The sequence below is a fragment of the Neofelis nebulosa genome, chromosome 14 (assembly GCF_028018385.1).
Source record: "Neofelis nebulosa isolate mNeoNeb1 chromosome 14, mNeoNeb1.pri, whole genome shotgun sequence".
NCBI lineage: Eukaryota > Metazoa > Chordata > Mammalia > Carnivora > Felidae > Neofelis > Neofelis nebulosa.
In genome coordinates this window covers 17,160,703-17,404,495 of record NC_080795.1, presented here as the reverse complement: position 1 = coordinate 17,404,495, position 243,793 = coordinate 17,160,703, and the positions used below count along the sequence as shown (strand labels likewise).

The 243,793-nt window shown below is 37.3% G+C and overlaps 3 protein-coding genes, 2 long non-coding RNA genes and 3 other non-coding genes across 13 annotated transcripts; 4 read left to right on the top strand and 4 right to left on the bottom strand.

The window, feature by feature from the left end:
- Positions 1-17,443: 17,443 nt before the first annotated feature.
- On the bottom strand, positions 17,444-17,547 carry LOC131495190 (U6 spliceosomal RNA). The gene has a single exon (XR_009253821.1). It is a non-coding gene; the product is annotated as a U6 spliceosomal RNA (small nuclear RNA).
- A 1,209-nt stretch (positions 17,548-18,756) lies between these two features.
- LOC131495171 (small nucleolar RNA SNORD87) lies at positions 18,757-18,845 on the top strand. Its single transcript, XR_009253809.1, has one exon. It is a non-coding gene; the product is annotated as a small nucleolar RNA SNORD87 (small nucleolar RNA).
- A 356-nt stretch (positions 18,846-19,201) lies between these two features.
- On the bottom strand, positions 19,202-71,741 carry MCMDC2 (minichromosome maintenance domain containing 2). Of its 2 annotated transcripts, XM_058699728.1 has the most exons (15): positions 71,614-71,741; positions 56,746-56,931; positions 56,527-56,657; positions 56,397-56,456; positions 53,969-54,164; positions 53,205-53,327; positions 52,978-53,082; positions 50,320-50,445; positions 47,423-47,660; positions 42,490-42,695; positions 39,165-39,331; positions 38,490-38,669; positions 35,551-35,693; positions 31,075-31,184; positions 19,202-21,279 (listed from the first exon to the last, which is right to left on the bottom strand). In XM_058699728.1, the coding sequence occupies exons 2-15, from the start codon at positions 56,837-56,839 to the stop codon at positions 21,113-21,115; spliced, it is 2,046 nt and encodes a 681-aa protein (XP_058555711.1). In that variant the 5' UTR covers positions 56,840-56,931; positions 71,614-71,741; the 3' UTR covers positions 19,202-21,112. The 2 variants fall into 2 exon arrangements, with proteins under 2 accessions (XP_058555711.1, XP_058555712.1); XM_058699729.1 differs by lacking the exons at positions 19,202-21,279; positions 35,551-35,693 and having other exon boundaries at positions 31,125-31,184.
- On the top strand, positions 35,441-53,851 carry LOC131494995 (uncharacterized). The gene is made up of 3 exons (XR_009253705.1): positions 35,441-35,488; positions 36,560-36,680; positions 53,486-53,851. It is a non-coding gene; the product is annotated as an uncharacterized LOC131494995 (long non-coding RNA).
- Positions 71,742-71,781: 40 nt separating the features above from the next.
- On the bottom strand, positions 71,782-220,948 carry SGK3 (serum/glucocorticoid regulated kinase family member 3). 5 transcript variants are annotated; one of them, XM_058699734.1, is made up of 19 exons: positions 160,637-160,790; positions 140,807-141,022; positions 136,414-136,497; positions 131,451-131,523; positions 118,842-118,917; positions 110,828-110,915; positions 105,832-105,881; positions 103,128-103,185; positions 97,084-97,167; positions 96,844-96,975; positions 94,590-94,604; positions 92,764-92,876; positions 92,639-92,675; positions 91,985-92,071; positions 90,127-90,222; positions 86,788-86,943; positions 83,036-83,125; positions 74,809-74,853; positions 71,782-72,135 (listed from the first exon to the last, which is right to left on the bottom strand). In XM_058699734.1, exons 2-18 carry the CDS (start codon positions 140,882-140,884, stop codon positions 74,809-74,811), a joined length of 1,362 nt encoding a protein of 453 aa, XP_058555717.1. In that variant the 5' UTR covers positions 140,885-141,022; positions 160,637-160,790; the 3' UTR covers positions 71,782-72,135. The 5 variants fall into 5 exon arrangements, with proteins under 5 accessions (XP_058555717.1, XP_058555715.1, XP_058555714.1 ...); XM_058699732.1 differs by lacking the exons at positions 71,782-72,135; positions 74,809-74,853; positions 160,637-160,790 and adding exons at positions 75,978-78,654; positions 206,216-206,262; positions 220,458-220,948; XM_058699731.1 differs by lacking the exons at positions 71,782-72,135; positions 74,809-74,853; positions 160,637-160,790 and adding exons at positions 75,978-78,654; positions 220,458-220,948.
- On the top strand, positions 145,593-146,561 carry LOC131494994 (proteasome subunit alpha type-6-like). The gene has a single exon (XM_058699735.1). The coding sequence runs from the start codon at positions 145,640-145,642 to the stop codon at positions 146,378-146,380; it is 741 nt and encodes a 246-aa protein (XP_058555718.1). The 5' UTR covers positions 145,593-145,639; the 3' UTR covers positions 146,381-146,561.
- Positions 220,949-232,815: 11,867 nt separating the features above from the next.
- On the bottom strand, positions 232,816-241,718 carry LOC131494990 (uncharacterized). Its single transcript, XR_009253703.1, has 2 exons — positions 236,409-241,718; positions 232,816-233,419 (listed from the first exon to the last, which is right to left on the bottom strand). It is a non-coding gene; the product is annotated as an uncharacterized LOC131494990 (long non-coding RNA).
- LOC131495210 (U6 spliceosomal RNA) lies at positions 233,390-233,495 on the top strand. Its single transcript, XR_009253837.1, has one exon. It is a non-coding gene; the product is annotated as a U6 spliceosomal RNA (small nuclear RNA).
- Positions 241,719-243,793: the final 2,075 nt, after the last annotated feature.

Below are 243,793 nucleotides of genomic sequence, written 5' to 3'. Positions count from 1 at the left end.
TCTCTCTCTGCCCCTCCCATGCACTATCTCTCTCAAAATAAATAAATATACATATATAATTTAAAAAGCAATGGAACAACATTTCACCTATCAGAATGATACAAACTATCTAGTTACAAGACAAATAAGTCCTGAAGATATAATATACAGTGTGATGACTATGGTTAACAATAGTGTATTATATATCTGAAAGTTGCTAAGAAAGATCTTAAAAGTTCTCACCACAAGAAAAAAATGTGTAACTATGTGAGGTGATGGATGTTAACTAAACTTATTGTGTAATATTTCACAACACATATGTACATCAAGATATTATAACACATACATTATCAAACAATATATATATAAACACCTTAAACAATGTTATATGTCAATCATGTATCAATAAAACTGGGGGGAAATGGTTAACTGGACTCAGAAGGTAAATGCTAATTAATTTTTCTGGCATACTGGAGTTAACTTGTTTTAACCAGGCCCTAATGCTTGGGAATGTGTGTTTTTGATGAAAATAAATCTCTAGATTTATCCTTGTGCCTTTACCCACCTCTCCAAGATAATATTAAATGGAGTAATATGGGGGGAAAAAGAATGCTACAAATTTAAAATACCTACTATTGGTGAGGATAAGGAAAGGAGCACACTTTTGAGAGTGTGAGCTCTTTTAAATACAATTTGGCAATATCTCTCAATATTTTAAGTGTATACACTCCAACTTAGTAATTCCACATTAAAGAATTTCCCTGAAGATACACTTATATTCACAAATGTAAGAATAATTATTGCAGGACACATAGGTGGCTCAGTCAGTACAACATGTGACTCTTGGTGTTGGGGTCATGAGTTCCAGCCCCACATTGAGTGTGGCTTATTTTAAAAAATAAATAAAATACTTCTAAAAAGATTATTGCAAGTATTCATCATTTTTTACCTTGCAATTTGTAGATTTAACAATGCAGTATTGCCTGCAGTACTGGGCCACACCTAAGTAACCTATCAAAAATGCAAACCTGAGGAAGTAACACACCTGCTCAAATCTTTAATGATTCCCTATTATCTAAAGGTAATGGGGTGCCTGGGTGGCTCAGGCTGGTTAAGCATCCAACTTCGGCTCAGGTCCTGATCTCACAGTTCGTGGGTTCCAGCCCGTCAGGCTCTGTGCATAAGGTGCAGAGCCTGGGGCCAGCTTCAGATTCTGTGCCTCCCTCTCTCTGCCCCTCCCCCATTCACATTCTGTCTCTCCAAAAAAAAATAAACATTAAAACAAAATCAAAAAAAAAAAAAAGGTGATGTCTAACTCTTTAACTTGGCCTATGAAACCCCTACCTACATCATTGCCCTTACTCTACCACTTCCTGTTTTACACTTTACATTGTAGCACACACACACACACACACACACACACACACACACACACACACACAGTATTTCATGCTTCAGTGCCTTTATTCATAAATCGATTGGTCCACAAATATTTTTTTCATTATTTGTTATTGAAGTATAATTAACAGTGCTATATTAGCTTCAGGTGTACAATATGATTCAACAAGTCTATACATTCTCAGTGCTCCTCATAACTGTACTCTTAATCCCCCTTATTTCACCCAGCCCCCACCCACTTCCCCTCTGGCAACCACCAGTTTGTTCTCTGTGTTTAAACCTGTTTTTTTGGTTTTTTTGGTTGTTGTTTGTTTTTTTTTTTTTTTTTGGTCTCTTTTTTCTTTGTTTGGTCATTTGTTTTCTTAAATGTCACATATGACTGAAATCATATGGTATGTATCTTTCTGTTTGACTCATTTCACTCAACATTATACCCTCTGGGTCCATCCATGTTGTCACAAATGGCAAGATCTCACTCTTTTTTATGGATGAGTATTATTCCATTGTAAATACACACACACACACATATATATATATAGTAAATATATATATATATATATATATATAGTAAATATATATATATATATATAGTAAATATATATATATATATATATATATATATATATATATATATAGTAAATAAGTAGAAGCCTTGGACCCTGATGAATTTCCAAAGCCATCTTACCAGTCCTGGACTGCCTACCTATGGGTTTCTTTTACATGATAGAATAAAATCCTAATTTATTTAAGCCCCTATGGTTGGGTCTTTTTTTTTTTTTCTTTTCTTTTTTAAGTAGGCTTCACACCCAGTGTGGAGCCCAATGCAGGGCCTGAACTCACGACCCTGCAATCAAGACTGGGTATACACACACACACACATATATATATATATAGTAAATATATATGTGTATGTGTGTGTGTGTGTGTGTGTGTGTATATATATATATGTGTGTATATATATATAAATATAAATATATATATGTGTATATATATAGTAAATATATATGTGTGTATATATATAGTAAATATATATATATGTATATATATATATATATGTGTGTGTATTACACACACACACACCACATCTTCATTATCTGTTCATCTATGGATGGACAGTTGGCATTGCTTCCATTGTATCTTGGCTATTGTAAGTAATGATGCAATAAACATAGGGGTGCATGTATCTTTTTGAATTCATGTTTTCATTTTCTTGGGATAAATACCCAATATGGAATTAATGGGTCACATGCTGTTGCTATTTTTCATTTTTTTTTTGAGGAACTGTTTTCCACAGTGGCAGCACCAATTTGCATTCTCTCCAATACTACATGAGAGTTCCTTTTTCTCCACATCCTCACCAACACTTTTTGTATCTCATGTCTTGGATTCTATCCATTCTGACCAGTGTAAAGTGATATCTCATTGTGGTTTTGAGTTGCATTTTCCTGGTGATGAGTGATGTTGAGCATTTTTCATGTGTCTATTGACCATTTGTATGTCTTCTTTGGAAAAGCATCTATTCAGGTCCTCTGCCCATTTTTTAATATTATACTATACTATAACAATACTGTATTAGTACTATGCTAATATATTTTTTAATTTTTTTAACATTTTATTTATTTTTGAGAGACAGAGAAGGAGCAGGAGAGGGGCAGAGAGAGAGGAGGAGACAAAGAATCTGAAGCAGGCTCCAGGCTCTGAGCTGTCAGCACAGAGCCAGATGTGGGGCTCCAACTCACGAACCACGAGATCATGACCTGAACCGAAGCTGGACACTTAACTGACTGAGCCACCCAGGTGCCCCCTATGCTAATATTTTTTTAACACTACAGCACACATTGTTCAATGCTTACTGTATCAGTTAGGAGCTGCATTCCGCTGCTAACAAAAAAGACCCAACCAGGAGTTGCCCAGGTGACTTAGTCAGTTAAGTGTTCAACAATTGATATCAGCTCCGGTCTTGATCGCAGGGTCGTGAGTTCAGGCCCCACATTGGGCTCCACACTGGGTGTGAAGCCTGCTTAAAAAAAAAAAAAAAGACCCAACCACAGGGGCTTAAATAAATTAGGATTTTATTCTATCATGTAAAAGAAACCCATAGGTAGGCAGTCCAGGACTGGTAAGATGGCTTTGGAAATTCATCAGGGTCCAAGGCTTCTACTTATTTCTCATTGACCAGAATTGGGTCACAAGGTCACCACAGGTGTAAAGAAGGTATATCAGTCTGAGTTTTGTTGAGGTATTGCACTCCAGCTAGTTTAAAAAGATAGAAGCTTATTATAGGGCATTAGTCACTTATAGGATGAAACAAACTTGGGCTGAATTTATAGGAACAATTTCCAAAGTCATTCCATGGAACTGGGCTGCCAAGTCTGCTGATACTTCTGCAATGATCTGGATTCTGCCTACCAAATGGGAAAGTACCCCCACAGTGGCTGACTCTAGAAGCACACTGCCTCTGCTGCACATGTCAGCAAAATGGATGGCGGATGGCATGCTTATCACATAACTTGATTTAGAATTCAGGTTTTGCACCAAAGCATTTTGATTTGCAGGACCCAATTCACATCCAGAATCCTAGTTACAAGAGAGTCTTGGAATATATAATACTTAGCTTTTCATCCTCCAAAGTACAGAAACACAGATCAAAGGAGGCTGGAATAGCTATCAAGTGAGCCAGTCTCCAGCAGCTACCACAGGAGGCAGGGAGACAGGCTAACAAATTGGCTTAGCCCTAAGAAAAGGCACAAAACACAAAGTCAGGGTTTCATTATCAGGGAAGAGGGCTAGGAAGGCTATAGTGACAGCAACAAGAATGTCTGCCATGGGTACTTAACCCAGTCTTAAAAGATCAAGGAAGACTTTCCTGAGAAGGCAAAGAGGGACAAGAAGAACATTCCAGGCACAGGAAAAAGCAAATGAGAATAATATTGAAAAGAAAGAGCATGGGTAAGGGGGATGGATACCTCACATATATTATTTCATTCCATCCTCACAAAAATGATAGGAATAAGTAACTATATCATTCCCAATTTTCAAATCAAGGAGAGCCTTGAAAGGCACATTAAAGAATTTGGATTTCAGGGTAGCCAGATTCTCCATAGGAATACAGAGGTGTTGGGTGTTAGGGAGCTATGGGTAAGCAGAGAGAAGAGTACAGACTTCTAAACAACATAAAACACCATTAAGTATAATGATAAAGAAAAGACTGGGAAAGGTTATTTGCAATGCATGTAACCATTAACTGACAAAAGATTAGTATCCAGAATATATAAAGAAATCCCATAAATTATAAATACTCCAATAAACAACTGGGTAAAGGCTAGGACTTATAGAAGAGAAAGCCCAAAGGATTAAAAACATGAAAAAATGTAAGGAAAAAAGAAAATATATGGAAAGTTATCTTTCAACCTCATGATAAATGCAAATTAAAATAACAATAAATACCAATTCCATATTTATCAGATTGGCAAAAATGCTTAAATTCTGAAATGAGCAAGTTCTGACAGGGATGTTGTACAACCACCTGGAAAACAATTTGACTATATGAAGTATAAAGATGCATTTCTCCTTCAGTCCTTCAACTCAGCAATTATGTTCTGTGAGAACCAATTCTTAACTATTCAAGTATTCAAGTATGTATTATGTAAGCCAGTTGTTAAATACTTAGCATCTTGAAATCAGCCATGATGGGAATATTTACACCACAGAAATCTGCAAATGCTACAAATCATGGTTTGGGCATTTTGTTTTGTTTTTAGAACCTATTTATCAGAATACCACTGGACACAGAGAAACTCATGCATATGCACAAGTACACATTGTGGAAGAAACATTCAGAATCTACACCATGTTTAAGTTAATGGAGTATTAATTTCAGGACATAATTTGCATTAGATCATCACTGAGGTACGAATAACATAATTTAACCTTAGTTTGAATTTTTCAATTACTTCCACATTTTCAACTCTCTGTGTAATCGTTCTTAAATAATTTTTTTTTAAACAGTAAGAAAAGTGTATTATTTCACAAAACAAGAAGACTAAACTGGAGTGGCTCCCTGGCTGGTTAACTTGGTGACTATTCGATGTCTTTAAGTTGCTTGATTTCTTCTCCTTTCTACTTGCCATTTCCGGCAAGCTCCCCTCATTTAACAAGATGGCTGCAGCAAGGCCAAGAATTCTTTCACAGATGATGTCTAGGGGAAGAAGAGCTATTTCTTCCCATTTGTGTCTTTCCATCAAAGAAAACTTTCCCTGAAGTCTCCTAGCTGACTTCCCCTCAGGTCCCATTGGTCAGCTTGAATAATTTCAATAACATTCCATTCCATTTAGAATTTGTCAAAGGATTTAAGTAGTTGTTTGCAAGGCTTATTCTTAACATAAAAGCTAAATTTTTCAACAGAAAAGGAAAACCCTAGTGTCTCACATTGACAATTAAAGCCACTCATTATCTTAGATCCGGGCAGAAATCATAAGTAATTTAGGTAATTTTCACCAAAATTATCTCAGTAAAGTTCATGTACTTCAAGTGTTTGAGAATCAACTTTCATTCAGATCAGTGCCCTATTTTCTGACAATTTAATGTATTTTTCACAGATTTGGAACTTTAACCTTGACGAGAGGTATAAATGCTATGATTATCTTAATGTCAATATTATGTTTAAAAATAATCTTGCCCGAGGTAAAAGGATCTTATATATAAAAGTCATGCATTTATGACTAGGGTCATTTACATTTCTCTTGCATTAACTATACTTTGACATGCTTACTATTGAGCAAGGGAGAGCACAAACATATGGTTATTATAGCCAACTTCCTTCCAGTTCCAACCTCATTTTCTGCTGCAAACATCTAGGGGAACTAGGAGGTTCTCCAAATCATTCACTAATATGAAAAAGGACTGAAGGGCAAATGTATTAATTTACTAATGAGATTTACATGTGTAAAGTACAGACTATAGATTCTGACAGCTTAAGAGAAAATAATATCCTATATGCCCTGAATCCACACATATGTCCATCTATAAAATGTAAACTTTCCAAGGTAATCCTGGTTATACTGTCAAAGAATGGCTCTATTTTAAAAAGTTACTTTTGATAAACTGCTGTATCAGATTAAACCATAAATCTTTCCCCTTAAAGTGGTTTCAGTTATATCTGCAAACTGGCAACATTAACTCACTTCAGCAACGTGGAGACCAGCAACCCCCAGGGATGTCTCATTGCTGGAGAATACCAAACACTTTTCATAATGCAGGTCAGGGGTGAAGGAGGGAGTGATGAGCTTAAGGGGTAAATTTTAGAAATGGTCTATTTTTGCAGTTGAGAGAAAAAAATGTACCTTTTTAATAATTATTTTGGGGACGCCTGGGTGGCTTAGTCGGTTGAGCATCCAACTCCTGATTTCCGTTCAGGTCATGATCCTAGTGTCATGAGATCAGGCTCTGCACTAAGCATGGAGCCTGCTTGAGATTCTCTCTCTCTCTCTCTCTCTCTCTCTCTCTCTCTCTCTCCCTCTCCCCTGCTCATGCTCTCTCTCTAAAATAAAAAAAAAAATAATTATTATTTTAAAGTTTAATTATAAAATTGCATACACATAGTAAAAATCCAAACAGTAAAGAATGGTACACAATAAAAAATTAAAATACCACTTTCCCCACAAAACCCAAGTCTTACTTTCCAGAGGCATACATTGTAAACAGCTGCTTTTATATACTACATTTTGTTTATTCATTCATCCATTGATGGATATTTGGTTGTTTCTACCTTTTGGCGATCATGAATAACAACACTGCTGTGAACACTGGTGTACAAGTATTTGAGTCTTTCTTTCAATTGTCTTGGGTATGTACCTGTGGAATGCTGGATAATAGGGTAATTCTATGGGTTTTTTTGGTTTTTTTTTTTAATTTTTTTTTTTTAACGTTTATTTATTTTTGAGACAGAGAGAGACAGAGCATGAACGGGGGAGGGTCACAGAGAGAGGGAGACACAGAATCTGAAACAGGCTCCAGGCTCTGAGCTGTCTGCACAGAGCCCGACGCGGGGCTCGAACTCACGGACCGCGAGATCGTGACCTGAGCCGAAGTCGGACGCTTAACCGACCAAGCCACCCAGGCGCCCCTATGTTAAACTTTTTGAAGAAATGCCATACTGTTTTCCACAGTGGCCGCACTATCTTATATTCTCACCAGCAATGATACAATGGTTCCAATTTTTCTACATCCTTACCAATACTTGCTATGTTATTGCTGTTTTGATAATAGCCACCCTAATGGGTGTGAAGTATATATCTCTTTGCAGCTTTGATTTGCATTTCCTTGATAAGCTAGTTGTATATTGAGCATCTTTTCATGTGGTTATTGGCTACTTATATATCTTCTTTGGAGAAATGTCAATACATATCCTTTGTCGATTTTTGCACTGTGTTGTTTGGTTTTTTCATTGTTGAATTTAGGAGTTCTTCATATACTCTGGATGTTAATCCCTTAACAGATATGGGCTTTGCAGACATTTTGTCCAATTCTGTGGATTATCTTTTCACTCTCTTGACAGTGTCTTTTAATGAACAAAAGTTTTTTTTATTTTGGTGAAGTCCAATTTATCTAGTTTTTCTTGTTGTCTGAGTTCTTAGTGTGATATCCAAGAAATTATTCTCAAATCTAAAGTGATGAAACTATTCCCCTGTTTTTCTATGAGTTTTATGGCTTTAGCTCTTAAATTTAGGTCTTTGATCTCTTTTGAGTTAATTTTTGTCTGTACAAGGTTAAGGAGCCAACTTCATTCTTTCACATGCAGATACTGTTTTCTCACTACCATTTGTTGAAAAGATTATCTTTCCTCATTGAATGGTCTTAGCACCCTTGTCAAAAATCATTTGACCATATATGCAAGTAGATATTTTTTAAAATATTTTAAAAAGTTGTTTTTTTGAAAGAGAGAGAGACACACACAGAGTGTGTCTTTTTTTTGAAAGAGAGAGTGAGCGGGAGTGAGAGAGAGACACACAGAATCCGAAGCAGGCTCCAGGCTCCAAGCTGCCAGCACAGAGCCCAACGTGGGGCTCGAACTCACAAACTGTGAGATCATGACTTGAGCCAAAGTTAGTCACTTAACTGACTGAGCCACCCAGGTGACCCTCAAGTGGATATTTGTTAAGTATAATAGGAAATTATTCATATTATTAACCAAGATTATCAGGCAACCCTTGGACTCTACATTGATTTTCTTAAGTCCCTTTGAAGATGATAGACTTGAAAGGGAAAGGGGAATTCTAAATTCCAAAAATCCCTTTACTATTAAGAGCAAAGTTTAAAGCAGTAAACATTAAATTATGCATAGGAAGCGGAATCTCAAGAAGTGACATAAATGAAGTTTCCATTAGAGAGGAAGAAAAATACAAAGCCTTCAATAGAAAGAGAAGAAAATGAAAGGTCAAAGTTTGGGTCTAGGTTCATTACCTGCCCCCACCCTCAGCACTAGAGACGGTGAAGTAGGAAAATAACATGAGTATTAAGTTTGGAAGTGAGGTCTGAGGTGGAGAGGTAAATTGGGGAAACATCAAAACATGCTTTTATCAAAAGAAGTAGGAATGGAAACATTCCCAAATTAATGTATTCATCCCAATGTATTTTGTACAGCTAAAAATTCATAAAGGAACAGTACAAAGAGACTGGAACATGTTTCTATGCTGCTGGAATGGTCCATTGGTAAGGGACAGATAGATGAGGCAGAAGAGAGAGGATACTTGAAGGAGCCAGTCTTTGAGCAGGAAAGAAGCATCAGGACCAAAAGCCTTTAACAAGAGGGATACTTTGGGCAGCAACAGGACAGGAGAAAGTGGGCACTAATGCACAGGGCAGGATTTCCCATGTGGTAGCATCTCTTTGTTCAATGGAGAGGATAGAATGTGCCAGTTGTCAATTTACTGTCTTTTATCTCCAGATCTATCTGCTCGTCTCCTCATTACCTGCTCTGTGATAATGCACCTGAACCATGTAAACATTTCTCTTTTGCCAAGCACATAATATTAAGGTTTATCTGCAGAGGGTGCTGAAGAGAGACTGCAGGAGGAGCTTTGCTTCCTGTTTCTGGTTTGCTCCTCTCAACAGCACATAGCACCTTCCTGTGGGTAGCTTCCCCTAGCAACCCAGAGGGCAGCTTACTTGTCTACCATTCACTGGTCCACAAAGTCTGGAGTGGCCTCCCACCAAATCTGTTCCTTGCTAGGGTCTGCCTCAGCTCAGAGCGGGTGGCAGCTTCATACATGCTATTTCCATATTCTTTAAAATTTTCTTTTTCTCTTAGGTAATCCCTTAACAGTTAATTCTTTTTTAAAGTATTTATTTATTCACTTAAGTAATGTCTACATCCAACATGGGGCTCAAACTCATGCTCGAGAGTCACATGCTCTTTTGATTGAGCCAGCCAGGCACTCCCACAGTTAATTCTTTATATTAAGCTTTTGCTGTTTATTTCATTTCATTTCATTTCATTTCATTTCATTTCATTTCATTTCATTTCATTTCATTTCATTTCAAGAGGGAGAGAGAGAGTGCTCGTGGGGGCACCCAAGTGGGGAAGGGGCAGAGGGAGAGAATCTTAAGTGGGCTCCATGCCCAGTGCAGAGCCCAATGTGGGGCTCAATCTCACAACCATGAGATCATGATCTGAGCCAAAAAACAAGAGTCAGCCGCCCCTACACTTTTGCTGTGTAAATCACTTTGTGGTTTCTCTTTGTGGTCTCACAAAGGGTCCTGACTCACCTAATAAGTTATCAGCTAAGAATGGGGGGAGGAGAAAGAGGAAGTTTAGGGAGAAATAGGCTGAAATAGGAGTAAATAAATTTGCCAGACAAGAGTAGGATTTCCATTCCATTGTTTGGATGTATATAATTCATTTTACCAGTCTCTGGACATTTAGGTTGTTACACACAACACACACACGCGTGCACTAGAGATGGTGCACACAACACACACACGCACGCACACACAATGTGGAAGTGGATGTATACTCTTCTAATCTGTTTACCTATGTGCTTAGAGACATGGTTCATGAGATTGAGCCCGCATCAGGGTCTCTGCTGTTAGCACAGAGCTTGTTTCAGATCCTCTGTCCCCCTCTCTCTCCGCCTCTCCTGAACTCATGCTCTCTCTCAAAAATAAATAAACATTAAAAAAAAGAAAAAAGGAAAGAATACTGGGGCGCCTGAGTGGCTCACTCAGTTAAGTGTCCGACTTCGGCTCAGGTCATGATCTCACAGTTCGTGGGTTCGAGCCCCGGCCCTGTGCTGACAGCTCAGAGACTGGAGCTGCTTTGGATTCTGTGTCTGTCTCTCTCTCTCTCTCTCTCTCTCTCTCTCTGCTCCTCCCCTGCTCACCTCCGTCTCTCTCTCAAAAATAAATAAACATTTAAAAAATTTAAAAAAAATAATGGGAAGGGCAATGGCAGGATATGAGGTTTTTGGAGTCTGGATTAGATGAGTCTTTCAATATTGAGGGGGCTTATTAGATTTCAGCAAAATTCATGACATAATTCATAGAGGCATAGCTCTGAATCTTGGATACAGTCACTTGATGAGCCTGGTTGAGTGATCTGCAGTCCTGAAAAGGGCATATTTATTCTGCTGAGGAATAACTGAGTAGGTCTATGGTTGGGAGGGGGCGGGAGGAAGGACTTTCCAGAAGTTTTGAGTTAGGTAAAGTTCCTTAGACATAACAGCCAAATCCATATAAGACAAAGAATTAATAAATTGGTTTCCATCAAAATGAAGAATGTCTATTTTTTTTAATGTTTATTTATTTTTGAGAGAGGGAGAGCAAAACTAGGGGAGGGGCAGACAGAGAAAGGCGGATAGAGCATCTAAAGCAGGCTCTGCACTGACAGCAGCAAGCCCATTGTGGGGCTTAATCTCACGAACCATGAGATCGTAACCTGGGCCGAAGTCAAGAGTCCTATGCTTAACCAACTGAGCCACCTAGAAACTTGCTCATAGCAGCTTTATTTGTAATAGCCAAACACTGATACATCCAAATGTCCATCAACGGATCTATGGATAAACAAGCTGTGGTATATCCATATATGGGAATGCTTCTCAGCACTAAAAAGGAATTAACTATTGTTACATACAATAGCATGGATGAATTTCAAAATAATTATGCTGAATGAAAAGAGCCAACAAAGAGTACACACTATATGATTCCATTTAAGCAAATTATAGAAAAATGCAACTAATCTGTAGCAACAGAAAGTCAGTCAGCAGTTGCCTGGGGATGGGGTTTAAAGGTGGAGCTTTGGGGCATGAAGGAGACATTACAAAGGAGCATGAGGAAATATGTCCATTATCTTTTTTCTTTTTTAAGTAGGTCCCAGGCCCAGTGTGGAGCCCAACACGGGGCTTGAACTCACAACCTTGAGATCAAGACCTGAGCTGAGATCCAGAGTTGGATGCTTAACTGACTGAGCCACCAAGCGCTCCTGTTCATTAACTTTAGTGTGATGCTTCACAGGTGTATACATGTCAAAACTTAGAAATTTTTCATTTTAAATATGTGCAATTCTTAGTATGTCAATTAACCTGTGTTAAAAAGCTATTTTTGCTTTTGTGGCAAATTTTGGGGCAGAAGTTGAATATTTGAACCCATTCTTTCTCAGAATTCCCATATCCTTAATCATGCTCCTATAAGGTTATCATCCTTGGTAGAGTAATTAGAAGAGAGCTCTTTTTTAAAATATTTATTTATTTACTTACTTACTTACTTATCTATCTATCTTAAGTAGTCTCTATGCCCAATGTAGGGCTTGAAGTTATAACCCCAAGATCCAGAGCTGCATGCTCCACCAACTGAGCCAGCCACGTATCCCTAGAAGAGAGCTCTTGAGGTTCACAGCAATATCCCCAAATCTTAAAGTTAAGATTACCTGTTGTGGCAAGAACCGTTGATAGCTTTTTTAATAGCCATTTGCCCTTCTCTTTCTTTTCTACAACAACCTACCTTCTCACAGCACAAGCTGATCATCTCTGGACATGTAACCCAACCATGGTCAATGGCACCTGAAGGGCATTCTTGGTAGTACTTTTCACACAGATTAAAAGAGAAACACTGTGGGGCAACTGGGTGGCTCAGTTGGTTGAGCGCTGGACTCTTGATTTTGGCTCAGGTCATGATCCCACTGGGATCGAACCCTGCATCAAGCTCTGTGCTGAGCATGGAGGCTGCTTAAGGTTCTCTCCCTCTTCTTCTCTGCCTCTGTTTATTTAAAACAATAAAAAAATAATAAACTTAAAAAAAAAAAGAAACACCTGAAAAAAAACTCCTTCCTTCCTGCCTTTGGATGTTTTTATAAGAAGATGTGATGTTTATAGTTGTGGGAGCCTTTTTGCAACCATGAAGGGAAAATCAAGAGTCTCAGAGAAGACCACAAACTCTGACAATGCTGTGCTGCTGAATTAACCAACCCTAGAACCAGCTACCTCTGGACTTCCTGCAATGTGGGATAATACACTACTCATTTTTTAAAAGCCACTTAGTTGCGATGCAGTTGAAAACATAACATTTATTTAATGAATTATACTACTAATCAATTAAAATAACTGATTTAAGGGGCACCTGGCTGGCTCAGAAGAGCAGGCAACTCAAGGGGCACCTGGGTGGCTCAGTCAGTTAAGCGTCCAACTTTGGCTCATGTCACAATCTCATGGTTCGTGGGTTCAAACTTCCTGTCAGGCTCTGTGCTGGTATCTCGGAGCCTGAAGCCTCCTTTGGATTTTGTGTCCCCTCTCTCTCTGTGCCCACTCTCTCAAAAATAAATAAACATTAAAAAAATATTTTTAAAAAAGCATGCAACTCTTGATCTTTGAGTCATGAGTTCAAGCCAAATGTTGGGTGTAAAGATTACTTAAATTAAAAAAAAAAAACCTGCTTTGGGACACCTGGGTTTCTCAATCAGTTAAGCATCCAACTCTAGATTTCAGCTCAGGTCATGATCTCATGGTGTGTGGGATCGAGCCCTGTGTTGGTCAGTGCAGTGCAGTCTGTGCACTGTCAGCACAGATCCTGCGCAGGATTCTCTCTCTCCCTCCCTCTCTCTCTCTCTCTCTCAAAATGAATAAATAAACTTTAAAAAAAACCAACTGACTTAAAATTATAATCTGAAAATAGGTGGCTGTGGAGTTTTAGGAACACCTAAATTTTAGTCCCAGAATTTAATTGTATCTAGTTTGAAGAACGTATTAAGTCATTAAAACAGTGGTCCCTTCCATATCCTATCCAGGTCAGGTATCCTTCAGAAGAAGATGCTAATAAGTGCCATGTGAGCAACCCACTGAAGGAAAGGAAAACTAGCAACTTAGGAGGTATCCTGTAAGGAACTGTTGCAGGAGCATCCATGCTGATCTCCAGTTCCTTCTCACATGGCCCTAGACACTGAGAACATGCCTAAAATGTTGCCATAGCATTTATGGGTTCAGCAAAGTCACCCTCCTCTTTCAGTACAACTTTCAGTAATGGTAGCTCCCACACCTCCCCATCCACTTGTGGGCAAAGGCCTGATGGAGGTGGCTGTCCAGGTTGCAAAATTAGGTTGTAGAAGTTTACATCCAGCCAAGAGTCTGCAATGGCAGGCTGAGGTCCAAGCCACCACCTGACAGAATAAACTGCCCAGTTGGGGTCTCAAACAAAGAATTTTAAACCCCTGCAAAACATTCAGCAAAAATGTTAGAGAGAAATTCTTTGAGAAAGTAAGTATAACCAACAATTTATTTTGCTAAGTTTAGATTTTTTTTACCATGTTTCCTTGAGGCAAATACATTTGTACTGGATTTTGAATCAGTTTCTTATACTTCCAATTCATAAAGGAAAGATGATGTGCCTTTTACTGATTCAATTGTTTAATTACATGCTTTCACGTGTGTTCTGGCAACAAGATCATCAGCCTATCTCCTACAGCACTAAGTCTAGTGCTTTGTAGCCAGGACTCAAATAAAATGATTGAAAGAAACAAGAGTAAAAAAACACAAAAATAAAAAATCAATAGCAAATTAGAACATGTTCATAAACAAAGCGGGTGACTGCTTTACGAATGCTTTTTTTTAAATGCTCTATAATTATTATCAACAAAAACAGCAGCAGTAGCTATTGTTATGAGGGAGATATAACAGCTTTTTTTGTGGCAACTGGTTCTTCTATGTGTTTGATGGGGTCGATTCCAGATACCCTTATTCTAAATTGGGATGTCCAATACCACCAGTTTTTTTAAGCACTGAACTACGTGGGGGAGTAGAGACTAAACAAATATATAGTACTGGGAATGGGAGACCCTTCCTTTTTGGAGTATTTCCCGCTCTTTTGGGTCTATTACAAACTGACAGACTACACGTTTGCATACTCGGTGAAATAGCTCTGGGTGAAGTCCTCATGAGCCTTGAAAGCCTCCAAAAGTTCCCTTCAATATGAACTTACGGTGTAGCACTCCACCGCAGTCGGAGAAACGCAGATCTCAGGGTAGCGCCACCCAGACGTTGAGAACGCAGCTCCAACTACCGCCCTGGTGCTTAGCACGGACTCTGCCGCCGGACACACGCTCCCCTGTCGGAGGCGGGGCCAGGGCCCGGAAGGGGCGGGGCCTGGAGCCCCAAAAGCCCAACGGAAGAAGCTGTGCTTTCTTTTCCGCGCGGCTGTCGACAGAGGAGGGCGTGCGAAACTTGGTCGGTCATGCGGACTGGGCGGCAGCGCCAGCGGACCAGTCGCTGGGCCCTTCGAGGTGGGAGTCTTTGCGGTCTTAGTTCAACCTGTTACTACCGGGAACCCGACTCGTTGCCGGAACCTAGGCCCTCCTCTGGGCTCTGCCCTGGGGCCCCCGTGTAAAGGGCCTCCGACCTTGCTGAGCGCAGCCGAATAAGCTGCATGGCCGCGAGGTCGGCCCGGGAGGCAGCCTTCCCCTTCTGCCACCCAGAGCGTCCTGGGTTATTGGGTCTGTCGCATTTTTTAGTAACCAGCCGCGAGTCTCAACTGACCCTTTTTTTTTTAGTAAACGCCCGTTTCGACTGTTCTAAAGTCAAAAATTAATACAGGGCCTTCTCAGATTGAGGTGGTTTCGAGGCGGCTGGAAGGTATGGCGCGTGGTTTTGGTGTACGCCGGGGCCTCCTTCGGAGCAATTTTGTATCCCCATCAAAGCCTTGTGTGCATCCTAGACGGTTTTAGGGTCCCTTAGTGGGCGACTTATTTATTCGTAGTACGCAAGCATTTTATAAAAGGGGAAAGGCATTATCTCTAGGATATTAAAGACAACCTTTACTTAACTGTAGTTTGTAACAATTTTGTTACCAGTTTAGTAACAGTTCTGGTAGCGACTTAGGACAGTGACTTGTCGCATGTGTTTGTGAATCTTCCTTTGTAAATATCTTCTAAAGACGTTATGTTTTGAAGTTGGGAGAACAATATGTACTGTTTAGAACATCCCTAAGCCATAAATGCCTGCTCTACCCTTAGATGCTTGCATTTATATAGAGATGTGTATTTCTGGACATAATACTGAAAAAACTGGTCAACAGCTGGGAGGCTGGAAGAACGTGTTACCTATTCAAAAACAAGTTATTGGGGCGCCTGGCTGGCTCAGTTGGAGGATCTTGTGGTGGGGGTTGTCAGTTTGAGCTCCACTTTGGATATAGAGATTACTTAAATACTTTAAAATGGTATTAATACCTCATCGATGAAACGGTATAATCCTGTGTCGGGCTTTTTTGTTACCTCCTCCCAAATATGTTGCTGTCACCAGGGCATTTGATGGTAAAAATAGTTTACATTTGGTATTAGTCATCTTTATTTTGAGGCATAAGTGGCATCAATCCTACTTTTATTGCTAAATACTGGGGGTTTTAAAACCAAATGTTTGGTAAAAATACTGATTAACAGGTAAATCCTGAAGCATAATAAATACGGAGCCCACCACACCATTTAAGAACTGTGATTTTTCTCATTACTCTAGCATCTAATTTTTTACCTATCACATAACTCCTGCCTTCAACCTACCTATCTTCATAACTCCTGAGGTGCCTCTCATCTGGGATTTTGTATCCTGGCTCTTAGCTTTTTGAGCTGAGTGGGAAGGATAGCAGTTTTATTTTTTATTTTTATTTTTTTAATATTTTTTTCAATATATGAAATTTATTGTCAAATTGGTTTTCATGCAACACCCAGTGCTCATCCCAAAAGGTGCCCTCCTGAATACCCATCACCCACCCTCCCCTCCCTCCCACCCCCCATCAACCCTCAGTTTATTCTCAGTTTTTTTTTTTTTTTGTTTTTTTTTTTTAAATTTTTTTTTCAACGTTTTTTATTTATTTTTTTGGGACAGAGAGAGACAGAGCATGAACGGGGGAGGGGCAGAGAGAGAGGGAGACACAGAATCGGAAACAGGCTCCAGGCTCCGAGCCATCAGCCCAGAGCCTGACGCGGGGCTCGAACTCACGGACCGCGAGATCGTGACCTGGTTGAAGTCGGACGCTTAACCGACTGCGCCACCCAGGCGCCCCTATTCTCAGTTTTTAAGAGTCTCTTATGCTTTGGCTCTCTTCCACTCTAACCTTTTTTTTTTTTCCTTCCCCTCCCCCATGGGTTTCTGTTAAGTTTCTCAGGATCCACATAAGAGTGAAACCATACGGTATCTGTCTTTCTCTGTATGGCTTATTTCACTTAGCAGAACACTCTCCAATTCCATCCACGTTGCTACAAAGGGCCATATTTCATTCTTTATCATTGCCACATAGTACTCCCATCGTGTATATAAACCACAATTTCTTTATCCATTCATCAGTTGATGGACATTTAGGCTCTTTCCATAATTTGGCTATTGTTGAGGGTGCTGCTATAAACATTGGGGTACAAGTGCCCTTATGCATCAGTATTCTGTATCCCTTGGGTCAATTCCTAGCAGTGCTATTGCTGGGGTATAGGGTGGGTCTATTTTTAATTTTTTGAGGAACCTCCACACTGTTTTCCAGAGTGGCTGCACCAATTTGCATTCCCACCAACAGTGCAAGAGGGTTCCCGTTTCTCCGCATCCTCAAAAATATGGAACGCTTCACGAATTTGCGTGTCATCCTTGCGCAGGGGCCTTGCTAATCTCTGTATCGTTCCAATTTTAGTATATGTGCTGCCAAAGCAGGCACAGCAGTTTTATTACAAATATGTATCACTAAACATTCTTGTAGGATTTACACAAATGAGATTATGCATATAGTTGTCAGTAGTTCCCATGAATCTCATTACACTGAAACTTTCCAAGTTGGTATTATTCATAACTAATAGTTTGTGTTCCTAATATTGACGATGTGAAATTATTTCCAGACTTGAAAATGATAAATTGTTTTGCAAGGTACAACATTTGATGTGTCTTCATAAATCATTTCCAGTAGCTGTCTGGTTCAATGATTTACCCTCCTGGGGTGCTGTAAGAGATGATCTGTGGCCCTGGCCATTCTTTGCACTACCCTAAGTGTGCTTTCAGGCGACCTGGGACTTAATTCTACAAGACTGTCCAATAATGATGTCAATATAATGTATCTGCTCTAAAACTACATTAGATTTGCCATTGTGATGCTTTAGTTGGAGGTCTACACACTTGTTTTTATACATCTAACCTTTAACCTGACTCATCTCATCCTTGTCAAGCTCTGAGACAGAAAAGCAATGGCTAGGTACTCATTAGGACCATCATGTCCTAACATCGATACTGCCACAGTAAAGAACATCCTATATATAGCCACACTTTTTCCTATCCATGCTAATAAACCTATTTCCAGCTTGGAAAGATCATTTATAGAACTATTAGGGCCTAAACAGTCAAAAGTATTAATCTGTTCAAGCCATTACAGAGGTTCTAAATTTTGGGGTTATCTGTTTGGACTACCAAAAAAAGAACTAAGCAGAAAGTACTTCATTCCATGAGAGATGTGTTAAATAACAAAATTATTCCAGTATATGGCCTCAAATGTTAGTAGTTTTTATAAAAAGTTACATGGGAGTCAGGAAGGTTGTAAGTAAAATGTTTATGGCTCTTGATGAGAATGAAAAAGTCTTACTGGACCATTCCTGCATATAAGATGCCAAACAGATGGCAAGTACAAATGAGAATTCACAATGAAATATTTTGATTTCTAGGTGCAACAGAGCCTATGAGTTGAAGATGAATGAACGTTGTGATGTTTTCCAAAAACATCTAAGGATGGCTGTGATAAAACCACTAGGAGCACAACTGCATGTAATGAGGTACCAAAACTTAATGTTAAACACTGTGTTTTGTTATGTATTTATGGTACTGTCTATGAAAAGCAGTACCAAAAACATTTAGTAGGTTTTTGACCTAGATAGGTTTAGTAACTGGCACAATGATGACTTAAATTACTTTTTGCCGTTTACCCAGCTGAGGGTTTCTTTGAAGAAATAATTTGAAGACTGAGATGCCAGTTATGTATATTGTTTATGTGAATTACTCAAGTATAATGCAATTTTTCATTAAAATGGGTTATATGTTCTTTTCATCATGTAGGTAGCTGCAGATGAATGTCCAAGTCCATAACTGTTGTGGTTAAAAATTCTTCATTGCCTCGGTAAGTAATTCTGGCAATCACAGCTAACAATAATTCAAAAGTATCTGAAACTCCAAAGGGTTAGGGCCATATCCTGTTAAAGTTGCCTGTGTGTATGTTGTCAGAAGTCTGATTTTCCTTTGATTTTGACTATGGAGTGATTTTCATTGTTGGTTTCTGATTTTTTTCCCCAGAGGCATGCAGTTGGAAGGAAAAATGAAGAATTGGTCAAGAAGACATGAATAAATACTTTATTTAACATTGATCACCTCACAATAAGTTATGTAGAGAAATACATGCTTGAATACTTTTAACTGTTGGGCAGTAAAGTCTGCTATCTTTAAAATATATCGAGTGTTTAAACATCTCCAGTTCCATAATCATTAGTCAGATTTGTTTTTAGCATACTTTAAGAAAGTATGTTCTTTATCAATAAATAAGTATTTGGAATCTCCTAAACACCTTAACGAATTATCCCTTACAAATAAAGATTTCACCTGTGGCCTACATAGTTTAAGTTTTAATCTTATTCTTGGCTTTTGCCTTTGAACAAAAAAAATTGTGATCTTAGTACAAACAGTAACATGCCATATTAAGGGAAATAGTGACTGGACAGTCCATTCCAACCAGGGCTTAGAATTTATAGGAATTCTAAAGCTAAATTCTTAACTCTGAAGACTTGAACTTAGCTAAATCTTGCTTTTCCCCTGTTGAGTGCTTTTATCTAGGTTATAACTTCATTATGGCAAGTCTAGAATTCTAGAACTGTAATATGTAAATTGTTTTTAAAATCTGGCTTTGCTGACTCCATTTCGGCTCAGGTCATGAAATGGATCCCAGCCCCATGTCCACACTGAGCATGAAGCCTGCTTGGGATTCTCTCCCACACTCTCAAAAAATACATAAAAGCTTAAAAGACAAAAACAAAAAAAACTAGCTTTGCATTCTGAAAAAGTAACACAAGTCTCTGAAACTAGTGAATATTCAGTAAATACTGCTGAATGAGTAGGAATGATTTGTCAAAGGCCTATAGAGAGAGCTGTCAACCTTTATGGTTTAGCTCCATAAAGTGCCAGTTTCTAAAGAATCTGCATGGTAGTATCTTATTTTTTTATAATTAACTTATTGGGACACCTGGGTGGCTCAACTGCTTTAAGTGTCCAACTTTGGCTCAGGTCAGGATCTCCTGGTATATTCAGGCCCCATTTGGGCCTTGGAGTCTGCTCCAGATTTTGGGTCTCCTTTCTCTGGCCCTCCCTCACTTACACTGTTCTCTCAAAAACATTTAAAAAAAACATTAAACCTTTGAAAAATGAAAAGGATTTGAGGATTTTACAAGTTAAATATATTTTCTCTTTCCCCACACACACCTTTTCAGAATAGATCTCTTCCCTCCAAAAATGAAGATGGTTTGTAAATTGGGTTTCTTTGCCTTTTGGTGCCTTTCTTGTAACCAGTTAAGTTCAAGGAGCCAATTCTTACCCCTTGATTTGTTATAAATTACTTTTTTTCATTTAACCTGGCTTTAAAAAATGGAAAATTTCCAAGCTTTCCCTGAATTCATAATTAGGGCTTCCAAAACTATATAATGGACATAAAAAGTAATGAAGTAGGAAATGTCCTTAAATTGGAGGCTTCTGCTTCTATATGTTGCTGTTATTTACTCCATTTGTCAGGTTCACAGGTGCAAGAAAAATGATTTATTTTTAGGTAAATATTCTCATTTAAACTGTTCTTGCCATCTTGTGACAAGTAGAACTACATAAAAGTGACCGTTTTTAAACATTGCTTAGTTTCCAGATTCTTTTTTTATTTTTTTAATGTTTATTTATTCTTTGAGAGAATGAGCAGAGGAGGGGCAGAGAGGGAGACACAGAATCTGAAGCAAGCTCTGAACTGTCAGCACAGAGCCCAATGCGGGGCTCGAACCCATGAAATGTGAGATCATGACCTGAGCTGAAGTTGGACGCTTAACCAACTGGGCCACCCAGGTCCCCCGACCAGATTTTTAATTACAAGACCTTTTATATTTTTAAGATAGCCTTCTAATGTACTACCATACATAGTATTACCTGAAGCATTACTTCAGAATCACACCTTTCCACTGCTTAAATATGAGTGAAGAAAATGATTTTCCTCAGATTGCCTATTCATCACTAGTGAAAATAGCTGTCCCAGGTCCATATGTGGCAATAAACTGTTGGAGCTGCTGTTGGCATTGAGTCAAATAGATATCCCTTTGCTCCAAATATTCTTCATTATACAATTCAAATGGAAATACTGCATTTGGAGCAACACAAAATACAGTGGCCCCTAAGGAAAAAAGTGTAAATGAGAAGTCCTTAAAATGCTAAATGTGAAATCACATTTTCAGCAAAATAGTATGAGTTTGTTTTGTTTTACAGAGTGCAAGCTGGGGAAAGGGGCAGAGGGAGAGAGAATCCCAACCATGCTCTACACTCTGCACAGAGCCTGCTGTGGGTCTTGAGCCCACGACCCTGGGATCATGACCTGAGCTGAAATACAGAATCAGATGATTGGGGCACCTGTGGGATTCAGTTGGTTAAGCATCTGACTCTTCATCTGGGCTCAGGTCATGACCTCATGGTTTATGGAATTGAGCCCCACATCAGGCTCTGTGCTAACAGCACTGAGCCTGCTTGGGATTCGCTCTCTGCCCCTCCCCCACTTTCTCAAATAAACAAACTTTAAAAAAGTAGGATGCTCAATCTACTGAGCCACCCAGGCCCCCCCAATAAGAGTTTTTAAATTAAGTTCTGACCTATTTAATAGAATATTTCAATAATCATTTAAAACTGATCTGTTTTTGAGACTCATGAAATAGTTTCAGTATATACACAGACTTACCAGAGCCAAGAAAAAATACTACATTTTAAAACATGGAAACTAGAGGGGCACATGGGTGGCTTGGTTTAGTGTCCAGCCTTGGTTCAGGTCATGATCTCACAGTTCATGAGTTCGAGCCCAGTGTTGAGGTCACTGCTGTCAGTGCAGAGCCCACTTAAAATCCTGTCCCCTCCACCCTCTCTGCCCCTCCCCAGCTCATATTCTCTCTCAAAAATAACATTTTTTTAAGTGTAGAAACTAGAACTTTGTTATCTGTTGACGTAGGCATTAGAGTTTTGAACCTAAATAGTGCTGTGAGGAGGTGGAAGAAGTAGGGAGAGAAGGTATTAGAAGGTAGGGAAACACTTTAATAAAGGTTAAGCGGATGACTGAGGATAAAGACATCATTGTAATCTCAATTATTCAGAACCACTGACAAGAAGACAAACCTATGGAATTGAATAGCCTGGAAAGAACCCCTCAAATACATGGTTAAATGATTCATGCTTTAAGAGTGCCAAGACCAATGGGGAAAGGACAGTTTCCAATAAATGGTACTGAAAAAACAATACCCGTAAGAAAAAAAAATGAAGTTGGTCCCTTATATTATAGACCTAAGCATAAGAACTAAGACAAAAACAAAAAATTGGGGAAATGCTTCATGACACTGGATTTGGCAGTGATTTCTAGAATTTATGTAACACTAGATTTCTAGTGTTATAACACTAAAGCACAGGCAACAAGAGGAAATAGATAAGTTAAACCACATCAAAATAAACTGGTGCATCAAATACTACAATGAAGAGTGAAAAGGCAACCCATGGAATGGGAGAAAATACTTGCAAATTGTATCTGATACAGGATCTACAACTGAACAAGAAAATAACCCAATTCAAAAATCGGCAAAGGAGAAACGGACATTTCTCCAAAGAAGATAGGCACATGAATGATGGTCAACATCACTAATCACTAGGTAAATGGTGTGAAATACCATCTTACACCCATAAGGATGGCTACTATCAAGCAAATGTTGGCAAGGATATGAAGAAAATGTACCCTTGTGCACTGTTGGTGAGAATGTAAAATGATGCAACCCTTATGGAAAACAGTAGCAGTTTATTCAAAAAATTACATGATCCAGGGATTTCATTTATGGACATATACCCAAAATAATTTAAAACAAGGTCTCAAAGAGGTAAGTAAGCATATACTCATGTTCATAGCATTATTCACAATAGCCAAAGGTGCAAGCAATCTAAGGTCCATTGTTGGGTGAATGAATAAACAAAATGGTGTGTGTGTGTGTGTGTGTGTGTGTACGTGTGTACGTGTGTACACATACATACAATGGAATAGAATATTCAATGTTGAACAAGAAGGAAATTCTAATGCATGCTACCACATCAATAAACCTTTGGGGACATTATATGAAGTGAAGTGAGCCATAAGATAAACACATATGATTAGACTTATATGATATGCATGGAGAAGTCAAATTTATAAAAATAGAAAGAACGGTGGTTGCCAGGGACTGGAGGAAGGAAGGAGAGATTGGGGAGTTATTGTTTAATGGGTACAGAAAAAAATGAAAGGTTTATAGAGATGGATGGTGGCAACAGTGTGAACGTTTTTAACACCACTGAACTATACGCTTAAAAATCGTTAAGATGGTAAATGTTACGTATATTTTACCACAACTTAAAAAAAACTTTTTGACTACCACTTTAGGAGTTAAGCTTTTAAATTCTGTTTCATTGTTGATTCATTGAATGAGTACATACATGTGACTGGCCAGGAGTACAGTTGCTAGCCAAGCAGACAGTGCCTACCTTCCTAGAGCCGTCTGTCATCAGTATGCACTTAACATAGTCTCAGACTGCCGTGACTGCTCCCTTTACCATTCCCTTTATCTTATCTGAATCCTTACTGTTCCTTGAGAACACTGCTTTCCCTGTGGCTCTCTAAAGTGAAGCTGCTTTTTCTCAAAACACCACTCATACCTTAGTAACACAAGACAGAGACAGTGACTAACTTGCTGCCCCTTTGCTGCTACCAGACCATTCTTGTCCCTGCTTTCCTCTTAATAAAAATCTCTCCGCTGATGCCCAGTGCCATTTGGGCTTACTACTCTTTCACTTCCTTGGTGAAGTCAACCAGTTCTCAGCACATGGCTCACAATATTCCTCTATTCCCTAATACCTGCCATTCAGTGATTTCCATGTGAATGACCCTCTTAACTCCAGACCTCTCTGGAATTTTTCCTCTACCTCCACCACACATAGGAAAATCACAGGAAACTGACATTACCAAAAACTTACTTCAAAACCATTAGTTCAAATCCCCCTTCCCTCTTATACTTCCAGCTTCTATCCCAAGACCTCCAAATGGCTTCCTTCAATTCACTTCCTTCTTTTAACCTATTTAAGAATCTATCCCAAGCCAGTGTCCCCACTCCCTTACCCCTCTGCAACACTCTATCACAGTCACCTATCAAAACCTCAACTCTGCATGAACCCAACAATTTACTTTATGCCTGCACTCAGGCTGCTAGGCAGAAAATCACATAATTGGCATCTCTTGGTTTCACTTTAAATGAATCACAGAAACCTCAAATGGATGCCCACTGACTGCCAGACAACCCTGCTGAGTCTAAGACAAATGTTCTTCTGCCTCCTGCCCCCATGACTATGATATTCCATTCTTCTCTCCTCAAACCTTTTGCTTTTAGCTGATGACCTTGTGTAGAGTGTATGATCAAATGGATACAGACCTGATTTTGTATCCATTTGTCTCCCCTCCTATATAATGAAGTGACTTCTTTCATTAGAGACCAATATTTTCACATGTGCTCTGGATCCCATCCCCTCTCACCTTTTTAAGGATTTTATTCCTTTGATCTTCCCCTAATTCTGTAAAATCTAATCTTAAACTGTCTTGTTTCTATAACTACACTTGATTTTCTTACTACATTGTAGCTACAGCTTCTCATTCTCCTCTGTTTGTTCCTCCTCCTCAACCCCATTTCTAAATATTGGACTTCTTCAAGGGCAGTCCTGGAGTTCTCTGTATAGTCTCAATCTAGGTAATTTCAGGTAATTTCATCCATTCCATGGCTATGAGTACCATCTTTGGGCTGATGGTTCCCAAATTATATTTCTAAATTAGAACCCTCACCTAACTCCAGATTCTTGTATCAATCTAAAGGTATCTCTGTAGGATGTCTCAAACATATCTATCTATAATTTGGTTTTTCTCCCAACCCTTTTTCTCTTTGTTCCCAGTTGTGGTAAATGGCATCATGGTCCACTCAGTTGCTCAAGGCAGAAAATTGGGAGTTTTCTTTAATTCTTCCCTATGCCCTCTGCCCCAACTTCTAAATCTGCCCCAACTTCCAATCATGAGCACAACCTATTGTTTTTTGCATCCAAGAAAAATGTCCCTGAGTAGAGATCAATTTCTTGCTTTGTTTTTTTCTTCTTTTTTTTCTTGTTTCCAATTTCCTGCTATAACTGAAATAACACTTAAGGAGCTCTTTTTTTTTTTTTTTTTTTTTTTAGCGTTTATTTATTTTTGAGAGAGACAGAGCATGAGCAAGGGAGGGGCAAAGAGAAAGGGAGACAGAATCTAAAGCAGGCTCCAGGCTCTGAGCTGTCAACACAGTGCCCCACGTGGGGCTGGAACCCACAAACTGAGATCATGACCTGAGCTGAAGTCAGATGCTTAACTGACTGAGCCACCCAGGTGCTCCAACATTTAAGGATCTCTTAACATTGTTTTGTTTAAGACTTAAAAATCAAGATACCTAACTGAAATTCATTATGAAAACAAAAAATAACTAAAGGAAAAAAAATCTTCATTTAGTTTTATATTCCTCAACAGATGCTTTCTTAAATACTTCACAAAAGTCTTGACAAAATAGTTACCAAGTGAAAATAGCCATATTCTACCACAGGGGTCCTTAATAATAAATAGTATAGTTTCTAAATTCAAAGACACAAATTTTTGTCTTCTTATTGAAATCTATATTTTAATTTTGATAGCATGTCATAATAAAATTGGCAGAATTTTTTTGTTATGGTACATAAAAAATGTGTGTTAGATTTTATCAAGTATGCTTTTAAATACAAATAATAAGAATGTAAAACATATGGGCGCCTAGCAGCCTCAGTCGGTAGAGTATGTGATTCTTGATCTCTGGGTGTAAGTTTGAGCCCCATATTGGGTGTAGAGATTACTTTAAAAAATAAAACCTGATTACTTTTAAAAAATAAAATCTGGTGGGAATGCAAGCTGGTGCAGCCACTCTGGGAAACAGTATGGAGGTTCCTCAAAAAACTAAAAATAGAACTACCCTACGACACAGCAATTGTACTACTAAGCATTTATCCACAGGATACAGGTGTGCTGTTTTGAAAGGACACACATGCACCCCCATGTTTATAGCAGTACTATCAACAATGGCCAAAGGATGGAAAGGGTCCAAATGTCCATCGATGGATGAATGGATAAAGAAGGTATGGTATATATATATATATATATATATATATATATATATATATATATATACACATACACACACACACACACACACACACAATGGAGTATTACTCGGCAATCAAAAAGAATAAAACCTTGCCATTTCCAACTATGTGGATGGAACTGGAGGGTATTATGCTAAGTGAAATTAGAGAAAGACAAAAATCATATGACTTCACTCATATGAGGACTTCAAGAGCAAAACAGATGAACATAAGGGAAGGGAAACAAAAATAATATAAAAACAGGGAGAGGGACAAAACAGAAGAGACTCAGAAATATGGGGAACAAACTAAGGGTTACTGGAGGGGTTGTAGGAGGGGGGATGGGCTACATGGGTAAGGAGCATTAAGGAATCTACTCCTGAAATCATTGTTGTACTGTATGCTAATTTGGATGTAAATTTTAAAAAATAAAAAATAAAATTAAAAAAAAATCTGGGGTGCCTACGTGGCTCAGTCAGTGTCCAACTTTGGCTCAGGTCATGATCTCTTGGTTCATGAATTCAAGCTCCACAACAGGCTCTCTCCTGTCAGCGGGGAGCTTGCTTCAGATCTTCTGTCCCCTCTCTGCCCCTCCCCACCCATCAAAAATAAATAAACATTTAAAAAAATAAAAAATAAAAACAATAAAATCTCTAAAAAAGGAAGCCTGTAAAAGATAAAGCAAATTAAAAATAAAAATATTTTTGTATCCTTCCTGTTATTTAGTATTGGTTGAGAATCAATGTCTTTCTCTTTTGGTGCATAAAACAAACATGGGATGGTAACTAACTTTTTCTGGGGGTAATGAACCTATAAGACATACTTCATAAAACTTACCATTCATCTCTCTAAGCAAAAAAGGTGTCAAGCACATACATGTAAATATTTTCATATAATTTAGAGATTCACAAGTCCCGAGAACTCTAAGTATCCATGAATCCCAGGTTAATAATGTTTGATTTTGACAATTATAGAACAAAGTTCTAATGTTCTAATGAGTTTTTGTGAACCGTTATTACTGTATAAATTGAATTTAAGGCAAATTTAAGCACTGAATATATACACACAAAAAAGTCAGTGTTAATACATCCTTTAAGTCCCAAGGTTGGAGCCAGAGTTTGGCTTCAAGGATTGTAATATCTTATGAAAATTAATGTCTGATCCAATTCAGCAAGAGCTTTGGGAGAATAACTCTGTTTACTCTTACTTTAGGAGCCCTTTTATGTTTTTATTAGCAAAACCATAATAAGCTCAAATTCATTTCAAACAATTAAATGCTATAGTCATAGTATTATAGCTAGCAATTCAGGAAGGCAGTGATACAAAATGAACACATTTTCTTTGTCTCTGTGCTTAACTGCATTGAGGGGGACTGCTTGACAATTGAATGCTGCTTGTTATTTTATTTATTTTATGTTTATTTATTTATTTTGAGAAAGAGAGAGAGAGAGAACATGAGGGGAAGGGGAAGAAAGAGAGGGAGAGAGAGAATCCCAAGCAGGCTCCATGCTGTCAGTGTAGAGCCCCATGGCAGGGCTTGATTTCACCAACTGTGAGGTTATGACCTAAGCCAAAATCAAGAGTTGGATGATTAACTGACTGAGCCACCCAGGTGTTCCTGTTGCATGTTATTGTAGAAGGAAGATAAATTTATGGGGTACCTGGTGGCTCAGTTGGTTAAGCATCCGACTTTGGCTCAGGTCATGATCTCATGGTTCATGGGTTTGAGCCCTGCATTGGGCTCTGTGCTGACAGCTTAGAGCCTGGAGCCTGCTTCAAATTCTGTGTCTCTCTCGCTCTCTGCTCCTCCCCCACTTGCGTTCTGTCTCTCTCTCTCAAAAATAAATAAACATTAAAAAAATGTTTAAGTAAAAGAAAGATAAATTTAGAATCACTTCATGTTGTATTTAATACATGTTTTATCAGAACTCTATAAGCAATGCAAAAGTTTCAGAATCCAAGCAATCATGCATAACAAGGAACGTGTTATATTACCTATAAACAATTAGTAAGTGTTCAAATTGAAACAGGCCTTACCTGACAAAAATTTATTATTCTAGGGCACCTGGGTGGCTCACTTGGCTCAGTGGGTGCTAGATTTTGGCCCAGGTTATGATCTCAAGGTTTGTGGGATTGGGTCCCTCATCAGGCTGTGTGCTGACAGTGTACAGCCTGCTTGGGATTCTCTCTCTGCCCCTTCCTCATTCATGCCTGTGCTCACTCTCTCTCCTCTCAAAAATAAATAAATAAATAAACTTTTAAAAATTTACTAATTTTTAAAATAATAATTAATATATACATAATATTTTAGCAATCCCTATCAAAATAACACCAGCATTCTTCACAGAGCTAGAACAAATAATCCTAAAATGTGTATGGAACCAGAAAGACCCTGAATTGCCTAAGCAATCCTGAAAAAGAAAACCAAAGCTGGAGGCATCACAACTGTGGACTTCAAGCTGTATTACAAAGTTGCAATCAACAAGACCATATGCTAATGGCACAAAAACAGACATATAAATTTATGGAACAGAATAGAGAACCCAGAAATGGACCCACAAACATATGGCCAACTAATGTTTGATAAAGCAGGAAAGAATATCCAATGGAATAAAGACTGTCTCTTCCACAAATGGTGTTAGGAAAGCTGGACTGTGACATGCAGAAGAATAAACCTGGACCACTTTCTTACACCACACACAAAGACAAACTCAAAATGGATGAAAGTCATAAATGTAAGACAGGAAGCCATCAAAACCCTCGAGGAGAAAGCAGGCAAAAACCTCTTTGACCTCGGCCGCAGCAACTTTTTACTTGACATGTCTCCGGAGGCAAGGGAAACAAAAGCAAAAATGAGCTACTGGGACCTCATCAAGATAAAAAGCTTCTGCACTGCAAAGGAAATAATCAGCAAAACTAAAAGGCAACCAACGGAATGGGAGAAGATATTTGCAAATGACATATCAGATAAAGGGTTAGTATCCAAAATCTATAAAGAACTTCTCAAACGCTACACCCAAAAAACAAATAATCCAGTGAAAAAATGGGCAAAAGACATGAATAGACACTTTTCCAAAGAAGACATCCAGATGGCTAACAGACACATGAAAAAATGCTCAACATCACTCCTTATCAAGGAAATACAAATCAAAACTACAATGAGATACCACCTCACACCTGTCAGAATGGCTAACATTAACAACTCAGGCAATGACAGATGTTGGCAAGGATGTGGAGAAAGGGGAACCCTTTACACTGTTGGTGGGAATGCAAACTGGTGCAGCCACTCTGGAAAACACTATGAAGTTCCACAAAAAACTAAAAATAGAACTACCTTACAACCTAGCGATTGCACTACTAGGTATTTATCCAAAGGATACAGGTGTGCTGTTTAAAAGGGGCACATGAACCGCTCTGGAAAGCAGTGTGGAGGTTCCTCAGAAAATTAAAAATAGACCTACCCTATGACCCAGCAATATCACTGCTAGGAATTGACCCAAGGGATACAGGAGTACTGATGCATAGGGGCACTTGTACCCCAATGTTTACAGCAGCACTCTCAACAATAGCCAAATTATGGAAAGAGCCTAAATGTCCATCAACTGATGAATGGATAAAGAAATTGTGGTTTATATACACAATGGAATACTACGTGGCAATGAGAAAGAATGAAATATGGCCTTTAGTAGCAACGTGGATGGAACTGGAGAGTGTGATGCTAAGTGAAATAAGCCATGCAGAGAAAGAAAGATACCACATGGTTTCACTCTTATGTGGATCCTGAGAAACTTAACAGAAACCCATCGGGGAAGGGAAGGGAAAAAAAAAAAAAAGAGGTTAGAGTGGGAGAGAGCCAAAGCATAAGAGACTGTTAAAAACTGAGAACAAACTGAGGGTTGATGGGGGGTGGGAGGGAGAGGAGGGTGGGGGATGGGTATTGAGGAGGGCACCTTTTGGGATGAGCACTGGGTGTTGTATGGAAACCAATTTGCCAATAAATTTCATATATTGGAAAAAAATAATAAAAAAAAAATAAAAGGGGCACATGCACCCCATTGTATATAGCAACAATATTATTTATAGTTATCAACAATAGCCAAAGCATGGAAAGAGCCCAAATTTCCATTGACTGATGAATGGATAAAGATGTGGTATATATATACATACCTACAATGGAATATTACTAGGCAATCAAAAAGAATGAAATCTTGCCAGTTGCAACAACATGGATGGAACTAGAGTGTATTATGCTAAGTGAAATATAAGTCAGAGAAAGACAAATATATGATTTCATTCATATGTGGAATTTAAGATCCAAAACAGATGAACATAAGGGAAGGGGAGCAAAAATAATATAAAAACAGAGAGGGAGACAAAGAGACATTAAGAGATTCTTAAATACAGAGAACAAACTGAGGGTTTCTGGCAGGGTGTTGAGTAGGGAGCTGGGCTAAATGCACAAGGGGCATTAAGGAGCACATTTGTGGGATGAGCACTGGGTATTATATGTAAGTGATGAGTCACTAAATTCTATTCCTAAAATCATTATTACACTATATGTTAACTAATTTGGATTTAAATTTAAAAAAATAAAAATTAAAAAATTAAAAAATAAAATATCTATAACATTTTATTTTATAAATACTATAAAATTTATAAAATTTTATAGATATTTTAACAGTCTAAAAATATTTAAATATAATTATTTATAGTGATCATTAACAAATTAATAATAGATTACCATATTTCAGTGTGAGAGATGTTTCAAACAATAAGGCTGCAATTAGTACATCTTCTTTAAGCACTTTATTCCTTAAGTTCAGTCGAGCATGCGCTTCAGCTAGGGAAACTCTGAAAAAGAAAATTGATGCTAATCAAATACGTTGATATTATAAAGATAAAATATATTTTGGCAGGAATAAACCAAGTTATGTGTGTATACAAGCCATGCCTTAAAGATCAGCATATTTTTACTTTAAAAAAAATGTTAGTTTCTTTTCAAATCATTTTTTTCCTACCAACTTCAATAAACTATGCCAGAACAAGCAAGTATCTTGACTTATTATCAGACTTCATATCTGCTCTGGCTTATCTTCATTTTTATGATTCTACACACCCTTCCTCAATATACAGGTAGGAAAACTAACTCTTACAGTCACCTTTGGTGTTTTCTTCCATTTCTTCATCTATTTGAAGTCCTCACAGAATCTTGAAATTTTAGTTTGAAAGAGACCTTAAAGTTCAATCTCCAATCAGATAATCAAATTTTCTCCACAATATCCCAGGCTACTTATTGTCCAGTCTCTTTCGAACATTTCCTATGGTTCACTGGGAATACATTCCTTTATCTTTTATTTTTAAACTAACCTTTGATTACCTAAAAAATCTCCCTCAGGGGCAACTACATGGCTCAGTTAGGTAAACATCCAACTCTTGATTTCAGCTCAGGTCATGATCTCATGGTTTGGGAGTTCGAGCCCCACATAGGGCTCTGCACTGACAGCACAGAGCCTGCTTGGGATTCTCTCTCTCCTTCTGTCTCTCTGCCACTCCCTAGCTTTCTCTCCCTCTCAAAAATAAATAAACATTTAAAATTGAAACAAAAATCTCTTTCAAGTTCTCATTAGGCATATGTAATGTACTTGAATGACTGCTGAACTTGGAAATCAGAAAACCTGGTCTCAGTCTCTAGACTTTACTAGCTGTGTGACTTCATATAAATCATTCACTTCCCGAAAATTTTTTGAATCTCAGGTATAAAATGGGGACAATAATAACTTACAGTTATTACGATTTCAGATAAAGCATTTGAAAATTTTGGGACTCACCCACAAAGAATATATAAAGTTAAGCTGAAATTGGTTTCACTGAAATTTATACCCACTGGTTCTGTCTTCTGTGATTATAAAAAAAGCTTAATACTTCTTAAATATGACATCTCTTCAAATATTCAAAGACAACTTTTCTAGTTGTCCTATGTTTTCTTTTCTCCAAAATAAAATATTCCTAGCTCCTTTAATATGTCATAAGACATGGGGCACCTGGGTGGCTCAGTCATTTAAGCGTCTGAGTTTTAGTTTCGGCTCAGGTCATGATCTCATGGTTTGTGGGTTCGAGCCCCGTGTCAGGCTCTGCACTGACAGTGTACAGCTTGCTTGGGATTCTCTGTCTTCCTTTCTCTCTGACCCTTCCCATGTCATCCTGTCTCTGTCTCTCTCAAAATAAATAAAATTTTTAAAAAGGTAAAAAAAATGTCATAAGACAATTTTCAGGCCTTTCAACATTCTGACCACTCTCCTCATGACCAGATTTGGTTAATTTTTTTTTTTTTTTTCAGGGGCACCTGGTGGCTCAGTCAGTTAAGCATCCAACTTTGGCTCAGGTCATGATCTCACAGTCTGTGGATTCAAGCCCCACATCAGACTCAGTGTTGATAGCTCAGAGCTTGGAACCTGCTTCAGATTCTGTGTCTCCCTCTCTCTGCCCCTGCCCCACTCTTGCTCTGTCTCTCTTTCTCAAAAATAAGTAAACATTTTTTAAAAATGTTTTTAAACATATTCTTTTTCAGTATAGTATTACGATGTGAGTGTGATTTAACCAGCAATGTAGAGGTGAAGCAGAACTAGCATTTTTTCCCTCTTGATACTATGTTCTACTAACACAACCTGAATTCACAGTATTCTTAATAGCCATATTACATTGTTTACTCATATTAAGTAGAAAAAGAATAAAACCTCAAGTCTTTTTCATTATAAGCCATCAACCTTTTCTCATCCATTCATACTCAGACCAAGATCATCATTTGAGTCTTTGGAAATTACTCCAGAGTTGTTTATTTTCAGATTTGGCTATTATGTTCCTGATATCCTCACCTAAGCTCCTTCTAAAATGTCGACCACAACAGAATATGTATAAAGCCTTTCAGGGAAGAGAAGAAAGTATTGTCCAGCTCTACTTCTCTAGAAGAGCAAGGATAGTGTTATTAGGTACCTGTCTATAGAGGTAGGAGAAAAATTTAAGGTTTATGACTCTTATGAGTTCATTTACTTTGCTATTTCATAAACCTCACCTATACCCCTATACCTTCCAATTTCCACCATGGGAAGTAGATTTATCATATTAAAATTAACTCTGCTTTATATTTGGATTAATATAGTCAAATGTTAACTGAGGTTATATAAGTTTAAATAAATATCTTTTTGCTACAGAGAAAAAATATGAGAAAATAGGATTTCCGAGGCTTCAAGTATTGACTCTTTGAGTATTGATTTGAGTAACTTTTTTTAAGGTAAGCTCCACACTCAACTAAAACCCAATGTGGGCTTGAACTCATGACCCAGAGATCAAGAGTTGCATGCTTTACTGACTGAGCACCCCTGATGCGAGTATTTTAAATGTTACTTCAGAAAATGGAAAATATCACAAAATTCCATTTACTATTTTAAAATATCACAGTTGTTTTCTACTTTCTCTTCAGCACTTTTTTTTCAGTTCTATGAAGATAAATATAGAGTTGGAAAAGTTAACTAAACATATTTATCTCTTTGGACCTATATCTGACATTTCCTTCCAGTCCTTCACTTACCTTATTTTATATTATAGTTATAGCATGTTATTTATGTATTTAATGGATTATTTTACTCCTGGTCCTAGTTCCTAACCTGTTTGAGATTATACATTAGTTTGTATCAAATGAAATATCAAGAGGGGACTGCTTAAATTATGGTACAGCCACATCAAAGCACACTGTAAAGCAGCTATTAAAACAGAATAAGGTAATTCCTTATGTTCTGATAGTATTATAATAGGTAAACCATACATAATTCTATTTGTGCAAAAGGAAAATATATCCATATGAATATATAGATATTTATATTTAGATCTTTCTCAACTTAGGAAATATCATAAGTCAAAAATACATTTAATATACCTAACCTACCAAACATAGCTTATCCTAGCCTGCCTTAAACATGCTGAGAACACTTACATCAACCTTCAAAGCTGATTTTATAATAAAGTGTTGGCTATCTCACATAATTTATTGAATACTGCAATGAAAGTAAAGCACGGAATGGCTGCATGGATACAGCATGGTTATCAGTTTTACCCTTTTAATCTCATGGCTGACTACGAGCTGCAGCCTGCTGTCACTGCCCAGTAAGAGAGTATTGTACTGCATATTGCTAACCCAGGAAAAGATCAAAATTCAAACTTCGAAGTATGATTTCTACTGAATGTGTATCATTTTCACATCATTATTAAGTCGAAAAATCGTAAGTTGAACCATCCTAAGTCAGTAAACTGTCTCTCTCTATAATATGTTTAACATATTCATTGACAAATATATAACATATTCAAATAAAATATGTATTTAACATACATCATAAATTTAAATTACACATTTGTACACGTTAGTATTTAGATGGATAATTTTGGGGGACGCCTATTTGGCTCAGTCAGTTAAGTGTCTGACTCTTGGTTTCGGCTCAGGTCATGATCTCTGGGTTCATGAGATCAAGCCCCGTGTTGGACTCTATGCTGACAGTGCAGAGCCTGCTTGGCATTCTCTGTCTCTCTCTGCTTCTCTCCCACTAGTGTGTTCTCTCCCTCTCTTTCTCTCTCGAAATAAATAAATAAACATTAAAAGAAATAAATGGATAATTTTTGGAAGAATACATAAAAACTGTTAACAGTGACAATCTCTCTAGAGAGTAGGACAGCAATGGGTAGAGTTAGCTGGACACCTTATTTATTACTTTAGACTTTTCTTTTACGGTGTCTATACTTTACTTTTATAATAAAAATTAGCTTTAAAAAACTTTAAGGAACAATAATAGATGTGTCTATTAAAGTATTTTAAAAGTACACAGAATAATATACTTAAAAAGAATTTTTTCTAGGCTCAACTAAAAAATACCTAGAGTGTAAAAAAGCCACGTTAAAAAAAAATCAATCATTTGTATTTCAAATCAGTGCACTTTACTCAGACACATCTCATACAGAGGTTCAAATAAAAAATAACTTAGTGAAAACATGTATTGGAGGTTCAAATGATGCAACAATAGCGATTGTTAAGTCACCTTAAATTCTTTTGAAACAAGATAAATGAGAAATCAACCAACTAGCAATTCAAGAAACAAGTGAAACATAAATAAGTTAATTAAACACATCACTTAAAAGTCAATACTGGCTTTAAAGTTTTATGTTGAATACCTACAAAGATTTTAATGCAGATGCTGACAGTTTTGATCCACTTATAGAATCTGTTCTGATTCTGCGACTTGCTAGATAATAGCCATGGATCATTCTTTCTGCCTCCAAACTGAATTCTACATTCAAATTCTTTGCAAAAGCCAGCAGCTAAATTAAAAATGTGAAAAATTTAAGAAATTCAAACTTTGTTATAGAATCTATATTACAAAAATCCAAAGTTTGCATACTTTATTTACATCAAAGTTCATTAAATATCTGAGGCTGTCCCAAAGTCATTGAACACTTTAAATCATAGTCTTATACTTGTAAATATTATTACAGTTTAGCCAGAATAATCTCTTCCTCCCTCTTAGTGCAGAAATGTTCTGTGCAATGTACTTGAATGACTATCAAGTCTTTGCTTCCAGTGGAAAAAAGGCTCACTCACCTCCTTTCTGTGGGAGAGAGGCTTCCCTCAACAGCTCATTTCCCTTTGAATAGCTTTAATTCTTTGACAATCTATTTCCTTATAACTTTCTCTCATGGGCCCTAGAGCTACTTGTTCTCCTTTTCCTTCCTTTTAAACACAAGTGATCACTAGCAATATGGAAGGCACTGTGTTAACTACTATGAAGGTAGGCCTTGGAGATTCCAATAAGCCTTCAACATAATGATTAGCACTATTTTTTCTGAACTTCCTGCTTTTATTCTTTCTGAGTGATTCTCAGTCCCTTAAATCCTTAATTCAGGGACATCATTTCCAGACTTTTCAACATCCTGGTTGTTTTCTGCTTTTTTCAACTCAGAATCAAAAGGAAAATTTAATCGTAATAAGGTTGCTATTAACTATATTATATTTTAAATATAACTTTTTAAAGGATCTGTATATATCTTCTCTTCTTTATTCTCCTTACACTCCACAGTTGCCTCCAGACCTTCACAATTGGAAATTAATACCATTAATAATATCAATAGCCATCTCTAGGTTCTACCATATGGAGTCACAGTAATGTGCCACCTATCTCTGTCCTCAGGAAAGGACTTGCCCCAGCTACTGGAAGTGCTATCAGCATTGGTCTTCAGTTGTCAACTTCTTCAGGGAATGCCTCAGGACAGTCTATATCAAATGACTGACTGCAGCGGAAGTGGGGGCGGGTATTGTAAAAAAGTCCCTCTGTTTCTATCCAAAGCAGGACAATTCTGGTGGGTCTCTTTTAAGTCCAGAGCTCATTGTGGGGCTATCTTTGGTCCTGCATCAGCAGCTTGACTACCTCCTCTGCCCAATCCTGCTCCTCTTCCCTTCCACAGGTATTGATAGAAGAGCTAGAGGAGCACTCCCTAATAAACAATGGCACACTAAACTCTCAGTCAGCCTCTTGGAGAGCCCAGGCAGTGACACACTCCATCCAATCTGTTTTGTGTAATGGACAGATTTGTCTTCTGGAGAAATCATTTTCGGTGTTTCACAAGCCTAGTAAAGTCCAACTGTTCTCTATAGTCCGATGAATCAGCTATAAAATCTTTGGCTGGAGCTTCAAGGCTTATTGTAAATTTGCCAAATTTTAATCCCAATGACTCTACAATAAAATTTTTGCTCCAGTCAGTTATGTCTTCTCAAAGTTTTCCATGTATATTCATTTCTACTTTTATATCTTTGCTCCTACTTTTAATTCTGTTTAGAATGCCCATCCTTCCTGTCATTTAAATCATACCTTTCCTTAAGGACTAAAGTCTCACCTCCTTGAAGTCTTCCCAATTCTTGCATTCTACTTGATATCTTCCTTCCTGAATTCCTAAAGTACTTATAGTTAGCACCACCCAGCTTAGCACTTAAATTGTCCCTTAATGGTTTCATATATTTTGTTTATATCTCAATTAAATGATAAACTATTTAAAGAAGAAACTTTATTTTTTTGTGAGAATATAAAAGAGAGAAATAGGTTAATATATATAAAATATTCAGTAAATATCTAATTAATAAATTCCAAGGGTTTGTTGTTGTTGTTTTTCAGGGGTAAACTGGGCAAAAATTTCTCTGGGTCATTAATATAGGTAGATATAGATATAGATATAGATATAGATATAGATATAGATATAGATATAGATATAGATATAGATATAGATATAGATATATAGTACCCTAATTCCTAGAGACTACTACTTTTTTCTTATATACTAAAACAAACAAAAAGAGCTACTTTATCATAAATATTGTTCTTTTTCTATTCTACATCAATAAACAATGTTCATAATTCAGTTTTAAGTTCACCTCACTTTTCAACCTTTTACCCATGCAATCTGCCTACAAAGAAGGCAGGTATGAACAAAATTGTTAATGACTCATAGATTCCCACTCCCAATATTCCCTGCCTTTTATCTATCCTATCCAGATACTTTAGTGTGGATAGATTTCTGAATAGTTAATATTAAAAGGGCTTCACTTGTAAATACTTGTATACCTTTAATAGCTGTAAAAATCATTACTGAATTTATATCATCTACTCTCAGGTTCTCTGAACATGCTGCATATTTCCCTGTCAGGACATTGAAATGGGTTAGTGAGTCATAACAGGTATTCTCTAAAGTCAGAACTCTGAAGGCATTTACATAAAGTAAATCCTTTTGAATAGTCTGTAAAATGTAAATAACTGTATACCTATACAGCCTCTCATCATAATTTTCTATAGAAATATTCTATTGGTTTTCTTTTTATTGAGAAGTTTTAAAGCCATGTGGATAGTGGTACAAATAATTAACATTTTAATACTTATGTCTTTACACAGTTTTTAATTTAATTATAATCCTTAATATTTTCTATGCAATGTCCTTAAAATATTTAAAAGCTGAAAGGGACTTGGAATAAAATAATTCTAAATAAATAAAATTGGATGCTGAAAGTGAGTTCTATTTAAATTGAGAAACCTTAGCACATATATTCTTCGTAATCATCTCTTCTACCTCTACCTTTTCAAAATCTTCAGTTGTGAACTTCTTAGAAGCTACATAAAGGAGCTCTTCAGGATCGATGGCTTTCTTTAAAGTGTGTTGCACAGTAGAAATAAGTGGGTAGGAAGAAGATGATTCATTGCAGTTAATCAATAATCCAAACGCTTCTACAAGATTAGCTGGAATCAAACTGCAATCCTACATCAAATGAAAATGTAAAAGGCAAACATGAAACTCTGGCATTTCCACAAACACTTTAGATAATTATAAATTAAATACTGTTTATAATTATTTATATTATTAATATATGTATATTATAATAATATGTTATATACCTATTTTTTTACTTCATTATTTGACATTATTAATTATTATTTAAAGTGTTTCCTGAATAGTATGGGAACTTACTATGACCAATTTTTAATGCTCTTTATTAATTTCTTACACATTATTCACTAAAGCCTACTCTACTGCCTATTCAAATAATAATTTCTAGTAAACAGACACCTGCTTTGCATGACTAAAAAAAATGAAAATTTTCAGACAATTGCACTGTTATTTAGTTCTAGTACCTGATTAAGGATAGAAATGGGTTAATAACAAAACATTAAGAACAACAAAAACATTAAGATTAAAATCTGTGATTAAATTCCATAAACAACATTCTAAAAATAAAAAATACATATACCTTACCATCCGACCAATGAGAGTGTTGGTTTTCTGCATATTTCTCCTTGAAGATGAATCCATATCAACAAAAGACCAAAAACTGCACTGAACTGGAAAAGTCATTTGTTGATTAATATCATCCCCAAACTTCTTTCCTGGGATGTATACTGTGATGCTTCTGCTTTCCACAACTAAGTAAAAAGACATTGCCCATGTGTTATTTAAGTTTATTTTGGTCTATATGTCTATAAATAACTAACAAATATTATTTTTAATAAGAAATACTATTATATAGAATTTTACTGTCTAAATGTGGGACAGTAAAGACACAAGTAAATTTGGTTGTTTTATAAGATATGGCTTAATTGGAGGATCTAATAAAAAGAATAAGGCAAGAGGGGTGCCTCAGTTGGTTAAGCATTTGGCTCTTGATTTTGGCTCAGGTCATACATGATCTCATGGTTCGTATGTTTGAGCCCCATGGTTGGGCTCTGTACTGGCAGTGCAAAACCTGCTTGGGATTCTCTGTCTTTCTCTCTCTCTGCCTCTCTCCTGCTTGCTCTCTATCTCTCTCTCTCAAAATAAATAAGTAAATATTTATTAGACTTTAAAAAAAAAAAAACAAGGCAAGAAAAATATTTGAAAGTTTATGTGTCCCATGACTTGATGAGAACAGCAGTCCAAAGCATGTAGCTAGAATTATGGTCAGTGTCTGGGTAGTATAGGCAGAGGGTTAAGACACTGGTTATATTAGTGCAGGCTTATAAGGGGGGCTGAAATTAAGCAATATTCTTTTATGTGGAAAAAAAAGGATATCTGTATGAGAGTGAAAGAGAATAAGATTGATAGAGAATATAAACTACAATGACTAGGGGAAAATATATCTCAAATTCAACATGCTAAAAACCAAGTTCATCATTTTTCCTTCTCAAATGGCTCTGTGTGCATTATTTGTAATTAGAGGAATCACTATCCAACTACTTAAAACCCAAACAAACAAACAAAAATCTAGAAACAACATAGTTTCCTTTTTATCTTTCCTTCATCCCTTATAACCATTAAACCTATGGATTCAATCCTAGGATTCCATATTCCAAATATTTCTCAAATTAAACTTCTCTTTATTCATGATAAGAGAGTCTTTTCTTTATATTTATCTTTCTCTTGGGTCATAAGGTAAATACATATTTAATTCTATAGAAACTGCCAGAGCAGTTTTCAAAATGGTTGCACTATGTTATACTTTCACATACAGTATATAAGAATTCCAGTTTTTCCATATCCTTGGTAACATCTGCTTTCAGTCTTTTGAATTTTTGCCATTCTAGTAGCCAGGGCCAGTTACTTAATTTTTTTTTTAATGTTTTATTATCCAAAGTTGAGATAGAGGGAGAAAGAGCATGAGCAGGGGAGAGGCTGAGAGAGAGGGAGACACAGAATCTGAAGCAGGCTCCAGGCTCTGAGCTGTCAGCACAGAGCCTGAAGCGGGGCTTGAACTCACAAACCATGAGATCATGCCCTGGGCTGAAATCGGACACTTAACTGACTGAGCCACCCAGGCACCCCCAGGGCCAGTTACTTAATATGTGGGGCCTAGTGTAAACTAAAAATCTGGGCTCCTTAATCAAAAGCAGGGGAAAAGATGCTATTAAGAGTACTAATATAAAAAGCTTTTTCCTTTAAAAATATTTTATTACTTATGAAATGTAATAGGACTGATGTGGAGAATTTAGAACCCTTATGCTTTACTTGTAAGAATATAAAATTGCACAGCCACTGTGGAAAACAGTTTGGTGATTTCTCATAAAGCTACACATAGAATTACCTTATGACCCAGCAATTCCACTTTTAAGTATACACCCAAGAGGTGAAAGTAGGGACTCAAACAGATACTTGGACTCATGTTCACAGCAACATTATTCACAATAGCCAAAAGGCAGAAACAACCTAAGTTTCTCTCAACTAATGAATGAATTTTTTTAAAAAGTGGTATATACATAAAATGGGATATGATTCAGCAATAATAAGAAGAGAGATTCTTAAATAGACAAATTCATAAAGACAGAAAGTAGAACAGAGGTTACCAATGGCTGGAGGTACAGGGGAATAGGGTTATTGTTCAATGGGTACAGAGTTTCTGTTAGGGATTATGAAAAATTCTGGAAATGGATAGTGGTATTAATTACATAACATTGTGAATGTACTTAATGCCACTGAATTGTACACTTAAAAATGGTTAAATGGTAAATTTTATGTTATGTGTATTTCACCATAGAGGGGAACTCCTTCAACTTGAAAAAGAACATCTACAAAAAACCTACAGCTAACTTCATATTTAATGGTAACAAAACTCAAAGCTTTCCTGCTAAGATCAGAAACAAGTCAAGGATGTCTCCTTTCACCACTGTTTTTCAGCATAAGAGCTGAAGTCCTAATTAATACACTAAGACAAGACAAGAAAAGAAATCTGGCCCAATACAAATTCACATGTTAGCACAACTGAGAGAAAAATTAAAACAGTGCATTTTCATATTAAATTCCTTTCTTTATTAATACAGGTAAAATGAGAAGTGCCATTTAATATAATTTCTCAATTCCTAAAATGTGTACAATATGATCTTAACTGTTAAGTAATTCCTTGACACTGATGAGACTATAAGTCAAACAGGTGATGGAATGCAAGCTGGTACAGCCCCTCTGGAAAACAATATGTGGAGGTTTCTCAAAAAACTAAAAATAGAACTACCATACGACCCAGCAATTGCACTACTAGGTATTTATCCAAGGGATACAGGTATGCTGTTTCAAAGAGACACATGCACCCCAATGTTTATAGCAGCACTATGAACAATAGCCAAAGGATGGAAAGAGCCCAAATATCCATGGATGGATGAATGGATAAAGAAGATATGGTATATATACTCGGCAATCAAAAAGAATGAAATCTTGCCATTTGCAACTATGTGGATGGAACTGGATGGTGTTATGCTAAGTGAAATTAGTCAGAGAAAGACAAAAATCATATGACTTCACTCATATGAGGACTTTAAGAGACAAAACAGAGGAACGTAAGGGAAGGGAAACAAAAATAATATAAAAACAGGGAGGGGGACAAAACATAAGAGACTCATAAATATGGAAAACAAACAGAGGGTTACTGGAGGGGTTTTGGGAGGGGGGGATGGACTAAATGGGTAAGGGATTAAGGAATCTACTCCTGAAATCATTGTTGCACTATATGCTAACTAATTTGGAAGTAAATTTTAAAAAAAAAAAAAGGCCAATTCATCAACAAAATTTTTTTAAAAAGTTAAACAGGTGAAAATTAATTCGAAAAAATATTGTTTACCTGATTGAAGCTGTTCTAGTTTATCTTTTTTGTGTGAAGCCAAGTCTCCTATAAAGCAGATACCACCTTTAGCTAGCAAAGCACTGCCAGCTTGAATGCTAACTGCTCCAGTTCCATACTTATTCCTGGATAGAGTAGGAAAAATTTCAGTAGAGACTGGATGACGTATGCCACGAGGCACAAGTTTTATACTAAAATTCAAAAGCCTAGGAAAAAATAAATTATTCATTACTATCATTTACTATTTGATTTTCAGAAGTCATAATGTATAACAGCTACACAATTAAATTTGATTCAGTGTTTAGTAAGGAACTTTTTCTTTTTTTAAAGACTTTACTTCTAAGTAATCTTTACACCCAACATGGGACTTGAACTCACAACCCCGAGATCAAGAGCTGCATGCTCTACCAACTAAGCCAGCCAGGTACCCCACCCCTAGTGAACACTTTTGTTAGGGATAAAACCACTTTTGAGACTTGGTCCTTAATTTGGAAAGCTCACAGCCTAGCAAAGGAGACATAAAAAACTAAAACACAATGTGATAAGTACTAAAATAATATCATGAGAGCATCCATATCAGAGTATTATTTCTTTCAGGAAGGAAGTTAGAGAAAGGTACAAAGAGATGACATTTGATCTGGGCCTTCCTCTTTACGGATTGCTTTCTCTTGTTTATTCAGAATGTTTGCATTTAGGCTTGCCAATAGCCCATCACGACTATTCCTGCTGCCTATATATCATGGTAACTCTTGATACATCTTCTTGTTTTCTAATTTCTTTGCCAATTGCCTGAGCCTCTTAATTTCTCAAATTTAAATTCTAAGAAAGGATGATGATTATTTTAAGCTTAGCTTTCAAATCTGATGCCACAGAAATCATAGCTCATTGGTGAAATCAACTATGATGAATAGACACAGACATATAGTACAAAAGGGTGAAGTAGTATTCCTTAAATGTGGATAGGTTATGTGGGGAAATGGGTTCTACTTACATAAATGGGTTAGAAAAAAGCTTAGGGCAGAAAGCTGCCACCATGAGGCAAAAAGCATCCAAAGTTAGCTATCGAGATACTGTAACTAGTAACTTGTTATATCACCTGCAGGAAATTACTTTCCATCTGGTACCAATGTACCTTAATCACAAACTCCACTTGCCCCCCCAGACCCTTTGCTTCTTACACACACAAGTTAATGATTACTGTCTGATTGTTTTCTCCACGTTCATCACATGTGTAAGATCTTGTTTTCTTCACATTCCTCATATGGGTAATATCTTGTGAGCTCAATAAATACAGAGATAAAACCCCTATTTGGGGCTCTTGTCTCCTCCTGGACATTAGCCTCCCTCATATTCAATTTTGCATCCGCTCTCTTGCTGGACAAGAGAGAACTCCAGACTCATAGTCCGCAACAAAGTTGATATAAAATTTCTAGTGTATATGCCATTCCAAGGAACTGGATGTTGGTTTGTAAAATGGGGGAATGAAATTTAGAAAGAAACTTTTGCAAGCCTGTAGAGCAGTGTTTTTCAACCTTAGCTTACATTAAAATCACCTGGGGAGATTTAAAAAATTCTAATGTCAAGCCCCACCCCAAACCATGAAATTAGAATTCCTGGGGTGGGCCAGTCAAAAATATATATATTTTTTACTTCTCCCAGGTAATTCTAATATGCAGGCAGGCTCAGAACCTAGTTATATAGAAAAATGGGCCTCAAACTTGTCTACACATTGGAATCTAATGAGGAACTTTTAAAATACTGACAGAAGGTTATATAATGTAAGGTCAAAATACAAAAATCAATTATATTTCTATATTCACAGAAAATATTTGAAGAATGAAATTAATAAAACACTACCATTTTTTAATAGTATCAATATTTTCAAATATTTAGAAATAACTTTAGCAAAATGTGTGTATGACCTTTATAAAACATTGCTGAGAGAAATTAAGGGGGATTTAAATAAATGGAGATACACATAGATTAAAAGACTCAACATTGTTATGATTTAAATTCTCCCTAAAATTGATTTATAAGTTAAATGCAGTTCCAACAAAAATCTTTAATGGGCTTTTTTGGAGGGTAGGTGAGTAGTATTAACCTCTGGATTCTAAACTTTATAAGAAAATGCAGGATTCTCAACTTTCTAAGAAAATGCAAAGGACCTAAAATAATGAAAAAGAATCTTGAAAATGAAGAATAAAATTGCACCACTTGATTCAAAACTTTACATAGAGCTACAATAATCAAGAATTATGATATTGGCATAATTATAGACAAATGGGTCAAAATAACAGAAAAGAGTTCAAATAGATTTATACCCAATTCAATTTTAAACCTAGTTTATACCCACTTCAACTGATTTTCAACAATGGTACCAAAGCAGTTCAATGGGGAAGGGAATTCTTCTCAACAAATGGTATGGGAAGACTGGATAAATGCATAGAAAAAAAACATTAACCTTGATTCCTACCTCACACCATATACAAAAATTTATGATGTATAAAAGACAATATAAAAGATAAAACTATAATGCTTCTAGGAGAAAATATAAAAGAGTATCTTCATGACCTTAGGGTAGCCAAAGATTTCTTAGATAGAATCCAGAAAACACTAAACTTAAAAAAAACAATAAATTGAATTTCAACAAAACAAGAAAGTCTGCTCATCAAAGACATTTTTAAGAAAAAATACTAGTTTTAGATTGAAAGAAAATTTTCATGGCACATATATGTGACAAAGGACATGCATCTAGAACAACCCCACTTAAAAGTGAGCAAAAGACTTGAACAGACACTTCATAAAAGAAGATATATGAGCAGCCAATAAGCACATAGAAAAAAATTCAGATCAGTAATCAGGGAAATGAAAATTACAACCATAATGTGATACCATTTCATATGCACCAGAATGGCTAAAGTGAGAAAAGACTGACACCATCAAGATGTTGGTGATGATAGAAACAACTGGAACCTTACGTTGTTAGTAGGAATGTAAAATGGTATAATCACTCTGGAAAACTGTTCAGCAGTTTCTTATAAAGTTAAATATATACCTATCTAATGACATAGCAATTCCATTCCCAGGTATTTATCAAAGATAATGAAAACATAGATCCACAAAAAGGCCTGTAGAGGAATGTTTACAGCAGATTCATTTATAATAGTCAAAACATGCAAAACCCAATGTCCATCACTAGGAGAATGGATAAACATATTCTGCTATATTTATGTAATAGACTACTACTCATCAATAAAAACAATGAGCTACTGATACACACAACTGGGTCAACCTCACATACATATAGAGTGAAAGAGACTAGTCTCAAGAGAGGCATTGTATGATTCCATTTTTATGAAGTTCAAGAAGAGGAAAATTGACCTTGGTTACAGAAATTATGTATGTAGATAGGAATTGATTGAAGGAACTTTCTGAGGTGATGGAAATGTTCTATATCTTACTGTGGTGGTGGTTATAGCAATATTTATACTTATCAAAACTCATTGAATTATATACTTAAGATATGATTATTTACTGATTATTTAGTTATAAATTTTAACTTAAAATAAAAAACCTCAAATCTCTTGTACTACCCCAAATACCATAGGAAAAGTCAAAGGTTAATGACAAACAGGAAAAGGCACAAAGGCGTTAATTTATAGGAGGTATCACAAATCATGTAGAAATAAGCAATAGAAAAGGTGACAATGGTCAAGGAGGTTTATAGAAAAATAATAAAAGTGTTTAACAAGCTTTTGGGGTGCCTGGGTGGCAGTCAGTTAAGCATCTGACTCTTGAATTCAGCTCAGGTCTTGATCTTAGGGTCATGTCCTGCATTGGGCTCCACAATGGGTGTGAAGCCTACTTTAAAAAAAAAAAAAAGAGTTTACAAGCTCTAAATAATGCTAAAACTTTTTTTTTTGATTTATTTTTAAGCAATCTCTACACCCAATGTGAGGCTTGAACTCAACCCCAAGATAAAGAGTTGCACACTCCACCAACTGAGCCAGCCAGGTGCCCCACTAAAACTTACTTCTAATTTTAAAAATGCCATTCAAAGTCAAATACCATTTTCCATCCATCAGATTTAAAAGTTTGACCATACCCAGTGTTGGTGAGGCTGTGAGGAAAGAAATACTCTCATGCTTATCAGTGGAGGATTAAATTGGTGCAATCTGTAGCAATTAGTACCACATTTACATTGAAATTTAATTAATTTGCTAAAATTAAATTTTAGCAAAACATCATCTGTCCAACAAACTTAATTTGCATTTTTAAAATTTTAAATTCTCTCTATAAATTTGTTTTTGCTTTATAAATGCATCCAAGGTATGAATACAAGAAGCTTGTTCCTAGCTTTTTGAACATGTAAGTAACTTTAAAAATAGTACTTGCTATGGGGAGCCCCAAAATGCTGAGTAGAAGCTTATTCCAAAGTTAGGGTGATAGTCCCAGAACAGTAATTTTGGTACTTTTCACAGCCTTATTTGGGCACAGTGAATCAGTATTATTGAATGGAATCTTGTAGAAAAATAAGACAATGGTTTGTTGGTTCTTGGGTGGGTGGGAGAGATTACTTTCAAATGAAAATAAAGTACAAAAGCTACTTTTTGAGTTAGGGAGTTAGGGAGTTAGGGAATTGAGGAAAAGGAAAAGGAAGTCTGTGAAGGATATATTTATTTGTAAAGGTGTGAGTGGGAAAATTGGTTGAAACGTTTGAGTGGTTAAATCCTCAAAATATTGAAAGCAAATATCCAATTTATTAATTCCTGTGTTTAAAGTTTTGAACTCCATTAATAAAAGTTTATTTAAATATTTATACTGCCCAGATAATTCTAAACATTTGTCTTATAATAATGCTCATGGAAAGGATTTATTCAAATAAATGTGTGACCAATTTATAATTTGAAAACATTCATGTCACATATTTTACCTGTCTACAAGTAGAGTATCACTTGTCATGATTAAAATATCCAGGCAATCTTTCAGTTCCTTGTTACGGTCACTTGTCTGTACTAGACTCATCAGCAAACATAGCTTGAGCAAATTGTAAGACCCAGGAGGAACAATTTGTGATGCAAAGATATTGGCAAGTATCGCTGTAAATTTCCAGCATGAGCTGGAAGTCAAAGAGAGGAGATACCTAAAATTGTCGCTTATTCCTGAAGGAACTGAAAGTAAACATATATTAAAAAGGGTTTTAAAATAAGAAAATGACATTATAGATATCTAATCCCATTTACCAAAAATATTACCAAATTGTAGCTCTTCTAGAGATGCCATATTCAAATTCTTATAATATTAAATTATGATTAAAGGTCACTATGGTCTCTCAATTTTATCTCAGGGAATGTAATAAAATGAAACAGCTACCCCATGTGTCCACATAAATTGGCTGTGGGGTACAAGCAAATCCCTCATTCTTCTTTTAAGACCTATGTAAACCAAGCCAGATCATGGGGCACCTGTATTGCAGTGTTTGCTTCTATATGTTTGAAATAATATCATCTTTAGTGAGGGCTAACCAGCAGAAGGGGAAATTTTTGAATGTTGCTGTTAAAAGGGAAGATTTAGGGTGCCTGGGTGGCTCAGTTGATTAAGTATCCAACTCTTGGTTTTGGCTCAGGTCATGATCTCACACTTTGCAGAGTTTAAGCCCCGTATTGGGCTCCATGCTGGCAATGCAAAGCCTGCATGGGATATTCTCTCTCTCTCTCTCTCTCTCTCTCTTTCTCTTTCTCTCTCTCTTCTCTGCCTTCCCCTGCTCACTCCCTCTCTCAAAACAAATAAATAAAAATACACAAATAAAAAGGAAGATTTATTCTCTACTACTTTGAAAGCACTGCACTGTACTATACTGTAACATTCTAGATCTTGTCTACTCCCTTACTCTGTCCAGCTCCTGAAATGAGCCTTTTAATCCACTTGATCATTGAGAAGAATTGCTATGCATGCATAAGCCAGTTCTTTCTCCTAACTCTTGAGCTGCCATCATAGAGCAATGATTTCTTCTACATCCATGGCCATGGACCGAGGGAAGCCTACCTTAGTGTAGCTATTGCCACATTTGGGTGGTTAAATCTGCCTACTTCTGGAATGCAACATGAGAAAGCACACTTTCTCACCTACATATAAGTCCTGTTCTCCTACCAAATCAATAAATCTGGGAACACCTCACAGAAGAAAATATTTTAAACGTCACTAAAATATCTATTGTCCATTAGTGCTTTCTTTGTTCAATATTTTTATTCTTCAAAGAAGCTTTTCTCTTCAAGACAAGCAGAGGTATCTAGAATCTAACTGCATTTATTTTTTATTTTTTAAATTTTTATTTATTTATTTAGATATTTATTTATTTATTTTGACAGAGAGGGCAAGCATGCACATGAGCAGGAGAGAGGCAGAGAGAGAAGGAAAGAGAGAATCCCAAGCAGGTTCCTTGCTGTCAGTACAGAGCCTGACTTGGGGCTTGATCTCACGAACTGTGGATCATGGCCTGAGCCAAAATCAAAGTTGAACAGTTAACTGACTGAGCCACCCAGGCTCCACTATTTTTTTATCTTAAAGAGAGAAAGAGAACACAAATGAGTGAGACAGGCAGAGGGGGAGAGAGAATCCCAATCAGGTTCCGTGCTATCACCACAGAGCCCGGTGCTGGGTTAGATCCTATGACCCTGGGATCACGACCTGAGGCAAAATCCTGAGTTGGATGCTCAACCAACTGAGCCACCAGGTGCCCCAGACAGATTTTATTTATTTATTTATTTATTTATTTACTTACTTACTTACTTACTTACTTACTTACTTTACTTATTTTCCTTGAGAGAGAGGGGAGGGCATACACACATGCATGAGTGTGAGCAGGGGAAGGGCAGAGAGAAAAGGACAGAGAACCTTAAGCAGGTTCCATGCCCAGTGCTGAGCCTGAGGGGCCAGATCTCACAACCATGAGATCATGACCTGAGCCAAAATTGAGAGTTCATGCTTAACCGATTGAGCCATCAGGTGCCCCTAGAATCTACTTGTGTTTAATTCAACTTGGGCCTCTATTATTGCAGACAATTATCTAGTGATTCCTAAATAAATAAATAAATAAATAAATAAATAAATAAATAAACAAACAAATAAATAAATCTAAAATCTAAATCTATTCAAGATTTAACCAGTCCTTCCTGAACATTTAAATATTTATATGCCAAGTTAAAAGAGTAGGTCTGCTCTCCTCTTTACTTAATGCTTATTTGTGTTGGAGTTGTTAAAGGAAATTACTAGTAATAAAGGTGATATTTTGGCCCCCATCTGCCTTTCTCTTTTGTCTTATTTCTTGATTGGTTCAGAACTCAGATGAGGAATAGGATGCTATTTTATTGGGTCTTTTTCTCAGACAACAAGTTACTTAACATTGCCTTAGCTAGAAAACAAAAGGTGGGGTGAAAAACCTTTTAGTTTTAGTTTAAAAAACCTTTTAGTTTAAAAAACCTTTTAGTCCTGACATCTGGACACAATTTTCTCATTGCTAATCATGAAAAAAATCAAAATAAAGTTTAGGCAAAAAAAGGAGTCCTTCCTCTGGGCAAGGGTCTACATTATCACATTTTCTTTCTTTCATAGCCTTTATTATCTGTAATCATCTTATTGATTAGTTTATAGGTTTATTCACTGTCTACCATATGATTAAGAGAAGGAACCTTGATTGTCCTGATTACAACTATATCTCTAGAGCTTAAAAGAGTGCCCAACAATACTTATTTCCTGAAAAAATACTTATTTCATAAACACAAGGACTTAAATTTAATTATTTTTTAAATATGATACTAATAATTTCCTTACCTTCTGGATTATAAGAAATGATACTGTTTGCCTCTATACAGACAGCAGTTTGTGAAGTTCTTACACAGGTTGGAATTCCAATAATTTTATACTCATTTCCTATATTCATTTTACTCACAGATTCATCTAAAATTATTAAACACAAAAGAAAATATGTATTCACTAAATGAAACTTGTACATGATCAAATGGTTCAATGATCTAGAACTAGTAACAGTTCAGTAGTTGAGTTAGTTGTATTTACTTTTGTTTAGTATAATACCTATATAGAGTGGCACTAATAATGTAAATTGAGGCAATTTTATTGCTAATAAATTTTGATATTTATAGGCAATGATGAATTAACTTCAAGAAGCATGAGACATAGCAATTAGATAGTCTCCTATAATACAATGAAAGGAAAAACAAGATCATTGTATTTAAGATGAAATATCTTTGCATTAAATGACAATAAATGTTAATAAAAATGATCTTATAAGTAATAATTTAATTTGGGAAGAAAATAATTTTAAAAGGTTTTCACCGTCTATGATATAGCCAAGGTATGTTACATACATCATCTAATTATAAAATGTTAGATATTATTATTCCACTTTGTATATAAAGAAACTGAGAAATTAAGTGATTTGCAGAAGGCATTTACTAAATGGTAAGTAGCAGAACTGAAATTCACATCTAGGTCTGCTTATCTCCTTGCACTATGCTAGGTTTCCCTTCTCATACCTACAGATTGTGCAAAGCTTTTGCACAAATTCAAAATTTATCTTACAAACATACACTAAAAATCTTGATCCTCCATTAAACGGAAGTTGGGTGGTTATAAAGCTATGAAAAAAAGGACTTATAAGGAGGAACAGGATTAGCTTCTCTCTGTGAAGAAGATCAAACATTGATCTTCTCCATCATTTTTTTTCTCCTCTCTCTCTTAATCTCTCTACTCTTTTGGTGGGGTGGGGGGGGTGGGGAGTTTCAGAGAGCATATTGGTGTACCCTGTAGACTGGAAGGGAAGAATCAGGCTTGAAAATTGGGAAAATAAAAACTGCAAACCAACCAAACAATACAACCAACCAACCAAACCAAACCAAACAACCAACCCAAAAAAAACAAAAACAAAAACAAAATCAACTAACTGAAGGATACAGAATGAATTACAAGGGGAAAATAAAAGCAAACAATTTTTCAACCGTTCCATGGAATCATAGAGTTTGGTAGATGTATCCTGAGATCAAGGAAAGGTCATGAGAAAAGCACGGAGATCAGGGAGTCTTGGTATTTCTTCTAATATCAACTTCAAAAGGTCTGTTGTTATTAATTTAATCTCTAAAAATTCATTTAGGTTCCATGGAAGAGTTTATCTAAAGAAAGGGTTTTCTACTAAAATATAAGTTGGATAGCCACTTATATTTATACACTGTATGGTTTGTATATGGTATTTAACAGAATTAAGTAGATAAAAGCATAGACTTTGAAGCTGGAAGGCCTGAATTTGAATCATGGCTCTGCCATGTACTAGCTATATGACTTTGGACAAGTAACTTCTCTGTGCCTCAGTTTCCAAATTGTAAAATTGAGATAACAATAGAACTTACTTGATAGGGTTACAACTAAATGAGTTAAAATATGTAACAGTGCCTGGCACACAGTAACTGCTATATAAAAATGAACCATTATCATCTGGGCTTACATTCCTGCTTCATCCTTGTCAGGCCATGGTGGAAAGAGTTCTTGTTTGAGTCTCTACTTTCCTAACTCTTGAGTTTCCTATACACGGTTGACATCTAAGCTCTCTCTTTCCAAATAGTTTAATTCCTCAAATTTCAGCCCAAGAAAGGAGGCTGAGCCTCACCCTCATTTTCACTTGTTCTGGCTTTTCAGTGAGGACTCCTCTCTTTCCTGGGTGACTGACATTGATGATTTTCTCCATGGCAGACTCAGTCTACTCACAGGTCTCTACTCATGAAGTTCTCAACAATTAATCATATGTCACTGCTTATTCATTATTTTTAAGTTTATTTATTTATTTTTGAAAGAGAGAGAGAGGGAGGGGTAGAGAAAGAATCTGAAGCAGGCTCCACAATGTCAATGCTGAGCCCAAAGTGGGGCTCAAACTCACAAACTATAAGATCATGATCTGAATCGAAGTCAGATGCTTAACTGACTGAGCCACCCAGGTACCCTCATTCATTTTTAAACAAATATTTATTAAGTTTTTACTATGTGCAGTAAAAAAAAAAAATAACAAAAACCAAAAAACTATGTCCTTACCTTCATGAAGTTTACATTCTAAAAGAACCCCAATATTTACCTAAGACACAACACAGAATAATGGGAGGTCTTTACCATAAGTAATTGTGTCCCTGAGACTTAGCACAGTGCCTGGGACATAGAAGGTGCTAATATCTTTTTAAGTAAATAATGTATGAATCAATGAATAATTAATATATTAGCTAAATATGACTCTTGAAAACACTCTTAAAAAGACCTATGATTCTTAAGCTATAGAAGTACCAATTTATAAGTCATAAACAATAGTCATAAACATAAAAGTCATAAACAAACATAAATATAATAAACATAAACAACAGTCATAAACTGTCAAAACAGTCAAAACAGTCATTTTTTAGCAATTTGCTTTTAGATCACACAAAACTTACTTACCCCTTAGAAAAATTGTAAGAGATTGAAACCTAAATGGCTGGTTATTGGAATATCCTTGAAAAGCATGAAGTGCCTTTGCTGTGATTATTTCAACTATCTGTTTATCTTAAGGCAAATAGCAAAAAAAAAGAATTAGGTATTTGAATACACATTCAATTTAATTTCCACATTAAGATATAAAACACTATTTTAAAACTTATAATTACAAAATGTAAATGCATTTTTACCACCAAGTACTCTAAATTTTCTGTCTTCTTGAAGTGAAGATGAACACAGATTACACAAAAAGTCATTTCTTACTGTTGCAGATTCAGTAGCACCAGGCACATGCACTCTTATATACTCAAATCCTAAAAGTAAACAAAGGAAAGCTAAATTTACTTTTAGATTTAGCTATCCATTTTCAATCCTTTAAAATTAATCTAATTCAAAGTATAATTAACTCAATTTTGCACGTGGGTTCCTGAGAAGTTCAATTAACATTTATTGCATGGCTCTTTCTTGGCAGGTACTGTGTTAAGGCACTGGTGATATAGATACATAAACACACAGTTTCAAAAGGCAGCAATAAGAAACAGATAATTTCAATATGTGGTTTTCATTTGGACTGTTCAGAGAGAAGAGAGAATGGCATCCAACCCAATGATAAGTGGAGATGAATGGAAAAGATGTCCTGAGAAGGACTGAACTGAAGTTAAGGCAAAGGTCTGAGAGAGGACATTACATGGAGAGGAAACAGCATGAACAAACAGTTATGAAACAATGTGTGAAAACAAGTACTTCAGTAATCCAAGAGCACTGTTAAACTGTGGGGAAAAAAGAGGGGAAGACAGAATGTACTTCAAGATCATGCAAAATAAACGTACAAACATAAGACAACAAGTTTTATTCCATTCTTTCTACTCTATGAATGTTTCATAACTAATGATAAACCTGATTTAGGATTAAACAATAATTGCTTGGTATTTTGGTTTTACATTTTTATATCTACCTTTCGACAGAGGGCATGCTTCATCTGAACAAAGAAATCTTGCACCTTGTGTGTACTTGGTTACAGTTGTCATTGCAATCACAATACCTTGCATCATATAAAATCTTTGAGATGCATAATCAAGTGGAAATTCACAAAGATCAAGACTATAACTTCTCAGAGGAGGTAAATGTGTTAACTTCAGCACTATATTAATCTAATAAGAATGGAAAAAATGGTATTAATAAAATTGCAGATCTAATTGCACTTGCATTACATTATATAAGTATATAAGTACAATATATAAGTATTGTATTAAGTACAATATATAAGTATATTTGTGGAGTAAATCAAATAAATGATTTGTTAGTGTTATTAGGAAACAAAATGTAAGCATAAGAAAAAAGATTTAAATATAAAATTAAAGATGCAAAACCCTTAAATCTTACATTTTAATTGGAAATATCATTATGAACTCATTATTTTTATTTAAAACCACACATTTCCTGACTATATCCATTGAAAATACCTGTAAAAGAATGACAACCCAATAGTAATGAACACTTCTAGTGCCCAGATTGTGATCTCTTAAATACAATTTCTCACCAAAAGGAACCTAAACTGCTTAAGAGAAATGGCTGACTCCAGGCCTGGGGTGGAAAATATACCAGATGGACCTGCTGTATCTCCTTGTGCCAGAAACCAAGGGAATTACAAAAAACTAAAACATGGGATCTGTCAAAAGGACATAAAAGCCAGCTTTAAGGGACTCCCAGTGACCAAAGGTAGGATAAAATAAACATCAAAAGGAATGATAAAGATTCATTGAAATATATCAGATATATTTTAAATATATTAAATACATCAGATATATTAATATATCAGATGTCAGATATTTTAAATTCATGAATTTTTCATAATAAAAAAATAAAAAACAAAACCCAAAAAATTACTGGTCATCATTAGAGGCTCACAAAATAATGATTTCAACTCATTATTCTCTGAAAATTTATAAATGGAAAGAATCAACCATTTATTCTGCCTTTCTGGTACAAAGTATATTTCAGGGTAACCAAATAGTCGATGAGAGAAAACTTCTGTTATAGAATAATTTCAGTTAATAAGTTCAGAAAGGTTGCTAAAATTACAAAAAAAATCACAGTTTTGCAACTTCAATAAAATAATGGATTCTAAGCAATGGTCATCAGTGGCTGCAAAAACTATTAGGTGGAAGTTGATGGGAGACTGTATATTGAAGAGATCAGACTGACATCACCCAAACCTACTAATCAAATGTGGGATTACTAAAAGTGGACAACAGAGAGTGTATTTCTCCTAATGTAACACAATATGAAATACATGACACTAAATATGATGTATTCTTGTCAAAATGAGTTGAATCTGAATTTAAGCAAGTTTTAAGAGCAAATTCCCTTTTTCCAGAAAAATGGGGTATGGGGGAGTAAGTTAAATGACACAAGAACATGGGGCACCTGGGTGGCTCGGTCAGTTGAGCGTTCGACTTTCGCTAAGGTCATGATCTCATGGTTTGTGAGTTTGAGCCCTGCATCAGGCTCTGTACTGACAGCTCAGAGCCTGGAGCCTACTTCGGATTCTGTGTGTGCGCCTCTTTCTCTGCCTCTCCCCCACTCATGCTCTGTCTCTGTCTCTCAAAAATAAACATTAAAAAAATTTTTTTTAAATCCCACAAAACATAATCAGACAAATCCAGATTATGAGACATTGTACAGGACAATTATCTAGGTTTTTCAAAATTCCAATGGTATAAAAAGGAAGGGGGAGGAAATTGCTCTAGATTAAACAGGATTTAATAAGATATAAAAACCAATTACAATGTGTAGACCTTGTTTTGATCCTGATTTGAACAAATAAATTGTGAAACACTCTTGAGAGCCCAATTGGGTAAATTTAAATATAGACTGGATATTAGATGATACCAAAAAATTATTGTTATTTTGTAAAGGGTCATAGTGGCATTGCGGTTATATAAGAAAAATGTCCACAATTTTTAGAGGTTGATAGTAAAGTATGTAGGTGGGACATAAGGATGTCTGGGATTTGCTTTAAAATATTTTGGGGAAAAGATGATGCAGGTATGGCAAAATATTACAAACTATTAGATCTGAATGACAGATAATATGGAGGTTCACAGTATTATTCTCTTTATTTTAGGGTATGTTTGAAATGTTTTATTATAAAAATATTTAATGTTATAAATGATAATACAGGAAATAAAGATGTGTATTTAAGATGGTCTATTGAATCTGAAAGAAATGTAGTACTTTTTAAAATAAACAAAATATTGTTTATTATTTAAAAATAATAAATAAAATATGAATAAACAAAATTGAATATAAAATATTTATTTATAAGTAACATTCAAACTACTTTACCTTGGTTTTCTTTGTTAAATTCAACGAAAACTTACTTGAGTTTCAGTCTGTAATTGTCCAATTAGTGAAAGAGTCTTAACAGCAATAAAACAGACCTGTAATTTCAAACAAACAAAGTTACCAAAAATGCCATGTGGCATAAAATTATTTCTTTCTTTAACTTACAGATTGAAAAACGTGAGCAGCTTTTAGTGGCTGGTGTAAAATGTAATTTCCAAGTTCAGCATCCAATTCAACAATATCAGAGGGATTTATTAAAATACTGAATCGATAGACCGCATAACTTTGTTTTGAATCTGTAAAAATACAAACATAAAAATGAGGATAGCTGCACATAGGAATTTTAAAGTTTCTAAAATATACAGTCACCTTTACTGAACATACCATTGTAGAACTTGCAATCATCTATAAACTTTTGGAGGCCTCCACTTCTGTCAAGATAGATAAGGGCGGCCTCTTTCATTTTTAGATTTGACATTTTCTCCTACTGAGTCTTCTCTATTACAAATTGATTAAACAACTGCTGGTAAAGAGTACCGATGGTGAAACACATAGAAAAGATGAGAATACCTAGAGATAAAATAAATTAGAATTTACACCTCACGATCTCTAATAAAATCTTACACGCTGTTATACTTAAAATTGAGAGTGAAATGAAATAAGGTAAAATTCCCAACTTAAAATTCCTATGCAAAAGAAAACAAAGTTTTGCTCTCAATAATATTTTTTATCAACAGTAGTTTATGAGATTCTCTACAAGATTTCAAACTTAAGAACAGGAACCTCAACTGTCTCTTTACAGAGTAAGTGCTCCCAAAATATGGTTGTTGAACTAAATATTAGATGATGATGTCCCCTTGCAGGGGGTGTTTAAAAAATGAAAGTGGTAAAAATTGTTACAAAAATTCAACCTAAGTAAAGTGTAGTTAAACTAGAAAATCTGAAAACTTAGTCCTAGATCTAGCATTTCCTAGTTGCTATGCGGCAATCACCTGGGCTATCTTGGCTCAGTATCTTCATATGCAGGAAATGAAAGGGTTGTACTAGATGATAAGGCCTCTTCTGGCTTTAAATCTTTTATCAGTAACCAACATAAAATATTAAACCTTGGTAATGAGAATGGAATTTGTAAAATTCATTTAAAGATAGCAATCAGCAATTGGAACAGTATATATCTATAATTGTATTAGGTACTAGGGATAAAATGATTCAGGATTGGATCATGCCATCAAGGAGTTGCCAATTTGGAGAAGTCAGATGACCATCACATCTGTTCATCATCAAATATTTATTGGGCATTTAGTATTTATTAGATACTAGACTGTCATAGGCACTGGAGCTACAAAGATGAGTAAAATATGATTCCTATTGTTCAGAAAGTACAGAAAGGGATGATGGACATGTAAAAAACTTACTATAAACTTGCTATAAAAGAAATATTAATGTACTAAGGAGTACAAAAGAAACATGATGTATTAAATAGTTCCTAAAACAGCATCGTCCTTGTGTAGGGGTCATAATGTTTTCTATTGGTATAGGACATTTTGATTTAATACAGTGGGTCATAGGGAAAAAGCAATGAATTCTACTTTAAAGGTGGCATTTGATAAAGATTTAATTGGAGGAGAGGTGAAGACAGGAGGACTTTTCCAAAGACAGGGGTAACCAATAGATCTACACTACTGAATCCATACCCCTACTACTTGGAACTCAGGCCACTTACCAAAGTAAAGTAATTGAGACTGTCCTTTTGCTATTATATAGGGGGAAAAGTTCAGAGTTTCTCAGTGGTCATAAATACAATGATCTTAAAGTATATGTTGTGTTCAGAACATTTCATCTGTGCTTCATCCGAACATAAGGTTTCTGGGGCTGAATGAAGAGAGTCCATTGATAATGAAACGATTGGGTGAGTCTCAATCAGATTATAACTGTTTGAAGTCCATTTTGATTACACAGGCAAAAAAAAAAAAATCCATCAAAGTTTTTAACAGGGAAAAATATGGTCAGATTTTTGTGTTGGTAATCAATGCCTACTGCTATTGTGGAATATGGGTTGGATAGAGGAAGAGATGATAATCAGTTTCTAGCTACTGATATAGTTCTAAGAGATGTACGGCCCAATCTAGGGCATTAGGAATGAAATGAACTGGAGCAGATGTATTCTAGACTTTTAAAGATTTCATGGCGACCAGCCTGTGAGTTTTCAAAATGGGTGTGGCTGATGCTGCTCTAACGGAAATATGGGACCCCGAAAAAGAGTAGGAAAATGATAATGCAAAGTTCATTTGAGATGTTCTAATTCTGATGGCTTCTTAGGCCACCCAGATATATATAAGCACTAGGACCACGTAAATCAGGGCCTGGACTTTAGCAGCTTAGGGGAAAAAAAAAAAAAGAAAAAAAGCTAGAGACAAAGCTCTGGGTATCACCTGTGTAAAGCAGAAGTCCTGGGAGTGGATGCACTTTTTGGAAAGGAAAAGTAGAGACACGACATGGAAGCCAGTGAAAAAGCATTAAATAAACGAACGGGGATAAAATTCTACAAATGTTCTCATACTCCAAAGAACTCAAGGGTTAGTTCACTTAGAATAGGCAAAGGAGGTCAGGTCTTCTCCCCCTGCCACGTCAGCAGAAAAACACCTCACAAAGCAGATAAAAGCGAATCTGGCCTCACAGTCTGGGATCCACGACCTCTCTCACCCACATCAGCAGCCGAACCCTCTCCTCACGCACCGAGCTGAACCAGGCGAGCGCCACCTGAGGACGAACACACAAAGTGATCCTCGCGCGCATGCGCTCACCTCTGTGATATTAGTTGCGCGAGGGCTGCTGGGACCGCCCCCCTCCCCCCCCCCGCCCCCCCCCGCAGCCCCCGCAACGCTTAGCCAGGGTGATTACCGGGTCATCCTCCACCTCCTTTAATTAAATCATCATGCATCCCTCGCTGCAAGGCAAAAAAGAGGGAGAAAGATAACAAACTTTTGCTAGTTCTTGTTTTAACAACAACCAAAGTTTTGAACACAACCAAGGGTGTCCATGGTTGTTTGTTTGTTTACTGAGAACTCTCCTGCTGGGAATGCAAAATGGTGTAATCAATTTGGAAAACATTCTGGGACTACCTCAAAGGCGGGATTACTATATGATCAAACAAGTCCCTGCCACGTATAATGAGGGGGTTTAAAACATATGTTCACATGAAGACTAACACATAAAATGTTCATGGTATTACTCATAATAGCCCAAAAGTGGAAACAAGTGATAAATAGATAAATAAAATGTGGTATATCCCTATAATGGGATGTTATTTGACCTTTAAAAGGAATGGTGTACTAATACATGCTGCAACATGGATGAAAGCTTTGAAAACACTATGCAAAGCAAAGCAAGCCAGAAATAAAAGGTCAAGTATTGTATGATTCCGTTTGTATGAAATGTCTAGAATAGGCAAATCTGTACAGAAAGTACATTAGTGTTTGCTTAGACTTGAGGGGAAATGGAGACTGACTGCTAATGGGTATAGGATTTCTATTTATATAAACAGGTTTTTAAATGTTTATTTATTTATTATGAGAGAGAAAGTGTATTGCCTGCTGGCATAAGCGCCCTCAAGTGGGGGAGGGGCAGAGGGAGAAAGAATCGCAAGCCAACTCTGTGCTGTCAGCACACAGCCCAATCAGGGCTCGAAATCACTAACTGTGAGATCATGACCCGAGCTGAAATCAAGAGTTGGACGCTTAACTGACTGAGCCACCCAGGTGCCCCAGATTTTTTTTTTAATTGTGGTAAAATATACACAACATAAAATAAAATGAAACTCTATACCCATAAAATAGTAACTCCCTTTACCCACCCCACCACACCTACCACCTTCTATCAGATCTTGACAACCACCATTCTACCTTCTGTGTCCATGAATTTGACTACTCTAGTAGGAGCCTCATATAAGTGAGGTCCTTAACTTTTTGTGACTGGCTTATTTCACTTAGCAAAATGTCTTCAAGGTTCATCTATGTTGTAGCATTTCCTAACTTTTCAAGATGGAATAATATTCCATTGTATGTATATATGGCATTTGGTTTATCCAACCATTTAAGATTTCTTTTTGAGGTGATGACAATGTTCTAAAATTGATTGTAGTGTTAGTTGCATGACTCAAAAACCTAAAAGCCAGTGAATTGTACACTTTAAATTGGTGAATTGTATGGTATTGGAACTAATCTCAATAAAGCTGTTACCAAACAAACTTAAAACTTGTGCTGACTCCTTCCCCATTAGTATTACTATGATAGGAAACAAATACAAAATATAAAAGGATAAAATAGGCAGAAAGAGAAAGGATTAGGACCTGAGGTCTCTGGGTGGGGAAAGACCTGTTTTGGAACAATGCTGGGAGTGTTTGACCACAGCAAAACCACTCCTCCTCCCCCAGGCAAGAAGGTTCATCTTAAGAATGTAACAGACACCACCTACTCCTCCTCAGGTTCCCTCAGGAATTTGACAAAAGACAGGACTAAAAATAAGTAGACCATAAAACCTATGACCCACAAGGAACAGTTTGGCCATACACCACCCCTCATACAATGGAAATGAGCCAATCAGAAATGGACAACCCAGCACCTAGAGTTATACAGCCAATAAGGGTAGAAGGCAACAAGGAACAAGGGGGAAGGGAAGAGGAACAGGAGGGCTGACCACAACCTTATAAAACAACGACCCTTGCCTATAGGCCTTGGGCATTCATTTTTGAATGTCCCCTCTCTGTAAAGAGAGCTTTCCTACTATTCTTACTTTCTAATCTTATACTTGAATAAACTTTTGCCTGCTTCTCATTTTGTGTCCACTTCTTCATTCTTTGAATCGGCGAGACAACGAATTCTGGGTATTGAGGAATAAAATCCTGCAACATTACTTGGTACAGTTACCTGTCCTCATGTATTCCATGGTTTGAAGAGGACCTAGGTGGTGGAATAAAAGTAATTGAAGCCATTCTTTTCAATATTTACTAGGGTTGATAAAACACCTCAGTTTGTTTTTCTGGGGGAATATAATCTTTGTTAGTGTTGAGGTGATAAAAATGCTTTGCTGGAGCCTAAATCAACTTGTAACAGCAAATGATGTTAAAACTTTTGTACAACAATTCTGTGGTTATGGATACTATTTTAGATGGAAAGTTCTGGTGATGGCGTTATATTTTAAGATAGAATCAATTCACAAAAAGGTACTCATATATATATTAAGGTCTTGGTTAATCAGTTAACCAAAACAATTCATTTCCATAACAAAGTAATAATGGAGTTTTATATCAACCAAGCCCAGGAAAACCTAATAGGTTTTTACATATTTAATACAATATTTAAAATATATTAAACATAAGAATAGCATTTAAAATCTTAAGTATTCAGTGCATTACTGCACGTTGCAAACTCTCTGAAAATGATGATATCAAAAGTCAAAATTTCATTGCTTCTTTTTGATTTTTTTAACGTTTATTCATTTTTGAGAAAGAGAGAGACAGAATATGAGTGGGGGAGGGTCAGAGAGAGAGGGAGACAGAGAATCCCAAGCAGGCTCTAGTTTCTGAGCTGTCAGCACAGAGCCTGACACGGGGATCAAACTCACAGACCCAGAAATCATGACTGAGCCAAAGTAGGACACTCAACCAACTGATTCACCCAGGTGCCCCAAAATTTCATTGCTTCTCATTGTTACATTGCTGTAAATACTTACACTTTATTATTATAGAATATAACTGAACATCACAAATTATTTATTTATTTATTTATTTATTTATTTATTTATTTATTTATTTTTAGAGAGAGAGAGAACATGTGAGTGGGGATGAGGGGCACAGGGAGAGAGAGACTGAGAATCCCAAGCAGGCTCTGTGCTGAGCACTGAGCCTAATATGGGGCTCAATTCCATGACACTGGATCACAACCTAAGCAGAAATCAAGGGACACTCAACTGATTGAGCTACCCAGGCATCCCTCTTTCCTTTTCTTAGTTAGCCTGATTAGAGGCTTATCAACTTTATTGGTTTTTTTCACAGAATCAGCTTCTGGTTTTATTGATTTTCTCTGTTGATTTCCTGTTTTCAATTTCATTGATTTCTGCTGTCATTTTTATTATTTCTTTTCTTCTGCTTACGTGCTTCTTTCCATTGTTTCCTCAGGTAGAAACTTAGATTATTGATTTTGGATCTTTCTTCTTTTCTAATATATGTATCCAATGCTATAAATTTTCCTTTTAGCACTGTCTTCATTATATCCCACACATTTCAGTAAGTTGTGTTTTCATTTTCATTTAGTTCAAAATATTTTAAAGTTTCTCTTGAAATTTCTTCTTTGATTCATGTGTTATTTATAAGTGTGTTGTTTAATCTCCATCTATTTTGGTTATGTTATTAATTTTTAGTTTACTTGTGGTTTTAGAGCAGACATTGTATGATTTCTATACTTATAAATTTGGCAAGGTGTGTTTTATGGCCCGGAATTTGGTCTATATGGGCGAATGCTTCATGTGAGCTGGAGAAGAATGTATTCTACTGTTGTTGGATGAAATAGTCTATAGATGTCAATTGCATCCAGTGGATTGATGGTGTTTTTGAGTTCAACTATGTTCTCACTGATTTCCTGCCTGCTGGATCTGTCCATTTCTGAGAAAGGGGTGTTGAAGTCTCCAACTATGATAGTGGATTCATCTGTCTCTCCTTGCAGTTCTGTCAGTTTTTGCCTAATGTAATGTGACACTCTTTTGTTAGGAACATTTACATTAAAGACTGTTATGTCATACTGGAGAATTGACTCCTTTATCATTATGTAATTCCCTTCTTTATCCCTGATAAATGTCTTTACTTTGAAATCTGCTGTGTCTGAAGTTAATATATAGTTACTCCTGCTTTCTTTTGGTTAGTGTTAGCATGGTGTAGTTTTCTCCATCCATTTACTTTTTTTTTTTTTTAATTTTTTTTTTTTAATGTTTTTTATTTATTTTTGGGACAGACAGAGACAGAGCATGAACGGGGGAGGGTCCATCCATTTACTTTTAATTGGTTGTATGTGTCTTTATATTTAAAGTAAACTCCTTATAGACAACATATAGTTGAATCTAGTTTGTTTTTTTTAATCTACTCTGACAATCTGTGCATTTAGGCCATTTATGTTTAAAGTGATTATTGATATATTGGATTAATACTTAACCATATTTGTTACTATTTTCTATTTGTTGCCTTTTCCTTGTTCTTATTTTTGTTTTCTATTCTTTTTCTGCCTTTTGTGATTTTAACTGATTCCATTTTTTTTAGCATACCAGCTATACTTCTTTTTTCCCCTCTTTTTATACTGATTGCCCTAGAGTTTGCAATACTCATTTACAACTAATCCAAATTCATGTTTAAATAACACTGTACTGCTTCACAGTACAGTGAAGTACCTCAGTATGAGTATCTTATAATAACAAAATAATCTGACTTCTTCCCTTCTGTCTCTTGTATCATTGACGTCATTCATTTTACTTATCTAAAGGCATAAATAAGCATATGTATATTATACATATGCATATTATCAAATACATTGTTGCTACTATTTTGAACAAACTGTTATCTGTTAGATCAATTAAGAATAAGAATAAGGCACCTGGGTGGTTCACTTGGTTGAGCTTCTGATTTCACTCAGTCATGATCTCGCAGTGCATGGGTTGGGGTCTGAGTGGGGCTATGTGCTGACAGCTTGAAGCCTGGAGCCTGCTTTGGATTCTGTGTCTCTCTCTCTTTCTCTGCCACTCCCCTGCTTGTGCTCTGTGTCACTCTCTCTCTCAAAAATAAACATTAAAAAAAAAAAAGAATAAAAATAAGTTTTATTTCACATTCTTTTATTCTTTCTGTGAAGCTATTCTTTTTTTTTTTTTTTTAATGTTTTATTTATCTTTGAGAGGGTGCAGGTGGGGAGGGGCACAGAGCGAGGGACAGAGGACTGGAACCAGGCTCTTCCTGCTGGCAGCAGTGATCCCAGTGTGGGGCTTAAACTCAAGAACCATGAGCTCATGACCTGAACTGGAATCAGATGCTCAACTGGTTGAGTCACCCAGGTGCCCCAATGCTATTTCTTTCTTTATGTAAATCTGAATTTCTAACCTATGTTACTCTCTTTTGCTCTAAAGAACTTCTTTCAACATTACTTGCAAAGCAGGTCTATGGGAAAAAAATTACCTCAATTTTTGTCTAAGAAAGTCTTCATTTCTACTTCACTTTTGAAGGATAATTTGATAGGGTACAGAATTCCAGGCTGGTAGGGTTGTTTCTTTTTTTTCTCAGCACTTTTTTTAACTTTAAAAAAAAATTTTTTAATGTTTTTTTTTCAATCAAAACCCAGATGTTTATTCTCTGTCTCTTCTGTGTTTTTTTTTTTTATTTTATAAGTATATCTTTTTAAACTTACATCCAAATTAGGTAGCATATAGTTCAACAATGATTTCAGGAGAAGATTCCTTATGCCCCTTATCCATTTAGCCCATACCCCTTCCCACAACCCCTCCATAACCCCCTGTTTGTTCTACATATTTAAGAGTCTCTTGTTTTATTCCTCTTCCTGTTTTTATATTATTTTTGTTTTCCTTCCCTTATGTTCACCTGTTTTGTCTCTTAAAGTCCTCACATGGGTGAAGTCACATGATTTTTGTCTTTCTCTGACTAATTTCACTTAGCATAATACCCTCCAGTTCCCTCCATGTAGTTGCAAATGGCAAGATTTCATTCTTTTTGATTGCCAAGTAATACTCCTTTGTGTGTGTGTGTGTGTGTGTGTGTGTGTGTGTGTGTATACCACATCTTCTTTATCCATTCATCCATCAATGGACATTTGAGCTCTTTCCATACTTTGGCTATTGTTGATAGCACTGCTATAAACATTGGGGTGCAAATGTCCCTTTGAAACAGTACATCTGTATCCCTTGACTAAATACCTAGTACTGCAATTTCTGGGTCATAGGGTAGTTCTAGTTTTAATTTCCTGAGGAACCTCCATACGGTTTTCCAGAGGGGTTGCACCAGTTTGCATTCCTACCAGCAATACAGAAGAGATCCTCTTTCTCCACATCCTAGCCTACATCTGTTGTTGCCTGAGTTGTTAATGTTAGCCATTCTGACAGGTGTCAGGTGGTATCTCATTGTGGTTTGATTTGTATTTCCCTGAGGATGAGTGATGTTGAACATTTTTTCATGTGTCAGTTGGCCATCTGGATGTCTTCTTTGGAGAAGTGTCTATGTCTTTTACCCATTTCTTCACTGGATTATTTGTTTTTTGGGTGTTGAGTTTGAGAAGTTCTTTATAGATTTTGTATACTAACCCTTTATCTGATATGTCGCTTGCAAATATCTTCTCCCATTCTGTCGGTTGCCTTTTAGTTTTGCTGATTGTTTCCTTTGCTATGCAGAAGCTTTTTATTTTGATGAGGTCCCAATAGTTCATTTTTTCTCTTGTTTCCCTTGCCTCTGGAGACGTGTTGAGTTAGAAGTTGCTGTGGCCAAGATCAAAGAGGTTTTTGCCTGCTTTCTCCTCAAAGATTTTGATGGCTTCCTGTCTTATCTTACATTTATGTCTTTCATCCATTTTGAGGTTTTTTTTGTGTGTATGGTGTAAGAAAGTGGTCCAGGTTCATTTTTCTGCATGTCGCTGTCCAATTTTCCCAGCACCACTTGCTGAAGAGATGAAGAGACTGTCTTTATTCCATTGGCCATTCTTTTCTGCTTTGTCAAAGATTAGTTGGCCACACGTTTGTGGGTCCATTTCTTATTTATTTATTTATTTATTTATTTATTTATTTATTTATTTATTTATTCAATATATGAAATTTATTGTCAAATTGGTTTCCATACAACACCCAGTGCTCATCCCAAAAGGTGCCCTCCTCAATACCCATCACCCACCCTCCCCTCCCTCCCACCCCCATCAACCCTCAGTTTGTTCTCAGTTTTTAAGAGTCTCTTATGCTTTGGCTCTCTCCCACTCTAACCTCTTTTTTTTTTTTTTTTTTCCTTCCCCTCCTCCATGGGTTTCTGTTAAGTTTCTCAGGATTGTGGTCCATTTCTGAGTTCTCTACTCTGTTCCATTGATCTGAGTGTCTGTTCTTGTGCCAATACCATACTGTCTTAATGATTACAGCTTTGTAATACAGCTTGAAGTCCAGGATTGTGATGCCTCCTGCTTTGGTTTTCTTTTTCAAGATTGCTTTGGCTATTCGGGGTCTTTTCTGATTCCATACAAATTTTAGGATTATTTGTTCTAGCTCTGTGAAGAAGGCTGCTGTTATTTTGATAGGGATTGCATTGAATATGTAGATTGCCTTGGGTAGTATCAACATTTTAACAATATTTGTTCTTCCTATCCAGGAGCATGGAATCTTTTTCCATTTTTTTGTGTCTTCTTCAATTTCTTTCATAAGCTTTCTATAGTTTTCAGTGTATAGATTTTTCACCTCTTTGGTTAGATTTATTCCTAGGTATTTTATGTGGAATTGTAAATGAGATTGATTCCTTGATTTCTCTTTCTGTTGCTTCATTGTTGGTGAATAAGAATGCAACAGATTTCTGTGCATTGACTTTATATCCTGCAACTTTGCTGAATTCATGAATCAGTTCTAGCAGTTTTTTGGTGGAATCTTTTGGGTTTTCCATGTAGAATATCATGTCATCTGTGAAGAGTGAAAGTTTGACCTCCTCCTGGCCAATTTGGATGCTTTTATTTCTTTGTGTTGTCTGATTGCAGGGGCTAAGACTTCCAATACTGTTGAGTAGCAGTGGCGAGAGTGGACATCCCTGTCTTGTTCCTGACCTTAGGGGGAGAGCTCTCAGTTTTTCCCCATTGAGGATGATATTGGCGCTGGGTCGTTCATATATGGCTTTTATGATCTCAAGGTATGCTCCTTCTATCCCTACTTTCTTGAGGGTTTTTATCAAGAAAGGATGCTGTATTTTGTCAAATGCTTTCTCTGCATTTATTGAGAGGATTATATGGTTCTTGTCCTTTCTTTTATTGATGTGATGAATCACATTAATTGTTTTGCAGATATTGAACCAGCCCTGCATCCCAGGTATAAATCCCACTTGGTCGTGGTGAATAATTTTTATAATGTATTGTTGGATCCGGTTGGCTAATATCTTGTTGAGGATTTTTGCATCCATGTTCATCAGGGAAATTGGTCTATAATCCTCCTTTTTAGTGGGGTCTCTGTCTGATTTTTGAATCAAGGTAATGCTGGCTTCATAGAAAGAGTCTAGAACTTTTCCTTCCATTTCTCTTTTTTAGAACAGCTTCAAGAGAATAGGTGTTAACTCTTCCTTGAATGTTTGGTAGAATTCCCCTGGAAAGCCATCTGGCCCTGGACTCTTGTTTTCTGGCAGATTTTTGGTTACTAATTCGATTTCTTTACTGGTTATGGGTCCATTCAAATCTATTTCTGCCTGTTTCAGTTTTGGTAGTGTATATGTCTCTAGGAATTTGTCCATTTCTTCCAGATTGCCCATTTTATTGGCATATAATTGTTCATAATATTGTCTTATTATTGTTTTTATTTCTTCTGTTGGTTGTGATCTCTCCTCTTTCACTCTTGATTTTATGTATTTGGGTCCTTTCCTTTTTTTTTTTCATCAACTGGCTAGTGTTTTATCAATTTTGTTAATTATTTCAAAGAACCAGCTTCTGGTTTCATTGATCTGTTTCGATAGCATTAATTTCTGCTCTCATCTTTATTATTTCCTGTCTTCTGCTACTTTGGGGTTTTATTTGCTGCTCTTTTTCTTGCTCTTTAAGGTGTAAGGTTAGGATGTATATCTGAGATCTTTCTTCTTTCTTTAGGAAGGCCTGAATTGCTATATACTTTCCTCTTATGACTACCTTTGCTGCGTCCCAGGGGTTTTGCGTTGTGGTGTTATCATTTTCATTGGCTTCCATATAATTTTTAATTTCCTCTTTAACTTCTTGGTTAGCCCATTTATTCTTTAGTAGGATGTTCTTTAGTCTCCAAGTATTTGTTACCTTTCCAAATTTTTTCTTGTGGTTGATTTCTAGTTTCATAGTGTTGTGGTCTGAAAATACGCACGGTATGATCTCGATCTTTTTGTACTTGCTGATGGCTGATTTGTGTCCCAGTATGTGGTCTATTCTGGAGAACGTTCCATGTTCACTGGAGAAGAATGTATATTCTGCTGCTTTAGGATGAAATGTTCTGAATATATCTGTTAAGTCCATCTGGTCCAGTGTGTCATTCAAAACCATTGTTTCCTTATTGATTTTTTGATTAGATGATCTGTCCATTGCTGTGAGTGGTGTGTTGAAGTCTCCTACTATTATGGTATTACTACCGATGAATTTCTTTATATTTGTGATTGATTTATATATTTGGGTACTTCCACTTTTGGCACATAAATGTTTACAATTGTTAGGTTTTCTTGGTGGATAAACCCCTTGATTATGATGTAATGCCTTTCTGCATCTCTTGATACAGTCTTTATTTTAAAGTCTAGATTGTCTGATATATATATGGCTACTCCGGTTTTCTTTTGTTGACCATTAGTATGATAGATGGTTCTCCATCCCCTTACTTTCAATCTGAAGGTGTCTTTAGGTCTAAAGTGGGTCTCTTGTAAACAGCACATAGATGGATCTTGTTTTCTTATCCATTCTGTTACCCTATGTCTTTTGATTGGAGCGTTGAGTCCATTGATGTTTAGAGTGAGTATTGAAAGATATGAATTTATTGCAAGTATGTTGCTTGTAGAGTTGGAGTTTCTGGTGGTGTTCTCTGGTCCTTTTTAGTCTTTGTTACTTTTGGTATTTATTTATTTATTTTTTCATCTTTTCACCTCTCAGAGAGTCCCCCTTAAAATTTCTTGCAGGGCTGGTTTAGTGGTCACAAACTCCCTTAATTTTTGTCTGGGATACTTTGTATCTCTCCATTTTGAATGACAGCCTTGCTGTATAAAGAATTCTTGGCTGCATATTTTCCTGATTCAGCACATTGAATATATCCTGCCACTCCTTTCTGGCCTGCCAAGTTTCTGTGGATAGGTCTGTTGCAAACCTGATCTCTCTTCCCTTGTAGGTTAAGAACTTTTCCCTTGCTGCTTTCATGATTCTCTCCTTGCCTGAGTATTTTGTGAATTTGACTATGATACACTTTGTTGATGGTCGGTTTTTGTTGAATCTAATGAGGATCCTCTGTGCTTCCTGGATTTTGATGTCTGTGTCTTTCCCCAGGTTAGGAAAGTTTTCCACTATGATTTGCTTACATATCCTTTCTACCCCTATTTCTCTCTCTTCCTCTTCTGGGACCCCTATGATTCTGAGGTTGTTCCTTTTTAATGAGTCACTGATTTCTCTAATTCTTAAATCGTGCTCTTTTGCCTTAATCTCCCTCTTTTTTTCCACTTCATTATTCTCCATAAGTTTGTCTTCTATATCACTGTTTCTCTGTTCTGCCTCATCCATCCTTGCTGCCACGGCATCCATTCAAGATTGCAGCTCAGTTAAAGCACTTTTTATTTTATTCTGACTAGCTTTTACTTCTTTTATCTCCACAGAAAGGAGTCTAATCTAATTTTGACTCCAGCTAGTATTCTTATTATCATGATTCTAAATTCTGGTTCAGACATCTTGCTTGTATCTGTGTTGGTTAAGTACCTGGCTGTCGTTTCTTCCTGCTCTTTCTTTTGGAGTGAATTCCTTCATTTCATCATTTTGAAGGGAGAAAAGGAATTAATGAGGTAGAAAAAATTACAATTTAAAAATATTAAAAGTTAAAAAATATTAAAATTAAAAAATAAAAAACACACGCACACAAAATAAATAAAATAAATGGTGCTAGTTCCTAGGTGTGTTTTGGTCTGGGTGTTGAAAGTGGCTTGATAGATTAGAGAAAAAAAGGGAAAAAGAAAAAAAAAAAAGGAAATCGTTTGAAAACTTGAAAAAATGAATACACTGAAGTAGACTAAAATTAAATGATGGAAGTAAAATAGAATTTGAAAAAAATTACACAAAATATAGTAGAAAAATATACAGTAGAAAAAATATAGTAGAAAAAAATTAAAGAAAAATATTTTTAATAAAAATTGAAAAAAAAAAGAAAGAAAATTGAATAGTTGGACCAGCTAACAGACTGAAATACGACTGAAATTACTTCATTTTCCCCTAGGAGTCAAACTATGAAGTACTTTATAGCCCATAAACTAAACAGGTGGTGAGACTTGTGTTCTTGAAGAGCAAGGTTGGCCCAGTTGGGTGGGGTTTAGTGTAATGGCTCTGTTCTCCACTAGATGGCTCTGCTAGCCTCCTGGGGTGGATTGTTGTGGCGCTTGTAGGTGCATATGTGCATGAGCAGGAGCAGTGAAAATGGTATCACCCAGCTACCCAGTCTCTAGTTTCAGAACTCTGTTCTCCCCATCAACAATCACGCACCTGTCCTTCATTTTTGGCTTCTGTCCACTCCCTGCTTCCACACTGTCAGTGACCAAGCCCCAGGCAGCACCTCCCTCCTGAGTTTTGTCTCAGATGTGGCTGCCTTCCCAGCCCCACCCCACTCCTGAGGGACCGCGGCTTTGATCCATTCCAGTCCTCTGTGGAGGGTCTCACAGAGCAATGGCTGGGTGTCATTCACACCCAGGAATGCTTGTGGGACCGTGCTGCTGCCGATGCCCAGAAACTGTGGCCAGGTACCAGCCTGCCCTGGAAAAAGTTCACGAGACAGTGTAGCAGCAGTGCCTCAGGGATTATGGAGAATCACAACACACATCTGGCACCAGCCTTCGCCCCCAACGACCTTGTTCCAGCACCAGCAAATGTGACTTTTCTCTGGGGTCTGCTGGGCCCAGGTGGCCTCACAGCCTCTACCAAATGTCTTTCCAGCAGTGGAACTGCTTCTCCCCGTGTGGCCTGAGAACCTCACTGTCCCCACTCTACTCCTGGGGATTCACCCTTCCCACCAGACCACCATCAGGTATCAAGCTCTGGAGTTGCAGACTCTCTGTGCTCCCCGTTTATAGTCTTAATGGAATTTAAACCCTCTCCCTTTTTGTTTCTCCCTTTTTCAGTCCCTGTGGCTATTTTCAATTTTCCACTTTCTCTCCAGCTCCTTTTGGGGAGGGGTGCTTTTCCCATATTCTACCCCCACCCCCATCTCCATCCTCTCTCCTCAGGCAAAAGCGGCTCCCTGCCCTCCACAGGTTCTCTCTCCCCAAGTTCACCTCTCCACACCGCATACCTGCTGAATTCTGTGCTTCAGGTTGTGCAGATTGTTGTGTTAATCCTCAGATCAGTTTTCTAGGTGTGCAGGATGGTTTAGTGTTGGTCTGGCTGTAATTCATGGACGCAAGACACACAAAAAACTTCCGTGCTGTTCCACCATCTTGGCTCCTCCTAAAAACATTTATGTTTGAAAGAGAGAGAGAGAGAGAGCAAGCGGGGGAGGGGCAAAGAAAGAAGGGGAGACAGAGAATCCAAAGCAGGCTCTGACAGCAGTGAGCCCAGTGTGGGGCTCAAACTCATGAACCACGAGATCATGACCTGAGCTGAAGTTGGATGCTCAACTGACTGAGCCACCCAGGCACCCCCATCTTTTAAAATTTTTTTTATTTTTTAAAGTTTGTTTATTTTTGACAGAGAATGAGCAGGGGAGGGGCAGAGAGAGAGAGAGGGAGACAGAGGATCTGAAGCAGGTTTCGTGCTGCTAGCACAGAGTCCAATGCGGAGCTTGATCCCATGAACTGTGAGATTATGACCTGAGCTGAAATCAAGAGTTGGACACTTAAACGACTGACACACCCAGGTGCCCCCAAAAGATTTTACTTTTAAGTAATATCTACACCCAATGTGGGGCTCAAACTCACAGCCCACAGATCAAAAGTTGCATGCTCGACTGACTGAGCCTGGCAGGTGCCCCTCTCTCAGCACTTTCACTCCATTCTTCTTGCTTGCAGGATTTCTGATGACAAATCAGGTGTAATTCTTTTTTTTTCCTTAAATGTTTATTTATTTTGAGAGAGGGGGAGGGGTGAAGGTCAGAGAGAGAGGGAGAGAGAATCACAAGCAGGCTCTGCATTGTCAACGCACAGACTGACTTTGGGCTTGATCCTACAAATTGTGAGATCATGACCTGAGCTGAAATCAAGAGTTGGACACTTAACTGAGCCACCTAGGCACAAGTCAGGTGTAATTCTTATCTTTGTTCCTCTATAATGTTTTTCCTCCAGTTTCTTTCAGGTTGTTTTCATTATCTTTGATTTTCTGAAGTTTGAAAATGACATGCCTCAGTATAATTTTTTGGTATTTATCTTACTTGGTAATCCTGAGCTTCTTCAATCCATGGTTTGGTGTCTGATATTAATTTGGGAAAATTCTGTCATAACTTCAAATATTTTTTCTTTCTTTCTCTTTCTTGTCCCTCTGGTATTTCTATACATGTACTTACAAACCTTTTGTAGTTGTCCCACTGTCCCTAGATAATGGTTCTGTTTTCTTCAGTCTTTGTTCTCTTTGCTTTTCAGCTTTGGAGATTTTCACTGAAATAACCTCAAGCTCAGAGATTCTTTCCTCAGCCATGTCCAGTATACTAATAAGCTCATGAAAGGTATTTCTCATTTGTCAGTTTTTGTTGTTTAAATCTCCAGCATTTCTCTTTAGTCTTATGATTTCCTTCTCTTTGCTTACATAACCCATCTATTCTTGCTTTATCGATTTGGGCCCTAAACATATTAAACATAATTTTTTAAAACTCATGGTCTGATAATTCCAACATCCTGCCATGTCTGTTTCTGATGCTGTATCTATTCAAATTGTAATTTGTGGGGTTTTTTTGTTGTTTTGTTTTGCTCTTTGCCTTTTACTATGCCTTGTAATTTTTCTTGGTAGCCAGATATGATGTAGTGGGTAAAAAGAAGTGCTACAAATAGGTCTTTTAAAATGTGGCAATGTGGTATAGTGGAAGGGGAAGTGTTCTATGCTCCTTTTGATAGGTCCTTATTTTAGTAAACCCATGCCTCTGGACAAACTTAACAAGTGTTTTTCTTAGATTTTTTTCTCCCTCATTAGGTGGGACAGAGTGGGTGGAGTGGACTGAACTTGGGTCCCTTCTCCTACACATAAGAGTTGAACCAACTATAAGTTTGGTACTTTCCTTCTGGTACATTAGTCTCTGTTAGACTCTGAGAAAACCCCTGGAGGTGACATTCTGATTAACTAGTTTTTCCTAAAGTTAGGAGAAGACCAGAATATCCTGGCATATTTGAAAATTGTCCCTGGGGCACCTGGGTTGCTCAGTTGGTTGGGCGTCCAACTTCAGCTCAGGTTTTCATCTCACAGTTTGTGAGTTCAAGCCCCACATTGGGCTCACTGCTGTCAGCACAGAGCCTGCTTCAGATCCTCTGTCCCCCTCACTTTGCCCTCCTTTGCTTGCATTCTTTAAAAAAGACAGAAAATTGTCCCTTTTCTCCTCCTGCCGGAAGCACAAGAGATTTTTTTCCCCAATATTTATTGTGAGAAGCTAGGTGGTCAATTTCACAAAACTGAAGGGATCCCTAAGACTGGGTCCCCCTGGACTTTTGAACTCTCAGTGGTCTACACTTAGCCTCCAGCAATTTGTTAAATCTAGTTCAGGTTTTCTTACTCCTGCACTGGCTCCCACAGTGTTTGAGTCTCTGCTCCAGTAAGTTCCAACTCTCTATATTCACCCATCTCCCCAGTGTTAGGGGTAGCAGTTTGCCCTGTGTCCTCTCTCTTCTTCTGTATCCAAGAAGAGTTGATGATTCAGTCTGTTCAGTTTTTCACTTGGCAGCTTCTAAGCACTTTACAGGGGAAACTGGAAGTCCCTGTTGTGCATTCTTATATGCTTACATGCCTCAGGTTGTGCTATTTTCACCTCTTTGCCTTTAGTTTTTCTTTGGCTGCAAATTCCTGAATTTTTTCACATGTAATGTGGTACAATGGCTTAAATACTTAAGATGGTAGCATTTTGGATTACTTATATTTTACTTTTTATCATATATAACTGTTTTTATTTTGAATATTTTTCACTGAGGTATAATTTATATGAAGCAAAATACACAAGTCTTAAGTATTCAAGTCATATGAGTTTTGACAAACACAAAACTTTGCTTTTGACACCCAATTGAGGCATATAGCTAGGGCTATCTAAGGTAAGTGTTAATGTTCAACATCACTGTATCATTAGCAAAGTAGGTTGTAATTTTTCTATTATTACTATCATTGACATATAAGAGAAAAATTCAACAAAGCAAGGCTATATTAACTACTATCTGGAAAGAACTGAAAACGTCTAACACACTGAGATCAAATTAGACTATTTGGGTAAGTCTGTTATACCGCCTACTGGATCCCATAAGTTAACACAGTAACACTTAAATATTGACAACTCATTGTGGAATTTCCCACAGAAACTTACCTAAACTTGAAGTGCAAATCTCTGCTTCCTAATAACATGAAAATGCTGAAAAATGTTAGAAGAAAATGATAAATCTGTGAGATATATTACTGCAAAAGAGAATTTATAGTAAAAACTTCCATGTTACATTTGAGCACAAGATTTGTAAAATCACCAAATGTGTCTGGTTCTTCCAGTAAGAAGGTTATGTAAAGTGATGCAATTTTTGTTTTACGTTACTAAGATTCATATAGTGATTCATCATTTTCAGTATATGTAAAATTAACCTTTTGTTTGTAGGATCCTTTGATTAGCTACTTCACTGCTATAAATGTCACTCTGAATTTATATTTCTCATAGGCTTTTTTTGTGTAATATGATTTTAAACTATACTCTCTTGACTTTGGGTAAATTATTTAAAAGGTACATTTTGAGACAGCTATATTTCTTTCTCAATTACCTCTATAAAAATGGGCATGATGTAAGGGAATAGCAAAATAAAATATTTTTGCATAGTGGTCCTTTTAACTGTTAATTAAGGACTATGTTTAAAGGATTACAAATGAATGATTATGCAATATTTGCAAGACACCAAAAATGCTAAAGATACAAAAATTCCCAATTGGAATGATTTCAGGGAAGTTAGAAGGCAATTTCTTTAAACAACAACAACAAAATTAATTCTTTTTATTTTTAGAGAGAGAGAGAATCTTAAGTAGGCTACACACACCCAGTGTGGAGCCCAATGTGGGGCTCGATCCCACGACCCTGGGGATCATGACCTGAGCTGAAATCAAGAGTTGGATGCTCCATCAACTGAGCCACTCAGGTGCCCCAAGAGCAATTTCTCTTAATTGTAGGTGAGTAAAGAAGAACAAAAATGGCAGAGAAGAAGCCCAATCATTTTACAGCAGTGAATCCTTTTGGGCATCTGAACAAAGCCATGTAACACAACTTCCTGTCCCAAGTCAATTTCATTTATACACAAAAGTTGGCATATTATTTCAAAGTACTCAAGCCACCTGAAACTCGTCTACATATTTCTAGGGTTCTACATAAATGAACAATGACCTTGGGATATGGAATAATCTATAAAAATCCACAGAATTGTAAACACTGACTTTAAAGGTAAGTGGCAGGAAATCCCATTTTTAAAAGAGACCTAATTTCCAAACTACATAAATGAGGAATTAAGTTATTAATTTCAAAACACTTTATTGAAAAAAGTCATTCAAACATCACCAAAAACGTTCCTGTAATTCTCACTCCTGTTTTTCACATAGTGTATGATGTACAAAAGAATGACTCATAAAATATGTAAAGTTTTGTAATATTATGCCTATGGATAATTACTAGTTAACAAGTATGCTAAAAGACACTGGTAATGGTTTTTATAGTGATAAAATTTTACAATAAATCTTTCAAATATTTAAACCACCCTTTAAATGTTCACCATTGCTAAAATTAAATCCAAACAGTGTTTGTTGGCTCTCTCTGTAAATATCTTAAGTTCAGAAATTATTTTGGAATTTAAAAATCTTGAACAGAGAACCTGCTGCCAGTACCTGCATCATTTAGCACCTCTCCTCAGGTATGCCAAAAATTTGTAATCTTCAGTGTGTGCTATAATGTAACAATGGCTGGGAAGCTCTACACTGTACCATATGCAATAAAATAAGAGGTATGGATAACATGAACAATGTTAGGCAGTCTTCACTTAGACCTCTGAGTTGATTTTGGTAATAGCCATGAAATGGTTCAACTATTCAAAGGGCACACACTTCTTTTCTAAAAGACTTAGCATGCTATGAAAGAAAAAATAAACTTGAAACTTGGAAGAGGTTTTGTTCCCTGAATATTAAATATGTCAGCCTATGATAATCCATATAATCTAATTTTTATGTGTGTCCAAATATTTAAGTTTTATACTTTTATTCCTCACATATACAAATCATTTTTGTAATGACTTTTATAAACCATCACCAATTTAATTTAAAATAATGACAGGAATTAGAGGATTATTAATCTTTTTGCTAGTTTTATTTTACTGTAAAAGTTGTATTTCTTGTGATCCAATAAACATCAGCATAGTATTTTAAATCTGTTCTTAAAAATATACAATATTGCACTTTAATTTTTGGCAGTTTAATTAAGGAGTGGCTGAGTAAAAAATAAATCATACAGGAGATTACAGTTTTTATTTTGCTTTATAATAAGCAAAGAGCTTTGTGTAAAAGCAGAACTTACAGTAGTGCCAAATAAACCAAATATTTACAGTGTCCCTATTAAAGTCTTACCTCTAAAGTAAGATTCAGTGTATTGGATGCAAATATTATTAATCTAACAAAAGCACACTCCTCCACTCCATTTTGATGAACATTTTTAAGCCAAAGGGTATTGGTGTGAAATGCTTCTGTGATTTTTTTCTCAAGAGGAAATACATGGAAAGAATGCTTGTTCCTTAAGCTTTTAAAGTTGGTCTCGAAACTTTCACAATGTTTCCTACATGACTTGAAGAATCTCTACTCTAAGAAGCAGAATTCCAAGACAAGCACTCTTTTTAGTTTTTCTGTATTCTCTTCATAGTGACAAGTCCACAGTTAGTTGGTTTTTAATATGATTTTAAGGCCAGTTTCCTGTACTTTTCCTAAGACAAGTAAGATACTGTCATTGCATCTGCTGGAATTATTTTTAACTTGTTACATTGTAGCGAAATATATATTTACACTGACCTAGAATTTGCTATTCTATTTTTTAATTCCCAATTAGGTAAAAACTCCAGAAAGCTCAATATTTTTCACTTATTAACCAATGAGAAAACAGTTTTACACAGCTGTCTGCAAAAGCAAATACTGAGATTTAGGCCTACTTAACAATAACATCAAAAGACCAGAAAGAACATAAATAGAATGTATTTGTAATATAAATACATGACACAGAGACATTCATTTTTGGCACCACCTAAAAAAAAATCCAGTAGTATTTTATTACCCTTCAGATCTTTGGGAATATTTAAACCTTCTAACTATTAAGCTTTTACTTTTCTTACAGAAAAAAAAAATTCGCAAATTTGAATTGGTATTTCAAAAGTAAAGGATCTCCTTGTTATTTCTTAATTTGATCTGCAGAATGAACACTTACTCCAAATGTTAACTCACAGCCCATGTGTTAACTATGCTTTTACATTTTAATCCTACCAAGAACTGATTATGTCAACCAACGACTTCTCATGGAAAGATGTGTTTTCTTCTTAACCACATACCAACTGCATAGTTCTGATCTGAGAACAAAGGTCAAAGTAGAGAGTTACAAAGGCATTAATTTATGTTAACTGAACTGAAATAGGCTGTTGCAAAATAGTCTGTCTTGGGTAGATGTTAGTGTAAACTGAGGGGGAAAAACAGTCATTAGCAAAAAGTTTTCTTTAAAAATAGGTTAATGCTGAGAACAATAGCTTTTAAAATTTGTTTAAAAATAAGCTTAATAAACAATAATACAAATTTTAATCCAAAACCTAGCTCTTTGAAATGCCCTATTTTCTTGCATACAGCAGAAAATACATTTTTCATATTTTTTAACATTACATGTAAAAATGAGGCACTAGTTAAACAGATTTGAATATATTCACACAAACAGGAGTTTCAGTCTCATCTGTAGGCTTGTATTTGCCTCAATGGTTTCTGGATGGCAAACTGTTCACAAAAATAAATCTTCTGAAGGAGGTGCATAAGAGAAACCGACAAATGCATCATCTGCCTCCAGTACACTGGCATTCACTATAGAATAGTCAGAAGACACACACACAGAATACGGAACTGTTTCTTCTGTAAATGCTGCATCAAAGTTCCTGATATCATCTGGTCCCGCCTAAAACATCAAAAGCATATTATTATTCCTCTTAGCTTTTTTTAAAAAATATTTTTGAGAGAGACAGTGTGAATGGCGAAGGGGCAGAGAGAGAGAGGGAGACACAGAATCCGAAGCAGGCTCCAGGCTCTGAGCTGTCAGCACAGAGCCCGACATGAGGTTGGATCTCACAAACCACGATCATGACCTGAGCTCAAGTCGGATGCTTAACCGACTGAGCCACCCAGGTGCCCCTCATCTTAGCTTTTGTTTTCATTAATTTAGTCTTTCATTAAAACCCCTTCACGAATTTGTATATTTATTCCTGGCAAGTTTAGATGTCTTCCTACTTCATCACTTCTTCGAAGCAATTTCTGCTTTTCCTTTCCAGAGTTTATTATTTAGGTGAGGTTATCTGTCCTAACAAAGTTCTTTTTGTTGGGAGCTGTGGGGAGACAAGTGTGGCTAGCATAACAGAGTCCTTACCTAAGTCAATGTGAACCTCGGGCCCTCCAACTGACTCCCTTTCTCTCTACCCATCACCACCTCTAAGTTTAGAAAAGGAGCCCAAGTGGGTTTTCAAGATGGCACTTGTCACTTGAACTTGCAGGAAAATGCTTGCCTGTCAGTTTCTGAACTCTGGGTAGGTAAAGCCTTTTGCTTAAAGAATGAAGGCGTTGTAAATAAAACCGTGCAAGTTAACACTCTTTGCGCTACAGAGGTCGTTAAGCATCCGCCTGTGACACCTTAGCTTTAGAGGCCTGAAGTGGCCAAGAACCTGGGAAGTAAAGCATGGCAGCTGCTCGATGGCAGCGGTTCTTAATCTTCCTTTACAAATTTGATACAAGCTAATGGACTTTCCGCTTCCAATGTATTTGCAGATAAAAGCTGAGATACAAATTCAGGTGACTCACTCTTAGAGCTCATCCCTGAATCTCTAGGTTACCTCTGCTTTAAGGGGCCAAGGGGGCGGGAATCCTTAGCATGTCCAAGTCATCAAGTCTAACTGAGGTAAAAGACAAGGATCCAGAGAAGGTATTCTAAGCTAAGGATATAGTTAGTCTGGCAGGTAGGTCTACAAACAGTGGAGCAGAGACAAGGGAAACCCAGAATACTAGATCCCTCAATATGAGAAATTCCCCCACCGAAGAGGAAGAAACTGAATTTAGGTACATATAAAAAATGTCAAATCCTTACATGTTATTCTAAGAAGTATGGGCTTGGAATAAGACTAAGGTTTGAATTCTGGCTATGAAATTTGCTAGCTATAATTTTTTATATAAACTACCTCTCTGTGAGCTCATTTCTGCTTCTGTAAAGTAAAAATAGTACCACCCACCTGTTAAGGTTTTTGTGAGGATCTGATGTGTGAATACATAAAATTCCCAGAATCTGACATGTAGAAGGTGTTCAGTAAATGATGGCAAATATTCTTCTACTTGATTTTATAGGTATTTTGTGAATGCCATTATGGGTTGGCTAGTAGTAACAGGGATAATACTGTATTGCTTATGTTAAGAGTTAGGGAGGTTTTGTCTTCAAAGAGCCTGAGCTCAAATTCTAGTTCTTCAACTTTATTTTATTTTTAAAAAATGTTTATTTTGAGAGAGCGCACGTGAGCAACCATGTGTGTGTGTGCACGCACAAGCGGGAAAGGGGAAGAGAGAGAGGGAGAGAGAATCCCAAGCAGGCTCTGTGCCATCTGCACAGAGCTGGATGAGGGGCTAAATATCATGACCTACCTGAGCCAAAATCAAGAGTCAGAGGCTTAACCGACTGAGCCACCCAGGTGCCCCTAGTTCTTCAATTGTGAACTCTGGGCAAACTATTAACCATTTCTGTGACTAAGTTAATTCATCTGTATTATATGGAAAATAGCAGAACTATTTCAAAGAATTGCTGTCAATGTTAAAAAAAAAAAAGGATGCAAGTATTGAGAACATCTACTTAATCATACTCTAGCTTTCTGATCTTTGTTAATCTGTTAAGTGAAAAATGGTAACCTGAGTTTGAACTCTTTTCATATATTTAAAAGCTGTATTTATTCTTCTGTAACTGTGTATTTTGTGTCTTTTGTTCATGTTTCTATTGGTAATTAGTCTTTTTTCTCATTGACTTACAAGAATGCTTTATATGTTAAAGAAATTTTCTCCAGTTTGTTGTCTGCATTTTTTTTTTTCATATAGACCTTTCTAGATTTAATGTGGCCAAATTTAAAATTCCCCCCCCTGTGGCTTCTTGGTTGTGGATCTTGCTTTAAAAAAGTTTAATTAGTCATAAAAAAGCAGGAATCCCAACTGAGGTATCTAACTCTGAAATCTACATTGTTTCCATTTCCAGTATTTCTTAGGAGTACCTAACTCAACTCTTCAATGTGCCTGATGACCTATTTATTTGAAGGTAACTAAAGTCAGTAAGACTTTCAATGTAAAAATAAAAATAAAAAAATTCTTAAAGGCCCTAGGTTCTTACTGCAAACTCTAGAAATTAGGGACAGAAACTGTCCTTAATGGAGTCTGTCCTTACTTCTGAAACAGTCACTTCTGGATAAGCTAAATGAAATGAGGCAATCTATAAATGTTCTGTTAATAGGTGTACAATATCACACCTACTAAATATTACCAGCCATGAGCAATGCACTGAAACAAACATTTAACAAAATCTGAGTAGACTAAATAATACTTTCCTAAAGTATTTTCCTTATCCTGCACTAATCTACTAAAAAGTCTTTCATGAATTTCGCAACACCAAAAAACTTTAAATAAAAGAAACACAAGTTCACCCATGACCCTGCAATCCCAAATTAATCTTGGTTTATATTATATTCTCTTCCAGTCCTTATGTGTTATTTTTACTACTATAATCGTAAGTCACAAAAATTATAACTGCCATTTTTTTTTTAAGTTTATTTATTTTGAGAGAGAGAGCACAAGTTGGGTAGGGGCAAAGAGAGAGGAAGAAAGAATTCCACCCAGGCACCCCATAATTGCCATGTTTTTACTTAACATTATAAGAATTTTCTAAGTGTCTGCTCATTTAAAAAAATATTGGGGGGGGGGGGTAGGTGCAAGGGAGGGAAACAGCGGGGGAGGGGCAGAGAGAGAGGGGGATAGAGGATCTGAAGCAGGCTCTGCGCTGACAGCAGCAAGTCCGATGTGGGCCTCAAACTCATGGGAGATCATGACATGAGCCAGAGTCAGATGCTCAACCTACTGAGCCACCCAGATGCACCCTTATTTCTGTATTTATTATTATCATTTACTTAGACACTCAAGCACAAGAAAGCATAGAAAGAATAGTGACTTTGGAATAAGGCACAGATTTGAATCCTTGCTCTGCTACTTTTCAAATCAGCTATGTGGCATCTCTGACTTTTATTTCTTCATTTATAAATCATGTATAATAAGGAGGACAGTAATGGCAGTAACCTGGCAGTATGGGGAATAAACTTCATACTGTGATGCATAAAAGTATCATAAAAGTATATATGCCTATATATATAGCTATCAATAGTTTAGTAATATCATTATTGGTCTACTATGGATGATTAAAAAATTCCCTATTGTTCTATATTTATTTCCCCAAATTTCCAACATAATCTTCAATGCAGCTTTCAGCTTTAAAAAAAATTATGTTTATGTAAATTTTTTCTATCAGCTGATTTACCAAGTCAAGCTAACATGAAAATTTTATTTTCCAAAAAGGGATATGACAATTTACATTACCATTAATGTTTGCCTGTGCCTAGTTTTATATCAATGTAGAAAAAAGATGCATTAATGTTACTTAAAATTAAAAAAAATTTATTTAAAGCACAATCCTCTCTAAATCTAGAGGTATGCTTTTTTTAAATTTTTTTTTTTTTTTTTTTTAAGAGAGAGAGAGAGCATGAGGCAGGGGAGAGGAGCAAAGGGACAGAGAGAGAATCTTAAGGTGGTTCCACACTGAACGTGGATGTGGGGCTCAATCCCATGACCCTAAGATTGTGACCTGAGCCAAAATCAAGAGTTGGAGCTTTAACAGACTGAGCCACCCAGGTGCCCCAATTTGCATCTTTTTTAATCTAATGAACTCATCCCTTTCTTATACATGCTCCAAAGAAACATTTTATAACTGCTGTGCTAGGAGATACTTTTACCAATGCAATGTAGCTATAATCTTATTGGTCATCTTGAAGTTATCAGTATACTAGAAAATGCTGAGAAACAGATTTTTAAAGTATTTAAGGTACTGATTCAATTTCATTCACATGAGATTTTGAGATCTATTGCCCAAGTTATGATGAGCTATATAGTTCTACATTTCACTATTTATTTATTTATTTATTTATTTATTTATTTGCTTATTTATTTATTCATTCCATCTTACTATTTCAGAAAGCAAGATTTGGATATATACTTACCACATTAGGATTAAATGGTGGTGGAATCTTCTTTTGTACAAGATCAGTCCAGCTGAGTGATTCAAAAAAAGGATGATTCTGAATTTCAAGCTAGAATGTTAAAGAAAATACATATATTTTTTATAATGTTGAAAAATATAATTAAGTACTCACTGAAGAATTATATGAAGGCAAACCACTACCACTTTGTCCCTCACTAATTCTTTTTAGGTACATGTTTATGTTATTCATGTGGCAAAATGGCATAGGGGAGAGACTGCCAGAGCAAAACAGGAAAGACAGTTACTTAGAATGACCAACTTAAGTTACATCCTCTTCACAGTCATAGTTTCTTCATAGGTAAAATAAAGATACCTCACAGGTTGCTTTAAGGACCAATGGAAAATATGGAAATAAAAGAGGTATGAAAAGAATAAGGTACTACATAGCTACAAAGAACTATGATTATTGTCTGAATGGCTGAGGTAAAAAAGAAGTTAGGCAAAAAGTTTTTTACACAGTGGGGCAGAGGTAAAATTAAAGGGATGAGCTATTTTACCAAAAAAAAAAAAAAAAAATTCTATTCTGGGTTAGTATTATCAAAAGTTGGCACAGTATTTATTTCAGTTATTTTCCCTGCAAGGTGACACAGAAGTGTATAAAGTAGGATCCAACCTAGTTTGGTGGGTTTAAAAAGACATCTTGGAGACTAAGTAACGTTTGATCAGAAGTCTGAAAGATGATAAAAATTAGATAAAAAATGACGGGGAGAACATTCCAGGCAGAATATGAAGGCCCTCATGTGGCAAAGAGGTTAGTTTGATGAAGAAAACGAGCCAAGGGGCACCTGGGTGATTCAGTCGGCTAAGTGTCTGACTCCTGGTTTCAGCTCAGGACATAATCTCATGATCCGTGAGTTTGAGCCCCACATCAGGCTCTAAACTGACAGCACAGAGCCTGCTTGGGATTCTCCCTCTTCCTCTCTCAGTCCCTCCCCTGCTTGTACGTGCATGCATGTGCGTGCTCTCTCTCAAAATAAATAAATAAACTTAAAATACAAGGAAGGATTGGGACTGTCACACAAGGTGAAGCCTAAGAGGTAAACTGACATATCATACTGGTTAAAGAATTACATTAAGAATTCTGAATTTTATCCTAGGATTATGAAAAGCCATCAGGGTATTTTAGATACGGGAATGTCACAAATATAAGGGATTTCTGGTTTGTTTTTTTTAAGACCTGAATGTAATAGGGAAATGGACTGGAAAGCCACGGCTAGATTAAGGAAACAGAGCTACTGTTGTGGCAAAAAAAAGTTGAAAATGGTAAGGGTACCTGGCTCAGTTGGTGGAGTGTGCAACTCTTGATCTCGGGGTTGTGGGTTTGGGGCTCAAGCTGGATGGAAAGATTACTTAAAAATAAAATTTAAAAAAAAAGTTGAAAAACGTAGGAAAAGTGTAGTCACAGTCAAGCAGAAGAGTGTATAGCTATAGGAAAGATTTAGGAGGCAAATGCAACAGGATTTGGCTATCGTTTGAATATGGAAGTAAGGAAGAGAGAGAAGTAGAGAATGACTCCTATTTCTGACCTGAGGCACACAAAAGGAAGATGGCAGGAGTTCAGCAGTTTTGAATATGCTGTGTTTAAGGTATTAACCAGAAATCCAAAGACTGGTGCTGAACATGTAAGTATTATGAGTCCAGAGTTAAGAAGAGAGGTCTGGACTGAAGTTATAAATGTGTGAGATGAAAACACAGAGATAACCAAAGCCACTGGGCCAACTGAGACTGTCCAGAAAGAGAACACAGAAGAAGAAAAGGGGGCTTAGGCCAACCACAAGGAACCACAACATTTAACCATCAGGTTGAAGAAAGTGGCTTACACAGGACATTACGGAGGAGGGCCTGGATATACAGAATGAGATGACTGTGGGCTCTTGCAGAAGCCTATGGAACAAGAAAGAGTGTTGGAAGTTTAAATACTGCTGAGAAGGCAAGTTGAGGAATAGAGGGATTTAGCAATTCTAGTAGCTATTTTTGGTAAATTGAGAAATGAGAAGAGGCTGGGAAAGAAAAAATCAACACAGAAACTTTTATGAAGGGAAACAGTTATTACCTGGCAGGCCAGCATGGTTGAGGTCTTTCAGTTTAAGAAGCAAGAGATTTGATAATGTCTCATTATTGCTTGGAATGCACTCTAACAAAAGCAAGCAGTTATCTGTGCAGAAAAATACCATGCACAGGGTTCCCTGCAAGAAGTCAGGATCCAGTGCAGATGTACAAACTGGCCTTGTCCACTACATTAGGAAGAAGGAAATGACAGCAAGCAGGAGTGTGCAGGTCTTCAAATCTGACAGCGAGGCTGAGTTAGTTCCATTCTGCTGATTCTACTTTCCCTATAAAATAGAAGGCAAGACCATCTGCTAAAAGTGAAGAAAAGGAGTCTGGAAATTTGGAGACAAGGTCTGAAATCATTAATACAGACAGTAGGAGAAGCAGCTAGAGAAACACAGGAACATTACCAAGCAGCGATGAAGCACAAAGGAGATTAATGACTATAACTTCATAGTGTTTCCAATATGCCCAGTGGGGCAGCCTTCTTCAGCACTGTTTAGCAGCCCAGAAGATGACAAGTGGATTCATCCAGGGTTGTGATTTCTGTCAGCGAATTCCATAAAAGGCCCAAGGGGCAAGAAGATGTGAAATATTAGAAAGACTGAATAAAACCAATGGACTATGGAATGAATCCAAGCTAGGCAGAAAACTGTTGACAGAGCTACGTACTGGGGAGTGTGGGAAAGGAAAAGCTCCAGCAGACAAGTTTGTTATTCACAGCTCAAGTTCACGACTGATAAAAGAGTCCCCAAGAATTTGTGAGAAACTTGAGTTTAAAAGTCCATGTTGACACACCAACATAACACCAGTAGCTACATAAGCAATTTAATTTACACTAATTTTTTAAAAAGATTTTTTATTTTTAAGTAATCTCTACACCCAAGGTGGGGCTCAAACCCACAACCTCAAGATCAAGAGTCACACGCTACACCAACTGAGTCAGCCGGGTGCCCCTAATTGCCCTAATTTAAAAAAAACCAAAAAACCAAAAAAGACCCACCAAACCTGTAGATTCTATAATTACCTCAGAGAGGTGTCACCAAATTCTCAGGAAAAAAAGTTATTTAATGCTAGTTCAAGGCAAAAGGCATTACCTCATGCAGACAGGAGCCACTTATAAATTCTGTTTCAATAAAATGATTTAAAAGTTTAGGTAATCACAAAATTCATGCCACACATTTTTTAAAAAGGGAGGGGAAATTCTTATAAATGAAAGTGTCTGTGTGGCTCAGTTGGCTGAGAGTCCGACTCCCAATTTCAGCTCAGGGTTCATGGGATTGAGCTCTACACTGGGCTCCACGCTGAGTGTGGAGCTGGCTTAAGATTCTTTCTCTCTCTCTCTCACTCTCTCTCTCTCTCTCCACCACTCTCCCCACGTGTGCTCTCAAAATTAAAAAAAAATTTATATAGGGTGTGAAAGCAGGATGTGAGGGGTGAAGCGGAGAGGCTCAAATGGTCATAAAGATCAAACAAAAAAACATACATGCAAGTGCTTCACGCCATAAAAACATGGTAAAAACTGCTGGGACACATGTGCTTTTTTTTTCATGGTGTTATTTAAGAGTTACATTCATCCCATTAAATGCCACATAAAATAAGAATTTTTCTTCAAGTCTCAAATAAGCTTAAATAAAGTGGTACTGGGAAGGATGTACATACAAAGTCTTCTTTGGCACCGAGTCGATTTTGCCTGTCTTTCTCTAGGAGTTCTTCCAGAATGGACCAGGCTGTGAGGCTCACTCCTGGCCTCAAACTTAGGGGCTTGTGAAGAATATTGTCATACATTTCAGCTACATCTCGGCAATAAAAAGGAGGCTGGGAAAAAAAGGAAAAAAAAGTTAGTGTTTTTTTTAAATTATTATTTTATTTTTAAAGTTTATTTTATTTTTAAAGTTTATTCATTTTGAGAGAGAGAGAGAGAGAGTGTGTGTGTGTGTGTGTGTGTGTGCGCACGTGCTTGTGTGTGCAGGGGAGGGGCAGAGAGAGGAGAGAGAGAGAGAATCCCAAGCAGGCTCCACACTGTCAGCACAGAGATCCGTGCGGGGCTTGAACCCACAATGAGATCATGACCTGAGCCTAAGTCAGACACTTAAACGACTGAGCCACTCAAGCACCCAGTGTTTGTTTGTTTGTTTTATGTTTATTTTTTAGAGAGAGTGTGAGCCAGGCGGGGCAGAGAGAGAGAGAATCTGAAGCAGGCTCTGCAATGCCAGTGCAGAGCCTGACACAGGGCTCTAAGCAGGGCTCAAACTCACAAATCATGAGATCGTGATTTGAGCCGAAGTTGGACACTTAACCAACTAAGCCACCCAGGTGCCCCAGAAGTTAGTGTTAATTGAACTATACCAAAATGAGGTTCAAAGAATTGGATTCAGCCTTGATCTACAGGAATCAGCCTGGGTCTGGACAGCTGCAGAAATGCAAAGGTTTCTGTGGGCACGTGTACATCTGCAGCATAGTCTCCAATGCAAAGAGGTTGGTTTTTATTTTTTTAAGTTTATTTTTAGAGAGAGAGAGAGAGTGCGAGAGAGTGCGAGCGAGCAGGGGAGGGGCAGAGAAGGAGAAGGAGGGAGGGAGGGGAGGGGAGTGGGGGGAGAGAAAGAGACTGAGAGAGAGAGAGAAAATCCCAAGCAGGCTCTGCACTGTAAGCAGGGAACCAGATGTGGGGCTCGTTCTCACGAACCGTGAGACATGACCTGAACCAAAATCAAGAGTTGGTGGGCGTCTGATTTCGGCTCAGGTCATGATCTCATGGTTCACGGGTTCAAGCCCTGCATTGGGCTCTGTGCTGACAGCTCAGAGACTGGATGGAGCCTGCTTTGCATTCTGTGTCTTCCTCTCTCTCTGCCCCTCCCCCGCTCACGCTCTCTCAAAAATAAATGTTAAAAAAAATGTTTAAAGCCAGCATCATGTAGAGCCCACTATGTGCTCACTGAAATGTTTAGGAACACCCTGCAGACAGGTGTAAACTGCATAATAGTATCTGACAGAAAACCACCAACCTCATCAGAAGCATAATGAAAGAATTATTGCGGAGATTCCACACAGATCAAACATTAAATAATTTCTTGAGACTTCAGAATAAACTAATTAAAACAGAGATTGCTAGGAGAGAAGACCTGAAGATAGTGCTCCTTCCTAAGTCCTTGTGGTAATGGCAGTATTACGGGTGTGCTGTGCAGAATTACAATTCTATTGCTACAGCTTAAAGACCTGTATAGCTTCAACATGAGGATTAATCATGCAGTTAAGTTTTAAACTAAAAATAATTTTTAAAGTTAAGGGAGTTATAGGCTTGTCACTTTTATTTATTTTTGAGAGAGAGACAGAGCACCAGTGGGGGGAGGGGCAGAGAGAGAGGGAGACACAGAGTCCAAAGCGGCTCCAGGGCTCTGAGCTGACAGCACAAGCCCGACATGGGCTGTGAGATCATGACCCGAGCTGAAGTTGGACACTTAACCGATTAAGCCACTCAGGCACCCCGTAAACATTTTTACTTTTTAAAACTGAAATTAATTTTTTCATTTTTCTATTTAAAAAAAATCTTTTAAAGGTTTGAGAGAAAGAAAGAGTGAGAGCATGCAAGGGAGCTGGGGAGGAGCAGAGAGAGAGAATCCCAAGCAGGCTCCACACTCAGTATGGAGCTCCACATAAGGCCTCAATCTCACCACCATGAGATCATGACCTGACCCGAAATCAAGAGTCAGATGCTTAACTGGGTCACCCTTGAACTTCATTTTTAAATAAAGTCTCATTTATGAAATATAGGTTTCAAATGTTCCCTTTTGAGGCAACTGCATTTTACATACAAGGATAATATTTTACATTTTCATTGTCCTCTAAAGAAATTTGAAAGATTCAGAGATAACAGAATGGCAAATATCCAGCAGTTAAAGAAAGTAAGGTGTATCAGGTATTCCAAGTCACTAGCATAACCAGCAAATCGACTCTTTTAATAAGCAAAGGCAAAGAATAGACAGTGTTGGTTGTCATAGGAATCTATCATTCAAAGTGTGCAACATAAGACAAATGTTCTAACATGTGCCTTACGTGTTAGATTACACTAAGAGCTCCCCAGTTTTCAGTGGGGGCGGGGGGAAGCCCACACAAAACAAGTGAAACACAAAAAAACCAAGCCCCAGCTCAGGTCTCAGCTGATGGTATTATTTAGCTTTGTGTGGGCAGCAGCATAGGAGATGAGTGCACAGTTCCCAGCATGAGGTTGCTGGATACTCAGGGGACCACAAAAGGACTCTAGAAACTATTCTAAAAATCTCAAAAAGCCTAAAGAAAAACATGTGTTGTTTCTGTAAGAATATGTAAACTGACTGCCTAAATTGTTTGCTTTGGTTGGAATGATATTAATCAATACAGTAGAGCAACTTTACACATGTTAATCAGAAACTCTGGTTGGTCTTATGTGTCTTTAATTAATAAATACCAGGGCAATTGATTTCATAGTGAACATCCCTTTTTTTTCAATAAAATCTTCCAGACATGGTGTTTATGGTAAAGGCAAGAGAAAGTTCCCAATGGTGGAAAAAGTGGAGCACCAGTGTATTATATCCTATAAAAATAAAACACAAGGCAAAACCCAAAAGATGTTATCTTCTGATAAATACAAAAATATTTTTCTTCCCATCTTTTTGAAATTGGGCAGAATGATGACTGGGGTAAACTGAATGAAAGTGGATAATATTAAAAAAAAAATAAAGTGGATAATATTAATGTTGTAACTAGTATCTACTTCTAAAAAATCCAAGTGGGATGAGAACACCTGATTAGGACAACAGAAAAAATGACATTAAAAGACCAGTAACAAAGCAAAAGTTTTTTGGTGTGTGTGTGCATATCCCTAATGTGATTTTGGATTTGTTTAACCAGGTTACTATTGCTCTGTTAGTGTTAACTAAGAGTCCTCCAGATTACTAAAATGAGAGCAAAAACTCAAAGAATTAAAATATACTGGAATAATAATGAAAGAGTAGAAATACATACCAATCCATACAGCATTTCATAGAGAACAGCACCAAGGCACCACCAATCTACAGTGTTGTCATAGGGCTGTTTTCTGATTACTTCAGGAGCAAGGTACTATGGAAAACATTAAATATTAGAGCAACTTGATACACAACTCATGGTAAAATTTAGGAATAATTAAGAAATTTAATAAATTTAAGATGTTACTATGACACTAAAAACCTATCATCTAGATTTTTAATTGGCTAGGTATTCTCATCCTGTATCAGTGGTTCCAAGGTGATAATACTCTTCAGAATCATCTGAGACATTTTTCAAAATACACATATTCAAGTACTTTCCTCTATAAACTGTGATGCAATTAAGGCAAACAGAAGATGAGAACAAATGTAGAAATCTGTAACACTATGTAAACTAGATATTGGGCTGGAGGGGCAGGGAGTCTTTCACAAGAAATTTATTTTAGAAATTCCTCTAGTCATTACTTGTAATTGTTTCTCTTTAAACAAGAATTTTTAATGTAGCAAATATAATGTTTTTCCCTTTAGTTAAAGAAAAAAGAATTCTACAATTTTTACTAGAGAATTACAAATAGCAATTCTCTAATATAATTATTTAGAAAAGTTGTGATTAGATGGCTATGCACATTTTAATTTGTGAAACATTTAAATTCATCACAATTTCACACATATAAAATGGTGAATTTGAATTCTAGATTCCAAGACATGTATTTTCTGTTTCCATATGAAATAAGGAAATAATTTCTTAATCCTTCTTTCTAATGTGATCCAAAGATATGGCAAAATATATAAAAAGGGTTTAATAATTTCTGATTACATTTAGATTTAGATGACCAAAAAAACTTGTGTTTCCTTTCTAAAAATTACAGGACTTAAAGATTTTGTTGAACTATGAAATCAACACACATTCACAAAAAAAAGGTTTCTTCATACACAAACTGAAACAGAATGATTACAAATATACACAAGAGCTAGGGTGACAGAGAAAGGAAGGAAGGAAGGAAGGAAGGAAGGAAGGAAGGAAGGAAGGAAGGAAGGAAGGAAGGAAGGAAGAAAAGAAAAAGACATTTCAAGTACTCTCACTTTTAAGTTAAAAATTTTTTTCTGATCTTGATTAAAAGACTCATGAGCCATTTTATCACACATTGCAACACAATATTCACAACTACTCTATGATAAAGATGAAATACTACCTGGCATCTAAGGTAACTATAAATACATTAAAATTAGGACAGTTTAAAATAAACTAAACATACGTGTGTGTGTGTGTGTGTGTGTGTGTGTGTGTGTGTGTGTGTAGTGAGAATAACAAGGCTTGAACATAGCTTGTAAGGATTATTATTATTGTCTCAAATAGAAGGATACATTTTCTGCTAGCTAACATGATTAGAGAGTGAGATGTTCTGATTAATTCTGACTTGCAATTTTTTCCTTCCATATCCACTACTTTACTCTCTTCTGTTAAATGAACACTTAGTATAATTCAATGGCTGTTAGTACATTTAGAATGGTGTAAACATTACCACAACTTTAGGACTTTTTCATTACTGATTTGTGATTTTTTTTAAATAAAGGATATGGTAAACTTTTAACATTATAAGCATAATTTATATCTTTGTTGGGTTATCTGTGGTAGCTCGCAATCATAATTAAAAATACTAACTATCAGTAAACTTTAAATGTTCTGAAGGGATGATTATCATATATTTCCAAGTGGCTGGAAGCTGAAATTCTACTTCAGTAGAAAGCAGAAAATATTCTACTTTTCTGATTTCAAATATTATATATGCAATTTGTGATTCATTTTTGCATTTTAAACATGATTATATAAATGACAAATGAGACATATTTCTTACCTCTGGTGTCCCACAAAATGTTGTTGTCGTGTCAGAAATAGCAATTCCTTCTTTACAAAGCCCAAAATCTGTTAAGACAACATGTCCCTGACAAATACAGGGGCAGTAAGATAAAACAGTGCATGGGCATAAACTCACAATTTTTAAAACCATTTCACTTTAAAATAATTGTAGACACACAGGAAATTGCAAAAATATTACAAAGAGTTTTGTATACTCTTCACCAATGCTGATATCTTATATAACTGCAGTAAAATATCAAAATCAGGAAACTGACATTGGTAGAATACTGTTAACCAGATTGCCAATTTTACCCAGTTTTGGGTTTTTTACATGCATTTGGGTATGTGTGGTTCTATGCAATAGAGGTGTGCAGATTTGTGTAACTATCACCATAATCAAGACAAAGAACTGTCCAACACCTCAAAGGATCAAAAGAACTCACTCATGCTACCCCTTTATCTTTTCACTCTGCTTTTCCCACTGTCCCTGTCACTTTACAACCATTAATCTGCTTTCCATGTCTACAGTTTTGTCATTTTGAGAATGTTATATAAATGGAATCATGCAGTGTAGAGCTTTTGAGACAGATTTTTTTCCACTAAGCATAAATGAGAATAAAATTGAGAATCAGTAGATTTTTAAAATACTTACTACTGAATCCAGAAGAATATTTTCTGGTTTCAAGTCCCTATTAAATTAAAAGGAAAGCAAAACTGAATATTAACTGAAATAAAGTAATAAAATGACATTTTTACAAGAAATACATTAAAATTTACCTGTACACTATTTTGATGGAGTGCAAGTAACCCAATGCACTGGCAATTTCAGCAGCATAAAACCTAGCTCTGTGTTCGGGAAAGGACCGTTCTCTCTGTAAGTGGAAAAACAGCTGTAAAACGGGGGAAAAAGAAAGATATTAAGATCATTCACACATAAGGTGAAACAAACATATCCTATAAATACAAAAATAGGATTTTTGTTATTCTTAACATGAGATAAAAATGCCCCAAAGCCCAGAACTGTGACTCTCCCTTGTGTGTCCCCCACCTAGCAATTATTCTCTCTTGAATCATGCATCTTTCTCTACCCTTGCTAACTTGCTCATCTCTCATTTACTCAATCCTCAATGCATCAGTGTCCTTATCACTCTGGAAAAGATTATCAACAAAGACCCTAGCCATATGGTTATCTCACTAGACCTTTCTTAACTGTGCTTTCATTTGGAAAAAAAAAAAAAAATCAAACCCTATTCAGAGATTGAAAACAAGCGGCAGGCAGACCAAATATAACGCACAGATCTCATTTGTTTGAGCCAAATACTGTTTTTAGAAAAATCTCAATTAACTGGTAACATTTAAAAACGGGAGAAATTTTGGGGGGATAAAAACTCATAGTTCTGGTTTCTTTTGGGGGGGTGGGGGAGAGAAGGAAATTCTGCAACATTAAGCCTAAATTCCAATGTGGTAGCAAATGGTGGGAACTGAGCAGCAGCTGGACTCTCCAGTTCACTTCTTACACTTCTGAATCCTTATGTCTTACTTACAATCTGCCCTTTACTCCTTAGGTTACCTGCCTGGGTGAAGTTTGTCCTAGGTCCTTCCTCTAAGTTCCCTTGGCTTTTAAAACAATGATCTTGCCTTAGGTCTCCTTCCTTGGAGAGTTCCATCTCTGCTCCTTTCTGCCCCTTTACTCTGCAGAGATAACAAGGTTTTTGTCCTCGGTCTCTTCACAGTCATCCTTCCTCTGGAAACCCACTCTGCCCGGGTGACCTAGTCCATTCCAGTGATTTTAACTAACCCCCTCAACACTGAGGTCTTTCATATGGCCATACCCCACCTAGACCTCTGCTTAGGGCTTCTTCTACAAAGACCTGCTGCCTGCTGTTCTTTCTTGACGATTTCACAAGCCAACAAACTCAACCTGTCTAGAACAGAGCCCCTTGTCTTCTTTTACAAACTTAACTGCCACTGTGGTATTCTACTCCTTTAATGACATCACTTTCTATATCCAGCTCTCTAAGCCATGGAAGGCAACAAGGTACAGGTTTTATAGCTGATCAGACCTGGATTCAAATTTTCTCCTTTTGTGTGCAATTCGTTCTACTTCTCTGACTTAACAAAAATTGTCCCCGAATTTTTCTTAACCTCTTCTGAAAGGTTATGGTGAAGATCAGTTATACCAGATCCTGACACAGTAGATAAATGGATGCTGGCCTGGGATTTACCTAGACTGCTCCTTTACCCTCAGCCTCTGTCTCTAACTAATGAATAAGTTCTTCTGCTGTTATCCTTTAATTATTTCTGGAATACTCCCTCCTATTTAGCCCTATTACTGCCTTTGTTAGCTGTGGCTTATACTATTATAATATGCTATATTGATCTGATCACATCTGTCTAATATAATAGTAATGAAAATTACCCAAAATGAAAAACTGACCATTCACTAATGATAGCTAACACTACTTACTAAATCAAAGGCAGCATGCTAAGGACTTTATATGCTTGTATTATTTAAATCCACCCAACTATTTGGAGGTAGAAAATTAATGAGGAAGCTGAGGCTCAGGAAGGCTTGTTTATATGCCTCGTATCATAAAACTTACTTCTTTATACTCTACCTGGCTCCAAAACAGATGTGAAGTAGCATGCAAAAGTAAGTATCACACATCAAGGTTAAAATGTTAAGTATGAGAATCAGGGGACAACACTAGTAATAACAACAGGAAACCCATAATGAAATTATACTCTTCATACCTCTATCTGTTCTCCTTGTCTTTACTGCTATTCTACCTACTACTGCCCTTTCAACGCCTCCTCCACCAACCCCAATATTCTATTCCATTCTTTTCATTCCTCATTATCCTAGCCAAGTCTGTTTTTTAGAACACAATCCTACCTCTTTCCACCTTTGCCACTCAGTTTATGAGTGATGACTGGGTAAAAAGAGCTCAGAAGCAAGGTCCTAAAACAGCATGAAGAAACCACGGACAAAACAGGAAGCTTGCAAGAGGATCTGCATTTAACGCCTTGCATGACATTTCTAATACACAGAGTGGTACTGAGGTCTAGGTTAATTACACACTTACACATGATGACACTGAAAAAGTTACTTAACTTCTCTGAGCCTTAGTTTCCTTATATATAAAATGGGTAGAAGAGTGTATATCTCAAACAATTATATTGATTAATTCAAATAATGCAGGTAAAATACAAAGTGCCAGGCCCTCAATAAATTCTCAGTATATGTTAGCACTCATGTACACACAAAATAAAATGACAACCTTAAAATCTTCAACCTTCATAGTCTTGCTTCTACACTGAGGAGGCATTTAGCACTTCTGTCATAGATGTAGGTGGTTGAATAATGATTCTTTTATGATCTTCCCCCAAAATGATCTAGGGGTAGGGCACCTGGCTGACTCAGTCAGTAGAGTGCGTGATGCTTGATCTTGGGGTTGTGAGTTCGAGCCCCACGTTGGGTGCAGAGATTACTTAAAAATACAATCTTTAAACACACACACACACACACACACACACACACACACACACACACCAAAAACAAAACCCAAAATGATCTAGGTGTGTCTGACCATCTTTCAGGTTTGCAGAATAGACATTAGTCTTTCTTCTAATTCCTTTATTCTACAGCTAAGTGTACTATAGCAAGGCTGAAATAATTATTTTCCTCTCTTTCTGTTCTGGGACTAGGGGATCAAAGACGCTTTGTAAAGATATGACACTACCTACCGGAATAATTTTTAGAGACATTCATAGGTCAGAGAGCAAACTAATTACAAAGGCATGGGGGCTGAGCAACAGAGGAACGGGACTGTCAGCTGTCTAAATCCTGGAATCACACTGCCTGAGTTTAATTCCTGGCTCTAATACTTACTGAACACATAACCTGAGCAAGTTACTAGCTTCTCTGTGCCTCAGTTTCTTTATCTTATATAACAGAATTGTTGTGAAGATAAAATAATACACACAAAGAGCCAGAGTGCTGGGCACATCAAGTACACTTGATGCATGTTAGCTATTACTGTAATTATTATCATGATAGTAGCATTTCCCAAAATATATTTCAATATCCCTCTGATTCAGAGTTTTGGGGAATATAATTAATAGATTTGGTTCAAACAAAAAGGAACTACATGGTAAGAAAATATTTTCAAAGAAATCTTTGCTTTGTTTAAGGCAGAACTCAAAGTCTTTAACATGCTGAAACATATTGTGAGTCACCAAGAAACATTATTGGTAATTGCCAATGGGATAGAACATGAAATATTTTCCACTGACTTCACCACAGAACTCTTTATTAGAGGATCATCTCATCTGATTATAGTTTGCACATTTTAGAAAATGACAGGCTAGAGTAATCTTTAAATGCAACTGTGGAGACAATAATTATCTAAATACAAATCATGTTTTATTGTTAACATTTCAGTATATTATTCTTGCTATAGTATCTGTGAAGTCTGTAGATTCAAACCAAGGCTCTTTTATGAATCTTCCACCTACACCATAAACTGCTTAAGAAAAGAGCTTTGTTTACAATTCTTCATTAGCTTGCTTTGTGCCTATTAGCCAGAATCTTGAACATAATAGCTGTTAATGCTGGCCTATCCTTCCAAAAACTGATAAATGAATAAAAACTGTGACTTCCTTCTACTTTTTCTAAACATTATCAACATAAGAATACTAATCATAAGGGCACCTGGCTGGCTGGGTCAGTAGAGCATGAGACTCTTGATCTCAGGGTCACGAGTTCGAGCACCACGTTGGGTGTAGAGATTGCTTAAATAAATAAAAACATACAAAAAAAAAAAAAAAAGAAAGAAAACTAATGATAAAACTCACCTCCCCTCCATTAACAAAATCCAGAACAAAATAAAGCTTTTCAGTTGTTTGGAAAGAATAATGTAATCCAACCAAAAATGGATGTTTCACATTTTTCAAAAGCACATTACGTTCAGCCATGATATGTTTTTGCTGTTAAAAAAAAAAAAAAAAGTAAAGGATCCACTTGTATTATATGCCAGAAAACATTTGTTATTTGAGAAAATGGATTTAGGAGAAAAAAATGCTATTTTACTTTACCTCTTTTCTGTTGAGAACTATTTTTTTCTGTAACACTTTGACAGCATAAAATTTTCCATCCAGTTTCCGTTTTGCAAGAAGAACCTGTTGTAAAGATTGTGCATACTATTAGAAATTTCAGTATTTTGATAGAAATAATTCACTTGTCAATAAATTCATACTTAAATTATGTACAAAAAAAGTCTACAAGGGACCTAGATTGTATATTTTAGTTTCGAAAACTGAAAAGTACTGAATTTATTTCTATTTCACTTCTCTTTAGATATTTTACAAAAAAAATATTTATCACTTGAATAGCCAGATACCATTTCTTTGTCACTTAATGTGCCAAAGTTTGAGATTTTTACTCAATTTAAGTCCCCAAATCTAAACTGCTTGAGATCCTCGTGTGTGTGTGTGTGTGTGTGTGTGTGTGCGTGCGCCCACACGTGCAAGCACCAGCCCTGAGTCCTAAAGAGTGAAAATACTAAGGCTATAAACTTCATGAATATATTTTTTAAAAAAAGGAGAAGGAAATGGGTTTCTATATGATCAAAGTGCATTTCTATTTGAGCATTTAGGTTTTAATACAAGTCTCAAATTCAGGAACATTCAGAAGAAGAAGCACCCTGTATAGCCGAGTTTTTATAATGGGCAGGTTGCATGCACTTTCAAAGATGTGAAGCAACTTAGAGGCTCTTGCTCCAGAAAAAAAAGTAACAGACTTAGGATTTTACAAATAATTTTAAGGGATTCAAGATGCCCAGCAAGCTGTGTAACTATTAAACGGGGTACGTTCCAAAGCGTTTTGAGATTATCTGACACAGCAAGTAGGGACACTGCTGGGCCTCATATTCTAGTCCCGGTGTTGTTAACCTTGCTAAAACTTATAACCCCAGACTAATCATGAGTAAAGTACCAGACAAATTCCAATCTTACAATATACCAGTATACCCAGCCTGACCTTTCCTTCTCTATTTTGATTGGTTCATCTTCAAGTATATTAAGAGAAAATAATTCAAATGTGGCAATCAAGGGATACTCATTCCCTTAAAAGAGCTAAGTATTTTTTCAATAGACTGGTAGATTGGAGAACTGTTAAGAAACAAACTGGGAAAATGAAAATGGAACCAAGACCACTCAGTGGAGAAGAGTTTGTAATAAATTTTAGGTTGCCATTATTTATTTTAGTCTATCATATATTTTTTCTACTTTTCAGACACACTGTGGATTTGTATTTGTTTACTTTTCCTTTTTATGTATTCTTTAATTTGTTTTATTGTATTTTATTGGCTTCTAACCATTTTATAAGACTTTTAATTTTTGTTAAACATAACATATATATAAAAAAAACTCACAAATCATTATAGCTCAGTAAATTACTACAAAATGAAGTCACACTGTGTAACCACTATTCAGGTCAAAAAATAAAACATTATCATACAGTTGTGGGTTCATTTCTGGGTTTTCTATTCCATTGATCTATGTGTCTATTTTTGTATTTACCCAAAAAATACAAAAATACTAATTTGAAGGCAAACCTGCACCCTTACATGTTTACAGCAGCATTATGTAATATATCCAAGTCATAGAAAAAGCCTAAATGTCCACTGACTGATGAATGGATAAAGAAGACGTGGTATATATACACAATGGAATATTATTCAGCCATAAAATGAATGAAATCTTGCCATTTGCAATGACATGAATGGAGCTAGAGCACATTATGCTGAGTGAAGTAAGTCAGAGAAAGACAAAGTCTGTATTTCATTCATTCATATGTGGAATTTAAGAAACAAAATAAACAATCATAGGGATTGGCAAGCCAAGAAACAGATTCTTAACTATAGAGAAGAAACTGATGGTTATCAGAGGGGAGGTGGATGGGGGGATGGGTTAAATGGGTGATGGGAATTAAAGAGTGCACTTGTGATGAGCACCAGGTATTGTATATAAATACTGAATCACCAAGTTGCACACCTGAAGCTGATATATTACACTGAATATTAACTAACTGAAATTTAAATAAAACTTTTAAAAAGAAATAAAAAAATAAAAATAAAAATAAAACATTATCAGTAGCTTGAAGCCTCACCTTTCCCCTGATTTCAGAAACTACTTATCCCTGTCTTCCTCAACTATCGCAATTTGTAATAACACAGATTAAGTTTTGTCTTTTTTTGGGTTTTATGTAATTAGAATCATATAAAGTTGTCTGTGACTTCTTTCATTCTAAATAATGTAATATGCATTCATGTTGTGTCACGTAGCATAATTTTTGTTTTTTACTGTGCAGAATGCATTATACAATTTTAAAAAATTTAATTCTAATATAGTTAACATACAGTGTTATATTAGTTTCAGGTGTATAATACAGTTATTCAACAACTCTATATATTACTCACTGCTCATTATGATAAATGTACTTTTTTTTTTTTTAACAGTAAGTATATTCTTAATCCCCTTCACCTACTTCACATATTCCCCCCCAAGTCACCCCCCCCCCTGGTAACTATCACTTTGTTCTCTATAGTTAAGAGTCTATTTCTTGGTTTGTCTCTTTTATTTTTATTTCTTAAATTCCATATATGAATGAAATCATATGGTATTTGTCTTTCTCTGACTGACCTATTTCACTTAGCATTATACTCTCTAGATGTTCCCATGTTGTTGTAAATGGCAAGATTTCATTTTTTTTCATAGCTCGGTAATATCCCAGTGTATATATAATACAAACCACATCTTCTTTATCCATTCATCTATTAATGGACACTTGGGCTGTTTCCATAATTTGGCTATTGAAAGCAATGCTGCTTGAAACATAAGGGTGAATATATATTTTCAAATTAGTGTTTTTTAATACTTTGGGTACATACCCAGTGGTAGAATTACTGGATCACACAGTTCTATTTTTAATTTTTTGAGGAACCTCCATACTGTTTTCCAGTGGCCGCACCAGTTTGCATTCCTACCAACAGTGCACAAGGCCTCCTTTTTCTCCACATCCTTGCCAACACTTGTTTCTTGTGCTTTTGATTTTAGCCATTCTGACAGTTGTAAGGTGATATCTCATTGTACTTTTGATTTGCATTTCCCTGATTATGAATGATGTTGAGCATCTTTTTGTGTCTGTTGGCCATCTGTGTGTCCTCTTTGGAGAAACGTCTGGTCATGTCTTCTGCTGATTTTTAATTGGGCTATTTGGTTTTTTTGGTGTTGAGTTGCAGAAGTTCCTTATCTAGGTTGGATATTAACCCTGTATCAAATATGCCATTTGCAAATATCTTCTCTCATTCAGTAGGCTGTCTTTTTGTTTTATTGATTATTTCCTTTGCTGTGCAGAAACTTTTTATTTTTATGTGGTCTCAATAGCTTATTTTTACTTTTGTTTTCCTTGCTTCAGGAGACATATCTAGAAAAATGTTTTTCTGGCCGATGTCAGAGAAATTGCTGCCTGTGCGCTCTTATAGAATTTTTATGGTTTCAGGTCTCACAGTTAGGTCCTTAATCCATTTTGAGTTTATTTTTGTGTGTGGTGTAAGAACTGTGGTCCAGTTTCATCTTTTTGCATGTAGTTTTCCAAGCATCATTTGTTGAAGAGACTTTCTCCCAGTGCATATTCTTGCCTCCTTTGTTGAACGTTAATTGACTATATAATTGTGGGTTTATTTCTGGGTTCCCTGTTCTGTTCCAATGATCTATGTGTTTATTTTTGTACCACTACCATACTGTCTTGATGACTACAGGTTTGTAGAATATCTTGAAATCTGGGATTGTGATACCTCTGGTTTTGTTTTTTCTTTTTCAAAATTATGTTGGCTATTCGGGGTCTTTTGTGGCTCCTTACAAATTTTATGATTATTTGTTCTGTGAAAAACTGCATTACACAATTTAATCCACTCTAATTGACCGACATTTAGATTGTTTATGAGTAACAATGCCATGAATATTATGACATATTCCTTTCCATATTCCATATTAGTGTGTATGTGCATGTATATCTGTTGGATATATAGCTAGAAAGATAAATAGCTAGAAGGATATATAGCTAGAAGTAAAACCAATGTGTCACACAGGTAATGCATATATTCGGCTTCAATAATTAACACCAGTTTTCAACAGCATTTAGAAATGAAACACATAGGAATAAATCCAATTAAAGATATATAAAAACTCTATAGGACATTATAAAACATTATTGAAAAAAATTAAAGAGGAACTAAAAATTAAGAAAGGGATATACCACAGTTAATGGATTGGAAGACTAATGTAAAAATGACAATTCTTCCCAAATTGTTCTAGATTCAATGCAATCCCAATCAAAATCCAGAATTTGTGGAAATTGGCATGCAAATTTTGTGGAAATTGGTATGCTAATTAAAAATACATGCAAAGGGCTAAGACTCTTGAAGAAAAACAAGGGAGGCCTTGTTTTGTTGGATATCAAACGACATAGACTAACAGAACAAAACAAAATCTCAAAACAGAAATATAAAACATAAAATCTAGAAGCAGATGCATGCATGTATGGACACCGTATAAATGATGAAGTTACCAGCTGGATATCAATAGGGTAAAAAATGAACTCTGACCCTACAACTTCATACTATATGTGAGAACCAATTCCTGGTAGACTCTAGATCTAAACATCATTATCTAGATCTAAAAAAGAATGCTTTTTGTTTTTAATGACAGATTATCTCAAACATCCCAACAGACTGTGAGGGAGCATTTTGCGTGCACTATCCCTTTCTAACTTTCTGTTGCTATACTAGCACAATGTCCAGTACGTAGTGGGTGGTCAATATATGCCCTGAACTAATAAACACACATGGATTTAATTGTATGGTCACAGTTTCTGGTATCTAGGGAACTCAGAAAACAAACTAGAGATACTGAAAGCTAGGAATGTAGCAACCTATAATTAAACACATGCATATTTATTTTCACTGCAGATTGAAGTATAATGCAAAAAGCAATTAAATATATCTTATGATTCTGGTAACTCCATCTATGATGCTTCTGGCCTTAAAGTAGATTCTCCTTCCTCGGTTTGGCTACACGGTCAAGTTATATGATTCATCTGACACTGTGTGAGGAGCAGCAGGGTTTTCACACATCCCTTTCCTTCCTCAATTGTTATTTTCATAGCTGCTCATTTATGTCTTTCCTGCTGCAGCTTAAATAGCATCCCTTTAAAGAAGCCATCCTTGGGGTTCCTGCGTTGCTCAGTAGGTTAAGTGTCTGACTTGATTTCAGCTCAGGTCATGATCTCACAGTTCACGGGTTTGAGCCCTGCAATGTCAGCACTGAGTCTGCTTGAGATTCTCTCTCTCCCTCTCTCTCTCTCTCTCCCTCTCCCTCTCTCTCTCTGCCCCTCCCCTGCACACTTTCTCTCCCTCTCTCAAAAATAAACATTAAAAAAAATAAGAAGTAAAAAGAAGCCATCCTTGACCCATCTAAATAGGAATTTTTCCACCACTGCCTATTGTCTTCTATTCTTCATTTACTTCACAGTCCCATTACTTTCAATTATTTGACTGTTTTTTTAAAGCTTATTTTGAGAGAGACAGAGCACACGCACAGAGGGACAGAGAGAGGGGGAGAGAGAGAGAATCCCAAGCAGGCTCCATGCTGTCAGTACAGAGACTAATATGGGGCTCGAACTCCCCAACCATGAGATCATGACCTGAGCCGAAACCAAGAGAGTTGGACACTTAACCAACTCAGCCACCCAGGTGCCCTGACTGCATATTTTTAATTGGTTACTTCTCCTACTAGGTTTTAAGCATCACAAAGGTAGTGACTATGTCAGTTTTGTTCAGTACTATCTAACCAGAAGCCAGTATGGTGCTTGGCACATCATAGGTGCTCAATAAATATTTGTTGAACAAATGAATTTTATGTTAAAATTTGAGTAGATGTCTTATCTCCTTAAGTACTTGAAGGTATGGAAAACATCATAACTCCATATCCTGCATACCAACAAGCCCCGTGGCCTGGAATATACAACGCATGCATTCCTTAAGTATTTATTTATTGTATGGAAAAATAAAAACTCTTACCTTGCCAAAGCTGCCTTTTCCAATAACTTTTAAGAAATCAAAGTCTGTTGGTTTAGCACTGAAATAAATGAACAATGACAAAAATTAGCCTCCTAGAAATTGGAAAGATGTTAACTTTTAAAGATTTCTTAGTACCTCACTCTTTAATAAGTAAATGCTGGGCACAACATTCTAGCATGATGACTCCAGCTTTCACACTGGTAATATACCTCATCTTGAATATAATATAGGTAATAATGAATAGAAGTAATATCTACTTTCTGATAAGACATTTTATAACCTTCTTTATGCCTTGTTAAGTTCTGCTTAAGAAGGACTTCCATAATAATAGTCTTTTTGTGAGAAAAGCATTTATCTATATCTATATATTGTTTGAACTCAATGTAGCTTCTCTTGAAACCAATTTTGTTAACCATAAACCTCACCAGTGTTGTTAATGAGGAAACTGAATAACTATATAAATTAGTAATTTATTCCAAGGACTATCTAGTTTGGCAATTTTTCTGACACACACAGATTTTGCACATATATCACTTATCATACGTTACAGATAAAAGACCTCTCCGCTTATTCTCATAGATGGCAATGCAGAAAATCCAGGAGTACAGAGATCAAAGAGAATACTAATTTTGTCCTTTTATTTACATTAACTTGTCAGATAAAAACAATATTGGTTACAGGTAGACAAAAGCACATGGCAACAGAAAGCAGAGCGTAAGCAGCCAGGAAAGAGGTTTCCTTCAACATGGTCTGAATCTTAAATTGGACTCAGGAGAAGATAATGCCTCCATTTAGAGTTTAAATTTCCTTTAATTTACTATCAAAATAAATGGCCAATTCAAACAGTAGAGTAGCACCAGGCCTAGGTTAAATAATAACAGGTAAAGATTAGGGAGATAAATACTTAACTAAGCTCAGGTGTTTTTCTTCTTCAAGAACCTGCTCTTTGGACTATTTTGTTCTTTAGTGATATGTCGAGATACTGAAATAATTTTTTTAAACAAATAGCAAAAAATCATGCAAATTTTTCAAACATAGTAAATAGGCTAACTGAGGCCGTACCCAAGGCACCACTGTTAACTATTGGTGATGAACCCTAGCTGAAAGCGAGTTTGTTTCTGTGCTGCCTGAACTCAGTGTATGATGACAGGAAAGCATGCTCAAAACTAAACCTCCCTTCCAGCTACCACTCCATTTCTTTGCTTTCCTTTGCAGTAAAATTCTTCAAGTAAGAGGTTTAAATTCATTGTCTATTCCCACTGTCCTCTCCTGAACTCTTTCCTATCAGGGTTTGTACCCATTACACCACTGAAACAGCTCACAAAGGTTGCCAATGATTTATCAAACCCAATGGTCAATTCTCAACACTTACCTGCTTTACCAGAAACATTAACATAGTTAATTACTCCCCCCTTGACACACTTTCTTCACCTGCTTTTGAGACATCACATTCCCAGTTTTTCTCCTATTTTACTAACTTCTTTTTTTTTTTTCTCCTTTACTGGTTCCTCCCTGACCTTACTACAATGCTGACATCTCTCAGGACCCAATCCTTGGGCCACTTTTTTTTTTTTCTTTTTTTTAACGTTTATTTATTGAGAGACAGAGAGAGACAGAGCACGAGCAGGGGAGGGACAGAGAGAGAGAGAGAGGGAGACACAGAATCTGAAGCAAGGTGCAGGCTCTGAGCTGTCAGCACAGAGCCTGCTGTGGGGCTCGAACTCACAAACTGCAAGATCGTGACCTGAGCTGAAGTCGGCTGCTTAATCGACTGAGCCACTCAGGCGCCCCACTTGCGCCACTTTTTATCTGTCTTTACTCACTCTCTAAGAGGACCAAAAGAGTGAGGGAAGCATAATGTCTTGGGAGAAAAGCTACACTACTTCAGAATTAATCCAATGAAACTGAAGAATAATTACAAGTAAGGATAGAAACATTATACTCTTTCTCCAAACCATGGTAGGTATCATTAATCTGTCAGGGCATTCCTCAAACTGAGCCAAGAAGTGGCCCTGGAATCCTATGTATTCAGCAATCTAGGCATTCACTTCTAATGAACTGCTGGAGTTGATACTCAAAATCAAGATCTAATACTCAAATCTACATTTGCCATTCCTGATGTTCCTCAAAATGTTTTCCCCGTGCTCAAAAAAATATGGCACTGTGGGAGAAACTGGTTAGAACAAGTTCAATAGACTTTACTATGGTAATGTCCATCATGACTCCTCTGGAACAAGCTGGCTGACAACCAGGGTTGCACCAATAAACAGAGCACCAGTGAGAATATGTGTTAGACCTGCATGGATACTTCTGTCAGAGCCCCTCCAAGTCCCTCCCAGGACGACTTAAGATCCCCTGAGAAATACAGTCTTCTGATTTTACACACACACAGACACACACACACACACACACACACACACACACACACACACACACACACCAGAAAAACGACAATGGCAAAACAGCAGAACCAAATTAATAATCTGTGGATTTACAAAATCCTCAGAACTCTGTTACAGCAATGGAAAGCTAGAACAGTAAAATAGATAAGCAAAGCACATGATAGCATTATATTCACCATAACTATGGTTATTGTATTTTATAGGGTTCTAGTTAAACTGATATAATTATGTATACCTGCACATTCACAAGACAGGTCTTCCTAGAATTCAGTTAGAGGATTTTTGAAACAAATTAAACTTACTGAGGATTTCCAGATGGTCCCAGGTTGATGTTCTGTGAGGTAGAGTGTAGCTATCGAGATGGGGGAAAAAACAGTAACACTGTTAATAACACTTCAAAGATTATCAGTCAATAAAATAAATGGTTCTGAAATAAAATGTGTATAACTCTCCCATAGATATTGGATGTATAGCCATGTTAAAGAAAACTGAAGTCCTAATTCTTATTAAATGCATAAACTTATTTGGAAACACACAACCAATATAAACACACATTTTTATGACAAATTGCAAGAGCAGTTGTAAGGAAAAAAATAACACAGGAATGAAGCTCAAAGTTGTCAAATGAATGAAGTAAACTGGGGAAAGCTCCTTGGATGAGGTGGGTGTAGAAACCACAATTTACAAGGGACCATTTTTACATTTAAAAACTGGTTCAAGTGGCTACCTGTGTTTCAAATTTTCAAATAACTGCTCATTAATTTTATGACATGGAAATAATATGATGATGATGAAGACTGCAGATGCTGGATCAAATTATAGGAGACAGACTTATTTCTAAAGCAAATACACACAGACAGGAGTGTTTTTCTTTCTAATTCCACCACTGTGGTCTAACAAAAATTTTAGACAGTCTTTTTTCTTTACAATAATTAACATAAATTTAATCCCTAGTATTAATTTAGAACCAAATCTTTACTTACCTACTATGCCATAAAGCAATTTAACTAAAAAAAGATTCTAGTTCACTAATAATTAGCTAGAAATTTATCCCCAAATCCCATAAAACTAATCTAGTGATCTTGTTAGTGTGAGCACTTTTTATACAGCCAGGTGTAACTGAATTCTGCTTCACATAAATTCCCTTTGAAATTCTTTATACATACAATCACAAAGCTGCAGATATTCCAAATATGCATACTTTTACTAGAGCCTTATTATATGATTATACTTCCATACGTTATAGATACAAAATAAGTCGTAAAAACTTTTCTCTTTAAGATCAGAACTAAAAAATTTTATCTAAGCAATTTATTATTGATATAGATCATATATATTTCCACTTAAATTCATTTGAAAATTATAGAAAATCTCCACAATGCAAACTACTTTTAAAAATAAGGGCAAAGGGGCGCCTGGGTGGCTGAGTCAGTTAAGCATCCAACTCTTGATTTCAGCACAGGTCATGCTCTCACAGTTTGTGAGATCGAGGACACACTGGGCTCTGCACTGACAGTGCGGAGCCTGCTTGGGATTCTCTCTCTTCCTCTCTCTGTCCCTCCGCCACTCACGCACATGCCCTTTCTATCTCAAAATAAATTTTAAAAAAATGAAAAATAAAGGGCAAAATTTCCTAAGCATAATAATACATTTCTTATAAAAATAACAATATTGACACCAGTTTCCTACTTACAAATTTATTTTCTACCAATATCTTTACATGAAAAATTTTCAAGTACTACATTTTCAGTCCCCAGAAGACAGAAATTTAGAGAACCATACAATCTAGCACAAGACCAAAAAAAAAAAAAATGTGTAAAAAATCTGGTTCATGAAACGAGATCCTATTGTGTCGTAATTTTAACATGGAGTAATCTTTTCTGTTTATATATTATAGTGTTTCCGAGAATCTGATAACATAATCCAAACTAAATTACAATTTCAATACACTTATTCTTTGAATGAATGTGCAGAAACTGGATCACTTTTCCATTCAATTAACTTTCTTTATATATTATATAGGTGAGGGAAGAGGAGGCAGTAAGCATGGATTAAACAAGGGCAACTTGTGCCCTGAATTAGCACCGATACATAAAAAGATTTCATTACATAGCAATGATTTTCCTAACAGAGCATATTTCCAAAATAATAATGAAAATTATTGGGAAACATAATTAATTTTTTACCTACTATTTTTAAGACCTTTTATTTTTTTTTATTTTTTATTTTTTTAATTTTTTTTTCAACGTTTTTTAATTTATTTTTAGACAGAGAGAGACAGAGCATGAACGGAGGCGGGGCAGAGAGAGAGGGAGACACAGAATCGGAAGCAGGCTCCAGGCTCCGAGCCATCAGCCCAGAGCCTGACGCGGGGCTCGAACTCACGGACCGCGAGATCGTGACCTGGCTGAAGTCGGACGCTTAACCGACTGCGCCACCCAGGCGCCCCAAGACCTTTTAAAAAAAAAGTTTTATTTATTTATTTTGAGCAAAGGTGCACACATGTTCATGGGGGAGGACAGAGAAAGAGAATCCCAAGCAGGCTCTGAGCTATCAGCAGTACCCTATTTCAGGAACCCGTGAGATGATGACCTGAGCCAAAATCAAGAGTCGGTTGCTGAACTGTCTGAGGTACCCTACTACCTACTATTTTTAAAGATTACAGTTAATCATTAAACTGAGGGTGTGTTATAGTTTATTAACAGCATAATTATCATTAATAATTAATGATAATTAAACAAAAGCATGTTTCTTGGACTCTATTTTTCTCTAAGTAAGGGGAAAGGTCCTGATGTCCTCGAAGATATTTTCTGGCTATTAATTTAGTTATCCACTTAGAAGTCCTTAATAAATAGCTATAGCTGTAAGATAAAGTACACCTTATTCCCTTTTCTGAACAGATTCTTTTTATCTGTATTTTAAAACTGCAAGAGAGGGGCGCCTGGGTGGCGCAGTCGGTTAAGCGTCCGACTTCAGCCAGGTCACGATCTCGCGGTCCGTGAGTTCGAGCCCCGCGTCAGGCTCTGGGCCGATGGCTCGGAGCCTGGAGCCTGTTTCCGATTCTGTGTCTCCCTCTCTCTCTGCCCCTCCCCCGTTCATGCTCTGTCTCTCTCTGTCCCAAAAATAAATAAAAAACGTTGAAAAAAAAAATTTTTTTTAATTAAAAAAAAAAAAAACTGCAAGAGATCCTAGTCCAATTACAGATTTTATGGATGAAAAAAGAGAAAGGAAATAGAATTCAGATCTAAGGTCAAAAGTGGTAGAGACAGGAATCAGAACTCAGGAAGCTCTCTTCATTTGGTTCTTTCTTCAAAGCCAGCTGCCTCCTATAGCAAGGCAAGATATTTTTCAAATAACCTAAACCTACATACTCTCAACGTGATTAGCAAGTAAAACATGGAAAATCAGGATTATATACATTTTCTTTAAAATGTCTTTAATATTTCATTTTTGCATTAAAAATATATATACATGGTTACAAAATATGGAAAACACCAGGAAGATGCTTTTAAAAAATCCATAATCTTATTAACAGATGATTTTGCAAATATTGCAGTAATTTCACAGTCTTTGCGTAGCTTTGAAAAACTGACTGGAATCGTAAAAAAATTTTTTTTAATGTACAATATATGGGGACAAACATTATTGAATTGGTTTATATTTACATTGATTCTAATTTTTCGTACTAAAATGATTACCTTTGTTTGTTTCTGCGTGAAGGATTATTTCATTTGCGTCAACTCCTAAATGACCTGAATATTTTCATGTTTGATACACACTGCCAAACTGTCAAATTATAGCGGTGCCAGGAAAGCCCAGGCAGGGATGCCTGCTGTGCCTTACCCTTATCAGTCCTGAAGTATTTTATTTACATTTTTGTTAATTTGGTAGAGAGAAAAAAATCTCTATTTTAAAAATTTCACTTGTTGTTGGCACTGAGGTTAACATTTCCCACATGTCTGTTTACGAACAGTATTTCTTCATGTCCCTTTGCTTTTTATCTACAGAGCTTTAAATATCATTCTTTTCAAAAATCCATCTATATATTTTTACATAAATGTTTTCCCTTCTTAGGCCTTATTACAAATGCTCTCCCAGTTTGTTGTTTCTCTTTTGACAAGTTTCAGATATAAAATTAAAATATCCTTTTATGTTGTCCTGGGATCAACCATGTCACAAATGGAAAACATAAATCAGCTCTCTTAACTTGAAAGCCCTCCAGTGGTATCAGAGAAGTAAAATTACTACTTTACAGTAGTTGCAAAAAAGGAATAGGACTATTTTCCCAATGAAGATTTTAGCTATGGGACAGTAATGCTCCGAGTGATACTATCTTTTAAAACACAGAAACAGAACCATGAAAAAACACAACATTATAAAGACAAAAAATGTACTTTAAGGCAACATCTCTGATTTTCATGTATATATTTAGCAAATATATATAGCTTTCATCAATTTTAATTATAAAGGTATTACCGTGTTTATATTAATAGTTTTCATTATAATTTTAATTGCTAAATAATAATTCTCTGGGTTAAATTACTATAATTTACCTTTCCCACGTAACTTTCTAAAGTAAATGTTGAAAACATCATTATAATAAGCCAGAGCTTATTATATTTATTTATTGGTTATCACAACTGGTTTAAAAAAAATAAGAATACCCTATTCTTTATTTGGAACACATACTGATTATGTGCATGTACCTACAGGAATAAAACTTAGTTGATGCCAACTGGCACATGCGTACTGATTGTTCTGCATATAAAAACCTGGCAATGAAGAGGAAGAAGTATTAAATTAACATTCTGATTAAAAAGGCCTTTCCTGCTGGTCAAAATTCAAAACAATAGTTTAAGTATGTTAATGATTATGAAGACATAGAATGATCAAAAATTAAGATGTAAAGTGAAGAGAACAGCATATAAAATCGTATATACTGTATAATTAAAATTAGGTAACTAAAAAATCCCTATATATTAAGAGAAGATTAGTTGAAAAACCACTAAAATGTTAAAAATTACTAGTCTGGTTAGTGATAAATACTTCTTACTATTTTCAAAACTTTCTACTAAATACTACCACGGATTACTTTTTAATCATAAAAGTACTCATTTTATAAATTTTATAAGAAATAATAAGAGGTGTACACATTTGTTTTTTTGCATTCTACAGGGTAGAAAATTTACAATGGATGAGATTACATCATTTTAAGTAAATGTTGCCCTCAAGTTGCCAGTAATTTCATCTTTGGGGAATGGCACTTTTTCTGTTAAAAAATACAATCCCTCTTACTACCTTCTGAGTGCTTCTTTCATCCTCATCCTCGGATGGATCTGACTGATGTTTTGGGCTGTCCATTTGAAGGAATGCTCTGACATCTGGACTAAAAACAAAAATTAACTCTATTATAACTTTAAAAGCATCTCTATAGCTTTTCTCCCTTTTAAAATGAAAATAAAAGTAACCGTAATAGCATTTACAGTATGAATGCCAAGACAATCCATCACTACTATTATAAAAGTAACAAGCTGATTAAGTTTTTAAATATAGGGAATCCACCTGACAAATGATCAAAGATAAAAACAGGCAGTTCATAAAGAATAACCCCAAATGGTAAGAAAGATGTCTAGCTTAACTAATAATCAAAGAAATCCAAAGTCAAACAACAAATGAGATACCATTTTATGTCCATTAATGGGCAAAGACTAGAATAAGACAGATAATATCAAAAGTTGATAGGGACATAGGGAAAGAGACACCCTCATGCATTGCTAGTAAGAAAGTAAAATGAGGAAACTTTTCTGAAAAGGAATTTGGCAATATTGGTTAAACTGTGTAGGGCCCATAATTTCCAGTTGTAGGAATAAACCACAAGAAAATTCTGTACAGGTTCAGTGAAAGACATGTAACTAGGATACTCACAGCAACTTTCTCTATAGTAATAAATCAGAAAAATAGGCATCCACCAATAGAGAAACTAGTAAAGCTATGGTTAACGACCCAGAGAATTCCACTCAAGAGTCAGAAACAAGGAACCATGTAGCACAGTATCATTTTGTATATTTTAAATATTCACAGACATGAAGGAGCACCCAATAAACAAATATCCGAAGACATATAACAAACATATTCAAGTAGGGATCAACAGTAGGGATGAAGAGATGGGTATGAAGATCAAACATGAAGAGAAAAAAAAAGTGGACTAAAATAAAAGGCCTTACTAAGAAAGTCAGAAAGATGAAAAATAATTTTTATTTTTTTATTTTTTATTAAAATTTTTTTTTAATGTTTATTATTTTTGAGAAAGGGAAACATAGCAAGCAGGGAGGGGCAGAGATAGAGGGAGACACAGAATCTGAAGCAGGCTCCAGGCTGTGAGCTGCCAGCACAGAGCCCGATGCAGGGCTTGAACCCATGAACAGTGAGATCATGACCTGAGCTGAAGTCAGCTGCTTAACTGACTGAGCCACCCAGGTGCTCCAAAAAATAATTTTCAAAAACGTGAGGAGCTGGTGAGAATGTAAATTAGTATAGCCACTATGGATAACAGTTTGGCAGTTCCTAAAAAAGTTAAATGTAGAAACTCCATATATTAAGCAATTCCACTCCTAGCATGTGTACCCAAGAGAAATAAAAACACATCCATTCAAAAACTCACAAATGTTCATAAGCAGCATTATTCACAATAGCCAGAAAGTAGTAACAACCCAACTGTCCATTAACTGAAAAATGGACAAAATGTAGCATATCCATACAAAGGAATATTATTCTGCCATACAAAAGAATGAAGTACTGACATATGATATTGCATGGATGAGCCTCAAAAACAGTATGCTGAAAAAACAAAAGACAAAAAAGATCACATATTATATGACCTCATTTATACGCCATGTCCAGAATAAGCAAATTCACAGTAACAGAAAAGTAGATTAGTGGTTGCTAAGGGCTGGGTGATAGGAGAAATTCAAAAGTACAGCTGACCCTTAAAGAACATGGGGGTTTAGGGGCCCTGATGCCCCATGCACTTGAAAATCCATGTGTAACTTTTGACTCCCCCAAAACTTAATTACTAACAGCGTACTGTTGACCTGAAGCCTTACCAATAACATAAACAGTTGATTAACCCTTATTTTGTGTTATGTGTTTTATATAGCGTATTCTTACAATAAAGTATCCTAGAGAAAAAAATGTTAAGAAAATCATAAAGAGAAAATACATTTACAGTACTGTACCAAAAAATAATCCATGCATAAGTGGACCTGCAAAGTTCAAATGCGTATTTTTCAAGGGTCAACTGCAGTCTCTTTCTGGAGTGATGTTAATGTTAGATTAGGCTTGAGACAACAGAATAGGATAGTGGCGATGGTTGCATAGCACTGTGACTATATTAAACATCACTAAATTGTATACTTTTGAAAACAGTTAAAAGGGTGAATTATATTTATGTGAATTTTATCTCAATAAAAAAAAATTAAAAAAAATTTTTAAGGTTTATTTTTGAGAGAGAGAGAGAGAGAGAGAGAGCACGTGCGCAAGCGGGAGAAGGGCGGGGGGGGGCAGAGGGAGGGAGGAAGAGAGAGAGAGAGAGAGAGAGAGAGAGAGAGAGAGAGAGAGAGAGAGAGAGAAAGAGAAACAGAACTTGAAGAAAGTTCCAGGCTCCAAGGTGTCAGCACAGAGCCCAACACAGGGCTCAAACTCATGAACTGTGAGATCATGACCTGAGCCAAAGTCAGACACTTAACCAACTGAGCCAGCCAGGGGACCCTCAATAAAAAAATTTTTAAAGGTGAGGGTAAGGATCTTTAATCTTATCACACAGAAGCAACTACTACTAGTATCTTGGTGGTATTTTATTTTAATCTTTTTTTCTGTACCACTAAGACCATCTTCTATTTAAAATATTTTTAATGTTTTTCACATAAAAATTACATCACGAACATTTCCCTGTGTTGTTAAAAAGTCTTTGTAAACAGTCACTTTTGATAGATGTATACTGTTGTACAGTGAGAATGCACTAAATGCTACTCAATGATTCTTTCATTTTAGGATACATAGATGGATACAAAGATTCCAAATTTTTACTATAGAATTTTCACTGCTATAAAGTTGTGATTGATAATCTTTGTGCATTCATGATTTTTAAAAACAAAATTATTTGGTCTGAATTATAAACCATTTTCAGGTTTTAAATATAGTTTGTTAAGCTGATTTCCAGAAAGGCTATACTAATTTATTCTCTCCCAGCAGTGTATGAATATCCTGAAGACTCTCTCCAGCTCTGATTGGCATTAAATATTTCGGTTTATATTATTATCTCTAATAATTTAAAAGTGAAAAACAGTAATTTAAAGAAAAGGTATTAGTAATTAGTGAAATACAAATAAAGCAACAGTAAGATACTACAACCCACTTACCAGAACGGCTAACAATACTAAGTGTTGGTGAGGTGAGCAACGTGATCTTATAAATGGATAGTGGAAATATTATTTGGTACAATCACTCTGGAAAACATGTTTAACATTATCCCCTAAGGTTAAACATATACATAGCATACAACCCAGAAGTTCTACTCCAAGTACATCAGAAATATCTGCACATGTTAATGGCAACATTATTCACAATAAAACAAAAACAACTCAAATGTGCATCTGAGCAGTAAAATGTATAAAATGGAGTATATTCATACAATGGGATAATATACAGCAATGGAAATCAACAGATTATAGCTATATGCAACAACATGAATGACTCTCACATGGTTGAAAATAAGCCAGATAAAGGGGTGCCTGGGTAGCTCAGTCAGTTGAGAGTCTGACTTTGGCTTAGATTATGATCTCACAGTTCATGGGTTCGAGCCCCGCACCGGGCTCTGTGCTGACAGCTTGGAGCCTGGAGCGTGCTTCAGATTGTGTCTCCCTTGCTCTCTGCCCCTCCCCTGCTCATTCTCTCTCTCTCTCAAAAATAAATATGAAAATAAGCCAGATAGAGAATATTGTATGATTCCATTTATTATAAAGTACAAAAATGGCACATTAATCTTTCCTGCTAAAAATCAGGAGAACAGTTATCTTTGGGAAGGAACGAAGCAACAGTGGTCGAGGGGAGGCATGTGAGGGGATTCAGGTATGCAAGTAATGTTCTACATTTCTTGGCCTGGGGGCTGGCAACTCAGATGCATTCACCTTCTCGTAGTTCATTAAGCTGCATAATCATGACTTGTGGTCTTTTCTGTATGTGTTACGCTGCAATAAAGCTAAAATAAGGTATTTTTACTCCAACTTGCATTTTAAAAAAAAATTTTTTTTAATGTTTATTTATTTCTGAGACAGAGAGAGACACAGCATGAGCAGCAGAGGGTCGGAGAGAGAGGCAGACACAGAATCCAAAGCAGGCTCCAGGCTCCGAGCTGTCAGCACAGAGCCCAACACGGGGCTCCAACTCACGGGCTGTGAGAACATGACCTGAGCCGAAGTCAGACGCTTAACCGACTGAGCCACCCAGGTACCCCCCAACTTGCATTTCTTAAATAATACAGAAATGTTTAGTTTCTCTGGTAATCAGCCACTTGCATCTCCTCTTTTATACATCATTAAAGGGCTCTGTCCATTTCTTTTGGTGTCTTAAGTGTGTTCCGTCTGCACAAGCTCTTTCTAGATGAAGCAGATTTATCTACTGTTCTTTATTATGGGAAACTTTTTCTACACTTTTGGTTTTTAACTTCACTTGTGATTTCTGGGGTTCAAAAGTTTTTACTAAGTCAAATTTGTCATTGTTTTACTTTACATGTATCATGCATTGCCAATATGTTCAGAAAACCCTTTTTTATTCAGAGATCAGAGAAATGTCAACCTGCCTTATTCCAGTTTTTAAATAATTTTAAAAATAAATTTTAATAAAATTGTTTTAAACGTTTTTTTTAATGTTTATTTATTTTTGAAGGAGAGAGAGACAGAGTGAGAGTGGGGGGGGGGGGGGGTTGGGCAGAGGGAGAGGGAGACACAGAATCTGTAGCAGACTCCAGGCTCTGAGCTGTCAGCACAGAGCCCGACAAGGGACTCGAACCCACAAACTGTGAGATCATGACCTGAGCCGAAGTCGGACGCTCAACTGACTGAGCCACCTGGCTCAGCCAGGCACCCCAATAAAATTGTTTTAACATAAGCAAATAAAGGTACTTTTTTTCCTATTTTTTTTAAGATTTCACTTTTAAGTAATCTCTACACCCACCATGGGGCTTGAACTCATAAATCCAAGATCAAGAGTCACATGCTCCACTGACTGGGCCAGCCAGGCACCTTATCAAGTAGAAGTATTTTTTTTTTTTTTCAAGTAGAAGTATTTTTAAAGTGCATTTCCCTAAATGGGAATAAGAGGCACATAGTAAGTGTTCGAAATACACTTGATGATTGGCTTCTCTTCTTGCTCTCTTAAATGTGTACTATTTTATAGTTTGATGTTTAAATGAAAAGTGTGAAAATTAGCAAAGCTTGGTTAACATCAAGATGAGATTCAGAAAATATGAAATGTCATTTTTTTTATTAAAAAGAAAACATCAGTTAAAAATTAAGTTTGAAAAAACTCTTGGCTATTTATTTTTGAAGTACTGGAAATGTCCTCAACCATGAATAGAATCGTGGTAGTTACAGGTTGTATATGTACGTATAAATCCACTGGGTTGTATACTTAAGAATTGTGTATTTTATGGTATGTGTATTTCAAATGTATAATTAAAATTAATATAATCAAATTGCTTTTAGTTGAATTTTAATACCAAATATAACATTTTTATAATATTACTTTCCAGATCCAGGATGAATATTTAGAACTTAATATAGAGTGTTAGAAGTTCTGAGTAACACTTCAAAATGTCAGGAGAAATAATATCCATCACCACCATTTATTCTATACTTATTCCATATGAGGCTCTATCAAAGAAGACAAGTTCGACCTCTTAATGTATACATTATATTTAAAACAAGCCACTAATATGCCAATTAGAAGTAATAAGTGCATACAGCAAAAATTAAAGATTAGAGGGATGGATCTAAGATGAAGACACAGAATTTGTCCTAGGGCAAAGGCATAGTGTTTAAAAAATTATTATACAGAGAGCCGAATCACAAAAGGCTCTTTGCTGAGGAAAAGACCAGATGTACAAACCCTGAGTTCAAAGATCCTCCCTAATTTTGTGTTTGTTACTTGCTAGAGGCTCAGGATGGAAAGGCACCTGCTCCTTAATGCACTGGCTAACCCCAGAGGTACCACAGGTGCCACACCTCTCCCTGAGCTTATCCTACCTGTGAGCATTGAGGGAAAATCCAAAGCACTGGGCAGGAGACCTTGGTCAGAGGAGGTCCAGTTCTAGAATTTTACTAATTTAATAAATTAAATTAAGTTAAAAAAAGAGGTCAGAGGACTTGCTCAGAATGGTACAAGCCCTCAATAATTATCCTGTGAAGAACTACACAAATGGTAGTCACTTGTTTTAGAACTGCTAAATATACAGTCCTTCAGGCTGTGATTCTGAAAAGACTATTAAAGGGTGTCCTGTTTGCATCACTGTCTATAAGGCAATCTTCATGTCTACACAGATAGGAGAGCTATGGAAAAGCTCCCCAGATATTTTACTTTATCCCCTTTACTTCTTCTTAGAACACAATACTTTATATATACAAAACAATGTAGGGGGCACCTGGGTGGCTCAGTCGGTTAAGTGTCCGACTTTGGCTCAGGTCACGATCTCACAGCTTGCGAGTTTGAGCCCCGCATCGGGCTCTGTACTGACAGCTCAGAGCTTGGAGCCTGCTTCAGACTCTGTGTCTCCCTCTCTCTCTGTCCCTTCCCCACTTGTGCTCTGTCTCTGTTGTTATCAAAGATGAATAAACATTAAAAAAAAAATTGTAAAAATAAGATAATGTAGGTAACATATATGTAAATTAAAAATCATAATAAATATAATGAATACCCATGAATTATCAAACTCAACTGAAAACACATCTCAAACCATGGATCTACCTATATGTTCCTATAGAGGAACTTCATAAGGAGCTGCTGACTTCTGACTTCATCAGGAGTTGCTGGCCTACAGAAAGAAGCTTAAACTCATTAACATGAGATGAAATGTAAACACATAAGTATCTTCAATATGTCAGGCTTTTTGCAGATTCTGCCCCCTTTGTCTGGATGCTCTCTCCCTACCTTTTCCTGAACAACTGCACATCCTTTAAATTCCAGGAAGCCTTGCTTGACCTCCTCTGAAGAAAAGCTGGCCACATTTTTCTCCATTATCTTCCAGCACTTCTATCATAAAACTTATCTACCTTTAATTGCTGATTTACATGTCTGCTTCTCCCACTAGACTAGCCTGTGCCTTTGGAAAGTTCTCCTTATATACCAATGCATACAGCAGGTACTTCATAAATGCTTTTTAAAAAAAGGTTTTATCTAGGGGCTCCTGGGTGGCTCAGTCAGTTAAGCATCTGACTTCAGCTCAGGTCATGATCTCGTGGTCCGTGAGTTCGAGCTCTGTGTCAGGCTCTGTGCTGACAGCTCAGAGCCTGGAGCCTGCTTCGGATTCTGTGTCTCCTTCTCTCTCTGTCCCTCCCCTGCTCATACTCTGTCTCTTTCTCTCAAAAATGAATAAATGTTAAAAAAAAATTTAAAAAAAAGGTTTTATCTGAATTCCAGTTAGTTAACATTACAGTGTAATATTAGTTTCAGGTATACAGTATAGTGATTTAACAAATCCTTTTTGAATGCAAGTATAAATATAACATGAATAAATACAGTTAGAAAAGTGTCTTAACTATGGGCTATGCAAATTTCTTTTAAGTTTAATCTACAAAACTAATACAAGTACAAAAGGAAGAAAGAAGATAACCAGGGCCTTGAGTTGATGGGAGGAAAAGGAGTTTTAAGAATACCAGGGAGGGGCGCCTGGGTGGCTCAGTGGGTTAAGCGGCCGACTTCAGCTCAGGTCATGATCTCGCAGTCCGTGGGTTCGAGCCCCGCGTCGGGCTCTGTGCTGACAGCTCAGAGCCTGGAGCCTGTTTCAGATTCTGTGTCTCCCTCTCTCTGACCCTCCCCTGTTCACGCTCTGTCTCTCTCTGTCTCAAAAAGAAATAAACGTTAAAAAAAAAAATTTTTTTTAATAAAAAAAAAAGAATACCAGGGAAAAACAGCTTGATAATTTTACAAACATATACAGCACAGTAACATTCCACAGAACGTATAAAGTCTAGATCAGTAGCTTATTCATTATTCTTAGGTTTGGTTTCAGCGCCTCTTTAAAACCATAAAAATTACTTACTGGTTGTAAAGTTCTGGATATCTAACTAAGTTCTGAATGAATTCATTCAGTCCTGCTCTTCTTTGTTTAATAAAATCTGTTAAGAGAGACAAACTATTAGGATTATTTAACATCAGATTATGTAATTATCATCAATACAGTTATATAAGAATAGACAAGCGCAAGACAGTGAATTCTGATCAAGAAGCTATTTAATTCATGTTTCCTGATCTACAATAAGAAATACTTAGAAATATATATATTTAAGGGGCGCCTGGGTGGCGCAGTCGGTTAAGCGTCCGACTTCAGCCAGGTCACGATCTCGCGGTCCGTGAGTTCGAGCCCCGCGTCAGGCTCTGGGCTGATGGCTCGGAGCCTGGAGCCTGTTTCCGATTCTGTGTCTCCCTCTCTCTCTGCCCCTCCCCCATTCATGCTCTGTCTCTCTCTGTCCCAAAAATAAATTAAAAACATTGAAAAAAAAATTAAAAAGAAATATATATATTTAAGTCTATAAATACAATGATTATAAAATTAAAATCAAGCAGAAAACATATCTCCCAAAAGAAAACTCTCCAAAGAAATGCCTATTTTAGGTTCTAAATAGACTCATTACGAAACTTGGAGAGGTAGGGGTGCCTGGGTGGCTCAGTCAGTTATTCGTCCACCTTTGGCTCAGGTCATGATCTCATAGCTCGTGAGTTCAAGCCCCTCATCAGGCTCTGTGCTGACAGCTCAGAGCCTGGAGCCTGCTTTGGCTTCTGTGTATCTGTCTATCTCATGCCCCACTCATGCTCTGTCTCTCTGTCTCTCTCTCTCAAAATAAACAAACATTAAAAACAAATATTAAACAAAATAAAACATGGAAAGGTGGTTTGCTTTGTCCAATTCCTCAAGTACTACCAGGCAATGAATAAAAATTAACACTATGACACTGGTGACTGAAAAATCCTACTAATTAAGATAAAAAAAACAAGAATTACTGGTAGTCCTTGTAACTGGGGAATGGTGATTAACTGGTTGAGTATCACCAAAATTTGCCTGCTAAAAAACTGCTGCTAAACATCCCCTGAAAGATACAATGGAACACTCCTAAAGAACAACTGTCCAGCAGTTTCAGAAGTGTCTGTACTATTGATAATTAAGGACCATGCAAGAGTAGTTTTAGCAATAAAGGTTAAGTACAAAAGTTTCTTGGAAATAGAAAACTTAATTCAAATATCTTGTTTCTGCTACTTACTAGCTAACTGACCCTGAACCGAAGACTTAAATCCTTACTTGTAAAATGAGGATAACATTTATACCTAGTAATTCTGTTATAGGATTGAGAGAACGCATAAGTTTACAGTAGAATGCCTGGAAGAGATAGCACAATCTTTAACCACTTTCATTGTTTTGTTATTTGTTGTTGTGGGGTTAAAAATCCATCATCCTAAATCCTGATTCTTAAGACATATACTCTAAAAATGGAAAAATAGGACACTTGGTGAATGTCTCAATAAAATCTGGAAACAATATTCAACTTAAAAATGAGTTTTGGTTCAATACAATTATTTTTACTCAATAAAGCTTTTAATGTATAGCGTTTTGACACCAAAATTATAGGTAGTTTCTAGTCACGTACGTTTATTTCCATTTCTTAAATATAAGGTATGGCTATAAAAGAACAAATAGAAATTAGATCTGGTCTCTTAGATCAGATGCACTTAGTATTTTTTTCTTGTTCGACTGTGAATTTCTTGAAGAATTTCAGGAACGTATCTTTAAAAAAAATTTTTTTTAATGTTTTTATGTATTTTTCAAGAGAAAGAGTGACAGAGTGTGAGCAGGGGAAGGACAGAGAGAGAGGGGAAGACAGAATCTGAAGCAGGCTACAGGCTCTGAGCTGTCAGCACAGAGCCCAATGCGGGGCTCGAACCCATGAACCGTGAGATCATGACCTGAGCCCAAGGCGGACACTCAACCGACTGAGCCACCCAGGCACCCCCTCAGGAAAGTATCTTATAAAACTCTTCCAAGGGCATTCTTTGTTATCACAAGACAGAAAGCATATGCAAGGCTTACATTAGAAACTATACTTGAAACAGTTATTTTTCAGGAACTGAGCTTAGTAAGTTAACATAAGGGAGAAAACTAAAATGAATGACTACATTTGAAATATTTAGAGAAAACCTAATGATTATAGGGAAACAGCTTTAAATTGTTCTACGGAGACTTACTAAAAGTACATTTTATATTGGGAGACCAACTGTAATTTTCCTTCCTTTGTGAACTAAGGAAGTTCACGAAGTGCTACTAAGTGCTTTCCACTTCCATTACTGATTTTAAAGTTTTAAAGGCCCTATAGAAAGCCTGACATAAGAAAACAAAGAAGTCAATAAATGGAAAAAGAGGCCTACAGTGGTCAGAGTTTAGGGGAAATTCCACACTTAATTTTTAGATCAACATTAAACATGCAAATATCTGAAAAAATTCCAGGTAAAACTGAAATGGCTAACAAGCTCATTACTGGATAAATTCCAAAAGTTTACATAAAGCTGACATATTATCTTTAAGAATTATAGTTGGAAAGAGATATTTTTAAAAATCTCTCTAAGAACTTATATGAATGTATCTGTTGTCATTCAAGAAGTTTCAGTTAGAGACTGAAAAGAACTCAAAGTTTAGACAAAATGAAAGCTTCAGTCTCCACAGTAAGTATGAAACTGACCTATACCGATTTCTCTGTCATTTCACTGCTTCAAGAAAATGAACGAAGAGGACCCAATTTCCAATACCGTAGGATAGGGTAAAAACATCATCAAACTCTTGACTTGAGGAAACCTAGAGTTTTAGTGCTAATACTGCTACTGGTGGCCACAGTGACCTATTTTCATCATCAAAGGAGTTTTAGAGCCCATGGGGACCATGGAGATTCTTTAGTCTTAACCCACACCTTTCAGATTAGGAAACAAAGTTAAGATTTTTGTAATGTTCCAAACAAGTAATTTTTCGTTTTAAGATAACATGAACATAAAAGATTGTGAATTTTGTTTCTAAAGGTACCAGGCATAAACCAGACAATAGAGTGAAGTGAAAGAGAACAAACCAGATGAATGTAATTCTATCTATCATTTATTAGCTGTGTGGCTGGGGACAGTGTCTTAACCTTGCTAACTCTCTATTTTCCTCATGCATGAAATAGAGGTAAAAGAGCTACTTTACAGGAAGGAACTCAAATAATAGCACAGTTATTATCATTACTATTGCTACTACTATTACATTATTGTATTATTGTTATAAATAGTTATTATACTATTTATACTATTATTATAACAATAGCAGCATTTTAAAAAACAGCCTGCCACAGTTAAACAACACTGGAGTTAGAGTCTAAGATGTAACTGAGTCTCAGACACCATTGCCTGTTTTTATAATCACAAACTCCTCCCTTCTGTAGTCTGTCAAGCAGGGGATAGAATTAGATGATCTATAAGCTCTCTTTCTGGCTATAACATTTTGTGATTTGAAATAGAAGTCATCCAGAAAAGAAGGAAAAAAAAGAGAAAGACTGGCTAATGAAATTAACGTACCTAATTCAGAATCCTCAACTATTTGAAAATTTAAGTTCTGTGAGAGATATTTAAAATCTTTAACCTAGTACTAGGCAGACTTTCCAGAACAAGTGACTAGTTGAAAATGGCACACATGCGTTCGATTTGTATTCACCAATGGCATGCATGTATTCATTTGTTCACCAATCACCTATTATACATTTTGTACTGTACAAGGCACCAGAAATTTATAAAAATGTTTAACTAAGTCATGGTATCTATCCTCAAGGATAGAAGGAAGACAAATTTAGTGGAAGACAAATTTAAACAAATCACTACAATTGGGCATACCATGGTTAAGCATCCAACTTTGGCTCAGGTCATGATCTCACAGTTTGTGAGTTCAAGCCCCACCAAGGGAACGGAGATTTCAAAAGCTGCTATGATAGCAGAAAAGAGGCTCCCAACCCTACCTAGAGACTAACGTTTAAGAAAAATTTCCATCTCCCTCGCCCATGCCCCAGCCAAAATCCCAAAGGGAACCAGTTCCTGTCAGGGAACTTGCTTGCACCACGCAAACACCCAACGCTGTGCTTCTGCGGATCCATCCCTCCGGCGGGTCTGACTCCCTTCCAGTGCTGCAGAGCCCCTCCCGAAGCGGATCTCCGAAGGAAAAGCGAGCTGAGCCTGCCCCTCCCGCCACAGTGCACCTTGCCGATCCACCCCAGCTAATACGCCAGATCCCCAGCACCACAAGCCTGGCAGTGTGCAAGTAGCCCAAACGGGCCACGGAACCCCACAGTGAATCCCGCCCCTAGGAGAGGGGAAGAGAAGGCACACACCAGTCTGACTGTGGCCCCAGCGGTGGGCTGGGGGCAGACATCAGGTCGGACTGCGGCCCCACCCACCAACTCCAGTTATTCAAGACACACAGGGGAAGTGCCCCGCAGTCCCGCACCACTCCAGGGACTATCCAAATAGACGAAACAGAAGAATTCCCCTCAGAAAAACGTCCAGAAAATAACAACAGCTAACGAACTGATCAAAAATGATTTTAACAATATGACAGAAAGTGAGTTTAGAATAATAGTCATAAAATTAATCGCTGGGCTTGAAAACAGTATAGAGGACAGCAAAGAATCTCTTGCTACAGAGATCAAGGGACTAAGGAACATCCAGGAGGAGCTAAAGATCGGATTGAAGAGGCAGAGGAGAGAATAGGTGAACTAGAAGATAAAATTATGGAAAAAGAAGAAGCTGAGAAAAAGAGAGATAAAAAAACCCCAGGAATATGAGGGGAAAATTAGAGAACTAAGCGATGCACTAAAGAGAAATAATCTACGCATAATTGGTATCCCAGAGGAGGAAGAGAGAGGGAAAGGTGCTGAAGGTGTACCTGAAGAAATAATAGCTGAGAACTTCCCTGAACTGGGGAAGGAAAAAGGCATTGAAATCCAAGAGGCACAGAGAACTCCCTTCAGACGTAACTTAAATCGATCTTCTGCATGACATATCATAGTGAAACTGGCAAAATACAAGGATAAAGAGAAAATTCTGAAAGCAGCTAGGGATAAACGTGCTCTAACATATAAAGGGAGACCTGTAAGACTCGTGACCAATCTCTCTACTGAAACTTGGCAGGCCACAAAGGAATGGCAGGAGATCTCAATGTGATGAACAGAAAAAATATGCAGCCGAGAATCCTTTATCCAGCAAGTCTGTCATTTAGAATAGAAGGAGAGATAAAGGTCTTCCCAAACAAACAAAAACTGAAGGAATTTGTCACCACTAAACCAGCCCTACAAGAGATCCTAAGGGGGATCCTGTGAGACAAAGTACCAGAGACATTGCTACAAGCATGAAACCTACAGACATCACAATGACTCTAAACCCATATCTTTCTATAATAACACTGAATGTAAATGGACTAAATGCACCAACCAAAAGACATAGGGTATCAGAATGGATAAAAAAAACAAGACCCATCTATTTGCTGTCTACAAGAGACTCATTTTAGACCTGAGGACACCTTCAGATTGAGAGTGAGGGGATGGAGAACTATTTATCATGCCACTGGAAGTCAAAAGAAAGCTGGAGTAGCCTTATATCAGACAAACTAGACTTTAAATTAAAGGCTGTAACAAGAGATGAAGGGCATTATATAATAATCACAGGATCTATCCATCAGGAAGAGCTAACAATTATAAATGTCTATGTGCCGAATACAGGAGCTCCCAAATATATAAAACAATTACTCACAAACATAAGCAACCTTATTGATAACAATGTGGTAATTGCAGGGGACTTTAACACTCCACTTACAGAAACGGATAGATCATCTAGACACACGGTCAATAAAGAAACAAGGGCCCTGAATGATACATTGGATCAGATGGACTTGACAGATATATTTAGAACTCTGCATCCCAAAGCAACAGAATATACTTTTTTCTCAAGTGCACATGCAACATTCTCCAAGATAGATCACATACTAGGTCACAAAACAGCCCTTCATAAGTATACAAGAATTGAAATCATACCATGCATACTTTCAGACCACAATGCTATAAAGCTTGAAATCAACCACAGGAAAAAGCCTGGAAAACCTCCAAAAGCATGGAGGTTAAAGAACACCCTACTAAAGAATGAATGGGTCAACCAGGCAATTAGAGAAGAAATCAAAAAATATATGGAAACAAATGAAAATGAAAATACAACAATCCAAATGCTTTGGGATATAGCGAAGGCAGTCCTGAGAGGAAAATACATTGCAATCCAGACCTATCTCAAGAAACAAGAAAAATCCCAAATACAAAATCTAACAGCACACCTAAAGGAAATAGAAGCAGAACAGCAAAGACAGCCTAAATCCAGCAGAAGAGAAATAATAAATATCAGAGCAGATAAACAATATAGAATCTAAAATAACTGTAGAGCAGATCAACGAAACCAAGAGTTGTTTTCTGAAAAAATAAACAAAATTGATAAACCTCTAGCCAGGCTTCTCAAAAAGAAAAGGGAGATGACCCAAATAGATAAAATCATGAATGAAAATGGAATTATTACAACCAATCCCTCAGAGATACAAGCAATTATCAGGGAATACTATGAAAAATTATATGCCAACAAACTGGACAACCTGGAAGAAATGGACAAATTCCTAAACACCCACACGCTTCCAAAACTCAATCAGGAGGAAATAGAAAGCTTGAACAGACCCATAACCAGCGAAGAAATTGAATCAGTCATCAAAAATCTCCCAACAAATAAGAGTCCAGGACCAGATGGCTTCCCAGGGGAGTTCTACCAGACGTTTAAAGCAGAGATAATACCTATCCTTCTCAAGCTATTCCAAGAAATAGAAAGGGAAGGAAAACTTCCAGACTCATTCTATGAAGCCAGTATTACTTTGATTCCTAAACTAGACAGAGACCCAGTAAAAAAAAGAGAACTACAGGCCAATATCCCTGATGAATATGGATGCAAAAATTCTCAATAAGATACTAGCAAATCGAATTCAACAGCATATAAAAAGAATGATTCACCATGATCAAGTGGGATTCATTCCTGGGCTTCAGGGCTGGTTCAACATTCGCAAATCAATCAACGTGATACATCACATTAATAAAAGAAAAGATAAGAACCATATGATCCTGTCAATCAATGCAGAAAAGGCCTTTGACAAAATTCATCAACATTTCTTAATAAAAACCCTCGAGAAAGTCAGGATAGAAGGAACATACCTAAACATCATAATAGCCATTTATGAAAAGCCCACAGCTAACATCATCCTCAATGGGGAAAAACTGAGAGCTTTTTCCCTGAGATCAGGAACATGACAGGGATGTCCACTCTCACCGCTGTTGTTTAACATAGTGCTGGAAGTGCTAGCATCAGCAATCAGACAACAAAAGGAAATCAAAGGCATCCAAATTGGCAAAGATGAAGTCAAGCTTTCGCTTTTTGCAGATGACATGATATTATACATGGAAAATCCGACAGACTCCACCAAAAGTCTGCCAGAACTGATACATGAATTCAGCAAAGTTGCAGGATACAAAATCAATGTACAGAAATCAGTTGCATTCTTATACACTAATAATGAAGCAATGGAAAGGCAAATAAAGAAACTGATCCCATTCACAATTGCACCAAGAAAAATTTCATAAGGCACTGGTATCTACATCAAGTTTTATAAAGAACTAGCTGGGTATGACATCTAGGCCTCACCAGAACTCAAAGACTAGAATAATAATGGGGAATTGTCTTTTTATCTTGTATGAACCTATTTCTCTTAAATTAGTAAAAGTTAAAAGAAATAAAAATGGTTTCTTTTAACTTTTTTTTTTGAGAGAGAGGGAGAGCAAGCGAGCGGGAGAGGGGCAGAGAGAGAGGGAGAGAATCCCAAACTGACTCTGTACTGTCAGTGTGGAGCCCAACGTGGGGCTCGACACCACAAACTGTGAGATCATGACCTGAACTGAAATCAAGAGTCGGATGCTTAACTGGGCCACCCAGCCACCCCAAAGCAGTTTCTATGTAAGCCACTGAAGGGTCATGCCTTTAAAAAAATTTAGCCCTCTTTAGCCCTTAACACAGTGTAATAAGAGTTACTTAATTGATGTTTTTGTGAATAAATAACTAAACAATTATATATTCTAACATTCGTAGTTTCTAAAATTCATATGCTCTGTTTCTTACTTGATTCACACTGATTTTAATTACCTTGTACTTTTTTTTTTAAATAATTAAGATAAAATAAACTTTTTTTTTTTAAACTTCAAAAAAACCCCGTACGTAGTTTATATATTGACCTTAGGGTCCTATTGGCAAAAGGCTTGATATTAAACCATTCAAAATATAAAGAGTATAGCTATCTCTCTGCACTCTACGGAAAGATCCTTAAATTGAAAATGAAATTTTAACTTTGAAAAGTATAGACAGAAATAACCCTTAAAATCTACCTTCAAATATGTAAAACTTATTTTATAGACGTTGGCAACCACCAGAATAAAGAAGTGAAAAAAAAAGAACATGGAGACATGCTCTTAAGCTACACACAAAAGAACTCAAGAGAGATATATGGAAAAGTTCTGCACAATGGCTGTCAAGCATGAAGTAAGTTAACAGGGCAAATTCTTTCTTCGTGCTCTGTTCCATCTTTGGCCAATGAAAGCCCCATCAATTGAGCTCCTGCATCCTTTTGATAAAATCTTAGTAATCTTGTATGGCTTCATTGCTTTTTAGGCAAGATGTCCTAGGGCCATCTTATACATTTCTTGCCCCAGATCTAGAATCACTGTTTTCCCATGGAACTCTGGTTGCTTTAAGGGGGAAATGGTATTTGGAGATTACAACCTGGACGCTAGGAATGTTCACTGCTATTTGTTACTGTTTTAGGCATTTCCAGAGGTGAGAGCTAGGAAATATGTGTTGTTTTAGAAAAAAATAAATCATGGGATGCCTGCGTGGTTCAGTGGGTTAAGCATCCCACTTTGGCTCAGGTCATGATCTCACAGTGTATGAGTTTGAGCCCACATCCGGCTCTGTGCTGACAACTCAGAACCTGGAGCCTGCTTTGGATTCTGTGTCTGCCTCTCTCTCTGTCCCTCCCCTGCTGACACTCTGTCTCTCTCTCTCTCTCTCAAAAATAAACATTTAAAAAAATGAAAAAAAAATCATGAATTCAAACTGTATTTCCAAATTAAGTTAAAAATTGTAAGATTTTTATTTAAAATCTGTTTTTCTTTCTTCTTGTTTAAAACTTTGGTTCCCATCAGAGTAACATAATTACCAAATAACACTTCCATATTATAACAATAAGATTGTTGGATGCAGTGTAAAATTTTCTGTACATCCTTTTTTGTTCTTAGCATACATCCCAGGAGGACTATTCAGTAAAAATTCTGTTTTGAAGTCATTTAAGATAATTATTGTCCATGTGTTTCCACTACCAATCAAAATAGAGTTAGATTTTTTCCTTCAGTTTGTTAGAGATCGCTTTATTATTGTATTTTATTTTTGTTCTTAAATATATTTAAAATATGCGCATCATTCCAAAGTCAAAGCTATAAACAAGACTTATTCAGGAACATCTAACTTCTATCCCATTTGCCTCCCACTGGCCTCTTCCTACTCCTTAAAGTCACTAGTTTTTAGTTTTTAAGTTTATTCTTCCATTATTTCTATACCTTTTCCAATACAAAAAAGATATATTATACATATCTGTACTTTGTCTTTTCCACTGAAAAATGTATTTTGGAGATCACTCTACTATAATGCACAAAGGGCTTGCTCATTCTTTTTTAAAGCTGCATCATATTCCAAGGTTGGAAGGATATTTCAGTTGTTTCCAGTTTTTGCTATTAAGAATAATGCCACAATAAACAGTCTTACATACGCATCATTTCATATGCAGTTTATCTTTGGAACAGATTCCTAGATTATGTGATTTCCTGGTCACATTGAAATACATACATAGTTTTGCTAAATACTACCCAATTCCCTTCTATATGGATTGTACCACTTATCATTCCCACCAACAAAATATGCCTGTTTCCCCAAAGCCTAATCAAATGAGCATCTTGTCACTCTGTGATTGTTTGAGTATGGCTTAGATTTGATCTCCCCAGTAAAGAGCTTTCCAGATCTCTGTGACATATGGTCCATTATGCTGTTGCCAAGTCATATACAATATGCTCTGGATCGATTTCAAATTGTTCTTCAATAAAAACCTATTTTTTTAGTATCAAATTAATCTACCAGAACATAAATACTACAGGGCATTCTAGCTGGGATTTTGCCCTAAAGAAGAAAGTTGCAAGTTTTTATCTCTTTGTCTTCTTCCTGTGATAAAATGAAACGATTCTATCATTAGGATTCAACTAAGGGCTCTCCAGAACTCCAGCCTGAGTTCAAGTCTCCATTCAGCAACACATAGTTGGATTCCTCAGATGTCCTTCTGCCACTTCAAATTAATTAATTCTCTCATTCACCCAGTCCTGACACCTCAATTATCTCTCATTCTCTTCTCTCTTCTCTAGATCTCCTTTATTTAAGCAATCACCAAGATTTCTTACAGATCTTTCCTTAAAAGAATTCCTACATATGAACTCATTTGTTAGCCCATTTCCACCCTAGTCCTGGTTCTAATTATTTAACGTGAGGACTACTGGAATATTCGCTTACCCCGTTTCCCATTCTCCATCCTGTCTCTTCTCTCTGCTGTGCCTACTGTATATTACACACAGTCAGTTTCACGTTGGGTTTCATATTCACCTCACCCAAATAACTCTAAGACCCACATGTTGCCCATGATGATGGTTTTCAACCTGTGCTCCACAGATATACTTTACTGCTGTACCAACAAAGCAGCCTCATTTTTATTTGTTCTACACATAACATTTTCTGTGGAAGATTTCCGTGGGACATAAGTGTTCTGCAGCTAAAAGCAAAATTAGTATAAAGGCACTGGCTTGTAGAATCAATTCTACAGAAAATACTATCTGGTTTTGTTGTGGTGACTCAATCTTCTCTTGCTTTCTCTCTTTTTCCTTTTTATTTGCTTCTCTTTATTAATGAATTCATGTATTTAAGTAATATTTACTAAAAACCTAAGATCTACCAGGCACTATAAATCAATAAAAAAGACAAAGTACCAATGTTCATAAAATCTACAGCTAGACAAGACACACTGGCAATGACAATAAAGTGTGCTAAATTCTCCCAAGAGAAAAAAATTCTACCTACGATAGGGAAAGTGAGCAGCCTCTCCAATCCTAAGGTTCATAAAGTATAAAATAATTAAGAGCCTCCAGCTGAGAGGGAGAAACAGCCACAGGGAAAAACCTAAGTTTAATTAAAGCAAAAGTATAAAAGAAATATGAAAAAGATGGAAGATAAAAAGAAGTTTGTTAATCGTGGACAGAATTCCACAGGGCACAGTGAAAAGGTTTGAGAGGGCAAGAAATGATATAAGGCTAAGTTGCAGACAGGAGGCACAGTTAGGATATCCTAAGTGACGTGAGAGCTTATATTTTGAGTAGTGAGCCAAGAAAGCACACGTGTAAGGAATCAAAGGTGTAATGGGTTACAAGGTTATAAGTCAATTAGTTACAGAGGTAAGACAGATGAGGATGGACTGCACTCTAGCTTGTCAGGATTCACCTGTGGCACAGTTGGCTTTTGTAATCTGCATAAGGAGATTATCTGGCAGATAAAGAACCTTCCTTCTCTCTGTATGTAGCCATTTGTGACTGGATTGATATTACGGATTCCAGTGAAAAAAGTTCCAGGCTTGAGGCTTGAGACACATAGCTCCAGACTCCTGAGATCTATGTGTCAGTAAGCTCCCTAAGAGTAAATAATAGGACATTATCTTAGTATCCCATTCCGAGGCCTGCAAGGTGCTGTGTACAGACTATATATTTAATAAATGTTTCTGGATGTAACAAAGAATGTCCTTCATGGTTAGAAAAGTACCCAAATTATCCTTAATGACCAATAAATTTACCTGAAGCCAGACTGCTTGAATTAACTTTTATTTATTTATTTTTTCAACGTTTTTTATTTATTTTTGGGACAGAGAGAGACAGAGCATGAACGGGGGAGGGGCAGAGAGAGAGGGAGACACAGAATCGGAAACAGGCTCCAGGCTCCGAGCCATCAGCCCAGAGCCTGACGCGGGGCTCGAACTCACGGACCGCGAGATCGTGACCTGGCTGAAGTCGGACGCTTAACCGACTGCGCCACCCAGGCGCCCCTTGAATTAACTTTTAAATGAGACACTTAATACCTGTGACTCTGGGCAAATTAATTAATCTAAACGTACCTGGGTTTCCTTATCTATAGAAGAGCGATGATGAGAATAAGAACACCTGCCTCAAAGGATTTTTGTGACCACTGAATCAATTAAAGCATGTTAAGTGTTTAAAACAATGCCTGGTACACAGAGAGCACCTTCCTGAGCTATTATTTTCATAGAACGTAAGATCAAATAGCTTTGTGAAGACTTGTACTACTATATAGCACAACAAACACATTAACTACTTCTTCAAACTTCAACCATCACTTACGGCAGGTCTGTAAAGTTATTGCTTACCTGGGTCAAAGTTATCACCAAATATTCTCTTGGCAGGAATCTTCAGGGCCATAGCAGGAAATTGTTTCTTTAACTAGAATTTAAAAAAATAACATTATATGAACTTAATTTTCTAAGTCTTCTAGTTATACACGTACCAAAACAAATTACAATCTGATTTTCAAGAAATTCCATCAAAAAGACACACTTTTAAAGTATATAATGATCAAATATACAATATTAAATTATACCAACAAAATACCATTAGTCTGACTAACCATCCTATTTTGTCCCAAGAGAACATTTAGTATCTTTGTGACCCTGGATAAGTTACTTAACATTTCTGTGCTTCAGTTTTCTTGTCTGTAAAATGGAGATGATTTTAGCACTTACCTTACATATCTGTTGAGAGCCTTAAAGGAAATCATTTAGGTTAAGTGCTTAGACAAGAACCTGGAGTATAAGCTTTGAATACATGTTACTCACTGTTTACTGCCTCAAGAGAAGTTGTGACCTTTGTGTTCTTTCTATATGAACATGCTACTGACAATTGTTTTCTAAGAAACCTGATGAATTTTGCTTTCAATATCTTCTGCTCTAGCCTTCCCCTTATTCATATTTTAATATATTTGTTTATCAGATTTGCTTATCCCCAAAGAACTTGGCCCTGGAGACATTAAATGCGGGGCAGTAAAGTCATAAATGTGGATTAACACTCATTTTTAAGTTTGACGTCAAAAAAACCCACATACACACATAAACTACATCCCTAACTACCAACTGTCAGGAAATACAAAGAATAGAAGAATGTATTAATCACTCTACACCATGAGTATGCTGTCAGCACAATCCAGACTGAAAAATCCGTAGACAACTGACCCTGCTTTTTCAATTAAAAATCATAAAGGAAAGAAAAGAGAGGCGGACAGGGAAACTTAGTCACCAAAAGACACTTTATAGATTTATCAACCAGTCATATAAGCACAGACTGAATATTTGATATTAAGATGTTATTGTTCATTATATTCAGATGTGATAATAGTACTCTGTATTTTTTAAAGATCTTTTCAGAGATGTATACAAAAATATTTCCAGATGAAATGATACGAAGTCTTAAATTTGCTTCAAAATTACAGAGGACAGGCTAGGGACAGAGAGGAAACCAGAATGGCCGTGTATCTGTAACTGCTGCAGCTGGATGGTACGTTATATTATTTTCTGTGTTTGTAGTACTATTCTACTTCTGTATGTGTTCAACAATTTCTACAACAAAAAGTTTAAATGCAAACTACACTCATAAAAATACATTTGTATGATCAAAATGTTTACAAATTGGATATTTTACTTTTTGTTTTTTCTTTTACTCTAAAAGGAGCACAAGGAAAGAATCTGTGTTTTCAAACTTAGGGTAATCCAGGCCAGGTTTAACCTCACTTCCGTGGTTTGAAAGAACACAACTGGTACCATTCCCCTGTTCTTTGCTTTGCCTGTCACCACAGGAGGCAGAATTAGAGGAGTTACAGAAAAACAGAGACAGAGAAAATGGGGGAAATAAGAAATAAAGAAAAAAGGAAGAGAAATGCAGGAAAAATGAGGGGGAAGGATAAAAACTCAACTATATATTAAGGAAAATTTTCTGCAAAAAGCTTAAGATGGGGTGTATGATGGAAAAAGAATGAAAGTGATCATGGGGGGGGGAAGGTGCCCCAAACACACTGTCCTACTTTACCTTTATACTGAAAGATACTCAAATATTAACACTCTACTTAATTAATCTCTGGCTACTTAAATCATGAAACCATCATGACATTAGGATGGCTTTTTACTCATGCAGATCTCCACACTGCTGAGCTGTTAGGTGACATCCCTGACATTCCTCCTTCTTATGAATAGTTCTACAGAAGCAAACACATTTAGAAGCTAATTCTGGCCCATATAATCTTTTTTTTTTTTTTTTTTTTTTTATTTATTTTTGGGACAGAGAGAGACAGAGCATGAACGGGGGAGGGGCAGAGAGAGAGGGAGACACAGAATCGGAAACAGGCTCCAGGCTCCGAGCCATCAGCCCAGAGCCTGACGCGGGGCTCGAACTCACGGACCGTGAGATCGTGACCTGGCTGAAGTCGGACGCTTAACCGACTGCGCCACCCAGGCGCCCCATATAATCTTTTAATCAAAATACAGAAAGAAATCTCAGATTTTCAGTTATTAGTTCACTAAACAAAATTTGACCTTATTTCTCTAAGAAGTTTATATAAACCATGTGTGTGTGTGTGTGTGTGTGTGTGTGTGTGTGTGTGTGTGTGTATGTGTGTGTGTGTGTGTGTATGTTACCATCATAATAGCTACGGTCAAATCTGTACCGTCCTCAAAAAATGCTGATCGTGTATATAATGGTATCCAAGAATTTCAACTAGAACTGGCAATTCAACCCTCACCCAGCCTCCAATATAAACTTTTTTTTTTTTTTTTTAAATCACTCAACATTGCAGAAGAGATCTTCATGTAGAAACTCTTTTTGGCTATTATTTTGTCTCTAAAGTAAAAAACGCTGTCTCAATATCCTTTGATTAAGCACTTTAAAAATATATATACAAAGTTCAGTTACATATGTATTATAGAAAAATTAAAGAAAAAAGCACAGTAAAAACACTACAGTTATCTCTGAGTAGCAATATGTTTTAGGTGATTAAAAAAAATTTTTTTAGAGGTTCGAGAAAGAGACAGAACGTGAGTGGGGGAGGGGCAGGGAGCGAGGGAGACACAGACTCCAAAGCAGGCTCCAGGCTCTAAGCTGTCAGCACAGAGGCTGATGCGGGGCTCAAACTCGTGAACCATACGATAGATCATGACCTGAGCTGAAGTCAGACCCTTAACTCACTGAGCCACCCAGGTACCCCTTAGGTGATTTTTAAGCTTAAATATGTATTTTCCTCCATATTCCAGATTTTCTAGAATATATATTAATTTTACATTGGAAAAAATACCATTTAAAAATACTGAAGTATTATTTTAAAAGTTCAATTTTAACTAGCAAAGCATTTGAATATTTGGAAGAAATATAGTGAAACGCTAAATAGAGATGAATGAAAAGCCTAAATTTCATGACTTAACAGAACATGAGATGTTGTACAGCTAGACAACGTTTGGTTCATTCTGGCCCATTTAGGAAGTAATTTATCTCTTAACTGAGACACACTTAACTTCCCCTGTAAGTATCTTACCAGGGGCGCCTGAGTGGCTCAGTGGACTTGGGCTCAGGTCATGATCTCACGGTTTGTGAATTCAAGCCCCATATCAGGCTCTCTGTTGTCAGCATAGAGCCAGGTTCGGATTCTCTGTCCTCCTTTCTCTCTGCCCCTCCCCCACTAGTTCTCTCCCTGTCTCTCTCTCAAAATAAGTAAATTTTTAAAAATAATAATAAAGTATCTTACAAATGGTAAGTTACAGACTTATGTATCTATTTAACCCTATTTTTAAAATCAAGAGACAGGGTTAAGAAAATTGAAAAAAATTACCTTAAATATGAAACAATTTTTTCTGAAGGATGCCTGGTAATCTACCACTTATTAAATAATGACAGAAGGAAACTCCTTTTTATTCTTAGGCCAGAAAAAAACTAAATTTGGGATTTGAAGAATTTCTTTTTTTCTTAACTGAAGCAAAAACTGGAATCCAGAGCTGTCTTTATAATCTGGGGTCTATAATGACCAACTCAGGTGGTATTCTTTGGCCTCCAAGGTATGTATGACTAGAGGCAACACACTCTACAAACACTGGTCCCTGCATAGATCTGGCCCGATATGTTAAAATGACCATGGTGCTCTTGCTTCCTACTTTAGGGAGCATTTGTAATTACAAAAACACTGGATTAAAAATAGTATTTAATATTTGAATTTTGAATATACAGGTTTTAGTTATTTAAATAACTAATGCTCCCACACTCCCTACCCCCCACCCTACTGTCAGAACTTATGAAAGTCCATATACATTTTAATTGTATTAGCTACTTAAAATCTGGAACTGAAGACTTATCCCTAAACCAAGAATGAAACTATGGAAGGAGGGTAAGCTTATGACAAACTTTCAGACCTAAATCTAATAGCTAGGCAATTTAACCAGAAATAACAAGATAATTAACAGTTATTAGAGAGGTAGTAAAAGAAATTTTTTTTTTTTTTTTTTAAGTTTATGTATTTTGAGAGAGCAAGAGAACAAGGGAGAGACAGAATCCCAAGCAGGTTCCTCATTGTCAGCACAGAGCCTAACGTAGGGGTCGATCTCATGAACCATGAGATCATGACCTGAGCCAATCAAGAGTCAGACACTTAACCAACTAAGCTACCCACATGCCCAGAATTTATTTCTAATATTCTGACATTAAGATGTATTTTAAGCTGGATCTAGTTTCCCTATCTTCAACAGTTTATTTGGAATTTCTCAACAATCCTCTCTCCACCCTTCTTCGAAGGAATTCCAAGGTTTGGATGCTTTTGAAGAATCTCATACCCTTTTCTGCTTCTCTATATGAATATTATTTAATCACTCAAATAAATCTCTCTTATTTGCAAGTTTTCTCAGATGTTCTATTTTTTATTTTAATTTTTTTAAGCTTTAAGTAATTTACACCCAAGGTGGGGCTCAAACTCACGACCCTGAGATCAAGAGTCACATGTTCTTCTGACTGAGCCAGTCAAGATGCCCCTCAGATGTCTTGTTTTAAATATAAATCATTAAGACTGACATTTACTGGGGCGCCTGGGTGGCGCAGTCGGTTAAGCGTCCGACTTCAGCCAGGTCACGATCTCGCGGTCTGTGAGTTCGAGCCCCGCGTCGGGCTCTGGGCTGATGGCTCGGAGCCTGGAGCCTGTTTCCGATTCTGTGTCTCCCTCTCTCTCTGCCCCTCCCCCGTTCATGCTCTGTCTCTCTCTGTCCCAAAAATAAATTAAAAAACGTTGAAAAAAAAAAACTGACATTTACTTACAGTATTGTAAAGTTTATCAAACTCTGCATATCTCCTGAAGACAAACCACTCACTCCTGCCCACTGAGACCAAAACTTTATAAACCTGTGGAAATAAAAAATAGCATAACAAAACTTGACTGCAAAAAAAACCCATTAGCTATTTAACAGGCAAATAACTTGTTTTCATACTCATGAAACTGATATTAGACATTCATGTTCATACACAATTCTCCAAAATACACAAGTATACCAGCTGAAAGACTTACTTCATCTTCTTGATATTTTTTAAATGTTATGAAATATTTCCATAGTTTCAGACAATAACACAGTGAACACCTGTGAACTCATTTAGAACTTCTGAATTCTAACATTTTGCCATTCTTGTTTCAGATTTTCCCCCCAATTTTTCTAATATTATAGATTCAATTGATGCCACTTTCCTCTCTTCTTCCCTAGCAGTAACCATTATCCTGAAATTATAAAGTATTTTCAAAAGTGACGCCTGGCACATAGTAAAGACTCAATGATTAGTTCTGCTCCTTCCAGATCATCTTGTACACAGTATTTTTCAAACTAGAAATTTACTTTCGTATTTACTATCGTCTTACATATGTTTAATAATTTCACATACACATAATTTCATATAACCATAGTCAACAATGCTATGAAGTAAGCAGAACAAATATTATAACCCCTAGCATATATGTAAGGAAATGATGTCCCAAAAAAGTCAAATAACTTGCCCAAATTCATAGACTTACGTGACTAAAATTTAAATCTTCTAACCCTTCATGTACCAGAACCAGTATCAAATCATCAACAATTATAACACAGAATTGATTCTTATCATGCATCCCACAGCTACTCTCAGAGTACCATAGTAACATAGAGACAATGGTTTGGGACCCCAGAGATCTTGTGTCATTCAAAGGAGAAAAATAACAAGAATCCAGGCATTTGAGGAAAGGCTCACTAATGTATGACTTGGGGTATGAATTACAGAGATAGGAGTTGCTTTTGGGTTTACAATAGTTGTCCACAGTCTATTAGACAACTTAGAGTAAACCAGGTTTATTTTAGAAGATAGGCATACAAATATGTATAAACTATCCTTTCCCATAAAAGATTGGAAGCTACATTCACAAGTTCATAGTTAGAGAAAATACTGTGAGAAAAGCACTTCTCTGATACTGCATGTGATTACAACATATGAACTCTGTAGCACTGTGTGAGATACAGTCACCTTAACAAGCCACAGTGAGAGGCGTCCCAGAATGTAAAGCCACATTCCTCCATAGGAGAGGATAAGGCCTCACCTGAAAGGTGAAACAAAGTCACTGGTATCAATCACCTGAGTAAGTGATGTTATTATGTATAAGCTAAGGGAAAAAGAGGATCCAGGCCCCTACATGAGCCACATGTGATGATGGGTGGTAACATGGCTCTTCTGGTCTTAACCAAAAGGCATCAAGTTCTCTTAGAGGAAGCTGCTGGATGTAAGATTTGTTTGTTTGTGAAATGGTAACTGTTCATAAGGAGAGAATGTGGAAGTAGAGAATAAAGAACCTGGTCAAGGTGCCAGTGAAACTGCACCACGTTTCTAAGACTTAACTACAGATTCATCTCATAGAGCATTTAGGATCAGATTGGACTGGAAGTAGGACTGCTACCAAAGGATCAGAAATTTAGGTTTAGATGATTGCAAGCTTCTTGAATTACTTCTGCTGGCTTCCTAGTGTGGTAAGGTGGCTTCCCATGGTTACCCAAGTATAACCAAGACTAGAACCCACACATAGCTTCTAGGCTGAAGTAGCTGTACAGCATATAATTTTTTAAATTTTATTTTAGAAAAGGGTGAGTGAGTGCCTACACAAGGGAGTGATGTTACGGGGGTGGGGGGGGGGGGGAGGAGAACCTCAAGCAAAGTTCCACAGTCAGCATGAAGACCAACATGGGGCTCGACTCCAAGCCCCTGATCATGACCTGAGCCGAAATCAAGAGTCAGATCCTCAACTGGCTGAGTCACACAGGTGCTCTGGAAATACCTCTACCATGAAAAAGTAAATGGACCTGAGATAACTCACTGCCTATATTTGATATATATGAACTTCCATCAAACTTGACAGGAGGTTATGCCCTTGAAGGAGAGAATGCTCAAAAGTAAAAATAAGGAGAAGAAAAAACAAACTTTCACACATTCCACTATTTTACCAAAGGTATACTGACTTCTTGTTTACCATCAGCAAGATACTTATAAAACTTGCTTATAAGACTGTGGAATGCACAATGCTTAAGATATTGCTGCAACAGACACTGAGCAGAGGCAAATGGCCAGACACACACTGCAATCTCTACTCTGGGCTTTGGTGCAGGGTGTGGAGGTATGTTTATTAAAAAAGGAGAAGAGGGCGCCTGGGTGGCGCAGTCGGTTAAGCGTCCGACTTCAGCCAGGTCACGATCTCATGGTCCGTGAGTTCGAGCCCCGCTTCAGGCTCTGGGCTAATGGCTCGGAGCCTGGAGCCTGTTTCCGATTCTGTGTCTCCCTCTCTCTCTGCCCCTCCCCCGTTCATGCTCTGTCTCTCTCTGTCCCAAAAATAAATAAATAAAATAAAATAAAATAAAATAAAATAAAATAAAATAAAATAAAATAAAATAAAATAAAAAAGGAGAAGAGAGGACAGAAGCTATTTCCAGCTCCTCGTCTGGGACTTTGGAAGAGAAGTATCATTTGGGGGCCCCAGCCCCACCTAGTTAAGAAGGGAGACTAGACTGGTCAGACCAAAGGGTTTAGTTTAACTCCTCAGTGACAGGAATGTGACAGGAATTCTGAGTTGCAAGTCATTTGTCATAGGATGCACCTGGCAGGAGCCAGGTGACTGACCCCCGAGTCAGAGGCCAAGGTAGATCACTTGAATCAAAAGAGCAGTGAAAGGCATAGCAGAGCCTCAGTGGGCTCTACAGCCATCAAGAGACAAGGATAAGGTGAATTGGCAGTAAATCTCCACCACTCTGGCCAAGCCAACGAAGAATAGATCACAAATAAGTTGGCTGACTGCAGATGACAGCAATGGATGCCAAGAAAATGCCCAGACCTGGATCAGGTCAACCACAGCTGGCTGCTTGCCAGACCGGTCACTGTACATTTGGAACAGCAAAGATCTAGAGGGATGACAAGAATATAAGAGCCTTCAGCAGGCTACCATGAGATCAGTCACTGACTTAAATACTGTGAAAGGGGACACCTCTCCACTCATAAACCATGACGTCAAGTTGGAGAAGTGTGTGTTCATATGGGAGAGAGAGAGCAGAATGAAGACAGCCTGAGCATTTTAACTTAAAAGAACTGCTTAAATTTTAGCTCAAACTAAGTGTTAAACAGAACTGGGTTAAATGAATTTTTTCATACTACTCAGTGGGTGGGGCTGACAAGGAATCAGTTATAAGGATCAGTTATAAACAAGATAAATGGTATTATTTCAGGGGGAGGCGGGCAGAGATCTCTGGACATACACACTAACAGGGCTACTGGAACTAAATACTGTATGTGTCATTACACTAATTAGAAAAATGGCTATTCTCCAATAATAGTCACTGATACAATGATTCAGCAAACACTCACTGTTCTTATTCTTTATAGTTCCATAGTATGTATTACAGTGGTCAAAAGTAAAATTAGAAATGGACTTTGCTTTTAAAGTAAACAAAAGATAAAATACTGGATTAAAAATTTTAAAAATTGAGGTAGGAAATATAAATGTCAAGAAAGACACTATGGAAATTTCAAAACCATGTTTGTTTTGTTTTGTTTTGTTTTGTTTTGTTGAGACAGTAGTTGTTAACATAAGACTAGTGACTTCTGGAGTCCATTAACCTGACTGCATGCAAAATTACGTGCATGTTTGTAGATCCTTGTGTCTGCACATTTTCTGGTGAGAGGATCTATCAGAGTTTCATAAGCTTTTCCAAGGGGATAGGTAAACAGGCAAAAATCTGAAAAGGTAACTGTATTCCCTTACAGTACACAGGGAAGACTGGGGAGGATACATCATTTGAAAGATAAGTAAAATCTGGATATGTGGAAACATGGGGAGGACATTCCAGGTTAAGGAAGAACAAAAGCAGAAATGGAAATACTATGTTCAATTTTCTCCCATATGCTTTATATTATATACTTACAGTAAACCGGGGCGCCTGGGTGGCGCAGTCGGTTAAGCGGCCGACTTCAGCCAGGTCACGATCTCGCGTCTGTGAGTTCGAGCCCCGCGTCGGGCTCTGTGCTGACAGCTCGGAGCCTGGAGCCTGTTTCCAATTCTGTGTCTCCCTCTCTCTCTGCCCCTCCCCCGTTCATGCTCTGTGTCTCTCTGTCCCAAAAATAAATAAAAAACATTGAAAAAAAAAAATTTTTTACTTACAGTAAACCTCTTCTTTTTCTCTCTGTGTTCATCTGAGCTGGGAATGCTTACACTGGGGCAGCTTTCCTTGTAGTCCATGGTATAATCCCTTTGGGTTTATTGCCTCAAATGGACACCAAAAAATGAGTCCGAGAAATAGTCAGCAGAGGACAAACACTGTTAGCTAATCCAAAACATAAAACCTCTTGAGGTAATATTCAAATTCCATCATGCAACCTTAGCCAGCAGAAAAAAACAAAGAAAAAAGAAACAGATTAGCAAAATAATTTTAAAATACCATCATTCCTTATTCATAGCACCCATTTTATGCTTATTCTGACAAGAATTTATATTTGATTGTAAGTTTCAGTCCAGGTTAGAGATTTTGGATCTCAGGCCTATGAATAGCTAAACGAAAATCAAACATGTGCATCCCATCTACCTTCCTTACTGCTAAATTCTAAAAGCTTATACACCACAGTTCATGGGACTGAGAGCAACTTTCACCTAAAAGGTCTCTACTTTGATAGATTTAGAGCAGGGTTTTTAATTTTTTGTTTAATGTTTATTTATTTTTGAGAGACAGCACGTGCGTGTGCAAGCAGGGGAGGGGCAGACAGGGAGACAAAGAATCCAAAGCAGGTTCAGGCTCATGACCTTAGATGAAGTCAGACACTTAACCGACTGAGCCACCCAGGCAGACCTAGAGCAGTGTTTTTAAAAAGTGTGTTTTTATTTTAAGTTTAAGTAATCGCTACGTGCAATGTGGGGCTCAAACCCAAGACCCCAAGATCAAGAGGCACATGCTTTTCCAACTGAGTCAACCTATATACCTATAGTATATACCTATAGTATACCTACATATATATACCTATATAGGTATACATATATACCTATTGCATACCTATATAGGTATGTATATGGATATATATATACCTATAATAGGTATATATATATATACACCTATATGTGGTAGGTATACAGGAGGTATATATAGTACCTATAGTAGGTAGGTAAATAAATAAATAAATATATATATATATATATATATATATATATATAAATCTATATATATATATACACACACACACACACATATATAGTAGATATATAGTTAGTATGCAACTATTTATTATATATAGTATATTTATACAGTATAGATAACTATTTACTCCTGTTTTACAAGTGAGAGACAATTTAGACATGAAGGCGTTATATAAATCGCCCATCCAGGATTTGAACCCAGGCTACGTGGCTCCAGAGTCTTGACTCTTAACCACTGTGTTGTGCTGCATCATAATAACTGGATAATTCTTACGCGCTGGACCTCTGGTCAGAGACATTACAGATCTTCATGTAGAATAAATACAATTATGTTAGTATCATTCCACCCAAGGACAAAGGGCTCGAGATGTTAAATTGATGTAACTTTTGCTAAACGCAGCAGCCCATACTCTCCACTGACACCAAATAATTCTCTTTAAAGAGTTAGTTTGGCAGTTTCCCTGGTGATTAATTTTAGGAAGTCACTCTGACAGATCTAATAATTTTAAGTAAATTATATTCAACTAATGATTTCAAATATCTATCAATAGGCATTGAATATTCTAGGTAGGGTGAATTTTAACTGATTATAAGGGTATTCCTTTGAGGTGACTAAAAACCTGCTTGGCTAGATTTGATGCTGGAAATGCAGTCAAGAAGGATTTATATGTAGTTGAATTAGTAGTCAGAAAACAGAAATGTAACTGCCACCTCCTAAGCTCAGAGTGCCCCATAAAAGCAGCCAGCTTCTTCAGCCCCCCCATTAGACCAGGGCAGCCACCTGAGCAGTCTTGCCCTGTAGGCCCAGCACTCTACTGCTAAAGAATCAGAGCAGGTGGAACCTCAGCTCTTCTAAGGCAGATTAACCTGACCAGACCCACATCAGCCCATTCTCCAGCTGCAGGAGAAGTGACAAGAAGGTGAAAATTACAGTGCTATGCTTTCCACACCTGTCCCTTGAGAATGTGGGACACAGGGAGTGTGGGTCCTCCTGGTATTGTATTATGTACGAGTTTGAATGTCTGTTTGTGCCTAACTGTCCATGGTCTACAGGAGAACTACAGGAGAACATCATGCCTCTGGTCTTCCCTTTGGAAGGGACCGTTAAGATATGACATTAAGTTGGGGCACCTGGGTGACTCAGTCAGTTGAGTGTCCGACTTCAGCTCAGGTCATGATCTCACAGTCTGTGAGTTTGAGCCCAGCATCAGGCTCTGTGCTGACAGCTCAGAGCCTGGAGCTTGCTTCGGATTCTGTGTCTCCCTCCCTCTCTGCCCCTGCCCCACTCACACTTGGTCTCTCTCTCTCAAAAATGAATAAACGTTTAAAAAAATATGTAAGACATTAAGTGGCACCAGGAATAGATAAGGGGGAAAGAGCTGGGAAGCAGGATAAGTTGTTTCATATGAGGTACAGGGGACATATAAATGTGCATGCATAGTGGACAATTAAGTAGGATGCCAATTCTCACTACCTATTCCTATCACCTCTTATTGCATGCTAACAGGAGTTAGATCCCAAAAGAGTACAGAAAGAAGTTCAAAGCCTACTCTGGGAATAGACTGCCTTTATACTGAAAAATTTGCAGATCTCAAAAATTTTTATTAGCAAGCGTCTGAGGAGCACATAATGGGAGTACATTCGAAGCATACCAGACCAAGGAGAACTAAATATATAAGATTACTGTGAACCTATACATGGCCATAACTGTATCCCATCAATCTTTCTCCAGACATTCCTTAAGAGGGACCTTCAGCCATTCACAAGGGTGACTGCCCACTGGGGAAGGAGAAATGTGTAGTTCTTCCAAAGGTTACTAGACACTAGCTCTAAACTGACACTAAACCTTAAACACCCAAAACATGGCCCACCAGTCAGAGCACCTACCTCATTCCAGAAAAGAAATGTGTGATGAAGTCAACCCTTGTATCTCATGGTGGGTACAATGGGACCACAGGCCCATTTTGTGGTTATTTCCCTAGTCCTATAATTTTTCTACAAACGGATATACTTACTAACTGGCCAAGTTCCCATACTGGTTCCCATCCCACGTCATAAAAGATATTACAAAGAAAGGGCCATGAAGAAGCCCTTGGAACTCTTCCCTCTGTCCCCACTATGAAAGTAAACCCAAAGCTCTACCACATCCATGGGAGAAGTTCAGGAATCAGTACTACTATCAAAAAACTTGAAGGATACAGAGGCGTGATTCCTATCATATCTCCATTTAACTTGCCTGTTTACCTGGACCAAAGCCAGAAAGATCTTGGAACATGACAACAGATTAGTATAAATTTAATCAGATGGTGAGGCCAATCATGACTGCACTTCTAAATGTAATACTTGTTGCTGGAGAAAATGAGAATAACCCCTGATATCCGGCAGATAAATATGGACTTGGCAAATGTTTTCTTTTCTATCATCATCAGTAAGGACAATATGATGCAATTTGCTATCAAGTGCCAGTGCCAGAAACAACAGTACACTTTCAACGTTTTGACTGAGGGCTATTTCTGCACTGTCATAATATAGTCTGGAAGGACCCTGATCATCTCAATATCCCACAGATCACCACACTAGTCTATCACATTGATGGCACTGTTAACTGGATCTGGTGAACAACAAGCAACAAACACTCAGGATGCCTTTGTAAGACACATGTAAAAGCCAGAGGATGAAGTTATAAACCCCATGAAAGTTCAAAGATCACACTGACGGTTTCTATGGTTCCAGAGGTCTAAGGCAGGATATCCCATGTAAAGTGAGACATTGCTACACTTGGCACTATATCCACTAAGAAACAGATAAAATGACTGGTGAGTTTCCTATTTGGAAATGCTGCTCTGACCTTTATACTGGGTAACCCATGAGACTGCCAGTTTTTACTGGTGCTTGATCCCAAAGAAGGCTCTTCAGCAAGAAAAGCTGCCCTAACTCTTGGGGCTATGCCTTAGCACACCCACTAGTACTACAAAATGACACGGCAGACAGGGATGGGGTAAGTAGCCTCTAACAAGAATCCAGAGAAGTGCAAGAGCTATAAACTCTTTAAGGTACTGTCAGTAACTTTTGTCCATTTGGTTCCTGGCTTGCTACTAGGCTCAGGTAAAGACTGTATACCTGCCCATGGGAAACCAAAAGACTATATAACAAGAACAGCCCATCATGAACAGTATTCTCCAACCCTTGTTGGCTCTCTCAACACATGCTCATGGGGTTCATCCTACAACCAGTTAGCAGAGGAGGGAAAAGACATACCCACTTATGAATGGACATGCATGGTGTGCTAGCCCTGACCAGAAATGAGATAATGTAGCCCATGGCCCAAAAAGACCATATGGTCTTTTATGGTCCCCAAAAGGGAAATATTCCCATTGGGCAGAATTCTCAGCAGTATACGTGATGTCAGGAGAAATGTATGCCAAAGGTACACATTTATGCTGACTTGTGGCCAGTAGCTAATGGATGGCTTGCTGGTTAAAGAGTTGGAAAGAGTAAGATTCAAATTTTTTTTAAAGGGGAGAGTATAGGGGTGCCTGGGTGGGTCAGTCGGTTAGGCGTCTGACTTTGGCTCAGGTCATGATCTTGCAGTCTGTGGTTTGAGCCCCTCATCACGCTCTGTGCTTACAGTTCGGAGCCTGGAGCCTGCTTCAGATTCTGTGTCTCCCTCTCTCTCTGCCCCACTGCTGCTCCTGTTCTGTCTCTATCTCTCAAAAATAAATAAACATTTTTTAAAAATTTTTAAAGGGGAGAGTATAGACGGGAGCTACAGGGCTCAGAGACAGTGCTTGAAATAGTGGGTGCGCCAACATGTCCCGTGGTTCCAGCGCTGGGTTTGATTGCCACATTACCATTTTTTCACCCGAGGGCCGGCTCTACCAAGTAGAATATGCTTTTAAGGCTATTAACCAGGGTGGCCTTACATCAGTAGCTGTCAGAGGGAAAGACTGTGCAGTAATTGTCACACAGAAGAAAGTACCTGACAAATTATTGGATTCTAGCACAGTGACTCACTTATTCAAGATAACTGAAAACATTGGCTGTGTGATGACAGGAATGACAGCAGACAGCAGATCCCAGGTACAGAGGGCACGCTATGAGGCAGCTAATTGGAAGTACAAGTATGGCTATGAGATTCCTGTGGACATGCTGTGCAAAAGAATTGCTGATATTTCTCAGGTCTACACACAGAATGCTGAAATGAGGCCTCTTGGTTGTTGTATGATTTTAATTGGTATAGATGAAGAACAAGGCCCTCAGGTGTACAAGTGTGATCCTGCAGGTTACTACTGTGGGTTTAAAGCCACTGCAGCAGGAGTTAAACAAACTGAATCAACCAGCTTCCTTGAAAAAAAAGTCAAGAAGAAATTTGATTGGACATTTGAACAGACAGTGGAAACTGCAATTACATGCCTATCTACTGTTCTATCAATTGATTTTAAACCTTCAGAAATAGAAGTTGGAGTAGTTACAGTTGAAAATCCTAAATTCAGGTTTCTTACAGAAGCAGAGATTGATGCTCACCTTGTTGCTCTAGCAGAGAGAGACTAAACATTGTACGTAGTTAGTTTACCAAATCCATGACGCCACTTGCCTGTGTGTTTGGTAACAACAGACCAACATTATGGAGGCCCCTGGATTGAAAAAGGAACCTCTCCCACTCCTCCTGCCACTGAAGTGGTTAGGACTCTGTATAAATAAAAAAAAAAAAAATAGTGCTTTTGGAAAAAAATAAATAAATAAAATAAAATAAAATAAAGGGGAGAGTATATTCCCAAATGTTGTGCATTTCATCTTTTTTTAAATAAAATTTTTCAAAATATTTATTTTGAGAGGGAGAAAGAGAGGCAGAGAAAAAAGGAGAGAGAGAATCCCAAGCAGGCTCCATGCTGAAGCACAGAACCTGATATGGGGCTCAATCTCATGAACCATGAGATCATGACCTGAGCCGAAACCAAGAGCTGGAAGCTTAACTGACTAAACCACCCAGGTGTCCCTTTAATAAAAATTTTTGAAGTTTAAAAAGGGGGAGAGGTTTGTGGATGTCTGAATGAACCTTTCAATATAGCACAGAATATGAAAATATTTGTGTCCTACATAAAAGCCCACTATAGACTCTCAATAATCAGATGGTAATATGACAAGTCCTATGGATATCAATCAGCCTCTTTCTCAATCACCCATTGCTTGCTCAATGGACCCATGACAAAGTAGACAAGGTAGGATTTCTTTATTCTAATACCTTTGACAATTTATGGGTTACTTGGAAGGAGTGGAAGTTGACTGTGAAAGTTAGACTTTAACCAGCTAAGACAACTGAGTACCAGAAAGTTGTTAAAGGTATTTACCCAACTCAGATCTAAGACTTCTAGGAATTCATGAGCATCCTAAGACAATCAATCTATTAGACCTCAAAGAAAAGTTGGACTTCTTTTCCACTGTGACCTGACCTGAACTCCATGGGATCAGAAATTCTGAAGAAGTGCAGATATCTGAGAAAATGAAATCACTCTTTCGGAAGCAATTCACACATTTTGGTGCTGTGAATCATGGCTTAAGCTTCTTTGCTTGCTTTTGATGCTTAAATACAGAAGGTTCCTGAATGATGTCCTATCAGTGTCACTCAGTTTCTGGAGTACTCAGGTTCAGTCTTTGGGCACTGTCTTTGCATGGCTCCATGACAATATACTTCATTTTGTTGACCTTGATATCCACCATCATCAATATAAACCTAGTATCGGAACTGCAATGGTACCTGACTGAATGCACCCTCAGTTCCCAAAAATACTATACAGGCTGATAGTGGTATACTCCCTGATTTCATCAACAAGGATTGACTAACCCTAGACTAAAAACTATGTTTTTATGTGATGAAATTTGGCCAAATTACCTTCTTAGGTCACTTTATAATTTGTAACAAGTAACTTGCCATTTGAATACAAAAATAATCATAAAAATAGAAATGTATAGAAAAGCACAAAGAAAAATATACATCATCTTAGTACACAACAGACATGTACAACCAATTATTATTTTGCATATATTCCTTTTTTTTTCTATGTGCCTATAAACATACATGGGTGTGAGAAGTCTTTACATATCTGTATTACTGTGTACATGTGTGCCTGTGTGTGTTAAAATGATGGAACATACTGCTCTATAAACTTTTTAAACTTTATATTTAAAAATTTTTCTTAATTTTTATTTATTTTTAATAGAGAGAACACAATGGGTGGGGGAGAAGAGACAGAGGGAGACACAAAATCTGAAGCAGGCTCCAGGGTCTGAGCTGTCAGCACAGAGCCTGATGTGGGGCTCAAACCCACAGACCATGAGATCATGACCTAAACTGAAGTCGTTCGCCCAACCAACTGAACCACCCAGGTGCCCCTAAACTTTATATTTTAATAGCAATAATAATAGTGATGATTATTACTATATGCCAAGGACTGGGCTAACATATAATCTTCACAGTAACTGTGGAAGATACTATGGTCACTCTCATTTCATAAGTGAACAAACAGACATTTAATGAGGCTAAGTAATTGCTTGAAGTCATGAAGCAGGAAGTTGGTGGAATCAGAATTTGAAGTAATGCCTCACTCCAGAATCTGTGATTTAACACGACACTATACCACATTCCCTCTCAAGACATTAAATTTTCTTCTATTATATATTTTATTAACACTATTTTTCAGACCAGTTTAAGGCTCATAGCAAAATTGAGGGGAAGTTACAGACACCTCCCATGTACCTCCTGCCCCCATACAGATAAAAGGGCATAGAGGGGCTCAATAATATGGCCTTCCTTGCACTGATAATGATCTAGCTTCTGTCAGTGCTGAGTGCCCAACCTCAACAGCAAAAACCAACACTGATCCCCACTATGGCACAATCCCCCAGGGGGAACAGACAGCCACATGGGACAACATCTGTCCTCACAGAAGCCAGAGTTGCCTTCCTGGCCTGAAATGCTTCTGACCAGATGCACCATCCTTGGTTACAGCAGGCCTTATTCACTGTCATAAAATCCTACACAACATCACGTCAGACCAAGGCACAAATTTAGAGCCACGAAGTATAACAATAGGCTCAGAGCCACAGAATGTGCTCTTTGTACCATGTATCTCTTCACTTAGAAGCAGCTGCTTGAAAGGGCAGTGGAATGGCTACAGAAGGCTCAGCTCTAGCACCTGCGAGCAAATACCCTGCGACACTGGGGCTGGATATGGTATATGTGCTATACCCAGAACCAACATATGGTTCTATCTCTCACACAGCCAAAATATGTGGGTCAGGAACTAAGAATGGCTCCACTCAGCGTTATCTCTAAGGAATTTTTGCCTTCCATTGCAACCTTGGGTTTGGTGGAAGAACGCTTTCACCAAGGAATAGTCTAGCCCTATTAAATTGAAAGCTAAGCCTACCCACTAGCCATTTGTGGCTCATTAAGCCACCCAACCTAATAAGAGAGTGGTTACTCTCCAAGTAAAGTGACTGATCTGAATTTCCAGGAGGAAACTTGGATGCCATTATAGTGTGGGGAGGAGAATGACATCTGAATTGAGGAGATTCAGTGGGCCATGTCCAACAGTACTAGTCAATGGGAAACTGCTGCCAACTCAATAAAGATGACACTACTACAGGGGCGCCTGGGTGGCTCACTCAGTTGAGCATCTGACTTCGGCTCAGGTTATGATCTCATGGTTCGTGGGTTCGAGCCCCACACTGGGCTCTGTGACTGAGAGCTCAGAGCCTGGAGACTGCTTCAAGTTCTGTGTCTCCCTCTCTCTGCCCCTCACCCACTCATGCTCTCTATCACTCTCTCAAAAGTGAATAAACATTAAAAAAATTTTTTTTAAAAATGCCACTACTACAGACTTGGATCCTGTGGGAATGAAGGTTTGGGGTACCCTACCAGTAAACAACTATGACCAGCTAAGATGTTGCAAGAGGGTAGGGGAACATATACTAGCTACCAACTTGAGCCAAAAAACTAGCTACAGATGCAGAGACTATAGTACTTTTGTTTTATTTTAGTTTTCTTCTCTGCTCCCTTCTATGAACACTAGCAGTGGTTTAGGTGGGAGTATGAATGAACTGGATGCAGTGAGTGACAGGACTTTGTGTTTCCCCTGAGTCAGGAACAAGAGTTTTATGCCCAAAGTATAAGAGGGACTACTAAGGGACAGAAAGGGAGGACTCTGCTGGTTATTCTTGATTTGTCTTTTCAGACTCATCTCCACCATGCTCCATGCTCCAGGACAAAGACCTCTATAGCCTGCACCTTATAGGCTCCCTTTGCCTCTAGCAGTGGTTGACTTCATCCAGAGAGGCACTGGCATGGTATGGAGTAGGCAAAGGGGGATAATGACATGTATTTGCTCATCTTGCTCCCTCCTGAGCAGACTGCAGTTTGATAGCTACTGTGTTCCACTCTCTAAGGCCAAAAACTCCTGAGAGATGATCTTCTCTCCTGTGACTACAACTCTTATGTGGATGAAATGCTGTAATTCTCTATCTCAAGTCCTTGGACAAGATTAAATTATCTGAGCCCTAGTTTCCCAATCTAGAAAATGAAGCTAGCAACAGCTACTTCATACGGTTGTTTTAAGAATTCGAGATAAGTGTAAAAGACCTAGCTCTGTGTAGTAGTCAATAAATTGGATCTAATACACAGCAATTTGTTTAAAATAAGTTTTTATTCCTTTGTTCAACAGACACTTATTAAGCACTCATTATGCATTAAGTAATAGAAAGACAAAGAGAAAATCCTACCTGCAAAGAACTTACCTCATGGGAAAGAATGATAAGCAATATAAAAATTTCAATAGTTGGCTAAGGGTGATAGGGTGATGTTACATGTATACCTGGTACACCATGCAAGCACAGACAAGGGACACAGATGTAGACTGCCATATATTCTCAGCCTAACTAAAAATAAAGCCAGGCAGGTATGGGAGTAGAAGTTTGAAAGAAATCACCCTTGTCTGCCTCAATTTTCTCTGGAAAAAGGGAGCTAAAATCATACACTGGGAAATGAAAATGCTGCTGTGAAGAAAAAAATGAGATTAAATCACTTCCCTGCCCCTCCCTCTGCAAATAACAACAAGAAGAAAGAAATCACTTGCCCAAGCTACTATCGAGTTAATGGGCTAGGATTCAAGTCCAAATTTGACTACCTCCAAAACCTGTATATACTTGTTTGCTATACCACATTGCCTCACCTTAAGTAAGGTGTTCCTTCCCTTCAAGCTAAATCAATCTAGTGACCTCACAATATTTAATATTCAGTGGCTAAGCTTATTACAAGTCAGCTCACAAAAGCTTTACTGACAGGAAAATCAAGGAGAAACCAAAGCATAAAGGGAGGAGGTAACCTGCCCCAGGTGGTGGAGCCAGGATTTGAACTTCAGGACTTTTACCCATTCCCACACTACCTCTATCTAACACATATATGCTCTAAAGAGTCCTCTGGAGATCAATGAAGAAGGCTCATAAACTTATTCTTAAGAGGTCAGGAATGAAACTATGAAAAAGCAACCCTGCTATTACTTTACATTAAATCTATGTCTATTCTGTGAAACTGAAGCAATTAAAATTCTGCAAAATCATCTTATGGCCAGGCAGGCAAATAAAACAAAATGAGAAGATGACTGATACAAGAACCCCCACAACTAAAAAGAATAGAACAAAAAGCTATGTTGTTCATGTGGGAATAAAACTTGGAATTTGGGGGGAGGTTCATAGATATGTATGTTAAGCTTTTCAAAAAAAGAATAGGAAAAGAATCTGCCTTCACTCTGCTGCAGAGTCACAATAAAGTCTTGTAGATTGGTTCCCAAGGGCAGCTGGCTGGCCTAAGGCTAGATCATGCGGTTCTAATGAGCCTAAGTTCAGATACTAACCCAGAATGGAAGAACTAACCTTAATCTTCATCCAGTGATGACAAGCCCAACATGACAAACTCAGACAAGTCCAACATGACAAAAAGAAGTGGTCAGATGAGAAAAGAACTTTTGGGGACCAGCCAGACTTTAAGAGGGACAGTGTTTGGCAAAAGTAATCTAACAGCTAGTAAATTATTATACTTATATAGTGGTTCTCCTCAGGGGGAGACCAGGCAATGTCTGGGGATATCCTCGGTTGTCACAACTTGGGGGGTTGCTAGTGGCTACATGTCAAGGATGATGCTAAACATCCTACAATGCACAGGACAAAAGTTATCTAGCCCAAGATATCAATAATGTGGAGGTGAAGACACTAGTATATACTGAGTACTAATGCCAGGCACTATTTTAAGTGCTCACATCTAACCCATCACTTTCTCCTCAAAGAAGCCCATGAGGCAAGTATCTTCATCTCCATTTTACAGATGAAGGAACCTAGGCTCTGAGGTCCACATCCTCACACAACTCTGGATGGCAGCACTGTAAGGTGAACATAGCTCTGACCTCAGAGCCTCGTGTGCACACACTCTCAATTTCTTATAATACTACTGCAGGCATTCCCTTCTTCTAAATTACCTTTGGAGATACGAGTTGAAGAGAGGAAAATGCCAAGTGTCCGTCAGCTCTCAGGTTACGGAAAGAAAGCCTTGGCATAGGAAAAGCAGTTTTCTGATTCTGCCACCAGGAGGGGTCAGGTTTGTGGAGCACTGTGTCAGGAGTGGCCCATCTTCTTAAAACATCAGAACGTCAATAACTACCAGTGTGGTACGGAGCAGGTTCTGAGCACTGGCCCCATCACAAGGACAATTGTGGGCTAAATTATGAAATAAGGATGACACAAGAAAGGATGCTATCACAAGATATGGTTTTTTGAAGAGAAAGGGAAGGTTGTTTCTTTTTTTAAGCATGAATAGATTTCATTTTGGGGGGGGGCTGTAAAAAGTAGAAATATGGATGAAACACCATGATAGAAAACTGTCCAAATTCATTGAACATCATAAAACTTTGTTGACAAATACTACTTAAAATAGACAGGCTTTTTTTAAAAAAAATAAGCCTTTTACTTCAATTCCAGTATAGTTAACATTAGTTAAGCTTTTTTTAAAGCATTTTTTTCCTTCATCATCATGCCCATCTTTTTGTCCATTTTATGCAATTACTGTCCTGGATCTTGTCCAACTTTGTTTCAGACAGCCAAAAATATGTTTTAGAGAAAATTCAAAGATTCTTCTGCTTTCACCTCTAAATTTAAGCAGAGAAGTTCTGTTTTTTAAGTGTTTATTCTTGAGCAAGTGCGTGCACAAGTGTGCACATGTGTGCAAGCAGGGGAGAGACAGAGGATCCAAAGCAGGCTCTGTGCTGACAGCAGAAAGTCAGATGTGGGGCTCAAACTCACCAACCACGAGATCATGACATAAGCCAAAGTCGGATGCTTAACTTCCTACCCAGGTACCCCTAAGCAGAAAAGTTCTTAACCCTGTTTCTTTCACACATCACGGATGCTGTTTGGTACTGACTAGTAGACCCTACCCAAGTTATGAGATAGATACATTTATAAGTATCAGAAACCACTCTTAACTAACACGGTAGAGAGGAGTTCAGTGATTCACACCAAGTCATAAAGGGAAATTAAGAACAATCCTGTTTCAAATGGCAGGAATCAGACCTGGAAGAGCTACAAATTTCCTCAAGCAGGGGGACAAGGACTGGGTGGTGGGTGTTTGAAAACCTTGTTAGAAGGGAACTGACAAAGGAAGAGACAAAACAAAATCCATATACATAGGGATTGGTTTGGAAAATGGGGACTGACCCAGAGAATACAAAAAGGAATCGCATGGGGGTGGGGGCAAGAATTATTCCTGAGAAGACAGGCCAAGAAAGTTGGGTTTCATTTTAAACCACATTAAAAGGGCCTTAGGAAATTCTTACTCCTAATTAGTTACTTTACTGAAAGCCTACTGTAATAGTACATAATCTGTATCTGTTTATTTCTGCCTCTCAGAATACTAGCTCCAAACACATCCAAAAGAAACAAAGCACATCTTTGTCACATCTATAAATTAAATTCACTGCAGAACAGATTAAAAATCTAGGGGCGCCTGGGTGGCGCAGTCGGTTAAGTGTCCGACTTCAGCCAGGTCACGATCTCGCGGTCCGTGAGTTCGAGCCCTGCGTCAGGCTCTGGGCTGATGGCTCGGAGCCTGGAGCCTGTTTCCGATTCTGTGTCTCCCTCTCTCTCTGCCCCTGCCCCGTTCATGCTTTGTCTCTCTCTGTCCCAAAAATAAATAAAAAACGTTGAAAAAAAAAATTTAAAAAATAAAAAAAATAAAAAAAAAATAAAAATCTAATAGGATGTGCCAATGGAAGATGCATAGTAACATTCTCCCTACACATATCAACATGATGAATCAGTTACAACTTTTCCTGTTTTCCTTCCTAATATATCCTTCCTCTAATTCCCACTCCACCCCCATTTGATTTTTCCCTCACTCTATAATCACAAAGCAGTCCTAGTTTTTCCAAAGTTTATCACATTTCTTATTTGAGGTACCTTCTATTTATTGTTTCTTGATAGATAAAAGTGATTTTAAAAAGTGATAAAAGAATTAGAAATAAAATATGTGTAGAGTATTCAATGTTGGGACACAATACAGAAAAATAATCTGTGACCAACACCTTGACAGGAGTATCCAAAAACCTTGACAAAAGTTACAGGAGTCCGTTGGTTCTCTGAAACTAGCTCACTTAATACAGATAGTTTAAAAAAGGACTGAATGAGGTAAAAGTAACAGCTGACAGTCCTGTTCTCCAGTACTAGACTCAAAGCTGCCAGGATAAGGAAGAAGGTCCTAAATTTGCTCCAATTGATAACATGTCCCTCCACTGGTTCCAGAACTGACAGGGTAGGGATGTTAAGTGCAACTGCAATGCTCTGCTCTTTCTCAGGGTCCTCAAGTCACTGTCTTGGACTCCCCATTGCCAGAACACCTGCCCTCTTCCTGGAATCCCAAGCTTTTCCATTGGAAGGCACATTCCCAATGTATCTTCCAAAAGGTGGGAATACAGAACACTTCCAAGGATGATTCCTGGACAACTGTGATCACTGGCAGAGTGATGGGTGGATGGATGATTATATGAGGCACAAGAAAACAAACGTGGAATTTTATACAGAACTAGCAGTGGTAAAATACTGCAGGCCCTAGGAAGCCTTGTTCTGGCTGGGGAAATTGGGAGAACTGAGGAGGAACCAAAAACAAAACAACTACCACCCCCTCCCCAAAAAGACAACAATCAATATCGCATTTCATAGTATCTTTAGAGAACCTCCAACCTGACATATCCACTTCTTCTCTAACCCCCTGCAATCCATTATTCATTCCTGCAGTAGGCAGGGTCATTTTCTTAATCCCTATAAACCTGATAATTTCATCCCATTGCTTAAACCCTTTCCATTGCTTCCCTCTGCTCTTAGAATTCAAACTCTGAATTATTGCTATCAGCCTGTAAGCACCTGAATGGTCTAACCTTTTCCTACCTCTTCAGTGGCATCCCACCAGTGCCTCCTAACCCACCACTTACTAGGCTCCCGTAGGAACAGCCCACTTCCTAGTTCTCACACAGAGCACTCTCCCACCTCATCTCTTGTACCTGTGTCCCCTCTTCCCAATGAGGTCTTTGTTCCAATGCCACTTCCTGCAACAAGCCTTCAAGACCACCCTAACTACAGTGCTCCTTTCCCAAAGGAATCTTGTCATCATCCTGGTTCTTTCCATTTTAGCATTTATAATCATCTAAGACTGCATGTTATTTATTGAGAACCTCCATGACCAGAGTGTAGATATTGTGACTTATGTACTGCTACACACTTATTGATACATATTTAATTTACTCTTTCAACAAACAGGTGGAGGGAGTTTGTAAAAATTCCAATATGCTAAAGTGTGCGAGATCTTCAAAGTAACCAACAGATCATCATTCCTAAATCAGTCTCCTGAATCAACAATTTCTCCCTCTTTACTAGATCAATTCCATTTTTTTTTTTTTTAATTTTAGGTGTATTTTGAGAGAGAGCAAGCAGACAGGGAGAGAGAGAGAATCCCAAGCAGGTTCCACACCATCAGCACTGAGCCCAATGCAGGGCCTGAATCCACAAACTGAGATCATGACCTGAGGTGAAATCAAGAACTGGATGCTTAACCAACTGAGCTACCCAGGCATCCTTAGATCAATGCCATTATTAAATACACTAATATGCTACAGTATCTTAACAAAATCCTCCTGAAAAGCATAGATTTATTTATTTAACAGACACAAAGTGTTAACCATGTGCTAGAGATATGTAATTAGGCTCTGCCACAACTTTTACTATTTGTATGAATGGTCCTATCTGATAAGCACCCTTAACCAGGCTTTTTAAAAATAAGGAAAACTCAGGATAAACACAGATGCTTATACAGTGTGATAAAGGAAACCTTACTCCAAAGCAAATATTTGGTTTCAAGATTCTTTTTCTGACAGTAAAACTTTACTGGTTAGCACATAAGAAATTTCCCAAAGGACAAAACTTAGAATCAAAATTAAAAAATATTTAAATCACAGTACCAGTTAAACAATAAATTGTCACATATTAGCTTTAAATCCTGACCTTATATTAGCTATTTATTAGTAAAAATATAAGCAACATTTTACCTTAAAGTTCTAACATTTAAAAAATTGTGACATATATATATTTTCCCTACCAACTCTTTCTACCAACAGAAACCACAGCTTCATCCTAGGAGTGGTAAAATAAATTTAGTCGACACCTAAAAGTACTCAAAATCAACAAAAAAAGTAAGTTAGGCTAATGCATGCCCTACAATGGGTAAACTCCAGTTGAGGTTTGAGAGGCAATAAGAGAAAAAATTAAATTTCAGAAATATCTGTAGACTTTAGAGAGGCAAGTTTTAATTTAGGAGAAAAAGTCACAAGTAAAATAAAAGCATTCACGCAACTGGAGTGTGTGCAAGGATATGTCTGTAATGAAATGAAACAAAATATATTAAACCACATGCTGATATCAAATAAAACCAAAAGCTTCTAACAGTAGATAAATTCAAGTTATATATCTATCACCTTTCTCTGAAGAACAAAAAGCTTCTGGCATGTGTCATCTCCATATACCAGGAAAATAAGAAAAAAGTATGAACATTTTATTAGTTTAAACAATGAAAGGAAAGAAGGTAACTACTTTCAGACCAAAAAGAGGAAGAGAAAATGTTCAGTCTTATCCAGCACAGAAAACAAAGCAGGGAGACAGTATTATTTGTGCACAGAGATGCAAAAACAAAATAAAGCTTAGAAGTAATTCCCCACAAGAAAAATCCAAAGCTGATGTTGCTCCATAAACTGTGTCTTGTCCTAATGGTTTCCTGAGTGAGTTTGTGTATCTTTTTAAACTTCTGCCTGTCCAGCTATGTGCGTGTTGGATATGTTGCTCTCCCTACAGCTCTTCCCTTATGAATCCAGATATTATCTTCATTTGGATCTTTTTATGTAGTACTAAATTTCACCCTGCCTTCTTTCTTAATTACTCATACTGTAGAAGTGACTGAAGCTCAATATTTAATGATTTAAAGACCTATAAAATAGAACTTTAAGTTCATCTTTATTTAAAGAAACAAAGAAGTGAGTGTCTTATTTTTTCTTAAAAAAAGGAACTAGAATTTGTGTGTGTATGATTCTTGTCCTCCAGGAGCTTGTATGTAGCAAAAAAGAAAAAGATAAATGCCCAAAGAATTACAATTCAAAGTAGACTGTGATAAATTCTCTCAAAGTATGGAAAGATTCTAGGGGCACTTGGGTGGCTCAGTCAGTTAAGCATCAATTCTTGATTTCGGCTCAGGTCATTATCTCCTGCTTCATGAGATGGACCAGCATCAGGCTCTGTGCTCACAGCACGGGGCCTGCTTAGGATTCTCTTTCTCTCTCTCTGTTCCCCCCCACTTTCGCGCACGCACGCGTGCACTCTCTGTAAAATTAAATAAACTTAAAAAAATGTATAAAAGCTTCTAGAATTCAGAGAAAGAATAAAACCACTTCCAACTGAACTTATCTAGGTTTCTGGGGTGGTGGTGAAGGAAGAACCTGAAGGCCGGGCACTCAAAGCAGAAAGGGCAGCCAAAGTCCTCAGAACAAATAGGGAATAGTCATTTGTCCCATTTGTCTGAATTCCTGCCTCCTTGCAGGGAAAGACTCACTCCATAAAAACAGAAAGAGAAACAGTCAAGAAACAACATTCACTTTGTGCTTTTACAGGGCATTATCATTAAAGCCTTATTTTATTTTCATATTTACAAGCATAAATTAGAAATCACTTTTCTTACATATAGGAGACAGAGGCTAGAAAAGTGCATTTGAGATCACAAAGAGAACTCTGAATGCCAGGCTTCTCACTCTGGATTTAATTCTCTAGATGAAGATGTAAAGGCATTTGAAAAGGGAACCTGAAAGGCTATAGGTGTAGAAAATGGAATGAAATAGAGGAGGGCTTGAAGAAAGAGGGGTTTGGCAACAATAAGAATGGCAAGTTTGCAAAAAATTGACAGGACAAATTAGTCAATTGCTATTTGCATGTGGAATGCCAGGTAGAAGGAGGCATTAACACTGCCTCAAGGTTTTATTCCTAGGTAACAAGGTTTTATTCCTAGGTTATTTCCTAGAAATAACTAGAATTGGGTGGAGGGGAGAGCAGGGCAAAATGACAGTGAATTGGCTTAAGTAATTACCAGCCTTAGCTGAAAATGTCTGCATCAGATGCACACATCTAACACCTTCTGGTGCCAGGCACTGTTTCCAGGGACCTAAGACACAGCAGTGAATGCAACTGGCAAGTACCCCAGCCCTCATGGAACTTACCCTCTAATGGCAGACAAGAGATAATGAACAAGTAAATAAAGAGATAAATATATATTACAGGAAGAACGGGGTTGTACGGAATTTTAATTAGGAGGGTTTACTGAGAGTGTGACATCTAAACAAATACCTAGAGGTAAGGGAGTGAACTACGCAAGAAGCCTGAGAGGAGTCAGCAAGTAAACACCAGTATCTTCAAACAGTCACCCTATGATGCTTTTGAAGTCAGCAGCAATTGCAGTATATCTCTTTGGTGACCCAGTCCTATTTTCTTGGGCTAGCATTCAGTGTTCCACTTCCTGACTCTATCCTACCCAATCAAGAAAACTTCACCAGTAACACAGTGATAACAAACTGCCTAGTAGGTCAATTTGTTTATACTGGCTGTTTATGTTCCCTACATGGGAGAAAAAGACTACATTTTAAAACAACAAAACCAAAGCACTGTTAGAACATGTTTATACAAAGCTTAAGAAGACAACCATCTTGTTCTCAAAGCAATCATTGATGTAGCAATTTTGAGACTTGAGATTTAAATCAAAGGTGCTAAAGAATGATTATGAATCATGCAATTAAGCTACCAAGGAGGATGCTACAGAGAGGAAAACCATTCACAGCACCATAAAACTGTCAAAAATAAAAATAGTATAATTATCGAAACCAGAAGTAGTATCATTCTTTGATTTTATAATTTATTGTTCAGAAGAGCTGAATTCTAGTCTAAGCTATGCCTTTTATTGATTCTGGGTCCTGGGGCCTCATCTTTATCTGTAAAGGGCAGCTGTTGTGATTTTTCACATTCCTTTCGATCTGAGATTCTAGGTGGCTAGTTATGGTTCCTATGATGTTTAGTTTATATATTTGGGTACTCTGGTTTACCTCCTTTTCCAATAATAGTACAAATAAGCACCCGTCCCAAGTAACACAACTTGTCAGTTCTGGTTAAAAGTGATACGACCTTCTTTTAAACAAACCTGCCAGAGCTTGGTGTTTAAAATGAGGCTACACTCTGCAAGTGCTGCCTTTTCTCATCCCCGTTTAAGAACAGCCTTCAAGACTCTTAAGGCTTCTTTATCATTTGAGAGTGGATTAGATTTGAAACCAGGTGGATGATCACATCTCTGGTAAATGAGAAAAATAATGAGACCTTATGGTGGGATTCAGCCTTTGAAATTCCAAAGGAATCTGCAAGCATTTCTATCAACAACTCTGCGGAAAGGTTTTCCGGTGTTGACGGCTTTGTTAGATTAAAGCCCATCTGAATGCATAATAAAAACAGCCAACGTTATTGTGGGCTATGCGCCAGGTGGAACTAAGTATTAACTGATTTAATCTCATAACAATCCTATAAGGACGGAACTATCATTATCCTCATTTTATGTATGCAGAAACAAAGTCATAGAGGAATTTGGCAAACTGCCCAACTTTTCACAATTAACAGGTAGATTCAAACTCAGGCATTCTAGCTTCAAATACTCCACAATAATCTCCACAATACGCTGCCTATGTAAACCCTGGAGCTCTTGTTTAAATAACAGTCCCATTACCAGTTGCACTCTTACAGTTCTTGCAAACTGACTAACATGAAGTCAAAATAAAGCTGCACTACAAGTTCACTATCGACTTTCTCCTCCAGTCGTGAACCACGAACTAGAAATGCATTTTAAAGAACACAAAAACCTCAGTACCTGAGGTCTCTCGAGATTTGGGGAGGAGGTGTGTAGAGCAACGCAAATGCTTTCTGTCCTGGAGCTAATGCCGTGAACAAGTGCTGCAAAACTAGAGACAGACCTGCGCCTCTCCCTCTGGGGGTTCACGCCAGGAGGCCGCCCACTCGTACCACGCGCTCCTACTATGCACGGAAGTAGCACAGGGGAGGTTCCAAACAACACCTGGCTCAAACGCGCCCGCGGGGGTACCTCCACCTGGCTCTCGCTACGCCCAGACCCTTCCCCATACTTACCTTCGGAGATCCTCGCCCGACGCATAGCGAGTGGGAAACGCCACCACAGCTGCGCCACAATCAACGAGCCTCGGCGCCGCGCCTCTCGCCCCCAGCTGGGCCAGCCACCCTCCCCGCCTTGGCCCGACCTCCTAGTTCCGCCCCCCGCAGGAGGCCCCGCCCACACAAATAAACGGAACCTTCTCGGCCGCCGGCCCCGCCCACAACTGAGGGCGGGGCTAATGCTCACTCAGCTCCGCCCCGGGCTTTAGGCGCGGTGGACCGCAGCGCAGCTGCAGGCTGGATGCAGCCTCGCGGCCCTAAATAAATAAAGGAGGGGGAGCCTGGGGTGCATGACCCCAAGCAAGGAAGTGCGCGATGCAGGCGAAGGGAAGGGGGAAGGGGGAAGGGAGAGAGCCAAGGGCTAAGATAAGGAAACAGGCTTGGGAGGCAAAAGAGAAGGCGCTCTCCCCAGGTTCCAGCTGAGGTGTAGTACTGGGTGAGACATCTTAAAGCAGAAGAATTCACTTTTTCAGCTCCGTTAGCTAATGAGCTAATCTCATTCTCCTGCAGGTTAGGAGTCACACGCGAATTTAGGGTTCCATGCATGAATAAGGAATAGCGTTTAGAGAAGCAAAGAAAGGAAGCAAATCCTTTACTGATCTCCATCCACATCTCGTTCATTTAAAAAATTCTAGAAAGGACTCTCAGTAAGAATAGCTCCAGACTTAAATTAATGTTAATCATTCCTTCTCAAACAGCTCAGGCACTTTTCATGAGAGCAGACTCATTACACTCAAAACGAGTTTGGCATTAATACCCATAGTATACTGCTACGAAGTTTGCTACTACAAGTATGGATAAAGGAAAAAATCAGACCACTAAGAAGGAGATACTTTAACTATTAATATATTTGATTTTTGAAGGTGAAAAACTATTTGCAAATCATGTCAAACACTAATTGAATTATGGTGGGGAAACACAAGGCTCACTTCACCAACAGTATTTGCTGAAGGAATTTCAGAAAACAGTAGCAAGAAACCAGCCTAGCTGTGTGGTCTTAAGGGAAGTCACAATATCTGAAGCCTTTGATTTGCTTATCTGTAAAATGAAAAATTACGCCAGGTGACTTCATGACCTGGAAATGCCCTTCCAAACTTGATTTCATCCTGCCAGGCTCAACAATTGAGGGCAAAGGACCATAGGGAAAGTGCTATCCAGTCAGGAGCCACACAGAGAAATTGGGAATTTTTAGAAAAAGCCCCAGGGATCTTTGGCATCACTTCATTTAAGCTCTCTCTTCTGACTTTTCTATTTGTAATAATAATAACTCTTAGCTCAAAACCTCTACTCTTCCCTCTCAATCCTCACATTTGGTCACCAGGTCCTTGGCTTTCTCCATTACAGAGTCTCTTCAATGACCCTTCTCATTTTCACTGCCATCTCTGTACAAAGTACAAATTCAAAGAACTCAAGATCTTAGATCTGACCCTCACCTATTTTTCCTACCTCATCTCCAACTACTCTCTGATAGAAGAGTCTCTCACTGTACAATATCCACAACATACAGCCAACATTCTGGCCACTGAACATTTATATATACTGCCTCCCACCTCAGAATACTTCTCAGTCCTAGCTACCTGTCCAGATTGTGATAGCTCAGCTCAGGTACCTTTCTATACAATAAAATCCTATAACACTTAGGATCTATGCCGCTCAAATGTGGCACTTAACAGTCCTACCTTGTTTTTTCTGTTATTTATAATATTTATCTCCAAAACTAAACTGTAAGCTACTTACTGGATCACCCTAGGTCCCAGTAAATTAAAGAAGAAAAAGCTATTTTTAGTATCTCAAAAAACCTAAAAGAAATTATATAGGCTATTCGTTACCTATACCAGCAAGATTCTGTTTTTTACTTAATTTTTGTTTTTTTTAGGTTTTAAGTAATCTCTACACCCAATCTGGGGTTCAAACTCACAATCCTGAGATCAAGAGTCACATGCTCCCTTGACTGAGCCAGCCAGGCATCCCAAGATTCTCTGTTTTTATCTGAAATTATATGACACTGAAATAACACCAATTACTTCATGTTAATCAAAGCTTTGGTGGGCAGTTACATGTGACTGATTTTAAAAAAGGGAAAACAGGGGCACCTGGGTGGCTCAGTTGGTTAAGCATTCAACTTCAGCTCAGGTCCTGATCTCACAGTTTGCAAGTTTGAGCCCCCCCATCAGGCTCTGCTCTGACAATGAAGAGCCTGCATTGGATTCTCTCCCTCTCTCTAAAAATAAATAAATAAACTTAAAAAAAAAGGGGGGGGGGGTGGGGGGAACAGGGGCACTTGCCTGGCTGTCAGTAGAGCATGTGACTCTTGATCTTAGTTGGGGTCTTAAGTTCAAGATTTCCAAGTCTCACTTTGGGCATAGAGATTACTTTTAAAAAGTGGGGGGATAAATTACTATTAAATAAGACTTGTTTTTAAGACTAAATCTATGACATTCACAGAGGTACATAAAGATGAAAAGTAGCTAACACATTCTTTTGTCACCGCATTGCCGAAAAAAATGCTATACCCATAGTAAGTGCTTAAAAATATATTCATTAGTCTATGATTATTTTCAGCTTTATTAAGTCCTCTCTTTCCTTTGCTTTAATTAAAATGCTGATCTTTTCTTTCCATGTAAATATGATTGCAGGAGCTTCCCCTTAAATTACAAATAAATTTTTAAGAATAAGATAAACAAGAATCACATTGCACTGCTTGGAGTTGGACTAGAAAGGTATTTAGTGTCCCAGAAATAAACCCTGAAATCACAGTAAATTGCCTATTTTAGGGGGTCCTACATAGTACTAATATCTTTAGAGAGTAAATTTGCCTTAATTGCAACCTTACCCAGATGACAACAGTAGAAGCAGAACCAAGTTTTCAGAATGACTACCCAGTAAGAGTGAAAACTGATTTGCAATCTATCAATGGCCCCTGTGTTTTGAAAATGTCACTGGCATGTTTAAAGGAAGCCCCAGAGCTCTGAAGTCTGGCCCAAACAATCTATAAATCACTATTCACAACAAACCTTTATAATATTTTGGGTGTTTAATAAGTATTAAGTAGGCAGATTAAACAACAGTCACACTTCATTTTACAGACTGGTTGTACCAGAGGCAACTGGTTATAGACTCTCGGAATGTTTCTCTTCCTCTTCTCAAAATGTGAAGTGACTATGAAGATTGGAGCCTTGGGGAACTTCTGAATCCGGCCAAGATATGATAACAAGGACCATATTTACTCTCCCACCTGACCACCACCACCACCACCAACAACAACAAAAAGGACCTAGACAAAATATATAAAACAACAGTTTTCAAGATACTGGATATTAGGCAGTGAAGGAGAATGATGCCTCAGAGATGGAAAATGAACAAGATTTGCCCCAGCTTATTATCTTCAGAGGATTTACAGGCCATGGCAATAAAAGAGGAACTGCAGGAGCTCTAAGTCCAAGAAAAACAAGACAGCTAGAGTTCACAACTCAGATATGGGAGATAAGATAACAACATAGAGAATCCCAGAGATCTGCGGAGGGTCTTCCTTGATAATTCAATAGTGCTGATCAGTGCATACCTGCACCCAAGGTCAAGAAAAGAACAAACTGTCTCAGCGTTAGAAGGAAAAGTACTGGGCATTCGCAGAGGGCCAGGAATAGTGGCTATTCATATCAGGCCAACTAGAAACCTCCCAATTCAATGAGGTAGAGTACGTGGAAGCATTGGCTTAGTACTGGAGAGTAATTAGCCCTAGATTAAATGCTGCTTTGGTGCTGCCAAAAAATAAAAGATACAAAAGGATCTAACTATTTTAAAGTAATTTAACTGCATCTCAAATAAAAATTCAGATGTTTATAGAAACACAAAAATATTCAGCACCCAATAAATTGAAATTCACAACATCTGCCATTAAATCAGATATTACAAGGCATGTCAAGAAACAAAAATATGACCCACAACTAAGAGAAAAATCCATCACTAAAACTAACCAATCACTGACACAGATGTTAGAATTAGCAGACAAGAACATTAAAACAGTTATTTTATGGGGCGCCTGGGTGGCGCAGTCGGTTAAGCGTCCGACTTCAGCCAGGTCACGATCTCGCGGTCCGTGAGTTCGAGCCCCGCGTCAGGCTCTGGGCTGATGGCTCAGAGCCTGGAGCCTGTTTCCGATTCTGTGTCTCCCTCTCTCTCTGCCCCTCCCCCGTTCATGCTCTGTCTCTCTCTGTCCCAAAAATAAATAAAAAATTAAAAAAAAAAAAAAAACAGTTATTTTATGGTAATATATTGAAAAAATTAAGTAGAGACAAGGAAGTTATAAAAATTTTCTACATCTGACTTTTAGAGATGAAAATAACAATCTCTAGGGGCACCTGGGTGGCTCCGTCGGTTGAGCATCTGACTTCAGCTCATGTCATGATTTCACAGCTTGTGAGTTCGAGGCCTGCGTCAGGCACTGTGCTGACAGCTCAGAGCCTGGAGTCTGCTTTGGATTCTGTGTCTTCCTCTCTCTTTCTGCCCCTCTCCCACTCACACTCTGTCTCTCTCCCCTTTAAAAATAAAACATTAAAAATTAAAAAAAAAAAAAAAAGCAGTCTCTAAGGTGAAAAATACACTAGATGGGATTAACAGAAGAATAGACATTGTAGAAGAAAGCGTTAGTGAACTTGAAGACACACAATATGAAATTTCCAAGATGAATTATAGAGAGAAAAAGGATTTAAAAAGAAAAGGGGGTGTTTAGGGGGCTCAATTGGTTGAGTGTCTGACTCTTGACTTAGGTTCAGGTCATGATCCCAAGGTCATGGAACCGAGCTCTGTGTCAGGCTCCATGCTGAGCATTGAGCCTGCTTGGTATTCTCTCTCCCTTTTCCTTTGCCCCAGTCCCCAACTTGCACGTGCTCATGCACACTCTCTCTCAAAATAGAAAAATGTTTTTCTCTCTAAAAATAAAAAAAAGTTTTTAAATAAAAAAGAAAAGAGAATCAATAAGCTATGGCAAACCTTTAAGCAGCCTAATATGCTTGTAGTTGGAGAGGAGAAAGAAGGGTTTGGGGAAGGGTATCAGAAAAGACAGTTAAAGAAATATGACTGGTATTTTCAAAATTTGATGAAAATTATAAACCCACAGATCTGACAAGCTCAATGAACCTAAACACCAGAAACATGAAGAAAACTACACCAAGATATTTCATAATACAATTACTAAAAACCAGTGATAAGCAAAATCTTAACAGCAGCCAGTGGGGGAAACACATGCTATATATGGAGAAACAAGAGATGACAAATTTCTTCTCAGAAATCATGCAAGAAAAAGACAGCGGACCAACATCTTTGAAGTACAGAACAAAAAACTAAAAACCTAGAATTCTATACCCAGCAAATAATATCTTTCAAAACTCAAGATAATATATTTTTTTTCAGATGCACAGAAGCTAAAAGACCATAACCAGAAGACTTGCACTACAAGAAATGTTAAAGGAAGTCCATATGATAGGCAGAAAATGACTCCATATTTCTGGAAATATAGATATACACTAGGAATGAAGAACACTAGAAATAATAACAATAGAGGTGTTGGGTTTTTTTTATAATTTGAATCTTTTTAAAAGATAACAAATGTTTAAACAACAATAGTAATCATTTATTGTGGATTTTGTGGCCTATATGTAAGTAAAATGTATGACAACAATAGCATAAAGGTTGTGAGGAGAGACATGGAAGTATATTATTGAAAAGTGTATTCTATAATTAACTGTAAGCATCCTATAAGTGATATGGCATAATTCATTTGAAGATAGACTGTGATAAATTAAAGATATATACTTAAACCCTAAAATAGCCATAAAACAAAGGGAGAAAAGGAGTTAACAACTAAAAAGTCAACAAAGGAGGAAAAAATGGAAGCATAATGCTCAATCCAAAATAAGGTAGAATAATAGGAAAAAGGACACAAAGAACAGATAAGACAAATAGAAAACAAACAAGAAGACAGACATAAACTTAACTCATATCAATAATAACATTAAATGCAATAGTCAAAACAACCCAATTAAAATTTGTCTTACTGGCTGAATAAAATAAGACTCAACTATATTTCACCTACAAAAAAACTATACTTCAAAAATATGAAGACACAAAGTTAAAAGTAAAAGGATGAAAAAGATACACCATGCTAACACTAGTCAAAAGAAAGCTGGAGCAGCTAAAATAATATCACAATAAAGTAGATTTCAGAGCAAATAATATTACCAGGGAAAGAGAAGATCATTTCATAATTATAAAGGGGCCAATGAGGACACAAAAGTCCTAAATATTTTATGCACCTAATAACAGAGCTTCAAAATAAATGATAAAAAAACTGAAACAACTTCAAGGAAAAATAGGCATATCCTTTTTGGGGGGATTTTTAAAAAATCTTCATGATAATAGCACAAGTAGAGAGAAAATCGGCCAGGACACTGGCTTAGTCAATTTGGATTGCTGTAACAAAACATCACAGACTGTATAGCTTATAAATGACTGAAATTTAATTCTCATGGGCTCTGGAGACTGAAAGTCTGAGATCAGGGTGCCAGCATGGTTGAATAAGGGCCCTCTTCATGGTCTATGGCTAGCACCTTCTGTGTCCTTATCTGATAGAGGGTATCTTTTTGTAAGAGTACTACTCCTTTTTTTTTTTTTTAAAGTTTATTTACTTATTTTTGAGAGGGGGAAAGAGAGAGAGAGGAGACAGAGTGAGAGAAAATCTGAAGCAGTCTCCACACTGTCAGCACAGAGCTCGACTTGGGGCTCAAACTCACAAACCACAAAATCATGACCTCGGCCTGAAAACAAGAGTTGGGCACTTAACCAACTGAAGCATCCAGGTACCGCTAGAGTACTAATGCTATTCATGAGGGCTCCCAAAGGCCCCACCTACTAATACCATCATCACCTTTGGAGGTTAAGATTTCAACATATGAATTTAGGGGTAGACACAAACATTCAGACCATAGAAAATATAAAAGACCTAAACAACACTATTAACCATCTTAACTGACATTTACAGATCACTACAAGACACAAGAATATAATTCTTTTCAAGTACACATAAGACATTTACCAAGATGGACCATACACTGGGCCATAAAATAAGTTTCAATAAATTTATTAGGATTTAAGGCATACAAAAACTATGTTCTCTAACTGTAATGAAATTAAATTAGAAATCAATAACAGAAAAACATCTGGAAAATGCCCAAATATTTGAAATCAAAATATACAATTCTAAATAACCCATGGGTCAAAGAAGAAATCAAAAGGAAAACTAGAAAATATTTTGCACTATATATCAAAATTTGTAGACAGAACTAAAGTAGAACTTAGGAGGTAATACCCATAATAAAAAAAGAAAGTTCTTAAATCAATGACCTCAGATTCTACCTTATTAAATAAAAAAGAGCAAATTAAACCAAAATAATGTAAAGAAAGAAAGAAATTTATCAGAGTACATCCAATGACAAAGAGAAAAATCAATAGACCAAAAGTTGATTAAAAAAAAAAAAATCAGTCAAATTGCTAAACCAGACTAATCAGCACACACACACAAAAGACTGAGAAAGGGGGTTAGGTGCCAAGGGATGCAGGCAGCCTCTAGGAGCTGGAAAAGACAAGGAAAGGAATCCTCTCCTAAAGCCTCCAGAAAGAAGACAGCCCTGCTGACTCCTTGAACTTAGCCCTCTGAGACCTCCTCTGCTGGATTTCTAAACACATAAGATAATAAAGTTGTGTTGTTTTTAAGCCACTAAGTTTGTGGTAATTTGTTATGGCATCAATAGAAAACTAATACATATGGAAATACCAAGAAGCTAGAAAAGTCAAAAAAGGATTTAAACAGAACAAAGACTTAAACTACCTGATACTGAGGACTTATAAAGCTCTCATAATTGTCATAAAGGTAGACAAATATATCATTAGAACAAACTAGACAGTAAATAGAGATTTGTGACCTTATAGAGAGAAATTGCCGGAAGTATCACTACCAGTCAATAAGAGAGAAGACTTAAATCTAGCTCCTCAACGTTAAGTCCTAAACTCTTTTCACTATAACTGGTTTTTCATACAAGCTTATATCTGAGTTTCATCCTCCATACAGCTGACTACAATATACTTAACCTGAAGCCTGACCTCTTTCCTCAGCTCTAGTTCCAAATTTCCAAGTACCTGCTAAATATCTTCCACCTGAAAATAAATGAATGCATGGTTTTCCCTCCATGCCTGTTGTATTAACAGCACTACAATTTACTCAGTTACCCATGTTCAAACTTTGGATTCCTCTTTGACTTCTCCCTAGATCTCCCTCCCTTTCCTTTCCTTTCTCAGAGCCTCTGATAATTTTGTTTTCTTAGGTTAACATCCTTTCTTTTGTCTGCCTCCCATTTCCCAGAGGCTAACTCCTCATCATTCAGGTCTTGTTTAAATAGCTGTTCTTCATCAAGACCTTTCCTATCTAAAATAGGCCTTCCTCTGTGATCTCTGTAATAGCAGCTTGTTCATTTTCTTCATAGCACTGATCACAGTTTGCTCTTTATTTCACTGTTTATTGTTCCCTTGTTCCTGCCCCATTAGAGTTCAAGGTCCATGAAAGCAAAATAACATATCCATCTTATTCACTATAGCATCCTCAGGGCCTGGAGCATATAACAATGGGGTGCAAATCATTAAACGAACAGACCATTACTTCAGCCCCTTCAAGTCTGCTTCCATAGTCTCTGGTATTTGTCCCTTCTCCTTCACTCCAAAAATATAGGTCTGAGCCTTCCTGTTGTGCTAACTTTTTAAATGGTCTCCCAGACTCCTCTCTTTTCCTTCTTTTTATCCATATTGTAGAATGTCGTCTAAGACAATTCAATTCTAGTCACATAATTTTCTCTGTTCAAAATCCTGTAATGATTTTAATGAAATCTTTATCAAAACTCTAACAGCCTTGTTTTGCAGAAATGGAAAAACTGATTCTCAAATTCATATAGAATTGCAAAAGGCCCTATATACCCAAACCATATTGAAAAAGAATAAGGTCTCACACTTTTGATTTCAAAACTTACCACAAAGTTATAGTAATCAAAATAGTATGGTAACAAGCACAAAGATAAGCCTATAAACCAGTGGGATAGAATTGAGTCCATAAATAAGCCTATAATCCATGTCCAAGTAATTTTCAACAAGGATGCTAAGATCATTCAATGGGGAAAGGGCAGTCTCTTCATAGAGTGGTTGGCCACCTGGGTATCCACATGCAAAAAAAAAAAAAAAAAAATGAAGTTGGATTCCTACTTCACACTCTATATAAAAACTGGAGAAGAGCCAAGATGGTAGAACAGCATGGAAGTTTTTTGTGTGTCTCGTGTCCATGAAATATAGCCAGACCAACACTAAACCATCCTACACACCTAGAAAACTGATTGGAGGATTAACACAACAATCTGCACAACCTGAACCACAGAATTCAGCAGAAAGAGAAAAAAAAACATTTTTATTTTGAATTTTTATTAAATATATTTTTCTTTAATTTTTTTACTATAGTTTTTACTTTTGTGTAAATTTTTTCAAATTCTATCTTACTTCCATCACTCTATTTTAGTCTACTTCAGTGTATTCACCTTTTCAAATTTTCAAACAATTTCTTTGTTTTCTTTTTTCTTTTTCTTTTTTCTCTTTTTTTTTTCTTTTTCTTGAATGCAGAAAGTGAAAAACTTCATTTTTACTTTCAATTTCTATTAAAAATATTTTTCTTTAATTTTTTTACTATATTTTTTGCTTTTATGTAAATGTTTTCAAAGTCTATTTTACTTCCATCGTTTTATTTTAGTCTACTACAGTGTATTCACTTTTTGAAATTTTCAAACAACTTTTTTTCTCTTTTTTCTCTTTTTTGTTTCTTTTCTTTTTCTTGAATATAGAAAGAGAAAAAATTCATTTTTATTTTTAATTTTTATTAAAAATGTTTTTAATTTTTTCCTACTATATTCTTTACTTTTGTGTAAATTTTTTCAAATTCTATTTTACTCTCATCATCTTATTTTAGTGTACCTCAGTGTATCCATTTTTTCTTTTTTTTTTTTTTTTTTTTTTTTAAATTTTTTTTCAACGTTTATTTATTTTTGGGACAGAGAGAGACAGAGCATGAATGGGGGAGGGGCAGAGAGAGGGAGACACAGAATCGGAAACAGGCTCCAGGCTCTGAGCCATCAGCCCAGAGCCTGACGCGGGGCTCGAACTCACGGACCGTGAGATCGTGACCTGGCTGAAGTCGGACGCCCAACCGACTGCGCCACCCAGGCGCCCCTATTTTTTCAAATTGTCAAACGACTTCCTTTTTTTTTTTCTTTCCCCCCCCCCTTTTTTTCTCTAATCTGTCAAACCACTTTCAACACCCAGACCAAAACACACCTAGGATCTAGCATCATTTTTCAATTTTTTTCGTGTGTGTGTGTGTTTTTAATTTTTTAACTTTAATTTTTTAATTTTAATTTTTCTACCTCATTAATTCCTTTTCTCCCTTCAAAATGACAAAATGAAGGAATTCACACTCTATATAAAAACTAACTCAAGATGGATCGATGACCTAAATACAAGAGCCAAAGTTATAAAAATCTTATATAAAACATAGAGATGAATATTCATGAACTTGGATTTGGCAGTGGATTCTCAGATATGACCCTAAAAGCATGAGCAACAACAACAAAATAGATAAATTGAACTTCATAAAAAATTAAAATTAAAAACCTTTGTGAATCAGGGGCACCTGGGTGGCTCAGTTGGTTGAGCATCCAACTCTTGGTTTTGGCTCAGGTCATGATCTCACGGTTCATGCATTTGAGCCCTGCATTGGGCTCTGTGCTGACAGTGCAAATTCTCTCTCTCACCCTCTCTCTCTGCCCTCCTCCACTCTTTCTCTCTCTCTCTCCCTCTCAAAATAAATAAACTTAAAAAAAAACCTTTGTGAATCAAAGATCATTATCAAGAAAGTGAAAAGACAACCTATGGTGTGGGAGAAAATATTTGCAAATCATATGTTTGATGAGTCTAGTATACAGAATATATAAAGAACTCCTATAATTCAATAACAAAACGATAAATAACAAGGGTGCCTGAATGGCTCAGTTGGTTTAGCATCTGACTTGGGCTCAGGTCATGATCTCACAGTTTGTGGGTTTGAGCCCTATGTCGGGCTCTGCTGACACCTCAGAGCCTGGAGCCTGTTTCAGAATCTGTGTCCCTCTCTCTCTCTCTGCCCCTTCCCCACTCATACTCTCTCTCTCTCTCTCAAAAATAAATAGACATTTTAAAAAAAGATGAATAACAATTAAAAAATGGGCAAAGGACCTAAATAGACATTTCTACAAAGAAAATATATAAATGGCCAAGAAGCATATGAAAAGATGCTCAACATCATTAGTCATCAGGAAAATGCAAATTAAAACCACAAAGAGATACCATGTCACACACACTAGGATGGTAATAATTTTTAAAAAGTGGAAACAAAGTGTTGGCAAGAATGTTAAGAAACTGGAGCCCTTGTATATTGTTGGTAGGAACGTAAAATGGTGCAGTTACTGTGGAAAACAGTTTGTCAGTTCCTCAAAAAAGCTAAACACAGAATTACCATATGACCTGGCAATTCCACACCTAGATATATACCCAGAAGGACTGAATACCTGTGCCCAAATAAATATTTACATGTGCATGTTAACAGCTGTGCTATTTACAATAGCCAAAAGACGGAAACAACCAAATATCCATCAATGGATGAATGGGTAGACAAATTGTGCTATATATATTCAACAGATTATTATTCAGTCATAAAAAGGAGTGAAGTACTGACACATGCTACAATATGGATGAACCTCAAAAACATTATGCTAAGTAAAAGAGGCCTGTCACAAGAAGTCACATCCTGAATAAATCCACTACTTGGAATAGGTAGATCTACAAAAATAGAATGCAGATTGGTAGTTGCCAGGGGCAGGAGGGATGAGGGAATGGGAAATTACTGCTTAATGGACATGGGGTTTAACTCGGGTTAAGAAAATGTTTTAAACTAGACAGAAGTACTGGTGGCACAACACTGTAAATATACTAAATGTCACTGAATTGGTCATTTTAAATGGTTAATTTTATGTTATGTGAATCTCACTTTAATTTTGTGAAAAACGCCTTAACAATATCCCACTGATGACTGAATAAGATCTTCTCAGCCTAGCCTCCTAGATCCTACGTATCTGACTATCATATAACCTACTTCCCCTTTATGCCTCCCATTCTCCAAGCAAAACAAGCCCTTTCCTTTATTTACATGTAACACAGAACTTCATTTCTCTACTTATATAAGTCCTGCTCTTCTTTCATGGCATTATTCAAATACAAGCTCCTTCAAAAGTTTTTCTCAATCTTTCAGTGGGGAATCTCTCTTTCCTGTAAGCCCTTAGGAGAATTTTATCTGTACCTCTTTCTTTCTACCTCAGAGTTATTTATTGTTTTTCCCCTATTAGTCAATAATTGTCAGCAAGATCCATATGTGATTCACCCTATTATTTCCAGGGTCCTTAGGATATTCTTACACGGATCAACCACATAATATTTATTGAAGGAAAAAGATTAATATAAATTTCTACATATGAATCCTCTTGGCTTCCATTATAGAATTGGAGATGTGTTTTTATGCGAATATATTTGACTCTAGCATGTCTAAAACCCTTTAAAAAATCACATAAATAGGTAATATTACAGTTTCCTGATGAAACAGTTATAAACACATTTCTGAACACTAATAGGAAATAACTAGACCTATTTGCATCCTTGACAATAATTGCTAATGTTCGTTTTTGTCTTTTTGAGGGGGAGAGACAGAAGCGGGTAGAGACAGAGGGAGAGAGAGAATCCTAAGCAGGCTCTGCACTGTTAGTGCAGAACCTGGATGTGGGGCTCAAACTCACAAACCATGAGATCATGACCTGAGGCGAAATCAAGAGTCAGTTGCTCAACAAACTGAGCCACCCAGGCACCCCAATAATGTTCTTAATAGTATGAGTCAAAATAATAATAGCTAACAGTCATATATCACTTTTACATATACTAATATTCACAGTAAGCTTATGAGCTATGTTCTTAATAATAATGTTCTTAATAGTATGAGTCAAAATAATAATAGCTAACAGTCATATATCACTTTTACATATACTGATATTCACAGTAAGCTTATGAGCTATGCACAACTATCATCCCCATTTTACAGGTGAAGAAACACTTACAAAGCCAAATCACTTTGCTCAATGTCACTTGCTATTAACTGGCAGATCAGGGATTAGAATCTGGCTACTTTCGTTCCATAGTACATGCTGTTAACCACTATGCTACATCACCTTTCTATAATGACAACTTACCCATGTATAATAAAACGGCTTTGAAAGGTCAATGAGTTTCCAAGAAAAAACCCACTGCTAATATTCTAGAGTAGGTTAATATGAAACTTTTACTGTTTTCTCAGATTTTGTCTCTGGAATTTTGAGATAACTTTTAGAAATAAACTTGATTCCATTGTACTGAGATATACTGACTAAGAAACAAAGTTGAAGCAGGAACACGACATAATGCACTATTAAAGATATAATGACTGGGACACCTGAGTGGCTCAGTCGGTTGAGTGTCCGACCTCGGCTCAGGTCATGATCTCACAGTTAGTGGGTTTGAGCCCCACGTCAGACTCTGTGCTGACAGCTTGCTCAGAGAAAGAAGTCTGTTTTGGATTCTGTGTCTCCTTCTCTCTCTGCCCCTCCCCCGCCTGCACTGTCTCTGAAAAATAAATGTAAAAAAAATTTTTTTAAATAAAGACATAATGACAAATGAACTATATAATAAAGGGACACAGTAGACGTTTAAGTACACCCCTGGGACTATACATTTACTGAAATATAAAGGCGCCTGAAACTTAAAAAGAAAGGCTGATAAGTATAATTTCTGATAATACAACTTTTAAATGTTATTTTCTGAATCCCAAATTCCATATAATTCTTACATATAATAGTTCTTATATATCTTGTGTTTATTTAAAAAAATTTTTTTTTAATGTTTATTTTATTTTTGAGACAGGGAGAGACAGCATGAACAGGGGAGGGTCAGAGAGAGAGGGAGACACAGAATCTGAAACAGGCTCCAGGCTCTGAGCTGTCAGCACAGAGCCCGACGCGGGGCTCGAACTCATGGACCGAGAGATCATGACCTGAGCCGAAGTCGGACCCTCAACCAACTGAGCCATCCAGGCGCCCCTCTTCTGTTTAAACCCATGTTGGTTTACATAAATATTAATGTTATAGTGAAGAGACCTAACTCTATAAAAGAGAATTAATGACCTATGATATAATTACATTGAAGCCCTATACAGCAATGGGCCAGAGAAAATAAAATTCAATAAACAACAATTAGGGGTTATTTATCTTAGAAAGGAAATAAAATCTTTGAATTTGACATCCAATTGAATCCTTTCTCAACTCTCAGAAGTCATATCTTTTCTATTAATCTTGTATGCAGAAAATCATCTATTAATGATGTGCTGAGTAATTTTATTTGACACTGGAATTTGAAATAAGCCTTTGGGTTTAAATTTGCCTCAAATGATTTATATGATCTGGTTACTAATTTTTAATCCATGATTAATTACGCATATTTCTTTTAAAAGACTGCCTAATTCAGATTCCATTAATGGAGACACAGACTACAAGAACATTTTTTTATGCATTCTTTTGTATGCTAAGGGGGAAAATTATTTTCCAGTGTATTTTCATGATTCAATACACTATGTCATAAATAGGTGATTTTTTTTTTTCCAGTTTGGGTCCCAGAGCTTAGCACTAACAGCTTCATTCATATGAATTTCCTTTCTAAAGATTTTAACGTGGGTTTACCATTAACCTCATTAAAACACTCACAAGCTCTCTTCCTTTATAATTTTTCTCTAGTCATATCAAATTTGTATCCAAATACTTATATCTTTTAATAAGAGAATAACAGAAACACAAAAAAGATGACGTGACAACCAAAATAATTTACAGATAAAGGGAAAAAGGGAAGAAGAGAAAGGCAACTGTTCTTGATTCTAAATCCTTGATCTGATACCATGATTTATAAATTACTAATTGATTTAACTAGTGTCTCCATTAATCGATGACTAACATTTTATTTGGCAAACAGTATAATAAAAATTCAATTTAGGGGCACTTGGGTGGCTCAGTCAGTTGAGTGTCCACTTCTTTTTTTCTTATTTTAATTTTTTAAGGTTTATTTATTTTTGAGAGCGACAGCACGAGGGAGGGAGGGGCAGAGAGAGACAGGGAGACACAGAATCTGAAGCAGGCTCCAGGCTCTGAGTTCAAACTCACCAACTGCAAGATCATGACCTGAGCCGAAGTCAGACACTTAACTGACTGAGCCACTCAGGCGCCCTATCCAACTCTTGATTTCGGCTCACATTATTATACCAGGGTCATGGGATTGAGTCCCATGTGAGGCTCTGCGCTGAGTGTGGAGCCTGTTTAAGTCTCTCTTTCTCTCTCTCTCCCTCTGCCACCTCCCCCACTCACACGTGCGCACGCTCTCTCTCTAACTAAAAAAAATTTCAATTTAATTCAGCAAGTATTAATTACCTAGTATGTATACTGCTCTCTACTGGGCTCTATGTATAGTATATCAAGTGTATAAAATGAAAATTTCAATGACAGAACAAGAAACAAAGGTTATTAAGTATAAATTATATTTACTACAGTGAGGGGGAGGGAAGATGCTATGAGAGCTCAGATGTCATGTATTCTAATTATTTGTTCAAAGATAATGTGCAAAGTTAACAAAAGTCAAGAAAGAAAAACATAAAGTTTATTATTTACATACATGGAGGGAAATATAATAGGAACTAAAAGCAGAAAAGATTAAAAATAAAAATGGCTCTTTCTCAAAGTTAAACAAATAGACCTAACCAAATTGATTAGAGGAATTATTTTAAGTCACTTCAAACAGTACAGCTGACTCCCAAACAATGCTGGGGGTTGGGGACACCAATAGCTCCCATTCTGCAGTTGAAAATCCATGTATAACTTTAGACTCCTCAAAAACTTAACTACTACTAAGCTACTGTTGACTGTTGGTAATTGCCTAACTGGTAACAGCCAATTAACACTTATTTTGTATGTTATGTGTACTATATACTATATTCTTTCAATAAAGTAAGCTAGAGAAAAAAATGTTATTTAAAAAAGCATAAGTACTGTATTTATTGAAAAAAATCTGCATATAAGTGACCTGTGCAGTTTGAACCCATGTTGTTCAAGGGTCAGCTGTATATTCCTGGTGGGATAAATCCCAAAGACAAAAAAGAACTGTAAAGAAAATCTTAAACTCGGGGAGCCTGGGTGGCTCAGTTGATCAAGCATCCAACTTTGGCTCAGGTCACAATCTTGTAGTTTGTAAGTTCGAGCCCTGCATAGGGCTCTGTGCTGGCAGCTCAGAGCCTAGACCCTGCTTCAGATTTTGGGTCTCCCTCTCTCTCTGCCCCTCCCCCGCTCATTCTCATTCTCTCTCTCTCTTGCTCAAAAATAAATAAACATTAAAAAAAAATCTTAAACTCTATCCAAGCAATCATATGTTGGTAACGGTATTATTATTCTGAGACTGTGTTTGTGTTGTGGGATAAATAAAATGAGTAATTATCTTTGTGTCTTTAAAAACCAAGGATTTTGATGTGAGAGAGAGGAGATACATAGAAGAGATCAGTTTTTAAAAAACCCAAAACACAAAAAATCTATAGTACTGAATTTCACTTGGAAATAACATTATGAATATATTTTGTATTTTACTTTTAAAATATATGCATATATGTATTACCCAGGTTTGATGCAGAAAAGACCTAATATCAATCATCTCAGAGAAATGAGCACCAACAGCACCTAGATAGTGGTCTCTAGACATTTTCCACAAAAATGAACCAGGGCTCCTTATAGGATCAGCAGATTGCAGATCTGGGTCGGGAAATACACAAAATGAGCCTGGAATGTCTTAACTTCCTTACTTCTGGTATGGTATCAGTGAGTACTATAGTCACGTCAAAGGCCTCAGGGCCAATTCAGAGCTAACCAAAGATGGAAAAATCAAGCATAAAAAAGAATTAGTTCACTATGGTGAACTAAAACACAGTGAATGTTAAATACAGGAGTTTACAAAGACACTAAAAAATACAAAACAAACCTCATGGATTACCTATGAGTGATATTAAGGAACTAAATCTTTTTTTTTTCTTTTTTAACTGGTAAATCAATGGTAAGAATCGAACCTTTATACTGCCTTTCCAATACAAATTACACCCCAAGGTAACCAAATAGTCGATGAGGGGAAGCTGCTTTTTACAGAATAATTCTAGCTAATGAATAAAGCAGAACAGAATTAGAATATGACCATTTTGCAACCTCTAACAAGTTAATGCATCTAGGCAATGATCATCAATGACTGTTCACCTTACAGAAGTACAGCCAACCAGACATTTTTTATGAATCCTGATAGAAAAACATACCACCACTTACAGAGGATTCTTGCCAAAAAATTTGAACCCAAATCTCATCAAGTTTCTACTTCTAACTTCCAATTTATAAGAAATACAAGGGCTAGAGATACATGATAAATGACATTTTAGGGATGCAATCAGCAAAATTTAGTGGGAAATTATATAGGACAAATGACCTTGTTTCTTCATGATGTAAGCTATAAGGGAAAAATGAAAGGCAAGAAACACTTAGATTAAAAGACTGAAAAGATATATCAACTACCAATTATATAGATATTATTTGAATCTCAATTGGACTAAATAAACTGAAAAAATTATGAGGTAACTAGGGAAATTTAAATATGACTGGATATCTAATGACATTAAGAAATAATTGTTTTTTAAGATACAATGTTTCTGTTATGTTTCTGAAAAGAGTCTGTATTTTAGACATACTGCTGAAATATTTAAGGATGAAATGACCTGATGTCGCAGATTTGCTTCATTATAGAGACAGGAAGAGAGGGTGATTAGCTGAATGAGATTTAGCTGTAAGTTGTACAGCTGTAACTGTTGAAAGTGGGAAACATGTTTATAATAGCTAATTATACTTCAGATTACTTTTGTATATGTTGAAATTTTCTATAATAAAAAGGTTTCTTTCCTTAAAACAGTGTTTGCTTCAGAGGACTGAAGTGGGGGAGTGTTTGTTTTTCATTATAAGCCTTCCTATACTATTTTTTTTTTAATTTTTATTTTTAGATACATACATATATTTAATTTCTAAGGAAACAGTCAAATAACAAGATATACACATATGTTAACAGGGGCACCTGGGTGGCTCTGTCGGTAGGTAAAGTGTCTGACTCTTGGTTTTGGCTCAGGTCATGATCTCATGGGCGGGAGACTGAGCCCCACATCAGGCTCTGTGCTGGGTGTGGACCCTGCTTGGGATTCTCTCTTTCTCCCCATCTCTTTCTGCTCCCTCTCTCTCTCAAAATAAATAGATAAGCTTTTTAAAAAATAATAAAATAAAAATGTTTAAAAAAAGAAATATGTATATGTTATAAATTTAATCAGTCTGGTGATCTAGGTCTAAAATGAATAGTATACACGAGCAGTTTTCAAAGTATAGTCCGTGGATCCCTGGAAGGCCCTATGACCCTTTTGGGGGGGTCTGTGAGGTCTATTTTCATAATAAGATGTTATTTGCGTTTTTCACTGATTTGCACTGATGGTGCAAAAGTAATAGTAGCTAGAACTGCTGGTGCCCTGGCATGAAACAAGGCAGACTCATTGCTTTACTACTCATTATTTTCCTCACCATTACTCACTTGCAGTTTATTTTTTTTTTTTAATTTTTTTTTTTCAACGTTTTTTTTAATTTATTTTTGGGACAGAGAGAGACAGAGCATGAACGGGGAAGGGGCAGAGAGAGAGGGAGACACACAGAATTGGAAACAGGCTCCAGGCTCCGAGCCATCAGCCCAGAGCCTGACGCGGGCGTCGAACTCACAGACCGCGAGATCGTGACCTGGCTGAAGTCGGACGCTTAACCGACTGCGCCACCCAGGCGCCCCTCACTTGCAGTTTAAAAAGAGGGGAAAAAAAATAAGTTCACTTAAGGATATCCTTGAAAAAGCAATAAAAATTTTATTAAATCTTGACCTTTGAGTACATTAGTTTTTAATACTCTTGTGTGACAAAATGGGAAGTATGCATACAGGACTTCTGCTGTATACCAAACTCTAATGATTGTCTGGAGGGAAAGTCCTTCCTTGTGTAATTGAGTTAAAAGCTCAAGTAGCTGCTTTATATAGAACACAATTTTTACTGAAAAGGATGACTGACAAATGACAATATTTGCCAAGCTTGGATATTTGGCAGACATTTTCTTGAAAATGAACAAAGTAAGCCTGTCACATCAAGGAAAACAACTCAGTGTGTTTGTTGGCATTGACAGAATTCAACCTTTAAAGTGAAATTAAGAGTATTGGAAAATATGTTTCTTCCCCCTTGAGTTTGCCTGCTTCCTTCCACTGAAAGATTTTTCTGATGCACTTAGTGATATTAATAAATATGATTTTTAAAAATATTGTTAAATAAAATGTGTCAAAATTTGGAAAATCTGCATACATTAGTGAACCAGTATTTTCCAAAAGACTAATACATGAAGTTACAAAATCATGCCTGCATCAAAGATCCATTCAAAATATAAGATGACTATAGTGGGTTGAATGGTGGTGTCCCAAATGGAACACAAGATAATTTATATTATCCAGGTGAGGCTTAAATCCAATGACAAGTGTCCTTATAAGAGACAGAAAAGAAGACATAGAGACAAGCAGAGGAGAAGGTCATGTGAAGATGAAGGGAGACAAACACCAGAAGCTATAAGAGGTAAGGAACAAATGTCCCGCTGAGTCTTTGGAGAGACTGTGGCTCAGCTGACACCTTGATTTCAGACTTCTAGCCTTCAGAACTGTGAGAGAATAAATTTCTGTTGTTTTAAGCCACACAGCTTGTGTTTAAAAAATGGCCACTTGCCAAGTCTTGGTATAGTATCAAAGAAGAATCTTCACAGTTTTCTGGACAGGCTACTAAAATATCCCTGCTTTTTCCCACTACATATCTTTGTGAGGCCTTATTTTCTCCATACCTCAATCAAAACAACATATTGTAACTGTTTGAATGCAGAAACAGGTGTAAGAATCCAGCTGTTTCCTAGTAAGACAGACATAATTCAAGAGATTTGAAATATGTAAAACGGCAATAATCTATTTTTTTTGCTTTGTGAAACACTTATTTATCATAAGAATGTTTTATGTTAATATGTAATAGGTAAATTGTTTTAATTTAAATAAATATTTTTGAGGCATCCTGATGGTGCAGTCAGTTGAGCGTCCAACTTTGGCTCAGGTCATGATCTCACAGTTTGTGAGTTCGAGCCCCATGTCAGGCTCCGTGCTGACAATTCAGAGCCTAGAGCCTGCTTCAAATTCTGTGTTTCCCTCTCTGTCCCTACCCCACTCGTGCTCTGTCTCTGTCTCTCTCAAAAGTAAACATTTAAAAATATATTTTTAAAAAATTTCTCAGTTTTAACTTCTTATATAGTAATTATTGATAATTCACATAAATACAAACTCTTTGGGGTCCTCAATAATTTTTTAGAGTGTAAGGGGTTTTGAGACCAAAAAGTCTGAGCACCACTGGCATACACAATCAGTAAAAAAGTATAGACAAGTAGGGGCCTGAGTGGTCAAAGGTATCATGTACGTAAGATTTCAGTTATTTTGAACTATGCATTGGATTTTCAGGGCCAGGAAGGCAGAGAAAGACACTTCCAGGCAAAAGAACCCCATGAACGTATAATGTACTTTAGAAGCAGGTGAACACATGATAATGTTGGAAGATGGGGCCATTAATAAACATAATTTTACATATCCAAATTTTTGTTTTTAATTTGAGAGAGAGGGAGAGAGCACACACTCACCCAAGCATGAGTGGGGGAGGGGTGAAAAGAGGAAGAGAGAGAATCTCAAGCAGGCTCCATGTTCGGCATGGAGCCCAATGCAGGGCTCAATCCCACAACCCTGAGATCATGAGCTGAAATCAAGAGTTGGACACTCAACCAACTGAGCCACCCAGGTACCCCTATTATCTTTTACAACACTAGATAGTAAACTAGCCAACTACAACTCTCTGAATCTGTCATTCTCTCTACCTGGAGCACTCATACCTCTACTTTTTACTGATGTATCAGTCTACTAGGGCTGCCATACCAAAGCGCCACACACTGGGTAGCTTAAAGAACAGAAATTTATTTTCTCACAACTGCAAAGGCTAGAAGTCCAAGATCAAGGTGTCTATAGAGTTGGTTTCTTCTGAAGCTTCTCTCAAGGCTTGTAGAGGGCCATCTTCTCCTTGTGTCTTCACTTGGCCCTCCCTTTGTGTGTATCTGTGTCTTCATTTATTTTTATAAGGACATTAGTCATGTTGGGTTAGGGTCCTCCCTAATGACCTTATTTAACCTAAGTTACCTCTTTAAAGATTCTATCTTCAAATACAGTCACATTCTAAGGTACTGGGGGTTAGGATTTCAACATATGAATTTGGAGAGAGACAATTCATTCCATAAGACTTGGCAAACTCCTACTTCCTTTTGGGAATCAGCCTGAATCACACTTCCTCAAGGAAGCATTCTTTCACCCTGGATTTAGGTTAGGGTACTTGTTCCATTCACATAGTATCCAATACTTACCCTACATACCATTTATCACACAAATGTAATGAAACACTTGGTGTAATTGTTTTATGACCATCTCCCCTTAAGCACCATGAGGACAGAGACTGTGTCTGTCATATTCACCACTGAGTCTGAAAGGGTTTAGGATAATGCCTAACACACTAGAGCCATTTAATGAGTGGGTGAGGGAATGCTGTGTGTGTCACAACATTAGAGAGTTTCACTGATGGAAACTCCAGGTCTGTGAGCCTTCTGGGGAAGCATTCTGAGTACTTAAACAGCTGCCATCCATAAGAGATGTACTGGCAAATCAGTATATTGGTGGTAAAGCCTCACTGGCTTTTTTTTTTTTTTTTTTTTTTTTAATTTTTTTTTTTCAACGTTTTTTATTTATTTTTGGGACAGAGAGAGACAGAGCATGAACAGGGGAGGGGCAGAGAGAGAGGGAGACACAGAATCGGAAACAGGCTCCAGGCTCCGAGCCATCGGCCCAGAGCCTGACGCGGGGCTCGAACTCACGGACCGCGAGATCGTGACCTGGCTGAAGTCGGACGCTTAACCGACTGCGCCACCCAGGCGCCCCAAGCCTCACTGGCTTTTAATCCCACTGGGGCAATAGGTTAAGGGGGTAGAGATTTAACTCTAGTCCTGGCTCAGTCATTAACTAGCAACATAAAAATGGGGACAATGTTCCTTAACTTTGCATTGTCTGTCATTCCATCTGTAAATGCAGAAATTATCCAAAATCAAAACTGGTCACAATTTAAACAGAAACCCTCTGATCTGTGAATATCCAAAATATACAAACCAACTCTTGCTATTGGGGCCCTTGTCTGCCCTTGATGGGAGAGTCAACCCCAACTTTTATCAACCAATTCTGCTGAAACTCTGGGAGTCTCACCTCAAGACTTCTGTAGACTTCTCTCCCACCACAACAGTCAAAGCTTTGCTAGTTGATTGCTAGTCAAACAAAGTTCCAAAGAGTCACTACCACTTCCCCAAAACTCAGGACTCAGAGGGCAACCGGAGTTCAGAGGTTCGTAAGGGCATTTAAAGTCTAGGGCCAATATTAGTAATCTTGCAACTTGGTTAGGAATTAAGAAATGATATTTATGACTTTAAGGGGGAAGTGCATTTGAATTAAAAAAAAAAACACAAATACAAGCGAATGGCTAGAATATTTCTGGAGTATGGAGAGGGCAGGATCATATTCTTTTATTTTAAGGTTGGGAAAGTACGTAATGTGGGGAAAAGAAAAATTTCAGCAATTTACAGTGTCTTTGGTTGTTCTTTTCTACATATTGCCTAACCATATATCTTGATTATCCATGGGGCTCGGAACAAGTTTCTACCTTTGTTACTGTCCCCTCAACTGGAGATAAAAATACCACAAGAGGTGGTTGTGAATGTCAGGTGAAATCACATGTGGAAATATATTAAATGCAGACATACTGAAGGGTTCCATAGAATCTATAAAGTTCTGGCTTCTGCCTCTTAGGAACTGCATAACTGCTGGTAAGTGTTAACTTCTTTGTGCCTCAGTTTCCTCAGCTGTAAAATGGAGATAGTAATAGTATCTACCTCTTGTGCCTGAAACAAAGGAAGCATTCAGTTAGTATTAGCTATTTATTTTAGCGCTTTGTAATTCCTAGATCTTTTCCATCTAATATGATCACATTTGACCATCTCAGAAACTTGTGATTTCCCTATTCTTAAACATCGCACCTCCTTTCTTCTTTCTTTCCCTCAGCAGCACCCTAGTCTCACTGCAAACTTATCTCCCTTTACATCTTTATCTCCATTAACATCTCCCACATCCCCAAACCCTGTGGTAAAGAACCTGGGCTCCCTTAGCCTTTAGTGACTTCCCCTTCTCTTTAAGGAAAAAAACTACCTATATTTCTCTATAAACCAACTGCTGCACTCTTTCTCTGCCTGAAATGTTCTGTCCCCCTGGTTTTTGTTGGGGTAACCCCTACTGTTTCACTGAATTCATTTCATCTTCTCCTTGGCTTCTTTCTGACCAACTTCTGCAAACTAGGGCATGTCCCCTTTTGTGTTTGCACAGCCTCTTAAATTTATATCCTAAATTATCATATTACATAATAATTTTCTCTTTGCATTCTTATTTTTTACAACCTCAGAACCCAGCACAGAATCTAGTATGTAGAATAACCTAATGCTCCTGTTTGCCTGGGAGTGTCCTGAAAGTCCTGAATCCAAGGAAACCCCACAGTCCTGGGTAGATGGTCACCCTATTACACATTCATGTATTGAAATCAACAGGGTCCACACTTTCTGTCTTCTCTGTTCCTCTACTGTTCACTCTTCAACTCAATGTCCACCCTTCATCTCCCCAAACTGCTTTGACACTTAGCACAGTGCTCTCCTCATGGCCAAGTCTACTGGACACTTTATAGTCCCTCTTAGATTGACCTCTCAGTAAATGATATTTAGTAACCAGAGATTACTCATGTGGTATACCTGCTTTTTCTTTTAGTGAAGCAAGCCAGTATTAAAATATCGACATTTATTAAGTGCATGAGTATATGTGGATTCAAGGCACCGTCCCATGTGTTGTTTACATGGTTCTAAATGTCATGCCATACTTATGAGTTCATTAAAATAATCACAAGATGTGATCAAGGACTACTAAATGTTTTCTGAATAAGAAGTTTCCAGAAGTCATGACTCATGGAATTAAAAAAATATTTGAAGCAATGAGAAAAGCAGTTCTTCTTTTTTGTGAAATCCAAACAAGAAAACAGAATGGTATTCTCTTTAGGAAGAATCATAAAAAAAAATCATTAAAAAATCCTGAAAGCTTTGAAAGTAGCTGTATTAAAAATTACCTATAAAATGAGTAAGTAAACAGGTACTTAAATTTACTGAGTATTTATTTTAAATCAAAGAACAGGTTTTTAAAAATATCTTAATAGTGAAAGCTTTCCCTTCCCCCTTCTTAAGATTAACTATAAGATTAACTAATCCTATCAACGTAAATTGCCCAGGAATTGCCTGTTCACATATCCCTCTCTCTCTCTCACTGAACTCTAAGTTCTTTGAGGGCAAGATTGGATCTAGTTTCTTACTACATCTCCTGCACTTAGACAAATAGGTGCCTGGCCCATGGAGGGGCAAAAATAAATATCTTAAGTACAGATGAAAGGAGGAAATCCTAAAAGTGAGCAAATTTTAGTGGCGCCTGGGTGGCTCAGTGAGTTAAGTGTACAACTCTTGATCTCGGCTCAGGCCATGATCTCATGGATTACAGGATCAAGGCCCAAGTCAGGCTCTATGGTCACAGCACAGAGCCTGCTTGGGATTCTTTCTTTCACTCTCTCTGCCCCTCCCCCACTTGCATGTGCACACATGTATGTGCGTGCTTTCTCTCTCTCAAAATAAATAAATAAACTTTTTTAAAAAGTGAGCAAATTTTAGATAGTTGTAAAGCAAGGATTTTTCAGAAGAGAGGGCATTGTATGAGAAATTCACATAAATTCATTTGTAAAACACTTCCAGATATATAGAAAGGAAAGCATTGGCAATAAACACTAATTGTAAACTTGACACAACAGCCATTATTGACTCACTTTTCCTTGAATTTGTAGAAATTCAAATATCACAGTGAAAAAATTAATTCAGCATCTTACAGTCCATCTTATTTCCAGGTGGTAGAAGATGTCCTGATCAAAGCAGGCTGAGTGAATATAAAATGCTTTTTTTGTCCAAAAATCAAGCAATCTGAAGGAAATTTTTTCACTGTTCATATTCAGACAATCTCTCTCTCTCTCTCTCTCTCTCTCACACACACACACACACACACACACACACACACTACACACACACAAACCATTTCCAGGCAGTGGCTTATATTCAATTATTCAACTGGTATGTACCAGGACAATCATCTTGGGTTAATACATATTCAATAAAAATTAGCTATTATTATTATTAAGATTATATTCTGATTCCTGAAATTGACTATGTCTTTATCTCATATCTATATATCTATATCCCTACATCCATGTTTAAACGTATCTAAATAGTCTAGAATTCCTCACTTCCTGACTTTTCTGAATAAATCAACTATCTTTAATTCATTTATTTTTCCTAGAAAAATTGTTAAAATTGATACCATATTATCAAACCATTGATTTGAAATAATTTCTCTCAAATCTTCCTTAAATTCATTTTTTTTTCTTATTTATTTATTTATTTATTTATTTATTTATTTATTTTTTAATATATGAAATTTACTGTCAAATTGGTTTCCATACAACACCCAGTGCTCATCCCAAAAGGTGCCCTCCTCAATACCCATCACCCACCCTCCCCTCCCTCCCACCCCCCATCAACCCTCAGTTTGTTCTCAGTTTTTAACAGTCTCTTATGCTTTGGCTCTCTCCCACTCTAACCTCTTTTTTTTTTTTTTTTCCCTTCCCCTCCCCCATGGGTTTCTGTTATGTTTCTCAGGATCCACATAAGAGTGAAACCATATGGTATCTGTCTTTCTCTGTATGGCTTATTTCACTTAGCATCACACTCTCCAGTTCCATCCACGTTGCTACAAAAGGCCATATTTCATTTTTTCTCATTGCCATGTAGTATTCCATTGTGTATATAAAACACAATTTCTTTATCCATTCATCAGTTGATGGACATTTAGGCTCTTTCCATAATTTGGCTATTGTTGAGAGTGCTGCTATAAACATTGGGGTACAAGTGCCCCTATGCATCAGTACTCCTGTATCCCTTGGATAAATTCCTAGCAGTGCTATTGCTGGGTCATAGGGTAGGTCTATTTTTAATTTTCTGAGGAACCTCCACACTGCTTTCCAGAGTGGCTGCACCAATTTGCATTCCCACCAACAGTGCAAGAGGGTTCCCGTCTCTCCACATCCTCTCCAGCATCTATAGTCTCCTGATTTCTTCATTTTGGCCACTCTGACTGGCGTGAGGTGGTATCTGAGTGTGGTTTTGATTTGTATTTCCCTGATGAGGAGCGACGTTGAACATCTTTTCATGTGCCTGTTGGCCATCCGGATGTCTTCTTTAGAGAAGTGTCTATTCATGTTTTCTGCCCATTTCTTCACTGGGTTATTTGTTTTTCGGGTGTGGAGTTTGATGAGCTCTTTATAGATTTTGGATACTAGCCCTTTGTCCGATGTGTCATTTGCAAATATCTTTTCCCATTCCGTTGGTTGCCTTTTAGTTTTGTTGGTTGTTTCCTTTGCTGTGCAGAAGCTTTTTATCTTCATAAGGTCCCAGTAATTCACTTTTGCTTTTAATTCCCTTGCCTTTGGGGATGTGCCGAGTAAGAGATTGCTACGGCTGAGGTCAGAGAGGTCTTTTCCTGCTTTCTCCTCTAAGGTTTTGATGGTTTCCTGTCTCACATTCAGGTCCTTTATCCATTTTGAGTTTATTTTTGTGAATGGTGTGAGAAAGTGGTCTAGTTTCAACCTTCTGCATGTTGCTGTCCAGTTCTCCCAGCACCATTTGTTAAAGAGACTGTCTTTTTTCCATTGGATGTTCTTTCCTGCTTTGTCAAAAATAAGTTGGCCATACGTTTGTGGGTCTAGTTCTGGGGTTTCTATTCAATTCCATTGGTCTATGTGTCTGTTTTTAAATTCATTTTTTTTTTTAAAGTAAGCTTCATGCCCAGTGCAGAGCCCAACACAGGACTTGAACTTATGATTCTGAGATCGAGATCTGAGCTGAGATCAAGAGTTAGTCGCTTAACCAGCTGAGCCACCCAGGTACCCTTTCAAATCCTCCTAATTTCAAAGAAAACCAAATTGAAGTTTTCGTGAAATTCAGAAATTAAGCAATTGGTTTAGCAATTCCACTTTTGCTCATGTGCAACAAGGGACATGTATAAGAAGTCAATGTTTGTACTAGCTCCAAACCTAACAATGACCCAAATGTCCATCAGGAGAAAAATAGATAAGTAAATTGGGACAGTCATACAATGGAATATTACACAGAAATGAAAATGAATGAACCACATCTGTATACATCAACATGGATGAATGTCACCAACACTACTGTTAAAAGTATCAGGAGAGGGGCACCTGGGTGGCTCAGTCAGTTAAGCGTCCGACTTCGTCTCAGGTCATGATCTCGCGTCCGTGGGTTCGAGCCCCGCGTGGGGCTCTGGGCTGATGGCTCGGAGCCTGGAGGCTGCTTCCGATTCTGTATCTCCCTCTCTCTCTGCCCCTCCCCCGTTCATGCTCTGTCTCGCTCTGTCTCAAAAATAATAAATAAACGTTAAAAAGAATTAAAAAAAAGTATCAGGAGAAATTATTCCATTTATATAAGTTTCAAAGACAACAAATTCAGCACTTACTGTTTAGAGATAAATACAAATGTTGAAAAAATAATTTTACAGTAAGTCAGGAGAATAATAAATACAAAATTTTGCCATAGTTAATTGGTGGATGGAGGGACATAAACTGAATTGCATAGGGCACATAGGGAATCTAATGTATTACTAGTATTCTATTTCTTAAACTGAGTGGTAGATAAATCGGGGTCTGCTTTAGTGTTATTCTTTATATTTTACACACTTGTGAATATTCTCTTATGTGTGTTTAATAATATGTTTAAAAAAGAGTATCTTACAAAAAATATTTTAAGCAATTCAAATCTAAGTCCACTGTATCCCTGGAATGTTAAGCCTTCTACTTTTTAACTAAAAAAGCATAAGCGGAGATTTTTGGTTTAATAAAAATATATCTGTAAAGCTATATATTATTTACCCTCAAAATTTAGTCTTCCAAATGCAAGAAACTGCCCATTAATAAAATGATAATTTTTCTATCAGATGAAACTAATCAAATTTTACCCATTTTGTTATATGTTGACCAAAGAGTTAATTTCAGAAACTGTATTATAGAATAATTTTCTGAATAATACAAAATGGATCCATCCCTTACTCTCTATTTTCTTTACCATTCTCTCATATAAGCATTCATACAGCTAGAATATCTAGTTAGACTTTTACTGGAAATAATTTAATAGCAAAATTAGAAATCTTTAATGGCCAACTCTGACATAATGGGTTTCAAATTGATGAGTCCACCATCTTTGCAAAGGTAACCCAGACAAATTGATGACAATAGCATGTAGGCAATTTTCAAAATTAAAATTGATGAGCCTGCTCCTTCTACTTGTCAGAGTAGAGAGTTTATTGATCTCAGTGATAGAGGGAAATGCAAGTCAAGGCAGAGCTGAACTGGTCCTGTGTGTCCCTAGTGCTAGTCAGGTCCAGGAGAATCATGATGCTGGTGATACCAGGAACAGCCTGGACAAAATATGTCCCACAGGCAGGATGAGCCCAGCATATTTATAGCACATTAGCATAAAAAGGAAGAATCTATCAAGACTTGACATATTTATAAATTCCCCTAGGTAATACCCAAAGCCTGAGTAGCTTGGCAAAAAAAATATTTCAAAAATTTGGAATTCCCTCCAGCAATGTACTGTTGTTTTAATAGGTTTCTAATTCACCACAGACAGGATTAACTTTTTTAGAAAACTCTGAGCATAAATAGATACTACCTTAGTGGCAGTATGTTTTTGAATTCACCAAAACTATCTCCAAATTAAATCTTCTAAGAATCAGAAGAAAGGATCTGAATTATATAACTTCCTACTGTTAGTTTTGATTCAGCAGAACATCCTGAATAAGTAGGAGGAAAGTAGATGGAAAAGGCACTGAGCTAGATGCTTTACATACCTCAATAGAAGGAACTAACATTAATGGAGCCAAGCCCTGTGCAGAGGACTTCACATATTCTCTCATGTAATCCCCATAGGGACACCTTCTTAACTCCATTCTACAGAAGTGGACAATGAAACATTAAGTAACTTGCTCGGCACTGCTAGAATTCCTGGTGCTCTACTTGCCATGCTATGCTGTAAAACACATTGCATTAACTTTTGAGTGAGACTGAGCAAATCAAATCAATTAAAAAAAGTAATTGCTAAGTAGCTAAAAGTTTAAAAGATAAGAAGCTTTTTAACTTTATATTAAAATGGCACACATGTCAAGGAATTTTAAAATAGCGTGTAATACCATTCTTCCATAACATGGCACCATCTCAGGCTTCTCCAGCTTTCTTACTCCTCTAGACCTGGGCTTTCTAAAAAAGGCATTCTGTACCATTTACTCAAAAACACTATTTGGCTGTTTAAATTACTTGAAGATAGTCTTTTATTTGTAAGGAATTACTCTGTAAGAAATTTTACTGAAGTTACTGGGACGGAGAAACCATGGTCATATGCTCAAAAAGAAAAAGAACACTAAAATGAGGTTAGGGAATAAAACAGTCTATTTTAAAAGTAAACCTCACACCTCAATATCATGAGAACTAACAACTTTCACAAGGCCACCTTCAGCATGCTTCGTATTATGAATTGCCTCCTGATGTCATATTCTTGATATCTGAATTGGCAACAAGAGAACAACAAATACTGGCCTGCCAAAATCTAAAGTTAAAAGGGGTGGGGGAAAAGGAGAAACTTTGTTTTTTTAAAAAGAGAAACCACAAAAGGCAATTTAAAATCTATATAGCATTCTTGGGGCTCCTGGGTGGCTCAGTCAGTTAAGCATCCAACTCTTGATTTTGGCTCAGCTCATGATCTCATGTTTCATGAGTTCAAGCCCCATATCGGGGTCTGTGCTGGCAGTAGAGTCTGCTTGGGATTCTCTCTCAATCTGTCTCTCTCTCTCTCTCTCTCTCTCTCTGCCCCTCCTCTGCTCTCTCTCACTCTCTCTCAAAATAAATAAACTTTTTTTTTTAATTAAAAAAATTAGGGGCACCTGGGTGGCTTGGTCGGTTAAGCGTCCGACTTCGGCTCAGGTCATGATCTCGCGGTCCGTGAGTTCGAACCCCGCGTCGGGCTCTGTGCTGACAGCTCAGAGCCTGGGGCCTGTTTCAGATTCTGTGTCTCCCTCTCTCTCTGCCCCTCCCCTGTTCATGCTCTGTCTCTCTCTGTCTCAAAAATAAATAAACGTTAAAAAAAAATTAAAATATTTACAGCATTCTTTCTATGCTCTCTGGAAAACAGTATGCCACTTAATACTTACACAAGGATTTCATCTACATAAATACATTAACAATTAATTAGGTCTCAACATGCCTGTGTAGAAGAAACATTAGCATATTCCCTGCAGTTTTAATAATGTATATGGAAAAATTTGTGAATTAAAAAGTTCAGTAAGGGATTTATCACTTTAAAATGTAGGTAGAAAGATGTTTCACCTCTTTCTGTCAGAAGTCACCTTAAAACAATAGGAAAACACAAGAGACACCAAACTCCATACTATATGAAGACAGAAAGCATAGGAAGGAGTGCTAAATGGGCAGAGAGGTTAGAAGGTGAAACGTGAGGGTCTGCAGAGGGGACACCAGGCAGGAGTGAGTCAACTTAACCTGTAGATGCCTTGAAAAGTCTCAGGATTTGGTGCAACAGGAAAGAGATGAGAGGCTTCTTATCTGAAAACACTGAATGGTCCTTGAGAAAACAGCTGCTGAGAACAAAAGCTGTGATGGTCCCCATCAAAAAAGCTGGCTCACTTTTAACAAGTTCCACTCAGATACACAGAACCTTTATTCCATTTTTAATGTATTTTACATGTATTACTCTTTTTTTTAATGTTTATTCATTTTTGAGAAAGAGAGAGAGAGAGCACAAGAGAAGGAGGAGCACAGAGAATTTGAAGCAGGCTCCACACAAAGCACAGAGCCCAATGCAGCAATCGAACTCACAAACCATTGAGATCATGACCTGAGCCAAATCCAGACACTTAACCTACTGAGCCAAAGAGAAAAGGAAAAAAATATGTGAACCAAACAAACTAGAATAAAAACAGGAAATAGAATGCTAGGAATAGACAAAAGTTTTTTAATCTACAAAAAAAACACAAAAACCTTCATAGATATAGAAAATATGCATGGAACAAGAATAAGATTTTTTTCAATAAAATAATTTTTAAAAAGCATAATCAGACAATAAGAAAGAGTTACTGGAAAGTAGCAACGCTGCTAAAACAAAAAATTCAATAAAAAGGTTGGAAGATACAGCTGAGGGACTTTTACAGAAAGCAGAACAAAAATAGCAAGAGACAGACAACAGGAAAAACAGATAAGAAAATTAGAGGACCAATCCAAAAGACCAAACACACAACTAGTCAAAGACCTACAAAGAGAAAATAGTGAGGATGAAATTATCAAATAACTTTTACAAAACATGAACAACATAAATTCTATGTTAAGAATGTGCACTGAGTACTAGCACAATGGCTGAAGAGAGGACCTCACAAGGCAGATCACTGTAATATTTTAGAATAGAAAATATAAAAAGAAGATCTTAACAGCTCCAGAGAGGAATAAAGAGGTCACAAAGTTCAGGAATAAGAATGGCATGGTTTAAATGCCTCAGTGGAAACTAGAAGACAACAAAGCAATGCTTTTAAAAGTGTGAGGGAAGGGGCGCCTAGATGGCTCAGTTGGTTAAACGTCCAGGTCATGATCTCATGGTCTGTGAGTTCAAGCCCCATATCGGCCTCTGTGCTGACAGCTCAGAGCCTGGAGCCTGCTTTGAATTCTGTGTCTCCCTTTCTCTCTGCTCCTTCCCTGCTTGCACGCTCTCTTGCACTCTCTCTCTCTCAAAAATAAACATTAAGAATAATAATAAAAATAAAATAAATAGAAGTCTGAGGGAAAACAATTTTCAACCAGAGTTCTACAGGCAACCAATTTATTACTCAAATGTGAAGGTACAATGTTCACTAAGCTATCGGACTATGTGCTCTATCAAAATAACAGAATAAGCCACAAAAGAGGCAGCAAGGGATCCAGACCAGGTAAGAGGCAAAGAGAGTAAGAATGCTAGAACAAGCAATCCTAAAATTTGTATGGAACCACAAAAGGCCCCGAATAGCCAAAGTAATTTTGAAGAAGAAGACCAAAGCAGGAGGCATCACAATCCCAGACTTTAGCCTCTACTACAAAGCTGTAATCATCAAGACAGCATGGTATTAGCACAAAAACAGACACATAGACCAACGGAATAGAATAGAAACCCCAGAACTAGACCCACAGAAGTATGACCAACCAATCTTTGACAAAGCAGGAAAGAATATCCAATGGAAAAAAAGACAGTCTCTTTAACAAATGGTGCTGGGAGAAGTGGACAGCAACATGCAGAAGGATGAAACTAGACCATTTTCTTACACCATTCACAAAAACAAACTCAAAATGGATAAAGGACCTGAATGTGAAACAGGAACCATCAAAACCCTAGAGAAGCAAGCAGGAAAAAACCTCTCTGACCTCAGCCGCAGCAATTTCTTACTTGACACATCCCCAAAGGCAAGGGAATTTAAAGCAAAAATGAACTATTGGGACCTCATGAAGATAAAAAACTTCTGCACTGAAAAGGAAACAATCAATAAAACTAAAAGGCAACCAATGGAATGGGAAAAGATATTTGCAAATGACATATCAGTCAAAGGACTAGTATCCAAAATCTTAAGAGCTCACCAAACTCCACACCCAAAAAACAAACAATCCAGCGAAGAAATGGGCAGAAAACATGAATAGACACTTCTCTAAAGAAGACATCTGGATGGCCAACGGCACATGAAAAGATGCTCAACGTCGCTCCTCATCAGGGAAATACAAATCAAAACCACACTCAGATATCACCTCACGCCAGAGTGGCTAAAATTAACAAATCAGGAGACTATAGATGCTGGCGAGAATGTGGAGAAACGGGAACCCTCTTGCACTGTTGGTGGGAATGCAAACTGGTACAGCCGCTCTGAAAAACAGTGTGGAGGTTCCTCAAAAAATTAAAAATAGATCTACCCTATGACTCAACAATAGCACTGCTAGGAATTTATCCAAGGGATACAGGAGTACTGATGCATAGGGGCACTTGTACCCCAATGGTTACAGCAGCAGTTTCAACAATAGCCAAATTATGGAAAGAGCCTAAATGTCCATCAACTGATGAATGGATAAAGAAATTGTGGTTTATATACACAATGGAGTACCACGTGGCAATGAGAAAGAATGAAATATGGCCTTTGTAGCAACGTGGATGGAACTGGAGAGTGTGATGCTAAGTGAAATAAGCCATACAGAGAAAGACAGATACCATATGGTTTCACTCTTATGTGGATCCTGAGAAATGTAAGAGAAGCCCATGGGGGAGGGGAAGGAAAAAAAAAAAGGAGGTTAGAGTGGTAGAGAGCCAAAGAATAAGAGACTTTTAAAAACTGAGGGTTGATGGGGGGTGGGAGGGAAGGGAGGGTGGGTGATGGGTATTGAGGAGGGCACCTTTTGGGATGAGCACTGGGTGTTGTATGGAAACCAATTTGACAATAAATTTCATATTTAAAAAAAATAAAAACAATTTACTATAAAAAAAAGAGTGACAGTCCAGCAGCAATCCAGATGGGAACTGGAGAATGGAAGACTCCCCAAGGAAATTCTCCAGAGGCAGAGAGAGAACTGGGAGATTCCACTTTGCTAGACTGAACCATAAGGGGAATTTTATGAAAATGCTATTAAAAGAATTTAGGAAGGATTAGAGACAAGTTCAAAGAAAATCAACACTTAAAATGAACAAAACACCCTAGATACGATACAAAGCAGAGAGGGTAGAATATTTAGAGCTCAAGTGATAAGTCCTTGTCATAAAGTAATATATAATCTAATTGGGGAGCCAATCCACAGATATGTTAACCAGTGTTTTTCAAATTTTTTTTTTACCAAGAACTATAAGAAATATTTCTTACATGATGAGCCAGCATATATAAATATCTATAACAAAAGTACCATAGAACAATATCACCAGTATCCCCTGCTTTTTGAAACTTTGTGTTTACACCACTTTGCTTTTATGAAAAACCTACTTCAGTACCTGTTTTTGCTACCTGGAAGAAATCTGAAGAGGATTTTCGCTTTCACCAAAAAGGTGAAACACAAAAACCAAAAACCGCATTCAGCATTTGTTTTGCAGTGAGCCTTTATGGAGAAGGCACCCCTCAAGCAGCCACAGTGGCACCACCAAGTTCCCTGCCCAGAAACACACTCAGCATCTCAGCATCAAGCTATGCCAGCTTTGTACAGTGTCTATGAGCATCTGAACTTTATCTGTGATTTATTTTGGGCATCCATTAGCAAGATACATCCTAAGGTATCAGAAAAGCCTAAGAGGTTAATTTTTGGATCTGGGGACTCTCAAAGTTTTTTGCCATATAAATTAATGGTAATTGCTTCTTTCCTTTACACTATTTTGGTTTATGAAAGTTTTCATAAGAACGCTCTACTTTTGGATAGTGGAGAAAACCTGTACTCCTTTTGATATACAACATATTTTGATATTTTCTATTGTGGTCTATTTTATTCCATGTTTTAAAATGCTGATCACAATCCACTAAATTGACTTCACAAGTCACTAATGGGTTGCAACCCACACTTTTTAAAAGCACGGCAAAAGACTACAGTATGTTTTATTGAAAACAAAAAAGAAAACGCTTCTGGAGAATTGGAGGAGGCAAGAAGGAAAGCAAGAAAATCAGAGACTTGATAGAAAAAGGATTGGAAATGAGTTTTCAAGAAAGGATAATTTTATAGGCAGTGAAAGGGAAGGAAGGCGGCTATTCCAAGTGAAGAGAAGGTTAAGTAAAGGCTCAAAAGCAGGAAACAGGGTGTGCAAAAGGTATGGCAGAGCAAAGAGTAAGTTCAGATGAAGGAGACAAATAGAAAATAGAGATAGGGAGGCAGATTAAAGACTAAGCACAAAAGGCTAGACAACTATGCTGAGGAGCCTAATGTTATTCTGATGGCCATGGAAATCCAAGGAGTAGATCCAAGGAAATGTTTCAAGGGGATTAGGGGGTGTTAGCAAATTACAGTGATGTTTCTACTATCTCAGTGTGACTTAGTAATTTTGTATGCATAAATTACATAAATTAAAGGCAACATAGTACGTGACTAGAAGCTGAGCAGTAAAAGCAGCTTATTTTATCCATTCTGATTTATTTTTCTTTAAAAAAATTTTTTTAATGTTTATTTATTTTTGAGAGGGAGACACACACAATGTGAGTGGGGGAGGCACGGAGAGAGGGAGACACAGAATCCGAAGCAGGCTCAAGGCTCTGAGCTGTCAGCACAGAGCCCAAGCGGGGCTCAAACTCACGAGCCTTCAACCTGTAATGCACAGCCCATTGACTGTCACCAACCTAGAAGTCAATGAGCCTAAGAAGCCTTCTCTGATCCTATATAGCTGGGTTAAATGCTCTTGCTGTGATCTTGGGCTCCTGGGGCACTTCTCCTGTTCTAGCACTTTCTACCCTGAATTATAACTTTTTGCCTTTACAATTGCACCAGAATCTCCATGAGGGCAGAGGTTATGTTGATTTTGATGATCACCAAAGCCTCATCCACTATTCCAGTGCCTAGCCCATAGTGAGCACTCAATAAATATTTAATGAATACAAAGTTTTTGTTTAGTGTACCAACATATAACTTTAAAGTCTATACCCTGATGTTAATGTCTAGATTTGGAAAGCCAAAATCTGCTTTAAGTTAGTACAACCAATCCATATCCCCTACCTATGCTGCCAATATTTTAATTAAGTGGATCTAACTGTACAGACTGATTCTGCAGAAGTGCTGCCCCAAATTAGGTTGAATATGTAAGACAGGGTGAAAAGTTTGGATTTGAACTAATAAAGAGCTATTGTAGGTTAAGAAAGGTAGGCATGCCATTAAAATAGGGCTTTATGAAGATTAGTCTCTTCTGGTATGCAAGATAGAATGGGGGGAATTTTTTCCTCCATTTTTTTAGCCTGTTTTCTTTTTCTTTTTTTTAAGTGTGAGCAGATGGCCAGACTAACATGAACAATTTACCACAAAGGCCCAGTCTGCCTAGATTGAGCTTAGTATTCATCAACTCAAACATTTTTTGAGGTTCTACTATGTTCTATGAGCTGTACTATATTAAATGAAATAACTTCATAAACTGTAACTTGGGCTTTAATGAAATGAATACAAATTGTTGCAAGCTGAATCACATTAATGTTAGCATTCTGATGCAGTAAGGAGAGTCTGTGGTGTTTAAATATAAATGGGAAAGTGCCTACATAAAATGACTGAACTTAATATTATTTTCATAGAACCAAGTTACATTACTTATTATTTTCTTACACTATTAGTGCTCCTATATTGATAAATAATTTTAAAGTTTATTTATTTTGATGGCACAAAAACAGACCTCAGATCAATGGAACAGAATAGAGACCCCAGAAATGGACCCACAAATGTATGGCCAACTAATCTTTGACAAAGCAGGAAAGAATATCCAATGGAATAAAGACAGTCTCTTCAGCAAACAGTGCTGGAAGAACTGGACAGCGACATGCAGAAAATGAACCTGGACCACTTTCTTACACCATACACACACAAAAAAACTCAAAATGGATGAAAGACCTAAATGTAAGACAGGAAGCCATAAAAATCCTCGAGGAGAAAGCAGGCAAACACCTCTCTGACCTCGGCCACAGCAACTTCTTACTCAACAAGTCTCCAGAGGCAAGGGAAACAAAAGCAAAAATGAACTATTGGGACCTCATCAGAATAAAAAGCTTCTGCACAGGAAAGGAAACCATCAGCAAAACTAAAAGGCAACCGACAGAATGGGAGAAGATATTTGCAAACGACATATCAGATAAAGGATTAATATCCAAAATCTATAAAGAACGTATCAAGCTCAACACCCCAAAAACAAATAATCCAGTGAAGAAATGGGCAAAAGACATGAATAGACGCTTCTCCAAAGAAGACATCCAGATGGCCAACTGACACATGAAAAAATGTTCAACATCACTCATCATCAGGGAAATACAAAACCACAATGAGATACCACCTCACACCTGTCAGAATGGCTAACATTAACAACTCAGGCAACAACAGATGTTGGCAAGGATGTGGAGTAAGAGGATCTCTTTTGCACTGTTGGTGGGAATGCAAGCTGGTGCAGCCACTCTGGAAAACACTATGGAGGTTCCTCAAAAAATTAAAACTAGAACTACCCTATGACCCAGAAATTGCAGTACTAGGTATTTAGTCAAGGGATACAGATGTACTGTTTCAAAGGGACATTTGCACCCCAATGTTTACAGCAGCACCCTGCTTGGGGGTCTCTCCCCCCCCCCCACCGTGCACTCTCTCTCAAAATAAATAAATAAACAATTTTTTTAATGTTTATTTTTGAGAAAGAGCACAAGCTATGGAGGGGCAGAGAGATCCAAAACAGCTTCGATGCTAATTTTTTTAAATTGTTTATTCATTGGTGCACCTTGGTCGCTCAATCAGTTGAGTGTCCTTCAGCTCAGGTCATGATCCCCTGGTTCCTGAGTTAGAGCCCCATGTCAGGCTCTGTGCTGACAGCTCAGAGCCTGGAGCCTGCTTCAGATTTTGTGTCTCCCTCTCTCTCTGCCCCACCCCCACTTGAATTCTGTCTCTCTCTCTCTCTCTCTCTCTCTTAAAACTAAACATTAAACAAGTAAAAAATTTAAAAAAAGAGAAATTGTTTAAAAAAAAAGTCTGAAAATCAATATGGTCCTTCAGGATATGGCTAGCTCTGGTGGGTCCTAGAAAGACTTAAGAGCAAATGCTGACCAGGGTAGTATACAATTACCCAACAAATATACAGTCTTCAACACAATCACTTACCTTCTTTCTCCAAGCGACCCAAACTTTATATTTTAATGATTAGAAGTCCAAGAGAAGAGACTTCATTACACATATACAAGATCCTTGTCACTGAGGATTTGAGAAATCTGTCATTTTAAGAGAACTGTGTGCCTGATAGATCCTTCTGCTTCTGTAACATACTTGCACAATAAACCATAATGACTCATAACCACCATCCATTACCTTAGTGTTTCGTAACTTGTTTTCCACTTTTCCCTCCTTTTAAAACTGAGCCTAAGGCAATGTACACAGAATTATGATAAATGAACTTTAATAGTAAGAGCTTAAAATTACAAAAGAGAAAAACCCAGAGTACATTTGGATGGCTTGCCTCCTGGTTTTTCCATTAAAACTTAAATGGACATTTAAAGTGTACTGTATTCTTTTAATGGAGGTGAAAAAATAGTTTTGGTTGTCATAATTTAACAATTCTTTTTATCTAAAAAAATTTAATGTTATTTATTTTTGAGAGAGAGAGAGAGAGAGAGAGAGCTGTCAGCACAGAGCCTGACATGGGGCTCAAACCCACAAAGCAGGAGATCATGACCTGAGCTGAAGTCAGATGCTTAACCAACTGAGTCACCCAGGTGCCCCAATTTTAACAATTCTTAAACAATGATGTTGTATATTGTTTTGATATGATTTTGAATCCACCTGCTTGTGACATAAATGAACCTATTTGTAAGAGGAATGTAAGGAGTAAAGAGTAAAGTTCATAAAGAGTAAAGTTGGTGTAAGTTGTGTCAGGATTTCATCATCTCATCCATTATCATTGATAATTACTCCATAGCTCAGCTGCTGAGGACCCTGCTTGGGCTTATCAATAAAAACACATGAAGAAGCAACTATGGCAAGTGGACATTTAGACTATAAATACCCAGAGTCTGTAAGGACTATCTGAGTGTATTCAGTCTGGCAAGACTACTCTTTGCTGATATAAATAGCTCTCCCAAGACCTCGGGGGCACTGGACCCTGGTGTGGTAAAGGCAACTGTTTTATCGGCAGCGGTGAAAACTGTGCAGTCGTCCCAAGAAGAACATCTTTCCGATCAACATCAGTGCCACTGTTCCTTACCAACATGCTCTAGGAACAAAGGACTTTCACTTTTGCTCTGACAGTTTAATGTCAGCTCTCAGTTGGCTGAGCTGTCTCTCCTGAGTACCGACTATATAAAAGTATATACCTCAACTAAATTTGGACTTTATTTCTTTTATCATCCCTTGCCTGGAACAATAGTGTGATTCATCTACCATTATTTGGAATATGTTATTTCTTTCTTGGTTTATTAAGAGACATTATCCTGTATGCTATTGGCTTATGAAATTACTACAGTGAACCTACATTAAATAAATTGCTGGTGTTAACCTTAAAAATAAAACTTCCAGTTATTTTATCAGCAAAAGATGGGTTTATCTGGGAGTAAAAGAGAACTGCAAGCCAGAACAAGTAAGCTACAGCAAAAGGACAGACAAGTCCAGAGAGGGCTCACAGGCTCTTGTAATAGAGAAAGAGGGTAAGTTGGGAAGGCAGTTATAAAGAAAGAATTTCATTAGTGCAAACTGGGAACTGGAAGTATAGTGGATTTTCATTGGCTAAATTGTGGCTGTTTCTCATTGGCTGAGTTTTTGGGAGAGAGCCACATAAGCCTTTCTTCCTTCTGTTAATAGTAAAGTAGTAGCCACAGGCAAGGTCTATCTCTTTCTGTTGGGTCTGCAGTTGACTACAAGTGTGGGTGTGAGAGTTCCACCTGTCCCCATTTTAGTGAGGTTTCCCATTATTTAAAAAAAATTTTTTTTAAGTTAGTTTTTTTGAAAGTGAGAAAGAGAGAGGGGAGCATGCATGCACTTGCGTTGGGGGAGAGAGGGAGAGAGAAAGAACCCACGGTAGCGTGGAGCCTGACATGGAGCTCGACCCATGAACCAGAAGACCATGACTTGAGCCAAAATTGGGTGCTTAAACAACCGAGCCACCCAGGCGCCCTGAGGTTTCCCATTATTAATTTTCTCACTGGCAAAGACAAACTCAGTCTCTGAGCATAATTTGCCTCTCAAAACAAAAACAATGTACTACAATATTGTGATTTATATGAAGAAATACATATATTATTTGGTCTTTATCAGTTTCTGGCAGAGCTCCTAAAACCCTCATAAGTGACAAAAATCATAAGGGTGAAACAGGTGTCTTTTGTCATTCATATAACAAGCCTGTCTCAATCACACCTGAGTTTATGTTAGTGAGGTGATTTCTGGAAAACCCCTAGGTAATTTAAGGATAGGGACTGGTTGCCAGGGGAACCAATCTGATTAGATCAGAGGGATGGACCTTTCAGTCCCACCCACCCCCACCCCTGGGGAGGGGAATGGGGCTGGAGGTTGAATAAATCACCAGTGGCCAATGATTTAAGCAACTATGCCTACATAATGAAACCTACATAGAAAACCAAAAAGATGGGATCAGAAAGCTTCCGTCTGAATTGGTGCACACAGAGATGTGGGAGAGTGGTGCACCCCTGACTGAGGGCATGGAAGTTCCCTCATCCCTTCCCACATACCTTGCCCCAAGCATCTCTTCCATCTGGCTGTTCCTGAGTTACAGCTTTTAAATAAACTGGCAATCTAGTAAATTAACTGTTTTTCCTGAATTCTGTGAGCCACACTAGCAAATTAGTCAAACCTGAGGAGGGAATCGTAGGAAATTTATAGCCTGTCCTTCAGAAGCACAGGTAACCAGCTGGCCTTGCAGTTGTCAACAGAAGGGGGCGGGACGACAGTTCTATAAAACTGAGCTCTTAATCTGTGGGATCTCCAGACAGTGTCAGGATTGAGTTAATTTGTAGGACACACCCAGCTGGTGTCTCAGAATTGCTTGGTGTGTGAAAAACTGCCATACATTTATAACCAGACAACAGAATTGTTCAGGGTATTTCATGTAAAGGAAAACAAGAGTTTTTTCCTTCACAACTACATGAATATGAATCCATATAACATTTTGTTTTTTTAAAAAACAAAAATGACCAAACATACTAATTCATTATCTAACAGTCACACCATACATCAACATTTCAAAATGGTAAAAATGCTCCCAAAATTTACCGTATCATTAATATTTTTTACTAGAAATCACACAGATCAGAAAATGTTAACAAAAAGCAGCGACAGTTTCTGTAACAGCTTTGCATGATCTCAGCCACACTTCCCACCTACGTTTCACTCTCCTACAGTGTATTCCACCAGTACATTTTAGAACTTTCGCAAATTAAGTTAGAAGTTCTTGTTCACCTCAATTCATCTCTGGTGAATGGCTGTGTGGAACTCCTAATTTAAGTACAACTGAATTACTGTTCTCTGATTAGTGTGGAATAATTCTTGGATTCATGGCAATGCCAGGCTAAATGACACTGTAAAGAAACCCTTTGTTTTCAAATAAATCAGTGGTTGGTTTTAGATAATGCTATAAAGAATCTTATTCATGTAGTGTACCCTAGTTAAAATTGTAAAAGTTGAAAACAACAACAAAACTTCCACCTCTATTTAAAAAAATAATCTTTATTTAAAGCTTTTTTTCTCTATATGGATTTAATAGAACCATAGCATTTTAGAGGTAGAAGGAAATTTGAGTAATTTACAATCAAAGAAAATCAAGTGACTTGCTAAGGATCCCTTAATAAGTTAGTGGCAGATCTAGCACTGTAACTGGGGCTTTCTAAATTCCTCAGCCAAAGCTATTAAGTATTATAGAATATTATGGATAGGTTAATATCAGCCAACATTTATCACATTCCTACTTTGTGCCCTTTACTATGCCAAACATTTTTACATCTATCATCACTTTCCTAAATCAGCTCATAAGATTTTTATTTTTATTTATTATTTTATTATTTTTTTTAATGTTTATTTATTTTTGAGAGAGAAAGACAAAGCATGAGCAGGGGAGGGGCAGAGAGAGAGAGGGAGACAAAGAATCTGAAGCCAGCTCCAGGCTTCAGGCTGTCAGCACAGAGCCTGAAACGGGGCTTGAACCCACGAACCATGATATCATGACCTGAGCTGAAGTCAGACACTTAACCAACTGAGTCACCCAGATGCCCCTAGATTTTTAAAACACTTAATAAAACAATCAAATTCATTCCTTTAGTCATTTGGTGTTCCAGAGAATATTGCCACATGATCTAAATGGTGAGAGAAAATTCAATTACTGTAATTAGTACTGAAGAGCATGTGCTCCAATGACACACTTCACTCAGAAATTTCCCTCCCAGGGTAGATATAGATTTAGAAAATCTAGGAATGCATTTCTGTGTACTGGCCTCTTTGCCAAGGACCTAAAAAGACTTCTGCAGCTATGTTCTCCCTCTTAATCCACTTCTGTACTTTTTCCACTATTACATTCTTTTTGATTCTTCTGTAGCTACTGTTTGTTCTTCAATCTATCTAACCACTGTCGTCTCTGATAATCCAAAAATCTGGATAATCTAGAAATAATGTAGAATTTTTCCTCTATGTTCTGACCCTCACTCTTTATCTACTTAGGCCAAATGGCCTTCCAAAATGGTCACTGTTGGATAACAGGATTCATTAAATGAGAGATCATTCTAACTACAGTTTTTTAAAAAAACAAACAACACTAAAATGTGGGTATAATTTCAAAACAATAGTTTATTTGTAAAATGCAGAATAATTCCTATATGTGCTGCAAGGCAAGTAAAATTATATTGTCTTTACAAGTACATGACGCTTTAAGGAAAAGAATTTACTGGTATTCATACATTTATACATTTTAAAAATTGCCTCTATTAACTGAATTTCACATAGCCTTTCTACCACTGCGAATTTTGAAATGTGTATTTCATAGAATTCTTGTAGGTGCAGATCAAAAAATGTTACCATTGAAAATTAAAAATAAGAAAATTCAACTATATACCAATTCTGCTTAGCGTGAACATGTGGGTTACATTTGTTAACATTTTTTGGAGCAGTCACCTCCACCACACGTTAGCAATAAATTCTTAGTTCCTAATAGGTAAGTTGATCAAATAAGACTGTTGATTCATTTGAGATGAGATGAGTGTCAATACTGTTTGAAAAAATATTTCAGTGCACTTTACTAGCAAATTCTATCACAAAGATAAAAAAGAATCATGGACCTGAGAAAATAGCACTGAACTTAAGTTACATTTAAATTTTAACATTAAAAAGTAATGAAAGTAAATAATTAAATTTTTTTTTTATTTTAGAGAGAAAGAGTGAGAGCAGGGGAGAGGGACAGAGGGAGAGAGAGAATCCCAAGCAGTCTCCACACTCAGCATGGAGCCCGACACAGGACTCCAGTGTGCTGAAAATAAATAATTTTTTAATTTAATTTTGTTTAAATAGCCCACTAAAACAACATTATAAGTTTGCATTTCAGTCTTTTATCTTGATAGTAAGTTTTCACATCTATACTAATATAAATTATTAAAATGCTTTAATGGGAACATCTCAGCAGAATATCAATAAGGAAAGAGAAGACATGAACACTAGACACCAATGAGACCTACTAGACATACATAGAACATTTCCAACAACAGAAACAAAATACACAATCTTCTCACATATACATGAAGCATTCTCTAGGGGAGCCCATATATTTGGCCATAATAAGGCCTCATTAAATTTTAAAAGACAGCAATCATACAAATTATGTTCTCAGACAACAATGAATTTAAATTAGAAAGCAATAACAAGAGGAAATTTGGTGAATTCACAAATATGTGGAAATTAAACAACACATTCTTAAGTAACCAAGGGGTCAAAGAAGAAATCACAAGAGAAATTAGGAAACACTTTCAGATAAATGAAAATGAAAACACAACATACCAAACCTTCTAGAATTCAACGAATATAGTGTTCAGAAGGAATTTTATAGTTGTGAATGCCTACATTAAAAAGATCTCAAATCAGGGGCGCCTGGGTGGCGCAGTCGGTTAAGCGTCCGACTTCAGCCAGGTCACGATCTCGCGGTCCGTGAGTTCGAGCCCCGCGTCAGGCTCTGGGCTGATGGCTCGGAGCCTGGAGCCTGTTTCCGATTCTGTGTCTCCCTCTCTCTCTGCCCCTCCCCCATTCATGCTCTGTCTCTCTCTGTCCCAAAAATAAATAAAAAACGTTGAAAAAAAAAAAAAGATCTCAAATCAATAGCCTAAACTTCCACCTTAAGACACTAGAAAAAAAAGAGCAAGCTAAACCCAAAGCAAACAAAAGGAAGGAAGTAATAATGACTACAGTAGAAATCAATGAAATAGAGAACTGAAAAACAATAGAGAAGGTTCTTTGAAAAAAAAAAAATAACAAGATTGGTAAACCTTTAACCATACTGATCAAGAAAAGACTCATTAGTAAAATAAGGAATGAATGGGAGCGAATTAGATCACCTAGATGAAATGGACAAATTTGTAGGAAGGAAAAAACTACCAAAACAAACTAAAGAAGAACTGGAAACTAAATAGATATATATATAGAGGTGCCTGGGTGGTTCAGTCAGTTAAGCGTCCAACTCGACTTAGGCTCATGTTATGCCAGACTCCTTGCTGGGTATGGAGCCTTGCTTAAGATGCTCTCTCCCTCTCTCTCTGCCCCTCCCCCTCTCATTCATGTATGCACTGCTCTCCCTTTCTCTCTCTCAAAAAAATAGATATATAACAAGAGATTGAATTAGCAATAAAAAAATATATATATCCCACAAATAAAAGCCAAGGTCCAGATGGCTTTGCTGGTGAATTCTACCAAAAGCTTAAAGAAAAATTAATATCAATCTTTCACCAAATCTCACCTCCTCCTAAAGAAAGAGGAAGGAACTCATTCAAGGAGGCCAGTATTACCGATACCAAAACCAAAGATGTCAGAAGAAAATTACAGATCAACATAGTGCAAAAATTCGCAACAAAATACCAGCAAACCAGATTCAGCAACATATAAAAAGGATTATATACCTTGACCAAATATGATTTATCCCAGGGATGAAAAGTTGGATTAACATCTGAAAAATAATCAAATGTATTACTGTATTAACAAAATAAAGGACAGAAACTACACAATCATTTCAACAGAGGCAGAAAAGGCACTTGAAAAATCTAACACTCTTTAATGATAAAAACATAGCAACTAAGAAGAGAATGTCCTCAAGCTATTAAAGGGCATCTACAAAAAACCCACAGCTAACATCATGTGTAATGAGGAAAAACTGGATGCTCTTCTCCTGATATAAGAAATAAGACAAGGATATCAACTCTCTTCATTTATGTTCAATGTTGTACTGGAGGTTCTAGTCATAGCAATCAGGCAAGAAAATATTTGTAAAAAACATTCAGATTGATAAGGAAGAAGTAAAACTATATGTGCAGATAATATAATCTTATATATAGAAAATCCTAATGAATCCACCAAAAAACGATTCAAACTAATTAAGTTCAGCAAGATTAAAGAATACAAGGTCAATGATTAAAAATCAATTGTACTAACATAACATTATGTCAATTGTACCTCAATAAAAAAAATTAATTGTATTTCTATATAGTAGCAATGAGCAAACATAAAATGAATTAAGAAAACAATTTCATTTACAACAATATCAAAAAGAATGAGATACTTAGGAATAAATTTTCAAAACAAAGCAGAAGACTTATACACTGAAAACTATAAAACATTGTTGAAAAATTATAGACTATCTTAATAAATGGAAAAATGACCCACGTTCATGGATGTGAACACCAAATATCATTAAGATGGTAATACTCAGGGCGCCTGGGTGGCGCAGTCGGTTAAGCGTCCGACTTCAGCCAGGTCACGATCTCGCGGTCCGTGAGTTCGAGCCCCGCGTCAGGCTCTGGGCTGATGGCTCAGAGCCTGGAGCCTGTTTCCGATTCTGTGTCTCCCTCTCTCTCTGCCCCTCCCCCGTTCATGCTCTGTCTCTCTCTGTCCCAAAAATAAATAAAAAACGTTGAAAGATGGTAATACTCTCCAAATTGAGCTACAGATTCAATCAAATCCCCATCAAAATCCTAGTTGTCATATTTTGATAAATCGATAAGCAGATTCTTTTTAATTTTTAATGTTTATTTGAGAGAGAGAGAGAGAGAGAGAGAGAAAGAGAGAAAACACAAGCGGGGGAGGAGCAGAGAGATAGGGAGACACAGAATCCGAAGAAGGCTCCAAGTTCTGAGCTGTCAGTACAGAGCCCGACACAGGGCTCGAATCCACAAACCATGAGATCATGACCTGAGCTGAAGTTAGATACTTAACCGACTGAGCCACCCAGGCGCCCCAACAAGCAGATTCTAAAATTCATATGAAAATACAATGGACCCCAAATAGTGCAATCTTGAAAAAGAACAAAGTTGGAGGACTCACACTTTCTGATTTTAAAAACTTACTAAAAAGCCACACTAAGCTAATTAAGACAGTGTGACACTGGAATTAGAATAAAAATGAGAGTATAGAAATATACCTTTACATTTATGGTCAATTGACTTTTTACATGGATGTCAAGATAATTCAATGGGAAAAGAATATAAAATTTTTTTATTTTCCTTAAGTATTACATATAACAGACTCCGGAGTATGCTGTGGGTAGGCTTATTCTGTCCTCTTTATTCACTGTCTGTGAACTCTTACTTCTTTTTAAACCTTTCTTGAATTTCCTCAGTATCTTTCCTATCATCTTTGCCCACCATGTAAATACCTCAGATAACAGAATAATATGAATTGAGACCTAAAATGTTTTTTTCATTCTTACTTGTGAGCTCATCCAGTAACTGCCAAGACACATGATATACCTACCTTAGCTAACATCCCTCAAAGATTAGCATGATAGGGGCGCCTGGGTGGCACAGTCGGTTAAGTGTCCGACTTCAGCCAGGTCACGATCTCGCGGTCTGTCAGTTCGAGCCCCGCATCAGGCTCTGGGCTGATGGCTCGGAGCCTGGAGCCTGTTTCCGATTCTGTGTCTCCCTCTCTCTCTGCCCCTCCCCCGTTCATGCTCTGTCTCTCTCTGTCCCAAAAATAAAAAAAAATAAAAAAAAACGTTGAAAGATTAGCATGATAGATTGTACCTGCTCTATCTCCAAATTTATATAAGTGGTTGCTGATTATCATCGTTAAGGGATTTTAGACAACCATTTCTTAGAGTTGGCAAAGTTCACCAGGCATTGGTTGCTAATAGTAGGAGTTTAATACCTCTGCAGATTCCAACATAAGGCGTTCAAAACCTCTAGGTTCGGGATTTAACCCATTCAGTAATTAAATTTAGAACTTTAAGCTCTTTTTCATTAAGAAATATATCATATTTAAGACATTTTCAGTAAGCTTTCTCCTTGAAGTCAGGCACCAGTTACTAAATTAAAAAAAAAAAAAACAACGTAATCTCAGAATAATAAAGTAAAACTGAAAAGCCAGTCTTCAAACTCATTTAACTACTACCTCAACAGCAGATGGTAATCTGAGTTATCTGTAAATCAATTCTGTCTGTTCTTTCAGATGAGGGATTTGAGCAGAGTCGGCCTTTAACCCCTTCTCAAAGGCAGAGGAGATCTCCTGGTAAATCCAGGTAGTGTTCAGATCAGCACTGTCCTGTGTTGCCTACATATAGCTACCTTCAAAACCTCACTGAGCCCCAATTTGCTCATCTGTAAAATAAAACTAGTCACCTGCTCCCCAGAGTTATTCTAAGTATCTAATAAAATAATGTCTGAAAGCACCCAACACATGGTAGATACTCAACAATATTCCTTTCTCTTTGCTCTCCACAAAGTAAAATACAGGTCATAAATGGCAAAAACTAAAAAAAAAAAATTCTGATGAAAGAAACTATTTGGCTTAGTGTGTACCGAAAAGAGCAGAATTATCTAAATACTAAAAGTAAATCAAACTTTATTTTCTACAAGCATCAAACTCATACAATCTTAAGTAGGTAAATTATAATCATGATGATAAGATACAAGATACCATGGGGGGAAAATCAACTAATTTTCCACTAATTATGTTGGTATTATCTAATTTTATTAGGAAACAACGGAGTATCCAGTTGGCAGAATACTGCAGACATTTTCAGTTAAATGATTCAGCGAATAAGCCAACAATAACTTAAGATTTGGCTGCATTTGCAGTATCAGGATTTCCTAAGGGAAGGCTTAATAATGAATCTTAGCCACCACACTTGAGAGAGCAGAAGGGAACAGGTCAAGATGCCCGCAAAATACTATTAGTCCTTTGAGACTAGACTACAAAAGGATTCTTTTTAAAAAGATTTAAAAGAACAACTTTTTTGAGAGAGACAAATCAAAAAACAGACTCTTAATTATAGAAAACTGATGGTTACCAGAGGGAAGGTGGGTAGGAGGATGCATTGAATAGGTAAAGGGATTAAGGAATGTATTTGTTGTGATGAGCACCAGTGATGCATGGAAGTGATGAATTGCTCTATTGTACACCTGAAACTAATATTACACTGTATATTAATTGGAATTAAAATTTTTAAAATAAAAATATAAAATTGTGTTATTGGACATATGGAAAAGGGAAAACAGAAAAGGGTAGATCTATTTTCTGTAAGTCAGGAAACCCATAGACATGATTTTTTTTTTAATTAAAAAAAATTTTTTTTTAAAGTAGGCTCCACACCCAGCATGGAGCCCAATGCTGGCCCTGAACTCACGACCCTGAGATCAAGACCTAAGCTGAGGGGCACCTGGGAGGCTCAGTCGATTAAGCGTCCAACTTAGGCTCTGGGCATGATCTTGCGGTTCGTGAGTTCAAGCCCTGCATCAGGCTCTGTGCAGACAGCTCAGAGCCTGGAGCCTGCTTCAGATTCTGGGTCTCCTTCTCTCTTTGTCCCTCCCCTGCTCATGCTCTGTCTCTCTCTCTCTCTCTCTCTCTCTCTCTCTCTCAAAAATAAACATTAAAAAAAAAAAACACTAAGCTGAGATCAAGAGTCAGACACTTAGCTGACTGAGCCACCCAGGTGCCCCCCATAGACATGATTTTAAAAAGGATTTCTATAGTGGGCTATATATTCACACGATTCTAACAAGAGTATACAAAAGATACACAGTGAAAAGTCTGCTTCCCATCCCTGCCCCTACCCACACAGCTCTCATCACCCAATCCCACTTGATAAACAGTGTTAATTTCTTAAGTAGCCTTCCAGAGTCTGTCTGTGCTTAAGACAAGCAAAGCAAAAATATATTCTTATTCTTTACTTGTTTTTCTACACAAAAGTAGCAATTTATAATACCATTCTGCATTTCAAAGGCAAATTTTTAATGCTAAATGTCAAATAAAAGCAACAAATAAATCAACAGGTCAAGGACTTTTGTTCACACTTGAGTGGACTTTTATTTATTTATTTATTTATTTTAATTTTAATTTTTATTTTTTTTAATTTTTTTTTTATTTTTTTTTTTTCAACATTTTTTTTTAATTGATTTTTGGGACAGAGAGAGACAGAGCATGAACGGGGGAGGGGCAGAGAGAGAGGGAGACACAGAATCGGAAACAGGCTCCAGGCTCCGAGCCATCAGCCCAGAGCCTGACGCGGGGCTTGAACTCACGGACCGCGAGATCGTGACCTGGCTGAAGTCGGACGCTTAACCGACTGCGCCACCCAGGCGCCCCAATTTTTTTTAATTTTTAATATATGAAATTTACTGTCAAATTGGTTTCCATACAACACCCAGTGCTCATCCCAAAAGGCGCCCTCCTCAACACCCATCACCCACCCTGCCCTCCCTCCCACCCCCCCATCAACCCTCAGTTTGTTCTCAGTTTTTTTTTTTTTTTTAAACGTTTTTTATTTATTTTTGGGACAGAGAGAGACAGAGCATGAATGGGGGAGGGGCAGAGAGAGAGGGAGACACAGAATCGGAAACAGGCTCCAGGCTCCGAGCCATCAGCCCAGAGCCTGACACGGGGCTCGAACTCACGGACCGCGAGATCGTGACCTGGCTGAAGTCGGACGCTCAACCGACTGCGCCACCCAGGCGCCCCTGTTCTCAGTTTTTAAGAGTCTCTTATGCTTTGGCTCTCTCCCACTCTAACCTCTTTTTTTTTTTTCCTTCCCCTCCCCCATGGGTTTCTGTTACGTTTCTCAGGATCCACATAGGAGTGAAAACATATGGTATCTGTCTTTCCTGTATGACTTATTTCACTTAGCATCACACTCTCCAGTTCCATCCACGTTGCTACAAAAGGCCATATTTCATTTTTTCTCATTGCCACGTAGTATTCCATTGTGTATATAAACCACAATTTCTTTATCCATTCATCAGTTGATGGACATTTAGGCTCTTTCCATAATTTGGCTATTGTTGAGAGTGCTGCTATAAACATTGGGGTACAGGTGCCCCTATGCATCAGTACTCCTGTATCCCTTGGATAAATTCCTAGCAGTGCTATTGCTGGGTCATAGGGTAGGTCTATTTTTAATTTTCTGAGGAACCTCCACACTGCTTTCCAGAGCGGCTGCACCAGTTTGCATTCCCACCAACAGTGCAAGAGGGTTCCTGTTTCTCCTTGAGTGGACTTTTAAAAGGAGGAACATAAATGATGTTAATGTCAATGGGAATCAGAAATAAAGGAAATCCAAAGGAGGAAACAAAATTCAAGGAGAAAAGGGGGCACAGCCTTACTAATCTCTTTAAAAATGTTCTCTGATAAAACACAAGTATCTTATCTTTCATTAATTAAAAAGAAATCATTTCCTTATAGACAAAAAAAAAAAAAATTAACCAAATATTCATGAGAAAAGAGAGAGGAGGGATAAAAGGAGATCAATCAGAAAAGAGAGCTACTTGTGTCAGAATGGATTAAATGCCAAGTATGCACACATAGAACTACAAAAATAAGAACCACTTTTTTAAATTCTAGCAGTCTCAATTTCTGAACGTTTACTAACCTAGCTCAAATAAGCAAATGACATAGTACTTTCATGTTTAAGCCATCATCAATTTTAGCATCATGTTGTTTGAAAGGTGAATAAAAATGTCTTTTCACAACCTTTTTCATTCATATTTATGAAAATAATAGGCCTTTATTCTCAGTGTAGCTATTAAGCAGCTATTGTCTTGGTGTGGAGCTCCTCAAAACACCTCGCCAAAGCACTTTTACAGCTGAGCAGAAGATGGTATAAAGTCAGCTACCTGGGCCTGACTTGAGAGACTCTCCAGTGGCAACCTATCATTCTTGTAACCAGTATTGCTTCTTCTCTGACTCCCAAGGATCAAAGGCTGATCTATGCTTCTCACCAATGCATATCTCTGCTGATGAAAATCTGGAAGGAAAGGGTTTGGAATCTTGACATACCACTTTTCAAAGACAGCTAGCCTTTAATCTAAAATAGCTTTCTTACTGTTCCACTTACTTAAAACAAAAGAGACTGTTTTTAAGCCAGGTATCTAGAGCTAGATGTGTTTTCTGAAAGGAAGAGTGGTCTTTTCTAGGAGTTAGCTTTCATGACCAAAACAGTGAACTCAATCCATTATATAGCTAACATCTTCAACAGGAAAAAAGTAGCACAAAAGAATGCTATTGCAATGATATGAACTCCCCCCCTGCAAAATTATAAACAGTTTTAAATTTCATTATAAATGCTAATGCTTAAGGAAAACCAGGTTATTTAGAGAAAAGGAGGTGGGTGGAGACTTCTATGGATATTTTGAAAGGAATTACTGGGTATTCTCAAGGACTTTGAAGGTTGAAACCACTGGCTCTTTATAATGTCTACCTTCCCTCCCAAACTAAAAGCTTTCCTTTCCCTTATGAAAGGCTTGTTCCTAACTGTATCACCATGATTAGTATCTTTTTTGCTCAAGATGAAAATGAAGAGAGTGGGATGGAAAAAGAACAGAAATTTCCTTGAAGCAAAAGCTGGAAGAAAAGGGGGTGGGGAGGTTTAAAAGCTACTAAACTGTCAGAAAGGGAGGAAGGCGGGAAAAAGATATACGAGGACTGTGTGGGTGATAGCTGTGCACATGCTCAGTGGGTGGAGAGATATTAGCCTGGACAGGTGCTGTCTGGAAAGACTGGTGGCATTAGTATGCAACTAGGGAGTTGTATGCATGAAATTATACTAAGTCAGGTGTTACTAACTCTGAGACAGTCTATATAATAGAATAGGATCACAGGGAACTTCAAGGTCACCTATTCCTCCCTACCACTGGTGGGAGCTTTATTAAACCAAATAGTCCAAACCACATACTTATCACTCAGAGACGATTTCAAAACATCAAAAGTTCAGCTATTCTAATTCTTAACTGAATTTAACACTTTTCTTGGTTCAAGTCTATTACTTCTGCTTCTCCTGTAGTGATCACAGTCAAGTGCATGTGAATATTTCATTATTTCTCTTCTTAAACATCTTGTATTTTATATGTACTTAAAATACAAATACTGACTGACTTCCACTAGAAGGATTTATGCTGGGGCGCCTGGGTGGCGCAGTCGGTTAAGCGTCCGACTTCAGCCAGGTCACGATCTCGCGGTCCGTGAGTTCGAGCCCCGCGTCAGGCTCTGGGCTGATGGCTCGGAGCCTGGAGCCTGTTTCCGATTCTGTGTCTCCCTCTCTCTCTGCCCCTCCCCCGTTCATGCTCTGTCTCTCTCTGTCCCAAAAATAAATAAAAAATGTTGAAAAAAAAAATTAAAAAAAAAAAAAAAAAAAGAAGGATTTATGCTGATTTGGATGGATTTGTCAGTCCATCTACATACCTTCACCTCATCCCCTTGATGAGCAGTATAGTATAAATTTCCATGAGTGTTATCTAGGTTTAGGGTATGGCAGGTGGCCAGGAAACTGTAAATAACTGGTTCAAACATGCATGGAATCTATGACGTTGGTTGGCTACATAAACATGATTCTCTAACCAACAAAGCATGCCTGTATAAGAGAAAATTTTTATTTTTTTATTTTTTTAATATGGAATTTATTGTCAAATTCGTTTCCATACAACACCCAGTGCTCATCCCAACAGGTGCCCTCCTCAGTGCCCATCACGCACCCTCCCCTCCCTCCCACCCCACCCCCCATCAACCCTCAGTTTATTCTCAGTTTTTAAGAGTCTCTTATGGTTTGGCTCCCTCCCTAACTTTTTTTTTTCCTTCCTCTCCCCCATGGTCTTCTGTTAAGTTTCTCAGGACCCACATAAGAGTGAAAACATATGGTATCTGTCTTTTTCTGTATGACTTATTTCACTTAGCATAACGTGGATGGAACTGGAGAGTGTTATGCTAAGAGAAATTTTTTAAATGGCATTGAAAATATGGATATGCACACACAGAAGTTTAGAAAGATATACTCTAAAATGCTAGTAGTGATTATTAATGGATGGCAGATTTTGGTGATTCTTATTTTCTCTCTCTCTTTTTTTTTTAATTTTATTAGAGAGAGAGAGAGAGAGAGAGAGAGAGAGAGCGAGCGCCTGTTTCCCAAGCAGGCTCCACGCTGTCAGAGCAGAGCCCCATACAGGGCTCCAACTCAGGAACCATGAGATCATGACCTGAGACGAAATAAAGAGTCAGACACTTAACTGACTGAGCCACCCAGGCGCCCCCATTTTCTCTTTTTCTTTAGAATTTTCTTGAAAAAATGTATTACTTTGGTGATTTAAATATATTTTAAAAGACACAAAAGAGGGAGCATATAAATATTGGAACTAGAAAATGGATAAATTATTAACTATGTAACTGTCAAATTTTACATACATCTATAGATGTCCATGATCAAGTACTAAATAAGAAAAAAACAAATTGTGTAGAATGATTACCATTAAAAAAAACCCCTCAATATACATTTACAGATACACAAATTTATATAAACATGGGAAAAAGTCTAGAAGGATATAAAAACTGGCAGTGGTTCTCTTTGTAGGTAAGATTGAGTGGAGATGACTTATTTTTTTTTTAATTTTTTTTAACGTTTATTTATTTTTGAGACAGAGAGAGACAGAGCATGAATGGGGGAGGGTCACAGAGAAAGGGAGACACAGAATCTGAAACACGCTCCAGGCTCTGAGCTGTCAGCTCAGAGCCCGATGCGGGGCTCGAACCCACAGACCGTGAGATCATGACCTGAGCCGAAGTTGGACGCTTAACCGACCAAGCCACCCAGGCGCCCCGGAGATGACTTATTTTTTATGTAACATACTTCTCAGTTGCTTGAATTTAAGGGCATGCATACCTTTGAATTACAAAGGTGTAAATCAAACATAATATTTAGAAAACATACAACACAATAATACAAATGTGGGGGAAAGATGATGTATAGCATTTTCTTGGGAAACTAAGGATATGATTCTTATATTCTTTCTTAGCTAGTCATATTATATAATATACATGTACATTAGATTATATAGTCTATACACTTGGTCCTATATGTATTTTTGTGTGCATATATGGATGCTGAATTGGAAACCAGATCATTTTAAGTTAATTTTAATCTATTTTTATTTTAAAAACAGGGAAATAAATAACTAGAGAAATAAAGGTGCTTCTCATTTTTGAACTCAAGCAAACAATTAGTCAAGTCCTAGTGACACCGCACTGTACTTGAAGACATCTCATCCAGCACTCTCTGGAATGGTTAGTCTATCAATGAGTCCAATTTTGTGTATGCACATATTGTATATGAAGTCTATTTTACCTATAGAAAAAAAAAAATTGGTATTGACTGGCATAGAAAATATATCCAGAACCTGAATGGAAGCAACTAACATGAATCATATTCATTACTATATGCAATATAAATACAATGTATTTTAATACAGTAAATACAGTAAAATAAATAATATTATCATCTCAAAGTTACAGGCATTCTCCAAAAAAAAGTAAGCCTTTAAAAAGGTACAAAATCCAGGCCTTTACTCAGCAAAGTCCTATCAAATCATTCCTCCTCTCAAGTTAAAAGCCATTAAATCAGCCCTCTACATGTTGATTATGTGCAGACAAATTTCTAACACAGCCTGAAGAAACAGCTACCTATAATGATACTTCTGCATTTGGTGGTAAAAACGAGCTCTGCCTGCTGATATCACACAATATCACAGATGTTTTTAATCCTTGCCAGACATTCTTTGATCACATGTAGGTCTCCCCTATATTTATGGCCCTGTTGAGGGGCCAGCACTCTGCACAAATCCACCCTGAGAGCACACTAAATATCTTACTTCACCCACACATCTCCTCTCTTCCATCTTACACATTATCAATCTCTTACCCTACAATAATTCCCTTTATATCATCACCCTCCTACCCTCCTTTCACTCACCCCCACCCCCAACCCCACCTGAGGAAAACAGATTTTGGTTTTGAGTAACAGAAGAAATGCTGACTACAAGGAGATGGACCAAGACAGGTTGTAGGACGTGGGGAATAGGAGAGGCTGTGGGAAACTGGGCAAGGGCAAGGATATTGTACACTGCCCTAATTCCCTTTGAAAGTTCCCTGGCTCTGTTTCATACAGGTAATAAAATTTTCCTTATTGATGCTCTGAATCGGCCTTCATCATTTGATTTCCATGTCGTCTTCCTCAGCAAGACAATTAACTCAAAGTTAGTACTGAGTTAAAATTACTCTGACATGAACTACAAAAGGTGGAATCGGCACCTCTTAGATTTACTTTTCTCCATGAAATAGGAAAAAAAAAAAAAGTGAAATGAGAACAAAGAAGCCACCATAGGTAATGGAATAGGTAAAGGAAAACAGAAGCACTGAGTCCCTTAAAATAACGTGGGAGCTGTTTCTGTCAGGAATAACATGTTACATAATTTAAGTTTCATGAATCAGCACTTTAGTCAGTAATTTACATGAATTAAAAAGAGAGAAAAAACATGAGGATCAGAAAAGGTAAAGTGGTTTCTGAAACAAGGCAGGTTTCAAAAGTATTTTATTCCACCCCCACACAGAAGAATGTTGACAGGCAGATGACTCAGTCTGGCTTCATTAAGAGCTTCTTACCACCTAATATCCCTCATGGGTAAGTCCATCCCATCTCTCCTTTTTCCATGATACCCTTCTCAATTCCTCCCTCCAGGTAATGGCCATATTTCCTCTCTAATTGAAGGTTATCTATCTGGAGGTCACATACGTTAGGATTCAGTGATTATGCTGGAAGGATATAAATAGTTGAGGGGTTTTTTGGTTTGTTTAAAAAAAAAAAGACCCTTGGGGTGCCTGGGTGGCTCAGCCGGTGAAGTGTCTGGCTTTGGCTCAGGTCATGATCTCACGGTTCATGAGTTTGAGCCCCGCATCGGGCTCTGTGCTAGGAGCCTACTTCAGATTCTGTCTTCCTCTCTCTCTCTGCCCCTCCCCTGTTCCCACTGTCTCTCTCTCTCTCTCAAAAGTAAACATTAAAAAAAACTTTTTTTAAAGCTCCTTTATACTAAAGGACTTGCAACATTTCAAAGAATTCAGTAGTAGTAACGTCAGATGCTTCCCCCCCCCCCCGCAAAAAAAAGGCAGTATCTATGATCATTGTGTTTGAATCTAAGTAGCTTGAGTTCACTGACATTGAAAACCTACAGTGATTTGTAGTCCTTAAAAATGACCTTAAATGAGCAGGGAGAGATAAGGAAGCTATCAACACAAACAATGAAACCGTATGTCCAATCTAAACTATCTCCAAATCATAGGGAAAAAGGAAGATATTTTAGAAGAAAAAAAATAACCAACCTATTTGCTTTTTCAAAAGCCAGAGTGGATAAATCCTATGAAATGAGTCCAAAAAGCATTCTCATCTCTTTTTGTAGACAAAATGTTTATTGTATCAGATACTGTTTGAAATAACTGAGAGATATTGGTATAGGCCTGGAAATCTCTTAGGCACAAATCAATTATGGTATTTGAGAGGCATAATGTTTATAGAAAGAGCAAGAAATCTGAAGTCATTCGGAGTCATTCATCCACAACGTTTACTACAGACTGGCACATGCCAAGCTCTGTCCACACACCTGCTCTCTATTCAAGCTCTGTCTCCCACTAGCTATACAATACTGGTTAAAGCATTTTAACATTTCTCTGCCTCAGTTTCCTCATCTGTAAAAGCACGAATAAAAAATGGCTGCTAAGGGTACCTCAGTGGCTGAGTCGGTTAAGTGTCTGACTCTTAGTTTCAGCTCAGGTCATGATCTCACGGTTAATGACTTCAAGCCCCACCTTGGACTCTTTGAGTGCAGATTCTGCTTGGAATTCTCCCCCCCTCCCCCCCGCCAAAATAAATAAATAAATAAACAAACTTTTAAAAAAATGGCTGCCAACTTCACAAATATATCTGGAAGTACTCTGTAATCCAGGAAAGTATTAGTTGTCATTTCACTGAACTGAATTCATGAATGCCACTGTTGTGCCATAAATTATATCAGAGGAAAGTGAGCCCTCCTACTTCCAGGAGATACTTCATAAACCTATTAAATAAGGCTTAGAGTCTCATTTAATCATCTCTCTGGAAATTTAAATGAGAGAGAGAGAAAACGCTACAAAGAGAGAAAGCTAGTATAACATGCAGATTTTGACATCAAATTGATAATCACCATAATGACAAAAACCATGATTCACCGTTTTGGGTCTGTAACAATCTATCAGGCCAAGGACTCATTTGAAGAGGGTACTTTATTCTGGAAAAATATTCTCTCTATATGTCTGCAAATCACAAAATGGGCATCTACCAGATTGACCTATCAACTCAACATTGCCAAGAGTAAATGGCAGTGAAATCACAGAGCATTATTTGTTATGTTGATGTGTACAAACCAAAACATTCTATTTTATGGTATATTTCACTAAACTATGGTTTCATCAATTGTCAAACAGATTAGGAACAAAGCTCCTTTTAAAAACAAAATTAGGCTCAGGGTAGTGGCAGTTGAAAAAAAGGAGAAGTTCTGGTCTCTCCAGAGTTAGCTAATAATGATGGGCAGTATAGTGGATGAGAAAGACCATCTTATAGAAGACACTAGGGATCTGGTGGAGATCTGAAAGGAAGAGGTCTCATTCCTGTAGCTCCAGACTCCCTTCCCCCAGGGAATGAAGGGGTGGTGGCTTGTCTTACAGGAGTGGTAGCCAAGTGCACCAGAAGGCACACCCAGTCCTAAAATATGCCTGAAACTTCCTCTAATGTTTCTAGTTCTTGCAATGACATTTGGGGAACTGAAGTGTACACAACCTCTTCACTGCTAGAACTGCTACAATTTCGTATTTTTAGTTAACAATTTGAGTTAATATTTATAAAACATTTAGAAGGAGCCCAAGCATGTAGTAAGAGCCATTTAAGTGTTTGTTAAATAAATAAGTCACTTCCCAGATTGGTTGGGTAAATCCTCAACCTAGAGACAAAGTAGAGAATCAAAACACACTAAACTCTAATATTTTTAAATACAGATTTAGAAACTATAGAGCTCTGTATTTATTCTTGCATCTCAAGTGTACCTGCATCTCAAATATATAGTCTCTTGGTGCAGAACCGAAATTCAACTTATGTTTTAGAAATCACTGTGCAAAATTAAATGATGGAGTTTAAGTCTCAAGAGATGAACTCCTTCTCTCTTCTACCTTTCCAACTGACCACCACTAAAAATGACAAATCTAAAAATCTCAAAGCACTCTAGATGGTACATATTAATGCTAAAGCTGAGGGAACCAATAGAGCCAAATTCACTTTAAAAGAGATGGAAAGGCTTTAAATAAATCACAGAGAACTTAAGGACAGGAACGCATTAGTCTGAGACTACCATCCGCTGACAACAGGTTAATGATTCCCTTGCCCTCCGCCATCCCTGATCCTCGCAGGTGACCCGCACCCTCTTTCGACTCCAGGAGGGGGTCCCCCACCTTCACAGTTCCCGGCTCGTCTAAGCTGCGAGGCCGCGCACGGGTTAACAATGTCCGTCCACCGACAAGGCTCGAGCGTTTAGGAATCAAAAAGAATCCGAATTCACTTCGACGAAACACAGACCACCAACTCTCAGAGTCGGGGTCTGCGCGGGGGGTATTGCTTCTGCCCTTCTGACCAATTCGGAGGTTTTCGGGCTGAGGGGTCGAAAAGTCACGTTTGCTTCGAGGAGACGCAGCAGTCGAGGCCCGGGCACCGCTCGCCCCGCCCCGTCTCACCCGCCCGGGGGGCTCCGACTGCGACCGGACGCGCGCGGACCCTGCGGCCGGCCCACCCGCCTCGCGTCCCCGCGTCCCCGCACCTACCCCGGTCCGCGCGGTGCTGCCTCCTAGTGCGGCGGGGCGGAGGCGAGCGCACTCGCGCGCTTCCTCCTTCCCCGCAGGGCCGCCGGGCGCCGCCGTTTCCTCCCTGACGCGTCACGGCGGCCGGCGGCTCCTCCCGCAGTGTGTCGGGCGGCTGGAGAGAGCCGGGCGGCCGGCAGCGCGGCGGTAGGGCGCCGGCTCCGAGCCGGGGGCGGCCGGCGCGCGGCAGGAGACTCAGGCTGGGCGGCCCCTGCTCGGGCCCGGCCGCCGAAAGCCGCTCCCTCTCTCTTCCCCGTGCACCCCGGCGAAATCCCGGGCCACAGCGCGCGGACTGGCTCCCGCTTCGCCGTGCGCGCAAAGTTCTGGGGACACTGGTGGATCCTATCTAGAGGCTACGGCTCCTCGCTGACGGTGACTGCCGCCCTGGGGCCCAGGAGCCGCGTGGGCCAACGCTCCCGGCCGCCCGGTGAAGACGACCCTGGCGTAGGCAGCGAGCAGGACCGCTGGACCGCCAGAGGAGTAAGAGTCACCCCAGGAGCGGCCTGGTGGGCCTGTGGCTGGGTGTAAACTGGAAACTCAGGGAAGTGAAATGAGTATCCGAGTAATTTAGGGCAACAATTGTGCTTCATTTAGTATTATTTGAAGTTTTCTTTCTTTTTTTCTTTCTTTTTTTTTTTCTTTTTCATCAGCAACGTTTTGGCTTTTGTGTTTATAGGTAAAGAGTTCACAATTTGGCAGATCCTGGGTACAGAAAAATTTACACACATACTTTTTTTTTTTTTTTTTTTTTTGCATTCCCATTAATCTCCAAGTCAACTGAGGGCACACTTCACAGTTTCTTATGACTCTTTCTTATTCTTTAAATATAGAAGTTGCATTTTAGACTCTTACTCGTCTCCTTTTTTCCAGGTAAGATAGCGGGAGGTAGAGAAGATGAGTGGAAAACCTAAGGGTTACATGATTCAGTGGGAGTGGAGTAAGGTGGTTAGGATTTTGAGGTAGAGTGGGTTGTTGTTTGCCCCACAACACTACTATAGTTTAATGTTTTATCAGGTGTCACTTGAAGATAGACTCAAACAACTATATAAAGATTCCCACGTCCATATCATGTTTCAGATTTTGAGGCAACCATCTATACTTCAGACTATATGATTCCAGAGAATGTGCCATAAATCTATGAACAAATAAACTTCCAAAGGTAGTTATAGAGTAACTGGCATTCATGTGTGGCTTCCCTAAATTCAGGGGACATTTCCTTATGTTTTAAAATAATATTCAAAAATTTAAACCACAGGTAAAGGCAAGAATATTCATTTGTAATGTCATTTAACACAGTATGCCTTTCTCCTTCTTAAAGAAAATGAATGTTTAATACAGAATTTTTATACTTTGAAATATAATAATCCTGCAGAACTTTCTAAACAATGATTTTCAGTGGCACAAGGAAATGGATATAAAGTACAACAGATACAGTTCAATACATTGCCATGGTCCTTTGTATGTTTTCCCTGTGATCCACACAATAAGGCACAGAGAAGCTACAGAATTTCCTCCCTTGTAACAAAATCAACAAGTGATCAGTGTATCTCTTAATTAGAACCATATTCACATTGCTGAAAATATTCTCAGACAAAAAGAAATTTTGTGTCAATAAACTCCAAATGGAATGACATCATTCTCGCCTTAGACATACATACCTGTCTATCACCATATTTCAACTTTCTTCCTTCCTCCCTTCCTCCTTCCTTTCTTTCTTATTTCTCTTTTCTCCTTCCTTCCTTCCTTCCATCCTTCCTTCCTTCTTTCCTTTCCTCTTAAAAAACAAACATCTGGAAACCGTTGTATTTCCAGGATAAATCTGTCTTCCTGCTGTGAAGAATACACACACACACACACACACCACCTCCTACATTTTAAGACAAGAAGGTAGATGAGCCACATTCAACTAATAAGAAATGGTTATTTTTGCATTTATAATCAGAAAGCTACAATTGACTAGCTTGATTTCTTCAGAATACTAGAGGTTGTAAATATATTCACGAACTTAATACTAAAGGGGTTTTCACTTAAAATTAATTTTAAAGGCTCACTTTAAGGCTGATGACTTTGATTAATCATATTCATCTATATAGATCAAATCTCCATTTTCCCTTATGTTCCAATATCTTTTTAAGCTTATATTGTAAAAGAAAAGTTGTTGAATGTTCAGCTAAATGTCTAGCTGAGATTTATGCTTTTATTAAAGGTTTCATATAAATTGGGGCGCCTGGGTGGCTCAGTTTGTTAAGCATCCAACTTTTGATTTCAGCTCAGATCATGATCTCATGATTCATGAGACTGAGCCCCACGTAGGGCTCTGTGCTGACAGTGCAGAGCCTGCTTGGAATTCTCTCTCTCCCTCTCTCTCTGCCCTTCCCCCGTTCTCTCTCTCCCCCCTCAAAATAATAAACTTTAAAAAAATTAAAGATGAAAGGTTTCATATAAGTAAAATTTTAAAACAGAAAGTATTTTGTTTAGACTATGGGTTCCAATATTTTCTTTTAAAATAGGACTCCATACAGATAGGGCAAATATTTTGTTTATCTGTTTTATCTATAATGTAGAGATTATGAGCACAAGCTTTGGCATTGAATAGACTCAGGTTTCAGTTCTGGCTCTGCCACTTTCTACTTTGGGCAAATTATTTTACCTCTCTGAGCTTTGGTTTCATCAGTAACATAAGGATAATAGTACTTGTCTCTCCTCAGTGAAACAGAGATAATAATAGTGTTTATCATATAAAATTGCTAGGAGGATCAAATGAACTTAGTAGAATGCCTGGAACATAACATCAGTAGACTGCTATTGTCATCATCATTATTATTAGCTCTAACACAGATATAAAAATGCCAATATTTATATTTCTTTTGTGCTAGTTTAAAGAATGGTCAACATTTAGAGGTTTTCTTTTCTTTTCTTTTTTTTTTTTTTGTAGAAGTCCTAAAAGTAACAGGAAAAAAACCATAAAAGAAATACTAAGATATAGTTATGTTCAGAACTTTAGAAAATTGGGCTGGTGATACTGTAAACTGTTGACCCAAACATTAAAAACAAAAACAAACAACTACCTAAGGAGGTAATATAGCATTTTTTTTCTTTTTAGGTAATATGTTCCACTGAGATCAGTGCTTGGTTTTTACCTACTTTTCAAAATGGGAAACCTTTTCCCTAAACTGGTGCCTGATATGGAACCATCATGACTTTTTATATCATAATAAAGTCCTCTGTTGTTTGTAGTTCTTTCATTGTAACTTTGGAAGAGTTGAAGAGCATAACAATATAAGAAATACCACTTCCCATAAGGAGAAAAATTGATAAAATGACAGCTACGGGACCTGAATGGCTTCTATTCATTCATAAGTCAGTTGGTAATGGAAATGAGGGCCAGCATTCATTGGAATATTTGTTTTATAGCAGATAAATCAATAAGACTAGAGAAGTAAGAATAGCGCTACCAACCACATGATTACAAAAGCAAAGATGTTTTTGATTCATATTATTTGTATTGCTTCCATAGCACCTTTTCCTTCATTCTACTACAAACTCATCTACTTAAGTGGGTCAGACACCATGAGTTGTTGCTATAGTTTCCAGCTATGCTTATCCTTTGGTATATCAAATGCAGTATCCCACAGCTTCAAAAAAAAATGAAAACCACTTTTCTTGGAAAGGTAATTTAAGGATAGTCCAAGTCATGAATTGGCTCAGGAAATAATTAACCCGGAAAAGCCTGTTATAAATAGGTAAGAATATGAGAATTAAAGTGACAAATTTATTGAATTTTCTGAGCGAAACCATATAATAAAACACAAAGCCACCCAAGGTATAGGCAGAAAAAACTCAGATATCCATGGGAACTGAAATTGATACTGTTTTATACTGCCTTGGCACAGAGCCAAATTAACTTGTTTCCTTCATCTAGAAAATGGTTCAGAGTATTCTCATTCTGTGTGTTGGGGGTGGGAGTGGTCCACAGCTCAACATCTTTGTTGGGCCAAATTAGCCATGTTCAAACTCAAAACTGAAGTGCCCAAAGTTCAAGTGTGTTTTGTAACAACGTGAAAACCATTTTAAAGCAAGACTACATTAGGATCAAATATAAGGCCTCTTAGATTACAGGACTTTTTCACTTTCTGTATTAGACTCCTGAGAAAAATCCAGGGGAAGTGTTAAGAGACCAGAACCCTTAAAATGCTGGCACAGCTTTTTGATAAATAGTTGCTAGAAATTACTTTAAATTTGCTAAGATCTGAAGTAAAACCATTATCCTTCCCTATTAAGGAAACCTCATTGTCTTCCAATCTAGTTATTATAAGTATCAAGAACAAAATACAAATCGCCCTTTTTTTCTTTCTCATTTTTTTCTTTTTCTTTCTTTCCTTTTTTTTTTTTTTTGATCTCTGGTTAGTCTGTTACATACATAAACTACATCTGTAAATAGTTGGCAATAACTTACATAAGTTGTGTCAGCAGTTACGATGTTCCTCAGAATCATATTGGGCCTGTGAGCTCAAACCTACTGGGTGGACTTTGAAGATAACAATTATTTTAGTTGCTTATCAGTAGGAAATAATAGCTTTTCTTAAACACTATTCATTTGGTGACTCAGTTATTTACTGTTAATTATGTGCAATTAATGATTGAACCCATTTCAAATGCAAAAGCTTAATAGTCCCTGGCTTAAAGAAGTGTGTTGCTGTTATTTCCACAACTGATTCTTTGAGGAGTCTGTGTCTGGCTCACTAAATGTGTCAAAGACTTAAATAGACTTTAAGGGATTATAACGCTTCATATACGGGGAAACCCTTAAATTCTCTAGGTTTTCTAGAATAAACAACCTCAGTCCTTTTAACTTTTTCTCACTTTTTTTTTTTTTTTTTTTTAATTTACAACCAAGTTAGTTAGCATATAGTGCAACAATGATTTCAGGAGTAGATTCCCTAATGCCCCTTACTCATTTAGCCCATCCCCCCCCACCTCTTTTTTTTTTTTTAATGTTTATTTATTTTTGAAACTGAGAGAGACAGAGCAAGAGAGGGGAGGGGCAGAGAGAGAGGGAGACAGAATCCAAGGCAGGCTCCAGGCTCTGAGCCGTCAACACAGAGCCCAACTCGGGGCCTGAACTCGTCAACCTCAAGATCATGACCTGAGCCAAAGTCAGATGCTCACCCAACTGAGCCACCCAGCCTCCCCTCCTCTTTTTTTTTTAAATGTGAAATGACTCTCATATGAATTCTTTCCAAATACTCCATGTTCTTATTTAGATGAGATGCCCAGTATGAGACATGGAACTCTATAAAATATCAGGTAAGTCCTTAGTACAGTGAGAGCATTCTCTCACAGCTCTTCAATTCACGCTCCTATATTGGAACTTAAAATTATTCTCACATTTAAAATTACATTTCTTCATTATCAGATTTTAAAATCTGAACTCTAAATGCTTATTTAGCCCATTTATGTATTCTTGCATTATATTTAAGAAGTTATTTTGATTATCCTATGAAACTCCCCTGTACCTATTTTATCCAAACTGTACTTTTCCTTGGTGATTTTGAATTTTATATTTGTTAAGACAAAAACATCTAAAGTGGAGGGTGCATGTCCTAAGGGTGCTCAAGACAATCTAATACAGATTAGAAAGAACATACCCCAATGTCTATTTTATCTAAACACAAAGAGGATAAGCTTTCTTATTTAACATACATATTGACAATGGCTTGCTCATACAGTCCTTTGTCAGGCAGTCATTCATGTGCTCTGTGAGGTATCCTGAGAAGGGTGGGCTTCCCCCTTGCAGGGAAGCTCTCCTTTATCCAGCGTCAGTATATTGCAGTTTTGTGTAGCATAGGAGGTCATTGATGTGGTTAATTTTGTAAAAACAAATCCTTTCAATAGAATATATATAATACTTTGTACTGAGATGGAGAGTAATCGTGGAAACTCTTTATCTTCTATTGAAGTGTCCAAGATACTTCTTGGAGTCAAAAGCATTGTTCCTGCATACACACTGCCTGGTTCTGACCATAGTTCTGCCATGACCAGCCATGTAATCCTGGGCAAATTATTTAACATCTCTGGGGTTCAGTTTCCCCACTTGTAAATTGGAGAGCATAACTGTATCTGCTGTACCGGGTTGTTCTGAGGATGACATGAGCTAAAAATGTGAAAATCTACCACCAAAATAAGCACTACATAAGCACGGGTTATTATTATTACTTAAATAAATAAATATCAAGATGAATGATACATTTTCCTCTGACAACAATACAAGGGATCCAGATTTCCCTACCTTTGTGGTGAGTGGTCTTTTCCTTTTAAGGCAAACTTTTAACACTGCCTGAGAGACTAACTCCATCCACCCTCTCCTTTAAGTGTACATGTGTTTAGAAAGAAACACTTTAGAGAATGTTTGAAAATGACGTTCAGAAATATTTCTATCAGTGTGTAATTTTGTTGCAAAAAAATGGTGTGTGTGTGTGTGTGTCCTTTTAAAACTCATATGCATAATTAAAAATTTTGGAAACAATTTTTTATTTCTTTAAATATTTTTCAAGTAATTTCAGTGGGCCTCAAACTAATTAAAATGCAACACCTTTAAATTAGTTTGCAAGAACTGCTGATTGATAGCAGAGAAAATGAGAATTTACTAATAAGACTTCAGCAAAAACCTTTGCAGAACTGGTTGATAAGACTGAAGAAGAAAGTGAGTAATTTAATAGGTAGAAACCAACAACAATGCATTTCTTCAATTTAAATCCAAATAGCTTTTTGAAGTATCTTTTTCAGCTATGACAGCTATTAAAATGTAATATCAAAATAAGCTAAACTTAGTACCCGATCTTCAAATCACTGCATCATAAGGTGTTAAACCAAGATTTTTAAAAAGTAATGAATTACCAAGGAATAAAGCATCAAATGAAAGCAAAAAGGCTCTTCTACTATTAATAAAATACCATTAAATTATTTAAAATATATTGATTATTTCATGTGTTTAAATTTCGGGTTTCTGGTTTACAATGTGTACAATATATTAGTATAGGAGGTCATAAATTATATGTGTGTGCATGCTGGTTTGGTGTCATCTAAGAATTTGATGTCTTTTGTTCTTTTTCTTCTACATTCAGTAGCTTTTGTTGAGCACCTAGTGTGTGCCAGGTACGGTACTATGCTCAGAGAGGTAGAAATTAAAAATATAATTCTCACCCACAAACAGTAGTTTATTTTTTTTTTTAATTTTTTTTAACGTTTATTTATTTTTGAGACAGAGAGAGAGAGCATGAACGGGGGAGGAGCAGAGAGAGAGGGAGACACAGAATCGGAAGCAGGCTCCAGGCTCTGAGCCATCAGCCCAGAGCCCGACGCAGGGCTCGAACTCACGGACCGCGAGATTGTGAGATCGTGACCTGAGCTGAAGTCGGACGCTTAACCGACTGAGCCACCCAGGCGCCCCACCACAAACAGTAGTTTAAATAATTTATGAAGCATATAATAAAGAACTGTTCCAACAACTAATCTTCACAGAATCACCTATTTCTCAGCTCCCTCCCCTACCTCTTCTACCAGCCCTTGGCATAGATAATGATTTCCTGTGGGGTCAGGATTTGAATTTGAAACTGGTCATTTGAACACCCACTTAGTTTTCATGTAGTTTATTATTTTTTTAATGTTTATTTATTTATTGCGGGGAGGGGCAGAGAGAGAGAGAGAGAGAGAATCCCAAGCAGGCTCTGCTTTGTCAGCACAGCCCCACTAATGTGGGGCTTGAACTCATGAACCATGAAATCATGACCTGGGCCCAAATCAAGAGTAAGATTCTTAACTGACTGAGCCACCCAGGCACCCCTCATGTAGTTTAATTTTTTTTAATTAAGTAATTTGTTTTGAGAGAGAGAGAGAGAGCGTGCACGCATAAGTGGGGGAAGGGCAGAGAGAGGGAGAGAGAGAGAATCCCAAGCAGGCTCCATGCTGTCAGAGCAGAGCCCAATGCAGGGCTCGATTCCATGAACTGTGAGATCAGGACCTGAGCAGAAAGCAAGAGTCAGATGCTTAACCGACTGAGCTACCCAGATGCCCCTCATGTAGTTTAAGCCACTTCTGACTTCTTTTCTCTTTTAGATATCTGCAAGGTGCTTTTCTGAAATATAAATACCACTGATTCAACAAACATTTCCTCTTCAAAGCACTGTGTTAATACAGCGGTTCAAGGTACAACATGCATTGTGCTTTCAAGGGGATTTTATATCCTTGATAGAAAATGAGAAAAGCACATTAATTTTTCCTTATGCTGTTCACTATTGAATATTCCTCAGTACCTTGCCTTTTTAACTATCTCACCACTTCTGCCTGGTGTATTTCTTCAAGCCTGATACCATACTGTTTGAAAGTTTTACAAGCGTGCTATTTGGCTTTAAAAGTTTATCTCGTTACTTATAATTTCCACTTGTGACTGGGATAAATTGCTTTTAATTGCTAGTTATTTCCATTGGAGAACAATCATGAAAAAATGAAAAACAGGTAGAAGAAAAAACTGCTAGAATCTAAGAGCATAGAAATTAAACTCCTACAATGGAATCTCATAACATTTCCCCAAATAGCAAAATAATAAAAATAAAATAAAAATAACCCAAACCAAACCAAAAAACAGCGCTGTGAGGTACTGAAGGCAAGAAACTAGATCATATAACTACCTGGGGTCTTATTTACTTTTAAACTCTGCAAAGTCAAAGTTCACAGCCTTGGAGGAACCTGTATCTGTTTGACTTTTTAAAAGCAAGTGGGATTAACAATCTGGGGCATAGTGTGGAAAGTCAGACTTAGTTGCAGAAGTCTGTGATAACATAAAATTCAATTTAGAAAAGTATAAGCACATTAAGGCAATAAAGAGACAATCTGTATTTGAATTCTAACTGATACATATGTACTCCTTGGGCTATCCCACTAACCTTCCAAAAATCCAATTTTCACTATAATAATCATTCTCATAGAAAATAGAAAGAAAAACACCATTTGAACAAATTTCAGAATAGTGTAGTGATTAGGCACATGGCTTCAGAGGAAAACAGCTCTGGATTTGAATCTTACTTCTGCTTACTAGCTCTGGACCCAGGCACATTTCCTAACTCCTCAGCCTCAGTTTTCTTACTCGCAAATGTAGTTCCTACTTCACAAGGTGGTTGTGAAGATTAAGTGAGATAAACTTATAGTAATGTACCTACTCATTATGGTAGGCAGAACGATGGCATCCCAAAGACATCACACCCTAGTCCCTGGAACCTGTAAATATGTTACATGACATGGCAAAGAATTAAGTTTGCATGGACAATATGCATGGACTTTGAGGCAATTATTGCAAGTTAATTAAGTCAGACAGGAAAAGATAAATACTATATGATCTTATTCATATATGGAATCTAAAACAAACAAAACAAAACAAAAATGAACTCAGATACAGAGAACAGGTTCGTGGTTGACAGCATCAGGGATTGGGGAGAGGGTAGATGAAATGAGTGAAGGTGGTCACAAGCTACGAGCTTCCATTTATAAAATAAGTCATAAGATGTAATGTACAGCATGGTGACTACAATTAATAATGCTGTATTGTGTATTTGAAAGTTGCTAAGAGAGTAGATCTTAAAATTTATCATAACAATTAAAACGTAACTATGTGTGGTGATGGATGTCAACTAGACTTGGAGTGATTATTTAGCAGTCTATCAAATCATGATGCTGTACACTTGAAACTAATGTCATATGTTAATTATATCTCAATTTAAAAAATTAATTTTAAAAAAGGTTATATGTGGGGCGCCTGGGTGGCGCAGTCGGTTAAGCGTCCGACTTCAGCCAGGTCACGATCTCGCGGTCCGTGAGTTCGAGCCCCGCGTCAGGCTCTGGGCTGATGGCTCAGAGCCTGGAGCCTGTTTCCGGTTCTGTGTCTCCCTCTCTCTCTGCCCCTCCCCCGTTCATGCTATGTCTCTCTCTGTCCCAAAAATAAATAAAAAACGTTGAAAAAAAAAAAAAATTTAAAAAAAAAAAAAATAAAAAAGGTTATATGAAATAAGGATTGCTAATCAGCTGACCTTAAGATAGGAAGAATATCCTGGATTTTCTGAGTGGGTCCAAGGTGATCACAAGGGTCCTCAAAAGTGGAAGAAGAAGAAGGCAAAAGAAGAGTTAGAGAAAAAGATGTGACTATGGAAGGATGGTTGGAGAGATACAACATTGCTGGCTTTGAAGGTGGAAAGGGGGGCCTCAAGCCATGGAATCTGGGTGGCCTCTAGAAGCTGGAAAAGGCAAGAAAATGGATTCACTCATAGAGCCTGCAAAAGGGTGCAGCCCTGCTGACACGTTAATTTTAGCTCAGTGACACTGATGTCAGACTTCAAACCTAGAGGGCTAAAAATGTGGTTTTAAGTCTCTAAATTTGTGGTAATTTGTTACAGCAGCAGATTAAAAAACAAGTCAGATATATAGATACATCAGCAACTCTACAAAAGTTGCAGTGTGAGGGCAAGTGTGGCATATAGAGAATTGTCTCCCTCCCTCACTCCATGTGGTTTTAGAAAACATGCCAACTCACAGACTTTTCCATTTTTATTTTCTTTATATAACTAATTGCAAGAGTTCAATTTACCATGCCACAGGATTATTCTCCAAGCAATCTAAGTGCTGTTGGCTAACAACTTACTTAACCCATTATGGGTCTTTGATGATGGCAGATGACAGTTACAGAATATAAATTTTACCTAAGTACTATCTAGTTTCATATATTTTATTTATTTATTTTTATTTATTATTTTAAAATTTTATCTTATTTTTTTAACTAAATTCTACCGCAGCATGGGGCTCAAACTCACAACCCCAAGATCAAGAGTCCCATGCTCTACCTACTGAGCCAGCCAGGTACCCCTGGTTTCTTATATTTTTATTTGTGTCTGGACACCTGAGAGTATCATACAAATTAGTTGTGAATTAACTATCCCAGAGACTTACAGGAGTAGCCCTGTCATCTCCTGAGAGGTGAGCACAGCAGTTGTCAAAGGAGGCAGGCCACACTCACTGAGTCCTTCCTGCCTCTTCTTGGCTTTATCAGAAACACATTATATACATTATTGCCTTTAATCCACATAACCATGCCATATCATCCCCTTTTTACAGATAAAGGAACAAATTCAAAGAGGTGAAATAACCCTACCCAGGTCACATGGCAGGAAAGTGGCAGAGCTGAGTCCATTTGATTTGAAGCCCTGGTGTTTCTAGAGCCTTCAATGTCAATAGGTGGTTCTGGGTGAAAGGCAGCAAGGACCAGGTGTAGAAGTTTACAAACTCAAATGCCTAAAGCACCTGGGAAGCACCTCTAATGGTGAGTGTCAGAAGAGGTGAAAGTGAGGTGACAAATGGCAACTGACCATCAGTCTTCATGAGTGGCAAGAGGTGCATGCCCTCTCTAAATGGAATGGCTGATGGCTGCTACCAGCTGATTGTTGCTATGTGAGCACAAAGCCCCAATTGGCCAGATCCACTAATCTTTCAATAAAAACTAGCAATACACGTTTTTAATGTGAAATGGCATAATTCCAAAATGCTAGGAACGCATTGAGATTTTCTTAAAATGCTGTGCAGGCCAAATGAGCCACATCTATCAAGCAAATTTTCCCCATCGGCTACCATTTGAGACCAGTAGTATTAATCCCTAGGACACAGGGAATGGTCCCTAGTCTTGCTAAAAGAGAAGCTATGGAAAGGATTGAATTAGATTCTGATTGAGCTCACTGAGTGAAGAAATACCCTAATCTAAAGAACAAGGGAGGCTTATTCCAAGGCATTGAGGCACATTAAAGAAGGGAATATGACTCAACTTTTTCACAGAATCTTCTTAAGGAGACCAATAATTGGGGCGCCTGGGTGGCTCAGTTGGTTGAGCGTTGGGCTCTTGATTTCGGCTCGGGTCATGATCCTAGGGTCCTGAGTATGGAACCTGCTTAAGATTTTCCCTCTCCTTCTGTTCCTCTTCCACTTGCACTCACTCTCTCTCTCAAATAAAAATAAATAAAAGTCATCTTTTCTTAAAAAAAAAAAAAAGGAGACCAATAATTAAAGCAACTCTAAACACATCAACCCATCTGGGTTTGCTGATACATAAGCACTTTTCGGTGAATCATCATTGATAGATATGCTTATCTGCCATATATCTGTACATGATCATTAGAAGCCAGATTATTTTAATTTTTAAATAGAAAACAGCTTAATAACATGAATCTAATTACATATATATAGGCAAAAAGCCTGACATATAATATCTGTCGAGTAAGAAGAAATGGCATGACTTTGAAAATATTTATTCAAAATAGTACAATATCAAAAATAAAAACTACACTTAAAATTTGCTGATACATATATTAAGCAGAAAGCTCTGGTTTGAGACACACAGAAATAGTTGCAGGACACACTGAGGGATGAACTGATGTAGGAGAAATGCAAGTTGTACAATAGATATCATCTTCGCAGAGCTCTGCAGCCATGGTATAGGTATGGAGGAGACAGCCGCATTAAACCTGGGTTAGGAAGGTTGAAGAGAAGGACAATGGAGGAGGGGAAGAGAGCCCAAGTGGGGGCCAAGCCATTTACACTTATTAAGGAAAGGAGGAGGCAACAGACAGAAGGATGAGACCAAGAGCAAGGGGGACTTGAACAGGTATAGAGTGAGGTTAACAAAAACTTACTACACGTTTACACTATTAATAATAGTTTACATTTGAGGTGACTGGATGACTCAGTCAGTTAAGCATCCAACTTCAGCTCAGGTCATGATCTCGTGGTCCATGGGTTCTAGCTCGAAGTTAGGCTCTATGCTGACAGCTCGGAGCCTGGAGACTGCTTCGGATTCTGTGACTCCTGTGCTCACTTCGGTAGCACGTGTACTAAAACTGGAACAATACAGAGAAGATTAGCCCGCCCCTGTGCAAGGGTGACGTGCAAATTCGGATCCTGTGACTCCCTCTCTCTCTCTTCCCCTCCCCAGCTCCTGGCCTCTCTCTCTCTCTCTCTCTCAAAAATAAACAAACATTAAAAAATTTTTAAAAAATAGTTTAAATTTTAAAGTACACTATAATTTTTGGGGGTCCCTGGGTGGCTCAGTCGGTTAAGCATCCGACTTCAGCTCAGGTCATGATCTCATGGTTCGTGGGTTTGAGCCCCGCATTGGGATCTGTGCTGAAAGCTCAGAGCCTGGACCCTGCTTCAGGTTCTGTGTCTCCCTTTCTCTCTGCTCCTCCCCTGCTGGTGTGCCCTCTCTCTCTCTCTCTCAAAAATAAATTAAAAAATTTTTTTTTTAAATTTAGGTACACTGTAATTTTCAAAGCATTTTTTAAAAGACTATTTTTTAAAGCAGTTTTAGGTTCATAACAACATTGGGTGGAAAGTGTAGAGGTCTTATATAACCCGTCCCCACACATGCACAACCTGCCCCATCAGAGTGGTACATTCATTATCATGGATGAACCAACATTGACACATCATTATCATCAAAGTCTATGGTTTACATTAGGGTTCAATCTTGTTGCATATTCTGTGGACTTGGACAAATGTATAATAACATGTTTTCACCATTACAGTATCCTACAAAACAGTTTCATTGCCCTGAAATCCTTTGAGCGCTGCCTATTCATCCCTCCCTTCCTCCCAACCCCTGGAAACCACTGATCTTTTTACTATCTCCATAGTTTTGCCTTTTTCAGATTGTCATATGGCTGGAATCATATGGCTTCTTTTACTTAGTGACATGCATTAAAGTCTCCTCCCCCCAATCTTTTCATGGTTTAATAGGTCATTTGTTTTTCAAATTAAATAATTTTCTATTGAGGGGTGCCTGGGTGGCTCAGTTGGTTAAGCGTCCGACTCTTGATTTTGGCTCAGGTCATGATCCCAGAGTCATTGGATCAAGTCCCACATCGGGCTTTGTGCTGAGCATGGAGCCTGCTTAAGTTTCTCTCTCTTTCTCTCTCTCTCTCTCCCCCTCTGCCCCTCTCCCCTGCTCACACACTCTCTTTATCTAAAATAAAAATTAATTAATTTTTATTGTCTGTATGTACTACAGTTTGTCCATTCACCAACTGAAAAACATCCTGGCTGCTTCCAAGTTTTGGCAGTTATGAACAAAGCTGTTATAAATTCCATGTTCAGATTTGTGTGTGTGAACAATACATTTTAACCTTCATAGTCTGAATATAGAACAAGTGTTCTAAGTCAAATCCTAACCAGTCAAATATAACTGGTAGAGTTTATCCTTTGAATATCCTTTGAAATAACAGACAATATGTTACTATGTTAGGAATGAAAAATTCTAAATTGATTTCAACTCATGTTTTGAGGAATGAACTCTCTGTTTTGTCATTTCCTCCCATCTTGTCTCTGCTTCACCCCTTCCCAACCTGGAACACAGTTAGCATGATACAGTGAATCAATGGATGGTGTAGCCAGGACTTTTGTGTTTGTTTCTGTTTGACTATTTGAGGCTCTGACACTTATGAGCAATGTGACTTGCAGCAAGTTATTCAACATCTTTGGGCCTCTTCTGCCTCATCTGTAAAGCAGGGGTTTTTAATAGTGCCTACCTCATGGATGAAATGAGTTTATGTCTATAAACTCTTAGAATAATTACCTGGCACATAAGTGTTTGTCAAATAAAATGAAATATATGTACGTGGATCTCTTGTATGAATGATGGTCTCCCAGGCTTGTATACAATTCTGAATTGTGCTGTTGAGTCAAACTGTCAGGTCTGCAATTTGTTTTTATCCTACTTACAAGCCAACAAGTTAACCTTTACTGTTTTACAGCTGCTGAAAGAAGACATGGAATATCTGAGGAAGAGGGGGGAAAAACTTTTATAAAAGTTTATTTATTTATTTTGAGAGAGAAAGGAGAGAGAGAAAGAGAGAGAGAGAGAGTAGGGTCGGGCAGAGAGAGAGAGAGAGAGAGAGAGAGAATCCCAGGCAGGGCTTGAACTCATGAACTGTAAGATCATGACCTGAGCTGAAACCAAGAGTTGATGCTCAACAGACTGAGCCACCTAGGCAAAAAATTTTTTTTACCCACAGCACAGCATAAACAGCATGAATTGTTTACATTAACTCCTCTTGCCCCAAGTCCCACAGGTGTGATACTAAGAGCCCCAGATAGATGCCACATGTGCAGTGGGTTTGTGTTCATTGGGGGTAACACTGAGCTTGGGGAGCCCATTGCTTTTCTAGCAAGCAACAAGCTAAGCCAGCTTCTCTTTCCCAGAGGGAGAGGTTACTTCATTCCTCAAGACTGCTTGATGTAGGCGGTCCTGGCTGGCTCAGTCAGTAGGGCCTGCTACTCTTGATCTCAGGGTTTTAAGTTCAAGCCCCAAGTTGGGAGTAGACATAAGTTTTTTAAAAAGGGCAAGAAACCTGGGTAGCTCAGTTGGTTAAATGTCCAACTCTTGGTTTCAGCTCCGGTCATCATCTCACAGTTGTGAGATCAAACCCCACATCAGGCACCGGGCTGGGTGTGGAGACTTCTTGGGGTTCTTTTTCTCCCTCTCTCTCTCTCTCTCTCTCTCTCTCTGCCCTTCCCCTGTTCTCTTTCTCAAAATAAATAAATAAACTTTAAAAAAAAAAGGACTGGAGTGCCAATTTCTTCTCAGGTCATGATCTCCTGGTTCATGAGTTGGAGCCCCAAATTGGGCTCTGTGCTGACAGCTCGGAGCCTAGAGCCTGCTTTGGAGTCTGTGTCTCCCTCTCTCCTCCCCTCCCCTCTCTGAAAAATAAGTAAACATTTAAAAAAATTTAAAAGAAAAAAAGATTGCTTGCTGTAAACACCACCATGAGAAATGGCTTGCGTAAAGTGATATGGTAGAAGGCCTCTACAATGGCCCATAATGATTCTTACCTTCTGGTATTCACTCCTTGGTGTAATCACCTCCAGTTGACTGTGGGCTAGAGTTACTGACTCACTTCTAACTAATTTAATACAGCACAAATGACAGGATATTGCTTCTGACATGAGGTTATAAAAAGACTGTAGCTTCTGTCTTGGGCACCCTCTCATGTTCTCTCTCACTCACTGCGAGGGTAGACAGCATGTTGTGAGCTGCCTTATGGAGAGACCTACATGGCAAGGAAAGGATGTCTTTGGCCACAGTAAGAACCTGAGGCCTACCAACAACTCTGTTGAATGAGCTTGGAAGAAGAATCTCCCTTATTCAAGACTGGGGATGACTGCACCCTGGCCAACACCTTGATCTGGAACCAGGGGCACCTAGCTAAGCTATGCCCAGATTCCTAATCAAAAGAAACTGTCAAAAAAAAAAAGTTTGTTTTTTAAGCCTCTACATTTTGGAGTAATCGGTTATGTAGTAATAGATATGTAATATAAGCTGTATAAGCTGTTAGGGCCTTACATTCTTGGCATACTGTCTAAGACATGAAGGAGTATGAGACACCCACAGATAACCATTCCCAAACAACAGGGTAAAGCTACGAACCAGAAGCAGACAATGCCATCTTTCTAGAAGAGGGCTGACATGTTAAGTGTCCAGTGTGTAGGGAGAGGCAGACACTGAAACTGGAAAGTAGAATTTGGAAGGAAGCCCTTAGCTGGAACTAGCCTTACCAATCTCAGAGCCAGTTTTTGAAGAATTTTGCTTGCTTGAGGACATAGTGCAGGATAGAAAAAAAGTTTTCTGCTTTGTGCATGCAGTGGGAAGCAAGGTATTCAGTGTCAAATACTGAAATGCCTACTCTGCATTCAGTGAACCAAATTATCTAGTTGTATATTACTCTCTGTACTCATTTGCCTTCTGTTCATCTGAGCCCCTTGTAAACTTTGTTTAAATATTTTCCTGGTCTTATCTGTGCTTAAGGGAATTAGCAAAGGCTTGAGCCACAGTATTAAAGGGGTAACAGTGCCCCCTGGAGGCCAGAGTGGCAATGCCCAGAGACCACCAGAGGTAGAAGCTAGGATAGGCAAGGGTAATGACAAAGTTCTTTATAAATGTTAAGAAAATATTTGATTAAATTAAAAATCTCTTTGATTCAAAGCTTGTAAGAAGTTAGTATGAAACATTTATAACTAGATGTGGTGATGGATGTTAACTAGATTAGCGTGGTGATTTCACAGTACATACAAATATTGAATCATTATGTTGTAAACGTGAAACTAATATAATGTTATAAAAACCCATTCATTCAAAATTTTAAGAAGAAATAAATTGGTATGGAAGATTTCTTTACGTTTATAAAGAGATTTTGTTTTCAAAGAGAGTTAACTTTATACTCTACATAATGGGGGGCCAGCAGTACTGTTATTAAGAACATGGACTTCGGCATAGACAGGACTTCCTTTTGTTAATTGTGTGTCCTTGACCAAGCTGATAAATCTGAGCCTATTTCTTTTTTCTTTTTTAAGTTTATTTATTTATTTTGAGAGAGAGAGAGTGGGGAGGGGCAGAGAAAGAGAGAGACATAATCCCAAGCAGGCTTCATGCTGTCAACACAGAGCCTGATACAGGATTCTAACCCACGAACGTCGAGATCATGACCTGAGCTGAGATCAAGAGTTGGAAGCTTACTCACTTAACCCACTGAGCCACCCAGGATCTCCTGGGCCTATTTCTTCATCTGTAAAACAAAGATAATATCTCATTGGATTATAGTGATAATTAAATGAGTTCATGTGTGTAATATCCTTAGCACTTGGTAAGCACTTAGTTTTTGAAAGCTGCTATCACTACCATTACTACTACTACTTCTACTAAGACTACCATTGTATGAATAAGATAAGAGTGTTAAGTACTACTTAATATACTATTCCCCATGCTGGTAATGGAATTTTCAGATAAGGAGAATTTACAGAAGGGGTGCCTGGGTGGACCCTGCATTGGGCTCTGTACTGACAGCACAGCACAGAGCCTGCTTGGGATTCTCGCTCTCCCTCTCTGCTGCTCCCCATGCTCATGCTCACTCTCAAAATAAGTAAATAAATTTTTAAAAAATTTATTAAAAAAAAGGAATTTACAGAAGACATAAATTAGAATAGAGGAAAGGAAGAATCAATGGGCACTAAAACCTAAGAATATATGTAAACATATGGGAAAAAAAATACAATCTTTTTTTATAATCTCTATCCAATTTCTATCCAATTTAGAGGGCATTGTTACAAATATCTAATTAACATCACCAGTCTATTGGATAAGTGGTCAAAGGAGATGAAAAAGAGGTTTAACAAGTATGTTATCTAACAACCTACTTCTTGGTTAAGAAATGCAAAGTAAAACAACTTCAGCTCTTATATACCTTTTAAAGTCTCAAATATAAATGAAATATAAAAAGTATGGGTATTAGATGGGGCGCCTGGGTGGCTCAGTTGGTAAGCATCTGACTCTTGGTTTTGGCTCACGTCATGATCTCATGGTTTGTGAGTTTGAGCCTTGAGTCGGGCTCAGAGCTACTGGTGTGGAACCAGTTTGGGATTCTCTCTGCCCCTCCCCTGCTCTCCCTCTCTCTCTCTCTCTCAAAATAAATAAATAAACTTAAAAAATGCTTTTAAAAAAAGTATGGGTATTTGAGAAGGCATTGACCATGGAACACAACACATCTGACTTCGCCTCCTACCAGGTGTGAGTGCAGATGTTAATCTCTCTGTACCTCAGTTTCCTTTATCTGTCCATATGAGACAGCAATAGCATATTATAGATTCATTGTGAGTATTAGATGAAAAGACATGGGAAGCCCAGAGCATAATATGGCTCTTACCAACAGTCTCATCATCCTTGTCATCATTATCTTCATCATTATTACTTCATTTGCTGATATTATTATAGGCAGAATTGGAAAGGAGTCTAGCCCTTCAGGAGATTACTCAGAGCAATGTGTAATAAGAGCCATAAAGTTCCATATACTCTTTAAATCTGTTTTTCCATTTGTGGGAAGAAATTTAAAGAGAAAAAATTACCTGTTTAGAGATGTTTATAGCAAGGCTAATTATGATCCTCAAAGCTTGGGAACAACCTAATGCCCAGAAATGGGGAAGAGTTAAGTAAACAAAGTACAATAATACAAGATACTAAGTACAAAAGGGATATACAAAAATCATAATTTTACTATGTATTAAGAACCATTTCAAAAATATAATGGAAAAATGACACATAATAATCACAACTCTAAAATACCTACAAATTGGGGCGCCTGGGTGGTTCAGTCAGTTAAGCGTCCGACTTCAACTCAGGTCATGATCTCACAGTTCGTGAGCTCCAGTCCCGTGTCGGGCTCTATGCTGACAGCTCAGAGCCTGGAGCCTGCTTTGGATTCTGTGTCTCCCTCTCAAGATCTCTACCCCTTCCCCACTCATGCTCTGTCTTTCTCTCATTCTCTCTCTCAAAAATGAATAACATTGAAAAAAAATACCTAGAAATAAAATTAATAAAAAATATTCAAAACCCATTAAAATTATGTTTTACTGAAGGACATATCGTTTTTTGCAAATGGAGAGTCATATATGGATAAGAAACCTCAGTATTTCTTAAGAGTCAATTCTCTCCATATTGATCTATAAATTAAATGTAATTTTTATCAAAATCCCAATGGAGTCTTTTTAATTTAAAAATTGATTCTCTAGTTTCTCTGGAAGAGTAAATGTTTGAAAATAGCTAAGAAGGTTTTGAAAAACAACTGTAGCAAAATAAAAATTGGCTTATAAGACACTAAAAGAACTATAAAACTATATAGTAAATAGGGTAGTATGGTACTGATCAGAAAAAAGACAACTAGATCAATGGAATGGAACAGAGTCCAGAAAGTAATCCAGGTTCATACTTACAGGATTTCACATGTGCTCAAGGTGGCATTTCTTTACTTCTCTTTCCTTTTTCTTTCTTTCTTTCTTTCTTTCTTTCTTTCTTTCTTTCTTTCTTTCTTTCTTTCTTTCTCTTTCTTTCTTTCTTTTTGATATCTTATTGTTAAGTAATCTCTACATGCAACATGGGGTTTGAACTCACAACCCCCAAGATCAAGAGTTGCATGCTCAACTGCCTGAGCCAGCCAGGTATTCCTCAGGGTGGCATTTCAAATCAGTGGGGGAAGACTAGATAATTCAACATAAACAGCAGAAGGATAATTGGCTTAATTACCCATAAACCATGGGTGATTTAAAAATCTAAATGTAAAAAAACAAAACAATAAAACTATTTGTAAAAAATATATATAGAAAAATGTCTTTACAAACTTTGGGTAGGAAAGAACTTCCTTAGTCTGACACAAAAACCTGGAAGCCATGATGGATTGATGAGATTGTATGATGATTAAACACTTGTAAAGAGTGATGCCTTTCCTTATGGTCATCCTTCTCTCCTTGGAATCCCCAGGGGAGCAATAGCATGGGGTGAGAGATGGGAGTTGGGAGGCAAGTGGAGGGAGTACAGGAAGGCCACTCAGGAGTCTTTTACTATGCTTTGCTTTGATCCTGAGCATTGCTCCCTACTCAGATAAGCACAGTATTTCTAATTTGAAATGGATTTAAATGAAATGAAAACTCTCTTGTATCTTCTGCCAAACACCAACATAACTTTCAAATAGCAAAATAGCAAAAGAGACTATAAAGTTATGAGTGACACACAGAAAACATTCACAACCTGGGCAACAAGGGGTTATTATTCATCAAATATCAAGTGTTCTTTTAAAATAAGAAAAAGAAAATAAAAAATAAAACTGACCAAGAAAGTGAATAGGCAATTCAGTGAGAAAGGAATACAAGCTGTCAATAAACAAATAAGCATGCGTTCAACCTCACTGCTAATTAGAGAAATGCAAATAAAGCAAGATGGTTTTTTTACCTAGCAGCAGCAGCATATGGAGGGATGGATAGGTGGTGTGAGCAGTCAGCAGAAAGGAGGGTTCAAAATATTTATGAAACATATCATCATGCTAATTCTAAAATATGTCATTGGCAAAATATTCTTCCCTATGGAGACAGGCCACTCACACTGCCTGTGTGTCAGCAGGCCCGTATCAGAACAGCAAAAATGTATAAGAGTGATAGCATCCCATGTTAGTATATGCCCACACACTGTTGGTAGAAGCATACAGCTGTTTTGGATGGCAAATTGGAAGGACTTAATCAATATTTTATTTTATTTTATTTTATTTTAAATATGAAATTTATTGTCAAATTGGTTTCCATACAACACCCAGTGCTCATCCCAAAAGATGCCCTCTTCAATACCCATCAACCACCCTCCCCTTTCTCCCACCCCCCATCAGCCCTCAATTTGTTCTCAGTTTTTAAGAGTCTCTTATGCTTTGGCTCTCTCCCACTCTAACCTCTCTCTCTTTTTTTTTTTCCTTCCCCTCCCCCATGGGTTCCTGTTAAGTTTCTCAGGATCAATATTTTAAATGTGTATTTCCTTTGACCCAATAATTCCACTTTTTGAATCTAGAGTAGTGAAATATCCCTAATATGTCTAAAGATATAAGCACAAAAAATTCACATAAACTTTGTAAAGGGGACAATTTGGGACACAACCTAAGTACTAATCACTAGGGGGGTGGTAAATAAATTATGGTACATAGCAGAATTCTCCGGAATGGTTGGCAGACTGGACTAGATAACTCCTCAGATCTCTTACAATTTTCCAATTTTATGACCTTTAGGTTTTTGAGGACAGTTCCAAAAGAGGGGCTTCAAAAATAATTAAACCAATGACATCATTAACAGAATAACCATGCACTCCCTTAAGATAATCATTTAGAAGAGGAAATTAGTATTTTAAAATGTCTGACTGTGATATAATTGTATAGTTAGAGGAGTTGTAAAGATAGTACAGAGTTCCCACATACCCTTTATCCAGTTTTTCCTAATGTCAACATTTTACATAACAATAGTATTGTTGTTAATAATGTTCATGCACTCACAACCTGTTGAATCAACAAAGCCAAAAGAACTAGTGATCTAATTCTATTTACTGCAAGTAATAAGACTCTGCTCCATTGGCAACAGAGGCTAATTATAGCAAAGAAACCAAAGTCATCCTTCTCAGAGAGACTGACATTGAGGTGAAGAAAACATGTAGTTTGGTCACTGCTGCTTCTGTGCATCCTCAGAGTGGAACCAAACTTGGCTTTTATTAATGCTACCTCCAGTTCAACTATTTTTAATTTTCTAATTTCTGAAGTGAAAAAGGCTGAGGTTAGCAAACTGAAGCATTATCTTAATTGCTTTTAAAAACATCTGAGAAACTGCTATTTTCAGATTCTGTTAATTTAATAACAGTAGGCAAATCACAGTGAGTAAGCAGGTCAAGAACCTGAGAAGACTGAATGATAAAATTAAAACCTTAAGCACAAGCACTCTTATTTAACAGCTTGCATTATGCGTGCCAAGTGTGGTGAGTGTTGATGGTTCACCAACTGTTTTGTATGCCAGACACTTCAAAGAACATTCCAGAGAGATGGTCTGACTTACTGGAAGTTTGAAGGCTCAAACCCCATATTTTATCCTGCTTTATAAAAATGGTTTTTATTATGAAGTATTAGGCATTTTACAGGATTAACTAATCCAGTTTCTACAACAGGTCAATAATAGAAATTTTAAAAAAGGAAAAAAAGAAAAAAAAAAAAAGAACAAAGCAGTGCCGTGGATGAAGAGACTTAAAAGATTTAACAACCAAATGCATTGTGCAGATCTTATTTAGATTCTGATTTGAACAAACCAACTATAAACAGACATTTTTTGAGACATCAGAGAAATTTTCTAATGGAATTGGCATTAGATGTTAGCAATAAATTGTTAATTTTGTGAATATGGCTTTGTGGTATGTAAGAAAATGTTCATATTTTGGAGGTGGTTCCTTAATATATGAAGGGACAAAATTATATATTTAGAATCTGCTTTTAAATAGTTCAGCAAAGGGGGGCACCTGGGTGTCTCAGTTGGTTAAGTGTCCGACTCTTGATTTCAGCTCAGGTCATGATCTCACGGTTCATGAGTTTGAGCCCCACGTGCGGCTCTGTGCTGACAGCACAGAGCCTGCCTGGGATTCTCTCTCTCCCTTTCTGCCCCTCCACCCCTACTCGCACACACTCTCATTTTTCTCTCAAAATAAACAAATAAACTTAAAAAAAAAAGTTCGGCAAAGGAAGAAAAAAAGTAACAGATGAAGTAAATGTCAGCAAACTTAACAGTCATTAAGTAATTCCCAAGGTAATGGGATGGGAATTAATTGTATGTATGTATGTATGTATGTATTTATTTATTTATTTATTTATTTATTTAGAGAGCAT

Coding starts and splice junctions, on each gene's coding strand:
- MCMDC2 (XM_058699728.1), bottom strand. CDS start 56,839: ATGTCAAATCTAAAAATGAAAGAGGCCGCCCTTATCTATCTTGACAGA. Junction 53,083..53,204: donor AAAATTTAGAGTACTTGGTG/GTAAAAATGCAT, acceptor ATTTGCCTTAAG/ATAAACAGATAGTTGAAATA. Junction 38,670..39,164: donor ACACTCTCATTGGTCGGATG/GTAAGGTATATG, acceptor CATTTGATGTAG/GATTGCAGTTTGATTCCAGC.
- SGK3 (XM_058699732.1), bottom strand. CDS start 140,884: ATGGACTACAAGGAAAGCTGCCCCAGTGTAAGCATTCCCAGCTCAGAT. Junction 110,916..118,841: donor TATCCAGAACTTTACAACCA/GTAAGTAATTTT, acceptor TTTTGTTTTTAG/TCCAGATGTCAGAGCATTCC. Junction 97,168..103,127: donor GAAAAGGCAGCTTTGGCAAG/GTAAGAGTTTTT, acceptor TCTTTACAACAG/GTTCTTCTTGCAAAACGGAA.
- LOC131494994 (XM_058699735.1), top strand. CDS start 145,640: ATGTCCCGTGGTTCCAGCGCTGGGTTTGATTGCCACATTACCATTTTT.